At 43.7% G+C, this 243,793-nt stretch overlaps 3 protein-coding genes across 3 annotated transcripts; 1 reads left to right on the forward strand and 2 right to left on the reverse strand.

Moving 5' to 3' along the window:
• Nucleotides 1-11,689: 11,689 nt before the first annotated feature.
• On the reverse strand, nt 11,690-35,669 carry LOC141273292 (ovostatin-like). The gene is made up of 36 exons (XM_073684921.1): nt 35,510-35,669; nt 29,850-30,033; nt 28,906-29,062; nt 27,656-27,708; nt 27,321-27,341; nt 26,567-26,735; nt 26,010-26,094; nt 25,799-25,925; nt 24,842-24,953; nt 24,602-24,717; nt 24,062-24,220; nt 23,760-23,981; nt 23,125-23,182; nt 22,173-22,315; nt 21,718-21,867; nt 21,425-21,592; nt 21,220-21,319; nt 21,026-21,149; nt 20,600-20,831; nt 20,377-20,500; nt 20,176-20,294; nt 19,400-19,451; nt 18,739-18,825; nt 18,457-18,633; nt 18,290-18,368; nt 17,620-17,773; nt 17,315-17,392; nt 15,449-15,611; nt 15,149-15,366; nt 14,850-15,065; nt 14,043-14,167; nt 13,580-13,670; nt 13,133-13,201; nt 12,888-12,993; nt 12,565-12,615; nt 11,690-11,833 (listed from the first exon to the last, which is right to left on the reverse strand). Exons 1-36 carry the CDS (start codon nt 35,647-35,649, stop codon nt 11,829-11,831), a joined length of 4,434 nt encoding a protein of 1,477 aa, XP_073541022.1. The 5' UTR covers nt 35,650-35,669; the 3' UTR covers nt 11,690-11,828.
• Nucleotides 35,670-107,522: 71,853 nt separating this feature from the next.
• On the reverse strand, nt 107,523-242,671 carry LOC141271585 (ovostatin-like). Its single transcript, XM_073681629.1, has 36 exons — nt 242,549-242,671; nt 234,067-234,131; nt 229,453-229,636; nt 227,780-227,960; nt 224,468-224,520; nt 223,972-223,992; nt 219,029-219,197; nt 213,145-213,229; nt 212,926-213,049; nt 210,336-210,450; nt 204,184-204,299; nt 201,266-201,427; nt 195,737-195,967; nt 192,757-192,814; nt 189,513-189,655; nt 183,568-183,717; nt 181,200-181,367; nt 180,249-180,330; nt 178,886-179,027; nt 175,770-176,001; nt 174,528-174,651; nt 173,316-173,434; nt 171,761-171,812; nt 170,917-171,006; nt 169,690-169,866; nt 160,937-161,018; nt 146,472-146,619; nt 146,251-146,328; nt 140,971-141,139; nt 140,611-140,822; nt 136,014-136,214; nt 127,804-127,928; nt 127,638-127,728; nt 125,416-125,484; nt 108,855-108,957; nt 107,523-107,533 (listed from the first exon to the last, which is right to left on the reverse strand). Exons 1-36 carry the CDS (start codon nt 242,669-242,671, stop codon nt 107,523-107,525), a joined length of 4,455 nt encoding a protein of 1,484 aa, XP_073537730.1.
• A 55-nt stretch (nt 242,672-242,726) lies between these two features.
• On the forward strand, nt 242,727-243,326 carry LOC141271586 (olfactory receptor 10D3-like). Its single transcript, XM_073681631.1, has one exon. It carries the CDS (start codon nt 242,727-242,729, stop codon nt 243,324-243,326), a length of 600 nt encoding a protein of 199 aa, XP_073537732.1.
• Nucleotides 243,327-243,793: the final 467 nt, after the last annotated feature.

Raw genomic sequence — 243,793 nt, forward strand, 5'->3', positions numbered from 1 at the left:
CGCCTTCCCGCTGACATCTCTAAGTGAGTAAAGCCTTGGAAGTTCACCCCTATGGCCTCCGGACTGCTCATTATGCGCCATACCATGCGACGCGGTGCCCGTACTCCTCGCACTACTACCCCTCTCATCCTGTTTGCCTGCCCTGAGGCTTTGCTCCGCCTGTGGGGAGCAGTGAGAACTTAGGCCGCCATGACACCGGGCCTCAGCGGACTGTAGCGGCTCTGGTGACCCTTCACCAGGCACCACAGGTGGCGTAGTCGTTAATCAGCCACTCAACCCGGACGAGCCCACACCATCTCTTTCTAATGTGACGGCCCTGAGCACGGGTCGGGCCCGGGCCACGGCTGCATCCCACCTCTCCATCACAGGGCCCGACACCGAGTCCCCCCAACACCCAGGGTAAAACACGGGCTTCTCTGAGTAGAGGCGTCACAGATATCGTCTCCGCCTTCTACAAGCACGGGTCCCACAACATTACCTGTGCCCTCCCCAGTGCACTTACTGGGAAGGACCGCCTAACCACAAACACGTGGACAGGTGAATGTGTCCAGGGACAGTACGGAGCCGGTCCACAGCTTTTTTTTGCTGAGAGTTGTATTAAGCTCGGTGAAAGTACTGGCACAGAGGGAAACCGTATCTACTCTGGGTGTCATTTCTCCCAGGAAGTCCTCTAAAGCTGCTTTCACTTGAAATGTGGCCTTTTAGGCTCGTGGATGCGGAAGCATTTCATAACATCATGCTGGCGGCGACCGGGTGTCCATACTCGGTCCCCAGCCGCCACTATTTCTCCCGGTATCGTCTCCGCCTTCCACAAGCACGGGTCCCACAACATTACCCGTGCCCTCCCCAGTGCACTAACTGGGAAGGACCGCCTAACCACAAACACGTGGACAGGTGAATGTGGCCAGGGATGGCACGGAGCCAGTCCACAGCTTTTTTTGCTGAGAGATGTATTTAGCTCGGTGAAAGGACTGGCACAGAGGGAAGCCGTATCTACTCTGGGTATCATTTCTCCCAGGAAGTCCTCTAAAGCTGCTTTCACTTGAAATGTGGCCTTTTAGGCTCATGGAGGTGTCGAGCCCAAGGGATGGGGATGACTCGCCGCCCAGGCCTTGTTGCCTGATTTTGGGGGATGTCGCGGTAATCGGCTCCCGGACCCGTACCCTGGGCTTCTCTTTAAAAGGGGTGAAAAATTATATAAAAGTTTGTGACGCCACCTGTGGTGTCTGGTGAGGATCACCAGCGCTGCGGCAGCCCACTGAGGCCGGTGTTAAGGCAGCTTGGGGTGGTATAGCTTCCCACAGGTGGAGCTAGGCCTCAGGGCAGCGTAGGAGAAGGGATGCAGGGATGCAGGACAGAGGTGACCCAGCCGGGCCAGAGTAAGAACAGGGACAGACACGATAGTCACTTCAGTACCTTTTACTGATGGTATTCAAGGCACAATCCGGAGCACTGTAGGGTGAAGGCTGCATATCAGGATCCTCCCCAGTGAGCGGGTGTAGGGCCTCCTGTTTCTTGCCTTTGCGTAGTAAGTTTCTGACCTGCCTGGAGCTAGGCCTAACTTTGTCTCTGTCCTGCACAGGCTGACTTTGTGGTAGGGCCTTCTCTTGGAGTATGTGCTCCCAGCTTGCGGGGCCTCTGTGACTCCTGGCTCTGGTACGTATCAGTTCTTAGGTGATCCTGGGACTTGAAGTCTTCCAGGGGTCTCCGGTTGTTTCTACAGGGGGGCTATACGGCCCTGTAGATGCGGACCCGGTGTCCGGTATATGTTTTCTGGGGTGAGCTTGTACAGCTCCTCTGCCCCCGATGCTACTCACTCCTCTAGCCTTCGGCCTCGCTCGAGGCCCTCACTAGGCTACACACAGTAGCGGCAGCTTGCCGCGCTTCACCTCTCTTATGGTGTCGGCACACCTTAAGCTCACTATTCTGAGCTACAAATGAGTCTGGATTGTGCTACACTGCAGGCTGACCTCACTCTGGCTTAACTACTGCAGGAACTCTCTCAACAGGCTTCCTTCTACAGACTGGGTTCTCACAGGCTGGAACTAGCTCTGTTCACTGAGGAAACTGTTCTCCAGACTGACTGCCTAACTCCACCTTCCCTATTTATATACCTAACGGGCTCCCTCTGGTGGTCTGAGGTGGAGGATGGAGGTGTGTGTGTGCTGTGGGGGCCACTTGTGGAGGAATCCGTTCATGCACCCCTCTAGGATCTGTGGCTCCAAGCGCAGCAGGGCACCACAGAGGCAGAAGCTTTTCATAACGTCATGCCAGCGGCGGCCGGGTGTCCATACTCGGTCCCCAGCCGCCACCATTTCTCCCGGTATCGTCTCCGCCTTCCACAAGCACGGGACCCACAACATTACCCGTGCCCTCCCCAGTGCACTAACTGGGAAGGACCGCCTAACCACAAACACAGCACGGTTGGACGCGCCCACCAAAGAACCGGAGACTCCTCCGGTGGGCCTTGGCTTTTCCTTCAGGAGAGTTCATAGTGCTGAGGTGAGACCATGATGATGATAGAGGCCATAATCTGCTTAGTTTTCTGTTACTTGGAATGCAAGCGCAAGTATGCAGCCAGCCACCCACGCACAGGCCGCAATACTAAACTGCCAGATTTCTGGGCAGCTGGTTGCACTTGAAATGTGGCCTTTTAGGCTCATGGAGGCGGAAGCTTTTCGCAACCTCATGCCTCGTGTCCATGCTCGGTCCCCAGCCGTCACTACTTCTCCCGGTGTTGTCTCCGCCTTCTACAAGCGCGGGTCCCTGAACATTACTACTGGTACTTTTCTGTGGGAATTCGCTTGCCTCCTACCAGCCTGGAATATTTCCAGTAAACTATGGTACAAAGCCATGGTATTAGCACTGCCCCCAGTACCAATAGGGAAGCCATCCCCAATTTCCTTCTCAGGAAATTTATTTGGTAGACTGAGTGGCTGCCCAAATATATTCGTTTCTCACAAAGGAGCTGAAGATAGAGTGGCAGTAGGTGCAAGTTTCTCCATCCTGTTAGATATTAGAGGGTGAACGGCAGCACATTGGATCAGTGGTTAGCACTGAAGCATTGCAGCCCTGGGATCCTGGGTTCAAATGCCAGCAAGGGCAACTGCAAGGACTTGGTATGTTCTCTCTGTGTTTATGTGTGTTTCCTCCTCAGTCAGAAAAGCAGCCATAGAGTGTCCGGGAACCTTCCCACACACTTTTCTTAGCCAGGACTGCTTCTCCGCAGGGTTGGACTGTCCCACCAGAGAATCCTCTGGTGTGCCCTGGCTTCTACGTCAGGAGAGTTCATGATAGCGCTATCTTTGCAGCTGCTATGGTGCTCTTGAGCGGGGGAGAAAGGTGACCCCTCAGAATCAAATCCTCTGGTTGGCACAATGTTTTTCAATCTGAAACAGCTTCTCAGTGGGAGTTGCATTTCACCACAGCCATATTCTTTAGCTCGGTGAAAGGACTGGCATAGAGGGAAACCGTATCTACTCCGGCTGTCATTTCTCCGTCACCAGGTTCTGCCCATTGTCACACACGACCATGCCTGGCTGTATGTTCAGCGGTGAGAGCCACAGATCAGGCTGCTGTGTTACAGCTTTCAACAACTCTGCAGCGCTGGGCGGTTTGTCACCTAAGCATTAAGCATGTTATTTTCAGCACAGCCGGTTGCCGCTTGGCCAAGGCAGTGCTGCAGTGCTGTCAGATTGTGACTGATGTGGTCATTTTGGAGATGGAGAAGGAGGTGCAGGAGCTGAACAATGTGATTACATTGAGGTGAAATTGGCGACGCTGTTTTTTATACTAATGAAAGATCCTAATGTTTGGGGTTTTTTTACGTTAGTTTTTAAGACAATTGCATTCACCGGGAAATGTCATTGTAACATTTTAAAATCTTATCTGGCAATGTGGTGTGTGACACATCATCAGACACATCCTGTTTCATTTATGATGGAGGGACTCTGAAAGTCATAAAGCCTATTTTTATAGGGCCATCAGACGGCCCTTACTATTAAAAGGCCAGCAGTCAGCCCTCGCTATTGTTAGAGAGCCATCAGCCGGCTATGCTTTGTTGGGTCTCCTATACTGTTATTGCGTATGCAGTGACTGCAAGGGTTGCCAAAAATTTGGACGCAACCCAATACCCCTTTGGAGAGACATAGAGGAGGGTCTCAGTAAAAAAAATGTTCCCATTATAAAGGAGCGGGTCTCCTATAGTGGTAATGCCCATGTTGTGACTGCAAGGGCTGCCAAAATTTAGGAAAAACCCCACTAAGAATTTAAAGACACATAGAGCAGGGCCACAGTAACGACAAATTCCCATTAGAAAGGAGAGAGTCTGCTATACAGTTATAGGGTATGCAGTGAGTCCAACGGCTGACCAATTTTAGGAAAAACCCCACTAAGAATTTAAAGACACATAGAGCAGGGCCACAGTAACAACAAATTCACATTAGAAAGGAGAGAATCTGCTATACAGTTATAGGGTATGCAGTGAGTCCAACGACTGACCAATTTTAGGAAAAACCCCACTAAGAATTTAAAGACACATAGAGCAAGGCCACAGTAACAACAAATTTCCATTAGAAAGCAGAGGGTCTCCCATAGTGTTGGCCTATGCAGTGAATGCAAGGGCTGCCAAAAATTGGGAGGCACTCCAATGCCCCTTGGAAGAGACTTAGAGGGCCTCATGAAAAAATGTTCCCATTAGAAAGGAGCGGGTCTCCTATACTTGTAATGCTCATGCACTAAGTGTATGGGCTGACAAACATTTACCCCTGGGGGGTATACATGAACATACTGTATAAAAACTTTTTTTTACGGGCATCATAAACACCCTTTAAAAAAATTAGGTGGGTGTTAGGTGGGTGTTGCATCACGGACCACGGTCACCCTGGTGATATGGTGGTGGATGATGAGGATGAGGAGAAGGAGGACAAGAGCAAATAGCCAAAATCAGGAAGCGTATACCCATGTGTGGGTGTGAAGACGTGCATGGGAATATACCTTCCAAAAAAAAGACACTGGATTTGAGTTTATGTTACGCTGATATCATTCGCTGATGTTGAGAAGTCTGGCCCAATCCAGCCCTTGTTCATTTTTACAAGAGTCAGCCTGTCAGCATTTTCAGTTGACAGGAGGATGCGCTTTTCAGTTATAATTCCACCAGCAGCACTAAAAACCCGCTCTGATAAAATGCTAGCGGCCGGGCAGCCCAGGACCTCCCAGGCGTAGAGAGCCTGTTCATTCCACGTATCAAGCTTGGATACCCAATAATTATAAGGCACAGAGGAATCACGGAGGACCTTGGTACGGTCAGCAAGGTACTCCCTCAGCATCTTCCCAAACTTTGCACTCCTTGTGAGAGTACCCCGCACCTCAGGGCCTTTGGGTCTGAGAAAACTGTCCCAGAACTTTGACAGTGTTCCCCTGCTTCTGCTGGATTGCATTTGTGTCTCTCTTGCCTGTACTCCTTGGTTGTCCAACGAACTGTGACCTCTGCCGCCGGCGTTTTCAGATGGGAATTTTTTTAATAGTTCCGCAACAAGGGCCTTCTGGTACAGCCCCATTTTTGTAGACCTGTCCGCCTCAGGAATAAGAAATATAAAGTTCTCCTTGTAGCGTGGGTCTAGAAGTATCACCAACCAGTAATGACTGTCACCCAAAATTTTCAGAATGTGAGGGTCATGGGAAAAGCAGTGTAACATAAACTCAGCCATGTGTGCCAGACTACTAACAGGCAAGACTTCAGTGTCCTCACCAAGAGGATGACTGACCATGCACTCCTCCTCTCTGTCATCTGGCCATCCACACTGAATAGACGGTATGAAAGTTGTGCAGGTAGTACCGTCTATAGCGCATGAAACTAGCTCCTGTTCTTCCTCCTCCTCCTCATTGTCACCCAATCCACGTTGGGATGAGATGAGGCTTGGCTGTGTTTAATCACCCTGTATGGTTCCTTGCTCCATCTCATTGTGCTTCGCCTGCAATGCATCCTCTGATTGTGAGCAGAGAGCGTTTCAGAAGACAGAGAAGCAGGATGGTGACGCCAATTATGGCGTCATTGCCGCTCACCATCTTGGTGGAGTCCTCAAAGTTTTGGAGGATGGTACATATGTCTGACATCCATGTCCACTCCTGAGATCTTATGTGTGGAGTCTGACCTGAATACCGACGGCCTTGTTGATGCTGGTACTCAACAACTGCCCTCTTCTGCTCACAAATCCTTCCCAACATCTGCAGTGTAGAGTTCCAATGCGTGGGGACATCACACACCAGTCTGTGAGCCGGAAGCTGCAAACGCTGCTGAAACATGGCAAGGGCGGTGGAAGCTGTAGGTGCTTTCTAAAATGGGCACACAGGTGGCTTACTTTAACAATCAGCTCCAGGTAGGATTTGAGAAACCACTGAACCACGAGGTTAAGCACATGGGCCAGGCATGGTACGTGTGTGAGCTCGCCTCAGAGCCGCCACCAGTTTCCGGCCATTGTCACACACGACCATGCCTGCCAGGATGTGACTGATTTGGTCATTTCGTAGATGGAGGCTGAAGAGGAGGAGTAGGCTGAGATGCAAGAGTTGTAGACTGTGGAGGCAACCCTTATTTAACTAGGGCCCGAAATCCTTGGCGCCAGGAAGACATTCCGTCCCAAGGTCCGACTGGGTCCCGGCTTCCACTATGCTAACCCAGTGTGCCGTCAGCGAGCTATACCAACCCTGCCCACTAACACTTGTCCATGTGTCCGTGGTGAGGTGGACTTTCCCGGTAACTGCGTTGTTGAGGCACAGCTAATGTTTTGGGACACGTGCTTGCGTAATGCAGGGACGGCACACCGGGAGAAGTAGTGGCAGTTGGGGACAGAGTATCGAGGGACGGCCGCCGCCATCAGGTTGCGGAATGCTTCCGTCTCCACGAGCCTAAAAGGCAACATTTTGAGTGCAAGCAGTCGCGAAATGTGGGAATTTAGTAGTGTGGCCTGTAGGGTGTTGTCTGCGTATTTGCGCTTGTGCTGGGACAAGGACGTGCTTCCTGATGCTGCTAGTTGAGAGTACAACGACAGGTGCAGGGCAGGAGGCATTTTCGAATGCACCATGGACAGGGGATTGGCTTGCATGCACAACAGCGGAAGAAGCAGTGGTGCCACCCGCAGACACTGTTCCTGGACTCTGGGGTTCAGCTCACAAAGTCAGGTGCTTTGCTGCCATGTGCCTGATCATGCTGATGATGGTCAGGCTGGTAGCTTTGCCACCCCTGCTGATGATGGCCTGGCAGGTGATGCAAATGTCCTTTTTGGGGTTATCAGCAGTCTTTAAAAAAAAAAAAAAACAACCAGACTAGGGAAGACCTAACAGTTGTACTGCCAACTTCCTTTGTGTTGGTGTTACAGGGAACGGTTGCCTGCCTTCTGTCTGCGGCCACCACACTGCTTCTTCCTGCCTGTTGGGGTGCTCTACCTCCCTCCCCCTGTGTGCTGCTGTCCTCGCTCTGCATATCTTCCTGCCAGGTTGGGTCAGTTAATATATTATCCACCACCTCATCTTCCACTTCCGCACCCTGGTCCTCCTCCTGACTTTCTGGCATTTGTCTCATCGTCCACCTCTTGTGACACTTTGCCACCGTCGCCTTCATGTGACCGCGGCTGCGCAAATATTTGGGCATTGCTACTTGTGATCTCCTCTTGCCCTGCTTCAACTGGACCGGGTGAGAGGCCCAAATCAATAAATGGGAAAGTGAACAGCTCTTTGGAGTGTCCAAGTGTGGGATCAGTTGTCTCTGGGCACTCGGCATGGTGGGAGGAGGGAGGATCAGGGTGAGGAATATGTGGTCCAGACTCACGGCTACTGAGACTTGACCGTGTGGAAGACAGGGGGGGGGGGGGGGGGGGGGGGGGGTGGTGGTTAAGTGACTGGAAGCATTATCTGTTATCCAACCAATAACCTTTTCACACTGCTCTAGGTTCAATAGTAGTGTTCTGCGGTTTCGTATTAGTTGGGACAGGAAGGTAGAGCGAGAAGATGTGTTTGTTGTGGAACAATTTCCACTTGCCCATGGCCTCGGCATGCACCCTCACGTCCAGTTCCCCATTTTAAATGGGGGGGGAGGGAGGGGGGGGGGGACAATATCTTCCACGCTCTCTACAACTGGCTGAATTGGGAGCGAATGTCTATGTGATCCGTGTGACGGACAAATCAGTTTTAAATAGCTGGATTTTTAGTGCTGTAATATGGGAAGGACCTGGCTGTATTCTGCAATGCCAACAAGCAAATAATACAGAAAAACGGTGTTCTCTGGATTGCTTTTTAACCAAATAGTGAAGGATTAAGATCCCCCCAAAAAAAAAATTCCTGGTCCCTGAGCCCTGGGCCTATGTCTTGAAATATCTAACAGCAGCAGCCAAAACTGGAATGGAGCCTCTTGTGCTATATGCACTGCAGTCTGCTATATACCCTGCCTGCCTGATATCTCTGCAGATGGACTGTTTGTTGAGATTGATATGTGTCTCTAATATAGTTTGGTATACCTACGCTAACTAGAAACAAGCCAATCTCTCCCTAGCTCATTAGCACCTCTCCCTACATTGATTCCAGAGTGACTGACTAGCACAGCAGCTGATATATAGACCTGATGACGTTGTGCAACCAGCCAATCACTAATGCCACAACCTACATGTCTTTAGCATTACAGTGAGTGGCAGGCAATCCCTGCATGTTCATTGGCTCTGTAAAGAGCGCCAAACATGCAGGGAGGGAACGCAAGCTCCCGCCAAGTAGTGGCGAGCATGCTCGCTCACCACTAGTAATACCTGACAGCTATTCGATAGGATAAGTCTGGCTAGGTTAATATCCAGATCAGGGATGTCAAACTCAAATCACACAGAGGGCCAAAATGAAAGACTTGGGCAAAGGCATGGGCCAAACAGTACATAGAATGGGCCCCACATAATACTGTATGGAGAACTAGGAGGTCGACATAGGTGGTGGTTCTAGCGTCTTGGGCCAAATAAAAAAAAAAAAAAAAAAAAAAAAAAAAAAAGCCCTGCAGGCCAGATTTTGACATGTATGGTCTAAATGTATTTGGTAAATTGCCTGTATAAACTATTATCCGTGTCTATAGCTTGTTAACGATGTTGCACTTTTACTCCAGATAATGTTCTATTGTTCAAACTTCATTATGCGCGATACATTACCTAACAAATCTGTACGGCCGAGGACAAGCAGCTGAGTTATAGCACTTTATACAACAACAATAAGTTGTAAATATTGGAACTAATTACACAAGAAAGTGTCTACAAGATAGCAAGGTAAGAAACTTGGGACATTGCAAATACTTTTCTCTCGACCAGGATTTCGGAAGGGGACAAGGGACAAGTGTCCCTAGCCCTCCAATAACCACTCTCGCTTCTTCAGTCAGTTCTTCTGATCCATCTTTACCAGCACTTTGTAGTTACACCCCTGGTAGTCATTTATATGGGGAGTGTAAACACTATTCATTGCCGGGGTCCTCAACACTAGAAAGTAGGGCTCCACTGGCCATGCAGTGATCATATCCAGCCAAGGAGCGGTGGAAGAGGGGTCGTGCACCAGTGTGGTTCTCGCTTATGAAGTTAAGTAAATTGCTGACATGGCCATCTCCCTACTTCCCATGAACCTCAGTGGAGCGGGCTTAGAGAATACTCCACTGCCTCTGCTAGAAGAGGCTACCACAAGGGATCAGGTATGTGGAATGGGAACAATAAACACTTTTAGGTTGTGTGCACACACAACCTTTTTTTCAGCCAGATTCTGTTTGAAGAAGCACCACAACAGCGCCCTATAAAATTGACATAGTGGACAGCAATGTCAAAACATTAATGTGCACATGTTCGGTCTTATGTCACTTTTACCGATTCAGTGTTCAGAAACCGTAAGGCCATGTTCACATGTTCAGTATTTGGTCAGCATTTTACATCAGTGTTTGTAGGTCAAAACAAGAAGTGGAACAGAGGAAAAAAGTATAATAGAAACGCCACCACTTCTGTATCTATCACCCACTCCTGGTTTTGGCTTACAAATACTGAAAGTGTGAACATGGCCTAAAGCAGTGACATGTTAATTCCTTGGGATTCCACTGGGAAACTTTACCGAGTATAGCGTTAAAGATATTGGCAAGAATTAATAGCAAAGCTATAAATCAGGCCCTCCTTTAAATTTTGTCATTTTAAGAGACTCCCGTTTAAATGTCGTGTGACAGCAGATTTTACCCCTGAACTATATTACATTTACATGTAGCTCTTTGAAAAACAATTCCAGCAATACCATGACATGACTGGTCGAGAAATCAGCATTTGAATGGATATGCATATTAGGCTGAAGATCTCTGCAAATCTGAAGCCTCTGTCACTCCAGCTCTATTCCCCACCAGCATCACCTCCTCCTGCCTGACAACCTCTATGCTGTGTGACTTCAGGCAAAGGAGATGTCAGTAAAGCAGGAGGCGGCATTGGGCAGGGAATAGAGCTGGAGTGACAGAGCCTTCAGATCTACCATAGCTCTTCAGCCTCATTTGCATATCAATTTAAAAATCTGGCATCAGTTGTAATGCAGATCACAGTAATGGAGGGATAGGCTGGACACAGAAGGAATGGTCTAAGGAGCTACATAAACATAGTCAGGGTGAAATCCTGCTGAAAATTTTCCTTTGCGATTTGAACCTGACAATATTAAAGCATTGTCTGCCAGTTTTGCATTACAGCGACTCAGGGTGGTTGAACAATGGATGTTTGCTAGAGAAGTTAAATACTATTGTAGGATGGTGGCCAGTCAACATTAGGGATGAGCTGTGGCTACTTGAGCATTGTGAATTAATATCATGATCCCTGACCCTTGACCTATGAACAATGGCTTGAAAGGACAAATGAACTATAAAAAGGGGATCTTGGTCTGTTCTTAGGCTGTCATCCTGTAGTGTCTCTAAGGGACCGCAGCCCTAGCTGGAAAAACAGAGCTCTGCTCCATTGACCATTGCTTAACCGAGACGATTTGAAGAATCCAGGTTGGGACAATCAGGTCACCTGGCCACATCTCACTGCCCTAAACCCAGCAAGTCAGCAGAAAGGTGAGACTAATTTGCACCATCTTGTGTTTTTGCTGGGACTGTTCTAGATGTTCTTGATTGCTGGTGGTTCAATAAATTGCCACACTGTTTACCATCACCCTGTGTTGTCCGAGTAGTGTTCTGCCCACTATAAAAGAGCAGGTGTTCAGTGGTATGAGCCCTGGTCCACACGGTCTTTCTAAAGATGTCCACTGGCCTGGTTAAGAGCACCCACTGATCCCCTGTGTCTTCACAAAAAAAAAAAAAATATAGGCCATGTTCCCACAATGAGATTTTGATGTTGCAAATTTTCTGTACACATTTAGTAAGATAAGCAGCATCAAAAACCTCAAAAGTTAATCGTGGGAATGTAGGCTAAAGAACTTTCTTTGACAGGTTGTCACTTTTAAAAATTAGGTAATTGACCAAAGAAGTCAATCTGCACATGTGCAGGGCCAGCAGAACATTTCTCCTAGTAGTCATCATTTGGCAGATGCTTGGGAATCACAGGCCGGAGACTAGAGGTCACCTACAATGCAACGCATAAACAACTAAAAGGAAAATTAAACCTAGTTTGGTTCTTGTGATAAGACTTGTTCACTCACAAAAGGCGATTAAACATGCAGGTTTAGAAATTGAAACGTTTAATAGCTTCAAACATTTTAGCATCTTCCAGTTTGATTTTTTTATCCCCACAAAAGTTATTCTGAGATGGTAGAAATAGAGTCAAAGCTGTATTCTTCTTCCAAACAGGTTATCTTCTCACTTACTCTAAAAATAAAAAAAAGTCATTAAAGCAAAATACTTTTGTCAATAAAATTTAAAGTCAGAAAGAAATAAAGTCACCATCATGTTGAAGCCTGCAGCCCACTGAAGACTCTTCTGGTGCTATGGAGGGACAACATGAACCCAGCACATTGTAAAATTGAGGATTGCTCCTTTTCTACAAGGCATGCCTTCTGTGAAAAGGTGTTTTTGAACTAAAAAGCTGAATCCTTAAAACTAATTTTAAGTGATTTCTTCTCTAAAGTATTCTGGAAACTTATTGTCATAAGTAGACTAATACAGTTGAATTTGAAATACTACATGAGGGATCATCCAAAATATGAGCCAGTTTGGGCTTCCCAATGACAAACTTTAAGCAACTAGATCAGACAAATTGCCATTTAAAAAAGTTTCTCCAAATAAGACTTCCTTAGACCAAATGCTATTATGTGCATGTGAAACTAGTTTATTTCAGCCTCAAGTCTTGGTGCAACTGTAGATACAAAATCCAAACTCACAGAATCACTGAGTTAGTCCGTCCAAGCCACTGGACCTTTAGAAAAATGCACCCCTATTCTGGCTGTATATGAGCAATCAGCATGGGTGTGAAGAGGGGGAGGTAGATCACCAATGTTCAGCTCAGTGTTTTGACACGGCAAATTTATGAAGATAGACCTCCCCTACCCCCCCCCCCCATCCTGACAACCTAACCCCCTTAAGTCATAATTTTGTCTTACCTTTTGTAGATTCAATACAACGCAACTCATAGGATGCATATCCATTCTCAGCTAAAAAGAAATAAAAAAAAAAAAAAAGAAAAGTTACGAACTGGAGGGAAGAGTTTTGATGACCACACAACCAAGTTTATGAAGAACACATTAAGGGCAGTTATAAAATAAGTCATGAACCTCAAGTGTTGGTCAAGTACAATAATGTCCAATGCAAATATTCTCAGTGAAGTCTCAAGGGTTTCTACAGTCCGAGATTGTCACCCCATTTAGGAGTCCCTGCAGCTCTGTTACATCTATATAACATCTTAAAATGTACACCAAAGAGTTACCTTCTTCATAATAGCTGTACACAATGGCGGAGCTGCTCTTCACGTTCAGGACACGCTGGCCCATCAAAGCTTTAAAGCTAAAGAGAATAGATTGATCCTTGGGAACCTAAGAGAAAAGTGGGGATCAGTTAAGCACAATCAAAGACTAGTGGATCAGCATTAAAACAAAAAATAAATCAAAATGATCAAATACCTAGAATAGGTTCTTATGACAATCTAGAGAAATAGACATTCGGCTCACTTACAGTTTCCAGGTAGAGAAGGACTTCTTTAGGGCTCACTTCATACTTAGAAATAGTTTTATCTTCCACCAACTGAATAAAAAAAAAAAAGTTATATATAGTGAAAAGTCACAGGGAGGTAAGTTTTAGTAGATCTCAGGCATCCACTCACATTACAATATACTATACTAGGCGCCTGCTATTTGGAGCGCTGAAGTGGGCATCTTAGACTCCCTATATTGGGGGTGGGGGTGGACTCCTTTTCAGCAGTAGAAGGGAAGGAGGGACTGCACATGTAGTCTCAGTTGAATGGCAGTAACTAAATGCTCAGCTGTTTTCTATAGTTCCCATAAAAATATCCTTGCACTAGAGACTCTACAGTCCACAAAAGTTTTTTTGGTGTAGTGAAATATATTCTTTAAAGGCCATTTTTTGTCACAGCTAGGGCTCAGATTTATGTAAAACACAAACCTTGCTAAGAGACGAGTAGTCGGCGCTGTAACCGGATAACATTCTGGTCTTGACAATTGCCATGTTGGATTCATTGTGAGCGCCATTATAACTGAAAATAAAAAAAAAAAAAAAAAAAAATTACATTTCTAACCTCTTGATCCCAGGAGTTGTGTGATTTGCCCAATTTACTTGCAATTCAGATGGCTCCATACCCGCATGGCTAGATGGCATAGCAGGTAGACTCACATAGTGTTTTGTAGAGCTTTTAAAGTCTTTATGGCCACAGATGTTACATAGATGTGATATAATATTTGATATTGGGCAGTTTACACTTAATTCTAGAAGCTTCATCTAAACATTCTAAAGAAAAACATTTGTGCCATAGTCGCAAGTAATCCTTTATCTTTGGGGTAATTGTGATTTAGGACCCAGTATATCCATATGGATTGTTAGCTCCAAAGCCATTAGTGTAGTATTATACCTGAGCTCAAAGTTGAGAGTATAGCCGTAAGCCACGCCATTGACACAGTTATCTGAAGAGGCCGATATGGATAGTGGGAAAGCAGCATTTTCTTTGGGCACTGGGATGTTATACCCAGCTGTAGACTGCAAAAAAAAAAAAAAAAAGTTACACAGAACTATTAGTAAGAAAGCCTAATTTTGAGGGTTACGTTTATACAAAGCAATTTTAGAACTTTAGTCATGCTTTGAAATAAGAGTGATAGAGTAAAAGGAGGGGGTTGATATAGTGTCTGCCCCTCCATATCCCAAAGTAGAAAGACTACAAAGAGGACAGGTCCATGTATTACACAAAACGGCCATTGACTTCAATGTTGACTGTGTAAAGCTTGTGTGGCAACACCTGAGGTGGCATTGCAGCGAAACACTTTACCAGAATTGCACACATGTAGCAAAAGAAATGGGGTAGAGGTCAATTGGTAAATATCCGATCATGTGGGTGGTAGGGGAAAGCCAAAACTATTCACATTTGTCCATATCCTGGCTTTCATGCACTAGGGCAAGATTTGTAGAAATCCCCCAACTCCCCCCCCCCCCCCCCCCCTTGCATTTTACCTCCCAGGGCCAACTAAAAAGGTCCAAGAAAGGCCACATTTGGGTTGGGTTTGCTTTAGTGAGTGACCCAGCAAAGTCAGGACTGTTCACAAGGATGTAATTAGAGTACTGGTGTCTTCTGGAGGTACTCATATCATTCCCAGTGTTCGCCCTGTCGTTCCATCTCTGCCTCAGGTACTAGACTGTTTTACCAAAGCCAAAACTATATAGTCACCTGTATCATGCACCAGCCGTTCCCACTGATATCAATGACGTAGTCTCCGTTAGGATCTGGCAGGGTCTCTCTCTGGACCACCAATCTGTTGTCTTTATTCAAATTGAATGTGGCTACATTACCATTGCCCTTTTGGACTACTACAGTTTGCTGAGAATTGGGAACGTACAGTAGCTTAGCAAAGGCAGCCAGAGCCCGAATGACCAAAACTGTGTCCTAGAAGACAGAACAAAAGTTGGTTAATCTCGAGTCAGCGAGTCTGAGAACTTTGAGTCATGATGATCATTTCTCATAGTTACCCAGGAAGAGACAAATCCACCATGCGAGTTTTGCTGGCGAGAAAGCCACATGGCGATCTGGGCCATCTTTGTAAGGCTTTCTTGAGTAACGGGACTAGCTGCCATACTTAGCAACATGTAAGCTGTAACCTCCAACTCTGGTGAGCCATATGGAGGCAAAAAGAATGGAACAGCTTTTCTTGCGGGAGCGTCTTCACGTTCCCAGTGAATTGTGCCGCCTGCATTTAAGGAACATAAAAAGTTAAAATACAGGATGGATAAATGTAACGAGACAATTATACAAAGCGTGAATCATGCTACCTTCAACTTTGGCCTTGTTCATCAGACTATTAAACAAGGGTTGGCTATATTCTGGGAGATTCGCCTTTGTGAAGACGTAGTGCATGATGGCTTGATCGTAGATTTTCTGCTCGCTTGTCGATGCATTTTTTAGACATTCCAAAGCACCGGTCAGCAAAGTACTCTAGAGAGCAAGTGAAGGAAGCACCAGTTAGCATTTTTTTGTTCTTATAGTAGACTTCACATTTCAAACGTGAGTCTTTCAGATTGCAGTGATTTTGAGGGGTATTAAGAAAATAAAAAAATATTCCAGTGATTTTATCGCAAAAAAAAAACAAACCTGCAAAGCTCCTGCCAATTGCAGGGTTCTACTCTCATTTGTGCTGCCAATTTTTAACGGACTTGGTCCATTTCTGATCTAGCTAGTTACAGCTCAAATCATCTTTTCTCAAAAGACTTCAATATCTTATAATTAAATTTTATGGTATTCCAGTAAGATGGCTCCCTAATGCCTATAGGTTTTTAATGTCTGAAAGTGTCACATTAGTGGAAAATCTGGGAACCAAAGTCAAAAGAGCACTCACTTCAGATGAGCCACAAACATTCTTGATAACTCAGCTTATCAAAATGAAAGTGCCGGAGCAGTGGCTCCCGTTATATTCTAATAATTTCCAATATCTTTTATAAGTATCTTAGCGGCCATTATTGGCCTAGTTAGATTGATGGATGCAGTCCATCCACTAATGTAGCCTTCTAGAAATATATCTAATGGTAATTTGTTAGATGCAGAAGCTAAATCAAGACCGGTTCATAGCCTCCCCAACATGTTTCACTGAGGCTCCCTGATGAAGCCTGTTCCAAGCGAAACATCAGTGAGGCTATAAAAAGGTGTCATGGGTTTACTGCGACAGAACGGGGCCAGAAGACCGCAGCATCTGATTTCATGTACTCTTACACTTAGTTTCAGACTGGGGTGGCATGGGCCCATCCGTCACCTCAACTCCAGGGCCCCGACTTTTCAGCTATATGCAAATATAACTATTCTTTCAGAAATTTCTATAACAATAAGCCGGCTTGATTGTTAAATAAGATGATGCCTGTCTGTAAATGGCAAAGAGAATATTGTTGCAAGTACTCCTCAGATAAGAGACTGGTGGCCCACCAGAGGATTCTCCTGTTCTCCTGTGCGCCAGTCCAAGCCTGAATGCACTGATCAGAAGCACTCTGCCATATTAAAAATGGTGCATGACCCAGCTGTTCAATATAGACCACTGCCCTCAAGTATATTATAGGCTGCACTGCCTGCAACCAGTGTTCCTTTTATTTGAGTTGCCTCATTAGCACAGGTCAGGCAAGGAGACATGTGGGGGGGGGGGGGGGGGGGGGGGTTTATTGACAGGTCTTCTTTAAAGGGGGTATTCTCATATGGCACATTAATGGCATATTCACATTGTGCTGTAGTAGTAGTAGATCTGGGTCTCACACATGGAACCTGCATGCGTTTCGCTGTCAGTGGAGAGATGGCCAGAATTCTGTCCACCTCACCATTTCCAGAAGCGTGTGATGGGGTCAGTCCTTAAAATAGATGCAGGTTCCATTTGTGGGACTTTTTTTTAAAAAATCCTAAGTACCTTGAAAGTACTTATTGTTGCATTATGCCAGGCATCACAGGCAATAAACGAGAAATAAGAGTTTACCTTTTGCCTGGGTGTCTCTAGTTTATTTATTCGTTAAGTTAAATTGGTTAACACTGAAATTATGCAACAGAATTGGTGGCCTTGTTTTATTTCTATATAACTGCATGGTGGGCCTTAAGAATTTTCTTCAGGTGGCCCCAAGCTACTCCAGTCTGACACTGTACATATTATACACACGTATTTTACATACCCCCAAACTGTAGTCAGAGTCCAAGAGTGCACTGGCAAGATAAGCTGTGTAGTGGAGATGACGATCAGTTTCAGAATCCTGGAATAAATAATATAAAATATACAAAACTGATAAAAGTGGGGAGCAGGGGGTGTTAACAAAACTGATAAAAGTTAATATTGAAGGCCACTTGTGCCTGCATGATGGGGGTCCCTGTAAAAAGACAGCATGCTTCATGGGAGACTGATTTTTACTAAACAGTAGCAAGACAAAAGAAAAGCAACAAAAAGCAGAGGATTTGACAGAAAGGGATTAAAGAGCCTCACCTGAACTGTGAAGGGCCTTCCCTGGCATTTAAAGCAGCCATTATCCAGTCTTTGGGAGTTCTCCAGCCAGATTAAGGTTTGCTGTTGTCTGCCCTCATCGATGTAGATATATTGTTTGGCTTCTTCAAAGGTCTTAAAGCTGTAAGCGGTCAGCCTGCGGATTTAACACCACACTGTAAGGCCAGGGGTCCACACCATCCAAGAGAGTAGGGCAGATTATGCCAACCACACACACACACTGATCAGAATTTCATCAAGTGATTGATTTCCTTGGATAAGACTTGGTGGGTGGGTGGTATTAATATAGGACATAAGAACATCTCAAGACCCCACAGGACATTGGTTAGAGTACAAGCCAATGTTTTGTCTGATCGCACTTGAACCGAATCTACGGTTGTCTGCACTTAGGGGAATCGCTTGGCAAAACCTAAGAGTGTGCCCAGCCAATATGAACTGTCTCTTAAAAAGGGAATCTGTCACTGCAATAAGAGCAGTATGATTTAGAGACAGACACCCGCGATCCCAGTGAAGGGTCACTTACAAGGATGCTTGCTGTAGTTTTGATAAAAATCAGCAGGAGATTAACACTTCGAGGGAGCAAGGCAAAAGGACAATCTTCCCCCAGTAATCCACATTATTTAAATGGATGTTCATCATCAAGGATACTTACATGGAGTTGACAGTTTCTATGGAGTTTGGAAATAGTCGGTAAGCTCCACCAGAAGTGAAAGAAAGCTGGCGGTAGTATCCTAAAAACCAGAGATTCCAGTAGACTTAGAACAAGCCATTTTACAAGAAGCCATTTATTTCCCTGTAGTATAACGCAATGACACTCACCTTCAGACATATAACCTTTTGCTTGCTGCAATATTTCATTGGTTAGTTGTCCTGTGCTGTTCAGATAATCCAATACTGGTGGAATAGGGGCCATTCGAGCGAGATTCTGTTCTCCACAACCGTAGGGTTTCTGGACCAGATCCTGAAGGCTTCTCAACGGGACTCCAAAAATATCACCTGGAGGGAAGAATATGAACAGCGATTAGATTGAAGCTTCAGAATTAAGTTCATTCACTGGCAGAAAATAAAAATCTTTATGCAGTTAATTGAAGAAACACTCACCCACAGCAGTCACGTAGGCTTTGGCAGAGTCGGGGACCATGCTCTCAGGAAGAGTGATCTGGATAGGCAGCGAGACTGGAGCGTCGTCTATCAAGGAAAAAAAAAAAAAGGAATGAAGTCCTGTGCAAAAATGTAGACATTTTAAAAATAACGCCCTTTGGCAGAACTCAGCCCATAGGCCAAATCTGGCAGTTACAGTCCGACCTGTGCTTTATGATGCCAAAAAACACTGGTCCACAACATGCAGCTGCTTCCCCTGCTATATGAATACTCAGAAAGCAAATAGGAGGTCAACATAATGGTGGAGGAGGGAGCGGCCGCCTCCTTCTGCCACCATTCAACACATACGACAGACAGCAGACATAAGGTCACTACATAGTGTCTGCTGTGCGACGTGTCAGTGCACGCTGCAACTCCTTTGCATTTTGATGCATGTCGGTATACAGGAGGACCATATGGGGGCTCTTAAAGTATAGGAGGAGGGTGCTGGCATGTGTAATGCTGAGCAGAATGAAGTATTATATGTCAATATTGAGCAAAATTAATTTACTTATTGGTTCAGCCCTCCACAATCATGAAGTCATGTGGCCCCCTGGGGATAATTGCCCACCTTTGCGCTATGGTAATTAGTTTGTAGGTGATGGGGGGGGAAGTCGCTTACTTTTGACAAAGACTAGATTGCTGGAAGTATGTTCCTGATAGATTCCTTCAGGCTGGAAAGCAAAAGAGATGGAAAATGTCCAAAGCTGATCATGTCAAAATCAAAACAACTTGCAGTGCATTTACACATGTACATAAGATTTGTTTGATAGTAAAAAAAAAAAAAAAAAAAAAAAAAGAGACACTCATTTAGCTGCCACATTGGTCAGTTGCCACCAGGGCTGTGGAGTCAGTAAGCCAAACCTCCGACTCCTCAATTTCCATGACAGACTCCCTCATACACGGCTCATGTTTAAGTGATAAATTTACTGTAGCACAGACTCATCTCAGCTAAAAGTCTAGACCCTTAGATCAGGACTAGGACATTTCATAACTTTCCCAAATTCTTATGAAAGATATATTCCCTACAGACTGCATTGAACTACTGTTCTCAATTATATATTTTAGGAGTCAGTTGGTTTTATACCGACTCCACAGCCCTGGTTACCACCAGAGTTCCTGCTACTTGAGACATCCCCGATGCTTCCAATAAGCCACCATAACAATGCATGAGTCTGCCCGCAACATAATGATGGCTTACTAATCAGAAGCGGCACCACATAGGTTCCTAATCTGGTTTGGCAGCCATGGGCTGCTAACTTGGGCGCTTGACCAGAGTTCTGCAATTCCCACACCCCCTCTCAATTTTAAACCCTATTCACTTTTTGTATAGTAGCTTTGGACTTGATTACACACCATGATGAAAATGTCTTAATAAAATATTTCAAAAGGAGTCACCTCCACAATAACAGTTTGCACAACGGTGTCCTTGCGGGGAGGTTGGTCAGGGTCATTTGGTCCATCGCAGGTATTGCCAATGTGAGTTGTTTGGGCAGACACTGTAAAACTGAGCTCGCCTGTAGAGAGGAACAATACAGAATTAGATACAGAAATGATACATGTAGGTTGGCATGTGTACATTAGCATGATAGTGCTTACCAATAATATTTGACTGCACTTCCCAGGTGTAGGAGGCTCTACCATTGGCACAAATGCAGGCATCCTGCTGGCCGTCCTTCAGTTCAGCAGTAAATGCATTGGTGTTTTCTAGAGTCACTTGAACCTAAGTGTGGCAGCAAAGTAAATCTTTAATGTTAAGACAAGATCAAAAGGGTTAATGTACAAAGTAAAAAAAAATAAATAAAAAACACCCCACGCTTACCTTGACACATTGTTCCATGTAATTGCGTACAACTCCGTTGAGGACCAAGGTTTCGCCTCGAATAAAAGAATATGGTAGACTGAGCTCAACGAAGAATGGAAGGAAGGTCGTGTAGTTAGCCGAGTATTTAGTCATTCCAAAACCGGTTTCTTCAGAGGTACAGAAAGCGGTTCCTTGCCATTTTGTGATTGTGTCCGGAACAGTCTCCGATAGAATGGCATGGCCTTCAGTGCTAAAAAAAAATAAATAAGGGAGTACATTAATTATACTTTAACTAAATGAGAAATTAAAAGATTCCTGAAAAGAACCAACCAGGTACAAGAAAGTGATCTTTGGAGGGTCAGCAAGAATTTTCTTGGAAATTGTGCCACCTTTGTAATTAAAACCATTCCAGTTAGGTATGGAATTAGAATAGAAGATACTTACTCAATAGGAACCATAAGCCACATGAAAGTTTCAGAAAAGTCTGTTCTAACAGATTCAATTGGTGCAGCTGAGCCTCTTGGACTTGCATCTAAAGCGGCAAATTTAGCATCGGCAACACCAGCCACTGACAATATGAGAAGGTTATTAGTTTTTGAAATTACACAATTATGAAAAAAAGTTACCAAGAAGCATACTTTTTTCTGCCAGTGGAACAATGTTTTGTGGAGCTGGATTGTTATCACAGACTTCAGGTTTTCTTAGTCTGACGCTTGTCCCAACCAACAGACCAACAGACTACAAGGTGGGAAAAAAAAAAAAAAAAAAAATTATATTTTATAAACACTCACGAGCCATCCCAAAGTTATGCTAATAAGTCTCAGCATTAAAGGAATAACCAACCTTAAGTTTACTGTAGGTATCACCCTCTGAGGAGCTGCTCACAGGCAAATAGTATCTTCCATTGTGGAAGATTAGCTTGTCTGGGTCCTCACAAGGGGGTGCTGGGTCTTCAACATCAAATCCAGCCACATTGTAGCCATAGTAGTAGTAACTACGAGAGTTGAAGACCTGAAATTGAAATCAAAAGATTAGCTATGGTTCAAAACCACCATTCCTGCACAGGTGGAACCCATAAAAGGTTTTTTGTTTTTTTACCATATCTTTGTTAAAAGTTAAAGTTTTCTACAACTTACTCGATCAGCTGAAAACTGCTCATAGGGATTAAGAATCAAGAAGCTGGAATCAATCACACGAAGGGCACAAAATGAATTTGGATCTGCAGAAAGCTGCACATCAACCGTGGATCCTGGAGTGCCTTTTTCTGTTGAGAAAGCCATAGAAACCTAAAAATAAAAAAAAATTTACATAAAAGAACAAATTGTAAAAAGAGACCAGAAGAGTGGCAAAGTCAAAGCCTAGATCTTCATACCCAAGGAGGCCTAAAGGCTCTTCCACCACAGGTGACTTGGAGAGGTTGCCCCATTGTCAATCTGTTATTGGAGCCAAGGCCATATGACCTAGTCATCCCTCTATAAATCTGTTTATGGTAGGTGCGTGCCTGTATGTAGTTCAGTATGGGACAACACTTGTTGATGGGTCCATTTTAGATTAGGGAGTCAGACTACAAAGTTATTACAAATCCATCTACCTGATTTTTGAAGCATTTTTCGATGTTGAGACTGATCGTATCAGCAATCATTTCAGTCGGTGAAATGCTGTAGACAATCAAATCAGCACTGGGGGCCATGTCAGGAGACACCATAACATCCAATGAGAAGGAACCACTTTTTGCTGCAAAAGGAGAAAAAAATATATATATTGTTTTATGTCTATGATGCACTATGGATATATTCTGATGACAATTGGTCTTCAGTTTGTTAATTTTGGCCTTTCGGCATATAGTGCTGATACATTCCAGAGTCACGAGTGGAGATTGTGAGTTCTGTCGAGAAGTGATGTGAATGGCAATAAACCAGGTCCCCCCCCTATCGGTCCTACATGGGTCAATTTCATATGAAGCCAAGTTAATCCATTTTTTTTTTCTAATAGAGAAACAAGTCCCAAAAACCACAAGATGTCAAAATATTAGAGTATGACAATTTATTGTCTTATCACAGAACTCTGAGCCAACAGAAGGTGGGAGGGAAGGATTGTCTGCTCCCATACAAAAAGCCCATTGCTTCGAATGGACACAGATTCCTACTTTGGTGGCATGGTCACAGCTCACCTCCTCTACTTTTGCCCAAATTGCTTTAAAAAGGTGTATCCGAGTCAGTCTGGTGTAGTGAATATGTGTGTGCCTTATTGGAAGTAGTAGGAGCCTTAAATTAGATCTAGAGGCCAGTGTGAAATTGCAGTTTATATTTTAAATGGCCAATAAATAAAACTTTAGTTTTCACACTATAGTCTAGTATAAACCAAAGCACCATTAGGAATATTTTTAAAAAAGTCAATGACATATTCCCTTTAAAGTGCTACCAAGGTCACACGCCATTAGCATTCATATTTTTTTGGAACAGGGTATATATAATTTTTTTTAACACACAAATGTAACTAAAGTTCCAGTATATATTATTACATAAGAGCAATACACAACTTACCACTGCTCAAATCAATGTCCTTCTGACCGTTCTGGACAACGACTGACTTTGACAACACCTAAAAAAAAAAAATTTATATATTATATATATATATATATATATATATATATATATATATATATATATATATATATATATATATATATATTAGTCACCATTTACATACATGAGGGGCATGAAAATGTGTAAAAGCTGAGCTTGTTTGATAGGGATTGCACAGTGATGTACGAAACTACATAGTCAGATGGGCAAGATATCGAGTGTTTAATTCCTACTTACAGCAAACATAAAAGCTCCTGAGGCCTTGTATGCTGCCATTAGGGGTATATTAAGTGTGCACATAGCAATGCTAACCAGGAACATGCTTATGGCTGCACATGGGGTGCCTACATCTCTTTAGCATGCAGATTCTGCCGTACACAGGACTTATGGCAGTAGTTGTGACAGCTTCCAAGAAACTGGGCAGCCCTATGCATTTTGAGGACTTTTAGGTGGTTCTTCATGTCCAGATGCCCTCTTCTCCCATCCAAGCATTGGTGGTAAAGTTCCTTTAATGATGCACGATTAGACGAGCAAGCGAGTAAATCTTTGCATTTGACCAAACCTTCACTTTGAGTACGTAGACAAACACTCACCAGATAATAGATGGTCACTCCAGCTTCAGTTCCTTCCGGGCTTATGATGTATGACACATCAATACTGTGGCTCTGTCCGCAGGCCAATTCGCCTCTAGGATGGGCCATTTGTAGGAAGCTACCGGAATAGGAGTAAAACCGATAGACTGTGTATTCAGCGAAGGGGTAGTTTCTGTCAGACCACTCTGCAAAGTAGCACTGATTGGGGTTTGTGTAACTGACCTATGAGGAGGTATAAAAGGATATTAGGTTACCAAGAAGAAAATAAAAACACCCCATCCTCATTTTTATAGTCTACTCACCCTGACAGTAAAGTTTGCCAAAACCATTTTGGAGGTATCTATCCCATAGACCACTCTGCCGTCAGAGTCGGTGATGACCTTTGCAGGTTCTCCGTTCTCAACCTGGATCTCAATTTCTTGACCGGCTATGGGCTGATCACTCTCATCCATTAGCTGGGCCTAAAATAAAGTTGATAAATTACCATGCAATAAAATTTATATTTAACACCTTGGTCAAATATTTAGATTGCAGTCAGTGAGCAGAAGATTAAATGTTGGCATGTATGGATGTCAAACAATGGCAAAATTATAAAGCCTCAGGCTCATGGCTATATAGAACACGTAGAGAGCAAGTTGTTGAGCCCTGGATTTATACACAAGTATATGGACCTCCAAATTTGGTATTAATATAAATGTACACTTTAAAAATTAAAAACATATAAAACACTAATTGTTGCAAGTTACATGTCAATATTTTTTCACTTCATCATGTACCTTGGGTGTAGACATCAGTTTTGGGAAGGTCTACATTTTTTGGCTGCAAGTCCTACACATACTCACCACAACAGGGTAATCAATGCCTCTTTTATAATACTGGTTCATGGATTCATAGACGAATCTGACACTAATTGGTTGACCCGTAACCCAAATGTAACGAGACTCAGTGACTTGAATATCTAGAAATATAAGAAGTTGACATCATCCATCATCTAAAATGTCCACCAAACGATTAAACCTCTAGAATGTTTCACCCCATCCTCCATCAATATACCACCAGTTTTAAGTACCCCATCTCATTACCTGTTGCGGCTTCAGTCAGAGTGACTTTCAAGTTGAAGGACCGTCCTCTTGTCGATTTCATTACTGACGAGTACAGGTCAATGACGCCACTGTAAGAGCCATCTGACCCGAGCTGCCGGGGAGATGAATGGATACCATTTAGGGCTCAGACTTTCGCGTAGGAGAAAAAAAAAAATCTGATTATTCTGATCTGAGTGTCAAGATTCTTGTATGTGGAGAAGTTAGAGAGATTTCTGCATGCTTACAGTCCATAAAAAAAAAAAATCAAACCACTCTTATCCGAATGCGATGAGATTTTTTTTCCACAGACCCGTCGGCTTGCATTGCCGATTTTGAACCTAGGAAGGCATTGCATTTGGTGGAACAAACCAAGTTGTAGCAACTAGCAGATGGTGAAGCTATAATAGCTGTAGTTGCCCCTGTGCCTTGGAGCTTAAAGGGGGGGTCCCATACGTAAAGAAGTTAGTGCCCCCAGTTATCAGAGGTCTTTGAAGATTTTGCATTGGGCCCCATGAGCTTCAAGTAATGAACTTGGCAGCTAGTGTCAGGCAGCTGCTGGGAAGGCAAGAATGTGGACTGCATTGGAAAGAGGCACATGTGCACTTTTGGGTATAAATGTCACAAGCATAATTTGGGTACATTTCAGCACCCGCTTTATTGATGAAATCCAAAGCCAGTCAGCAGAGACCAGTTGAATGTTATCAGTCCTATTCACGCCATGATCTTTTAACAATTTGAGAGACCAGCAATGATTAATTGCAGCAGATCTTGGTGCCTTAAATAGGGTGCTCCATGACAGAGTCCACTGAAGTAATAGATGATCTGCAACGCCACACACAACCCATGAGTGGCGCTGTGTCAGAGAAAGCCGCCACTTTCCTATTCATGAATAGCCATAAGGGGTTTCTTTACAATGAAAAAAAAAAAAAAACTCCCCCACTTTACCATGTTACTCACCTCTCCGGTCATGGTGGAACAAGTTTCACCTTTCTCACTGAAGCAGTTTCGTTGTCTGCCATAATATTGCGGCTGTGTACAATAAAGAACAGTAATAGAGCCGGGCACGGGCTCTCCATAGGTGTAACTAGAGAAAAAGTAATTTCATAAGTAGTAAAAAAGGAACAAAAAAACCCCCCCACACCCAAAAACTATTAAGAGCTTTACATACAAAGCAGAAGCGTTGACCGTTACAGAGTCCTCCATCAGTGATATGGTTTGTGGGGAAGCCACGTCAAGCTTGAATCGGGGCAACACTGGAAGACAGAATAAAGATGAAGCCAGCGAGCTAAAGCAAAGGCGGCGATATTGAGAAAGTTTGCCAAGCCAGGTAGTTTTAGAACCGTTGACCAACCTTCTTCCAGATTAAAGGCCAAGAAGAACAGGTGGATATGGGATGAGTGAAGAAATTAAATCTTTATTCTTAGAAGTGAGGCCATCAGCTGGACGAGCATTTAGCTGACAGCTGCATGGTCTGTATGGATATTAATGTGGATCTGCCATCAAGAAAAAAAAAAAAACTGGAAGAGTTTTCCTCTGCACTTTGTTATTTTCCAGTTACAGCCACAAATCTCCACTCTGTCACTCACTAAGGACTTGACTATAGCATTTGGTTGAGATGGGGGTGGGGAAGCCAACAGAACAAAAAGAAGAACAAAAAAGAAAAAAAAAAAAGGCATGACGGTAGAGACCATGTAAAGGCTTAGGACCATTGAAAATTAAAATTACCATATTGCTCAACTGTTATCCACTGACTTAAAGGATAGTCAGATTCTCTTTCAGCTGTTAATACATAGGAACCCAGAGGGGCATCAGAAATGAGCTTGAAGTCCAAGGAAACCACGCCATGGTTTAACTCTGGTTGCAGCCACTGAGCAATCTTGGTTCTTGAGGGATCCTGTAATCAATATACAATCATTAAGCATGTTTGATAGACATCTGATTGGATTTTTTTTTGTTATTTTAGTATTGCACAGGTGATTAGATTAATCACCTGCACAGATGATTATTCCAACACCTTGTACAATGCTAAGGAAATCCTGAAAACCATGCACTATTGGTGGCTCTTGAGGACTGGAGTTGTGCATCCAGAGGAGCACCAATACAACACTGTGCCATAGTGAGGACACAATGCGTTTCTCAGCTATGGAGTATACGTTTGCAACCAGGGATGTGAAGTCGCCTTAGGGAGGGGTTGTGGGGGGTGTTGAGCCCTTTAGGGTCAGACCAAGCAAGAAAATACAGGCAAGAACCTAATCTCCCATCACTTGTGATATTCCTCTTGGTGTAGCCCACCATCTTCGATATGTTAGGTTGCAATATTTACCCCAACTGTAAAGTTAAAGATGGCCAATATATGGTACTTTGTGTAATGACCGGAGAGATTATTTCCACCGAGTGTAAACAATGCAATCACCCAAGTGTTTTGTTATAAGCTGAACTCACTAAAGATGGCCCAAAGTGTCCGCATACTATTGCTTACCTGCAGGTAGATCGATGAGAACTAGAGGGAAGAGAAAAGGCACATTAGGTAAAGCACAAAAATAAGGGGTGGCAAAGGAAAACAGAATGGATTCTTCTAATAAGTCACCTCAACAATAAAAATCTTGATGGTATATGCTATCACTTTAAGTATTCTATGATCCTGTGTAATTAATTTTATAGATCAATGGACTCCAGGAGGTTTTTTGTTGCTTTTTTAAACTGCCATGTGCCATAAACCACATCCAAAATGGCCAGTATGGCAGCACATGTTGGTCATATGGGTCCATGCATCATGTGCTACCATATTTATGGTTTTATAGCGCCGTCACTCACCTTCTGATTCACTGGCTTCAGCTGAGCATCTAGACAGATCAAACGGAAGTGCACTGCAAGGAAATGGAAGCCATCATCATTATTAATAAGTTTATTGCCTACATCAATATCAGCACAACAAGTGTTGTGGCCAAGCTAAAAGTTTGCACAACGTTTTAGAATATATACACTATGCATAGAAAGCTTGTGTCAAATAAGCGCTAGAATTTGGCAGTGAAATTTGATAAGCATCCATCTGCTAAATTTAAGTTTTTATATGGAAGGATATCAGCCCTATTAGGAGCGATGGATTATATATGCAGGGTGAATCACTGCTTAAGTGGTTGATTATACTGTCATAATTCACTTCTGTCCCCAAAAGGGAAAGCTTGTTGGAGATCGCTGGCAAGTTTACAAGAACTGACAAGTCGGGAACTAACATCACTGCGGTGGTCTACAAAATACTCCAGGTGGGGGGGGGGGGGGGGGGGTAGACCAAATAAAAGATAGATACCAGATTAAAAGACAGCTTTAGACAAGCCATTTTATTTGATCAGCACTTTATGAGAAGTTGAGGAGTTTAATTGCTAGGATCCAGAAATCACCACGATTCAAGAGACCGGTTCAGCAGCAGCGTTAAGCTACACTTCAGCACTTGCCAAGAGGTAGCTTGGTTCTGAATATTGTTTTCACCAGTGCTTTTTAATTTCCTTTTGGAGAGTACAATTTTTATTTTTTTTTGAATACCTGATCTATACTATATTCTGGTCTCAGCTAGATGCTCATTCATCTAATATGAGTTAGCTTGCATGTCCATCTACTCATTACGAGCCAGGATACCGTCTGTACCAATCTGCTGCTTTAAAATGGATGGGTTCAAAAAAAGTAGACTATACCCCAATGCTGCCCCCATTTTGCTAATTGGTGGAAGGTCTATGCCTCCAAGTCTGAACTGATTCCATGTTCTTTTTACTATTAAACCAAGAAAGTCTTTGGCATTATAGGGCCAGCACCTCAAATGGGAGAAGTATTAGTTGGTGCTTTGTGTAATCTGTCACTATATGGGATCAACTAGACCAAGACTTCTCTTTGCAGCCAATTTTTTTTGGGAGGGTCCTCCATGGCACACCCTTCTATCAAAGTCTTAAAACCCACCCAAATTTTCAATATAACACGATACCTCAAAAAAGAAAAATAACTAAAAACATCACATTAGGACACATTTTAGAGAAACTGAATTTCTAGATGACATATCCACCAATGCTGCTCACCATTTTGGCCAGGTTTGTACGTAGGCTTGTCCATCTGGTACATGCAGCTAGTTGAAGCGGAGTTAATTACCACCGATTTACGTTCCCTGAGGTTGGTCTTTGACCCAGTTGCTGAAAAAATCATTGCAACAGGAACAGCACTGGAGACAGTGGGAACCTGAGACCAGGAACAAAAACCATTGATTTAGTTTATTGTCACAAGGTAATATACATATAGAGATTAGGCTTTGCAGCCAGCAGAACTTTTAATTCAGAAACAGTAGGCTTATATACTGTGCCATCATGCATGTGAACCAAGTCAATAACTGCGTTTGTTTAGCAGATTAACATTATGAAATGCCATGTCCAGAGTCAAAATTCTGACTATAATTTAGACGTCATCAATATACCGCACACAAGGGTTTAGAAGTGTTAATTCTTTGTTTGAGACCTTGACATATACACTGTGCCAAAATAGAATTAAACAGCGCAGGATACAAATGGTCCAGAGCAATAGGAGATAAATCTTGAACTTTTATTGATTCATTATAAAATCAGTTACATTCAAGGGTTGTCCATAAGAAATGTCACCAAAGCATTTCTGGGGCCTTCTACACTCCTACTTATGGTGTGTGTTACAAATGCTGTAAAGGCACTTTAAAAAAAAAAAAACACTTTCTTGTGACTTTATAGACAATTTTAGAAACAGTCAATAAAAGTTCAAGATTTGTTTCCGTTTGAGGTGGACTTTCCCCTTTGCACAAGTCCATGGCAGTGGTGTTGTTCAGAGCTTTGGAGGATAATAGGAGGAGAGGAAGCCAGCTCATCACAACAGACCATTTATAAACAGTCTATGGCCGTGTTTGGAATTGCGCCTCAATTTCTTTAAGTCAATATGGGCTGAACTTCAATCCAAGACACAAAACCCCAAGAATAAGAAGCTGGCAGTGGAGTCAAAGCCTTACCTTTAAGTCACCGCACTTGAAATACATAGGAGAGTCCGTATCTTCTGCAATGATGGTGTAATTCCTTCCAACATGTTCTAATACAACAGACACATCTAAGGGTTCTATACTCCCCACAATGTTTATGCAGGCTTTTACAGTATCTCCACTGACCAGCATTGCAGGTGTGCTGAGAACATATTGGCTAAAGGGAGAAAAAAAATAAAAATATAAATATATATATATTAAAAAAACAAAACCACAATATTCATTAAGGGGAGGTGGTAAGTAAAATATTTATAAAGTGCAGAATGATCAGATGTTGTCCTCATTGCCTAGCATACAGGCATCCCAACAATGCAGCAGAAACATATGACCTGTCCTTACTAGACAGTCTCCAATTTTGCCCTAAGCCTTTGTTTATGATCACATAAGGTTTGGCAAGAACAAGTAGAGATTTTTCTTCTCAAAAATTAAATAAGTGCCATCTCCTGGGAATTAAATATCATCCACAATAAAACATAATCTAGAATATATATAACCCAGGCTGCCGACCTGACGTCATTGGTTTTACAACAGTGACTAAATGTACGATCCAGTCTCAGTAAATTTGCCTTTAATCCTCCGAGCATACTCAGACCTAATGGTCAATTACTATCAGTATTACACGAGACTACGGATGCAGAAGTGGCCGCTCGGGTGGATTGTTTGTCGCAGGCTCCCAATGCAGCTGCATTTACGTGACCATTTGCATGCTATACATTTATTTGCACTACACCTGCTCTGGAAGTGTGCAGTGAAGCCGGCCCATGTTCCAGATGCCAAGGTGCAAGCCAGTGGGCGAAGACAACTTGGGAAAACTATGCAAAGGCAATATGTCTGCCAACGCAAGGTAGTGGTGGGACCCTTTGTTCCAATGGGCCAGAAGACTGCATAATTAAGGCCATTTACAACAATTGTGGGGGGGGGGGGGGGTGTCATTTATCCAGGTCCTAGTTCTGACCCTCGTGAGATCACCCACCATCCCAGGAATGCCCATATTAGAGTGGTGCCTACTTAATCATTGGCTCCTTTTGGACAAGGTGTCCAAGGAAATCCAAAACAGTTGATAACTAATTCACACTGTATTTTTCCTCATCTATATTATGGTTTCATGTCCCAGCCCAATCTATCATGGGATCGGTAGTCCGTCCAGGACGTTTGGCTAGAATATGGAAAATATGGCTATGATAGTCGTATAAATTAGGCAGCAGAAATGGTGTGTGCTGAAGATGAGCTAGGTCAGAGGAATCAGCAGGTCATGCAGATTTTCTTATCAGAAGCCTGAAGGCATCTAGACAAAGAAACCCAGACACTTAGGCCCCAATTTAGCAAGACTTGGCATTTTGCACATCAGTCTTGACTGTGTGCTAGAGTAGGATTCTTGAACGTTAAGAGTTGGAAAGGACCTCCAGGGTCAGTGTCCAACCCATTCACCAAGCCAACTCAGATGTGGCTTCCTAATGAATCATGCACATCTTTCAGCTGCCAGTTGCTACCACCAGTGGCTGGCATACATTTGTCATATTTAGGCCACTTTTCAGAGAATTGATATAGCCGACTGGGACTGGTCTAAAACTGCAGATAGTCAATGTTTGCTCAGCTTAGAGTTAAGCAAAAAAATGTGACATTTCACCAGTTGTTTTTTTTAGTATAAACCTGCTTGATGAATAAGACCTTAAGACCATTGCGAGCGAACCCTCCTCCTGCAAGCCAAGGCTGTACAAGTGGCACCATGTGCAGTTACGAAATAAGCTGTATGGTGTTAAGAAATACATCAAGTTGTGAAATGGTCAAGGGAAACTGAAGTTTCTCAATCTTGAATAATAATTCAGCAGAGGTTCTTAAAGACCTAGCTCATAACTACTGACTTGTGCCGACCTACGTTTGGGAACCTCTCTGGTTGTACAAGTTTCTACACAAACATGGGTGTCAGGAAATAATTTCATGAATGACAGCAGCCAAGCATACAAAGACCTAAGGGGATGCTGCACAGTCCTAGGAAAGTGTCTGGTGCAGACCGACAAGAGATGCAAAGACAGGGTAGGTTGTGGCAGTCTCCAAGAGGCTCACAGACTTTTGAGGAAACCACAATCATTCTGAGCTAAACCTGACTGTCTGGAGGAGTGTGGTGGTTCTCTCCATCCTTCAGGTCCCCCATAAACAGTGTTTAAAAAAAAAAAAAGTCACAAAAATGTTCAATTGTGTCAACGCACCAAGTGTCAGTGAAATCACCAAGTGTATTCACGAAAAGTCACAATGAGGGTCTTGTTAATCAAACCTTTTTTTTTGTTAGAGACATGGTGGAAAAGCCCAGAAAAAAAAAATATTTTTCATCAAAAGTGCTAACATTTTGTATGACAAAAATGCTACTCCAGTCACTGACTAGAGTAAAATTTCTGACATAGTGCATTCTACACAGAAGAGGTGCCAAATTCGTTAAGTAATGTGCACTTAATGCATTTGGCACCTTGTACTCAGTAAGAGCTACACTACACTAAAATCTTTGGGCTGAAGATGTAGGTTTTTGCAAAATGTATATGTTGGGGGTTTTTTTAGTATTAAACATGCTATTAAGGAGGGACGACAAAGGAAACCCTTTCCTTGATCAAGCCATGGACAGCAAGCTTCAGCATTCATGTCCTTCCTAACTCTTGCCATCTTATATCACAGATTTAGCAAGACTGTCTTATGAGAACCTGCCCATGGCAACCAGTCACAGAACAGCTCTCATTTTACCACAGCAGTTTCAGAGATGAAAGCTGAACTGTGATTGGTTGCTAAGGGCAACTTTTTCCTAACTGAGGCCTACTTTATAAGTTATTGAAAAATAAAACTCATTTTTTATGCAGCTGAATATCAGTAGCAAGAATACAGCACATGGTCAAGAGTGGTGCTGGGGGTGTACATAAAAGTCTGAGGGTCCCCACTGCCAAGGTCCAAATTTGGGTCCCCATGTACAGTTAATGAATTTGGTTCAGACAGCCTCCATGTGTAACCATAAGATGCCATAGCAGCTGTTCACCATGGCATCTAAGGGGGTATCTGCCTAATATGGAGCAGCCTCAGCTTGTAAACTCGCTCCATACAAGTCCTCCCAGTATGGCGGGAGGGGTTGGGGGACATTTTCCACCAGGCCCTGACAGTTTATGGACCCCAAAGAATTTCTCACAGCCCGATACCATTGGCGATGGTGCTGAGGGTTGAAGTGCCATAAATATAATATACATGTGCAAAACCCCATAATCAAAGTTAACAGCTAAGAGTATTGTAAAATACAACTTTGTGAACAGGGTAATTGCTTATAAAAGGGCTGTAAGTAATTATACCATTACAGCCATAATCTCGCCTCCTGTTTACGAGTCAGCGCCACTGAAAAGCCTAAAACTCCTGTTGTGCTGATCGCGCTCCTGGATCAGACATCGCTTCCTGCATTTATACCACCAACTAGTGATTTGGGCTCTGATGGTCTCCTGTGCGCAGACGAGAAGGCATCATATAAGCAGATTCGGGATTCTTCACCCTATAATTCATAGGAGGACAGACCTGCAGAACAGGAACACTGGGTGGAGGAGGGAGTGAGCGACACTGGGCTGGGACCAGAATAGTCATTCTGCTAGGACGACCCATATGCCCGGTATTAAAACACAAACAAGTTGCAGGGCCATGGCCAGGTTGGAACAGGAGATAAATGTATACTACCGTCCAAATATATTATATAAAAAGGGTTTCATGGATCTAGGGAGTGGCAAACTAAAATGTGCCAAGAAATGGGAGCTCAGAGTAACTAAAACCCAGTATTTAGCAGCACATTATTTCAGCAGTATTAACTTATCACTATATGGTGGTCTTTGTGAAGGGCAGACCAATTTTGATCAGGGTACATTATCCAATTTTACCTAAAGGCCCATTCAGATGAGCGCTTCATGCATGCGTTTTTCATGGATAAAACACAGTCACTATAGATTAGTGCACAAAGGACAGAGAATATTTTTTCTTGTATAATTGCCTGCATGATATCAATCATTCCCCCCCACTAAAAAGACAAACACTTTAGGCTTGGTTCCCACAGATTTTCCAGTGCATAGTCTCGCTTACAGAAACCGCTATGCTTTACCCTGCATGTGATTTTACAAATCACATGCTGTAAAATTATCCAAGACGCAACTCAGCTGTAGTGAGTCACAACATGTCAATTTTCATTGCTGATGTAGGTGCAAATGGCACCCTTTGAATTCCAAGAGCGAAACGTGTGGCTCGCCCTACACCATCTTCAGAGGAATATTTGTAACATTAGATAGCGCTGAGGTATTTACTGCCATCCTCCTGCAGGAGACTGTAGCCTTAGGAGATGGGGCTATCGATCAGATCAGTTATCCATGGCCTCAGGCCAGGAGCCCTGCGAACCATCGCCTACCTGCATGCCCTGGAGCAATATTGTGCTTGCACCACAATTACATGTTGGCATTTTCGTAAGAGCCACCAAATTCTCTTAATGGCGGTAAAATGACTGTTTGGCAGCCAATTCCTGCACACCAGGCTATTTAATTGGAGAGGTTTCATCTTAAAGCCGGGGGCCACACAAGCATGTGTGGTCTCAGGCAAGAGAGTTGGGCACAATACGAAGAGGACACAGCTCAGACCATGAGCCGATTCTCACATGAGGGGGATCGCAGCACAGGTGCGGAGGAGACTGAGAAAGTAATTTCTCCATTACCAGCATCCGTGGTAATCAGACTGCACTCGGACGGTAACCAAGTGCAGTCCGATGTTTCACACGCACCCGTAGACTTGTATGGGTGCGTGTCATCTGATTCTCAGATGCAATCACAGCATGTTGCTATTGTTTTCTCATGTCATAATCGCAGATCTGAGCTGCCCCATAGTATAACATTGGGCTGAGTGCTCTCCGATAAGACATCGCATAGCACTCAGCTGTGTTAAACACCAGTGTAAGCGAGCCCTAAATGGGTGTTCAATGAGATTAGAGATACATCTCTAATTTTTTTTATTTTTTTTTTAATCTGGATTAAAAAAAAAAAAAAAAAAAAAAAAAAGGCACTTTTTGCTGAGCCAAGTGATCCAAATTACCAATAAGAGCCACAGTCATGCAAAGCTATTTCATCATCTCTAGTATATGATCACAGCCCATATACACAGTGTGGATGAACATTTACAAAAGCCCCATACAGATAATCCACAGCTTTAAATAAAATATATATAGTTTACAGCAAAAAGTAATAGTCTTATGTGCACATACAGGAGTTCAATTTATACTTTGCTCACAAGACACATCTACATCACCTGGTATGAAGCCCCCACAACAAATTCCCCAAAGAGTTGTAGAGTTCACATCACTGCCCTTTAATTCACTCCAAAAAGTTGTAAGTGATCATATTTAATAGCAGTGGCTATCAATACGAAGACATATAAATGTCTGGGCACCTCTGGATCTTAATCAACGGTAAAACTGCTACCAGGTGGAGATTTTTCACCTAGGAACCTGAGCTAGATAACCCCCATCCTCCATTAGCAGCTCACAAGTCCTGACAGGGTAATGAAATAGGAGCTGAAAATAGTCCGACATCCCCTAAAAATGATCTTCTGCAGCAAAGTATAGAGATCTGCTATAGGCAACTTACGGGTCCCCTCTCGCCCCAATCACCAGGCTCAGGAGAGCAGCACACAACAGCAACCGCCCCATAGTGGCAGACAACTGCCAGGCTCGCTGCAGCTCTGCTTTATAGGCTGACACATGGGGCAGGAGCTCCCTTATTTGCATTATTTCCTCATCATAACATAAGTAGTTCAGATAGGTAGCAGAGGAGGAGGAGGAAGGAAGGAGGAGGAAGGAGGAGGAAGGAAGGAGGGAGGGAGGGGTGCAGGCAGAAATCCAGGGGGCTCGGTTCTCTGCCAATAAACTATGAAAAAGTTGGACATTAAGGGTTCGCTCACGCCCCCGCAAAAATCAGATGAGTGCAGCCAGATAAAAAATCAGATTGTACTCGGACCAATGTTATTCCATGAAGCGGTGCGGATCTGTGTATTTTTGCCCAGCTGTATTCTGCTTCAGTAAAAAATTGCAACATGCTGTGATTTGGTTCCGAAATCCGATGGGTGCAAGAAAAAAATTGCACGTCATACGAACCATCAGGGTGGCATCTGATTTTTACGGATACATTACAATTCTGTAACATAGGAAACAGTAAATGTTCCTGCTGAGTGATTGATCGGACTGCACACGGATGACAAGTGAGAAAAAAAAGCATCCAACTTTTCTGGATGAAAATCAGACCGATTATTTATCCGCTCATATCACCCCAGCCATATGCTATGATCTCACTGAGTTTTATTAAGAGTTTTATTGGCGGAAATTCTCTGTGGGATAATGCACATAACCTTTACTCCAGCAGATCCACCGCGATTTGCAAAGTTGCTTCAAGGGAAAGCAAGCAGACTTTTTTCTGAAGCGGCTCCGCTGGCTCTCCTGCCGTCGTGTTTTCACAGCATTTCCACCTCCAGCTTATTTTTCCTGCACTTTCAACTATAAGGCTACGTTCCCACAATGCGCTTTTGGTGCGTTTTTGATGTTGCACAATTTCTGCACCATTTTTGCACCTATTTTTTCATTGCGTTTTTTAACGTGTTTTTACGCTTTTTTTTGTCTCTGGTATGCCATGCTGTAAATAAAGCCACATTGTTTTTGATACTTTCTATTTTTTTGCTTTGACAAATGTTTATTGACTTAGGTGCGGATTACATGCCGCTACGGAAACGCAATAAAAATGCATGTGTGTTTTTTTAACTGCAAATATCTGCACCTAATGCAAGTCTATGGGGAAATTCCGCACAGAAAACTCAGTGTATCTGCAAGAGAAATTGACATGTTGCAGGTTTGAAAAACGCACCGTAGGTCAGTTTACGCAGCGTTAGAAAGAAGCACAGTGGGAATGAGATTTCTATAAATCTCATCCACTTTGCATACATAGCGGGGGTTTTTTTGCTGAGTTTTTGCGGCATTTTTTCCTTGCTTATTTGTCACAAATAACTGAAGAGAGTCCTGATTCCAGCAAACTGAATGAGAATCCTGAAGTCTCGTGCACACGTTGCTTATTTGCAACTTGTAGGTTTGGTGCAGATGTCAATTCTTTCAGCATTTTTGCAGCGTTTTTTCACCCATTGACTTCAATGAAGTCAGTAAAAAACGCTATAAAAACGCAGGTCTAAAAATGATTGCGGATTTGCTGCTTTTTTTTTGTAGCATTTTCAGACCTCCAGGGTCCTCGTGTCCAACCCCCTGCTCAGTGCAGGAGTCACTAAACCATCTCATACAGATGTCTGTCCAGCCTCTGTTTGAAGACGTCCATTGAAGGAGAACTCACCACCTCTCGTGGCAGCCGGTTCCACTCATTGATCACCCTAACTGTCAAAAAGTTTTTTCTAATATCTAATCTGTATCTTCTCCCATTCAGTTTCATTCCATTGCTTCTCGAGTTTCCATGAGCAAATGAGAATAAAGATGATCCTTCATGATAAGACATCAATAACATTACTGCTCTTCACAGTGGCCAGGTTTCGCGGAGTGCAGTGTGAGTGAGGAGTGGCTGCTGCTAAAGCATATGGAGCCTCTGAACAAGGACTATAATTTACGTAGTCTGTGAAAACAGGTAAGTGAACACTGGACGTCTGAACCTGGCCTTACAATTGTACCATTCCCCTTATTCCTCTGTCACAATGTCAATACCAGTAGATCTCCACCTCTCAAAAAGATGGATATCGAAAGGAGACCATACGTCTGGTTCAGACGGCGATACGAAACATCTGCCCAATCACGTCTGCAAATTTCTTACAAAATTGGCTCCGTGTGCAGGTATGTGTGTCCATCTGTATCACAGACTTGTGCAGAAAATTAATTATTTTTTTACACTCGAACCATAGGGTAAAAACACCCATCTGCATTAGCACACAATTGGTCTGAATGGGTCAGTGTAAGGTCCATCATGCACTCGAACAGCACATGGGCCGAAAACATGTTCATCTGAACAAGCCCTTCGATAGTGGGGTAAAGAAGCAGTGTATGGTATAATGTCCTCACATCCTTGTGTAGAAGGCCTTAGATTGCATTTATATATTAAGACAGAGGTAGGACCAAGATGAGGTTGAAAACCGCACTAGCATGCTGATCAGAATAGTTGCAAAAACAGAAGATCACTGCCTGGCCATAAACAATGAAACAATGAAAGTCCTATTAGCTGCATGCCAATGCTTTTTTTCGGGCACATCATGGCCACACTTTGGGCTATGATTTGTGATCGCAATGTGCAAACATATCTTCATGGCTCAAGAAGTTGTCCGTGAAACTTGGCCCGAGCACGGATCGTAAAGTATGGACTTTCCGCGGGTCCTTTAACCAAAACTCAACAGCCTATGAGGCTGTCAAGTTGAGGTTTGGAGACCCATGGATAATCCATGCATTGTTGGCATTGTTCGGACCGATTTTGACGGACGACTGCAGAAGACCTTATTCACACTTGTGATTTTTCAACCATCCGTGAAATGATAGAATTTTTGGAGAGGACATTTTGCAAGGTTTTTCATAGAAAATGCACGATAGCTGCAACTTCTGCAAAACTCATAGTCAACTTTAAATGACCGGGCAGCTATGGCCTAAGGCAGCACAATTATCTCCTACACGTCAGACTTGAATGACCTTTGTGATTTTAACCTTATATAACTATATAGTAGACAAGTCTTACAACCTTTTGAACTTTTTTTTTTCCATAAATGTTTCTCCCAACAAACGCACCATGTCTATAATTTCCGGAACTTGTTCATCATGTCTAGTGGTCCTGTAAGTGATTCAGACAACTCAACGAGGAGTGTCATCCCGAGTAATAAGCAGCTGATGAAATCCATGTTTTCTCAGGTCTTCTTGCTTCACTATAAATTTACCCTTAGGGTTTGCACTAAGTGTAGAGAAGATAGTTTCAGAACCTGATTAATTATAGATGTAATTGACCTGTCGCTATTCGAGGGCACTTTTAACCTATAGTGCCTATGGACATCATAAAGTGGAGATTCTTCTGCGGAGATTCCTCTTTTGAACCAAGAGTTGATGACACTCTTTAAGTCAACTATGGTTTTCAATATGGTTAAAAAATAAATAAACCAATACGTTGTCCCTAAACATGTGCGTAAATGACACTCTATCGAAATACATGAGAGTTCCAGAAGCCAGATTGGAGAAGATCATCTGATCCTACTGAAACCATCCCTTGGAATATTTGATATGTTAGTCCTGGACAACCTATTTACGAAAAAGGGTTCACTTATTAGACTGGGATTTACCCCTAGCATGTCAACAGACTAGAGAAATATTGCTTGCTAATTAAATGTAGTTAAATTGTCCTTAATTGCTGTTAAGGACTTGTGTTACTCATTAGTAAATTTATGCTATGCAATGTCATCAGCAAAATTTCAACACATGTTTAGTCATTAATGTAAAAAAAAGGCAAATATCACCAACCCATCTGACACAAGCAACTACATCAGATAAGGAAGTTAACGTAGTTCACATTGCAACACCGAGAAAATCCCATTGGGATGAACCAGTCCTAATTGTAACCGGTATAACTAGGCCAAGCTAAAGTCAACCATTTATGTGATATAGGTGTTGACCAAATGCTCATTCAGCTCTCGGCTACGTCTTCTGACCTGTCTTGGATGGGCGAGCATTTCACTGTGGAGAGGGAAACAACAGAGGGGTCTACTATGGGAGCAAAGTATCGAGCATGTGAATGCAGCATGCCGATCCTCCATCCCTGTGATATCTGCCGTGATGGGATGTCATTGGACATCCTGGTAATCTGTAGGACCCTCCATGTACCATTTATAATATTGACCCCCTCAGGCATCAGTGCCCGGTAACAATTGATACCTCTGCATCTCAAAAAGCTACACCCTAGCCCATAAATACTTGCCAATTATGCAGCTTTTGCTTCGACAGTCTTGAGAACTGGACTGCAGTGATGTTGGTCTTAGCAAAACTATCCTGAAGGGTGGGTGTTTGGAGGCATTCAAGGGTATGTGATGGTTTTCCAAGAGGTGGGACTTAAATATCCCGAATTTTAAGTTAATTTTGACATGTAATGTGTATGGTAAGTTTAAGACTTGGTTCTCATTTGGTATTTTCTTTTTTCTCGTTGATCTTCTTGGTGACCATAATTGGTGGCAACGCCTTTTGTGAAACTTTCCACTGCGTGTAACATCTCCATGGACTCTACAATGGCCCTTGGAGACATGAAAACTGATATTATTTACAGTTGTAATTCTATAGGCTATGAGGTATCATTAGTAGAGATGATCAAGAATCAAAGTCCAGCAGACATGTTGGTAGTCCGTGGTGAGAACCCTGTGAACCTTCTCATACCTGCCGGCATCATAACAATGATGTCACCCTGGGTCTAATAGTCAGAAGAGGTGCATTACGGCTGGTCGAAAAAGGTTCTGTGGTATCTAGTATGGCGGCCACGGGATATTGACATGGCCGCTGGACCAGGATCATGTGAATCTTTTTGATTATTATCTCTAACACTAGTATTAGGTTTTAGGATTTGATATGTATTGTATAAGAGACAGGAGTCTATAGTCCCATTTATTCCATTAATTTACATGGCCGTATAATAGCTCCAAACAAGTTCCAAGCTCAAAGCTAGAAGTCAGTGTGGACCAAAACCTATGACCTGCAAGTGCTTCAGATTTCATATGGAAACAAACGGGGGTTCTAATATTTCATATAAAGATATAACAAAAAGTGAAATATTCAATCAGATTCTGATTAGCTTAATTAAGAATTGATCCAGGATTTCGTGCTATGGTAGGGCAGTACATGGAGAGCCTACAGTCAGGGCCATGATGGGAGATAGTGGGTGAAGGGGACAACGAAGGGTACCACTAATAAGGGGCACAATTTATAGAATTTACCAACTTTTTGTAAAACCAGGTAGGGAATTAAGAGACTTTACTTTAAATAACAAAAGTAATTGGTAGTAATTGGTTTTCAAAGTTGACACATGACCAATGGTGGTGAGGAGCATTCTGAAACTTCAGCCTTGGCCCTAAGAGAGTTTGTCTTACCTCTGCCTATGACTCCAGGGTATAAAACCATACTGACTCCTTATGTTCACCATGCACATAAAAGACAGCCAAACCCATAGATTTTGGTGGAAACGCCCAACTATCTAATATGTATAGGGGCCTCCTGAAGAATAGGGCTGTTTAAGGTCAAATGCCCAAACCTCATGTTTTCCCTGGAGATAAACTACTGCCAGAGGTGTCTGGTAGCCACTTACTATCCTTCTCTATTGAAAACACATGAAAGCTCAGAAAGTTGAGTTTATAATATATGTGTATGGGGGAATCAGGAGAACTGTCAGCAAAATGAGCACAGGTCTGACAGCAGCCAAGGTGTACAGATGCTTGTAGGCAAATTTGATCAACAGCTATATTCCCCAACATCACCAATAAATATGCATGCCAGGGCATCCCTGAGCCACTCTCACCCCACTCCAGAGATTTACCAGACTTCTGGTGGTCTAGATAATCCAAGGTCTGCCACACTGAGTAACTGATAATCCCAGGTCTGCTATACTGAGTAACTGATAATCCCAGGTCTGCCACACTGAGAAACTGATAATCCCAGGTCTGCTATACTGAGTAACTGATAATCCCAGGTCTGCTATACTGAGTAATTGATAATCCAAGGTCTGCCACACTGAGTAACTGATAATCCCGGGTCTGCCACACTGAGTAACTGATAATCCCAGGTCTGCCACACTGAGTAACTGATAATCCCAGGTCTGCCACACTGAGTAATTGATAATCCCAGGTCTGCCATACTGAGTAATTGATAATCCCAGGTCCGCCATAATGAGTAATTAATAATCCCAGGTCTGCCATACGGAGTAACTGATAATCCCAGGTCTGCCTTACTGAGTAATTGATAATCCAAAATCTGCCACACTGAGTAACTGATAATCCCAGGTCTGCCATACTGAGTAATTGATAATCCCAGGTCTGCCATACTGAGTAACTGATAATCCCAGATCTGCCACACTGAGTAATTGATAATCCCAGATCTGCCACACTGAGTAATTGATAATCCCAGGTCTGCCACACTGAGTAATTGATAATTCGAGGTCTGCCACACTGAGTAACTGATAATCCCAGGTCTGCCATACTGAGTAATTAATAATCCCAGGTCTGACATACTGAGTAACTGATAATCCCAGGTCTGCTATACTGAGTAATTAATAATCCCAGGTCTGCCATACTGAGTAATTGATAATCCCAGATCTGCCACACTGAGTAATTGATAATCCCAGGTCTGCCACACTGTGTAATTGATAATCCCAGGTCTGCCACACCGAGTAATTGATAATTCGAGGTCTGCCACACTGAGTAATTGATAATTCGAGGTCTGCCACACTGAGTAACTGATAATCCCAGGTCTGCCATACTGAGTAATTAATAATCCCAGGTCTGACATACTGAGTAACTGATAATCCCAGGTCTGCTATACTGAGTAATTAATAATCCCAGGTCTGCCATACTGAGTAATTGATAATCCCAGATCTGCCACACTGAGTAATTGATAATCCCAGGTCTGCCACACTGTGTAATTGATAATCCCAGGTCTGCCACACCGAGTAATTGATAATTCGAGGTCTGCCACACTGAGTAATTGATAATTCGAGGTCTGCCACACTGAGTAATTGATAATTCGAGGTCTGCCTTACTGAGTAATTGATAATTCGAGGTCTGCCATACTGAGTAATTGATAATTCGAGGTCTGCCACACTGAGTAATTGATAATTCGAGGTCTGCCATACTGAGTAATTGATAATTCGAGGTCTGCCATACTGAGTAATTGATAATCCAGGGTCTGCAATACTGAGTAACTATGGTCTTGTGTGTAACAAGCAGATTTGCTGCCTATATAGAAGGAGAAGGGAAGATCAGCATGCAAGTGCAAGAAATGCTGCACATGGATGACCACCTCACATCGATGCACACAACAGAAACCGGTCCTAAAGATAGGGGGCGCCATTTCAGAATTGTAAAGGTTATAGCTAGAGATGAGCGAACCCGAACTTAAAAGTTCAGAGTTCGTACCGGACAGTTAGTGTCCGGCGCTAAATGCCGAACTCGGACCTCTCCCGGAAGTTCGTTGCAAAGTTCGGAGTTCTGGGGGAAGTCCATTGCAGAGAGAGAGAGACAGAGAGAATATTTTTGCAGATCCAAAGTTCGGGTCTCCATTGTTTTCAATGGGGTTCGAGTTCAGGTTCAAGCTCGGATACAGTTCTGGTACCCGAACCGACCTTTCGACTAAAGTTCGGGTCGGGTACCAGTACCCGAGCTTCCACGAATCTGATCATCCCTAGTTATAGCTATTAAACCATGCACAATTTTTACTTAGTTTATCAGTATCCTGTGCTTCTAATCTACTGTGGCAGATAATTTTAAATGCTGGAAGGCTCCTTTAAGACATAATTTCTGCGCCCTGAAAAGATATGTGAACAGTTTATCTGAATGTTTTTGAAAAACATTGTGAATAGAACATGGAGAACTCCAATGATACATCCAGATTCAGTATCCAAACATCGGAGTCACAGCATTGTTTCCCTCCCTGTTTAGTCATCGCACATATTCACATGGACAAGGTTACTTCCTTTATTCCATTGCTAAATGTCTTGTGCAAGGATTTGACCTTTCAGACTAAATATTTTTTCTACACTTGGATAAATATTATATTTATTTTTTGTAATATTATAGGGTCACTGGGCTAAAAGGGATGAGGTTTATTTAAATAGTTATAATTAATCAGTATCGCTACAGTGTAGCCCTGGCCTTATGCATGTTTTTGATTTCTATGCAATGAATATTGATAGCCAGAAAAAGAAGGGGGGGGGTATGTAGTGGGCACCACAAAAAAATAGGATGTCAGTGAAAAAAGTGGTACTGCAATAAGGTGTGCAAAAAAGCAATGTAACAATGTAACAAAAGAAAGGAATATTATTTTGGAATATTGATAGCCCTTGCAAAATGCTCAGTGGTGATCACAACTTCTCCATTTCTCCATCGCTCCATTCCCTTTCTATCATTACAAACTTTTTGCAGTTGTAAACTATAGATAGGATGGCCTAAATAAAGACCAGGACATCCTTTGTTAGAGCAGCACAGAGTCCATGACGTCCAGCAGAAGCAGGTTCACTACTGGGGTCTATCAAATATTAGATGAAAGAGGGTTCTCGGGTGAAAACAAGTATCTATAAGATAGGTGATCAGTCACTTAGTGATCAGTGGGGGTCCGACTGCTGGGACCTGCACCGATCGGTGCAATGGAGAACTTTTATACCCATTTCAAGATGAAGCGACAAGCCGGATGCCTGAGTGCTATTCCATTCATTCTCTATGGGGCTGCCTTAAAAAGCAGAACACAAACCTCAGCAGCAACATAGGGAATTACTGGAACCATGGTTGACCCAGTGCGCTGTCGCTTCATTCTAATGAGAATAAATGTTCCCTGTTCTACGATCAATGCATGTCCCAGCAAATGGACCGCCGCCAATTAATAGTTAAATTAATAACTTGTTTTCAATGGAGAAGCCCTTTAAGAGATTATCTAGACCAGGATTCACTGGCATTGAGCTAATCTTTGTAGAACATCAGTGATTATTCCTGAAGGGAGCTGCAGGTTGACGAGTATTTTTCATGCAATCCATAAATAAGTCTTCTAGGACAGGAGCAGGTTTATGCAGAAGTAATTGGTTCTAGAAGAAGGTCCTGAGCTGTGGTGACACCCATCTGGGACCCCATATGACCTGAACGATGGTTGTCCTCCAACATAATTCCACTGTAACCTCCAGTCCAACACTGACAACTAAAACATTGAGTATTGGGGAATCTATAGATGCAGCACTCTGTAAATGACCTGAATATTTTCGGTATCAGCATAAAGTCATAATTATTACGTAATTGCGTCAATGACTATTGACTCATCCCTATGTTACGCCTGGGGCACAAAAATATTAGTCTTGTATAGAAAACATATGAAGAACAATAGTTTCTCCACCTATCACGAGTATTGCAACATGTTGTGCCCCAGATCCTAAGAGCGAGTATTCACTCAGCTGAGAGCGCAGATCACCGAGACGCCACCCAGAGCACTGCTTCCATCAGGAGAGGGAACAAGTTAAGTAACATCTTATTAAAGGTTGGGTTCACTTTAGGTTTGGATATTAATTTAGATGTAATAATTATCCAGACTGCTGTTATAGGGGGCTCCGGACTACACACCCAGACTGCTCTTATAGGGGGGCTCTAGACTACACATCTAGACTGCTGTTATAGGGGGCTCCAGACTACACATCCAGACTGCTCTTATAGGGGGGCTCTAGACTACACATCTAGACTGCTGATATAGGGGGCTCCGGACTACACACCCAGACTGCTCTTATAGGGGGGCTCTAGACTACACATCTAGACTGCTGTTATAGGGGGCTCCAGACTACACATCCAGACTGCTCTTATAGGGGGGCTCTAGACTACACATCTAGACTGCTGTTATAGGGGGCTCCGGCCTACACACCCAGACTGCTCTTATAGGGGGGCTCTAGACTACACATCTAGACTGCTGTTATAGGGGGCTCCAGACTACACATCCAGACTGCTGTTATAGGGGGGCTCTAGACTACACATCTAGACTGCTGTTATAGGGGGCTCTGGACTACACACCCAGACTGCTCTTATAGGGGGGCTCTAGACTACACATCTAGACTGCTGTTATAGGGGGCTCCAGACTACACATCCAGACTGCTCTTATAGGGGGGCTCTAGACTACACATCTAGACTGCTGTTATAGGGGGCTCCGGCCTACACACCCAGACTGCTCTTATAGGGGGGCTCTAGACTACACATCTAGACTGCTGTTATAGGGGGCTCCAGACTACACATCCAGACTGCTGTTATAGGGGGGCTCTAGACTACACATCTAGACTGCTGTTATAGGGGGCTCTGGACTACACACCCAGACTGCTCTTATAGGGGGGCTCTAGACTACACATCCAGACTGCTGTTATAGGGGGCTCCAGACTACACATCCAGACTGCTCTTATAGGGGGGCTCTAGACCACATCTAGACTGCTGTTATAGGGGGCTCCAGACTACACATCCAGACTGCTATTATAGGGGGCTCCAGACTACACATCCAGACTGCTGTTATAGGGGGCTACAGACTACACATCCAGACTGCTGTTATAGGGGGGGCTCCAGACTACACATCCTGACTGCTGTTATAGGGGGCTCCAGACTACACATCCAGACTGCTATTATAGGGGTCTTCAGACTACACATCCTGACTGCTGTTATAGGGGGCTCTGGACTACACACCCAGACTGCTCTTATAGGGGGGCTCTAGACTACACATGCAGACTGCTGTTATAGGGGGCTCCAGACTACACATCCAGACTGCTGTTATAGGGGGCTCCAGACTACACATCCAGACTGCTATTATAGGGGGCTCCAGACTACACATCTAGACTGCTGATATAGGGGGCTCCAGGCTACACATCCAGACTGCTATTATAGGGGGCTCCAGACTACACATACAGACTGCTGTTATAGGGGGCTCCAGACTATACATCCAGACTGCTGTTATAGGGGGCTCCGGACTACACACCCAGACTGCTCTTATAGGGGGGCTCCAGACTACACATCCAGACTGCTGTTATAGGGGGCTCCAGACTACACATCCAGACTGCTCTTATAGGGGGGCTCTAGACTACACATCTAGACTGCTGTTATAGGGGGCTCCAGACTACACATCCAGACTGCTATTATAGGGGTCTCCAGACTACACACCCAGACTGCTGTTATAGGGGGGCTCTAGACTACACATCCAGACTGCTGTTATAGGGGGCTCCAGACTACACATCCAGACTGCTATTATAGGGGTCTCCAGACTACACATCCAGACTGCTGTTATAGGGGGCTCCGGACTACACCCCCAGACTGCAGTTATAGGGGGGCTCTAGACTACACATCCAGACTGCTGTTATAGGGGGCTCCAGACTATACATCCAGACTGCTCTTATAGGGGGGCTCTAGACTACACATCCAGACTGCTGTTATAGGGGGCTCCAGACTACACATCCAGACTGCTGTTATAGGGGGCTCCGGACTACACACCCAGACTGCTCTTATAGGGGGGCTCTAGACTACACATCTTGGCTGCTGTTATAGGGGGCTCCAGACTACACATCCAGACTGCTGTTATAGGGGGCTCTGGACTACACACCCAGACTGCTCTTATAGGGGGGCTCTAGACTACACATATAGGCTGCTGTTATAGGGGGCTCCAGACTACACATCCAGACTGCTATTATAGGGGTCTCCAGACTACACATCCAGACTGCTGTTATAGGGGGCTCTGGACTACACCCCCAGACTGCTGTTATAGGGGGGCTCTAGACTACACATCCAGACTGCTGTTATAGGGGGCTGCAGACTATACATCCAGACTGCTCTTATAGGGGGGCTCTAGACTACACATCCAGACTGCTGTTATAGGGGGCTCCAGACTACACATCCAGACTGCTGTTATAGGGGGCTCCGGACTACACACCCAGACTGCTCTTATAGGGGGGCTCTAGACTACACATCTTGGCTGCTGTTATAGGGGGCTCCAGACTACACATCCAGACTGCTGTTATAGGGGGCTCCGGACTACACACCCAGACTGCTCTTATAGGGGGGCTCTAGACTACACATCTAGGCTGCTGTTATAGGGGGCTCCAGACTACACATCCAGACTGCTGTTATAGGGGGCTCCGGACTACACATCCAGACTGCTGTTATAGGGGGCTCCGGACTACACACCCAGACTGCTCTTATAGGGGGGCTCTAGACTACACATCTAGGCTGCTGTTATAGGGGGCTCCAGACTACACATCCAGACTGCTGTTATAGGGGGCTCCGGACTACACACGCAGACTGCTCTTATAGGGGGGCTCTAGACTACACATCTAGGCTGCTGTTATAGGGGGCTCCAGACTACACATCCAGACTGCTGTTATAGGGGCCTCCAGACTACACATCCAGACTTCTATTATAGGAGGCTCCAGACTACACATCCAGACTGCCATTATAGAGGTCTCCAGACTACACATCCAGACTGCTGATATAGGGGGGCTCCAGACTACACATCCAGACTGCCATTATAGGGGTCTCCAGACTACACATCCAGACTGCTGTTATAGGGGGGCTCTAGACTACACATCCAGATTGCTGTTATGGGGGGCTCCAGACTATACATCCAGACTGCTCTTATAGGGGGGCTCTAGACTACACATCCAGACTGCTGTTATAGGGGGCTCCAGACTACACATCCAGACTGCTGTTATAGGGGGCTCCAGACTACACATCCAGACTGCTGTTATAGGGGGCTCCGGACTACACACCCAGACTGCTCTTATAGGGGGGCTCTAGACTACACATCTAGGCTGCTGTTATAGGGGGCTCCAGACTACACATCCAGACTGCTGTTATAGGGGGCTCTGGACTACACATCCAGACTGCTGTTATAGGGGGCTCCGGACTACACACCCAGACTGCTCTTATAGGGGGGCTCTAGACTACACATCTAGGCTGCTGTTATAGGGGGCTCCAGACTACACATCCAGACTGCTGTTATAGGGGGCTCCGGACTACACACGCAGACTGCTCTTATAGGGGGGCTCTAGACTACACATCTAGGCTGCTGTTATAGGGGGCTCCAGACTACACATCCAGACTGCTGTTATAGGGGCCTCCAGACTACACATCCAGACTGCTATTATAGGGGGCCCCAGACTACACATCCAGACTGCCATTATAGGGGTCTCCAGACTACACATCCAGACTGCTGATATAGGGGGGCTCCAGACTACACATCCAGACTGCCATTATAGGGGTCTCCAGACTACACATCCAGACTGCTGTTATAGGGGCTCCGGACTACACACCCAGACTGCTCTTATAGGGGGGCTCTAGACTACACATCCAGACTGCTGTTATAGGGGGCTCCAGACTACACATCTAGACTGCTGTTATAGGGGGCTCCAGACTACACATCCAGACTGCTGTTATAGGGGACTCCAGACTACACATCTAGACTGCTGTTATAGGGGGGCTCCAGACTACACATCCAGACTGCTATTATAGGGGGCTCCAGACTACACATGCAGACTGCTGTTATAGGGGGGGCTCCAGACTACACATCCAGACTGCTGTTATAGGAGGGGCTCCAGACTACACATCCAGACTGCTGTTATAGGGGGCTCCAGACTACACATCCAGACTGCTATTATAGGGGGCTCCAGACTACACATCCAGACTGCTGTTATAGGGGTCTCCAGACTACACATCCAGACTGCTGTTATAGGGGGCTCCGGACTACATACCCAGACTGCTCTTATAGGGGGGCTCTAGACTACACATCTAGACTGCTGTTATAGGGGGCTCCAGACTACACATCCAGTCTGCTGTTATAGGGGGCTCCAGACTACACATCCAGACTGCTATTATAGGGGGCTCCAGACTACACATCCAGACTGATATTCTAGGGGTCTCCAGACTACACATCCAGACTGCTGATATAGGGGGGCTCCAGACTAAACATCCAGACTGCTATTATAGGGGGCTCCAGACTACACATCCAGACTGCTGTTATAGGGGTCTCCAGACTACACATCCAGACTGCTGTTATAGGGGGCTCCAGACTACACATCCAGACTGCTGTTATAGGGGGCTCCGGACTACATACCCAGACTGCTCTTATAGGGGGGCTCTAGACTACACATCTAGACTGCTGTTATAGGGGGCTCCAGACTACACATCCAGTCTGCTGTTATAGGGGGCTCCAGACTACACATCCAGACTGCTATTATAGGGGGCTCCAGACTACACATCCAGACTGATATTCTAGGGCTCTCCAGACTACACATCCAGACTGCTGATATAGGGGGGCTCCAGACTAAACATCCAGACTGATATTATAGGGGGCTCCAGACTACACATCCAGACTGCTGTTATAGGGGGCTCCAGACTACACATCCAGACTGCTGTTATAGGGGGCTCCAGACTACACATCCAGACTGCTGTTATAGGGGGCTCCAGACTACACATCCAGACTGCTATTATAGGGGGCTCCAGACTACTCATCCAGACTGCTGTTATAGGGGGCTCCAGACTATACATTCAGACTGCTTTTATAGGGGGCTTCGGACTACACATCCAGACTGCTGTTATAGGGGGCTCCGGACTTCACATCCAGACTGCTGTTAAAGGGGGCTCCAGACTACAAATCCTGACTGCTGTTATAGGGGGCTCCAGACTATACATCCAGACTGCTATTATAGGGGGCTCCAGACTATACATCCAGACTGCCATTATAGGGGGCTCCAGACTATACATCCAGACTGCTATTAAAGGGGGCTCCAGACTATACATCCAGTCTACTATTATAGGGGGCTCCAGACTACACATCGAGACTGCTGTTATAGGGGGGCTCCAGACTACACATCCAGACTGCTGTTATAGGGGGGCTCCCGACTACACATCCAGACTGCTATTATAGGGGGCTCCAGACTACACATCCAGACTGCTGTTATAGGGGGGGCTCCAGACTACACATCCAGACTGCTGTTATAGGGGGCTCCAGACTACACATCCAGACTGCTATTATAGGGGGCTCCAGACTACACATCCAGACTGCTGTTATAGGGGTCTCCAGACTACACATCCAGACTGCTGTTATAGGGGGCTCCGGACTACATACCCAGACTGCTCTTATAGGGGGGCTCTAGACTACACATCTAGACTGCTGTTATAGGGGGCTCCAGACTACACATCCAGACTGCTGTTATGGGGGCTCCAGACTACACATCCAGACTGCTATTATAGGGGGCTCCAGACTACACATCCAGACTGCTATTCTAGGGGTCTCCAGACTACACATCCAGACTGCTGATATAGGGGGGCTCCAGACTAAACATCCAGACTGATATTATAGGGGGCTCCAGACTACACATCCAGACTGCTGTTATAGGGGGCTCCAGACTACACATCCAGACTGCTGATATAGGGGGCTCCAGACTATACATTCAGACTGCTGTTATATTGGGCTCCAGACTACACATCCAGACTGCTGTTATAGGGGGCTCCAGACTACACATCCAGACTGCTGTTATAGGGGGCTCCAGACTACACATCCAGACTGCTGTTATAGGGGGCTCCAGACTACACATCCAGACTGCTATTATAGGGGGGCTCCAGACTACTCATCCAGACTGCTGTTATAGGGGGCTCCGGACTACACATCCAGACTGCTGTTATAGGGGGCTCCGGACTTCACATCCAGACTGCTGTTAAAGGGGGCTCCAGACTACAAATCCAGACTGCTGTTATAGGGGGCTCCAGACTATACATCCAGACTGCTACTATAGGGGGCTCCAGACTATACATCCAGACTGCCATTATAGGGGGCTCCAGACTATACATCCAGACTGCTATTAAAGGGGGCTCCAGACTATACATCCAGACTGCTATTATAGGGGGCTCCAGACTACACATCGAGACTGCTGTTATAGGGGGGCTCCAGACTACACATCCAGACTGCTGTTATAGGGGGGCTCCCGACTACACATCCAGACTGCTATTATAGGGGGCTCCAGACTATACATCCAGACTGCCATTATAGGGGGCTCCAGACTACACATCCAGACTGCTGTTATAGGGGGCTCCAGACTATACATCCAGACTGCTATTATAGGGGGCTCCGGACTATACATCCAGACTGCCGTTATAGGGGGCTCCGGACTACACATCCAGACTGCCGTTATAGGGGGCTCCAGACTACACATCCAGACTGCTATTATAGGGGGCTCCGGACTACACATCCAGACTGCTGTTATAGGGGGGCTCCAGACTACACATCCAGACTGCTGTTATAGGGGGGCTCCAGACTACACATCCAGACTGCTATTATAGGGGGCTCCAGACTACACATCCAGACTGCTGTTACAGGGGGGCTCCAGACTACACATCCAGACTGCTATTATAGGGGGCTCCGGACTACACATCCAGACTGCTGTTACAGGGGGGCTCCAGACTACACATCCAGACTGCTGTTATAGGGGGCTCCGGACTACACATCCAGATTGCTGTTACAGGGGGGCTCCAGACTACAGATTCAGACTGCTGTTATAGGGGGATCCAGACTACACATCCAGACTGCTGTTATAGGGGGGCTCCGGACTACACATCCAGACTGCTGTTACAGGGAGGCTCCAGACTACACATCCAGACTGCTGTTATAGGGGGATCCAGACTACACATCCAGACTGCTGTTATAGGGGGCTTCAGACTACACATCCAGACTGCTGTTATAGGGGGCTCCAGACTATACTTCCAGACTGCTGTTATAGGGGGCTCCGGACTACACATCCAGACTGCTGTTATAGGGGGCTCTGGACTACACATCCAGACTGCTATTATAGGGGGCTCCAGAGTATACATCCAGACTGCTATTATAGGGGGCTCCAGACTACACATCCAGACTGCTATTATAGGGGGTTCCGGACTACACATCCAGACTGCTGTTGTAGGGGGGCTCCAGACTACACATCCAGACTGCTGTTATAGGGGGGCTCCAGACTACACATCCAGACTGCTATTATAGGGGGCTCCAGACTACACATCCAGACTGCTGTTATAGGGGACTCCAGACTACACATCCAGACTGCTATTATATGGGGCTCCAAACTACACATCCAGACTGCTGTTATACGGGGCTCCAGACTATACATCCAGACTGCCATTATAGGGGGCTCCGGACTACACATCCAGACTGCTGTTATAGGGGGCTCCAGACTACACATCCAGACTGCTATTACAGGGGGCTCCGGACTACACATCTAGACTGCTGTTATAGGGGGGCTCCAGACTACACATCCAGACTGCTGTTATAGGGGGGCTCCAGACTACACATACAGACTGCTATTATAGGGGGCTCCAGACTACACATCCAGACTGCTATTATAGGGGGCTCCAGACTACACATCCAGACTGCTGTTATAGGGGGCTCCAAACTATACATCCAGACTGCTGTTATAGGGGGCTCCGGACTACACATCCACACTGCTGTTATAGGGGGCTCCAGACTACACATCCAGACTGCTATTATAGGGGGCTCCAGACTATACATCCAGACTGCTGTTATAGGGGGCTCTGGACTACACATTCAGACTACTGATAGAGGGGGCTCCTGACTACACATCCAGACTGCTGTTATAGAGGGCTCCGGACTACACATCCATAATGCTTTTATAGGGGGCTCCAGACTACACTTCCAGACTGCTGTTATAGAGGGCTCCAGACTACACATCCATAATGCTTTTATAGGGGGCTCCAGACTACACTTCCAGACTGCTGTTATAGGGGGCTCCAGACTACACATCCAGACTACTATTATAGGGGGCTCCAGGCTATACATACAGGCTGCTGTTATAGGGGGGCTCCAGACTACACCTCCAGACTGCTGTTATAGGGGGCTCCAGACTACACTTCCAATCTGCTGTTATAGGGGGGCTCCAGAGTACAGCTCCAAACTGCTGTTATAGGGGGGCTCCAGACTACACATCCAGACTGCTATTATAGGGGGCTCCGGACTACACATCCAGACTGCTGTTATAGGGGGGCTCCAGACTACACATCCAGACTGCTGTTATAGGGGGGCTCCAGACTACACATCCAGACTGCTATTATAGGGGGCTCCAGACTACACATCCAGACTGCTGTTATAGGGGGCTCCGGACTACACATCCAGACTGCTGTTACAGGGGGGCTCCAGACTACAGATCCAGACTGCTGTTATAGGGGGATCCAGACTACACATCCAGACTGCTGTTATAGGGGGGCTCCGGACTACACATCCAGACTGCTGTTACAGGGGGGCTCCAGACTACACATCCAGACTGCTATTAAAGGGGGCTCCGGACTACACATCCAGACTGCTGTTATAGGGGGCTCCAGACTATACTTCCAGACTGCTGTTATAGGGGGCTCCGGACTACACATCCAGACTGCTGTTATAGGGGGCTCTGGACTACACATCCAGACTGCTGTTATAGGGGGCTTCAGACTATACATCCAGACTGCTGATATAGGGGGGCTCCAGACTACACATCCAGACTGCTGTTATAGGGGGATCCAGACTACACATCCAGACTGCTGTTATAGGGGGCTTCAGACTACACATCCAGACTGCTGTTATAGGGGGCTCCAGACTATACTTCCAGACTGCTGTTATAGGGGGCTCCGGACTACACATCCAGACTGCTGTTATAGGGGGCTCTGGACTACACATCCAGACTGCTATTATAGGGGGCTCCAGACTATACATCCAGACTGCTATTATAGGGGGCTCTAGACTACACATCCAGACTGCTATTATAGGGGGTTCCGGACTACACATCCAGACTGCTGTTGTAGGGGGGCTCCAGACTACACATCCAGACTGCTATTACAGGGGGCTCCGGACTACACATCTAGACTGCTGTTATAGGGGGGCTCCAGACTACACATCCAGACTGCTGTTATAGGGGGGCTCCAGACTACACATACAGACTGCTATTATAGGGGGCTCCAGACTACACATCCAGACTGCTATTATAGGGGGCTCCAGACTACACATCCAGACTGCTGTTATAGGGGGCTCCAAACTATACATCCAGACTGCTGTTATAGGGGGCTCCGGACTACACATCCACACTGCTGTTATAGGGGGCTCCAGACTACACATCCAGACTGCTATTATAGGGGGCTCCAGACTATACATCCAGACTGCTGTTATAGGGGGCTCTGGACTACACATCCAGACTACTGATAGAGGGGGCTCCTGACTACACATCCAGACTGCTGTTATAGAGGGCTCCGGACTACACATCCATAATGCTTTTATAGGGGGCTCCAGACTACACTTCCAGACTGCTGTTATAGAGGGCTCCAGACTACACATCCATAATGCTTTTTTAGGGGGCTCCAGACTATACATACAGGCTGCTGTTATAGGGAGGCTCCAGACTACACCTCCAGACTGCTGTTATAGGGGGCTCCAGACTACACTTCCAAACTGCTGTTATAGGGGGGCTCCAGAGTACAGCTCCAAACTGCTGTTATAGGGGGGCTCCAGACTACACTTCCAGACTGCTGTTATAGGGGGCTCCAGACTACACATCCAGATTGCTGTTATAGGGGGGCTACAGACTACACATCCAGACTGCTGTTATAGGGGGCTCCAGACTACACATCCAGATTGCTGTTATAGGACGGCTCCAGATTACACATCCAGACTGCTGTTACAGGGGGCTCCAGGCTACACATCCAGATTGCTGTTATAGGGGGCTCCAGACTACACATCCAGACTGCTGTTATAGGGGGGCTCCAGACTACACATCCAGATTGCTGTTATAGGGGGCTACAGACTACACATCCAGACTGCTGTTACAGGGGGCTCCAGGCTACACATCCAGATTGCTGTTATACAGTTTTATTACATTTTTTATGGGTTTAATAGAGAAAAAATATCAATAGCACCATTTTTTACACCATTTACCGATCCCCTTAAATAATCTGATCGCTGTGTTGTGTGGGTCATTACGATTACTGGGACATCAAACATGTCCGTGTTATTTGCTGATTTGTGATGTTCTTTTTTTAAAAAAACAAACAAACAGCGCATTAAAAATGACATTTGTGTAATTGTTTTTCATTATTTTTTAGTACTTTTATAGCAAGAAAAAATATCTTTTATTCTCCCTCTAGAATACAGAGACAAAAAAATACACTATTATATACAATGTATCTCTATGGCCACGGCCCCACAATCAGTATTTGGTCAGTATTCGGTCAGTATTTTTTCTCAGCAGTGGGTGATAAATGCAGAATTGGTGACTTGTTTCTATTATACCTTTTTCTCTGATTGTTCCTCTCCTGGTTTTGGCTCCCACTCCTGAGAAAAAATACTGACTGAATACTGACCAAATACTGATAGCGGGGCCGTGGCCTAAGGGGGTTAGTGACTGAAATGCAGATCAAGTATACAAAACACTTCCAGTGACATCACCAGATCTTGTGGCTCAATAGCTTTAGTTCCTGCCTGCAATTATAGAGGTTGTCGCTTCGAGTACTGGGGAAATTCCCCAAAAAAGAGAAAATTACTTTTTTTGTAATTGATTTTCATTATTTTTATTAGTATTATAGGAACAAAAATATCTGACTTTTTCTTTTCCTGTAGAATACAAATACATACATAGAAACACACTGTTATATACAGTGTATCTCTATGTATAATCTGCTTCTGGGATCACTGACTGCAATACATCTCAAGATTACGAACTTCTCCTGTGTTTATCATCGTGGGCTGTGGCTCATTGCTACATGCAAACAAGCGATAGTTGGTTTGAGTCTCCAGGAGCGCAGCTCACAAGACAAGAAGGGAATAGTTTGATTTAATTTATGCACTGAGTATAGTGATACTGCCCTGCCCCCCAAGGAGGTGGAGCTACAGAGCTATGAAGATGTTGAAGAGAGGTGAGTATTAGGCTATGTGCACACGATGCATTTTCGCAGTGGTTTTCCGGATGTGGTGTGCACATGATGTGGAAATTTCCGCTTCAGATTACCATTGTGGTAAAAACCGCATCATGACCATTGTGCGGGTGTTTCTGCCGCGAATTCGCGCCCATTAACTTGAATTGAACAGCAGCAAAACCGCAGCTATATGTGGATTTGCTGCATTTCAATTAAAGCCAATGGCTGCGAATTCGCTGCGGCAACGCGCTACGGGCAGTACCCAGGTCGGAGAGGAGGACTACAACTCCTCTCATCCGACCGCCGCTCCTGCTGATCGCTCACGTGAACTCACCTGGGACTGCTGAGGGGTGATACTAATAGCCGCGGAGGGGGCTAGTATTCATGGCCCCTTCCCTGGCTATTAATATCAGCCCACGGCTGTCTGTTTAGCCTTTTCTGGTTAGATTTTCTGGTCAATTTTTTTCTGGGGACCCCCTGTAATCTAGCCAGTAAGGGCTAAACAAACAGCTGTGAGCTGATATTAATAGCCAAGGAACATTTTTGGCATATGGCCCCTTCCCTGACTACTAATATCAGCCCTCGGCAGTCGACTTTCTCTCTGCTGGTTATAAAAATGACGCAGGAGCCCACTCCATTTTTTTTTTTTAATTTCAGGCTCTGTGCCCACGATCCAGAAATAGCAGCTCTTTGGACGCATATTTTTGCTGCGGCCAAAATGTTGCATTCTATTGAAGGCAGGTAAATCCACATATGTTCACTGAACCTTGCGTATTTACAGCATTCAATACTTTCTAGTGGTCAAATTTCTGTTGCAGAGACTGGCGACTCTGTAAGAGAATATGACATACTGCGGTCCTGAAAGACACGCCGCATGTCAGTATCCACAGATGATTTGCAGCCTCTGATGCACGAATAGTGGACATGGGATTTCTACAGATCCCATCCACTATACTGTAACATCTGGACGCTGCAGGTTTGACGGTGTATAAATACGCAGCATCAAACCTGCAACGGCTTTTGACCTTGGCCACGTACACAAACTCACACGCCGCGTGTCAATTTCTGTAGCCGGCACGCTAGTCTCCGCTGCAGATTTTGACCAATTGAAGTGTCATTATGTCATTATATTCGGAGGATTCACATGTACCGACAACAAAAGTGCGTCATTAGAACACCGTGTTTTGGATGCAACAAAAATATGCTGCTTCCAAAGCACTGCTTGTTGCTGTTCGTGGGGACGTTCATGACCAAACCTAATTAAAGTAAAGTAAAGAGTTAAATAAACACACAGACACAGAGTAAGCGCTGTATTTGAAATACAACAGACACATTCTTTAATCATTTAAATTATATACTCACCCCAGTTCGGACGGTAATCCAAGGTTTAAAGCAATGTTCCATCGAATAACTCTATTGAGCTCCAAAAAGCATTCATTGAAGTACAAAAACGCTTAAAAAAAACAACATGAAAAACCGCACTAAAAACGCGTCAAAATCGCTGCAAAAACATGGGGAAAATCCGCATGTGTTTTTCCTACCAAGGAGATGCGGAAACGCACAGCAAAATTTCTGCTTCAAAACCTGACCGTACGCACATAGCCTTAGAAGCTGGGACAAAGCCCTGTAATGCCGGGATGGTGGGACTGAGCCCTCAAGTTGGAACAGTCCCTCTGAATCTGGTACTGTTGGACGCTATGCACAACCCTGAAATAAGGGTCTCTGCCCTTACTGTCAGATTACATAGTGTTAAATATTGTCAAATGAAATTATAGATTTCCAATCTCAGGTCTGTGCTGAGTACATTGCTTCACCCTAATGGAAGGTTTTGCTGACATTACATGTGTTTTACTTAGACTCAGTGGGTGTTAATGCTAAACAGTAAGCTTAAGAATTCTATTAACGGACAGACCAGGTGACATATATTATCACATGAAACTCAGGTTGGGGGCACTCTTCTGTCTTCACTCAGAGGGTCTACATTCAGCAGCGGACATGTGCTTCTGCCGCCTACTGTAACTTGGATGGACACTCTTGGACAAGCAGCTGATAAAACTTCTACACAGAATCCAGAGAAAGATGGATGAATAAACCGCAACCAATTTAATGAACTAATTCACATATTTTATATTTTGCTGCAATGATTCCTTTTAGTGGACTATCCAATGAACCACTACATCTTTTTGTAAGTATTGTCGTGACATTTTATTTGGAGTATCGCATCTGGTAAGAAGTCTTGAATAAATAAATATATGAAATATGTATAATTAACTCATAGCAAAAACGTGCCGACAGATTCCCTTTAAACAATACATTATCAGTGTTTACTCCCGCTGATCTCAAAGTAGGTACAAGTAGTATATTACGAGCACAGCTGGTACTTATTACTGTATGTTGTATTATTACTGTCCCAAGTTAAACGTAGTGGTGCTCTTAGTGACGACAAGCCCTCTGTAAAGGACGTGCACTGGTTGTGCAAGTCCTGAGCAGTGTACATGTATGGACAGTATTTTACTGCTGCAATTAGAGGTACAAAAACCTTGCAAATTCTATGTGGTTAAGTTCACACATTGTGGATTTGTTGCGGATTTTTCCACCGCGTATCAACAGCAAAATTTATTGCCACGGATTCCACACTCAAAAATTACACATCAGGTGATAAAAATCCCCAACTCATGCTAATTTTCACATAGGAAGTTTCATTACATGCACAGAAAATCTGCACAAAATACGCCGCACATGAACGTACTCGCTTTTTTTTATTCAGATAGCAAAGAGGTTATGCAACTTCTCCAGAAATTTGGCAGACTGAATGCAACAAATGACATCCAGCAGACAGATCATCTTTCTATTCTTGCTAATACCAGATAATTTTGTGCTGCGTGTTGAGACAGGTGGCACAGAGAAGTGTCTATGTATAATGTAATGTAAGGGTGGGGAGGAGTAGATACTTCATCTTGGTTCTTTGTAGAGTTCCTAGATTCCAGCTAGGGCTATGTGCACACATTTTTTTCAAGTGAATTGTACCTGATATCCTCCTAGAAAAGCGCCACTAATGAAAACATGCACTGCAATGTAAAACGTTAAAATACGTAACATGTTCATTCTTCGTATGGCTTCATTTGGAAGTGTTACAGATCAAAGTACCGGGAAAATACGTTGGCGGCTGAGTCGTGTGCTGTTCACTTATGATCCGCAAAGTGCAGCGCCAATAGTAATGCGACATGCGTCGCTATGGAGTGGAGGAAAAGGAACCTCCAGCTTATTCATGAAGTGGCTTTTCCTAAGGCAGTCTTCGCAAAGCATTTTTCTAGCATACGTAACAAGGTGTGCCGCAAAGGATGACATTTCACAGCGCTATATGGCATTTGTGGCTCGAGATTGCCATCTACTGCCCGGTCACAAACCTGCGGAACTAACAGGAAGGGGAAGACTTTCAGGCAGGAAGAGTCTAGACAGAGCACTGGGTCACAGTTCCCTGATATAAGAGGCCAGAGCGGCAAGGCTGGAAAGGATTTGGCGCCAACCAGTGAAACGAGCAGTACATGTGTGCAAAGGGACGCTGAGGCTGAGATCCCGGAACGTGCCAAGAGGCTTGAACTAGTGTGTTCTGGTGTGCCCGTGAGCAGGGTCCAAATGACGCCGGACTTGGTACGTGAACCAGACCATGCCAGTCAAGACCTGAGGTCCAGATCTGCCCCAGGCAAGATCAGAGGATCATTCTGTGTTGGTCAAGACCCGGAACCCAGCCCTCGTTCATCTAGGCCCGCAGGTCAAGCACAGAAGATGTGGTGGAGACCCTGACCCGGGAGTGAACGTCCATAATGGTGAATCGGAGGCGCGAGTGAGCCAGGCCATTACTTCCAGCACTGACAGCTACAGAGTGCAGTCTGGGGTAGTGCAGCAGGTGGGACAGGGACCGGCCCAAGCGAGAAAGGCCAGGAGAATATTGCTTAACTTTGTCAGAAAGGCTTGCGGCTTAGTGGGAAAAAACGGAGACCACGACTAGGACCTAGAAGAGGCACGGGGAGCATTGTGATAATACGTTATATGTTTGTGGATATTATCAGCATCGGAGATTAGATAGATAATATAGAGAACTTGCTATAAGAATCTCAGTGTGCTGATGACAACATTGTATATTTCATATTGTATTTACTCTGTTTGATATATTATACCCTCCAGTTAAATCCATCCTTCCCATTCCCGAGTCAGGGGAATAAACAGTTAAGCGCCGTGCTCCCATCTGCGTGTTGCATCCCTTGACCTGTTCACACATACGTTCAGTGACACCATTGAGGCTTAGGCTATGTGCCCACGATGCAGAAAATTTCTGCTTCATTTCTGCATCTCCTTGCCCGGAAAAACGCATGCGTAATTTGACACGCGTTTTTTTGCGTGTTTTGCACATGTGGAATTGCCATGCATTTTCTAAAGCATTGTAGATGCAGCACAAATAATGGACATGCTGCAGATTTTTGAGCGCATCAAAAACGCTGCGGAAAAATCCGCAGCATGGGCATTGAAAGTGCGGAATTCCATTGGGGATCATGGGAGACAGATTACCAAGCGTTTACCAAGCGTTTACGCTGCAAAAATTCCACAGCGTAAACGCTTGAAAAACGCATCATAGGCACGGACCCTAATTCTGATACCCGCATAACAGGTTTCAGGTGTATGCTCAACTAGGTGTATACGGCTGAAAATGACGTCCGACAGAGCACACAGTGACCCTGTCTGTACCATTGCAGTTGATTTCCCCATCAGCGAACACATCCTAATCCCGTTATGCAGATTATGGGAAAAAAGCGCCGACAGAGTGACTGAACTATGCCAAAATGCTATGTGATCATTGCCTTAGAAAACCTCAGTGGTTCCGCCATTGGAATTAAGGCGCTTTGCCTTAAGGGAATGTGCACACAGAGTTTTATTGAGGCAGTCAGAAACGACAAGTTTTCTAGTGGAAACTACGTCAGGAAATATTTCTTCCTTAGGCCAAATGCATATGACTAGTGTTGAGCATTCCAATACTGAAATATCGGGTATCGACCGATATTCGCGGTATCGAAGTTCCGATACTGAGTTCCGATACTTTTAGAATATCGAATACCGGAATCGGAAGTTCCAATAATGCCTGCGCTCTGCAGTGTCTCTGAAGGATGACAAGCTGGATGGCAACGCTCAGCTGCGATCCAGCCTGTCATCAGAATGCCATCCCAGCGTGAGAGAATTCTCCTGCGCTCACGGCAAGCGCAGGAGAATTTTCCCACACTGTCAGTGACGTGCATGAGGTGAGCCGAGTTCATTGGACATGACTAGTGTTGAGCCACCCCCGTAGTGTTTGGGTTCGGTTCGGTTCGTGGAACACCGGGATGTTTGTGGAACTGTTCGTCGAACACCTTAGAACACTGTCAAACAACGTCGAACACCATTAAAACCAATGGCAGGCAAATAAAAACACATAGAAAACACCTTCAAAGGTGTCCAAAAGCTGACAAACTGCTCAGAAGGCACTCTCTTTAAAAAAGCCGGCCGGCAATTCAGCATCGGTACCCGACAATTTAGAAGAGAACGAATAGAGCATCACACATAGATTAGATAGATAGAAACATGTCAGTCACATATATAAGAAGTATAGTGACAGTGTTGGTTACTGTACTTGTCATTTAGTGTTAAAGGATTTATTAAAAAAAATAATAGTGTTTTCATGCACCGTCTCTTTAAAAAAGCCGGCCGGCAATTCAGCATCTGTACCCGACAATTTAGAATAGAAGGAATAGAGCATCACACATAGATTAGATAGATAGAAACATGTCAGTCACATATATATGAAGTACAGTGATAGTGTTGATTACTGTACTTGTCATTTAGTGTTAAAATAAAGGATTTATTAAATTTGGCGTGGGGTTCCCCGTAATTTTAGTTTCTAGCGGAGGTTAAGCAGACGGCTGGGGCAGATGTTTGAAGCCTGGGAAGGGGTAATACCCACGGAGCTTCCCAGGCTACTAATATCAGCCCCCAGCTGAATACCTAGCCTTTACTAGCTATTAAAATTACGTAGGGTCCCCCCTATTTTAATAGCTAGCAAAGGCTAGGCAGACAGCTGGGGGCTGATATTAATAGCCCAGGAAGGGTGCCATGAATATTGGCCCCCTCCCAGGCTAGAAACACCAGCCGTCAGCCGCCCCAGAAATGGCGCATCCAAACAGTTAGAAGAAGTGACATAAGATGGAACATGCGCGTATTAACGTCATTTTGACACTCGTGTGCATTTATGGGGCTCTTTTGTGACAAAAAGATTCTGCACATACAGTGGAGAAAATAAGTATTTGATACACTGACAATTTTGCAAGTTTTCCCACCTACAAAGAATGGAGAGGTCTGTAATTTTTATTGTAGGTACACTAAAATCTAAAAATAAAAAACAGATACTTATCTTCCCCATTGTAGTCTTGGGAAGTTTTTGGAGAAGTTTTTCATTTCCTGAAACAGTTTTGAAGAGTTTTCCAAAGGTTTTGGAAGAGTTTTTTCCTGAAACAGTTTTTGCTATTTTTTAATTTGGACCAGGAGCCTCTTCAAAGAAGTGAAATACGCTCTCGTTTTTGTCAACCTGAAGTGGAAGAAAAATGTTCAAAAGTTTCAACATATGAACAGTAGTAGAAATGTATAGGAAGAGTTCTTCAAGCAAGTTTTTCTGCATTTTTCAGCCATCTTTTATGAATGGTCCCATTGCAAAAGACTCCTAAAAAAACTCTTTATACACTTAAGGAATGTGCACACCATTTTTTTTTAAACATGAGAACCCACTGAGTTTTTTAAGAGGAAGACACTTCTGGAAATGTTGGCATTTTTGTTCCTGAAGCTTCTTTGGATGATTTTTTGGGTTGCTTCCTGACTGCTTTTTTCAACATTTTTGGCCATCAGAATATTTTTGTTTTTAGCGTTTCCCTGTAATTTTTGGGGCTTCTCTTTTACTGATGTTTTCTTGTGACTTTGTTTTAACTCCATTAAATAGTGAAGAAACCACTTGTGGTTTTCGTAACACAAACACTGACAAAACGATCAAAAAGATGCCTGAGCGTTTACCGGGGAATCTTTTTCGACTTCCCATTGACTTCTATAATAAAGTATAGAGCCAATGTCTGACCTGACATCAGACAAGTATATATGGTGTCAATATCTTGGATTAATAATACCAGATATACGCTCTCACGGGGTAATGAAGCACTGAATATTTATAGTATGCGCCCCCTAAATTCTTCTAGCAAATTTGTCACAATGAATAGTTTACACTGCACCCACTTTTAGTTTAACATAACTGGTTGCTGTCCAGGTTTACCTCGCCCAATTTTTTGTCTAGAGGGCATTGATATGTACATGAGCTACCACCATGTATTAGCTGCCGGAGAGCTTGGCAAATGAAGAGAACAAGGCTGATGAAGAAACTTAAATGGCACTGCGAACCTCAACATGACCAAACATGTATGACATTACCGAGCATCCAGGTGTATTGATCATTGTTACTGTCAATGTGATCATATAGTATAAGCATATGTTCACATGTAGTCTTTTAATGTATTTTTTTCTCTCCAGGGAAAAATGCAGTTTTGGCCAAAAACACATTGTCCCAATCTGGAGCAAAAACACACACCACAGCTGCAGCATGGAAAGCATCCGGGCTGTGGAGTCGGCAAGCCAAACCTCCGACTCCTCAATTTCCCTGACTCCCGACTCCACAGCGCTGCCTCACTACTGAGCGTGTACATAAAGTGCAGCACAGATTCATCTCATCCAGAAGCCGAGATCCTGAGATCAGAAACAGAACAGACATTCATAGGACATTTAACAACTTTCCCACAATTTACAGCACATCCTGCATTGTATTACTGAACCCAATGTATTATATATTTTAGGAGTCAAAGTCGGTCCATTTTATACCGACTCCACGACGCCGACTCCACAGCACTGCTTACAGAGCAGTTTCCCTCTTTCAGATGTCTACATTTGAGAAATTGCAGTGTCCAGCATTGGTGCTTATACAAAACAGCGATTAAGCTTATCAAACAATGAAGGGACACTACCAAGAGCTGATTCATGTGCGTGTTCCATACTTACCCTGAGTTACATCCTGTATTATACTCCAGAGCTGCACTCACTATTCTGCTGGTGCAGTCACTGTGTACATATATTACATTACTGATCCTGAGTTACATCCTGTATTATCCTCTAGAGCTGCACTCACTATTCTGCTGGTGGTGTCACTGTGTACATACATTACATTACTGATCCTGTACTAATCCTGAGTTACATCCTGTATTATACTCCAGAGCTGCACTCACTATTCTGCTGGTGCCGTCACTGTGTACATACATTACATTAGTGATCCTGAGTTACATCCTATATTATACTCCAGAGCTGCACTCACTATTCTGCTGGTGGAGTCACTGTGTACTTACATTACATTACTGATCCTGTACTGATCCTGAGTTACATCCTGTATTATACTCCGGAGCTGCACTAACTATTCTGCTGGTGCAGTCACTGTGTACATACATTACATTACTGATCCTGTACTGATCCTGAGTTACAGCCTGTATTATACTCCAGAGCTGCACTCACTATTCTGCTGGTGCCGTCACTGTGTACATACATTACATTACTGATCCTGTACTGATCCTGAGTTACATCCTGTATTATACTCCAGAGCTGCACTCACTATTCTGCTGGTGGAGTCACTGTGTACTAACATTACATTACTTATCCTGTACTGATCCTGAGATACATCCTGTATTATACTCCAGAGCTGCACTCACTATTCTGCTGGTGGAGTCACTGTGTACATACATTACATTACTGATCCTGTACTGATACTGAGTTACATCCTGTATTATACCCCAGAGCTGCACTCACTATTCTGCTGGTGGAGTCACTGTGTACTTACATTACATTACTTATCCTGTACTGATCCTGAGTTACATCCTGTATTATACTCCAGAGCTGCACTCACTATTCTGCTGGTGGAGTCACTGTGTACATACATTACATTACTGATCCTGTACTGATACTGAGTTACATCCTGTATTATACTACAGAGCTGCACTCACTATTCTACTGCTGCAGTCACTGTGTACATACATTACATTACCGACCCTGTACTGATCCTGAGTTACATCCTGTATTATACTCCGGAGCTGCACTCACTATTCTGCTGGTGCAGTCACTGTATACATACATTACATTACTGATCCTGTACTGATCCTGAGTTACAGCCTGTATTATACTCCAGAGCTGCACTCACTATTCTGCTGGTGGAGTCACTGTGTACTTACATTACATTACTAATCCTGTACTGATCCTGAGTTACATCATGTATTATACTCCAGAGCTGCACTCACTGTTCTGCTGGTGCAGTCACTGTGTACTTACATTACATTACTGATCCTGTACTGATCCTGAGTTACATCCTGTATTATACTCCAGAGCTGCGCTCACTATTCTGCTGGTGCAGTCACTGTGTACATACATTACATTACTGATCCTGTACTGATCCTGAGTTACAGCCTGTATTATACTCCAGAGCTGCACTCACTATTCTACTGGTGGAGTCACTGTGTACTTACATTACATTACTAATCCTGTACTGATCCTGAGTTACATCATGTATTATACTCCAGAGCTGCACTCACTGTTCTGCTGGTGCAGTCACTGTGTACTTACATTACATTACTTATCCTGTACTGATCCTGAGTTACATCCTGTATTATACTCCAGAGCTGCACTCACTATTCTACTGGTGGAGTCACTGTGTACATACATTACATTACTGATCCTGTTCTGATCCTGAGTTACATCCTGTATTATACTCCAGAGCTACACTCACTATTCTGCTGGTGCAGTCACTGTGTACATACATTACATTACTTATCCTGTACTGATCCTGAGTTACATCCTGTATTATACTCCAGAGCTGCACTCACTATTCTGCTGGTGGAGTCACTGTGTACATACATTACATTACTGATCCTGTACTGATCTGGAGTTACATCCTGTATTAGACTCCAGAGCTGCACTCACTATTCTGCTGGTGCAATCACTGTGTACATACATTACCTTACTGATCCTGTACTGATCCTGAGTTACATCCTGTATTATACTCCAGAGCTTCACTCACTATTCTGCTTGTGCAGTCACTGTGTACATACATTACATTACTTATCCTGTACTGATCATGAGTTACATCCTGTATTATACTCCAGAGCTGCACTCACTATTCTGCTGGTGCAATCAATGTGTACAAACATTACATTACTGATCCTGTACTGATCCTGAGTTACATCCTGTATTATACTCCAGAGCTGCACTCACTAATGTACTGGTAGAGTCACTGTGTACATACATTACATTACTGATCCTGTACTGATCCTGAGTTACATCCTGTATTATACTCCAGAGCTGCACTCACTATTCTGCTTGTGCAGTCACTGTGTACATACATTACATTACTGATCCTGTTCTGATCCTGAGTTACATCCTGTATTATACTCCAGAGCTACACTCACTATTCTGCTGGTGCAGTCACTGTGTACATACATTACATTACTTATCCTGTACTGATCCTGAGTTACATCCTGTATTATACTCCAGAGCTGCACTCACTATTCTGCTGGTGGAGTCACTGTGTACATACATTACATTACTGATCCTGTACTGATCTGGAGTTACATCCTGTATTAGACTCCAGAGCTGCACTCACTATTCTGCTGGTGCAATCACTGTGTACATACATTACCTTACTGATCCTGTACTGATCCTGAGTTACATCCTGTATTATACTCCAGAGCTTCACTCACTATTCTGCTTGTGCAGTCACTGTGTACATACATTACATTACTTATCCTGTACTGATCATGAGTTACATCCTGTATTATACTCCAGAGCTGCACTCACTATTCTGCTGGTGCAATCACTGTGTACAAACATTACATTACTGATCCTGTACTGATCCTGAGTTACATCCTGTATTATACTCCAGAGCTGCACTCACTAATGTACTGGTAGAGTCACTGTGTACATACATTACATTACTGATCCTGTACTGATCCTGAGTTACATCCTGTATTATACTCCAGAGCTGCACTCACTATTCTGCTTGTGCAGTCACTGTGTACATACATTACATTACTGATCCTGTACTGATCCTGAGTTACATCCTGTATTATACTCCAGAGCTGCACTCACTGTTCTGCTGGTGCAGTCACTGTGTACATACATTACATTACTGATCCTGTACTGATCCTGAGTTACATCCTGTATTATACTCCAGAGCTGCACTCACTATTCTGCTGGTGCAGTCACTGTGTACATACATTACATTACTGATCCTGTACTGATCCTGAGTTACATCCTGTATTATACTCCAGAGCTGCACTCACTATTCTGCTGGTGCAGTCACTGTGTACATACATTACATTACTGACCCTGTACTGATCCTGAGTTACATCCTGTATTATACTCCAGAGCTGCGCTCACTATTCTGCTGGTGCAGTCACTGTGTACATACATTACATTACTGATCCTGTACTGATCCTGAGTTACATCCTGTATTATACTCCAGAGCTGCACTCACTATTCTGCTGTTGCAGTCACTGTGTACATACATTACATTACTGATCCTGTACTGATCCTGAGTTACATCCTGTATTATACTCCAGAGCTGCACTCACTATTCTGCTGGTGCAATCACTGTGTACATACATTACCTTACTGATCCTGAGTTACATCCTGTATTATACTCCAGAGCTTCACTCACTATTCTGCTTGTGCAGTCACTGTGTACATACATTACATTACTTATCCTGTACTGATCATAAGTTACATCCTGTATTATACTCCACAGCTGCACTCACTATTCTGCTGGTGCAATCACTGTGTACAAACATTACATTACTGATCCTGTACTGATCCTGAGTTACATCCTGTATTATACTCCAGAGCTGCACTCACTATTCTGCTGGTGCAGTCACTGTGTACATACATTACATTACTGATCCTGTACTGATCCTGAGTTACATCCTGTATTATACTCCAGAGCTGCACTCACTATTCTGCTGGTGCAGTCACTGTGTACATACATTACATTACTGATCCTGTACTGATCCTGAGTTACATCCTGTATTATACTCCAGAGCTGCACTCACTATTCTGCTGGTGCAGTCACTGTGTACATACATTACATTACTGATCCTGTACTGATCCTGAGTTACATCCTGTATTATACTCCAGAGCTGCACTCACTATTCTGCTGGTGCAGTCACTGTGTACATACATTACATTACTGATCCTGAGTTACATCCTGTATTATACTCCAGAGCTGCACTCACTATTCTGCTGGTGGAGTCACTGTGTACATACATTGCATTACTGATCCTGTACTGATCATGAGTTACATCCTGCATTATACTCCAGAGCTGCACTCACTATTCTGCTGGTGCAGTCACTGTGTACATACATTACATTACTGATCCTGTACTGATCCTGAGTTACATCCTGTATTATGCTCCAGAGCTGCACTCACTGTTCTGCTGGTGCAGTCACTGTGTACATACATTACATTACTGATCCTGTACTGATCCTGAGTTACATCCTGTATTATACTCCAGAGCTGCACTCACTATTCTGCTGGTGCAGTCACTGTGTACATACATTACATTACTGATCCTGTACTGATCCTGAGTTACATCCTGTATTATACTCCAGAGCTGCACTCACTATTCTGCTGGTGCAGTCACTGTGTACATACATTACATTACTGATCCTGTACTGATCCTGAGTTACATCCTGTATTATACTCCAGAGCTGCGCTCACTATTCTGCTGGTGCAGTCACTGTGTACATACATTACATTACTGATCCTGTACTGATCCTGAGTTACATCCTGTATTATACTCCAGAGCTGCACTCACTATTCTGCTGTTGCAGTCACTGTGTACATACATTACATTACTGATCCTGTACTGATCCTGAGTTACATCCTGTATTATACTCCAGAGCTGCACTCACTATTCTGCTGGTGCAATCACTGTGTACATACATTACCTTACTGATCCTGAGTTACATCCTGTATTATACTCCAGAGCTTCACTCACTATTCTGCTTGTGCAGTCACTGTGTACATACATTACATTACTTATCCTGTACTGATCATGAGTTACATCCTGTATTATACTCCAGAGCTGCACTCACTATTCTGCTGGTGCAATCACTGTGTACAAACATTACATTACTGATCCTGTACTGATCCTGAGTTACATCCTGTATTATACTCCAGAGCTGCACTCACTAATCTGCTGGTAGAGTCACTGTGTACATACATTACATTACTGATCCTGTACTGATCCTGAGTTACATCCTGTATTATACTCCAGAGCTGCACTCACTATTCTGCTGGTGCAGTCACTGTGTACATACATTACATTACTGATCCTGTACTGATCCTGAGTTACATCCTGTATTATACTCCAGAGCTGCACTCACTATTCTGCTGGTGCAGTCACTGTGTACATACATTACATTACTGATCCTGTACTGATCCTGAGTTACATCCTGTATTATACTCCAGAGCTGCACTCACTATTCTGCTGGTGCAGTCACTGTGTACATACATTACATTACTGATCCTGTACTGATCCTGAGTTACATCCTGTATTATACTCCAGAGCTGCACTCACTATTCTGCTGGTGCAGTCACTGTGTACATACATTACATTACTGACCCTGTACTGAGTTACATCCTGTATTATACTCCAGAGCTGCGCTCACTATTCTGCTGGTGCAGTCACTGTGTACATACATTACATTACTGATCCTGTACTGATCCTGAGTTACATCCTGTATTATACTCCAGAGCTGCACTCACTATTCTGCTGGTGCAATCACTGTGTACATACATTACATTACTTATCCTGTACTGATCATGAGTTACATCCTGTATTATACTCCAGAGCTGCACTCACTATTCTGCTGTTGCAATCACTGTGTACATACATTGCATTACTGATCCTGTACTGATCCTGAGTTACATCCTGTATTATACTCCAGAGCTGCACTCACTATTCTGCTGGTGGAGTCAATGTGTACTTACATTACCTTACTGATCCTGTAGTGATCCTGAGTTACATCATGTATTATACTCCAGAGCTGCACTCACTATTCTGCTGGTGCAGTCACTGTGTACATACATTACATTACTGATCCTGAGTTACATCCTGTATTATACTCCAGAGCTGCACTCACTATTCTGCTGGTGGAGTCACTGTGTACATACATTGCATTACTGATCCTGTACTGATCATGAGTTACATCCTGTATTATACTCCAGAGCTGCACTCACTATTCTGCTGGTGCAGTCACTGTGTACATACATTACATTACTGATCCTGTACTGATCCTGAGTTACATCCTGTATTATGCTCCAGAGCTGCAATCACTCTTCTGCTGGTGCAGTCACTGTGTACATACATTACATTACTGATCCTGTACTGATCCTGAGTTACATCCTGTATTATACTCCAGAGCTGCACTCACTATTCTGCTGGTGCAGTCACTGTGTACATACATTACATTACTTATCCTGTACTGATCATAAGTTACATCCTGTATTATACTCCAGAGCTGCACTCACTATTCTGCTGGTGCAGTCACTGTGTACTTACATTACATTACTGATCCTGTACTGATCCTGAGTTACATCCTGTATTATACTCCAGAGCTGCGCTCACTATTCTGCTGGTGCAGTCACTGTGTACATACATTACATTACTGATCCTCTACTGATCCTGAGTTACAGCCTGTATTATACTCCAGAGCTGCACTCACTATTCTGCTGGTGGAGTCACTGTGTACTTACATTACATTACTAATCCTGTACTGATCCTGAGTTACATCATGTATTATACTCCAGAGCTGCACTCACTGTTCTGCTGGTGCAGTCACTGTGTACTTACATTACATTACTTATCCTGTACTGATCCTTAGTTACATCCTGTATTATACTCCAGAGCTGCACTCACTATTCTACTGGTGGAGTCACTGTGTACATACATTACATTACTGATCCTGTTCTGATCCTGAGTTACATCCTGTATTATACTCCAGAGCTACACTCACTATTCTGCTGGTGCAGTCACTGTGTACATACATTACATTACTTATCCTGTACTGATCCTGAGTTACATCCTGTATTATACTCCAGAGCTGCACTCACTATTCTGCTGGTGGAGTCACTGTGTACATACATTACATTACTGATCCTGTACTGATCTGGAGTTACATCCTGTATTAGACTCCAGAGCTGCACTCACTATTCTGCTGGTGCAATCACTGTGTACATACATTACCTTACTGATCCTGTACTGATCCTGAGTTACATCCTGTATTATACTCCAGAGCTTCACTCACTATTCTCCTTCTGCAGTCACTGTGTACATACATTACATTACTTATCCTGTACTGATCATGAGTTACATCCTGTATTATACTCCAGAGCTGCACTCACTATTCTGCTGGTGCAATCACTGTGTACAAACATTACATTACTGATCCTGTACTGATCCTGAGTTACATCCTGTATTATACTCCAGAGCTGCACTCACTAATGTGCTGGTAGAGTCACTGTGTACATACATTACATTACTGATCCTGTACTGATCCTGAGTTACATCCTGTATTATACTCCAGAGCTGCACTCACTATTCTGCTGGTGCAGTCACTGTGTACATACATTACATTACTGATCCTGTACTGATCCTGAGTTACATCCTGTATTATACTCCAGAGCTGTACTCACTGTTCTACTGGTGGAGTCACTGTGTACATACATTACATTACTGATCCTGTACTGATCTGGATTTACATCCTGTATTAGACTCCAGAGCTGCACTCACTATTCTGCTGGTGCAATCACTGTGTACATACATTACCTTACTGATCCTGTACTGATCCTGAGTTACATCCTGTATTATACTCCAGAGCTTCACTCACTATTCTGTTTGTGCAGTCACTGTGTACATGCATTACCTTACTGATCCTGTACTGATCCTGAGTTACATCCTGTATTATACTCCAGAGCTGCACTCACTATTCTGCTGGTGCAATCACTGTGTACAAACATTACATTACTGATCCTGTACTGATCCTGAGTTACATCCTGTATTATACTCCAGAGCTGCACTCACTAATGTGCTGGTAGAGTCACTGTGTACATACATTACATTACTGATCCTGTACTGATCCTGAGTTACATCCTGTATTATACTCCAGAGCTGCACTCACTATTCTGCTGGTGCAGTCACTGTGTACATACATTACATTACTGACCCTGTACTGATACTGAGTTACATCCTGTATTATACTCCAGAGCTGCGCTCACTATTCTGCTGGTGCAGTCACTGTGTACATACATTACATTACTGATCCTGTACTGATCCTGAGTTACATCCTGTATTATACTCCAGAGCTGCACTCACTATTCTGCTGTTGCAGTCACTGTGTACATACATTACATTACTGATCCTGTACTGATCCTGAGTTACATCCTGTATTATACTCCAGAGCTGCACTCACTATTCTGCTGGTGCAATCACTGTGTACATACATTACCTTACTGATCCTGAGTTACATCCTGTATTATACTCCAGAGCTTCACTCACTATTCTGCTTGTGCAGTCACTGTGTACATACATTACATTACTTATCCTGTACTGATCATGAGTTACATCCTGTATTATACTCCAGAGCTGCACTCACTATTCTGCTGGTGCAATCACTGTGTACAAACATTACATTACTGATCCTGTACTGATCCTGAGTTACATCCTGTATTATACTCCAGAGCTGCACTCACTAATCTGCTGGTAGAGTCACTGTGTACATACATTACATTACTGATCCTGTACTGATCCTGAGTTACATCCTGTATTATACTCCAGAGCTGCACTCACTATTCTGCTGGTGCAATCACTGTGTACATACATTACATTACTGATCCTGTACTGATCCTGAGTTACATCCTGTATTATACTCCAGAGCTGCACTCACTATTCTGCTGGTGTAGTCACTGTGTACATACATTACATTACTGATCCTGTACTGATCCTGAGTTACATCCTGTATTATACTCCAGAGCTGCACTCACTATTCTGCTGGTGCAGTCACTGTGTACATACATTACATTACTGATCCTGTACTGATCCTGAGTTACATCCTGTATTATACTCCAGAGCTGCACTCACTATTCTGCTGGTGCAGTCACTGTGTACATACATTACATTACTGACCCTGTACTGAGTTACATCCTGTATTATACTCCAGAGCTGCGCTCACTATTCTGCTGGTGCAGTCACTGTGTACATACATTACATTACTGATCCTGTACTGATCCTGAGTTACATCCTGTATTATACTCCAGAGCTACACTCACTATTCTGCTGGTGCAGTCACTGTGTACATACATTACATTACTGATCCTGTACTGATCCTGAGTTACATCCTGTATTATACTCCAGAGCTGCACTCACTATTCTGCTGGTGCAATCACTGTGTACATACATTACATTACTTATCCTGTACTGATCATGAGTTACATCCTGTATTATACTCCAGAGCTGCACTCACTATTCTGCTGTTGCAATCACTGTGTACATACATTACATTACTTATCCTGTACTGATCATGAGTTACATCCTGTATTATACTCCAGAGCTGCACTCACTATTCTGCTTTTGCAATCACTGTGTACATACATTACATTACTTATCCTGTACTGATCATGAGTTACATCCTGTATTATACTTCAGAGCTGCACTCACTATTCTGCTGGTGGAGTCAATGTGTACTTACATTACCTTACTGATCCTGTAGTGATCCTGAGTTACATCATGTATTATACTCCAGAGCTGCACTCACTATTCTGCTGGTGCAGTCACTGTGTACATACATTACATTACTGATCCTGAGTTACATCCTGTATTATACTCCAGAGCTGCACTCACTATTCTGCTGGTGGAGTCACTGTGTACATACATTGCATTACTGATCCTGTACTGATCCTGAGTTACATCCTGTATTATACTCCAGAGCTGCACTCACTATTCTGCTGGTGCAGTCACTGTGTACATACATTACATTACTGATCCTGTACTGATCCTGAGTTACATCCTGTATTATGCTCCAGAGCTGCAATCACTCTTCTGCTGGTGCAGTCACTGTGTACATACATTACATTACTGATCCTGTACTGATCCTGGGTTACATCCTGTATTATACTCCAGAGCTGCACTCACTATTCTGCTGGTGCAGTCACTGTGTACATACATTACATTACTTATCCTGTACTGATCCTGAATTACCTCCTGTATTTTACTCCAGAGCTGCACTCACTATTCTGCTGGTGCAGTCGCTGTGTATATACATTACATTACTGATCCTGAGTTACATCCTGTATTATGCTCCAGAGCTGCACTCACTATTCTGCTGGTGCAGTCACTGTGTACTTACATTACATTACTGATCCTGTACTGATCCTGAGTTACATCATGTATTATACTCCAGAGCTGCACTCACTATTCTGCTGGTGCAGTCACTGTGTACATACATCTATTGGTGCGACACCTCATCAAACCTGCTAGGAAGGCACCATATAGGACAGCGGAGGACGGGGCCCACGTTTAACCGCACAGGTCCGCGGCAGCTGGACAAAAGTGGGTCACTGGTGAGGCAGGCCAGAGAAAGGATAAAAGGGGGTCCTGTGTCATGCTCCTGAACTGCCTGGGAGTTGACCGAGCCCCACACCTGGTGGACGCAGCACGGCTCGGGCGGTCACTGCTGGCCGAAGTGACCTGGAACAAACGAACTGTGAGTAAAGACCCTGGACTGTAACTTGTTGTCTGTGTGCTCCTTCGCGCCTCCAGCACTATCAGCACCGGGACTCGCACTACCATCACTCCCAACATCCACTACACTGCCCTGGGGCTGCACTCTTCCCGTGGGGAGTCACATCACCTCAGCTGCACCCATTATCAGCCCCAGCGGACTGCCTTGCAGCGGCGGTTCCTAATAACCGCAATCCACGGGTGGCGTAGTCGGACATTATTTGGAGCGCATAGCAGACTACCATTGGCCTGACCACTCTGAGCCGCGGGACCGGGCCGCCACTACTAGTACCCCCATCGTTCCCCTATCGCCCGGATCCGCGTGCCCCACGGCCCAGGGGGCGAGTCATACATACATACATTACATTACTGATCCTGTACTGATCCTGAGCTACATCCTGTATTATACTCCAGAGCTTCACTCACTATTCTGCTTGTGCAGTCACTTTGTACATACATTACATTACTGATCCTGTACTGATCCTGAGTTACATCATGTATTATACTCCAGAGCTGCGCTCACTATTCTGCTGGTGCAGTCACTGTGTACATACATTACATTACTGATCCTGTACTGATCCTGAGTTACATCCTGTATTATACTCCAGAGCTGCACTCACTATTCTGCTGGTGCAATCACTGTGTACATACATTCCAAAACTTATCCTGTACTGATCATGAGTTACATCCTGTATTATACTCCAGAGCTGCACTCACTATTCTGCTGTTGCAGTCACTGTGTACATACATTGCATTACTGATCCTGTACTGATCCTGAGTTACATCCTGTATTATACTTCAGAGCTGCACTCACTATTCTGCTGGTGGAGTCACTGAGTACTTACATTACATTACTGATCCTGTACTGATCCTGAGTTACATCATGTATTATACTCCAGAGCTGCACTCACTATTCTGCTGGTGCAGTCACTGTGTACATACATTACATTACTGATCCTGAGTTACATCCTGTATTATACTCCAGAGCTGCACTCACTATTCTGCTGGTGGAGTCACTGTGTGCATCCATTGCATTACTGATCCTGTACTGATCCTGAGTTACATCCTGTATTATGCTCCAGAGCTGCACTCACTATTCTGCTGGTGGTGTCACTGTGTACTTACATTACATTACTGATCCTGTACTGATCCTGAGTTACATCATGTATTATACTCCAGAGCTGCACTCACTATTCTGCTGGTGCAGTCACTGTGCACATACATTACATTACTGATCCTGTACTGATCCTGAGTTACATCCTGTATTATACTCCAGAGCTTCACTCACTATTCTGATTGTGCAGTCACTGTGTACATACAGTGCCGGCAAAAAAAATGTTTACATTTGTGCGGTAAAAAAAAACTTTACGTGAAAAATCTGCATCATGATTTCACTTCATAAAAGTGCACACAATGAAGGAGATAATCAAAAACTATATAATAGCAAAACTCTCTTAGCAAAATGTAAATATCAATACTAATTAATTAAAATACTAATTGTAACGAAATATCCGCAATAAAACACTTGAACGTTAAGATTTTGTGGTTTCGTTGAATTTGTAAAGATTTTTTTTGCCGGCACTGTACATTACATTACTGATGCTGTACTGATCCTGAGTTACATCCTGTATTATACTCCAGAGCTGCACTCACTATTCTGCTTGTGCAGTCACTGTGTACATACATTACATTACTGATCCTGTACTGATCCTGAGCTACATCCTGTATTATACTCCAGAGCTTCACTCACTATTCTGCTTGTGCAGTCACTGTGTACATACATTACATTACTGATCCTGTACTGATCCTGAGTTACATCCTGTATTATACTCCAGAGCTGCACTCACTATTCTGCTGGAGGAGTCACTGTGTACATACATTACATTACTGATCCTGTACTGATCTGGAGTTACATCCTGTATTAGACTCCAGAGCTGCACTCACTATTCTGCTGGTGCAATCACTGTGTACATACATTACATTACTGATCCTGTACTGATCCTGAGTTACATCCTGTATTATACTCCAGAGCTGCACTCACTATTCTGCTGTTGGAGTCACTGTGTACATACATTACATTACTGATCCTGTACTGATCCTGAGTTACATCCTGTACTATACTCCAGAGCTGCACTCACTATTCTGCTAGTGCAGTCACTGTGTACATACATTACATTACTGATCCTGTACTGATCCTGAGTTACATCCTGTACTATACTCCAGAGCTGCACTCACTATTCTGCTGTTGGAGTCACTGTGTACATACATTACATTACTGATCCTGTACTGATCTGGAGTTACATCCTGTATTATACTCCAGAGCTGCACTCACTATTCTGCTGGTGCAATCACTGTGTACATACATTACATTACTGATCCTGTACTGATCTGGAGTTACATCCTGTATTATACTCCAGAGCTTCACTCACTATTCTGCTTGTGCAGTCACTGTGTACATACATTACATTACTGATCCTGTACTGATCCTGAGTTACATCCTGTATTATACTCCAGAGCTGCACTCACTATTCTGCTGGAGGAGTCACTGTGTACATACATTACATTACTGATCCTGTACTGATCTGGAGTTACATCCTGTATTAGACTCCAGAGCTGCACTCACTATTCTGCTGGTGCAATCACTGTGTAGATACATTACAATCCTTATCCTGTACTGATCCTGAGTTACATCCTGCATTATACTCCAGAGCTTCACTCACTATTCTGCTTGTGCAGTCACTGTGTACATACATTACATTACTGATCCTGTACTGATCCTGAGTTACATCCTGTACTATACTCCAGAGCTGCACTCACTATTCTGCTGTTGGAGTCACTGTGTACATACATTACATTACTGATCCTGTACTGATCTGGAGTTACATCCTGTATTATACTCCAGAGCTGCACTCACTATTCTGCTGGTGCAATCACTGTGTACATACATTACATTACTGATCCTGTACTGATCTGGAGTTACATCCTGTATTATACTCCAGAGCTTCACTCACTATTCTGCTTGTGCAGTCACTGTGTACATACATTACATTACTGATCCTGTACTGATCCTGAGTTACATCCTGTATTATACTCCAGAGCTGCACTCACTATTCTGCTGGAGGAGTCACTGTGTACATACATTACATTACTGATCCTGTACTGATCTGGAGTTACATCCTGTATTAGACTCCAGAGCTGCACTCACTATTCTGCTGGTGCAATCACTGTGTAGATACATTACATTACTTATCCTGTACTGATCCTGAGTTACATCCTGCATTATACTCCAGAGCTTCACTCACTATTCTGCTTGTGCAGTCACTGTGTACATACATTACATTACTGATCCTGTACTGATCCTGAGTTACATCCTTTACTATACTCCAGAGCTGCACTCACTATTCTGCTGTTGGAGTCACTGTGTACATACGTTACATTACTGATCCTGTACTGATCTGGAGTTACATCCTGTATTATACTCCAGAGCTGCACTCACTATTCTGCTGGTGCAATCACTGTGTACATACATTACATTACTGATCCTGTACTGATCCTGAGTTACATCCTGTACTGATCCTGAGTTACATCCTGTATTATACTCCAGAGCTGCACTCACTATTCTGCTGGTGCAGTCACTGTGTACATACATTACGTTACTTATCCTGTACTGATCATGAGTTACATCGTGTATTATACTCCAGAGCTGCACTCACTATTCTGCTGGTGCAGTCACTGTATACATACATTACATTACTTATCCTGTACTGATCATGAGTTACATCGTGTATTATACTCCAGAGCTGCACTCACTATTCTGCTGGTGCAGTCACTGTATACATACATTACATTACTGATCCTGTACTGATCCTGAGTTACATCCTGTATTATACTCCGGAGCTGCACTCACTATTCTGCTGGTGGAGTCACTGTGTACATACATTACATTACTGATCCTGTACTGATCCTGAGTTACATCCTGTATTATACTCCAGAGCTGCACTCACTATTCTGCTGGTGCAATCACTGTGTACATACATTGCATTACTTATCCTGTACTGATAGTGAGTTACATACAGTATTATACTCCAGAGCTGCCCTCACTATTCTGCTGGTGCAGTCACTGTGTACTTACATTACATTACTGATCCTGGTTACATCCTGTATTATACTCCAGAGCTGCACTCACTATTCTGCTGGTGCAGTCACTGTGTACATACATTACATTACTTATCCTGTACTGATCATGAGTTACATCCTGTATTATACTCCAGAGCTGCACTCACTATTCTGCTAGTGCAATCACTGTGTACAAACATTACATTACTGATCCTGTACTGATCCTGAGTTACATCCTGTATTATACTCTAGAGCTGCACTCACTAATCTGCTGGTAGAGTCACTGTGTACATACATTACATTACTGATCCTGTATTGATCCTGAGTTACATCCTGTATTATACTCCAGAGCTGCACTCACTATTCTGCTGGTGCAGTCACTGTGTACATACATTACATTACTGATCCTGTACTGATCCTGAGTTACATCCTGTATTATACTCCAGAGCTGCACTCACTATTCTGCTGGTGCAGTCACTGTGTACATACATTACATTACTTATCCTGTACTGATCATGAGTTACATCCTGTATTATTCTCCAGAGCTGCACTCACTATTCTGCTGGTGCAGTCACTGTGTACATACATTACATTACTGATCCTGTACTGATCCTGAGTTACATCCTGTATTATACTCCAGAGCTGCACTCACTATTCTGCTGGTGCAATCACTGTGTACATACATTACATTACTTATCCTGTACTGATCATGAGTTACATCCTGTATTATTCTCCAGAGCTGCACTCACTATTCTGCTGGTGTGGTCACTGTGTACATACATTACATTACTGATCCTGTACTGATCCTGAGTTACATCCTGTATTATACTCTAGAGCTGCACTCACTATTCTGCTGGTGCAGTCACCGTGTACATACATTACATTACTGATCCTGAGTTACATCCTGTATTATACTCCAGAGCTGCACTCACTATTCTGCTGGTGGAGTCACTGTGTACATACATTACATGACTGATCCTGTACTGATCCTGAGTTACATCCTGTATTATACTCCAGAGCTGCACTCACTATTCTGATAGAGGAGTCATGGAGTACATACAGTGGAACCTGAAAGTTTGTGAACCCTTTAGAATTTTCCATATTTCTGCATAAATTTGACCTGAAACTGCACCATATTTTCACACAAATCCTAAAATTAGGTAGAAAAAACAAATAAAACAAATGTGGCTAACATATTAGACTTTGTCATTCTTTTTAAATTGAGAAAAATGATCCTATCTCACATACAGTATTAGTGGAAAATGTATGTGAACCTTTAGATTTAGCAGATCATTTTCAGGTGAAATTGGAGTCTCCTGTTTTCAGTCAATGAGATGACAAACAGGTGTGAATATGAAACCTTTTTTTTTAAAGAACATGGATCTATTAAAGTCTGATCTTCACAACACGTTTTTGTGGAAGAGTATCATGGAATGAACAAAGGAGATTTCTGGAGATCTCAGAAGAAGAGTTGTTGAGGCTCATCAGACTAGAATACTCCCAATGGGAACAGTGATGATGATGTCTGTAAAGCGCTGTGGACTATGATGATGACGCGCCCCCTGGGCCATGTTTGTGTAGCATTGCGCACGCGGGGAATACCCGGAGCCGGATCAGATAGGGGTAGTAGTCCTCGTGGCGGTGACCCGGTCCGTGCCCAGGGTGTCAAACTAAGTGGCGTTATTGATATGATGGTATTAGTGTCCGACTACGCCACCCGTTGAATGCGGCTATGAAGCCGCCGCTGCAGGGCAGTCCGCTGAGGCCGGTGGTTCGGATGTGCAGCGTGGATGGTATAACCCCCAACGGGAGGGGTATGGCCTCAGGGCAGCTATGTTAGAGATGACAATGGGAGTGATGGTGCAGGTGTCCCAGTACTGATGGTGCAGGTGCGACGACGAAACACGGAGGCTTGAAGTGCAGTTTCAAAAGCTTTACTCACAGTTCTTTACCAGGTCGCCCGTGCACAGTAGGACCACCCGAGTCGTGCTGCGTCCACCAGGTCAGGGACTCGGCCAACTCCCAGGCAGTTCCAGAGCGTGGTCCGGAGCTCCCCTCTCTTCCTTCCTACTGGCCGTCCCCACCAGGGATCCATCTTTGTCCAGCTCCCTCGGGCCTTCTGGTGGTGAAACCTTTCCCGGCTTCCCTGACCCTATACGTGGTATGCCTTCCTGGTGGATATGGCGAGGGGTCGCGCCAAAACTTGTCCACGACCTCCGGTTCCTGGCTAAGGATAATTGGCCTCCACCAGTTTGGGATCCGGTACCCTGCTCTGCCAACCCTTCACCCGTTTCCGTTCTCTCGTGGGATCTCAGGGTTCCCTCTATGCTTTCGTCTCTGGGCCTTTCCTTGCGTCTCTCTTCTTCCTCCTTTTTCCTTCTCTCTCTCTCTCTGCTTCAGGCCTGGCTCTGGAGCTGGGCCCAGACGGAGCCACAGCTCCCTGTCAGCCCTCTCTGGCTGAGCTCCTCTCTGCACCGAGCAGACCAAAAAGACCCTGTCCTAAGATGGTGCCCACCTTATATACTCCCTCTGACACCCGAGCCCAGGTGACGAGCAACCAATGGGCTCCTACCTATGCCCAGAGTCCCTCCCCTCTCTGCTCCTACACCACTAGGATGTTCCTCCCCCCTCCCCACTCCAGCCAGGGACAGAAGCTGTCGTACCTGCACATCTATCTGGTGGGAGTACCGTTGATCTGTCCCCCGGAAATGGGGTGAGTGTGGTGCATGCAGCTATCTGAGCCCAGTTCCACACTCCATCCTTACCCGGGAGTGGAATACCACACCTCTGGTTCGAGGTGCAATACCCCTGTAGCAGCCGAGTCCTCGGGGTGCTACATTGACGCTATATAATGTTACACACACGCTGCTAGGTTCAGATAGGGTGAGACAGGTTACATGCATTCTTTGGAATCCTGGGGGAACCGTTATTCAGGGCGACCATAGACCATGTGCTGCAGTTTCTCTCAGGCACACAGGGGTATTGACCCTCAGGCACAGACACGTAGGTTGTTTCACTTGCTGACCAGACACACTTGACAAGAGTCCTCATAAACGATAGAACAGTAGCATTTAATAAGAAGCCGCACAGCCAGTGCAAGTTAAGTCTTATGAGCAACAGGCTCCAGTGACAAACAGTACAGTTTCCTTAGCAGCACAGCAGTTCACAGTCTTCCCAGTAGTACTGGACAGCACAGTTCTAATGCAAAAGCACATTAATGAACACAGCATTCTTTACAGCACAGTGAGATGGAGGAGGGGGGAGGGTTTGCTGAGGGAGATGATCCCTGTGACACCATTTCTTCCAGTCCTTATCTTTCTGCTTGACAATACTCTGCACTGCAAGTTAAGGAACTCTACCTGACCTGTGCTTAGCTTCACTCCTGACTTGAATCCTTTTCACTTGCAGGGGCTCTTCTGTGAGATACAGATCACACACACACCACCTTTCTCTTTGGCTCCAGCCAGACAGTAAACAACTTCCCCACAATCCCCCTGGGGCTCTGCTAAAACACTCCCCTTCTCGCATCCATTACCACCGCCGTGCTACTCACTGTGTTTGCTGCTCTGCTTATCCTCATGTCTGTCCGCCGTGCTGAGTCCATGCAGTACTTCCAACTCTGCTGTATATCACTGATGTCTCCACAGGGCGTTTTGTTGTTTATTCCTCCCATTACTGACCCGGCTTGTCTTCTCATCCTGTCTGTTCTCTCTACTCCTGATCTCGGCTATGTATCCTGAACTTGTGCTGCTTGCCCTGACCCCGGACCGTCTTACTATGCTTCTGTCTTGTCCCTCTGTACCTCGCATACCTGCTCTGACCTGTCAGCTGCTACAGGTCTGGACACTGCCATGGAGTGGCACCCGGTTACTATCCTGGGGTCCAAGCCTATCCTACACCATCAGAGGTGCTAGAGAAGACCAGGTAGCCACTTAGTCACACCCCTCCAGGATAAGCCCAGCCCATGGCGCAGTGGGTTCACTCTCACCAGCATTACAGGGAGGCTCAAGACATCAGCCTAAATCTGGTCATACATTAAGGACAACTTTGGCCAAATGACAGGTATTACCCCCCCCCCCCATAATCATGTGTGCTCAGTCCAGGCAAGTGTGCATGGTTCATATTTTTAGGATAGTGGAGAATGCAAGTACCAAAACTCTCCTTAGCCTCAATACTCAGTTGTATCAGTGGTACATGTACTCCATAAATTACCACTGAGAAGGTTTCCTATATTAGCTTAATGAATACAGCTGAAAGTATATGGAGAATATGTCTCAGCAATGTTCCTGCTTGTTTCAGCTCAAAATAAGCCTCCCTGTGTGTACATGAGGAATATATGATTTCTGCTCTCCTGTCTCTATGTAGCTCAGTTAAAGGGAATCTTTTTTTGCTACTCCATCTGAGAGCTGCATGATATTGGGACAGATACCCTGATTCCAGCAATGTATCACTTACTGGGATGCTCTGCTGCAGATCTACCAGTTCTCTGAATGCTGAGCCCTGCATAACCCCGCCCACACCACTGATTGGCAGCATGTACACTGTGCATAGGCAGAAAACTGCCAATCAGTGGTGGAGGCGGGATTATACAAAACTCATGAATATTGAGAACTACGCACAGTAGGTTTACTAGTCATCAAGTGATAATCTCCTGCTGAAAAAAATGGTGCTTTTGTAAAAACCTCCGCAAACAGCCCAGTAAGTGACACATGGCTGGAATCAGGATCTCTGCCCCATACATCATACTGCTCTCATATTAGGTGGCAAAAACCTGATGAAAGATTTTCTTTAAAAAGTTGCTGCAACATACAATACATTATTCAGCAGAACTGAGCAGTGTATATGTGAATCCAGTGCATTTCCCGATTGAATGATTTCTAGAGGCAGTATGAGCAGAAATGGCTTAAAAGTGGAGAAAGAAGTATATTTTTAACGAGATATAATAATGTAATTTTAATAAGATATATTACAAAGTTTTTTATACTCACTTGAATGCAAAATGGTACAAAATTAACTTTTGAGAGACAAAATGACAAGTTTTCCAATAGTTTGCAGTTCTCTAATTTTGTAAATACACTTTGGTAAAAGTTGCAAAACTTTTTTATGTCAATTGTGCCATAGAATATTACAGCTGTGCAATCTGCATCACAAAATATTATTCTGTACCACGGAATTACATTGCCAAAATGTATTTTGTGGGGTAAAATATGAGGTGAAGGAATGGTGCCCCATAGTGCCCACCATTGTGATGACTTCTGGGTGAATTATAGGTTTATTCAAAGTGTCATCAGTCAGAAATACCTTATATAATATCTCCTCCACCCATGAGCCGCTGTACACAGCTGCAGCCTGCACGGCCTCGTTACCGTGTTTCACCCAGAACTATATACATACAATGGGATATTAAAAGTTGCATTTCCCAGACCAAACCCTCAATCAACGGAATATTAAAACAATCATCTGCACCAGATCTGGGCAGAAAAAAATATCCACCTAGCTACACTCCCTGCCTGCTTGGCCTTCATCCATGCAGCACATGCCAGCCAGGTATTACACTGCATTACGTGGGAGTCAGCAATTTATACAAAAGGCATACGGGGTAATAAAAACTAAGGAAAGTCTGAAATTATTCATTCAAGGGATTGTTCACTTTTTACTATCCCTTTATTAGAGACCTCCCAAAATAAAGATGATTACAGGTTGTTCTTCTGGGAAAACTTCAGCAATCAGCTGTGGGAATCTAGCAGAAAGTGTTCAATTTCTCTGCAGCGCCACCACAGGAGGAATAAAGAATTGCAACGTTTCTATATTATTTAAAAAGAACCTGTCACCAGATCAAAAGAGGCCAGCTTATGCTCATATTTTATTTTTTCCTCTCCCCTGTGTGTTTTTCATTTTTATTTTTTTTAAATCCGCCTTACAGTTCCAGAGATATAAAATACTATAAATAAATAAAATAGAAAAAACACTTTGATTAATACTTGGAAGTATTCCTATAATACTGAAGGCAATGGTGCTTGGTTACTTTAATTAGTAACCACTTTTTCCCCTCTCGAACACTAACATTCTCCGTACCCAGCAGCCTTTGCATAATTACCCTGTGAATACTGCCCCATCGGTAAAGACCATAAAAAATTTGCATATTGAGGGCACTAAATAAAAAGCCCTATATCTCTTGATCCATATGGTGGATTTAAAACAAACACATAAAAACACAGCACAGTAGGAAGCAAAAACTGGCCACTTTTGACTTAGGCTATGTTCACACTAGGCATTTTGCAGTTTTTTTTTTCTGCAGAAAAATCTGGTCTCTTGGCACGAAAGAAGCTGCGTCAAAAACACAGGTTTTGGTGTGCTTTTTGATGTGTTTTTGGTGCATTTTTGTTGCGTTTTTCAGGATCCCAATGTTTACATTGGACACATCACTAATTTAATTAAACTGTCCTAATCCAAACTGCCATCTCAGGTGACAAAGACAAAATATGAGTTTCACATACTGCGGTACTTGCTTTTTTTCACTAAAAATGCAGCAAAACATGATAGCTATATTCACACCAGGCGTTTTTTCACCATCCATTACTTTCAATGGGTGAAAAACGCTGAAAAAAAACGCAGAAAAACGTTGAAAGAATTGACATGCTCTATTTTGCGAAAAACCATGCAAAACACAAAATACTGATGACTAGTGTTGAGCATTCCGATACTGAAATATCGGGTATCGGCCGATATTCGCGGTATCGGAATTCCGATACTTAATTCCGATACTTTTACAATATCGTATACCGGAATCGGAAGTTCCCATAATGCAATGAGCCAGTTTCATTTTATTCAGCCAATGAGGATCCTAAGAAGTGTGGGCACATCCTGTTAGGCATGTAGGCATGTTAACTAATGGCATGGCTGTGATTGGTTGCTGAAATGATGTCATGATGCACTATAAAAGCCGCCGCCGCCGCCGCCATTTTGAGCTCACTCTGCTGTGAATTCAGTTAGGGATAGGATGCTGTTGTTCTGAGGGACAGTTTTAGCTACCTATTTGGTCTATTCTGCTTTACCCAAGCTACTTTATAAATCGCTGTGCCTTGCAGCGCTAGTGCACAGTTCTCTGTGCTGTTCACCGCTGTCTGCAAGGTCTGTGTGTGTGAGTGCAGCTCACCCTGTAGTGTGTGCTTCAGCCACGTCTGGTTGTAGTGCACTCAGTGTGTGTCACTGCCTCATACATTGTGTTTATTTGCTAATTCATAATTTTTCCTGATATCTCCTATTAGTGTGGTGGTTCCATCCGTATTCAGCTAAATTGGTTCCAAACACACTATATAGGAGTAGATAGAGAATTTTTTTTTGTCTTGCAGCGCTAGTGCACAGTGCTCTGCATCTGTACTGTTCACCGCTGTCTGCAAGGTCTGTGTGTGAGTGCAGCTCACCCTGTAGTGTGTGCTTCAGCCACGTCTGGTTGTAGTGCGCTCAGCGTGCGTCACTGCCTCATACATTGTCCTTTTTTGCTAATTGAACATTTTCCTGATTTCTCCTATTAGTGTGGTGGTTCCATCCATATTCAGCTAAATTGGTTCCAAACACACTATATAGGAGTAGATAGAGAAATTTTTTTCCGTCTTGCAGCACTAGTGCACAGTGCTCTGCATCTGCACTGTTCACGCCTGTCTGCAAGGTCTCTGTGTGTGAGTGCAGCTCACCCTGTAGTGTGTGCTTCAGCCACGTCTGGTTGTAGTGCACTCAGTGTGCGTCACTGCCTCATACATTGTCCTTTTTTGCTAATTGAACATTTTTCCTGATTTCTCCTATTAGTGTGGTGGTTCCATCTGTATTCAGCTACATTGGTTCCAAACACACTATATAGGAGTAGATAGAGGAGCCTTTCTGCAGCATTGGGCCCTGCAGCCCCAGCCAGATTAGTATTAGCCTATTTTTTGTAGCCTCATCTATTGCATTGTAGATTACCTTCCTACATTGCAATAGCTACAAAAAGTTTGTGATACTATCGGTATTACATCTTTGGGCACATCCAGTGTCTTTTTGTGACAAAAAAAACCTAAATAAAGTTCACCAAACACTCCAGTTTACAGTTGTGTAGGCCACATTAGCTCATATTAAAGTCTAGTCCACATTTTATAAAATTAGTGTTTCTTATACCTGTTAGCAGCTGTTCAGGAATAAGCACACTAAGCCCTTAGTACTTTTCTGCCTATCTTTATCAGTCTACCAAGATGAAGAAGGCAGGGAGTAAGGCATGTGGTCGTGGTCGTGGGCGTGGAGTTTCTGCAGGGAGAGGACGTGAGGATTCTATGCCTGCAGGGAGAGGACGCGGGGATTCTGTGCCTGCTGGGGGCATCAGTGACTCAGCATCCCCCTGTTTTACCAGGGAACAGTCCTTTATGCGCAGCTTTGTAGGAGCTAGCCGTACCCCACTGCTGCGGGAGGACCAAATTGAAGCCGTTGTCGGATGGATGGCAGGTCCTGAGCACTGAAGAGCACCCATCAGTCTCTTCACCACCTGCCAAATTGCCCAGGCAGTCAGAGAGCCCTGGACAGGAGCCATCTCTACTTCTGTTCTCTGAATCTCTTGGCTTGGAAAGAGCGGGCCAGCCAAGCAGAATTCGAGAATTTGAAGAAGAGGTAGTACGCAGTGATGCACAACCGTTTTGTCTCTCTGAATCTGAAGAGGCGGGTGGGCCAGTGCCTATGATCAGCAGCACACCTCAGTACGCATCTGATGATGAGACTCAGGTGCCACTTTCTGGTGCGTACTGTGCTGTCGAGACTACCCAGGAGAAGCAGTTGTTTGAAGAGGGTGGTGTAGATGATGAGGTCCTTGACCCATCATGGCGTGAGGGACAGGAAGGTGGTGGGAGCAGCTCTGAGGAAGAGATTCCCCGAACGGCCCAAAAAGGAGGGAGGGGGAGGGGGCAGACTTGGTTGCCTGTAGCCTCCACTTCGGCACCCATTAGGAGCATGGCTCTTCCAAAATCCAAAGCGGGCGCTCCCAAGACTTGCAGTGCCTGGTCCTTTTTTGACACAGTTGCAGATGACATTTGCTTTGTCAAATGCAAGCTGTGTAATCAGAAGGTGAAAAGAGGGAAAAGTGTCAGCAACCTCAATACCACAAATATGTGGAAACATGTGCGGAGCAAGCACGTGGTGGAGTTACAAAAACACACTGAAGACCTAGGCCAACCTACAGCGCCACCTACCACCTCTTCAGCTCGTGTTGTAGCCTCTTCCTCCAGCTCACACACAGCTGGTTCGGCTTCCTCACATCATCGCCATGGAAGAATCTCTGGCACTGTTGTACAGAGACACAGTGTAATTCCACCCACAGCACCACTTTCCCTGTCATCCTCACACTCCCAGGCCAGTCTACAGCCATCGTTAGCACAGGCATGGGAGAGAAGGCGCCCATACTCGGCAAACCACCCCCGAGCACAGGCTCTGAATGCTGGCATTGCTAAACTACTGGCCCTTGAAATGCTATCATTCAGGCTGGTGGAGACTGACACCTTCCGTAACTTTATGGCATTGGCAGTCCCACAATACAACGTGCCCAGCCGCTTTTATTTCAGCAGGCAAGCCGTCCCTGCCCTGTAACAGCATGTGGAGGGAAAAATTAAACATGCGCTACAAAACGCCGTCAGTAGCAAGGTCCACCTGACCACCGATGCGTGGACCAGTAAGCATGGACAGGGACGATATCTTTCCCTCACTGCCCATTGGGTAAATGTTGTAGAGCCGGGTACAGATCTTGAGAGTGGCGCTGTACGTGTTCTGCCAACTCCAAGGATTGCAGGAATCCAGTCTGTACACATTGACTCCTCCTCATACTCCAGTTTCTCTGAATCAGCGCTGCAGGAGCCGTCACAGTCTACCTCCACATCGACCCGTGAACAGTTACCTGTTATGATGACCGATATGAGCACAGCCGTGGCCAAACGTCAACAGGCCGTATTAAAATTAATTTCTTTGGGGAATCGAAGCCACACAGCGCAGGAGCTCTGGAATGACATCAAGCAGCAGAGCGACGTGTGGTTTGTGCCAGCGAATCTCCAGCCAGGCATGGTAGTGTGTGACAATGGCCGAAATCTGGTGGCAGCTCTGGGCCTAGGCAACCTCACTCACATCCCATGTCTGGTACATGTACTCAACTTGGTCGTGCAGAGTTTTTTGAGGGACTATCCGGATCTTGATGCACTGCTTCACAAGGTCCGCATAGAGTGCGCTCACTTGCGGTGTTCCAGCAACGCAAGATCGCTCATTGCAGCTCTGCAGCGCCGATTACGTCTTCCGGAACATCGCATCATATGTGACCTACCCACCAGGTGGAATTCAACGTTACATATGTTGGAGAGGTTGTGTGAGCAGCAGGCAGCAGGCGAAAACAAGTCGCAGTGCGCGCCGTTCACATTTCACCACCACTGAGTGGGCCTCTATGAAGGACATTTGCCACGTTTTGCGTGCCTTCGATTATTCCACGCGGATGGCGAGTGCAGATGATGCACTAGTCAGCGTGACTATCCCCCTTATCTGCCTGCTTGAAAAAACACTGCAAGCACTAAGGGAGGAGGTTTTGGAAGAGGTGGAGGATGAGGAGTCACAAATGCCATCTGCTTCTGTACAGTCTGCGCAAAGTAGTTCCTCACAAAGGCCTAGGCAGGGGACACTTTGTGAGGAGGATGAGGAGGAGTCAATGGAGGAGGAAGACATCTGTCCAGAGGAGGGAGGTACACAATGCTCTAGTAGTCAGTATCTAGAGCGAGGGTTGGGTGATGCAGAGCAGGCAGAGATCACGCCTCAAGCAGGGGACAGCGTTTCTTGGCCAGTTGGCAGTCTGCAGCACATGGTTGATTTCATGCTGCAGTGCCTGAGAAACGACCGCCGCATTGCCCACATTCTCAACACGGCTGATTATTGGGTGTCCACCCTCCTAGATCCTCGCTACCGGGACAACTTACAAAGCCTCATAACACCGTTGAACCGGGAGCGTAAAATGCGGGAGTACCAAGACGCACTGGTGCATTCCATCATGTTCTCCATTCCAACCGAGAGCAGTGCTGCTAGTGCTTTACAAAGCTGCTCAGTGCGTCGAGGCAGTGGAGGAAGCTCTGCACAAAGAGGGAGCAGAAGCAGCGCCTCAGCACAAGGCAAGACCAGTATGGCCCAAATGTGGCAAAGTTTTGTGTCCCCGCCGCCACAAATGTCTACACCATCACAGACAGCTCCAGTCAGCAGGAGGCAACGTTTCCGTCAGATGGTGACAGACTACATGTCTTGCCCTCTCAGTGTACTCCCAGACGGCTCTTCTCCCTTCAAGTTTTGGGTCTGTAAGCTGGATACATGGCCAGAGCTTAGCCAGTATGCATTGGAGGTGCTAGCTTTCCCTGCTGCTAGTGTATTATCGGAACGCGTCTTTAGTGCCGCAGGTGGTGTACTAACAGACCGTCTCATGCGACTATCCTCCGATAACGTTGACCGGCTTACTTTTCTCAAAATGAACAAGGCCTGGATCTCGCATGAATTTGCCAGTCCTCTTCCAGAATAAATAATTGGTGGCAACAGTATCCAGGTCTCCTGTTGTGTTCATGTTTCTACCACCTGAACTGTAATCCCTGAGCTCCAACACCGCCAGTTGCTGCTCAGAAGTGCCGTCTGCACAGTGAATGCTTGCTCCAGTGTTATTGGGGTTCAGTAACGTCAGCTGATCCCCAGCTGTGTGTCCGGCAAATTCTCCTGCTCTGTCCACATCCACTGTACTACTGATTTAAAACTTGCTCCAATTACACCTCTGGCTCCTCTGTTTACAGTATTATCCCTGAGCTCCAACACCGCCAGTTGGCGCTCAGAAGTGCTGTCTGCACAGTCAACGCTTGCTGCCGTGTTATTGGGGTTCAGTAACATCAGCTGTTCCCCTGCTGTGCGGACGGCAATTTCTCCTGCTCTGTCCACATTCACACTACTACAGATTTTAAAGTTGCTCCAATTACACCTCTGGCTCCTCTGTTTTCAGTATTATCCCTGAGCTCCAACACCGCCAGTTGGCGCTCAGAAGTGCTGTCTGCACAGTCAACACTTGCTGCCGTGTTATTGGGGTTCAGTAACGTCAGCTGTTCCCCTGCTGTGCGGACGGCAATTTCTCCTGCTCTGTCCACATTCACACTACTACAGATTTTAAAGTTGCTCCAATTACACCTCTGGCTCCTCTGTTTTTGGTATTTACCCTGGGCTCCAATACCGCTAATTGCTGCTCAGAAGTGCCGTCTGCACAGTCAATGCTTGCTCCAGTGTTATTGGGGTTCAGTAACGTCAGCTGATCCCCAGCTGTGTGTCCGGCAAATTCTCCTGCTCTGTCCACATCCACTGTACTACTGATTTAAAACTTGCTCCAATTACACCTCTGGCTCCTCTGTTTACAGTATTATCCCTGAGCTCCAACACCGCCAGTTGGCGCTCAGAAGTGCTGTCTGCACAGTCAACGCTTGCTGCCGTGTTATTGGGGTTCAGTAACATCAGCTGTTCCCCTGCTGTGCGGACGGCAATTTCTCCTGCTCTGTCCACATTCACACTACTACAGATTTTAAAGTTGCTCCAATTACACCTCTGGCTCCTCTGTTTTTGGTATTTACCCTGGGCTCCAATACCGCTAATTGCTGCTCAGAAGTGCCGTCTGCACAGTGAATGCTTGCTCCAGTGTTATTGGGGTTCAGTAACGTCAGCTGATCCCCAGCTGTGTGTCCGGCAAATTCTCCTGCTCTGTCCACATCCACTGTACTACTGATTTAAAACTTGCTCCAATTACACCTCTGGCTCCTCTGTTTACAGTATTATCCCTGAGCTCCAACACCGCCAGTTGGCGCTCAGAAGTGCTGTCTGCACAGTCAACGCTTGCTGCCGTGTTATTGGGGTTCAGTAACATCAGCTGTTCCCCTGCTGTGCGGACGGCAATTTCTCCTGCTCTGTCCACATTCACACTACTACAGATTTTAAAGTTGCTCCAATTACACCTCTGGCTCCTCTGTTTTCAGTATTATCCCTGAGCTCCAACACCGCCAGTTGGCGCTCAGAAGTGCTGTCTGCACAGTCAACACTTGCTGCCGTGTTATTGGGGTTCAGTAACGTCAGCTGTTCCCCTGCTGTGCGGACGGCAATTTCTCCTGCTCTGTCCACATTCACACTACTACAGATTTTAAAGTTGCTCCAATTACACCTCTGGCTCCTCTGTTTTTGGTATTTACCCTGGGCTCCAATACCGCTAATTGCTGCTCAGAAGTGCCGTCTGCACAGTCAATGCTTGCTCCAGTGTTATTGGGGTTCAGTAACGTCAGCTGATCCCCAGCTGTGTGTCCAGCAAATTCTCCTGCTTTGTCCACATCCACTGTACTACTGATTTAAAACTTGCTCCAATTACACCTCTGGCTCCTCTGTTTTTAGTATTTACCCTGGGCTCCAATACCGCTAGTTGCTGCTCAGAAGTGCCGTCTGCACAGTCAACGCTTGCTCCAGTGTTATTGGGGTTCAGTAACGTCAGCTGTTCCCCTGCTGTGTGTCCGGCAAATTCTCCTGCTCTGTCCACATTCACACTACTACAGATTTTAAAGTTGCTCCAATTACGCCTCTGGCTCCACTCTGTTTTTAGTATTTACCCTGGGTTCCAGCACCACCAGCTGTTTCCCAGCAGTGTCTTTGGCACGGGTACTCCCTCCTGCCCAGCCTGGTTCCAGTCAGCTGTTTCCGGGTAGTGTCAACGTCACTTTGCCTCCAATGCGTTGTCCTGTCGTGTTGCGGTCGGGTTAGCCGACTCTATGGTGCCTGCAGTTTAGGTGACTCCTATGTGGGCTGCGGGATCTGGCAATGAAAGCTGGTTCCATAGTGCCAATAAGACAAGCACCCCCTGTAGGACTGTGGGTTTTGGTAACTGCAGCCGGTTCGCGGCCTTACAACTTTTTTTTACATGGGTACCTTCTGCTACCCATCCGGGTTCCAGTACCATCAGCTGGTTCTCGGCAGTGCCTTTGGCTTAGGTGCCTCCTTCTCGGTATCCAAGTTCCACCAACGTCTGCTGGTCCTTGGTAGTGCTTTCTGGCACAGGTACCTCCTGCTTAGTAACCGAGTTCCAGTACAGTCAGCTGGTCCTCGGTAGTTCCATTGGCTCTTGTACCTTCTGCTACCCATCCGGGTTCCAGTACCATCAGCTGGTTCTCGGCAGTTCCTCAGCCTTCTTGTACCTTCTGCTACATTTCCAAGTTCAAGCTTTTTGAAATGGTTCTTGGTAATCACTCTGGATCTCCCTGACGAGGACCCTGAAGACGAGGACCCTGAAGACCAACCTGAAGAAGACGAGGACCCCGAAGACGACGACCTTGAAGACGAGGACCCTGAAGACCACCCCGAAGAAGACGAGGACGCTGAAGACGACAACCCTGAAGACGACGACCCTGAAGACCACCCCGAAGAAGACGAGGACCCCGAAGACGACGACCCTGAACACGAGGACCCTAAAGACCACCCCGAAGAAGACGAGGACCCCAAAGACGACGACCCTGAAGAAGAGGACCCTGAAGACCACCCCGAAGAAGACGAGGACCCCGAAGACGACGACCCTGAAGACGATGACCCTGAAGACCACCCCGAAGAAGACCAAGAAGATGACCCTGAAGAAGTTGACCAAGAGGACAAAGAACAAGAAGACAACCACCAAGATACAGAAGAACAAGAGACAGAAAACCAAGAAGCAGAAGTACAAGAAGCTGCAGAACAAAAAGCGGAAGAACATTAAGCATAAGACTAAAAATCAGAGCAAAAGATATTATCTAAATTATAAGCAGAAGATGACTAAGCAGTGTATGGGGGTGAGTCCGTTCCTCCTCGTGGTGCCCCTGGAAAAGACCTGCTGCTGCAGGACAAACTGAACACGGACAAATCCTGTTGTAAATCTTTTGTGACGGGCAGAACGAAAGGTGTAATGTCCAACCTTTTAGAGATAACAACTACAGGAATGCCTGTCACAAATAAGAATATGATGAAGAAGAACAATATGAAGAAGATGAAGAAGTAGAATATGAAGAAGAATAATAGTTGAATAAGAAAAATATGAAGAATGTAAAAAAAAAAGAATAATAGGAAGAAGGTGAAGAAGAAGAAGATGTAGAAGGTGAAGAAGAAGTTGATTAAAAAGATGCTGATGCTGAGGATGATGAAGGAGAAAGTGTGGGAGAAGTAAAAAAGAAGGTGAAGAGCATGGAAGTAGTGAAACATAAATATCTGACAAAATATAAAAAAGCTTAACATAGTCAATATTTCCGTAACTCAGAACGTCTTAAAAAAAATAGTAATTCCTGCTATTCCATTTGACTGGGCTAAACCTCTATGCCTTTATTGTTTCCCCCAACTCCCCCAATACATTCTACATTATTCTTAGTTGTTTTCCTTCATGTAGAATTAACCTACAAGGAAAGAAAGGGTTTAATTTTATTCCGATATTTCTGTCCCATTGACTTACATTGGTTTCCGGTATCGGAATCGGCGATATCCGATACTTTTTGGGTATGGGTCCGATCCAATCCAATCCGATATTTCCCGATATCGGAAGGTATCGCTCAACACTACTGATGACACAAAAAACAATGTGCGTGCATGAGATTTCTGAAATCTCATAGACTTTGCTGGTATTGTAAAATGCACCTGAAAATTTGCATAAAAAAACGCAAAAAAAACAAACACAGAAAAAAGCCTAGTGTGAACATAGCCTTAATGTCAAAATGTTGGGTCCTTCAGAGAGAGAAGAAAAGATCTTTGAAGTAGGTCCTGAACGAAAAAAGTTAACGCTATTCAAAGTTGAATCCTAAATAAAATAATAACATAATTAAAGCTCTAAATAACTTACATTGATTTTTGTAAATATAAAACGCTGGATTGCAAAAGTCAATGCACCCCTCATGGAATAAATCGTAGATGTTTTCTGAAATTTAGTCCTGAACTTTTTTTTTTTAAGTCTATATCGCCATCTTGTGGCCACAGCTGACAAAATTAGGATGTCACTTAGAAATAAATAAATTAAATGGTTCTTCTACTCTATAGTTAATGCCTGGGAATATCCCTATAATACTGAAGGCGATGGAGCTTGGTTACTTTAGAAGAAAAGTCCTGAAATATAAGGATACGGTTGTTTTTAACTGGTAGTGAATTCATCCAACGATACGCCGTCAAGAATTGTTCTTTAATGGACCCGTTTAGGAATCTTCCTATGACCGGACATGTACGATCTCCTTCTTGTTCCCCAGGATGGTCTACACACGTAGTCAAAATTGTTGTTACCCCTCGTTTAATGAAAGAAAAACCCACAATGGTCACAGAAATAACTTGAATCTGACAAAAGTAATAATAAATTAAAAATCTATGAAAATGAACAAATGAAAGTCAGACATTGCTTTTCTGCTTCCACAGAATTAAAAATAAATTAAATTCATGAAATAGAACTGGACAGAAATGATGGTACCCCTGAAAATAATGTGACAAAAGGGACATGTTAAATCAAGTTGTGTCCACTAATTAGCATCACAGGTGTCTACAATCTTGTAATCAGTCAGTGGGCCTGTATATAGAGCTACAGATACTCACTGTGCCTGTATATAGAGCTACAGATACTCACTGTGCCTGTATATAGGGTTACAGATACTCACTGTGCCTGTATATAGGGTTACAGATACTCACTGTGCCTGTATATAGAGCTACAGATACTCACTGTGCCTGTATATAGGGCTACAGATACTCACTGTGCCTGTATATAGGGTTACAGATACTCACTGTGCCTGTATATAGGGTTACAGATACTCACTGTGCCTGTATATAGGGTTACAGATACTCACTGTGCCTGTATATAGGGTTACAGATACTCACTATGCCTGTATATAGAGCTACAGATACTCACTGTGCCTGTATATAGAGCTACAGATACTCACTGTGCCTGTATATAGAGCTACAGATACTCACTGTGCCTGTATATAGAGCTACAGATACTCACTGTGCCTGTATATAGGGCTACAGATACTCACTGTGCTGTTTGGTGACATGGTGTGTACCACACTCAACATGGACCAGAGGAAGCAAAGGAAAGAGTAGTCTCAGGAGATTAGAAAGAAAATTATAGACAAGCATGTTGAAGGTAAAGGTTATAAGACCATCTCCAAGAAGCTTGATGTTCCTGTGACTACAGGTGCACATATTATTCAGAAATTTAAGATCCATGGGACTGTAGCCAACCTCCCTGGACGTGGCCGCAGGAGGAAAATTGATGACAAATCAAAGAGACGGATAATATGAATGGTAACAAAAGAGCCCAGAATAACTTCTAAAGAGATTAAAGGTGAACTTCAAGCTCAAGGAACATCACTGTCAGATCGCACCATCCGTCGTTGTTTGTTCCAAAGTGGACTTCATGGGAGACGACCAAGGAGAACACCATAGTTGAAAAAAAATCATAAAAAAGTCAGACTGGAATTTGCCAAACTACATGTTGACAAGCCACATAGCTTCTGGGAGAATTTTTGGCAATGGAAGTTTTTGGCAAGGCACATCAGCTCTATGTTCACAGACGGAAAAATGAAGCATATCAAGAAAAGATCACTGTCCCTACTGTGAAACATGGTGGAGGCTCTGTTATGTTCTGGGGCTGCTTTGCTGCATCTGGCACAGGGTGTCTTGAATCTGTGCAGGGTACAATGTAATCTCAAGACTATCAAGGGATTCTAGAGAGAAATGTGCTGCCCAGTGTCAGAAAGCTTGGTCTCAGTCGCAGGTCATGGGTCTTGCAACAGTATAATGACCCAAAACACACAGCTAACAACACCCAAGAATGGCTAAGAGGAGAACATTGGACTATTCTGAAGTGGCTTCTATGAGCCCTGACCTAAATCCTATGGAGCATCTTTGGAAAGAGCTGAAACATGCCGTCTGGAAAAGGCAACCTTCAAACACGAGACAACTGGAGCAGTTTGCTCATGAGGAGTGGGCCAAGATACCTGTCGAGAGGCGCAGAAGTCTCATTGGCAGTTAGGCTATGTGCCCACGATGCAGAAATGAAGCAGAAAATTTCTGCAGCATTTCTGCATCTCCCTGGCAGAAAAAAACGCATGCAGATTGTGCATGCGTTTTTCCTGCAGAATACATGCGGATTCACATGCTTTTCTGCATGCAGATTGACAAGCGCTTTCCAGGCGATAGCATCACTTGGAAAGTGCTTGACAACTAGGTCACACTGTATAAATCCATGCAAACAGCAAACAGCATGGATTTATATAGTGTGAACCGTAAAAATTAAAACAAATAAAGCTATACTCACCCCCGATGCCCCGCGTGGCTGCAGTGCTCTTTCCTGTCTGGTTCCTGGCTGCCGGCATCTCACGAGACAGAGCGGTGAAGGGCCTGCGGTCACATGACTGTGACGTCACCGCAGGTCCTCAAGCGATGCCGGCATTCAGAGAGAAGACGCCGGACTGGTGAATATAAACTTTATTTGTTATTTTATTCTTTTTTTACAGGTACAATGGTACCCAGGTCTGGATGAGAGTCTCCTGTCCTCCAGAACTGGGTACCATCCGCACATAGAGACGCATAGAAGCCGCTTGTACAAATATACAGTCGCGGTTTCTATGCGTCTCAATGCAAGTCAATGGCGGGAGTTCCGCTGCGCTTCCGCAAAATTAAATGACATGCTGCGGATTTTTGTACGCAGCATAAACGCTGCGGAAAAATCCGCAGCATGTGCATAGAACATGCGGAATCCCCTTGGGGACCATGGGGGGCGGATTACCTAGCGTTTTACAAGCGTTTCCGCTGCAGAAATTCCACAGCATAAACGCTTGAAAAACGCTACGTGGGCACACAGCCTTACAGGAATCGTTTGATTGCAGTGATTGCCTCAAAAGGTTCAATAAAATATTAAGTTAAGAAGAAGAACCATCATTTCTGTCCAGGCCGATTTCATGAGGTTAATTTTTTTTTCAATTCTGTGGAAGCAGAAAAGCAATGTCTGACCTTCATTTGTTCATTTTCATAGATTTTTAATTTATTATTACTTTTGTCAGATTCAAGTTATTTCTGTGACCATTGTGGGTTTTTCTTTCATTGAACGAGGGGTACCAACAATTTTGACCACGTGTGTATGCGATGGGCTGTCTCAACCATCAGTGAGTCCGGAGTGATAGGAAATTACAAAGCTTGTATTAGAAAAGTGGTTAGACTATTTCCAAAAATATTTTCTGGGACATGTATGAATCAGAATTTTTTTCCGCTTCTCGCTATTCTCAAGCTCCTCCAACTTGTCACAGAGGGAAGAGCTATGGAGCGAGAAGAAGGTAGAAGCCAGCACAAAGCACTGACGTGCCGGGATGGCGGGATTGAGCCCTCAAATTGGGACAGTCCCACTGAATACGGGACGGTTTGGAGCTATACATTAACAACAACTCAGAAGAATGGCGTGTTACCAACAGCAGTAATTCAAAAAATGAAAGCCGTCTCTCCTTTGCAATGTGTCATAAATCAACCACTAGGTGGCGGTGTTGCACAACAAATATATGCTCCGTCTATGCTCTGTAACTAGGAAGTTTTCTGCTTTGAGACAAGTTATGACCAGTTTCACTGGACAATTTAGGTTGTTAATGAAGCTGAGCCGTCTCCTCAGAGCCTGGGTAGACTGGGAATCAACCTGGATAGACTGGCAGCAGATTGCTTTATATGTAAATCGAGGACACAGAAGATGTTGGAAACTGTCTGTCTTGACTTGAAGCACGTACAGTAATGTCCTGTCTCCCAGCTCCCCCACTAACAGTCACAGCCAGGGCCGCCATCAGGGCATTACTTCCCTTACTACTGTATGGGACCCAGTGAACAGAAGCAAAAAGGGAGCCTCTCTTTTGCTTCTATTCACCAGGCCTCAGGGAGTCAGGGGTAACAGTTCGGAACATAGTGCACCCGGCGGCCGGAAATGAGCGCTATACCTTTAACCCCTTTACGCCCGAGGGTGGTTTACACGTTAATGACCAGGCCAATTTTTACAATTCTGACCACTGTCACTTTATGAGGTAATTACTCTGGAACGCTTCAACGGATCCCCCTGATTCTGAGATTGTTTTTTCGTGACATATTGTACTTCATGATAGTGGTAAAATGTCTTCGATATCACTTTCATTTATTTGTGAAAAAAATGGAAAGTTGGCGAAAATTTTGAAAACTTTGTAATTTTAATTTTCGTGCCCTTAAATCAGAGCGATATGTCACATAAAATAGTTCATAAATAACATTTCCCACATGTCTACTTTACATCCTCACAATTGTGGAACCAACATTTTTTTTTTGTTAGGGAGCTATAAGGGTTAAAAGTTGACCAGCGATTTCTCATTTTTCCAACAAAATCATTTTTTTAGGGACCACATCACATTTAAAGTGACTTTGAGGGGCCTTTATGACAGAAAATACCCAAAAGTGACACCATTCTAAAAACTGCACCCCTCAAAGTGCTCAAAACCACATTCAAGTAGTTTATTAACCCTTCAGGTGCTTCACTGGAATTTTTGGAATGTGGAAGAAAAAAATTAACATTATTTTTTTTTTTTCACACAAATGTTAATTTAGACCCCAATTTTTTTATTTTCGCAAGGGTAAAAGGAAAGAATGGACCCCAAAATTTCTTGTGCAATTTCTCCTGAGCACGCCGATACCCTATATGTGGGGAAAAAACACTTTTTGAGCGCACGGCAGGGTTCGGAAGAGAAGGAGCGCCATTTGACTTTTTGAATGTAAAATTTGTTTGAATAATTAGCGGACGCCATGTTGCGTTTGGGGAGCCCCTGATGTGCCTAAACAGTGGAAACCCCCCACAAGTGACACCATTTTGGAAACTAGACCCCTCTGGGAATTTATCTAGATGTGTGGGGAACACCTTAAACCCCCAAGTGCTTCACAGAACTTTATAACATTGAGCCGTAAAAATAAAATTTTCACATTTTTCCCACAAAAATGTTTTTCAGCCCCCAATTTTACATTTTCATACGGGTAACAGGAGAAATTGCACTATGCAACTTGTTATATAATTTCTCCTGAGTAAACCGATACCCTATATGTGGGAGAAAACCACTGTTTGGGCTCACGGCAGGGTTCGGCAGGGAAGGAGCGCCATTTGACTTTTTGAATGTAAAATTGGTTGGACTCGAAAGCGGATGCCATGTTGCGTTTGGAGAACTACTGATGTGCTTAAACAGTGGAAACCCCCCACAAGTGACACCATTTTGGAAACTAGACCCCTCAAGGATTTTATCAAGGGATATAGTGAACATTTTGAACCCAGAGGTACGACACAGAATTTGATAACATTAGGTCATCATATTGAATAAGTTGTGCAAGTGCTCGCTACTTGAGTTTGCATCGGGTACTCGGGTATCCACCATGTATCGCGGAGGCTTGAGTCCCCGTCCGGCATGCTTCCCGGTTATTAGTCACGGTACATGACAAGCAATCCCCGCAAGGTTTTTTTGGCTGTATAACAGCTGCAAAACATATGGAGAAGAGACTCCCGGCCAGAATCCAAATATATGGGAGCAGACTCACTCAATATACTTGCATTGAGCGCGGCCGTGCTCCTCTAGTCGGAGTCTGCATTTCACATCCTTGCAGCCACGTGACCGCCGTTCACGGCACTGATACTGACGAATCCAAGGAGACCAGCAACTTTGGTCCAAGGGCTGAAAGATGGCCCTTGTGAACAGTGACATAACTAGACTCTGATGGGCCCCGGTGCAAAATTTGGATCTGGGCCCCCTTACACTACACATGTAGGTCAGATGTATGGAATGTAGTTCTAAATCCTATAAGGACATACAAGTTGCACCTCCTCCCCCATTATGTAGTAATGCACCCCATCTTGGGCTCCTTCCTGGTATATATGTCTCCCTTCCTGGTATATATGTCCATCATCAGGCCCCATCCTGGTATACATATATGTCCTCATTCCTTGTATATATGTTCCTCATCCTGGTATATAGTGTATGTCTCTTATCCTGGTGTATATATATCCCCCATCCTGGTATATGTCCCTTATCCTGAAATATGTATCCCCCATCCTGGTATATATGTTCCCCATCCTGGTATATATGTACCTTATCCTGGTATATATATCCCCCATCCTGGTATACATCCCCAATTCTACCGCTGTTCTTTAATGTATAGAAAAAAAATAAACCATCATGCTCACCTTCCCTCCGCTCCCCCGTTGCGCCGCATCCTCTTCTTAAGCCGGCAGCTGACTTCAGCGTGCAAGCGACAGGAGCGCATGACGTCACTGCAATGCACCCCCAGTCATGGGCACGCCGACGTCAGCTGCTGGCCTCTGATTGACCCTCTGCATGTATTACAGTGCACAAACCTGGCGTCCGAGGGACCCTCACCCCTACGGCCCGATCACGACATCTGCAACCACAATCGATACGCCCATGCTTTTGAAGCCTGAGATCGGTCCCAGTCCCAGCCATCAGAGGGAATGAGCAGGCAGGTGATTCTCAATGTGCAGTGTGCTTGGCCAAAGCTGAGGTTGGTCAAGAGTGCCAGGGATGTTTCTGGAAAGACAGACTTGCTGTGTTTTTAGGCATCAATATGGCACCAAGCAGGCAGTGTTGCAGTGCAAACTATATTTTATACACTAGGACTTCGGGTCTATGAAATATTCGTCTCCTGGGGAAGACCAGACCTCCTTATGTAGATATGTCTTGTTTTCAGCTGGTTTGAGGAAGAGATGGTGAGGATTATAGCTGGATTGATCAGTCATCCATATGGAGCCATGCAAGATGTCCCACCCCCAGAAGTCCACTCGGTTACTTTAATATAAGACACAATTTTCCCCTCTCAAACATGAAAATTCTCAGTCTCCTACTGTCACCATTGGAGGTCCAGTCCATATAGCCCTAAGTATGGCTCCTACAGTGTGTGTGGAATCGGAGAATCACCGATTGACAATATTTTGGAAAATTAGGGTACTTAGAGATTTCTGTGTATCTATATTGTATCTCTGTGTGCTGATGAGTCTGGAAGGACCCCTGTGTTACCATTATACCATGAACCCTCTTGATCACAATTTACCGACAGCTGAAATGTTCAAAGATTTTTATTAAAGTTGGAGAATACAACAACAATCATACGATTCTGAAATATAAATCACAATTAATTATAAGCAGAAACGCTCAGGGCCCTATTCATCATTTGCATTTTATTTTTATAAGGCACTTTTCTCACACTAGTATTCACTGATGTTCTTTGCATAAAATTCATCAAAATGGAGCACACCCTGTCAAAAATACTATTTTCGTCCGTCTTTAATCATTTTGACGAGCAAAAATTTGCACATTTTTTCCAATATGTCATAAAAATTGCTCAAAAATTTCTAGTGTGTATAAAATCATTCCAGCGTGGGGACTGAAATACATTTGTTGCAAATGATGAATCAGGCAAAAACATTTGGAAACCCTAAACCATGTCCTCATTTGCGAATAAAGAAAAAAAGTGAACACATAAAATAAACACAAATGTAAAGATGAATTTGATGCAAACAAAAAAAAAAGGAAGAAAGACACCAAAACTCCACAAAAAACAGGTGCAAATGCAATAATAAATCAGGCTCTTATTGCGTTCCGAGAATGTTTACGTGACCATTCACAGGTTAAATTTTGGAAATATTTCTCATCATATGATTTAACCTAATAGAAAGAACTGTATAATAACAAAAAAAATCAAGGATCACCTAATAACTATGGTGCATGGAAAAATTTCAATATCTTGTGGTTAGGCTATGTTCACACGTTGAGTGTTTGCTGCGTTTTTTAATGCAAATTAAAAGCTGCTTTTTACAGTAACAGCAAAAGCTGAGATTTCAGAAATCTCATGCACACACATTAGGTTTTTTTTTCCCGACTGAATTGGAAAAACTGCTTTTTTGAAAACTGCAGCACGTCACTTCTTAGAGAAAGGGAGTTTTCGGGACAATATATCATAGTAACTGAAGAAGGCTCAGCATATATAGATAACCCATCAAAGACCGAAAAACAGTCAATATATCTTCAAAGATTGAAAAATAAAATAGGATTTTATAAGATCAACAAAAAACACTAGAAAAGGCACATGGCCAATGGCACTGCCCTATCAGGAATATTTTCCATAATTACATCAATTGAGGTTTATCAGGATGAGCTCAAAGCAAAAAACAGGGAGACAGAGCCGGGGAACATGGGACGTGCAAAATAAAAGATAATAGAATAGAGTAAAGCGGTATCTGGCACCACAGCAAATATATCTTTGTATATCAGACAAACGGCAGATATATCCCTTTAAGCGGTGACCATATGCGCAGCCAACACCCCATGAAAACATGGAAGTATAGTTGGCAATAGTGAACGCATATAGATCACGTTATGCTGGGTATATTGCTCATATTGTGCAAATGTAACCATAAAAAAATAAATCCAAAAATAACAAATACTAGTGACTATGTGTCCCTCAATATCTGTAAAACCTACAACTATGACACATGGTCAGCCATAAAAAATCATTTATTCAATAGAAAAATCACAGTAAAAATTCTGTTTCTATTTCCGGATGTTCCGCATACGTCACTTCCTGGCCTGCGTTCCAGCATGACACGCACGCCAATACCGTCGCTTCTGGCAGACCGCGCTCCACGGAGACGCGATGCCCCGATGTGGCGGTGATTGGCTTATTAGGGAATAGCGCTATGTCAGCACACATTGTCATCGTCCTCCTCATTGGCCAATTCTCTCTATATATACCCTATTTCCTTTCTCTCACCATATCCTGGTTAAAGCTAAACGGCGAAACGCGCGTCGGATCTGTGTGGATTCTGAGGGACTCGCAGGTAGTTCATTATCTATCTACATTTCTCACATTGTGACATAACTTTTTGACATACCTCTTTACCTAGCTGCTGTGTCTCTATTATTATCTCATCTTTATGAGTTTACTATTTATATATATATATGTATATGTATTTGGGAGTATATTTATTGCATTATGCACTTTAAATCTAACTGTTATTCCTCTATGATTGAAGCAGTTTGACCCTAGTATGGCATTTAGTAGTATGTCTTGCATAGATTTTGATACTTTACAATTTTTCTGCCTGCCCTCAGAATATCCATTTCTCTGGACTTTTTTCCTCTTTGTCTATTCATTTTGTAAAAAAAATTTTTCTGTGATTTTTCTATTGAATAAATGATTTTTGACGTCTAACCATGTGTCATAGTTGTAGGTTTTGCAAATGTAACCATGTAAAATTAAATAGTAAATGGCAATGACATGCCCACTGACTTTTTTACTATATTATGCATCTATGACCATGCATGGATTAAATGGAAAATAATGACATGCCTGATAGCTAATAATAACCAAGTCACAGATCAGGCATTAACTCCATACACCTGGCTTAAGTAACATAAATACATCCAATATGCACTGACACATTAGCTCCACCCCCGAAGAAGAACATTCCAAAACGTGCGTTGGGGCACCAGGGTGGACATCGTGGGGCATGGGTAAAGTACTACAGCATTGATATGTCACTTGGTTGTTAGCTATCAGGCATGTCATTATTATTATTTAATCCATGCATGGTCATAAATGCACAATATAGTAATAAGTCATTAGGCATGTCATTGCTATTTATTATTTATGTTTGCATGGTTACATTTGCATAATATGAACAATATACCCAGCATAACCTGATCTATATGCGTTCACTATGACCAACTATACTTTCATGTTTTCATGGGGTGTTGGCTGCGCATATGGTCACCGCTTAAAGGGATATATCTGCCGTTTGTCTGATATACCAAGATATATTTGCTGTGGTGCCAGATACCGCTTTACTCTATTCTATTATCTTTTATTTTGCACGTCCCATGTTCCCCGGCTCTGTCTCCCTGTTTTTTGCTTTGAGCTCATCCTGATAAACCTCAATTGATGTAATTATGGAAAATATTCCTGATATGCCAGTGCCATTGGCCATGTGCCTTTTTTATTGATTTGTATACATGTTGATCTAATAAAATCCTATCTCATTTTTCAGTCTTTGAAGATATATTGACTCTTTCGGTCTTTGATAGGTTAACAGCATGTCACTTCTTTCAGCATTTTTGCAGAGTTTTTTTCACCTATAGACAGCAATGAGTAAGTGCAAAAATGCAGCAAAAACATTGCCATCAGTTTTTCCTGCATTTTTAATGAAAAAAAAAGCAGGTTCAGCAGGATGTGAAACCCATTTATTGTTCTGATATTTTCTCACATTTAAACCAAAATGTCTTGGTGTCCTCAGCTAAGAAGGGCAGTTAGGATTAGTACAATGTAATTAAATTAGTGATACTGTATGTGCTAAAGTGAACATTGCCTGAGGAATTCAATGGCTGACCAAGGTGTAAAAGTGAACATTGCCTGAGGAATTTAATGGCTGACCAAGGTGTGAAATTGAACAATACCTGCCAACTCAATGGCGCTGACCAATTTGTGAAAGTGTCCACCTTACAAAATGCACTGCCAATGTCTTAGGTAAACTATTCCAGACCAATTCACCCCCCCCCCCCCCCCCGCTATTTTTACATTTTGCAATTGTGTATTTTTTCATGAATATTTTTGGTCAGAATAGTCACTATTTTTTTTCAGACGTAAAAATCTTTTTCCGCTAACTAATTTGATCAATTTGCCCTTTTTTCCAAAAATGTTTTATGGTTTCTCATACGTCTTGCATTGGTGGCCTAACACCTTAAATTGTTCATGCTTGTTATGGTGGAATCCTTTGGGATCTTGAAAAACGTAGTAAAAAACGCAGCAAAAACGCAGCAAGAAAAGCAGCGGAAAAGTCAGCAAAAGCTTATTTTTGTCTGCAGCTGTTTTTCTGCCAAGAGATCAGGGTTTGGCTGCAGCAAAAAAGCAATGTATGAACATAACCTAAGGATGGTTTTTTAAGCTATGCACCTGTACCATTAATTTTAGTAGTAAAATCATTGCAACAGGTTCCCTTTAAGGCAATTCTATAATGCAATTTTGGATTATAGGTACTGTACATATTTCAGATATTCTCATTATACTATACTATACTACTTAAACATGATTTAGCCGATCATAAATGAGTTCTTGATGATAATTCTGAATGTCTGGAGTCTTTCCTCTTATGGTGGGGCACAGGGGTGGTGATATGATGCATAACCATTTTCAGCTGTAGAAAGAAAACAGCAGCGTTACTGTAAAGTCTCATCTCGTAGTAAGCAAATCCTTGAAATGATGTATTTGCTTTGAAACATCCGACTGGACCTTAATATATATATTCATATTTTTTAGAGATATTCTAACTTTTATTATCAGGAAACTTCAGGTCCAAGTTTCGGTGTTGCTTCATGTTTTTAATGTATCTTTATAATGGTTGGAGATTGATTTTTCTGATACACAGATCCAAATGCACAGTAAAATGATGAAATACTGGCTTCCTGCAGCCACCACTAGGGGGGCTTACTATAAATGAATTTATACACAGTATATGCAGTTAACTCTTCTGCTCCCTCTAGTGGTAACTGAAAACAGGCATTATTTCATCATTTAGGGTATTTGAACTTGCGATCAGTCTAAATGACTGGGATTCATAAGAGCACTAAGGTGGCATCCATAGGGGGTTTTCATTAGACCCCTTGGCTTCCATTACAATCTAAAAAGGAGCCAGTGAATGCTCACCCTAGAAATTATGCCATTTAAATTCTATTCTCAGTGATTGAGTGTGGCATTAAATATAGCTAAAAAGCAATGATTGGAGATTGCTCTGGCAGATGCTGTATACTGCAGCTGGCGTCTGCCATGTATGCTGCCGGTTCAGCTCCTGATCTCACTCTATACCTAGGGACCAAACATATTAAGTAGTGTTATGTCCAATGTTGGAAAAGGGCTAAAAGGCTGGTCCGAAACAAAAAATAATTTTCACTCTAAATGCCTATCTATCTAATGCCATAATCTAATATATTTCCTAATATACTTTAATTAAAAATTCCCTATCCTTTCCTAGCTACACTATATAACTGATTTTTCTTTTTTTTTACTACTTTCTGTTTGATGACTTTTGTTTGAGAACCCCCAGTGCATGCTGGGATACGCAAACAAAGCATCATCAGGGGGGCAGAGGCTGGTGTCACTGCTGCAGCCTCTGCCCTTCCCTAAAATGAAGCGTCATCAGTGACCTCCTTTTCAGAGGCTGGGCTATTGCCTGCTCTACTAGATTCCTGTCACTGTGCGATGTGCACAATGACAGTGCATTCTCTCGCAGACTCTGATCAGAAGTAACTAGCCAGCAAGAACGCACTGTAAGAAGAATACCAGGCTTCCAGAGACCAATGCCACCCCTTGAAATTGACATTAATTGCGGGGATGGTGCTGGTCTCTGCATGCTGGGTATTCATCTTGTACTGTGCAATGACAGTGCGCTCTATTGCTGGCTCATTACTTCTGATCAGAGCTGGTGAGAGAGTGCACTGCCATTGTGCACATCGCACAGTGACAATAATCTAGTGAGCCTCTCTTGGAATTGACAACTTACACATGCTCAGCATAGCTGGGACTAGCCCAGCCCCCGATTTTCTTTTGTTTGAGAATCCCAGCATGCACTGGGGGTTCTCAAAAAAAACGCTATCAAACAGGAAGTAGGGAAGGATAGGGACTTTTTAATTAAAGTATATTAGAAAATAGATTAGATTATAGCATTAAATAATAGGCAATTATAATGAAAATTAATTTGTGTTTTAGACCACCCCATTAAGCATCAGAGCCCCCATTCATAGTCTCATTTTATGTGAGCCCTATCAAGGTGGGGATAGATAAATCATATTTCTAATTAATCAAAAGATATTCAGATTTTTGTCTAAAACCGAACAACAGTAGCCATTAATCGCATCCTGGCATCGTTTTAAATTTTGTATCTTTTATTGTTCAGTTCAATTTTATTATTTTTGTGACTTGTGCTTTTTTGTACTAAACGTATGAGTTTACTGAACACTTAATGTCAGGAGATACTTTACGTGGTGAGCCTAATATTATTTCAGGGATACTAAAAATATATCTAGAAGAGACATACTGTGTATACATCTACTGTATGACAGATTTTGAGGAAGCATGAATTTTGAACCAGGACCTCTACTTCTGCTGAGTCTACACAGCTTTAAATTACCTGTTTCATAGTAATCGTACACATAGATGGAAGCATGCTTCACATTTAGAACCCTGTTGCCCATTATAACGTTGACTGAGAAGTAGGTTGTTTCACGAGAAACCTAGAAGACATCAAGATAAAAGAAAATATTCAACACATAACTATAGACACACGTAGAGGTGGTCCACAATCAAAGAACCCAGGAACTTTGGCTTTGCTTCCGTTGACTCCCTACTAGTGTTGAGCGAACATGCTCGACACTGCTCGGTACTCGCCCGAGCATCACGCTACTCGGGATGTTCGGCGAGCACCGAGCATTTCCGGGTTACTCGGGCGGGAGCTCGGGTCTCCACCCTGCATGTTTGGCGCTCTTTACAGAGCCAATGAACATGCAGGGATTGCCAGCCAGTCACTGTAATGCTGCAGCCATGTTGGTTGTGGGCATTACAGTGATTGGCTGGCCGCACAGCATCACCTCGAGTATTTAAAACCGGGCGCCGCCATCTTGGACACAGTCGCTCCGGATCAGACAGTGTAGGGACAGCGCTGCTGATTTAGGGAGAGAAATAAACTGCAAAATAGTTAGTGTAGAGTCTGTAAAGGCTGCCAGAACAAACAAACAGTCCTTTTCAGGACTAATATCCATCCCAGATACCAGGCAGGCTGTATAGGAGACACAGTGGTTATACCAGCAAACGCTGCATTACAGTCCTGTGTGCTCCTGTTGCTGAAATTGCTGGACTTAGCACCAGGTGTCGGGGGCCAGGAAAAATCCTTTTTTTCATCTAAATCCTCCTTTTTTTCCCCTCCTTCACACTGTACAAATACCCGTCTTATTAACCTTTTAGTGTGTCCCCCCCACCCCCCCCACAAAAAAAAGCGTGTCTCTGATTTTTCAGACACAAATATAACTGTTGAAAATAGTCTTGTGTAGGCTAGAGAAACAGAAGTGTTGTTTTGCACTTCCACGGTTCAAACCTCTGTATTATCCATTTTGGGCGAATTTGTATCTAAAAAAAAAACAGTTTGAGTGTGTCGCTCACTGTTCATCCGCAAATATCTCTATTTAAAAAAGTCTGGTATACCCCAGTAAACAATAACTGTGGTTTTGCCATCCCACGGTAAAAAATCTCTATTCAGCTTTTGGTAGTTTTTTCCATAAGGAAAAACAGTAGTGTCTCCTGACTGTTGTGACACAAAAATATATCTGTTGAAAATAGTCTTGTGTAGGCCCGACATCCCAGTGTGGTTTCGCAGTTCCACGGGTCAAATCGCTGTACTATCCAGTTTTGGGCCTTTGGTATCTAAAAAAAAAAGCAGTTTGAGTGTGTCGCTCACTGTTCAGCCGCAAATATCTCTATTTAAAAAAGTGTGGTATACCCCAGTAAACAATAACTGTGGTTTTCCACGGTTCTAATCTACTCTTTATTACCCTTTTTCCATTGATAGTGCGAGTGTAAGCTATTTTACTTCATTTACAATGGGCAAGGCGCGTGGCAAGGGACGTGGAAGTGGACGTTCTGGTGATGGTTCGTGCAGAGGACGGGGCCGTGGCCAAGGTGAAAATGTGCCACAACCAACAGCCACATCTTCTCACTCCCACTTCTTGACCGAATTACTAGGGAAGCACAGAACAACACCAGTATTGAGAACTGATCAGTGTGAACAGGTTATTAATTGGATAGCAGATAATACTTCCAGTTACCTGGGCACCACCACCTCCGGTCTGTCTTCCACACGGTAAACTCTTAGTAGCCGTGAGTCTCGACCGCATACTCCTCCTCACCCTGATGCTCCTTCCTCCCACGATGCCGAGTGTCGTCAGACAGCAAGTGATCCCACACTTGGACACTCTGAAGAGCTGTTCACTGGTCCATTTCCATATTTGGGCCCCTCGCCTGATACACTTGAAGTGGTGGAAGAGGAGATCTCATGTTGCGATGACCAAATATTTGAACAGCCACGGCCACAGGAAGTCGACGTTGGCATTCTGTCACAAGAGGTGGACGATGACGAGACACAATTGCCAGGAAGTGAGGAGGAGGATCGTGGTGCGCAAGTGGAAGAGGAGGAGGTGGTGGATGATCTAGTAACTGACCCGACGTGGAAGGAGGACATGCAGAGTGAGGCCAGCAGCACACAGGGGGAGGGAGGCAGAGTACCCCAACAGGCAGGAAGAAGCAGTGTGGTGGCCGCAGACAGAAGGCAGGCAACCGTTCCCCGTAACACCAACACGAGGGACGTTGCCAGTACAAGCGGTAGGTCTTCCAGAGTCTGGAATTTTTTTAAAGACTCTGCTGATAACCCCAAAAAGGCCATATGTTCCACCTGCCATGCCAGCATCAGCAGGGGTGACAAAACTACCAGCCTGACCACCACCGGCATGATCAGGCACATGGCAGCAAAGCACCCGACTTTGTGGGGCGAAACCCAGGGTCCACGACCAGTGTCAGCGGGTGTCACCACTGCTTCTTCCACTGTTGTGCGTGCAATAGAACCCCCTGTTGTGTGTGCAAGGCAATCCCCTGTCCATACTGCATGTAAAGATGCCCCCTCCTCTCAGTCTTCACTTGTTATGGCAGTTTCTCAAGAAACAGCATCAACGTCCACGTCCCACCGCAGCGTTCAATTGTCCATATCCCAGACCTTTGAACGAAAGCGGAAATTCGCAGCTAACGCCCCACAGGCCACAGTCCTAAATTCGCACATTTCACGACTGCTTGCATTGGAAATGCTGTCTTTTAGGCTGGTGGAGACGGAATCCGTCCCCAGCCGACACTATTTTGCCCGGTGTGCCATCCCCGCACTACACAAGCACGTGTCCCAAAGCATCTGCTGTGCCCTCAACAACGCAGTTACTGGGAGAGTCCACCTGACAACGGACACGTGGACAAGTGCTTGTGGCCAGGGACGGTACATCTCTCTGACGGCACACTGGGTAAACATAGTGGAAGCCGGGACCCAGTCGGACCTTGGGACGGAACACATCCTCCCCACACCGAGGATTGCGGGCCCTATGTCAGTCAGAGTTGCCCCCACAGTGTACATCTCCTGCGCATCCTCCTCCTCATGTTCAGCCTCCATCTCAGATATCACCACATCAGTTACAAGCTGGAAGCATTGCAGTACTGCCTCCACCAAGCGTCATCAGGCTGTGCTGAAACTCATAAGCTTAGGTGATAAACCTCACACTGCTTGTGAGTTGTGGACAGCTGTGAAAGAGCAGGCAGATCTGTGGCTGAGACCGCTGAACCTACATCCCGGCATGGTCGTGTGTGACAATGGCCGTAACCTGGTGGCGGCTCTGAGGCGAGGTGAGATCACACACGTACCATGCCTGGCTCATGTGCTTAACCTCGTGGTTCAGCGGTTTCTTAAATCGTACCCCGAGTTGCCAGATCTGCTCGTGAAAGTACGCCGCCTGTCAGCTCATTTTCGCAAGTCGGCTACAGCTTCCGCCGCCCTTGCTGTGTTGCAGCAGCGTTTGCAGCTTCCGGCACACCGACTGGTGTGTGATGTCCCCACACGTTGGAACTCTACCCTCCACATGTTGCAAAGGATTTGTGAGCAGAAGAGAGCAGTTGTGGAGTACCAGCTGCAACAAGGTTGTCGATATTCAGGTCAGACTCCACACATAAGACCTCAGGAGTGGACCTGGACGTCTGACATATGTACCATCCTGACAAACTTTGAGGAGGCCACCAAGATGGTGAGTGGCGATGACGCCATCATTAGTGTCAGCATCCCACTTGTCTGTCTTTTGCAATGCTCTCTGCAGAGAATTAAAGAGGAGGCATTGCAGCCAGAGTATGATGAGATGGATCAAGAAGCCGTAGCGGGCGATTACACACAGCCCAGCCTCATCTCATCCCAACGTGCATTGAGGGACAATGAGGGAGAGGAGGAGGAGGAAGAACAGGAGCTGCTATCATGCGTTGTAGACGGTAGTACCTGTACAAGTGTCATACCGTCGGTTCAGCGTGGGTGGCCTGAGGACAGGGGGGAGGAGGAAGAGGAGGAGGAGGAGGAGAGCATGGTCAGTCGTCATCTTGGTGAGAACACGGAAATCTTGCCCGTTACCAGTCTGGCACGTATGGCTGACTTTATGTTACGCTGCCTTAACCGTGACCCTCGCGTTGTCAAAATGTTGGGTGACAGTCATTACTGTTACAACTCTCCTGTTAGGTTTTTTTTAGTTTGCTGGTCACATGACTATTTTGCCTATTTAATCCGGCTCCGCCCTTCTGGCTTTGCTGGACTTCATTTGTATTTACTACTGTTGAGCTAGCTTGTTGCTCTGTTGCCGTTCTCTGTTAGTTTTGCTAGGTCTTCTGACCCCTATGCCTTTTTGTTGTGTGTTTGTCTTTGACTGCTACTATTTCTGCTAGGAGGTGTCCAACTTTTCCCAGTCCCTAGATCTTGTAGGGATCCCTCCCTCACATCTATAGGTCTGCGTTCAGACTAACCGAGGACTTTAGCGGGTCTGATCGTAGGATCAGGTTCCCCGTTACATCGTAGGGATCTAGTTTAGTTCTATTGTAGGGACAGATCTCCTCTCTTTCCTTAGTCTCTGTAGCAGATCATAACAATTACTGGTTGGTGACACTTGTAGACCCCCGCTACAAGGAGAACTTTCACTCTCTTATTCCTGAGGTGGAGAGATCTACAAAAATGGGGCAGTACCAGAAGGCCCTTGCTGCAGAATTCTTAAAAAATTCCCATCTGAACATGCTAGCGGCAGAGGTCACAGTTCGTTGCCCAACCAAGGCGTACAGGCGAGAGAGATGCAACTCCAATCCAGCAGAGGCAGGGGAACACTGTCAACGTTCTGGGACAGTTTTCTGACACCCACCCAGCTTACAGGCCCTGAGGCGCGGGGTACTCTCACAAGGAGTGGAAAGTTTCAAAAGAATGGTGAGGGAGTACCTTGCCGACCGTACCAGCGTCCTCCGTGATTCCTCTGTGCCTTTTAATTATTGGGTATCCAAGCTGGACACTTGGAATGAACTCGCTCTGTACGCCTTGGAGGTTCTGGCCTGCCCTGCCGCTAGCCTGTTATCGGAGCGTGTTTTTACTGCCGCTGGGGGAATTATAACTGATAAGCGCACTCGCCTGTCAACTGACAATGCTGACAAGCTGACCCTTATCAAAATGAACAAGGGCTGGATTGGGCCAGACTTCTCATCACCACCAAATGACAGCAGAGTAACATAAACTCAAATCCACTGTGTTATTTCGGAAGGTGTATTCACATGCACCGCTTCACACCCACACATGGGTATAAGCTTCCTCGTTTCAGCTGTTTTATCTTCTTCTCCTTATCCTCAGCCTCCACCACCACTATACCACCAGGGTGCCAGCATTGCAAGTTCCTCCGTCCTTATTTTTGGCAGCTTTTGCTTGCAAGGCATAAGCAAATACTATGGGACACCCACTCCCCAATAATGGGACTTATGTTTGTAATATGCTGTACTGCATGGCTCTTGTAAGGGGCATTGCAAGTTGCTCTGTCCTAATTTTTGGCAGCTTTTGCTTGGAAAGCATAAGCAAATACCATGGGACACCCACTCCCCAATAATGGGACTTATGTTTGTAATATGCTGTACTGCATGGCTCTTGTAAGAGGCATTGCAAGTTGCTCCGTCCTAATTTTTGGCAGCTTTTGCTTGGAAAGCATAAGCAAATACTATGGGAGACCCACTCCCCAATAATGGGACTTATGTTTGTAATATGCTGTACTGCATGGCTCTTGTAAGGGGCATTGCAAGTTGCTCCGTCCTAATTTTTGGCAGCTTTTGCTTGGAAAGCATAAGCAAATACCATGGGACACCCACTCCCCAATAATGGGACTTATGTTTTTAATATGCTGTACTGCATGGCTCTTGTAAGGGGCATTGCAAGTTGCTCCATCCTAATTTTTGGCAGCTTTTGCTTGGAAAGCATAAGCAAATACTATGGGAGACCCACTCCCCAATAATGGGACATATGTTTGTAATATGCTGTACTGCATGGCTCTTGTAAGGGGCATTGCAAGTTGCTCCGTCCTAATTTTTGGCAGCTTTTGCTTGCAAGGCATAAGCAAATACTATGGGACACCCACTCCCCAATAATGGGACTTATGTTTGTAATATGCTGTACTGCATGGCTCTTGTAAGGGGCATTGCAAGTTGCTCCGTCCTAATTTTTGGCAGCTTTTGCTTGGAAAGCATAAGCAAATACTATGGGACACCCACTCCCCAATAATGGGACTTATGTTTGTAATATGCTGTACTGCATGGCTCTTGTAAGGGGCATTGCAAGTTGCTCCGTCCTAATTTTTGGCAGATTTTGCTTGCAAGGCATAAGCAAATACTATGGGACACCCACTCCCCAATAATGGGACTTATGTTTGTAATATGCTGTACTGCATGGCTCTTGTAAGGGGCATTGCAAGTTGCTCCGTCCTAATTTTTGGCAGCTTTTGCTTGCAAGGCATAAGCAAATACTATGGGACACCCACTCCCCAATAATGGGACTTATGTTTGTAATATGCTGTACTGCATGGCTCTTGTAAGGGACATTGCAAGTTGCTCCGTCCTAATTTTTGGCAGCTTTTGCTTGCAAGGCATAAGCAAATACTATGGGACACCCACTCCCCAATAATGGGACTTATGTTTGTAATATGTTGTACTGCATGTGACGCGCCCCCTGGGCCGTGTGTAAACGTGTGTGGGATACCCGGTGCCGGGTCTCTGGGTTCTGTAGTCTCCGTGGCGGTGACCCGGTCCCGTGGCTCAGGCTGGTCAAACCAGTGGCAGTCTTTCTTAGGTTTTGAGGTTAATTGTCCGACTGCGCCACCCGTGGATTGCGGTCAGGGAGTACCACCGCTGCGAGGCAGACCGCTGAGGCTGGTGTTGTGTGCGCAGCAGAGAATGGGATAACTCCCCACGGGAGGAGTATAGCCTCAGGGCAGTGAGTGTGGATGATGGGGGTGATGGTGCACGAGCGCAGCAGGAACGACTCAGAGTCTTTGCAGTGCAGTTCAGGGTCTTTACTGATGATTATAAGGTAGACCCTCCCGGGAGTACTGGCTAGCATAAGAGGCCTGGTCAGTCTGTGAGCAAGCAGGAGTTCCCCTGGCCAGGTGGAGTTGTAGGCCTCCCCGTCTGTCTGCACTCTTCCTGGCTACCGTGCTGTAAGCGGGTAGAAGTAGCCCACGTCCCTGAGTGTACCGTGTAGTGCTCACCCGTATGGCTGGTGACTTGGGGCCTTCTGTTAGCCTCCGCTCCACGACGGCGGTGCTGGTCCCTTGCTTGTGACTGAGCCTCCGGGCTTCTATGGCCAGAGGACCTGAAATCCCCTGCCGGCTGGTTTCTGCTGCTGGATATATAAGTCCTCATAGCCTCGGACTCCTGTGTCCGGCTCCTATTGTCTTCTGCCAGGGCGAGCTCTGCTCAGCTTCCAGCCCCTGGTCTTTAGCTCCTAGCTCCTACAGAGCTCCTTGCTGTTACTTTCCCTTGCTCTCACTCTGACTCTGACTGTTCTCTGTTCTCTGACTCACTCAACCCCGCCCCAGATCCAGTTTAAAAGGGCAGAATTCTCCCCTCCCAGGACTGGGGCAGGAGGATGTTGCATGTTTAAGGGATCCTGACCAGGAAACCTCCCACTTGCTCTCCGACGTAATATCTCTATTACTGTGGTGACCAGACCCCTGGGGTGCCACACATGGCTCTTGTAAGGGGCATTGCAGTTCCTCATAATTTTTGGAAAGCCTTCCATTCACTGCTTAGGCCAACAGTGCACAGGAGACCCAGTTGCTATAAATGGAAAAAAAGGTTTAGTTAACGCCCTCTGACCTCCATGTCATTTCCAAGGGGCATTGGAGTGCCTTGAAATTTTTGGTAGGCATTGCACTCACTGTATGCCCTATAAATGTGTAGCCGAACCGCTCCTTTTGTTACAGAAACATATCCTACAAGACATATCTGGTTGACTGGCCTGATATTGATGTGAATGGTCCCTGTTCCTCCTGCTCTTTCTCCTTTGCCACTACCTCATCCATCATTTATCACCTGAAGCTTTGTTTTAACGGGAGTCATAGAACTTGGATAGTAGCAGGAAAACATCCAGCAATCCTCGGAGGAGGTAGGATATGCGCCAAAACGCTGACCACCTCAGGCCTAGCCGCTACTACATACATGCGCTTGCATTACAACAAAACAAAGCAGATGCTAACTTCTATCATCCTCATCATGCTCCTCACCTTGGCACTCTCAACTCCCCTGATGGAGAAGCCAGGGCCCACCGGAGGAGTCTGATAGTCCGGTGGGCTCGGCCAATGCGGCCCTAAAGCAGGCCAGGCTAAGAAAAGTGTGGGAAAGGTTACCGGGACAAATAGGGGTGGCTGGGGACCGAGTGTGGACACCCGGCCACCCCCTGGAGGCTGGGGAGCAAGTGGGGACACCCGGCCACCAGGCGGCTGGGGACTGAGTATGGATACCAGGCCGCCGACACAGCCATGGCGTGGTGGCCAGATTCCGCCTCCACATGCCTAAAAGGCCCAAAAAAAAGCAAGCAAGCAGTATGGTATTGCAGCCTGGGGGTGGGTGGGTGGCAAGCTGCATACTTGCGCTTGCATTGCAAGGAATGGGAGAGGTACAATTGAACACTGCCCTGGGACAAGGACTTGAATGGGGATAGTTGCAAGTCTGCAACGACAGGTGCAAGGTGGGAGGCATCTTCGCATGTACCATGAACAGGGGTTTGGCATGCACACACTACAGCGGAATAGACTCTCCTTCCCACTAAATGCACTGGGGAGGGCACAGGTAATGTTTTGGTATACGTGCTTAATCTTATGTATAAGGCACACCAGGACAAATAGGGGCGGCTGGGGACTGAGTATGGATACCTCGCTGCCGAAGCAGCCATGAGGTAGTGGCCAGCTTCGGCCTCCTCCAAACTAAAAGGCCCTATTTCAAGTGCAAGCTAGCAGTATGGAATTGCAGTCTTGGGGTGGGTGGGTGGCAGGCTGCACACTTACACTTGCATTAAAAGAAAACATAGCAGATGCTAACTTCTGTCATCATCATCATGCTCCTCACCTTGGCACTCTCAACTCCACCGATGGAGAAGTCAGGGCCCACCGGAGGAGTCTGGTTCTCTGGTGGGCTCGTCCAATGCTGCCTAAAGCAGGCCGGGCTAAGAAAAGTGTGTGGGGGGATGTTCCAAGGTGAAATAGGGGCGGCTGGGGACCGTTTATGGACACCCGGCTGCCCCCAGGCGGCTGGGGACCGTGTGTGGACACCCGGCCGCGGGGCGGCTGGGGACCGAGTATGGACACCCGGCCGCCGGGCGGCTGGGGACTGAGTATGGATTCCAGGCCGCCAACACAGCCATGACGTGGTGGCCAGATTCCGCCTCCACATGCCTAAAAGGCCCAATTTCAAGTTCAAGCAAGCAAGCAGTATGGTATTGCAGCCTGGGGGTGGGTGGGTGGCAGGCTGCATACTTGCGCTTGTATTGCAAGGAATGGGGGAGGTACAATTGAACACTGCCCTGGGACTAGAACTTGCATGGGGATAGTTGCAAGTCTGCATCTTCTGATGCGGCAAGGATCACTTATGATGGGCACACTTTTAGACAGTGACCTGGGAGTCAGAGATGCTTCCAGGGGTCTTCCCCATGCTGTTCCCATGTCTTTTCAGCACTTTATGCATGTGTCACACAGCACATGGCCAGATAAGGTTGTAAAATGTTAAAATGACATTTCCGGGTGAATGCATTTGTCATAGTTGAAAGCAATACAAAAGTGCAAAAACGCATAAAAAATGCTACTTGTGAACATAGCCGAAGGTGTGGAGGAGTATTTTTGTTTTTGGTCATTTATTTTAACTTATACACAAGTCTTTTCCCTGGAAAGGATGTTCCTTAACATATTTCACAGGAAAAAAGTTTCACTTTCGTTTTTGAACGTTTTATTGTGAGCCCGTAAAAGTGGCTTAATACCTCTGACCACGTTATCGACAGCAGTGACCTGGGGATCAGAAATGCTTCCTGGGGCGATCCCATGCTGTCCCCATGTCATTTGAGCACTGTCACTATCGTTTTGGGCACTTGTTAGGCTTTTAAAAGATTGCCGGGGGTGCCACCGCAAAAATGCTCGAGTCTCCCATAGACTAACATTGGGGTCGTTGCTCGGGTCGAGCACCCGAGTATCACGGCGAGCTCGGCCCGAGCTTCGAGCACCCGAGCATTTTAGTGCTCGCTCAACACTACTCCCTACCTATCCTCACTCCTCCTCTTGGGTGCTTCTGCTGGCCAGGACTCTGGTAGACCTTCACATAACTCCTAGTGACATCTCTCTTCTTTGTTCCTGATTAAGCTACTACTAAATCAGATCTACAACCGCCAATTGATGACAATTCTGGGGAATGAGTCTTGCACCCTTGTGTAATCTGTACCAAATCAGTGGTGCTTTAAAGAAACCATATCCCATATGGGACCATAGGACCCATTACAACTCTGCCACATTGGATCTAATGTATCAGTCATTGTATCAACATAAACATCCTAACATCTCCTAAGATTGGGATGATGTCAGTCTTGTGGTGGATCAGTGGAAAATACTGTCACCTTCTGGGTACTGGCTTTGAATCTGACCAATAGTGTTGAGCATTCCGATACTGAAATATCGGGTATCGGCCGATATTCGTGGTATCGGAATTCCGATACTTAATTTCGATACTTTTACAATATCGAATACCGGAATCGGAAGTTCCCATAATGCCTGCGCTCTGCAGTGTCTCTGAAGTATGACAAGCTGGATGGCAGCGCTCAGCTGAGATCCAGCCTTTCATCAGAATGCCATCCCAGCGGGGGAGAATTCTCCTGATCTTTTAAAAGCCTGCGGGCGGTAAAAAGCCACCGGCTTTTAAACAATCACACAGCCCCATACTGCTTCCCAGCAGCCTCCCACCCCGATCCTCCGCTCCCCTCGCCACCTCCCATCCCGATCGTAAGTTAGGACCGGGCGGGGAGCGCAGCACCAAGGAGCGGGGAGCGAAGGACCCGGGCGGAGAAGCCGGCAGTGAAAAGACTTCACCGCCGGCTTTCCCATTCTGTGCTGCGCTTTCCCGCCGGTTATTTCAAATGAACAGCTGAGGTATCAGGTGATGCTGATCAGCTGTTCATTTGAAGTAGCCGCGGTGCCCTCAGAGGGTTCACGTGAGTTCATGCTTGACTGCATTGCATGAACTCACATGAACTTTCCCACGGCCGCACAGGTCAGCCTCACCTCCCAGACGATCAGCCCGTCATGATTGGTGTGTGTGGGTGTCTGTGCGTGTGTCTGCGAGTGTGTGCGGGGTGTCTGTGCGTGTGTCTGCGAGTGTGTGCGGGGTGTCTGTGCGTGTGTCTGCGAGTGTGTGCGGGGTGTCTGTGCGATGTCTGCGGGTGTGTGCGATGTCTGCGGGTGTGTGCGATGTCTGCGGGTGTGTGCGGTGTCTGTGCGATGTCTGCGAGTGTGTGCGGTGTCTGTACGATGTCTGCGGGTGTGTGCGTGCAGGCAGACATAGGCCGATGTGACACTACTACTCCCATCGGCCTATGTCTGTCCCCCGTCCACTCGTGCCAGCAGGATCAGCTCGATGGGAGCAGTAGTTCCCATCAGCCTGATCCTGCTATTTAAATTGCCCTACTGTGTCCCAATAAAGTTTAAATACATGTCATTTTTGGCCAGTGGTTGCCTACAATAAATTAGTTCATACATTACCTGTCCCCGCCGATCGCCACCTAAAATAAAGTAAAAAATAAAAAACTACACCTATACTCACCTAGACACCTAATTCCCCGAAGCCATCGATCTCCTGTAATAAAATATAAAATAATAAACCACAACCTTATCCTTACCCCTCCGTAGTAGTCCACGAGTGTCCCACGATGATCTCCAGTTTAGAGCAGCCACATAGAATGTGACCGCTCTGAACCGCTGCCGCCGCTAGAATGACGGGGCCGTAAAGCAGCCCCGTCATTGCATAAGCGGGTTCGCCGGAGTTCAGGCAGCGCTGCGCCGGTTAGCTCCTTTACGGCCCTGCTGTATCGTGAGAAATTCCCACGGTACAGCAGTGCCGTAAAGGAGGTCTCCGGAGCTGCGCTGCCTGAATGCACTCCGGTGACCTCAGTCAGTGGCTCCCGCTGCCGGGAGCGGACGTGTTCCCGGCAGTGTGAGCTTACAGCAGCCATGCACAGCTGTCACCATCTCCAGATGTGACAGCTGTGCATGGGAGATCAGCGCAGGAACGTGGACAGGTAACTATTTTTTTTTAGTAAACTAAGAATTAAATAAAATGGTGTGTTTTATTTCAAATAAATTATTTTTTTCTGGGTGTAGTGTGTTTTTTCTTTTTAACACTTTGTAGGTTAGTAATGGGGGTGTCTTATAGACGCCCATCATTACTAACCTGGGCTTCATGGCAGCTGGCGCTGACATGAACCCCAACCCTATTACCCCCTGCCACCGCACCAGGGCAGTGTGGAAGAGCGAGGCTAAGTGCCAGAATTGGCGCATCCTATGGATGCGCCATTTCTGGGGTGGCTGACGGCTGGTGTTTCTAGCCTGGGAGGGGGCCAATATTCATGGCACCCTTCCTGGGCTATTAATATCAGCCCCCAGCTGTCTGCCTAGCCTTTGCTAGCTATTAAATAGGGGGTACCCCACGTCATTTTTTTGGGGGGGTCCCCCATTTTAATAGCTAGTAAAGGCTAGGTATTCAGCTGGGGGCTTATATTAGTAGCCTGGGAAGCTCCGTGGGTATTACCCCCCTCCCAGGCTTCAAACATCTGCCCCAGCCGTCTGCTTAACCTCCGCTAGAGCCTAAAATTATGGGGGATCCCACGCCAATTTTTTTTTAAATAAATCCTTTATTTTAACACTAAATGACATTTGAGGAGTTAATAAAGATGCAGTCCCTAAATTATTATTTATTTTTTAATTAATTTTTCCCAAAAATTTTGACGTGGGCTTTGCCATATTTTTGTATGCCAGCCAGGTACAGCATGCAGCTTCTATGAACGCGCCATTTTCCGGGGTGGCTGCGGACTGCAATTTGCACCGGGGGGGGGGGGCAGAAAGCTTGGGCCTCCCTGCGCTGCAGATTCCATCCCCCAGCTGCCTAGTTGTACCTGGCTGGACACACAAATAGGGAGAAGCCCCGCGTATTTTTTTTTTAAATTATTTCATGAAATTCATGAAATAATTAAAAAAAAATTGATGTGGGGCTTCGCCCTATATTTGTGTCCAGCCAGGTACAGCAGGCAGGAACGGGCTGCCCCCAACCACCAGCTGCCTATTTGTACCTGGTTGGACACAACAATATAGGGAAGCCCTTTTTTTCTTAATTATTTCATGAATTTCATGAAATAATTTAAAAAAAAAATACGTGGGGCTTCTCCCTATTTTTGTGTCCAGCCAGGTACAAATAGGCAGCTGGGGGCTGGAATCTGCAGCGCAGGGAGGCCCAAGCTTTCTGGGCCCCCCCCGCTGCAAATTGCAGTCCGCAGCCACCCCGGAAAATGGCGCGTTCATAGAAGCGCCATCTTCTGGCGCTGTACCCAACTCATCCAGGGCCCTGGTGCGGTGGCTCACTGGGTAATAAAGGGGTTAAGGCCAGCTTGGCATTATCAGCTGGCCCTAAGCCCGAAATTCATGGGGTCACGCCAATATTAGACATGACCACCATGAATTTCTAGTAAAGTATTTAAAAAAAACACCCAGAAAAAAGTCCTTTAATTTAAATAACAACACAATTCTTTATTGTTCTAAATTAAACCATACTTACAGTCACGCCCATTCCAGCTGAAGCCAACGATCTCCTGCAATAAAAGAAAAATAATAAAGCAACCTCATCCTTACCTTTCCATGGTTCCCAGGACAGCTTCAGCTCTGCTACATCGAGATGACAGGCTGGACCGCAGCAGAAAGCTGCCATCCAGCCTGTCATCCCGCAGACACTGAGAAGCGCAGGCATGCTTGCGCTCCTCAGTGTCTCTCTGTGACGGCATAAAGATGAGCCGAGGTCATGTCCAATGAACTCGGCTCACCTCATGCACGTCACTGACAGCGTGGGAAAATTCTCCTGCACTCAGCGCTTCAGCGTGAGAATTTTCCCACGCTGTCAGTGACGTGCATGAGGTGAGCTGAGTTCATTGGACATGACCTCGGCTCATCTGGATGCCGTCACAGAGAGACACTGAGGAGCGCAAGCATGCCTGCGCTTTTCAGTGTCTGCGGGATGACAGGCTGGATGGCAGCTTTCTGCTGCGGTCCAGCCTGTCATCTCGATGTAGCAGAGCTGAAGCTGTCCTGGGAACCATGGAAAGGTAAGGATGAGGTTGCTTTATTATTTTTCTTTTATTGCAGGAGATCGTTGGCTTCAGCTGGAATGGGCGTGATGGTAAGTATGGTTTAATTTAGAACAATAAAGAATTGTGTGTTTATTTCAATTAAAGGACTTTATTCTGGGTGTTTGTGTTTTTTTTTTTAACTTTGACTATGGGGTTAGTAATGTGGGTGTCTTATAGACGCCTCTCCATTACTAACCTGGGCTTGATGTCAGCTGGCATTATAAGCTGACATCAACCCCAACCCTATTACCCCACTGCCACCGCTACAGGGCAGTGGGAAGAGCGAGGCTAAGTGCCAGAATTGGCGCATCCTATGGATGCGCCATTTCTGGGGCGGCTGACGGCTGGTGTTTCTAGCCTGGGAGGGGGCCAATATTCATGGCACCCTTCCTGGGCTATTAATATCAGCCCCCAGCTGTCTGCCTAGCCTTTGCTAGCTATTAAATTAGGGGGGACCCCACGTCATTTTTTTGAGGGGGTCCCCCATTTTAATAGCTAGTAAAGGCTAGGTATTCAGCTGGGGGCTCATATTAGTAGCCTGGGAAGCTCCGTGGGTATTACCCCCTTCCCAGGCTTCAAACATCTGCCCCAGCCGTCTGCTTAACCTCCGCTAGAGACTAAAATAACGGGGAACCCCACGCCAATTTTTTTTAAAATAAATCCTTTATTTTAACACTAAATGACAAGTACAGTAATCAACACTGTCACTGTACTTCATATATATGTGACTGACATGTTTCTATCTATCTAATCTATGTGTGATTCTCTATTCCTTCTATTCTAAATTGTCGGGTACAGATGCCGAATTGCCGGCCGGCTTTTTTAAAGAGACGGTGCATGAAAACACTAATATTTTTTTTAATAAATCCTTTACACTAAATGACAAGTACAGTAAGCAGCACTATCACTGTACTTCTTATATATGTGACTGACATGTTTCTATCTATCTAATCTATGTGTGAAGCTCTATTCTTTCTGTTGTAAATTGTCGGGTACCGGTGTATGCCGCTGATGAATTGCCGGCTTTTCGCGTAATACATTCTACATTATTGTTAGTTGTTTTCCTTCATGTAGAATTAACCTACAAGGAAAGAAAGGGTTTATTTTCATTCCGATGTTTGTGTCCCATTGACTTGCATTGGTTTCCGGTATCGGAATCGGCGATATCCGATACTTTTTGGGTATCGGTCCGATCCAATCCGATACGATATTTCCTGATATCGGAAGGTATCGCTCAACACTACTGACCAATGATAACATTTATAGGGATTTTAGGTTGGTCTCCCAAAGTCCTCTGGTTTTCTATCCAAAAAACTATGTTTCTTACCTGTCCTGACTCTAGTGTCAAGTTTTGCTTCCTTACCTTATGGCTGGCTTATTCTGTGCTTATTCGCACTGGGTTATTGTGGTAGCCTGGCAAGTTCTATTGATGCCAGCCCACCGCCTTAGCATTCAGGAAGTATAGCATCCTGCTACCACCCTGGAGTTTTTCCTTCTGATTCTGTTCCAGCCAGGTGTCTAATTATCTTCACATCTACTCCTGTCTTAAATCCAATAACCAGCTGCTACTTCCAACCTCTATCCAGCAATTTCTGGTGCCATTACACACTCAGTTCTGAAGTGTCAAGTTATGTTGACAAATTAGTCTCTGCTATCCTGATGCTGCCCACATTTATTTTTCTGCTATTAATGTAACTGCACTTCTGCAAGCAAGTTACCAGCTTTACTCCTCCACAATTCCTGTGTGTAATCGCGCTCCTGCAAGCAAGATACTTGTCTGTCTATGGTTTGCTGTTATTCCTGTGTGTAATTGGGCTTGTGCAGAAAGGAAACAGTTGCCGACACATCTCTGCTGTTTCCGTACTATCCACACATCTTGCTCAGCTGCATCTAGCGCTTCCAGCTCTGCTTGTCTATCTGCTGTCCTGCATACCCTGCTGTACTTGACCTCACTGATCCATATGCTGCCTGGCTAGTCCAGCTCCGCTGCATTATCGCCTCTGGTCTCTGGTACTTTCCCTGGTACTTACCCTTACACATGGCTTAGATAATCCACCTTACCAAGAGAGCTCATAATAACATCCTTATTGGTAAAGTCACATTATCAGGTGTCTGAGATAGGAAAATCAGATAACAAATCCATTTTGATACAGGGACTAAGGTAAAGGGGGGCAATAAGTAATAAAAGTCTACTCACAGATTTCAGATACAAGTACACATGGTTGTTCTTGGTTTCAAAGTTGGAGATCACTTTGCTGTTCACCAACTGTAACAAAAAACAGGTTTATTAATTTTTACAATATTCCCATCTGTCATAGAAAATATTAAGAATTTATCTCCCCCCAACCCCTCTTCCCCCCTCCCTTATCTACAGTCTGTCAGAGTAGAAGAGCTGGCAATCTAAGGAGCTGTCTCTATGCAAAACGCAGCACACACAGGAGAAGTGGCTAATACGCAAATGCTAGTACAAAAGGAGCTACTAACCTAATTAACATACAAATGTAGTTCCTAGTAGCAGAGGCCTATTATAGATAGACTCCTAGCTTCAAAGGAATCCTATCTCACCCCCAGGGCATCCCCATTTGCGCATGTGTGGAATCTGCAGTCTCGCAAGCACCAAGATGAAATATGGAATATCGGAAGTTCTATACTTCCGATAATAATGGGACACATATTTTTAGTGGCAGGGTAAGCTAAGGAACAATACGCATATTTTTCTGGATCTGTATGCCCTTCTGGGGAGCCATAGTGCAAAAGTACAAAAATAACAGACGGCAGCTATGCCATGTGTAGTCTCTAAAGAAAGGTAAATTTGTAATAAAACATATGGTATCACTTGCGAGCTTCTGCGATCAACCAGCGAGGAGTTATCACAGAAGTTAGAGTTTTTAAAAAAAACATGAAGGGTGGAGCCCCGCCCACGTGAGGTCACTGCAGGGGAATGTGTGGGCAGGTCCCCCTTTGGCATAAAAGACCTAGCTGAAGATGGGTCCATACTCATGTTGGAAGTTACATATTTGGTAGCACGTGTCCCATTCGATAACGGCCAGAATTGGAGTGCTTCCCTCCAGCTAGACTGAATCGTCTCTGCAATCTATATAGTAAGTTCTTCTTTACTCCCATTTTATCTTGTGTAACTGCATATGTATTGTATTGTCCTCCTTTGTAAAATCTTTGTAGATTTTTTCATAAACACTGCCTCCCTTTTGGATTAAATATAAAATTTATTAGTCTGGTTTGTAATTTACCAGAAAGCATGTGTGTCCCATCAGGCCTGTATTATATTTTAAAACTGATCGGTGGTGGCAGCGAATAATCGTAATTGGCTTATTGTGATGCTGGCACTGATAGTACGGGGGCATATACACATATTCCATACGTTGGAATCCGGAGGTGTGTATGTCATACGCTCACTGGTCACTTGCCGATAGCTGCGTAGTGAGCAATCGATATCGTGTGTGCGCGAATCCCTGACAAAGTGATGGCAGCGGTGGGATATTGTGTGATCCTACCGGTGTCATTCCTGACACCATCAAAGATAACTACTAGCACAGAGGACTACTAATCCTGCTGCCAGGTAGTCCTCCATATTCATCAGCTCTGTATAACCCCTCTCCTACCACTGATTTGCATCTTTCTGCCTATGCACAGAGTACGCAGAAAGCTGCCAATCACTGGTGTGGGGCGGGGTTATACAGAGCTCAGCATTCTACCGCAGATAAAACTGACACATTGCCGCAATCAGGGTCTCTGCCCCTACATCATGCTGCTCTCAGATGAGGTAGCAAAAACCGGCTGATGAATTCCCTTTAAAGAGGGGAACAATATGGATCACCTATGTACAGTAGAGATTATTAATGTTTAATTTGTACAGGTCTGACTAATGACAGCGCCACCAAGTACAGGAGACACAAAGCCCTCTGTGTGACTGGAGTGGTAGTGAGCATGTGCGATCACTGCTTCACTGTCTATAGGAGTGGTGGTCACACATGCTCATTACTGTAGCGTTTGAACAGGGGATTTTGGTTTTGAAGTTTTCAGTGTGGATCTTGCAAATCAGACCTCCAGCGATCTTACCTGTGGATAGGTGATTTGTATAGTTCATAGTCAATCATAGGGATAAACAAATCAATTTGTAACAAATTTAATTAGTTCCGAATTTTCTGAAATATTCTCATGCTGAGGCATTCCGTCAGCACTGGCAAAGCCGCGGAGCTCACCGACTGTCTGCAGCGTTGTTGACGTGACATCAGCTCCGCAGCCAGTGGCAGACACCGGGAGCAACTGTAGAGACTCACCGGTGGACCATGGAAGGTGAGTACATTGTGTTTCTTTTTCAATAACTTGCATATTTTTATGCTTTTTTTCTATTCAAAGAGCCAAATGTTGCAGTGTTAGTCGTTGACTAAAGTAATATACCTCTTGTAGAGACCAGTAGTCTGTTTCGTATCCGGAGACTATGGCCACATCAATGACCACCATGTTGGTTTGAGATCGGTTTCCTCTAAAGCTGTAAGATAAAAGACGTATAAGAGAAGAGGGTGAAACTGTCCGAAACCAGGTATTCTGACGGGGTCAACTGTACCTGACACGGATGCCAATAGCAAAGGTGTACGCCACTCCGTTCACACAGCTTGTAGAAGAAGTGTTTGCCGACAAGAGGAAAGAGGAATTCACCTGAGGAACCGGGACGTTGTACCGAAGAGTGCTCTGCAAGATGGAATGGAGAGAGATGAAATTAGCGATGTCTGCGTCCTATTATGGAATAAAATGGTAACATGATGACAACCGCCTTGAAATATTTTTAAAGCCTCTATTATTATCAAGAGCTGCAATTACAATTCTGCTAATTGCTACTGCAAACATTCAGCAAGCCTGTAAACTTTTCCTACATCATATTAGGGTGCAGAACATAACACAAAAATGACACGTTCCAGAATGCAAAAGCACCAGAGCAGCTCTGAAGCCTTTTAAATTGAGCTCTGGAGTATAATACAGAATGTAACTCAGGATCAGTAATGTAATGTATGTACACAGTGACTGCACCAGCAGAATAGTGAGTGCAGCTCTGGAGTATAATACAGGATGTAACTCAGGATCAGTAATGTAATGTATGTACACAGTGACTCCACCAGCAGAATAGTGACCGCAGCTCTGGAGTATAATACAGGATGTAACTCAGGATCAGTACAGGATCAGTAATGTAATGTTATGTACACAGTGACTGCACCAGCAGAATAGTGAGTGCAGCTCTGGAGTATAATACAGGATGTAACTCAGGATCAGTACAGGATCAGTAATGTAATGTATGTACACAGTGACTGCACCAGCAGAATAGTGAGTGCAGCTCTGGAGTATAATACAGAATGTAACTCAGGATCAGTAATGTAATGTATGTACACAGTGACTGCACCAGCAGAATAGTGAGTGCAGCTCTGGAGTATAATACAGGATATAACTCAGGATCAGTACAGGATCAGTAATGTAATGTATGTACACAGTGACTGCTCCAGGAGAATAGTGAGTGCAGCTCTGGAGTATAATACAGGATGTAACTCAGGATCAGTACAGGATCAGTAATGTAATGTATGTACACAGTGACTGCTCCAGGAGAATAGTGAGTGCAGCTCTGGAGTATAATACTGGATGTAAGTCAGGATCAGTAATGTAATGTATGTACACAGTTACTGCACCAGCAGAATAGTGAGTGCAGCTCTGGAGTATAATACTGGATGTAAGTCAGGATCAGTAATGTAATGTATGTACACAGTTACTGCACCAGCAGAATAGTGAGTGCAGCTCTGGAGTATAATACAAGATGTAACTCAGGATCAGTACAGGATCAGTAATGTAATGTATGTACACAGTGACTGCACCAGCAGAATAGTGAGTGCAGCTCTGGAGTATAATACAGGATGTAACTCAGGATCAGTACAGGATCAGTAATGTAATGTATGTACACAGTGACTGCACCAGCAGAATAGTGAGTGCAGCTCTGGAGTATAATACTGGATGTAAGTCAGGATCAGTAATGTAATGTATGTACACAGTGACTGCACCAGCAGAACAGTGAGTGCAGCTCTGGAGTATAATACAGGATGTAACTCAGGATCAGTAATGTAATGTATGTACACAGTGACTGCACCAGCAGAACAGTGAGTGCAGCTCTGGAGTATAATACAGGATGTAACTCAGGATCAGTACAGGATCAGTAATGTAATGTATGTACACAGTGACTGCACCAGCAGAATAGTGAGTGCAGCTCTGCAGTATAATCCAGGATGTAACTCAGGATCAGTAATGTAATGTATGTACACAGTGACTGCACCAGCAGAATAGTGAGTGCAGCTCTGGAGTATAATACAGGATGTAACTCAGGATCAGTAATGTAATGTATGTACACAGTGACTGCAGCAGCAGAATAATGAGTGCAGCTCTGGAGTATAATACATGATGTAACTCAGGATCAGTAAAGTAATGTATGTATACAGTGACTGCACCAGCAGAATAGTGAGTGCAGCTCTGGAGTATAATACAGGATGTAACTCAGGATCAGTACAGGATCAGTAATGTAATGTATGTACACAGTGACTGCACCAGCAGAATAGTGAGTGCAGCTCTGGAGTATAATACAGGATGTAACTCAGGATCAGTACAAGATCAGTAATGTAATGTATGTACACAGTGACTGCACCTGCAGAATAGTGAGTGCAGCTCCGGAGTATAATACAGGATGTAACTCAGGATCAGTAATGTAATGTATGTACACAGTGACTGCACCAGCAGAACAGTGAGTGCAGCTCTGGAGTATAATACAGGATGTAACCCAGGATCAGTAAAGTAATGTATGTACACAGTAACTGCACCAGCAGAATAGTGAGTGCAGCTCTGGAGTATAATACAGGATGTAATTCAGGATCAGTAATGTAATGTATGTACACAGTGACTGCGCCAGCAGAATAGTGAGTGCAGCTCTGGAGTATAATACAAGATGTAACTCAGGATCAGTACAGGATCAGTAATGTAATGTATGTACACAGTGACTGCACCAGCAGAATAGTGAGTGCAGCTCTGGAGTATAATACAGGATGTAACTCAGGATCAGTAATGTAATGTATGTACACAGTGACTGCACCAGCAGAACAGTGAGTGCAGCTCTGGAGTATAATACAGGGTGTAACTCAGGATCAGTAAAGTAATGTATGTACACAGTGACTGCAGCAGCAGAATAGTGAGTGCAGCTCTGGAGTATAATACAGGATGTAACTCAGGATCAGTAATGTAATGTATGTACACAGTGACTGCAGCAGCAGAATAGTGAGTGCAGCTCTGGAGTATAATACATAATGTAACTCAGGATCAGTAATGTAATGTATGTACACAGTGACTGCACCAGCAGAATAGTGAGTGCAGCTCTGGAGTATAATACAGGATGTAACTCAGGATCAGTACAGGATCAGTAATGTAATGTATGTACACAGTGACTGCACCTGCAGAATAGTGAGTGCAGCTCCGGAGTATAATACAGGATGTAACTCAGGATCAGTAATGTAATGTATGTACACAGTGACTGCACCAGCAGAACAGTGAGTGCAGCTCTGGAGTATAATACAGGATGTAACCCAGGATCAGTAAAGTAATGTATGTACACAGTAACTGCACCAGCAGAATAGTGAGTGCAGCTCTGGAGTATAATACAGGATGTAATTCAGGATCAGTAATGTAATGTATGTACACAGTGACTGCGCCAGCAGATTAGTGAGTGCAGCTCTGGAGTATAATACAAGATGTAACTCAGGATCAGTACAGGATCAGTAATGTAATGTATGTACACAGTGACTGCACCAGCAGAATAGTGAGTGCAGCTCTGGAGTATAATACAGGATGTAACTCAGGATCAGTAATGTAATGTATGTACACAGTGACTGCACCAGCAGAACAGTGAGTGCAGCTCTGGAGTATAATACAGGGTGTAACTCAGGATCAGTAAAGTAATGTATGTACACAGTGACTGCAGCAGCAGAATAGTGAGTGCAGCTCTGGAGTATAATACAGGATGTAACTCAGGATCAGTAATGTAATGTATGTACACAGTGACTGCAGCAGCAGAATAGTGAGTGCAGCTCTGGAGTATAATACATAATGTAACTCAGGATCAGTAAAGTAATGGATGTACACAGTGACTGCACCAGCAAAATAGTGAGTGCAGCTCTGGAGTATAATACAGGATGTAACTCAGGATCAGTACAGGATCAGTAATGTAATGTATATACACAGTGACTGCACCAGCAGAATAGTGAGTGGAGCTCCGGAGTATAATACAGGATGTAACTCAGGATCAGTAATGTAATGTATGTACACAGTGACTGCACCAGAAGAACAGTGAGTGCAGCTCTGGAGTATAATACAGGATGTAACCCAGGATCAGTAAAGTAATGTATGTACACAGTGACTGCACCAGCAGAATAGTGAGTGCAGCTCTGGAGTATAATACAGGATGTAATTCAGGATCAGTAATGTAATGTATGTACACAGTGACTGCGCCAGCAGAATAGTGAGTGCAGCTCTGGAGTATAATACAGGATGTAACTCAGGATCAGTACAGGATCAGTAATGTAATGTATGTACACAGTGACTGCACCAGCAGAATAGTGAGTGCAGCTCTGGAGTATAATACAGGATGTAACTCAGGATCAGTAATGTAATGTATGTACACAGTGACTGCACCAGCAGAACAGTGAGTGCAGCTCTGGAGTATAATACAGGATGTAACTCAGGATCAGTAATGTAATGTATGTACACAGAGACTGCACCAGCAGAATAGTGAGTGCAGCTCTGGAGTATAATACAGGATGTAACTCAGGATCAGTAATGTAATGTATGTACACAGAGACTGCACCAGCATAATAGTGAGTGCAGCTCTGGAGTATAATACATAATGTAACTCAGGATCAGTAAAGTAATGTATGTACACAGTGACTGCAGCAGCAGAATAGTGAGTGCAGCTCTGCAGTATAATCCAGGATGTAACTCAGGATCAGTAATGTAAAGTATGTACACAGTGACTGCACCAGCAGAATAGTGAGTGCAGCCCTGGAGTGTAATACAGGATGTAACTCAGGATTAGTAATGTAATGTATGTACACACAGACTGCACCAGCAGAATAGTGAGTGCAGCTCTGGAGTATAATACAGGATGTAATTCAGGATCAGTAATGTAATGTATGTACACAGTGACTGCACCAGCAGAATAGTGAGTGCAGCTCTGGAGTATAATACAAGATGTAACTCAGGATCAGTACAGGATCAGTAATGTAATGTATGTACACAGTGACTGCACCAGCAGAATAGTGAGTGCAGCTCTGGAGTATAATACAGGATGTAACTCAGGATCAGTACAGGATCAGTAATGTAATGTATGTACACAGTGACTGCACCAGCAGAATAGTGAGTGCAGCTCTTTTAGTATAATACAGGATGTAACTCAGTATCAGTAAAGTAATGTATGTACACAGTGACTGCACCAGCAGAATAGTGAGTGCAGCTCTGGAGTATAATACAGGATGTAATTCAGGATCAGTAATGTAATGTATGTACACAGTGACTGCACCAGCAGAATAGTGAGTGCAGCTCTGAAGTATAATACAAGATGTAACTCAGGATCAGTACAGAATCAGTAATGTAATGTATGTACACAGTGACTGCACCAGCAGAATAGTGAGTGCAGGTCTGGAGTATAATACAGGATGTAACTCAGGATCAGTAAAGTAATGTATGTACACAGTGACTGCACCAGCAGAATAGTGAGTGCAGCTCTGGAGTATAATACAAGATGTAACTCAGGATCAGTACAGGATCAGTAATGTAATGTTATGTACACAGTGACTGCACCAGCAGAATAGTGAGTGCAGCTCTGGAGTATAATACAGGATGTAACTCAGGATCAGTACAGGATCAGTAATGTAATGTATGTACACAGTGACTGCACCAGCAGAATAGTGAGTGCAGCTCTGGAGTATAATACAGGATGTAACTCAGGATCAGTAATGTAATGTATGTACACACAGACTGCACCAGCAGAATAGTGAGTGCAGCTCTGGAGTATAATACAGGATGTAACTCAGGATCAGTAATGTAATGTATGTACACAGTGACTGCAGCAGCAGAATAGTGAGTGCAGCTCTGGAGTATAATACAGGATGTAACTCAGGATCAGTAATGTAATGTATGTACACACTGACTGCAGCAGCAGAGTAGTGAGTGCAGCTCTGGAGTATAATACATGATGTAACTCAGGATCAGTAAAGTAATGTATGTACACAGTGACTGCACCAGCAGAATAGTGAGTGCAGCTCTGGAGTATAATACAGGATGTAACTCATGATCAGTAATGTAATGTATGTACACAGTGACTGCACCAGCAGAATAGTGAGTGCAGCTCTGGAGTATAATACAGGATGTAACTCAGGATCAGTACAGGATCAGTAATGTAATGTATGTACACAGTGACTGCACCAGCAGAATAGTGAGTGCAGCTCTGGAGTATAATACATGATGTAACTCAGGATCAGTAAAGTAATGTATGTACACAGTGACTGCACCAGCAGAATAGTGAGTGCAGCTCCGGAGTATAATACAGGATGTAACTCAGGATCAGTAATGTAATGTATGTACACAGTGACTGCACCAGCAGAATAGTGAGTGCAGCTCTGGAGTATAATACAAGATGTAACTCAGGATCAGTACAGGATCAGTAATGTAATGTATGTACACAGTGACTGCACCAGCAGAATAGTGAGTGCAGCTCTGGAGTATAATACAGGATGTAACTCAGGATCAGTACAGGATCAGTAATGTAATGTATGTACACAGTGACTGCACCAGCAGAATAGTGAGTGCAGCTCTGGAGTATAATACAGGATGTAATTCAGGATCAGTAATGTAATGTATGTACACAGTGACTGCACCAGCAGAATAGTGAGTGCAGCTCTGGAGTATAATACAAGATGTAACTCAGGATCAGTACAGAATCAGTAATGTAATGTATGTGCCCCGTGACTGCACCAGCAGAATAGTGAGTGTAGCTCTGGAGTATAATACAGGATGTAACTCAGGATCAGTAAAGTAATGTATGTACACAGTGACTGCACCAGCAGAATAGTGAGTGCAGCTCTGGAGTATAATACAGGATGTAACTCAGGATCAGTACAGGATCAGTAATGTAATGTATGTACACAGTGACTGCACCAGCAGAATAGTGAGTGCAGCTCTGGAGTATAATACAGGATGTAACTCAGGATCAGTACAGGATCAGTAATGTAATGTATGTACGCAGTGACTGCACCAGCAGAATAGTGAGTGCAGCTCTGGAGTATAATACAGGATGTAATTCAGGATCAGTAATGTAATGTATGTACACAGTGACTGCACCAGCAGAATAGTGAGTGCAGCTCTGGAGTATAATACAAGATGTAACTCAGGATCAGTACAGGATCAGTAATGTAATGTATGTACACAGTGACTGCACCAGCAAAATAGTGAGTGCAGCTCTGCGGTATAATACAAGATGTAACTCAGGATCAGTACAGGATCAGTAATGTAATGTTATGTACACAGTGACTGCACCAGCAGAATAGTGAGTGCAGCTCTGGAGTATAATACAGGATGTAACTCAGGATCAGTACAGGATCAGTAATGTAATGTATGTACACAGTGACTGCACCAGCAGATTAGTGAGTGCAGCTCTAGAGTATAATACAGGATGTAACTCAGGATCAGTGCAGGATAAGTAATGTAATGTATGTATACTGTGACTGCACCAGCAGAATAGTGAGTGCAGCTCTGGAGTATAATACAGGATGTAACTCAGGCTCAGCACAGTATCAGTAATGTAATGTATGTACACAGTGACTGCACCAGCAGAATAGTGAGTGCAGCTCTGGAGTATAATACAGGATGTAACTCAGGATCAGTACAGGATCAGTAATGTAATGTATGTACACAGTGACTGCACCAGCAGAATAGTGAGTGCAGCTCTGGGGTATAATACAGGATGTAACTCAGGATCAGTACAGGATCAGTAATGTAATGTATGTACACAGTGACTGCACCAGCAGAATAGTGAGTGCAGCTCTGGAGTATAATATAGGATGTAACTCAGGATCAGTACAGGATAAGTAATGTAATGCATGTACACAGTGACTCCACCAGCCGAATAGTGAGTGCAGCTCTGGAGTATAATACAGGATATAACTCAGGATTAGTACAGGATAAATAATATAATATATGTACACAGTGACTGCACAAGCAGAATAGTGAGTGCTGCTCTGGAGTATAATACAGGATGTAACTCAGGATCAGTACAGGATAAGTAATGTAATGTATGTACACAGTGATTGCACCAGCAGAATAGTGAGTGCAGCTCTGGAGTATAATACAAGATGTAACTCAGGATCAGTACAGGATCAGTAATGTAATGTATGTAAGCAGTGACTGCACCAGCAGAATAGTGAGTGCAGCTCTGGAGTATAATACAGGATGTAACTCAGGATCAGTACAGGATCAGTAATGTAATGTATGTAAGCAGTGACTGCACCAGCAGAATAGTGAGTGCAGCTCTGCAGTATAATACAGGATGTTACTCAGGATCTGTACAGGATAAGTGGTGCTATGTATTGCCCCTGCAATGTGTCAATGGCAACTGGAATAGAATCAGGAAACCCTAATCACTCAAAGTCAAATTTGAATGCAGGATCTGAGGACAACAAGATAGAATGAATAGTTTTCTTTCATTACCTGTACAAGGCAGCAGCCTGTACCGTTGATACTGACATCATAATCCCCAGTAACGCTGAGCGGTAGTGTCTGGACTAGAAACCTGTTCAACTTATTTACTGTTATCTCATTTTGTCCTGTCACTTTTATAGTCTGATGAGCATTGGGGGTAAAAACATATTTGGCAAAGGCAGAAAGGGCCTGAAGAGTAACCACAGTGTCCTGAAAGAGACAAAAGATAAGATAGATGATAGATAATAGATAGATAATAGATATATATGAGATAGATGGATGATAGATAGATGATAGATAGATAATAGATATATATGAGATAGATGATAGATAGATAATAGATATATATGAGATAGATAGATAATAGATAGATAGATGATAGATAGATAATAGATAGATAATAGATATATATGAGATAGATAGATGATAGATAGATATGTAGATAATAGATATATATGAGATAGATAGATGATAGATAGATAATAGATAGATAATAGATATATATGAGATAGATGATAGATAATAGATATATATGCGATAGATAATATATAGATAATAGATATATATGAGATAGATAGATGATAGATAGATAGATGATAGATAGATAATAGATATATATGAGTTAGATAGATGATAGATAAGAGATATACAGTCATATGAAAAAGTTTGGGCACCCCTATTAATCTTAAGCTTAATGTTTTAAAAAAATTGGTGTTTTTGCAGCAACTATTTCAGTTTGATATATGTAATAACTGTTGGACACAGTAATGTTTCTGCCTTGAAATGAGGTTTATTGTACTAACAGAAAATGTGCAATCTGCATTCAAACAAAATTTGACAGGTGCATAAGTATGGGCACCTCACCAGAAAAGTGACATTAATATTTAGTAGATCCTCCTTTTGCAAAAATAACAGCCTCTAGTCGCTTCCTGTAGCTTTTAATGAGTTCCTGGATCCGGGATGAAGGTATTTTTGACCATTCCTCTTTACGAAACAATTCCAGTTCTGTTAAGTTTGATGGTCGCCGAGCATGGACAGCCCTCTTCAAATGATCCCACAGATGTTCAATGATATTCAGGTCTGGGGACTGGGATGGCCATTCCAGAGCATTGTAATTGTTCCTCTGCATGAATGCCTGAGTAGATTTGGAGCGGTGTTTTGGATCATTGTCTTGCTGAAAGATCCATCCCCTGTGTAAATTCAACTTTATCACTGGTTCTCCTCCTGGTTCTCCTCTTATCTCTCTGACCGCTCCTTCTCTGTGTCTTTTGCCGGCTCCTCCTCCTCCCTACTTCCTCTTACTGTCGGGGTTCCTCAAGGATCAGTCCTAGGCCCCCTTCTTTTCTCCTTATACACCGCTCCTATTGGACAAACAATCAGTAGATTCGGTTTTCAGTACCATCTCTATGCTGATGACACCCAATTATACACCTCTGCTCCGGACATCACCCCTGCATTACTACAAAAGACCAGTGATTGTCTTTCTGCTGTGTCTAACATTATGTCCTCCCTCTACCTAAAACTGAATCTGTCAAAAACTGAACTACTCGTCTTTCCTCCCTCCATTAATCTACCTGTGCCCGATATTGCCATCTCCGTTTGTGGCTCAACCATTACTCCCCAGCTACAAGCCCGCTGTCTTGGGGTCATTTTTGATTCAGATCTTTCTTTCACTCCTCACATCAAATCACTCGCTCGTTCATGTCATCTACACCTCAAAAACATCTCAAGAATCAGGACTTTTCTCACCTTTGACTCTGCAAAAACTCTTACTGTCGCTCTTATTCATTCTCGTCTTGACTATTGCAACGCTCTACTAATCGGTCTCCCTCTTACTAAACTCTCCCCTCTCCAATCCGTCCTGAACGCAGCAGCCAGGATCATATTCCTCGCCAGCCGCTACACCGATGCCTCTTCCCTGTGCCAGTCATTGCATTGGTTGCCCATCCAATATAGAGTTCGTTTTAAACTTATCACGCTTACCCACAAAGCGCTCCATGCTTCAGTACCCCCCTACATCTCCTCCCTTGTCTCAGTCTACCACCCTACACGTGCCCTCCGTTCTGCAAATGACTTGAAACTAAAATCCTCCATAATCCGAACTTCCCACTCCCGTCTCCAAGATTTCTCGCGTGCTGCGCCAATTCTCTGGAATGCACTACCCAGGACAGTTCGATTAATTCCCAATACCCACAGTTTCAAGCGAACCCTAAAAACACATTTCTTTAGACTGGCGTATCACCTAAACACACTCTGTCCATCCCAGCTTTCACCCATATTAAAATCTTCTTCAACTTCGGGTTCAAACCAACCATGCACATAAAAGCCTCTGTCAGGACTGCACACATACTGGCTGGCGACCAGTCCATGTATTATTATATATCCTATTTAGTATATCAAGTCTGCATTATACAATATATGTACTTTTTACCTTTTGTGTCTCCCCCACTTCCTCATAGACTGTAAGCTCGCGAGCAGGGCCCTCACTCCGTTCGATATGAGATATGCTTATTCTGTATTGTCTGTATAAGTCCCCCCTAAAATTTGTAAAGTGCTGCGGAATATGTTGGCGCTATAAAAATAAACTATTATTATTATTATTATTATTATATCACTGATTCTTGAACATTATTGCCAAGAATCTGCTGATACTGAGTGGAATCCATTCGTCCCTCAACTTTAACAAGATTCCCAGTGCCGGCATTGGCCACACAGCCCCAAAGCATGATGGAACCTCCACCAAATTTTACTGTGGGTAGCAAGTGTTTTTCTTGGAATGCTGTGTTTTTTTGCCGCCATGCATAACGCCTTTTTGTATGACCAAACAACTCAATCTTGGTTTCATCAGTCCACAGGACCTTCTTCCAAAATGAAATTGGCTTGCCCAAATGTGCTTTTGCATACCTCAGCCGACTCTGTTTGTGGCGTGCTTGCAGAAACGGCTTCTTTCGCATCACTCTCCCATACAGCTTCTCCTTGTGCAAAGTGCGTTGTATAGTTGACCGATGCACAGTGACACCATCTGCAGGAAGTTGATGCTGCAGCTCTCTGGAGGTGGTCTGAGGATTGTCCTTGACTGATCTCACCATTCTTCTTCTCTGCCTTTCTGATGTTTTTCTTGGCCTGCCACTTCTGGCCTTAACAAGAACTGTCCCTGTGTTTTTCCATTTCCTTACTATGTTCCTCACAGTGGAAACTGACAGGTTAAATCGCTGAGACAGCTTTTTGTATCCTTCCCCTGAACAACTATGTTTAATAATCTTTGTTTACAGATCATTTGACAGTTGTTTTGAGGAGCCCATGATGCCACTCTTCAGAGGAGATTCAAACAGGAGAACAGCTTGCAAGAGGCCACTTTAAGTAGCTTTTCTCATGATTGCATACACCTGGCTATGAAGTTCAAAGCTCAATGAGGTTACAAAACCAAAAAAAGCGCTTTAGTAAGTCAGTAAAAAGTAGGTAGGAGTATTTAAAACAAGAAAATGATAAGGGTGCCCATACTTATGCACCTGTCAAATTTTGTTTGAATGCAGATTGCACATTTTCTGTTAATACAATAAACCTCATTTCAAGGCAGAAACATTACTGTGTCCAACAGTTATTACATATATCAAACTGAAATAGCTGTTGCAAAAACACCAATTTTTATAAAACATTAAGCTTAAGATTAATAGGGGTGCCCAAACTTTTTCATATGACTGTATATGAGATAGATAAATGATAGATAGATAATAGATAATAGATATATATGAGATAGATAGATAGATGATAGATAGATAATAGATATATATGAGATAGATAGATGATAGATAGATATATAGATAATAGATATATATGAGATAGATAGATGATAGATAGATGATAGATATATATGAGATAGAAAAATGATAGATATATACTAGATATATATGAGATAGATAGATGATAGATAGATAGATGATAGATAGATAATAGATATATATGAGTTAGATAGATGATAGATAAGAGATATATATGAGATAGATAAATGATAGATAGATAATAGATAGATAATAGATATATATGAGATAGATAGATGATAGATAGATATATAGATAATAGATATATATGAGATAGATAGATGATAGATAGATGATAGATATATATGAGATAGAAAAATGATAGATATATACTAGATATATATGAGATAGATAGATGATAGATAGATAATAGATATATATGAGATATATATGAGATAGATAGATGATAGATAGATAATAGATATATATGAGATAGATAGATGATAGATAGATAATAGATATATATTAGATAGATCGATGAGAGATAATAGATATATATGAGATAGATAGATGATAGATAGATAATAGATATATATGAGATAGATGATAGATAACAGATACATATGAGATAGATAGATGATAGATAGATAGATAACAGATAGATATGAGATAGATGATAGATATATATGATATAGATGATAGATAACAGATAGATATGAGATAGATAGATGATATATATGAGATAGATAGATGATAGATAGATAACAGATATATATGAGATAGATAGATAGATAACAGATAATATATAGATAACAGATGGATAGATAATGGTTAGATAGAGTACATACCGCTGTGCACAGAAATCCTCCATATGGATTTTGTTGCCGGATCAGCCAGACGGAGATCTTCCCCATGTATGTCAGCTCTTGTGTAGCATTGGGGCCCACAGCGTAGCTCAGTAATACATACGCAGTGCTTTGCACTTCAGCAGGAGAATATGAAGGATAGAAACCCGGTTGTGGTGCAGGTTTGTCATCACGTTCCCAATGGATCGTCCCCCCTGATGACCAGAAGGTTTTATATGTTACACAACTGATGTCCAGTCAACTAGGTTTCCCGTATCAGTAGAAGCCACATAGAAGTGTCTTTCCACAGTACCCTTTGGCACCATTGTATATAATGCAATGTGTATATCTGTATCTTCTTACCTTCTTCGATGGCCTTGGATTTTAATGAGGTGAGAAGACTTTCCCTCCTGGGCCAATCCTGAGCCAATGTAAAGGCGTAGGCCATGATGGCCTGTTGGTACACACTGAGGTCGGTGTTGGTGTCAACGACATTTTGCAGACAGGTCAATGCACCGCTCAGCAACGTCATCTGAGAAAGACACAAGACAACGCTCTACAGTTTTTTCTATCCAGTAAATGAAAGGACTTTTCCAGGATATTGAAAAAAAGACATGAAAGAGAGAGGAATGCGATAAAATAAAAAAAATAAAACTTCAACTCTTAAAGGGTTATTGCCATCTCGAATATTTGACATGTCCACAAGGTATACAATGAATATCTAATAGATGTGGGTCACACTGCTTTGTCCAATACCCTGTAGCTCACGGCCACTCATCGCACCTTTCTCCATTCAGTTGTATGGCGGAGCCAACAGTGGGACTCCCATCTATCAGACAGTCAGTGGATATGGCATATTTGTTCAAAATGGTTGTAACCATTTAAATCCCCTACCACTCCCCAGTCTCTGGTAATGTACATCCACATGACCACTGCAGCCAATCACTAGCCTCAGAGCTGATATTTGCATGTGCAGCACTAGCCTGACTAAAGCCAGCGATTGACAGCAGCGCTCTCGTGGATGTACTGATGTCTTTGCCCATTGGTGGCCCTGGAGCGCTGGCAGGTTTAATAGATGAGTTTATTCATTTTTTATCACATATCCACTTACTTTTCTTAAAAGGAAGATCCAGGTTAAAAGAAAGAAAAGATGAAAAAAATTAAAGCTTATTCCAACCATGGTGACTTGTCTTTGGCACGTATAAGATGCCACTGATATTATCTCTTTCCTTCCTCTTTGTCTGGGACGCAGCTTGCTGTAATAGAAACCTTATCCAGCAGCGTTGTCCGCAGACATGGACAATTACGTAAGTTGCTGTCATGTTCCTGGGTTCGAACCCTTGTGCCTGTGTTCTTTGGTCGACTTCTCTGTCCGCCAAGCCACAGCAGAAACACCTTTTATCCGGGTGTTTCAGTCCTGTTATTATGGCTGCAGCTTGTTTAGCATAACACAGGTGTTTTCGTTTGTCTTGTCCTATCACCTTTCAGGTGCGACTTTATATTATTAGTCAGAAAAATTCCAGCTAGGCTTTATCTCCTTGCTGTTTCTGTTCTTTAAGTTGCACCTACTTTCTATTTCTATTTAGGAAGTAGGCAGTAGGGGCGGACCTACCGCCCGTGCAGCCGGTTCATTGAACGGGGGCCCCCGAGGGAGAGAGGGCCCCTCCAGCCTCCAGCAGGGCCGCCATCAGGGCATGACTGCCCTGACTCCAGCATGGGGCCCGGCCGGTCGGGGCCCCCTCAGAGCCCCGTTGGGGCCCCCCTCTTGTGCGTCTCCTCATGGGGCCCCCCCGCAGGACTTCCCGCCGTCACATGACCCCCCCGCCATCACATGACCGGAGATGTCCCTACGCTCAGGGGGTGTGACATCCTGCATGGGGCATTATAAGAGGGGGAGGGGGGAATTGACATCCTGCATGGGGCATTATATGGGGGAGGGTGGAATTGACATCCTGCATGGGGGCATTATATGGGGGTGGGGGGGTGTGACATCCTGCATGGGGCATTATAAGAGGGGAAGGGGGGAAGTGACATCCTGCATGGGGCATTATAAGGGAGGGGGGGTGACATCCTGCATGGGGCATTATAAGGGAGGGGGTGTGACATCCTGCATGGGGCATTATAAGAGGGGGAGGGGGGAATTGACATCCTGCATGGGGCATTATAAGGAGGGTGGATGTGTGACATACTGCATGGGGCATTATAAGGGAGTGGGTGGTCTGACATACTGCTTGGGGCATTGAAAAGGGGGGAAGTGACATCCTGCAAGGGGAATTATATGGGGGGGAGAGGTGACATCCTGCATGGGGCATTTTATGGGGGGTAGAGGTGACAACCTGCATAGGGCATTAAAAGGGAGGTGTCATCCTGCATGGAGCATTATAAGGGGGGAACAGCCTGCATGGAGCCAATATTCTGTATGGAGCATTATATGGGGGACAGTATTCTGTATGGAGCGTTATATGGGGGTCAGTATTCTGTATGGAGCGTTATATGCGGGCCAGTATTCTGCATGGAGCGTTATATGGGGGCCAGTATTCTGTATGGAGCGTTATATGGGGGTCAGTATTCTGTATGGAGCGTTATATGGGGGTCAGTATTCTGTATGGAGCATTTTGTGGGGGCCAGTATTCTGTATGCAGTGTTATATGGGGACCAGTATCCTGTATGGAGAGTTATATGGGGACCAGTATCCTGTATGGAGCATTATATGGGGACCAGTATCCTGTATGGAGCATTATAAGGGGGTCAGTATGCTGTATGGAGCATTACACTGTGCGCAGAATTATTAGGCAAGCTATATTTTAAAGGATTATTTTTATTATTGAACTATGTTCTCAATCAACCGAAAAGACTCATAAATATCCAAGCTTAATATTTTTGGAAGTTGAGTGAGGTTTTTTTAGATTTGGCTATCTTAGGAGGATATCTGTTTGTGCAGGTAACTATTACTGTGCAGAATTAATAGGCAACTTAATAAAAACCAAATATAATCCCATCTCACTTGTTTATTTTCACCAGGTAAACCAATATCAGTGCACAAAATTTAGAATTAAACATTTCTGACATGAAAAAACAAAAACCCAAAAAATTAGTGATCAATATATCCACCTTTCTTTATGATGACACTCAGCAGCCTCCATCCATAGATTCTGTCAGTTGCTTGATCTGTTTTCGATCAACATTGCGTGCAGCAGCCACCACAGCCTCCCAGACACTGCTCCCAGAGGTGTACTGTTTTCCCTCCCTGTAGATCTCACATTTTATGATGGACCACAGGTTCTCTATGGGGTTCAGATCAGGTGAACAAGGGGGCCATGTCATTATTTTTTCTTCTTTTAGACCTTTACTGGCCAGCCACACTGTGGAGTAGTTGGATGCATGTGATGGAGCATTGTCCTGCATGAAAATCATCTTTTTCTTGAACGATACCGACTTCTTCCTGTACCACTGCTTGAAGAAGTTGTCTTCCAGAAACTGGCAGTAGGTCTGGGAGTTGAGCTTCACTCCATCCTCAACCCGAAAAGGTCCCACAAGTTCATCTTTGATGATACCAGCCCATGCCAGTACCCCACCTCCACCTTGCTGGCGTCTGAGTCGGAGTGGAGCTCTCTGCCCTTTACTGATCCAGCCTCTGGCCCATCCATCTGGCCCATCAAGAGTCACTCTCATTTCATCAGTCCATAAAACCTTTGAAAAATCAGTCTTAAGACTAAGAATGGCATCTTGGCAGCTTCACGCTTGATTTTCCTCAATTCATGGGCAGTTATTTTGCGCCTTTTTTGGCCAACACGCTTCTTGCGACCCTGTTGGCTATTTGCCATGAAACGCTTGATTGTTCGGTGATCACGCTTCAAAAGTTTGGAGATTTCAAGACTGCTGCATCCCTCTGCAAGACATCTCACAATTTTGGACTTTTCAGAGCCCGTCAAATCTCTCTTCTGACCCATTTTGCCAAAGGAAAGGAAGTTGCCTAATAATTAAGCACACCTTATATAGGGTGTTGATGTCATTAGACAACACCCCTCCTCATTACAGAGATGCACATCACCAGATTTACTTAATTAGTAGTTGGCTCTCAAGCCTATGCAGCTTGGAGTAGGACACCATGTATAAAAAGTATCACGTGATCAAAATACTCATTTGCCTAATAATTCTGCATGCGGTGTATATGGTGCCCATAATACTGTATGGAGGACTATACTGTCCAGTCTGCACTGTGCGCTGTGAGGATTCGCCGGTTTCTGAGCTATTGTAGAATTTACAATAGATATCGCTCGTTTAATGGGGCATTATAAGGGGGGAAAGGCCTGCATGAAGCGTTATATGGGGGCCAATATTCTGTATGGAGCGTTATATGGGGGTCAGTATTCTGTATGGAGCGTTATATGGGGGCCAGTATCCTGTATGCAGTGTTATATGGGGAACAGTATTCTGTATGGAGCGTTATATGGGGACCAGTATCCTGTATGGAGCATTATATGGGGACCAGTATCCTGTATGGAGCATTATAAGGGGGTCAGTATCCTGTATGGAGCATTATATAGGGTCCATTATACTGTATGGAGAACTATACTGTCCGGTCTGCACTGTACGCTGTGCGGATTCGCCGGTTTCTGAGCTTTTGTAGAATTTACAATAGATATGAGTTGCTACTCTAGCATAACAGTAGCAATTCATAATTAGCTAGTAAGGGATTTTTGCGTTAGTATAGGGTTTTTTGCAAGTATAGTATCACTATAATGTCACACTAAGGACAAAATTGATACATTGTTTCAGGACGAATGTCTAAGAGGCTGTAGGACAATAACGAGGACCTTCCCTTTGTCCTTGCACTAGGTATAGCACAGTGTATCCCCCAAAGTGTGCCTTATAAAGGACCAATCAATTCCAATGAAAAATGTAAGAAGTGAGTGTCAATTAAACTAGTCCCCGATTCATCAAAGCAATTACGGTAGAATTTCGGTGTAAATTACTTTGTAATGTGGAGTTGCGCAAAAATTTGTCACTTTTGGCGTTTTCACTCCAGTTTCACCAATCTGCACCCATTTTGGGAAAAGTTGGAAACAAGGACATGATGATTTATGGCGAGGTTCACACAGGCACATACCCCTTTTCAGACGCGCCGGATTAAGGGGAATGAAGAGGAATGAATGAAAGGCTCATCTGACTCCAGCTTGTACAATGCCAATCTTGATGAATCTGGGTCTAAGCCTTTTCTCAAATATATGTCATTAGCAAATTAGATTGTTTCCTTCATTATTACCAAGATGCATGTTTTACTTCCATTTTACCATCATAAACTCAAAATCTAGTGAGGAGAAGGCTGTAGGGTTTACTTCTGCTGCTGCTTCTATCCTCATTTCCTGCTACTCTATAATATACTGGAATCCATCTTTTATTGCTTCCTATATTACTTTATTATCTTAATTATTTTTTATGTTATAATATTACATTATTCATTATGATTTGAGATGAGCAAACCCGAACTGTAAAGTTCAGTGTTCGTACCGGACACTTAGCGTCCGGTACGACACAAGTTTTATTTAATTTTCATTTACAGGAGGTAATAAGTACTTTTGTTGAGGGACATAAACTAACAAGAAGAAAGAAAAAAAGTAGAAACAGAATAGTCTAAATTACCCCAAGACTGTAATTAGACTCCAGGCAAGCGATGGCAAGGAAGGCTGTATAGGTGACATCATTATCCGTTGCTTCTCTCTGTGCAATATAAAAGAAAAAAGATTTATATTAGATACACAATGATACATGTTATGTATAAGTAAAGATTGATAATTCACTTCGGATGAAGGTGAACACAGAAATCATTACGAATCAATACGACAGTCAACAGGAACTTTTACCATAAAGGGGTCGCCGATGGCATTGAAGCAGCCACTTTCGAGTTGCTGTAGGTTTTCTAGCCAGATAAGAGTTTGTTGTTGGATTTTGTCATCTATGTAAATGTATTTCTTGCATTGATTGAACGTCTTGAAGACATTAACGGTCAACCTGCAATGAAGAAGATGTGAACCGATCAGCACACTTGTAATGCATTAGGGCCCCTGTAAAACCGCCAAGGTCAATGGTACTTTAGATAAAACAGCTTTATATTTATCTGCAAGATCAGGGAAAATATATATTCTTGTACCGTGTTAGCCAGTAGATAGAAAAATATTTAGATTTGAGAGTCCTCAGTGGTTAATACCTTTTAATGGCTAACTGAAAAGATTGTAACAAATTGCAAGCTTTCAGATTTTGTGGTATACTATGCCTGATGAAGAGGCCTGAGTAGTCTCGAAAGCTTGCAATTTGTTACCATCTTTTCAGTTAGCCATTAAAAGGTATCAACCACTGAGGACTCTCAAATCTAAATATTTTTCTGCAAGATCAGATCTTTGCTTTATACTAAAGGCATGAAAAGTGTCACGCTGGTGGACTCACTGCGCCACGGGCCGGGCTTACCCTGGAGGGCTAATCAGCTACCTGGTATTCACTGGTGCTCCTGATGGTGGAGTCAGGCTTGAGCTGCATATAGCCACCAGGTAGCACTCCTAGGGCAGTCCGCAGCTGACCTCAAGTGTCAGAATAGCAGAAAATAACTCGGAGTCCAAGGCCGGACCGGATACATATGGTACTGATGTAGATGATGGTTCAGAGGGGATAGACTTTAGAACCGGTAGTGGCAGCGTGGAATTTCCGCACATGTATCGCTGGAGCGGTTTCAGGATTCTGGTATCGCCGGATTGGTTTAAGGTTCACGTACCGCCGAATCGGTTTCAGATCCAAGTAAGGGCATCGCTAGCGTGAAATATTCGGGGCTCCAACCCTTAACATTTGGCGCAGAGCACTGGATCTCCTGCCAGAGTGCAGTGGGGGCGACAGTGAGTCAGGTGAAAGTAACTCTGTGCACTGACTGCTGCCGCCCCACTGCCGTGATCCTTCTCTGTCATTATCTTTCACTTCCTGTGGGGGAGAGGAGCTCGGCTGCCTGCAGAGAGGAGAGAGGAGGACGCGTGCCGTACAGTGCAGCCTCCTTCCTCGGTGAAAGCAGCTTTCTCACGGCACCGAGGATTAAGTGTAACGCGCCCCCCCCAGTGGGCGAAAATCCCACATTGACAGCTGTATATGACAGCTGACACCCTGCGGCAAACCCTTAAATGTTGCAATCAATCATGACAGCGACATCTAGGTGGTTGAAAGGGGGGATAAGATACCTCCTTTAACACCATCGTTCCTCTCCTATATTAATCGGGGGTGCTGATCATTGCCATAGTACACCGAGCTCATCTGATGACCCGAGGGTATGGTGGCCTGTTAGACCCAGCTATAAGTCGGTTCTAACAGGCTGAATCAGCATAGAATTGACAGATCTCAGGCATTGCTCTGCACAACTACTGCAGTGTATGAGATCAGCGATCAAAGTACAAAATATACATGTCCCACAGTAAGACTAAGTGAAAAAGTAAAAAAGTTAAATAAAAAATGTAGAAAAAAATACACTCAAAACGCACAAAAATCACTAAAGCTGTTTCACTACTAAAAGCGCAGTCCTTGTGTTAAAATAAATATAAACCAAAAACGTAAATATAATTGGTCTGGAATGACCCAAACTATAAAAGTGTTATGTTATTTATTCCACACGGCAAACAAGTTAATAACAAAAACTCCCCAGAAATGTCACTTTTTATTCATACTGACACACATAAAAAATTGAATAAAAAGTGATCAAAAAGTCATATATATAAAAAAATGAAAACAACAAATTGTCCAGCAGAAAACAATTCAGAAAAAAAAAAAGTTACAGCTCTCAGAATATAACGATGAAAAAACAAATTTGTTTTTGTAAAATATAGTTTTTTTAGCGTGTAGAAGTAGCAAAGCATAAAAAAACTATGTAAATCTGGTATCGCTGTAATTGCACGGACCTGAAGAATAAAGCCACCTTATCACTTGTACCGCATGGTGATCCATGCAAAAATAAACAATATATAAAAATAATAATTGAAATTTTGTTCATTAATTGTGCGTCTGAAAAATCTGGATGAAAAGTGACCAAAAAATTTTATGCCGTGCATAACATTTTTGATCACTTTATATTCAGATTTTCCAGATGCACAATGATACCAAACAAATCTTTAACTACCGTAGTTGTGAAAAATAAGCCCTCATACAGGTCTGTTCGCCAAAAAAATAAAAAAGTTTCAGCTCTCAGAATATGGTGACGAAAATACAAATTTTTTATAAAAAAAAAAAAAAAAAAAAGTATTTTCACTCAATGATAGTAGCAAAACTATATACGGTAAATCTGGTAGAAGACCTGAAGAATAAATACGCCTTATTTCTTATAACATACAGTGAACCGTAAAAAATAAAAATAAGGACTATTCTTGTACTGCTGTTTATATGTTCATTCTGTCTCCCAAAAATCGGAATAAGGCTCGGCTCACATTTAAGAGAAATCCTATGAAGGAAGGAAATACCAATTATTTCAAACCATCCTGTGCCCTGGCCTGGAATACTAAAGAATACAGAAAACCTACAAAAAAAAGTATCCAAAATGGGCCTTATATCACCAAACAATCTTTATTAAACACAAAAGATTTAAAAAATACACAAAAACACATGGACAGTTATAATGTACATTGCACATTGCATCACTAACAAAGCAATGGGGGCAGTGTAGATAGTAGATAGGATGTGACAGGTTCCCTTTAACTAACCTGAAAGGTAAACATTGCAAATGTAAAAAAAAAATGTTTTTGTCTTCGAAAAGCTGCAAAAAAATACAGTAAGGAGTGATCAAAATGTCGTATCTATTCCAAAATGAAAATAAATGTGGTCTTGCCCCACAAATAATATGGAATCACACAGCTCCATCGACTAAAAAATAAAAACATTAAGGGTCTTTGGAAATGGTGACACAATAAAAAAAAGTACTGATAATAAAAAAAAATCTAAAATATATTATACAAATTCCCAATTTTTGTTTTCATAACAAATATATTGAAAAAACTATACAAGTTTGGTATCGCCATAATCGTACTGCTGAGGAGACTACACTATACTATATATAAAGGGGTGTGGGTGCTATCATATTATATACAGTACATTGTGAAAGTATTTGGCCCCCTTGAACTTTTCTAACTTTTGCCACATTTCTGGCTTCAAACATAAAGATATAAAATTCTAATTTTTTGGGGGAAGAATCAACAACAAGAGGGACACAATCGTGAAGTGGAACGAAATTTATTGGATATTTTAAACTTTTTTAAAAAACTGAAAAGTGGGGCGTGCAATATTATTCGGCCCCTTTACTTTCAGTGCAGAAGTTCAGTGAGGATCTCTGAATGATCCAATGTTGTCCTAAATGACTGGTAATGATAAATAGAATCCACCTGTGTGTAATCAAGTCTCCGTATAAATGCACCTGCTCTGTGATAGTCTCAGGGTTCTGTTTCAAGTGCAGAGAGCATCATGAAGACCAAGGAACACACCAGGCGGGTCCGAGATACTGTTGTGGTGAAGTTTAAAGCCGGATTTGGATGCAAAAAGATTTCCCAAGTTTTAAACATCTCAAGGAGCACTGTGCAAGCGATCATATTGAAATAGAAGGAGTATCAGACCACTGCAAATCTACCAAGACCCGGCCGTCCCTCTAAACTTTCATCTCGAACAAGGAGAAGACTGATCAGAGATGCAGCCAAAAGGCCCATGATCACTCTGGATGAACTGCAGAGATCTACAGCTGAGGTGGGAGAGTCTGTCCATAGGACAACAATCAGTCGTACACTGCACAAATCTGGCCTTTATGGAAAAGTGGCAAGAAGAAAGCCATTTCTCAAAGATATCCATAAAAAGTCTCATTTGAAGTTTGCCACAAGCCACCTGGGAGACACACCAAACATGTGGAATAAGGTGCTCTTGTCAAATGAAACCAAAATCAAACTTTTTGGCCACAATGCAACACAGCTCATCACCCTCAAAACACCATACCCACTGTCAAAAGTGGTGGCAGCATCATGGTTTGGGCCTGCTTTTTCTTCAGCAGGGACAAGGAAGATGGTTAAAATTGATGGGAAGGTGGACGGAGGAGTCTGGAAGAAAACCTGTTGGAGTCTGCAAAAGACCTGAGACTGGGACGGAGATTTATCTTCCAACAAGACAATGATCCCAAACTTTAAGCAAAATCTACAATGGAATGGTTCAAAACTAAATGTATCCAGGTGTTAGAATGGCCAAGTCAAAGTCCAGACCTGAATCCAATCGAGAATCTGTGGAAAGAGCTGAAAACTGCTGTTCACAAACGCCCTCCATCCAACCTCACTGAGCTCAAGCTGTTTTGCAAGGAAGAATGGGCAAGAATTTCAGCCTCTCGATGAGCAAAACTGAAAGAGACATACCCCAAGCGACTTGCAGCTGTAATCGCAGCAAAAGGTGGCGCTACAAAGTATTAACTCAAGGGGGCCGAATAATATTGCACGCCCCACTTTTCTGTTTTTAATTTGTTAAAAAAGTTTAAAATATCCAATAAATTTCGTTCCACTTCACGATTGTGTCCCACTTGTTGTTTATTCTTCCCAAAAAATTAGAATCTTATATCTTTATGTTTGAAGCCAGAAATGTAACAAAAGGTAGAAAAGCTCAAGGGGCCAAATACTTTCACAATGCATTGTATAAGGGACTATGGGGGTCACCATGCTATATATAAGGGGCAGTGAGGCAATCATACTATATATATATATATATATCTATATATATAATCGTCTTATCCCGTCTGTCTGTCTGTCTGTCTATCTGTCTGTCTGTCTGTCTGTCCAGGAAATCCCGCGTCGCTCATTGGTCCGGAAGCGGCCAATAAGCGCCGTGGGATTTCTGAAAAAAGATGGCGGCTGTTAGCGGCTCATCTGCGGGACGGAGGTCAGCGGCGATGCAGCGGGGAGATGAGCGGCGCTAGCAGCACAACTACCCCGACCGGCGCCGCTGACCTCCATGCGGGTAAAGTAAGAAGATCAGCGGCTTGGCCCGCTGATCTCCCGACAGCAAGTGTGAACGGAGGACCGGGGAACGGCGCCGCCGGTCGGGATGTTTCTGCTGCGAGCAGCAGCTCATCTCCCGGTTTCTCGCAGCAGAAGGAGCCGCACAGGCAGCGCCGCTCCCCCGTCCTCGCTAATACGGAGCCGCACAAGCAGCGCCGCTCCCGGGCCCACACTAATACGACGCTGATTGGTCGCGCTGGCCGACCTCAACCAATCAGCGAGATGGGCGGCAAATTTAAATACCGCTCTGCTGATTGGTCGCGGTGTCCGGCTGCGACCAATCAGCGAGATGGGCGGCAAATTTAAACGCCGCTGTGCTGATTGGTCGCAGTGGCCGACCGCGACCAATCAGCAAGATGGGCAGCAAATTTAAACGCCGCTCTGCTGATTGGTCGTGGTGTCCGTCCGCGACCAATCAGCGAGATGGGCGGCAAATTTAAACGCCACTCTGCTGATTGGTCGTGGTGTCCGGCCGCGACCAATCAGCGAGATGGGCGGAAAATTTAAACGCCGCTCTGCTGATTAATCGCGGCCGGCCACCGCGACCAATGAGCGAGATGGGCGGCAAATTTAAACGCCGCTCTGCTGATTGGTCGCGGTTGGCCGGCCACCGCGCCAATCAGCGAGATGGGCGGCAAATTTAAACGCCGCCGTGCTGATTGGTCGCGGTGGCCGGCTACCGCGACCAATCAGCGAGATGGGCGGCAAATTTAAACGCCGCTCTGCTGATTGGACGCGGTGGCCGGCTACCGCGACCAATCAGCGAGATGGCCGGCAAATTTAAACACCGCTCTGCTGATTGGTCGCGGTTGCCGGCTGTGACCAATCAGCAGTATTGGCGTCAAATTTAAACCCCGCTCTGCTGATTGGTCGCGGTTGCCGGCCGCGACCAATCAGCAGTATTGGCGCCAAATTTAAACGCCGCTCTGCTGATTAGTCGCGGTCGCCGTCCGCAACCAATCAGCAATATTGGCGCAAAATTTAAACACCGCTCTGCTGATTGGTCGCGTTTGCCATCCGCGACCAATCGGCAGTATTGGCGCCAAATTTAAACCCCGCTCTGCTGATTAGTCGCTGTCGCCGTCCGCGACCAATCAGCAAAATTGGCGCCAAATTTAAACGCCACTCTGCTGATTGGTCGCGGTTGCCGGCCATGACCAATCAGCAGTATTGGCGCCAAATTTAAACCCCGCTCTGCTGATTGGTCGCGGTTGCCAACTGCGACTAATCAACATTATTGGCGCCAAATTTAAACCACGATCTGCTGATTGGTCGCGGCTGGCAATTGCGACCAATCAGCATTATTGGCGCCAAATTTAAACGCCGCTCTGCTGATTGGTCGCGGCCGGCTACCAATCAGCGAAATCGGCGGCAAATTTAAACGCCGCTCTGCTGATTAATCGCGGCCGGCCACCGCGACCAATCAGCGAGATGGGCGGCAAATTTAAACGCCGCTCTGCTGATTGGTCGCGGTGGCCGACCGCGACCAATCAGCGATATAGGCTGCAAATTTAAACACAGCTCTGCTGATTTGTCGCGGTCGCCGGCCGCGACCAATCACCAGTATTGGGGCCAAATTTAAACACCGTTCTGCTGATTCGTCGCGGTCGCCGGCCACGACCAATCAGCGATTTTGGCGCCAAATTTAAACACCGCTCTGCTGATTGGTCGCGACCACCGGCTGCGACCAATCTGCAGTATTGGCGCCAAATTTAAACACCGCTTTGCTGATTAGTCGTGACTGCCGGCCGCGAATAATCAGAAGTATTGGCGCCAAATTTAAACACCGCTCTGCTGATTGGTCGCGACCACCGGCTGCGACCAATCTGCAGTATTGGCGCCAAATTTAAACACCGCTTTGCTGATTAGTCGCGACCGCCGGCCGCGAACAATCAGCAGTATTGGCGCCAAATTTAGACACCGCTTTGCTGATTGGCCGCGACCGTGACCAATCAGCAGTATTGGCGCCAAATTTAAACCTCGCTCTGCTGATTGGACGCAAGCGCCGTCCACGACCAATCAGCGATTTTGGCGCCAAATTTAAACACTGCTCTGCTGATTGGTCGTGGTCGCCAGCAACAACCGATCAGCAGTATTGGCGCCAAATTTAAACACCGCTCTGCTGATTGGTCGCGGTTGCCAACTGCGACTAATCAACATTATTGGCGCCAAATTTAAACACCGCTCTGCTGATTGGTCGCGACCACCGGCTGCGACCAATCTGCAGTATTGGCGCCAAATTTAAACACCGCTCTGCTGATTCGTCGCGGTCGCCGGCCACAACCAATCAGCGATTTTGGCGCCAAATTTAAACACCGCTCTGCTGATTAGTCATGACTGCCGGCCGCGAGCAATCAGCAGTATTGGCGCCAAATTTAAACACCGCTCTGCTGATTGGTCGCGAACGCCGGCCACGACTAATCAGCATTATTGGAGCCAAATTTAAACACCGCTCTGCTGATTGGTCGTGGTCGCCGGCCGCGACCAATCAGCAGTATTGGCGCCAAATTTAATCCCCGCTCTGCTGATTGGTCGCGGCCAATCAGCATTATTAGGGCCAAATTTAAACCCCGCTCTGCTGATTAGTCGCGACCGCCGGCCGTGACCAATCAGCGATTTTGGCGCCAAATTTAAACACCGCTCTGCTGCTTGGTCGCGGTTGCCGGCTGCGACTAATCAGCATTATTGGCGCCAAATTTAAACACCGCTCTGGTGATTAGTCGCGACCGCCGGCCATGACCAATCAACGATATTGGCGCGAAATTTAAACACCGCTTTGCTGATTGGTCGCGGTCGCGACTAATCAGTGATTTTGGCGCCAAATTTAAACACCGCTCTGCTGATTAGTCGCGGTCGCCGGCCGCGACCAATCAGCGATTTTGGCGCCAAATTTAAACACCGCTCTGCTGATTGGTCGCAGCCGGTGGTCGCGACCAATCTGCAGTATTGGCGCCAAATTTAAACACCGCTTTGCTGATTAGTCGCGACTGCCGGCCGCGAACAATCAGCAGTATTGGCGCCAAATTTAAACACCGCTCTGCTGATTGGTCGCGACCACCGGCTGCGACCAATCTGCAGTATTGGCGCCAAATTTAAACACCGCTTTGCTGATTAGTCGCGACCGCCGGCCGCGAACAATCAGCAGTATTGGCGCCAAATTTAGACACCGCTTTGCTGATTGGACGCAAGCGCCATCCACGACCAATCAGCGATTTTGGCGCCAAATTTAAACACTGCTCTGCTGATTGGTCGTGGTCGCCGGCAGCAACCGATCAGCAGTATTGGCGCCAAATTTAAACACCGCTCTGCTGATTCGTCGCGGTCGCCGGCCACGACCAATCAGCGATTTTGGCGCCAAATTTAAACACCGCTCTGCTGATTGGTCGCGACCACCGGCTGCGACCAATCTGCAGTATTGGCGCCAAATTTAAACACCGCTTTGCTGATTAGTCATGACTGCCGGCCGCGAGCAATCAGCAGTATTGGCGCCAAATTTAAACACCGCTCTGCTGATTGGTCGCGACCGCCGGCCTCGACCAATCAGCGATTTTGGCGCCAAATTTAAACACCGCTCTGCTGATTGATCGCAACCGCCGGCCGCGACCAATCTGAGATTTTGGCGCCAAATTTAAACACCGCTCTGCTGATTGGTCGCGGTTGCCGGCCACGACTAATCAGCATTATTGGAGCCAAATTTAAACACCGCTCTGCTGATTGGTCGTGGTCGCCGGCCGCGACCAATCAGCAGTATTGGCGCCAAATTTAATCCCCGCTCTGCTGATTAGTCGCAACCGCCGGCCGTGACAAATCAACGATATTGGCGCCAAATTTAAACCTCGCTCTGCTGATTGGTCGCGACCGCCGGCCGTGACCAATCAGCGATTTTGGCGCCAAATTTAAACACCGCTCTGCTGCTTGGTCGCGGTTGCTGGCCGCGACTAATCAGCATTATTGGCGCCAAATTTAAACACCGCTCTGCTGATTGGTCGTGGTCAATCAGCATTATTGGGGCCAAATTTAAACCCTGCTCTGCAGATTAGTCGCGACCGCCGGCCATGACCAATCAACGATATTGGCGCGAAATTTAAACACCGCTTTGCTGATTGGTCGCGGTCGCGACTAATCAGTGATTTTGGCGCCAAATTTAAACACGCTCTCCAGTCCTCACTAACACAGTTCGCTGATTGGTCGCGGCCGCAGCCCACGACCAATCACCGATATTGCCGCCAAATTTAAACACCGCTTTGCTAATTGCGCCCGGTCGGCCGCATACATATTCTAGAATACCCGATGCGTTCGAATCGGGCCACCATCTAGTATATATATATATATATATATATATATATATATATATATATATATATATATATATACTAGCTATTGAACCCATTCTACGCCCGGGTGGCGAGCATTTTTATTAGTATATGGTCTCCCATGCTGGTATGTGCTGCCCCCCTCCTGGTATTTGTGCTGCCCCCATCCTGTCCCCACCATCCTTTCCCGGTATGCGTGGCTCCCCTCATCCCCAATCCCGGTATGCGTGGCACCCCTCATCCCCAATCCCGGTATGCATGGCACCCCTCACCCCCCAATCCCGGTATGCGTGGCACCCCTCACCCCCCAATCCTGGTATGCGTGGTACCCCTCACCCCCCAATCCTGTGTGGCCCCCTCATCCATTTCACACTGTACACACATACAAAAAAAAAAAAATAGTTATACTCACCTCTCTTCTCTGTACTCCAGCACTGCAGCGCCCTGCTCTGCCGGAGGCCGGGGGAGGAGTGCAGCGCCGGAGCACAGCGCTGTCTGGTGCCATTTTGCTGAAGACACTGCAAATGTGTCTTTAGTAAAATGGCGCCGGATAGCACTATGCGCACGCGCCGATCCGACACCTCACTCCGCCCCCGGTCTCCAGCCAGAAGAGAGGCGCCGCAGCAACGCTCCTCCCGGTCAGGTAAGTATGTAAGCATGGCGCCGGAAATCGCGGTATGCGTTCAGTGTCTACGCATACCGCGATCTCCGGCGCCATACATTCCTATCACCTGTAAAGGCTGGATGCCTGCTTCTGTCTGGAGTCAGACTGCGCGTCACGCATGCGCAGTCTATCGAGGCTTCAGACAGAGGGACGCATCCCCGGTTATATTATAGATAAGGCGGATTGGGAACCATAATATAGTGTACAAGGGACTGCGGGGGCCATTATACAGGATATAGGGAGTTGTAGGGACCATCATACTGGTTATAGGGAACTGTGGGGGCCATCATATTGGATATAGGGAGCTGTGGGGGCCATCATATCAAATATAGGGAGCTGTGAGGACCATTATACAGTGTATAGGGAGCTGTGGGGGCCATTATACAGTGCATAGGGAGCTGTGGAGAACATCATACAGAGCGTAGGGAGCTGTGGGGACCATCATAGCGGTATAAGGAGCTGTGGTGATCATCTTACAAAGTGTAGGGAGCTGTGGGGACCATCATATAATACATAGAGAGCTGTGAGGACCATCATACAGTCTATAGGAAGCTGTGGGACAACCTTGCAGTGCATAGGGAGCTATGGGGACCATCATACAGTGTATAGGGAGTTGTGGGGACCATCATACAATGTATAGGGAGCTGCGGGAACCATCATACAGTGTGTAGGGAGCTGTGGGGATCAGCATATAGTGTGTAGGGAGCTGTGGGGATCATCATACAGTAAATAGGTAGCTGTGGAGACTATCATACAGTGTATAGGGAGCTGTGGGGACCATCATACAGTGTATAGGGAGCTGCGGGGACCATCATACAGTGTGTAGGGAGATGTGGGGATCATCATATAGTGTGTAGAGAGATGTGGGGACCATCACACAATGCATAGGATGCTGTGGGAGCCATCATACAGTGTGTAGGGAGTTGTGGGGACCATCATACAGTGTGTAGGGAGCAGTGGGGATCATCATATAGTGTGTAGAGAGCTGTGGGAATCATCATATAGTGTGTAAAGAGCTGTGGGGACCATCATACAGTGTGTAGGGAGCTGTGGGGATCATCATATAGTGTGTAGGGAGCTGTGGGGATCATCATACAGTAAATATGTAGCTGTGGGGACCATCATAGAATGTATAGGGAGCTGTGGGGACCATCATAGAGTGTATAGGGAGCTGTGGGGACCATCATACAGTGTATAGGGAGCTGTTGGGACCATCATACAGTGTATAGGGAGCTACGGGGACCATCATACAGCGTATAGGGATCTGCGGGGACCATAATACAGTGTATAGCGAGCTGTGGGGACCATCATACAGTGTGTAGGGAGATGTGGGGATCATCATATAGTGTGTAGAGAGCTGTGGGGACCATCACACAATGCATAGGATGCTGTGGGAGCCATAATACAGTGTGTAGGGAGTTGTGGGGACCATCATACAGTGTGTAGAGAACTGTGGAGACAATCATACCGTGTGTAGGGAGCTGTGGGGATCATCATATAGTGTGTAGAGAGCTGTGGGGACCATCATACAGTGTGTAGGGAGCTGTGGGGATCATCATATAGTGTGTAGGGAGCTGTGGGGATCATCATACAGTAAATAGGTAGCTGTGGGGACCATCATACAGTTTATAGGGAGCTGTGGGGACCATCATACAGTGTATAGGGATCTGCGGGGACCATAATACAATGTATAGGGAGCTGTGGGGACCATCATATAGTATGTAGAGAACTGTGGGGACAATCATACAGTGTGTAGGGACCTGTGGGGATCATCATATAGTGTGTAGAGAGCTGTGGGTCCATCATACAGTGTGTAGGGAGTTGTGGGGATCATCATATAGTGTGTAGGGAGCTGTGGGGATCATCATACAGTAAATAGGTAGCTGTGGGGACCATCATACAGTTTATAGGGAGCTGTGGGGACCATCATACAGTGTATATGGATCTGTGGGGACCATAATACAATGTATAGGGAGCTGTGGGGACCATCATACAGTGTGTAGGGAGATGTGGGGATCATCATATAGTGCGTAGGGATCTGGGGGACCATCATACAGTGCGTAAGGAGCTGTGGGGACCATCATACAGTGTGTAGGGAGCGTTGCAGATCATCATACAGTGTGTAGGGAGCTGTGCAGACCATCATACAGTGTGTAGAGAGCTGTGGTGACCATCTTACAAAGCATAGGGAGCTGTGGGGACCATCTTAAATTGTGTAGGAAGCTGTAATGACTGTCATACAGTGCATAGGGAGCTGTAAGGACCATCATACAGTGTGTTGGGAGCTCTGGAGACCATCATACAAAGTGTAGGGAGCAGGGGGGATCATCATACAGTGTGTAGGGAGCTGTGGGAATATCATACAATCTACAGGGGGCACTCAGGACATTATTTCTTTTAAATAGGAGTATTATTAGTTTTGATTGTGGCTTTGAGGGGAAGGGGCATTGTTACTTAACGGGGATACTCAAGGGTATTTGTTGCTCGGAGTGGACACTTTGGATATTATAACTTTGAAAGGAGCATATCTGGCATGATTACTTGCTAGGTAGCACAGTGGGGGCTTTACTGCTTTCTATGAAACGCTATTATTTTTATAGACCCCCCTCTATCTGGCACACAGTCTTTGTAGCATTAATTGGTGGGGTGGGTAATCATAGTAATGACATAATTTTGAAGTATTGGGGTCACTTTCACGCTGGAAGAGCAGGCAGGTTGGGCATCAATGTGGACGGTGCTAGAAATGTGAGAAGTCAAATGTGCCATTGTTGTAATCTCTGCTGACAAGTCATGGGTGGTAGAAGATGTTATGATGGTCTGGACCAAATGAAAAAGATGAGAAAAGTAAATGACTCCATCAGAAAGAACATCACTATACTGTACTTAATTGTACTTAATTGTAATTAATCTCTGTAATATGGTTGGCAGGACTGGTATCTACCACTACATGGTCACCATATGGTGGTAATATCAGTCTGTTCAATAACGTTTTTCTTTAACTTAGTAACAACTTAATGCATTTAAGTCATGCAGTGGCACGTGTGTGGCAGTATTATTGGTCGTTGTACAGTGTTTGTCATGTAGAGACAATGGTCATATTATAATATTATGTACTCGCTGTGTAGTGGTGATGGTAGAGGGCATTGTATAGCAGTATTATTTTAGCCTTGTATAGTAGTAATTTTGATAATATTGGTCTTTGCATTGTGTATTTTAGGTTAGCAACAGTGGTATACTGTAATTATATATGTATAGATCCTCTTTTAAGTGGCGGGGAGGTTGTATGGGGAAACACCTATTTTGTGGCTTGGGCCCTTGATGTTTTAGGACCCTAGCAACGCCCCTGAGATCAGGTGTTGCGGGAGAGGTTTCAGGTTCAAGTACCACCGGAGTGGTTTCAGGTTCACGTACCACCTGAGCGGTTTCAGGTTCAGGTATCGCTGGCGTGATTTTGGGTTAAGGTACTGCCGAAGCGGTTTCTGGTTCACATACCGCCAGAGCGGTTTCAGGTTCACGTACCGCCCCGAGCGATTTCGAATTCAGGTACCGCCGGAGTGGTTTCAAGATTGTCTCAGACATGAAGAGTACTGGAAAGCAAACTGGTATAGGTACAGGTTTAACTGGATTGGTACAGGGACCTGATAACAAGATAGAAGCTTGCAGACAGGTGGAGGTGCCTTAAGTATTAAGTGCCTCTCAGCTATTGGCTGGGGACACATTAGCAGTGTGCACGCTGTTTCTTTAAGAGACAGGAAGCACACGTGTGCATGCCCTAAGCGTCTTCCAGGGAACCTGTGTGGTGCGTGCAGACCCTGGGACACAGGAGGGAATGCAGGAGATGCAGCAGGACGGCCTGGGTGGTGAGTAAGTCGGCGTCCCTGCCCAGTGGGAGGAGCAGAGGCATGCAGGGATGCTGGTGTAACAAAAAGACAAACATACTATATGAATACATAATAGCTGGGCTTCATAGGTGATCATTAATTGTGCCATATACTACAATATTGAAGTTTTGCCATATATGTTCAAGTCCTTTTGAGCAAAAAATAAGTTCAAACAAAAACATTTAAAAAATTGTAAAAGTTCAAATCACTCTCTTTTCCCCAATCCAAAAATCCACTCAGTTTCTGCTGCAAAAACTCCTTAAAAAAACTCAGTCCTTAGGTGCAAATTCTGAGCGGGAACATCAAATACCCTAATAAGGTGTTGATGAATGGGTTTTCTAAATCAGACATTACATAATGTCTATTATGCCACCTAAAAATAACATTCAAAAATGTAGCTCCCCCCCAACAGAAGAGTCACGCTGTGCTTACCATGAATTTGGTTCACTATTCACTCCGCTAAATAAGCTGTAAGCTCCTGACCAAAGCCTGTATTGGAGCTCACGAGCATAACCTGAAAGAAAACAAAAATTACCAGCATCAGAGTTGTAATTTGGAGGGGTTAGGATTGATTTCCTAAAAGGATACATTTAATGGTGGAGAGGTGGTACTGGGTAGGAGTTGTGTGGTCCTTTTAGCAAGTTTATAGAATTCTCTCAAGATTTCTCAGAGAATAAAATATTGAAAAATAAAAATATCTAAAGGGGTGAGATCATCATTACTCTGAGCATGGGGATTGCTATAGTGTATTAGAACCAGTGATGAGTACCAGCCAGGCAGTGAATTATTGGATAGAAGGGATCCAGCAGAGAATAGTGACCCCTGGTCAGTAGCGCGCACTGGAGATCTCAGATGAGCAGATCCAACTCGTTGCAAATTTTCCAAAAATTTTGGACTGATCCAAAATTTTGGGGGTTCTGCTTGTAAGAATACAGGATAATAGCAACCAGCTAAATTAATATTATGTGATAGGAAGAGGTTAATAAATAATAACAGATTATCCTTTTATCTCCACCTGGTCCTCAGCTCCCTCCCTCCAGTCTTTGGATCTGCTGGTGTTCACTATAATCTCCATTTATTGTGCATTAAGGTCTGGAGAAATTTCAGAGCACAAAAATGTGTAATAAAATAATTTTGGTGCTTTTTTGATCTGGTATAAATTTATTCAGACCGAAACAGGAATATTTGCTTATCTCTAGTGAGCATCTGTAGCGCCCCGAGGGTTCGGTTGCTACAGGGGTATTGCACGTCAACCAGAGGTGTGATATTCCACTCCCGGGTAGGATGGAGTGTGGACCAGGGCTCAGTTAGCTGCACACACACATACACACTCCCCATTTCCGGGGGACAGCTCGACTGTGCTCCCATTTTATTGCAGGCACAACTGACCATGTCCCTGGCTGGAGTGGGGAGGGGAGAGAACCCAGTGATGTAGGAGCAGAAGGGGACGGTTTCTGGAGCATACATTGGGTGCAGGTCACCTGAGCTCAGGCACAGATAAGCAGATAAAAGGTGGCAGCCATTTTAAGTCAGTGGTAGGAGTTGAGTAGTGGAGTGGAGAAAGAGAGAGAGCTGACAGGGAGCCGTGGCTCAGCCTGAGCTCAGCTCCACGAGGCAGGCCTAGAGAGAAGGCCGGGGCCAGAGAGAAGAAGAGGAGAAGGAGACGGAAGGAAGGAGAAGAGACAGAGGAGTGGAAGGGCTCCAGAAACAAGAAGGCAGAAGGGACCCTAAGAGAGCAGAACGGACAGCAACCGTTGCAAACCCCATTATACCGGGTGAAAGGGTCAGGCCGTGGAAAGGTACCGGATCCCTAATTTGGTGGAGGCGAATCTACCCTCAGCCAAGAACCGGAGGTTGTGGCCATTTATTGGTGCGACCCCCCGCTAAACCTGCTAGGAAGGCACCATATAGGATAGCGGGAAGTGAAGGCCAACGCTTACCCGACACGGTCCGCGGTAGCTGGACAGAAGTCAGGACACTGGTGGGGCACGAGAAGCCAGAGAAAGGACAGAAGGGGGTCCTGTGCCATACTCCTGAATGGGGGTTGACCGAGCTCCTCACCTGGTGGACGCAGTGCGGCTCGGGCGGTCCTTGCTGACAGAAGTGACTTGGATAACCACTGTGAGTAAAAGAACCTGGACTGCATCATTGGACTCTGTGTGATTTATGCTGCACCTGCACCATCACCCCCAGCATCCACCTACATTGCCCTGAGGCTACACTCTTCCCGTGGGGAGTTATCCTACCCCTGTGCTGCACACCAACACCAGCCTCAGCGGTCTGCCTTGCAGCGGCGATTATCCCTGACTGCAATCCACTAGTAGTCGGACATTCAAAACACTGATAAATAGACTGCCACAATTTGGTCTGACCACCCTGAGCCACGGGATCGGGTTGCCACTACTACCCCCATCAGCACCATACACTAGAAGGCCCGGTTCCGGGTACCCCACGGCCCAGGGGGCGAGTCACATCCATGTGTGAAATAGCCCCACTTCATTTTGGTACTCGACAGAGATACAGTGTGTTAGTGAGCGGACTGCAAGCTAAAGTCCACGTCTTGACCAAAGTGATAGTGGGGAGAATATGTAGTTGGGTCAGATCAGAAGCAGTGGTATTGGGCTAACATTTATACCGTAGTTCTGCACCACAGAATATGGACCACTTCCAGTCTAGAGTACTGTCTGTATTGAACATGAATAACCCTCTGAAACACCCTGGTTTTAAGAGAGTGACTTGAGACAATGACAGACAGATTTCTAAGCCCTGAATCGCCTGCTGAGACATTTCACAAGTGTAACCTCCATGCACAGTGCATTGACTCTGATGTGTAACCAGCAAACTCTGCGTCTCAAACCTAATTTGTAACCACCAAGCTATATTGTTGGAATAATGCTTATTATAGCATATATTGCTTCAATTACCACTACGTAGCTCCAAACTGTCCTGGATTAAGCGGGACTGTCCCGGCACGTCATGGCTTTTGTTCCGGCTTCTATACTCACCTCTTCTTTCCGACGTCTTCATCGCTCTATAGTTCCTCCTCAGGGGCAGGGCCACATCTCTCTGCTCAGTGCATAAATTAAATTATTCAATGCTTCTCCCTCCTGTGTTCAGATGTCACCAAGACTCGAACTCCCACCTCCATATTCGTAAGCTTTTGCTCTATCAATGAGCCACAGCCCACAATAAAGAAGAATTTAGCTATCTTGACTTCTATTGCAGGCAGTGAAACCAGAATCAGATTATGCATGTCCATAGAGATACATTGTGTATAGCAATGTATTTCCATGTTCCCTGTATACTGAGGTGAAGAGAAATAATTTTTGGTTTCTATAAAAGTAGTAAAAATAATAAAAAGCAATTACAAAAATGTAATTTTTTTCTATGAGTCTCCGAATTATTTGAGCCCACAATCTTAACATTGCAAACAGGAGCTTAAGCTACTGAGCCACAAGCTCTGGTAATAGGGAGAATTTTGTGTATTTGATCTGTATTGCATGCTCTGTGTAACATCCCTGGTGGCGTGCTTGCATGGTTTACCACCTCCCACCATGCAAGACCGCAATCTTACCTATCAGTCCAGGCTGCACACTTTTCTCCAGTGCCTGCTGTTTGCAGGTCTCTTGTCTGATTGCTTAGGGCGGCGGCGCTGTTGCTTTCTGATTCTTATAGTTGCAGTGTGCACACTCCTAATGCATCCCCAGCCTATTGCTGTGCATCACTGGATACTTAAACCCCTTCCACCCAGTAGGAGGTGCCTGAGCAACACTTTCATTCAGTTTGTTCTGTGCAACTGAGTTGCTAGGTCTTGTTCTGTATCTTGTCAGTTTCTGCCACCCTGGGGGCTGTATACCCAGGCCTGTTACCTGTGACTTCTAGTCAGATTCCACCTCCCTGGGGGCTGAGTTCCCAGGCTCGTTCCTGTACTTTTGTTCCTTGTTCAGACCCTGTCTGAACAGTGTCCTAGCCCATTACCTGTTTGTCTGTATGTCTGTACCTTCCCTTTTCCTGCAGTGTCTGAACCTGCACCTAACTCCAACTCGTTGTCTCTGTACTTCTGTTTGTGAGTTTTGTGTCCACTCGCTACTTCATTGCAAGTACCTTGTGTGTATCTGGTTCTGCTCATTCAGTTTCCCTGCCTCCGTATCTACTCCTGTGTTCCAGCTATCTTCTTGTGTTTTCCAGTCTGTTCCATGTGAACAGAGCCCTGTCCTGTCTACCGCATCTGTGGGTTTTGCTCTGCTCTGCTTGTCTACCGCATCTGCGGGTTTTGCTCTGCTCTGCTTGTCTACCGCATCTGCGGGTTTTGCTCTGCTCTGCTTGTCTACCGCATCTGCGAGTTTTGCTCTGCTCTGCTTGTCTACCGCATCTGCGGATTTTGCTCTGCTCTGCTTGCCCACCGCACCTGCGGTTTTGCTCTGCTCTTCTTGTCCACCGCACCTGCGGTTTTGCTCTGTTCTGCTTGTCCACCGCACCTGCGGTTTTGCTCTGCTCTGCTTGTCCACCGCACCTGCGGTTTTGCTCTGCTCTGCTGGTCCACCGCACCTGCAGTTTTGCTCTGCTTGTCCACCGCACCTGCGGTTTTACTCTGCTCTGCTTGCCTACCGCACCTGCGGGTTTCGCTCTGCTCTGCTTGTCTACCGCATCTGCGGCTCTGTTCCTGTATCCTAGTCTGTGCTGGTTCCTATCTTGCCTGAGTTCCTACCTGCCAGTACTCACCTGTCTGCATACCAGCCATGCCTGCCAGTACCCACCTGTCTGCATACCAGCCGTGCCTGCCAGTACCCACCTGTCTGTATGCCAGCCTAATCTGCCTGTTCCTGCATTCCCCGGTGTGGGTCAACAGCTGTGACCAGGGTCTGACCTGGAGTAGCACCTGGTCCCTTTGCTCGGTTCCTCCCTGGTTCACGGAGTCGATTGAGCCGCCGTGCGACCCTGGTCGGACCGGGTTGATACTTAGTCACGCCCCTCCAGGCACTCCTCGGTTCATGGTCCAGTGGGATCACTAATCACGCTCACGCCAGTCTGCCCGGGCGTGTGCGTAACACTCTGACTCCACAAGCAGATTGTACTGGTACATTGTACACAGCAGAGTATTTCTATGTATCTGTATTCTAGAGGGAGAATAAGATTTTTTCATCCTATAAAATTACTAAAAAATAATAATGAAAAACACTTGATAATGAAAAAAATAATGTCATGTTTATTATTTAAAAAAAAAACCTCATTAAAAATTACAAACCAGCCATTAAAATGGACATATTTGTGTCCCTGTAATTGTAATGACCCGCACAACACAGCAATTACATTAGTTACGGGTATCGTAAATGATGCAAAAAATTGCGTCATTGATATTTTTTCGCTATTAAACCCATAAAAGAATTAATAAAACTGTAATGCTAAGGCCGTGTTCACATATAGCGTAAATGCTGCATTCTTTCTTTCTACTGCTTTTTTGCTGCACGCTTTCTGCAGGTGTCCACACAGCGCTATGCAATAACAATCTTTTCTGGTTATTACATGTTTGCTGCGTTCTCCCCTTTATTTGGCGCATTTTTGGTGCAGATATGAAGCAGAGTTTTTAAGGCTTTTTTAATAGTACAGAAAAGATTTGATTCTGCGCTTAAAAATGCAAGTTTTTTTTAGAAGAAGCCTATAGAGAACAAATGCACCAAAACTGCAGAGTTCAGCAACGTCTTTAACTCATAAAGGGAGGAGATTTCATGGAATCACATCCACTTTGCTTGGAAATTTAGACCTTGTTCACATGTTCCATAAATGCTGCGTATTTTCTGCTGCTTTTTTTTGTACAAAAATTCTGATGTGTTTAACTGTCCAAACAAAGTGGATGTGATTTCATGAAAACTGCGCCCACTGTGGTCTAAAGGCCCTTTTGAATTGCGTGGCGTTGGTGCTTTTCTTTTTCTCTCTCGTCTTCTATGTGGAGCTTTTCTGTTCTATAAAAAACACATTAAAAATTCTGCTTCACATTTTCACCAAAAATGCATCAAATAAGGGGGAGAAGATTGTTATTGTAAAGTTTGGTGCAGAAAACAAAAAAACACACTATTTCTGCAGCTTGTGAACACGGTCTTACAGACACAAAAAAGCCAGATGTCGTATAGTGAAATTACATAAAGATGCAAAAGTTCTGGAGACTCCGACTGTGAATGAAGGATCAAAAAATAAATCCACAGGTCCCAACTAGAGATGAGCAGGATGCACCGATGACGTCGCCCTGCCCTGGGTGATCAAAAGCCGCACCGGGGACGCCGGAAGGTTAGAGATTTGCGGCCTCCTGTTAAGCTGCCGAGTAGCACTCACTTTCACATTGGACCAGAGACCCGTGAATTGATCCGCTCATTTCTAATCCCAACTGTCTCTGATACAGCGAACAGTCCCAGATTTGGGTATATGCCCTGGAGTCTCGGGCATCTGCTGAATGTCCCTCAATACCAGCGCCCCTCTGATATCTCCTCCTATGGTAGAAAGAAATAAATGGGCATGGATTGGGGTGTGGTCAGGGGAGTGGCCAAAGTTTGCCCAGAGGAAAGAGAACAAAAGAAGAAGAAGCAAAGATGGCCACCAGCAGCAACTCTGAAGTTCATAGTGCCGAATCTGACTAACCAGAATTAGTAATTCTGGAAATTCAAGGCAAAGATGCTGCTGATAAGAGAAGGTACATGGAAATACACACAGGAGTCTAGACCTGACCCTCTACCAGAAGACTGAAGGTAGAGAAGGATCGAAAAGCACAAAGCACTATCTCCCTCAGTATCGATGATGAACAGATTGTGCATGTATGTAAATGTGAAACTGCAAAAGAAATGTAGGAACAGCTGAAGAAAGTGCATGAAAGGATAAATCTCAGCAATAAGCTATATTTAATGAGAAAGCTATATCACTCTAAGGTAAGTAAGGGCCAAGATATGCAGGATTACATAAGAAATACTCTAGAAATTGTGGAGCGCCTGCGGGGCATTGCAGAAACTCTAAAGGATTTCTTTGTTGCTGCACTACTACTAAGCAGAAAGCTATGACACACTTGTAACTGCACTAGATGCGTGCCCAGATTATGAGCTTACATTGGAATATGTCAGAGGAAAGATTGTAGATGAGTATAAGCGAAAAACAGAAAGTGTAAGCAGCATTGGAGGGAATCCAAAGAAGAATCCACTTAAAAAACCCAAGATCTACCCAAATATAAAAGTCATGTGAAGGAAACACGTAAGTCATACACTTGAGTCTGCAAGAAATCAGGGCACCTGACTGCAGAGTCTGGAAAGCTAGAATGAATCAGCTGAAAAAGCAAAATAATCATCAAAGGGTTAAAAGTGCAATTGCAGAAGAATGACACTTCAAGTACTGAAGCTGTATTAGCTGTTAATGCAAGTTCATCAAAGTATGCATGATGTATAGATTCTGGGGCAACTAGTCATATGACTAATGACAGAAGCTTCTTTTCAAACCTAGACCAAAGTAAGTCAGTGAAAGTGATCTTGGCTAATGGTCAGTATATGAATTCAGAAGGAAAAAAATCAAAGATGAGTTGTACCAGCTAAAATGCAAGGAAAGTGTATACACTGCTATACATGAACAGCACAAGAATTGTATCCATATATATGGCACAGGTGTCTTGCATATAGAGACCCAGAAGCAATAAGAAAGTTAGTTAAAAAATAACTTGCTGATGGTGTTACTGTCGATCTGTGTAATCAGACAATGAAATGTAGTAGCTGTCTTAAACGGAAAATGTCATCAAAATCCTTTCCCAAGAATAGTACTATAAAATCTTAATACACACAGATGTTTGTGCAATTTAATTATTTAAAAATCATGCAAAGTGATTTTCTGTTTTTTCTTTTTCGATTCTGTCTCTCACAATTGAAGTGTATCTATTTTCCCGAATTTAAGTAAAAATGCTTGCGTTTCTGATCATGTATCCGAATGTGCCATATTCGTATTGAATTTAACTTTTAAAATCGGATTTCAAACAAATTCGCTCATCACTAGTACCTACAATAAAAATTACAGACCTCTCCATTATTTGTAGGTAGGAAAACATGCAAAATTGTCAGTGTATCAAATACATATTTTCCCCACTGTATATTCTCTTATATGTGGACGATGTGATTATAGTTCAAGAAGAAACAGAAATTGCAAAGATAACTAAACTTCTGAATCAGCATTTTTAGACTAAAGACCTTGGAAATGTGACATAATATCTATGAATCCAGGTCTAAAGAGAAGATGGAAATTTTCTTCTAAACCAATGTGCAAAATTCAATTAAATTCTGATTCAATTTGGAATCAATATGGAATGTCAGAAGCCAAAGGTATATCAACCCCAATGGAATCATCCTACTTAAAGCTGGAAGATGATCTGTTACCTAAAAATACAGGTTGAGAAATACAGACAGGTTGAGAAATACAGACAGGTTGTGGGGGCACTTCTATACATAGCAACTATGAATCTACCGGATAGTGCAGTAACAATTGGAATTCTTTGCAGATAAGTGGTAAAAAGTGGTAAAAACCCACCAAGAAGACTGGAATGCCATTAAGAGAGTTCTTCGATATTTGAAAGAGGCTGAAGACATAAATTTAAGGATATTTGCAACAGGAGATCTAAAACTCACAGGCTATGTGGATGCATTCTGGGCCGGTGACTTAAGAGATCGTAACAACTGGACAACCGGTTATTTCTTCAAGCTAGGTAGAAAGTTCAATTTTTTGGTCTAGCAGAAAATAGATGTCTGTAGCCTTGTCATCTACAGAAGCAAAGTATGTGTCTGCAGCCCACGCAAGTCAAGAGGTCATTTGCCTGAACTTCTTTCATTGTTTAAATTCTGAAATTACCAAGATTGTGCCCTCATTGAGAGACTGTCACCTCTAAACTAGTTGCCTCATGCTGAAAGTATATCGCTAAGCTTTAATCTTGCTTTGTCCATGCGACTCACTGCGCCATCCATATGTACGGTAGTAAATCTTAGGGCTGTTCATCTAAAAGTGACCAATATACATAGAACAAATTCAGCTTTACACCTGTACATGAAGTATTTGGAGGTTGAATATGGTGAAAGGTAGAACATGTTTGTACGAAGATGCAGTAGTAAAGTCTACACGTGAGGAAGGATGCGTTGTTGAGACATTACTATCAATCAGGTACAGTACATTCTTACCGATGCTCATGAACTGAATTCCGCGCTGGAGAAACTCATTTGTAAGTTGATCTGTAATAGCGAGATAATCCAGAATAACAGGAATGGGCGCCAACCGGGCAAGATTCTGTTCTCCACAGCCAAAAGGCATTTGAACCAAGTTCTGAAGATTTTGTAGGGGAAGACCAACCAAATCTCCTGATAGAAGAGAATAAAGAGTTATAAGTATCTTCTCAAATCTCAGAGAGTGGCTTTTGTATCATTCACACAAAGTCGCAACTTTGGTCCCATTGCAAGTGTTGTAATTACCTACCAACTATGTGCTATGAATAATTGCCGAGCACACTTGCAATTTCAGAACTAACGTATAGTTACAGCAGGGTATATGCTCATTTTTTTTCTATCTTAGGTTGTGTCTATTGACTGGACAGTGTGACCATGCTCTTATACTTTGCACACATACCAACTTATATTTCAGCTCATTTCTTTGGTTTTGCATTAGTCGCTTATGCCCAGTACAAACAATGACAGCACCCCCCCAACTTTTCTGAGTTAGGCATTTTATTTATATGTCTTCCCATGGTTGGTTATCCGTACAGTCGGACCAAGTCCTGCTCTGCCCCCATCTACATTGAGGTGAGCTGACACTAGGTGAGGCTTTAATATTATTGAATAGGACTGTCCCAATTTGGGTACACCTTGTCGTGGTGGGATAGCTTTTTTACTCATTTTTGATCAAAAATAGTGTTTACTAAGTTCCCTAAATTTTTTATACACACTGTTGCTTTTTACTTACTTACAGCAGGGTATATGCTCATTTTGTGTCTATCTTGGGTTTTTTCTACTCTGTGCTACCTATAATTGTCAAGCACACTTGCAATTTTGGAAATCCCATTGAAAAGAATAGAGAGAATGGCTCATGCACAGTCACCTCTCGTCTGGCAGTGTCAAGATTCTCTAGTGACCAGCGATGAAAACTGTGAAAGTACATTATAAAGTTTTCAAAAACTTTTTCCAACTTATCCAAAGGATGCAGATTATTTTATTTTTTATTCTGATTGTTTTTTGTTGAATTATCTTCCCTCTCAGATAGATTTCTAGAAGGTAGAACCTCATTATTCTTTGGACCATGCTGTGTTGATAGATGTGTCAGCAGTGAGGGTAGATGTTCAAACGCTGTTACAATATTATACCGTAATCAAGGAAGCCATTCATTCATTCATTCAGCCTTCATCGACCAAAACTCACCCACGACTGTAATAGATCCTGATGCCGAATCGGGGACTATATCAGGTGGCGGAAATAATTCCAATTTAATATCATTTTGAGATGAATTACCTATGAACAAATAAATGAAGATTTCTTCATGTGTGCTGTTTTCGATAAAAATAAAATGGAGTTTTTGTACTTACAAGTTACAGAAAATATTACAGAAAAGCTTAAACCGTCTTGTAACTAATAATATCCCTAAATATCATTATTTTTTTATCTAAAGAGGGCAGAAAATTTAGAAATGATTCATTACAGGGCTACAAATTCTCACGTTATAGAGGTAAACCATAAATCTCCGGAAAACTACAGTCACCACTAGGGGGAGCTCCGATGTTTACTGTATACAGTTTTTAAATTAGAATTAAAAGGATGTGGACATTGTTGGGAGCATTTTTTTATTTTTACAAAAATGCTTGTATTTGTGGCTAAAAAGCATGTTTCCCAAACATTTGTTTGTTAAAAAGTTTGCTTTATTTGACTTCTATGTATACTAGTACTTAGCCAGTAACACAATGCCATTATTTTACCAACATGACAGATCACTTTTTTTTTGGGCACACAGTAATTTACCATCAGTCATTTGAACATTTCTGTATCATTTTAAATGATTGTTGATTGAAATGGTCATAATATTTTAATTGCAACTGATTTTTTCTTAAGCATATGGCCACCTTGATTCATCCTAAAAAGACATAGTCTAAAGCTGGCAATCCCTTTAATAATAGTAGGAGCATTGAAGGAAAGTGCTATTTTTATATTCATGCCCTGATCTTTAATTATTGCAAATGATAAACGCGCATTTTAGATTTGTTTCTATTACCTTGGAGACAGATGAGATGGCTAGATGTCACTTCTTTCTGTATCCCTTCAGGCTAAGAAAGCAGAAAAAAAGGAATTGTGTGCTTCTATATACTGAAGGTCTAAAAAACAATCTTTCGTCTTCAGTTAAGAAAAAAGCATTATGGGCTTGCTCATAATCCATTGACTTCTATGGAACAGTGTACTGTGGGCATGCTCATGATCTAATAACTTCTATGAGGGAGTGTACTGTGGGCATGCTCACAATCTGATAACTTCTATGAGGGAGTGTACTGTGGGCATGCTCACAATCTGATAACTTCTATGAGGGAGTGTACTGTGGGCATGCTCACAATCTAATAACTTCTATGGGGGACTGTACTGTGGGCATGCTCACAATCTAATAACTTGAATGGTGGAGTGTACTGTTGGCCTGCTCACAATCTAATAGCTTCTATGAAGGACTGTGCTGTGGGCATGCTCACAATCTAATAACTTCTATGAGGGAGTGTACTGTGGGCATGCTCACAATCTAATAACTTCTATGAGAGAGTGTACTGTGGGCATGCTCACAATCTAATAACTTCTATGAGAGAGTGTATTGTGGGCATGCTCACAATCTAATAACTTCTATGGGGAAGTGTACTGTTGGCCTGCTCACAATCTAATAACTTCTATGAGGGAGTGTATTGTGGGCATTCTCAAAATCTATTAACTTGTATGGTGGAGTGTACTGTGGGCATGCTCACAATCTAATAACTTGATTGGTGGAGTGTGCTGTGGGCATTCTCACAATCTAATAACTTCTATGAGGGAGTGTACTGTGGGCATGCTCACAATCTATTAACTTGTATGGTGGAGTGTACTGTGGGCATGCTCACAATCTAATAACTTGAATGGTGGAGTGTACTGTGGGCATGCTCACAATCTAATAACTTCTATGGGGAACTGTACTGTGGGCATGCTCACAATCTAATAACTTGTATGGTGGAGTGGAGTGTGGGCATGCTCACAATCTAATAACTTTTATGAGGGAGTGTACTGTGGACATGCTCATAATTCATTTACTTTTATGGAATAGTGTACTATGGGAATGCTCACAATTTATTAACTTGTATGGGGGAGTGTACTATGGGCATGCTTATAATCCATTGACTTCTATGTGAGAGTGTACTGTGGGCATGCTCACAATCTAATAACTTCTATGGTGGAGTGTACTTTGAGCATTCTTACAATCTATTGATTTCTGTAGAAGAGTGCTTTATGTATGCTCAAAATCTATTCTATGAGAGAGAGCTGTTTACACGCTCAAAATCTATTGAGTAGATTTTTTTTTCAAATGGACAAATAAGACGCTCCCTACAATAAGTATTTTAAAATAATTATTTTAGTTTACATTTACATCTAAATGTCTGGGTTTAATCTCCTTCTATCTCTCATTCTAGATACTGGCTGGACAGAAGATTGGTAACTATGTGGCTATTATATGGGTGGACATTGATGTAAATTGTGATCTGAATCAGGAGATGACATATCATCATCAAGTAATGCGATATAACAAAATCCAGACTGTTCACCTCAATGATAAGACTTTGTGACACAGTATCTTTATAGACAAAATTAAAACAGTTATATTTTCCACTACAAGTTTCACCGATGTGAGTAGTCTGAGCCGAAATGGTAAAATTGGTGACCCCTAAGAGAAGGAAATAAAACAAGTGTTAAAGTGGACATAATGTATAAGAATTTAAGAAACATGATTCATGCAACTATAAAATAGGAATGCACAAGCATTTTTTTTGGGGGGGAGAGGTCCTCCACTATACTGGATACTTAGAGAGCTTTTGCACATCACCAGGATTATGTCATTAAATTTCCTTGTGTCCTGATAGTTGAGAGTCCTATTGGTGGGACCATCAGTCATCAGCCATTTTTGGTATCTACTGTGTAGGTTACATAGGATCTGTATACACAAAACTGTATACACAAAGGGAAGAGGGAAAGAGAACCCAGACTCTAGGGAAAGGGGGGAGTGGAGACCTCCTAGGCTGATCTAGTGTCACCCTGTCTCCACTAACATCCCTGTATTGGTTCTTCACCAATCGCCGCACGCGTACCTCGACTTGTCTATCTATGGCGTTTGGCTCAGGCTAGGGAAGGGAGGGGATGAGCGCTAGTCGATCCCCACTGAACACTGAAGACAACAACAGGGGGGACAAAAAATGGAAAATCGCTTAGCTTTAGTCGACTCCAGACAAATGCGCACACGTCCTCTAGCACCAGAGAGGAAGAAGTACTGCTCTTGTTCAAGCCTTTACAAGGGGAAATTAATATTTCCAGCACCTCCCTCTGGCACACAGCAGGTATTTATACACCCAGGCCAGCTTGTTAATTAGCCAGAGGAAGGTAGCCACTGGGTCCTAGAGAGACAGCCTCTAAGAAGATGTCTGTAATGCCAAACGTAGAGATCTCCTGAAACCAACTGCAGGGCGACTGTCTCTCACTTTCGACACACCCGTGACAGGTTGTCCCAAATTGGCAGTTTATTACCTAACCATACGAATACCAAGAGGAGTGATCGCACATTGCTCCAGCCATTGTCTACCATGCGACTGCAAGAGATAGCATTTCAGGGCCTCATTCTTGGGATTGGTGGAAGACTCAGAAGCGGAACCCCTAGCGATCAGCAGGTTATTATCTATCCTCTGGATAAATGTTAATTTGTCAATTTGTGACATTCCCCTTTAAGTTCTCCTGAGATAAATAATAGGAGCATTGAGAGTTCTTACCTAATGTTGTTGCATTTATATTCCATTTATAGTAGGCCTTTTTCCCTGTGCAGATGCATGTATCCTGTTCTCCTTCCTGGACTTTAGCTATATAATCATCAGAGGTGGATAAATTTACCTGGATCTGAATCAAGAATACATATCATATAGAAAACGTCATAGAGAAGGAGTGGAACTGGTATAAGAAACAGTTAGGCGACTAGTTTAACTTCAACCCCTTTTGCTTGACTTGACTACATAAATCCAGAATGTTCCTATAGCAGAAATAACAATTCCAACTAAGGTTTAAAGGAGTTGTCCTGCAGCCACCACTAGAGGGAGCTCAGCAGCTTTCTGCATACTGAATAGAAACTCAGTATGCAGCAAGCTCCCTCTAGTGGTGCCTGTAGAAATATTTTTTTAGGGATCAGGTGGACATTCACATTAAAATGCTATGTTATGCATCAAGTTTATTTAAGTTTCAGCTGTAATCCTCATTTGTTCATATATTTTTAATGCCACGATATTCCGTTTTCAGCCTGCTCCTTTCCTTATGTGAATGTGTCTCTCCCTGTAATACATGCTGGATGTGAGGTGTGTGTGTCCTGGATACTGCTGTCTTCACTAGCACTCGTGTATCAGCACAGCTGCATTTTTGAAGTGAATTCTGCTTTCAAGTGCTTTCCTCCCTATCTACAGCCTGTTTTTCTCTAGATGCTTTCCTCCCTTTCCACACTCTGATCTGCCATTTACAAACTCCTTTCTCTCCATGCCGCTAAGATCGGGTTCATATGAGTATTTTTTGCAGTCCATGTATAGACCGGTCTTGTGGCAGGTCTCCCGAACATGCAGTCTCATATACATCAATGATGCTGTACGTACGGGTTAGGATACCTGTGTACCATACATGGACCGTAAAATACACTCATGTGAACCTGGTCTAAACACTACGAGAATAGAAAGAAAGCACAAAAAGAGTTGTCAGGGCCAGGAGCAGACCTCGGACAGATTTGTCTCACATTTTGTAGACCTCCAGTAGCAGAATTATAGGAATTAATTTACATTAGATATTTAGAAAGTTGTATAATGTTGCAATTATTTGCCTGTCAGTTGCAACACACTAATTATCCATTTATTCCTAAATTATTTGTATCAAAATCTAAAGAGTACATGTATAGATATAAAAGGTTCTAGCCATCAGACTATAGCAAAAGCGTAATGGTCAACCAAACAACTACACTTCCCACTTTGGTATTTTACTACCTTTATACACAGGTCCAGGTAGTTGGACACGGAGGCGACGAGAACAAGAATTTCTCCTCTCTTAAAAGAATAAGGCAGAGACATCTCTACAAAGAATGGGAGCAACGTGGTGAAATTTGAAAAATCCTTCGTCATCCCAAAGCCGTCATCTTGAGATGTGCAGATCATGGAGCCCTTCCACTCAGTGATGGTGTCGGGAGCCGTCTGATATATCGTGCCATTTCCATCATCACTAAAGAACATAGACAGAGAAATCTACTGATTAATTGTGGGGAACAGGAACGAGATACATCCTGAAATTTAGTTACATGACATTATAACGGGATGGCTGAGGGAAATCTACGTTTCATGACGGGTTCTTGAAATGTTTTCTAAGAACATTGAAGGGGTTTTCCAGAACTGTTATATCGATAGCTTTTTATTATTATGTCAATCAATATCTTATCTTGTCCAAGTCCTAGCACCGCTGAGGAATGGACGGTCCCCAGCTTACAGCAATTTAGGTCAAGCGTGCAGAGCTAGGTACTAGCCCCAACAAAGTGTTCAGAGTTGTGCCATGACCACCATGGCCCCTCTAGAAATTCAGTTTCTCCACTCAGTGGCACAGAAGCACAACACCTAAAAAAACTCTTTGTCATTGACCAATGTTGCATGATGTCGAGGCACAATCACTTTAAAGTTATATAACCATATTAAAACTTCTTTACAGGACAGTCTCTCATGCCATGAGGGCAAGCATTCTGAGGACTCACCACAGAGGACCACCTCATGACCAAGTCCTTGCTTCCAGACGAAGCTTACTAGATTCACCCTCTTAGCAATGCTTTTCCTCCTCATTTCAGGAGGAACTTATCTGCTGCAGTGGCACGTAATATGGTCTCTCCTGGGTGATGAATCGGCTCGCCTGGACATTTGGCTCGTCAGCCACCATGCTGTTGGCAACAACTCGTCACTTGTTTTTAGATGTCAAGCTCTCTATGACTTTCCCAGTGTCTCCTTCTCTCCCATCTCAACACTACAGCAAGCCTCTAGACATTCCTAAACTCTCACTTGATGCAGGGAGCGACTCTCTCCATGGGATGACTTTTTCCTAAACTCCTTATGGTCAGACCCAGCTTCCTCTGACTAGGACAATTACAGTGGAAATCTCTCCTCAGTGATGTAACCTGGATTAACACACTGTGTCTGTTCTCCACTCACGAGATGTGGCCTGATAACAGAAGGTTGGCTCCTACCAGCTCCACGTGCCCTCTGCAACTGACAACACCTAGTGGAGGGAACCTCCGTCACTAAATGACCTTGGCCATGTCTATAGCGAATACCTTTGCAAGCTGGCCATGCATACTCTCCACCTAGTCTGACACCATGTAAAAACTCAACTCAATTTTTTACACCCTGTTACCGATAGGGCATGGCACCCCTCGCCCCACAGTGATGTGTGGCGCCCCTGAGGGTTCAGTCGCCACAGGGGTACTGCTCCTCAGATAGAGGTGTGGTATCTCCTCTTCCAGGTAAGGATGGAGCATCACACAGGACCCCACTTCACACTCAACACTACACCACTCCTGTCCTGTAGGGGGCCAGATAGCACCAGGGTGCTGCCCCGGCCCGGGATAGAGGAGATGGGGGGAACCAAAGAGAGGGGGAACCAAGTAGTGGTTGAGGGTGGAGGAAGCACTTACAGGAAGCACTTATAGAATCCTATATAATAGGAGGCCATCTTAAGTTCAAGGTCTTTGATTGTGAGGTCTTCAGTCGGGGTCCAGCAAGTGTCTGTAGCTGGCTGAAGGGTCAAGGTCCTCGCTCTCTGGCCTTGAGGCGAGGGGCAGGGTGGAGGTAACTAGAGAACTCTGCCCTGGTCAGGATCCTGATTTAAGAAGACCTTGGAGGGGAGCAGAGGCCTGACTGTGTACTTCATGTCACTGTTGGAAAAGCCCGGAGGCTTAGTGGATCCCAGGGGGAACACAAGCGGGAGAAGAGAGGAAGTAGAGGAACACACTAACGGGGCCTTGACAGGTGCTCCTGATCTACCTGGAAAGTGCTGAACCCCTTCCTGGTGGCCGCAGTACGCCGTGTGTAGCAGAGAGAAGCTTTGCGGCTGAAAGTGCGTCTAAAGTGAGTAAAGACCCGGATGACTTCATTTACCGCCTCCGCTTGTTTATTCCTGCGTGGCACTGCACCCACCATACCTCCACACGGTACACCAAACTCTGCCCTGAGGCCTAGCTCCACCTGTGGGGAGTAGTACCAACACAGCTGCCATAACACCGGCCTCAGAGGACTGCAGCAGCGCCAGTGGCCTTCATCAGAAACCACAATTGGCGTAGTCGAACATTCACCACTCATCCAAAAGCCTATTCTTTTTACTGTGACAGCCCTGGGCACGGAACGGGTCAAGGCCACGACTGCATCCCCACAACATCTGCAAGACCCGGCTCCGAGTATCCCCCATCTGCTCAGGGAGGGCGTCACAGATGCATGCACAGTCAATTGCTCAACAGACAATATACTCTATTTCATGATTTATGCTTGGGATTAACTGCTTGAGAAACATTATTGCAAACAGTAAGGCATGAGTTTATAAATATAAGTGATGGAGGGGCTTACAATTAACAATTAAAGAGTCATCTCTATGTAAGAGGGTGAATGCCCAATGTCCATTTTCAGTCGATCGGCAGGCGTGCCAGGAGTCTAACCCCACCGGTCATTTATCCTAAGAGATTCAAACACAGTCCTCCGCCTAAATAAAGGAGCATCAGGTGGATTTTCAAGTCTCTCTTTTATTAGGAAGTTTTACAAACCATATCAAATTTGCAGAGGTAACTTTTAAGATGCCAAAACATAAGAAACAACTCCAAAAAGATGTGATTTTGGAAAGCACACCTCTGAAGAAATTCAAGTGTTTAATAGAATTTATTCTAATTGGACAATGAATGTAAAATAAAATTTTTAGGATATTATGAAATTTTAGCCATACATTGTTTTTTTTTCATTTTCTCAAGGTGTAATAGGATCCTATATATTAACATTTTATGCAATGTCCATTGGCAATATATGTTGTACATGTCCTAATATCCTGCTCAAATGAAGTGTATCGAAGAGCGATGCCTACTTACTCAATATACACCTTTGTCCACACCCAAGTGTCTGAAAAGTTTCTTCGAATTGTTTCCATGCTCCCAGTTGCTTTAAATGTTTGGGCTGCAAAATCAGGAGGTGAAGTTTCTGCCACTTCATTTATTAATGGTTTTCCAGAAGCTTAATAAAAAAAAAGAGAAAAAAAAATTCAGTGCATGTGAAGGTAGACAGAAATCTGAATGCAGAGCATCGTGGAGCCGGAGTTCTGGGGAAATGGTTCTATTTTTACGGTTCATAAATAATAATATTCCTATAGGTCAGAGCTGCCTTCACAATTCTGCTGGCTGCAATTGGAAACACGTATTGGAGCTCGTTGACGGCAGTAAGGTTTTGTTTTGCAGTTTGGGACACTGAGTTGGACATTTATTATGTGACTTGCGGCAAAATTTTGTCCAAAAGAAAAGTCACAAATTTTGAGATTTTGCTCCAAAAATTTGCAACTTTTTGAAAAGATATTAGAGGCCTTAGAAGGAGATGGTCTTCACAGCCCAAGAAATTAACTAAAATGAATTCCAGAAATTGTTATAAATTATAGTTGAAAGGGTTTTCAACCTCTAGGGACAATTTTTTTTTCCTTACTTAAAGGCATGTACTTTTTGGATACAGCTAATTTTTGCAATTAGGCTTCATTAAAACTTTTGCACTGTTTACCTTACAATAATCACTGTGTTGCATTGTCTATTGTCTTCTGCAGAATGAGTTAACTGGAAATCCATCTGTGAGCTCTTTCTGATGATCCAATGTCTTTTTCTAGATGCTCCCAGCTGATTTGTGACCATAAACCACATCAAAGTTGAATGTTTAAATAAAATGATTTTTAGCCTTCAACTACATTCATTAAAGTAATAAAAAATAATATCCTCAGAGGTAGACAACCCCTTTAATTTGCAAAAAATAATTTTCATTAATACTGGTGTAAAAGTATCAGTTATACGTAAATATAATGTCCCTCCAAAGCTGTAAATGAACTGAGCACAATATGGATGTAAATGTGAAAATATTTAGATTTAAGCAGAATTCTGAATGCAGCTCTGGGTGCTGAACACATAAGATATAGGAGTGGTCTAATACCCCAGGGCAAGGAGGAACAATGACTTCTGACTGAAATCAAATAAGCTTTTGTTTTCTTTGATGATATATTCAAAACCCATTTTTTAAGTGCATAAATTATACCGCCACATGGTTTTCAAGTAATACTACCGTACAGCACCTAGGACAATACAATGGCCAATTAGACCATAAATAGACTTAAATGATCCCACGCGCCATATACATTTTTTATAAAGTCGCTGTGCAAAGCAAAGAATAAAACAACAATAATACAAAGAGATCTGTATTTACTTGTTGGAAAGGTTTCTACTGTCGGCCGGCAGACTTCAGGCTTTCTCACAGTGGCGTCCGTCCCCACAATTAAGCCTATGCTCTAGACAAAACACCAACAGGAGGAATGAATAAAGGAAAACCATTGAGCAAACAGTTTTTAAAAGTTGTTTTATTAATCTTTTTAATTACTTTAGCTAAGGTAATGTCATGAAACTAATTTTCATCCCAGGAGGTGGCGGAGTTCATGAAAGAGTGTTTTATTCTACATTCAATTTTTGTAGTTCTCCAACTATCCAGATTCACCCTAAAATTGCCACTGCATTCCCTGCCTTGGTTTTTATATAGGCTATAATAGCCCCTCCAATTGGCTGCGTTATACCATGTGAAGTGATATGCGCAAGGCACTATGGTGAGGCCCACCCAAGGTTATGTGATCCTCCTCTAGCTGATCCAATCTTCTGCAAATGGTCATTTAAGTCAATACATGCAGTGACAGTTGTTCGAATTCTAATTCCCCAAAATTTGCATTGAATCGCTTCGTTCATTATAAAATGTTTACATAAAATATCATTGTAACTAAGATTGAAAAGATAACGGTCATTATAAGTTTAAATAATCCAATTCAGCCGCTGAAACTTTTAAGCTTCTATCGTTCCATTCTTTGCTTTTTTTTCTATAAATCAATAATACACGTAAAAATAAGAAACTATAAGTCTTCTTCTTTCTACTCCAGGACTGATCATTCACTGTTAAAATTCTGAATTCACAAGTAAGATCTGTATTCGGTAGAGACAGATTTTCCCATTACTGAGATAGGAGATGACACTTGGTGTACATAAACTTCTATGGAGAACTAACTGAGAACTTGCAGCAGAATGTCTGTGTCTTCTTATAGTCCATAAACCCTACTAACCAGTCCATCGACTTCATTCCAGGCCCATAGAGGACTAATAATACAACGCGTCTCACCTTGAGGTTCTGATAGGTGTCTCCTTCCGTATCACTACTCACGGGAACATAATAATTTCCATTAAAAAATATCTGTTTGTTAGGGTCCTCACAAGGGGGTCCTGGCTCCTCAACATTGAAGCTACCAACATTATATCCATAGGACCAGTATTGCAGGGAGTAATATACCTGATGGAGAAAGAAAAAAAAATCACCCTGATGGTAACATATAGACCATATCACAAATAAAAGGAGGAAAAAATTCTAGTACTCTATGACTTCATGACCTCAACCAAGTCTTGGAGGACCATGAAAATATGTACAATGGAAATGATATTGACTTTAATACCTTCAGTGTAGGACTGCGATAACTTGGGGATCACTAGGCATAATTCTGATTGGCAACCAATTGTGCCCAAATGCTATAATACAGGTACAACTCACTAAATTACAATATCATCAAAAAGTTAACTTATTTCAGTTCTTCAATACAAAAAGTGAAACTCCTATATTATATAGAGTCATTACACACAGAGGGATCTATTATATAGAGTCATTACACACAGAGGGATCTATTATATAGAGTCATTACACACAGAGGGATCTATTATATAGAGTCATTACACACAGAGGGATCTATTATATAGAGTCATTACACACACAGTGATCTATTTCAAGTGTTTATTTCTGTTAATGTTGATGATTATGGCTTACAGCCAATGAAAGCACAAAAGTCATTATCTCAGTAAATTAGAATACTTTATAACAACAGCTTGAAAAATGTTTTTAAAATCCGAAATGTCCAATGTCTGTTCAGTAAATGCCCTCAATACTTGGTCGGGCTCCTTTTGCATCAATTACTGCATCAATGCGGCAATGTGGCATGGAGGCGATCAGCCTGTGGCCCTGCTGAGGTGTTATGGAAGCCCAGGTGGCTTTGATAGCAGCCTTCAGCTCGTCTGCATTGTTGGGTCTGATGTCTCTCATCTTCCTCTTGACAATACCCCATAGATTCTCTATAATAGATTCTCTATGGGGTTAAGGTCAGGCGAGTTTGCTGCCAATCAAGCACAGTGATACTGTTGTGTGTAAACCAGGTATTGGTACTTTTGGCAGTGTGGACAGGGGCCAAGTCCTGCTGGAGAATGACATTTCCATCTCCAAAAAGCTTGTCGGCAGAGGGAAGCATGAAGAGCTCTATAATGTCCTGGTAGACGGCTGTGCTGGCTTTGGTCTTGATAAAACACAGTGGACCTCCACCAGCAGATGACATGGCCCCCCCAAACCATCACTGATTGTGGAGACTTCACACTAGACCTCCAGCAGCTTGGATTGTGGCCTCTCCACTCTTCCTCCAGACTCTGGGACCTTGATTTCCAAAAGAAATGCAAAATTTACTTTCATCTGAAAACAACACCATGGACCACTGATCAACAGTCTAGGTCTTGTTCTCCTTGGCCCAGGTAAGACGCTTCTGGCGTTCTCTATTGGTCATGAGGGGCTTGACACAAGGAATCTGACACTTGTAGCCCATGTCCTGGATACGTCTGTGTGTGGTGGCTCTTCAAGCAATGACTCCACTGACATATGAGATCTCAGATTACTGAGATAATGACTTTTGTGTCTTCATTGTCTGTAAGCCATAATCATCGACATGAACAGAAATAAACACTTGGAATAGATCACTCTGTGTGTAATGACTCTATATAATATATGAGTTTCACTTTTTGTATTGAAGAACTGAAATAAATTAACTTTTTGATGATATTCTAATTTAGTGAGAAGCACCTGTATATACACAAACTGTCATTATGTCATACCAGAAGTTCTTTTCTGGTCCCCAACTCTGGCCAGATTACCATCTTCCCTTGCAATAGATGGTAACTTGGGTGAAGGAAAGGGAAAGTGACCCTCAGTCCTGAAGAAGGGCGGATTCGATTTAATGGTGGCAGGAATAAGTACCTAGAAGGAGCCCTATTTAAATGAATCAATTCTCCTCTATGTACTTCAGTACTTCCTGCATATACTTCAGGGTAATAGTGGTGTAGTTACAAGGGATTTTTTGGTATGGAAAACTAATTCTGAAATCAAACATTGGGGAAGTTATTAAAGAGGGTCTTCGATTTCGAATCTACATTAGAGAACAGCTACATATTGTTTCTGGTCCTGAACAACCAGATATGGGCAAGGACACCGTGCAATGTCTAATTTGTCCTGCAGTGGGATGGAACACATGCTGTCAGGTTTTCACCACAAATCACAGCTGATCATTGTGAGATTTTAACAGCAGGAAAATTTGCGATCAGCCATGGAATCAGCCATGAATCCAACTGGTCTTGACCAAGGATTTCAGTATTTTTTTATAGCTAGAATAAAACTGAAGACGTACTGTTTCAGGTGTCAAACTTAGATATGGATTAAGAAGAAGTATGCTGGAGTCAATCACACTGACTGCACATAGAGAACCTGGAGATGCTGATATCTGTAGGCTAACATTGGAGGCCGGAGGTCCAATCTCTGCAGAGAAACTTAGCGATACCTAAAAAAAAAGTAAATACGTCATGTTCACAATATCAATGAAAACAGAATAATAGATTGTCCACATCAATAACATAGAAGACTGAGTAAAGTTTTTTAGAAAACCCATTTTCAAATACTCTATTAGAGAATTCTGACTTATTATTGGGGGTCTATTTTATCTTTGAACCCTGCACAAAGCATTTCTTTGCGAAACGTGCGTCAGGAGTGGTGGATCCCTGGTTCTCTTCCTTGTATTAACTGGTTCCATACGTGGTAATATTTGGTTATCTGTCACATTTTATATGTAGTCTATGATTTGTTTATGTTATGCACACGCCCGGGCTAAGCGGCGTGTGCGTGTGATTGGTAGTGATTCCACTGGACCGTGCCGGAGAGTGAATGCCTGGAGGGGCGTGACTAAGTATTCACCCGATCCGACCAGGGTCGCACGACGGCATACGACGCCAGTGCACCAAGGAGGAACCGAGCAGAGGGACCAGGTGCTACTCCAGGACAGACCCCGGACACGGCTGTTGACCCACACAGGGGAATACAGGAACAGGCTGGTAGGCTGGCACACAGACTGGTGGGTATAGGCAGGCACGACAGGTATGCAGGCAGGCGGGTATGCAGGCAGGGGGGTAAAGGCAAGCACAGCTAGAGTGCAGACAGAGAGGCACTAGCAGGTAGGAACACAGGCGGGATAGGACCCAGTACACACCGGGACTCAGGAACAATACAGGCAGAGGGTTACAGGCAAGCACAGCTAGAGTGCAAACAAGGCTGAGCAGGGAGGACAGGGCTCTGTTCACACGGAACAGACAGGAAGGGAAAGACAGAGCCAGATACTCACACAGTACTTGCAGAGACAACAAGCAGGAGTTAGGTACGAGTTCAGACTCTGCAGAAAAAGGAAGGGAACGGACATAGAGGCAAAACAGGTAAAGGACAGGAGAGAGTTCAGACTGGAACTGAGTGTACGGAGGAGACCGACACTGCAGAGGGATACAGGAGCGGGTCTGGGAATACGGCCCCCAGAGAGGCGGAACGAACAGGCAAGGAGCGTGTTCAGACAGGACAGACCAGACGCAGGAGCGGGTCTAGGAAATCGGCCACTAGAAGGCGGAACGAACAGGCAAGGAGCGTGTTCAGACAGGACAGACCAGACACAGAAAGGAGTCAGTTCAGACACGGGAGCTGATACCGCAAAGCAGGAGACATACAGGACTCAGTTCAGACACGGGAGCTGATACCGCAAAGCAGGAGACATACAGGACTCAGTTCAGACACGGGAGCTGATACCGCAAAGCAGGAGACATACAGGACACAGTTCAGACACGGGAGCTGATACCGCAAAGCAGGAGACATACAGGACTCAGTTCAGACACGGGAGCTGATACCGCAAAGCAGGAGACATACAGGACACAGTTCAGACACGGGAGCTGATACCGCAAAGCAGGAGACATACAGGACACAGTTCAGACACGGGAACTGATACAAAAAGCAGGAGACAAGAGACGGGACCTGGCACCTTCAGAGTGCAAGCACACACTGAAGGAAACACTATGCTCAGGCAGGGATAGAAGGGAGCTGCTGAGCTATATACCAAGTGACAGACAGCAATAGGCTGAGGACGCACAAGGGGTGTGACCCACAGCAGGTACAAAAGGCAGGAAGTGATCGGGCGCCGCCCTTAAGCAGCAGAAACAGACACAAACAGACAGCATGGAGGGAAGCCAGAGAGACATTCTGGACAGGAGATCAAGTGCGCCCTCTTGCACAGTGGGAGATGGACCACCATGCAAGGACGCCGCCAGGTATGTTACAGTACCTCCCCCCTTACGCCCCCTCTTCTTCAGGCCTGCCAGAATCTTCTGCAGGGAATTCGAGGACCAGTCGTTCACTGGGTTGGAGGGGAACAGAGACTTAAGGGTAATCTCTGCTTCGAGGTACATCTTGTCAAGCTCACAGGAAGAAATAGACGGGTTATCAGGTACATAATGAGGAAAAGTCACTGTCTCTTTGTTATCTGGTGGTATCCCGGAGGATTCAGGAAACAACTGGAGGTCCTCCGCCGGGTCAGAAGAGTGCAGAGGCTCAGAGAAAACAACTGCTTCAGCGTACACTAGGTCGGACTCACTGGAGGAAGCAGGCGAGGTATCGGGTACCGAGTATAGGAAAGTCTCTGTCCATTCACCACCAGGTGGCACCCCGAAGGGTTCTGGAGACAGCTGGCGGTTCTCCGCCTGGTCAGAGGGGTGTAGAGACTCACGGGTAACCTCTGCTTCGGAGTACACTAGGTCGGACTCACTGGACGAAGCGAGCGAGGTATCAGGTACAGGATATAGGAAAGTCTCTGTCCATTCACCACCAGGTGGCACCCCGAAGGATTCTGAACACAACTGGAGGTCCTCCGCCTGGTCGGAGGGGTGTAGAGACTCAGGAGTAACCTCTGCTTCGGAGTACACTAGGTTGGACTCACTGGACGAAGCGAGCGAGGTATCAGGTACAGAGTATAGGAAAGTCTCTGTCCTTTCGCTACCAGGTAGCACCCCGAAGGGTTCAGGAGACAACTGGAGATCCTCCGCCTGGTCGGAGGGGTGTAGAGACTCGGAGGTAACTACCACTTTGGGGTACCCATTGTCAGGCTCACAGGACGAAGCGGACAAGGTATTGAGTACCGGGTGTAGAGAAGTCTCTCTCCATTTGTCATCGAGTGGTATCCCGGAGGGTTCAGGAGGCAACAGGGGATCCTCCGCCAGGTAGTAGAGGTGCACAGACTCTGAGGTAACCACAGCTTTGGAGCATCCTTGGACATGCACACCGGTTAAAGAGAAAGAAGCATCTGATGCCGGGTGCAGGAAGTTCTCCTGTGTGGAGTCTGGATGGGCAGAAGTCTCTTCGGCCAGGAGAACTGGTGCACTACCCACGCACATTACCCATTGGGGTTTCTCCGGGATACAGGGAGATGAAGCTTCAGTAGGGACTTCAAGGTTGGGGTCAGGAGGTCTCAGGGAGGACAGACCCTGGCGTGACGGCTTGCCTCTAAGTCTAGCACGTCTGGACTGCCTCTTGAGGTTGAGAGAAGTATTCCGGAAAGCGTAGTCACCCTGTGAGGATTCTGGGTGGGCAGTAGTCTCATTGGGCTGGAGGACTATTGCGCTACCCACACACATTACCCGTCGGGGCTGCTCCGGGATATTGGGAAGTGAAGCTTCAGCAGGGGCTTCAGAGTTAGGGTCCTCGAAGACCATACGAAAGGCCACCAGGAAGGCCTGCAGGTCAAGGATGACAGGATCCCATGCTTCCCATAGGGGGGTGACCCATTTCAAGGCATCACCCGCTAGGTAGTCAATCATAAAGGCCACTTTAGCCCAATCGGAAGGAAAATAGAGAGGGTAGGCCTTAAAGTGTAGCATGCATTGCTCCACAAATGCACGACACTGTCTTGGATCCCCATAGTAACGTGGCGGATCCGCAGGAACGAGGGCTGATAGATCCATCTGGACGGGTGCGTAATTCGCCTGGAACTCAGCTAAAGGGGGAAAAAAAATTTATTTATTTATTTTAATGCATGTATTCGCTGGAAAAACTTCTCAAAGAGCGAAGGCCGTGGGGCTCAACGGGAACCATGGCCTGAGCATGCTGTTATGCACACGCCCGGGCTAAGCGGCGTGTGCGTGTGATTGGTAGTGATTCCACTGGACCGTGCCGGAGAGTGAATGCCTGGAGGGGCGTGACTAAGTATTCACCCGATCCGACCAGGGTCGCACGACGGCATACGACGCCAGTGCACCAAGGAGGAACCGAGCAGAGGGACCAGGTGCTACTCCAGGACAGACCCCGGACACGGCTGTTGACCCACACAGGGGAATACAGGAACAGGCTGGTAGGCTGGCACACAGACTGGTGGGTATAGGCAGGCACGACAGGTATGCAGGCAGGCGGGTATGCAGGCAGGGGGGTAAAGGCAAGCACAGCTAGAGTGCAGACAGAGAGGCACTAGCAGGTAGGAACACAGGCGGGATAGGACCCAGTACACACCGGGACTCAGGAACAATACAGGCAGAGGGTTACAGGCAAGCACAGCTAGAGTGCAGACAAGGCTGAGCAGGGAGGACAGGGCTCTGTTCACACGGAACAGACAGGAAGGGAAAGACAGAGCCAGATACTCACACAGTACTTGCAGAGACAACAAGCAGGAGTTAGGTACGAGTTCAGACTCTGCAGAAAAAGGAAGGGAACGGACATAGAGGCAAAACAGGTAAAGGACAGGAGAGAGTTCAGACTGGAACTGAGTGTACGGAGGAGACCGACACTGCAGAGGGATACAGGAGCGGGTCTGGGAATACGGCCCCCAGAGAGGCGGAACGAACAGGCAAGGAGCGTGTTCAGACAGGACAGACCAGACGCAGGAGCGGGTCTAGGAAATCGGCCACTAGAAGGCGGAACGAACAGGCAAGGAGCGTGTTCAGACAGGACAGACCAGACACAGAAAGGAGTCAGTTCAGACACGGGAGCTGATACCGCAAAGCAGGAGACATACAGGACTCAGTTCAGACACGGGAGCTGATACCGCAAAGCAGGAGACATACAGGACTCAGTTCAGACACGGGAGCTGATACCGCAAAGCAGGAGACATACAGGACACAGTTCAGACACGGGAGCTGATACCGCAAAGCAGGAGACATACAGGACTCAGTTCAGACACGGGAGCTGATACCGCAAAGCAGGAGACATACAGGACACAGTTCAGACACGGGAGCTGATACCGCAAAGCAGGAGACATACAGGACACAGTTCAGACACGGGAACTGATACAAAAAGCAGGAGACAAGAGACGGGACCTGGCACCTTCAGAGTGCAAGCACACACTGAAGGAAACACTATGCTCAGGCAGGGATAGAAGGGAGCTGCTGAGCTATATACCAAGTGACAGACAGCAATAGGCTGAGGACGCACAAGGGGTGTGACCCACAGCAGGTACAAAAGGCAGGAAGTGATCGGGCGCCGCCCTTAAGCAGCAGAAACAGACACAAACAGACAGCATGGAGGGAAGCCAGAGAGACATTCTGGACAGGAGATCAAGTGCGCGCTCTTGCACAGTGGGAGATGGACCACCATGCAAGGACGCCGCCAGGTATGTTACAGTTTATACCTTTTATGGGTGGTGTCATGTCCCATGATTTGAGAATCATACAGACAGTATTGTATTATCATTGTGTTGTTATTTTGTGCTGTTTTGTTGCTGACTTTACCCTACATCACTTAGGCCTATGCTATTTAGTGTTCTCTATGATTATCACGCATTGGAATACCGTTAGGGTATGCAACAGACATGCAGGGTATCTAATTTATATGTAAGGAGTATGTAGAGTACTTTCTTACTTTTTTCCAGGTGTCTCTGTGTTTAGCTTCACTTATGCTGCATCTCAATACCAACCTGTTGTCTAGATTTCATTACTTAATTCAGTGATTTATTTTTTCTATTTGGCTTGTATCTTTTTATTATATCGGTGTTTCCCTTATCTATGATTCAAAGCAGACCACTGACAGCTACACAGACCTTCTTTGGCTCTGGAAGAACTGAACATCCATCGCACACACAGCACAATCATTTTAATGAGAAAGGTGTAATGCTTCATTTCTCCTGCGGTGGCGCTGCAGAGATATTTAAGATTTGTGGATTGTTGGGAAAGCCAAATGAAAGTGGTGAACCACTTAACCACCATAAAAAAATGCAATCTATATAAAAAGACTTAGAATGGATCTCACCAGTCTCCAGAGTTTGAAGTATCATCCAGTCGAACATACCTCATTTTTGAAGCAATTTTCAACATTCAGTGACAAAGTGTCTGAAATGATCTCCTTTTGTAGAATGCTGTACACAATGAGGTCTGCTTTGAAGGCCATTTCTGAACTTATTGGAAGTTCAAAAGAGAATGTACCATTCATAGCTGTAAAACCAGAATAGATACTTTAGAAGACTATGAAATCGCTTGAGGGTTGTCCATACCTAACTCTAACTTTTTCTGACTGGTGTCTGGACGTGGGTCAACTTTGCTGCGTAGGTCTTTTGACATTTTCTAACCTGGCCAAGTCCACCTTTAGCAGTCACTCCCTCACTCCACCTATTCCCCGCACCCTCAATGTCTGGGTTCCCTATTCTCTAGGGCTCCAGGACTCAAGAATCCTGCCAAGATTCTTGATTTCAGGAGGTTTTGGACTCTCGTCATTGCCCAGGATTTGCCAATTCTACAAACTAGGCGCCATCTCTTAAGCAGGTATACAGAGGGGTACACAATTTATGAGTCAAGATATCAGATTTGTCAATGGCATTACTTTAACACTAGGGTAGCATTTAGAAATATATAAAATCTAGCTTGGTATTATGCTATTCTAGCTTGCAGAATGCTTCCATTTAACATTTATGCCAGCATGCAAGAGAGTTGAAAGAGAAGTCTTGCCATATCCTTTACTGGTGGCTATTGGTTTTCATTGATCCTGTTGGGGTGGAGATAGCACCTGGTTACCTAAGTTGTCCCGTTCTATACAAATATCATTCTGTTACCATGTATGTACTATTATGTGCCATGCCATATGATATATAATGTTATCTGTGCTATGTACTACCAGCAAATGTTAATGGCAGCTAGTAATATACCTACAGTCGCAACCAAGAGTTTTGCATTTTTTTAAAGTGTGATTCTGTCTGTCTGGTTGTTGCCATTTTCCTGGTGATTTTAGTAAACTGGAAGCAAATGGTTGTCAGCTATAAGGACGAAAATTGTGTTTCACATTGTTTTATCCACTTACGTGTTCGTTTTCAACATTTGCTGGGCCAAATGTTTTGCATATTTTGTCCTGGGTAATCGAATTTTGCATATTTTTATATATATATATATATATATATATATATATATTTACAGTATATATATAATATATATGTTTGTGTTTTTAGGTTAAAACATGGCAAAGATAGAGACAAATTTATCACCAGATGTCAGGAAGCTTATTATTCTGAGAGTGAAGTCAGGCAAAAGCCAAAAAGAGGAGCTATGGAATTCACCTGTTCTCAGAGTCAAGTGTCACATATATTAAAGAAAGAAAAAGAAGGTTCTGAACCTAGAAGTGGATGACCACTGATCACATTATTAAGAAAAGTCAGTATCTGATGTCCATAAAAGTGCTGGTCAGGTTTCTCACGAAATGAATGAAGAATATGGGGTCAAAGTGAGTCACCAAACTGTGATGCGACGGCTAGGAGCAGTAAGGTTGTAAAGAACCGCAGGGTCCGACTTGAGTTTTCCAAAGAACACAGCGAATGGAAAGAGACAGATTGGTGTTGTGGTCAGATGAATCCAAGTTCAATCTGTTTGGTACTTATTGCAAGCACTATATATACGACCCAATTGGAAAACGTAATGATGTAAGTTACCAGACACCTAAAGTGAAACATGGTGGAGGCAATGTCATGGTTTGAGACAGTTTTTCTGCATCTGCCCTTGGCCCTCTGTATAGAATTGATGGAAATATGAATGCTACCATGTACTAGGATATACTGAAGAATGTAATGCTGCCACATGGTAAAACCAAAGTAGGCAGGGGATGGAGATTCCAGCAAGACAATGATCCTAAGCACACATTCAATTTAGTCAAAAATCGGTTAACATAGAAAAATGTTCGGCTGTTGCAATGGCCGAGCCAATCACCTGATTTACACCCTATAAAGTTAGGGAAATGAGTTGGAGCCTGTACCCATAGCAATAAAGATGAACTGTTTGCAGATTTGTAAATGGGATGGAGCAAGATTCCTCAAGATGGCTTCATTGCCGTGTCGATGCGGTGCAGTAATTAAAGCAAGAGGTTGTGCTACAAAATACTAAGTTATTGCATTGCTAGCAATTAATTACTCTCTATGTTGTTGTGATCAATAAATAGTGGATGCAAAACTTCTGGGAGTCAGTTTCCTTTATTTAAATGACTATACCTATTTTCAAAAGCATTAAGTTCTTACATGATGACAACTTCATGCACTTTCAATTCATCGCCAGGGAAATGGCCTCACAACAACCAGACAGAAGTAATCACACTTTAAAAAAAAATACAAAAATTTTGGTTGCTACTGTACCAGTTAGATACAGTATGTTCCGCAATGCCACACTAATGTTTAATTATTATACTGCATTATGTATATTATGTGACAGATTTGTGACATTCATATTTGCTACACCGCATGAGAGATATCAGTGAGTGATAATGTCAGAACTAGTCATTACATGGGAGGTAAGTGAATGATCAAAAAAATGCCTAGTGCAGATGGGCAGAGGAAAAGAAGCTTTGTAACACAAAGAAACATCTGCACCTTAGATAACTAGCAAGTGAGAGTGAGTAGCACTTAAAGATGTGCCAATCCAGTCTTAATGAAGTTGACATAGGATCATAACAAACTTCAGCCTGCAATCTGTAATATATGTTCCAAGTGGAGGAGACCAGCTCACTTGTATGAGAGAGTACCATATAGAGAGACAAGGTGTGTTATATTAGTGAGGAGCTTTGGACCATATTCCTGAGTGTGAATAGTGCAACCCCCAAAATAAGTGATTATATAGAAGCCCTAGAGGGGTGAGAAATCTGTCACAATGGAGAAAGACTGGACACTGGTGCCTGTGTGTTAAGAGGAGTGCCATGATAGAAACAACTAAGGGACTCGTGCCTTTGTGAGGGTTTGACTGTGACACAGTAACTGAGAAGGTAAGAAATAAGAGTGTGCAAGGTGCCAGACAAACTACTGCAGGCAATTGGTGTCAAAGGTAGGTAACGATGACTTTTTGACAAGACCTGTAAATTTGATCAAAGACAACATCTATATGGAGTTTGCATGTTCTCCTCATGTTTCTGTGGGTTTTCTTGCATCAGTAGTAGGAGACCTATCTCCCGACTGACCGTGCTTCCAAATAAATTCTAGGATAAAGGAAAAGTACAGTATGGCCCTATAGATTTCACTTGTCTGAGTACAATGTATCCAAGATCAGGAAAAATAGTAAAAATAACTCACGATAAGTTAGGTCAACGTCCTGATGTCCAGAGTGAACGATCTGTGCTCTTGATATAATCTGTAAAGTAGTGAAGCATATAACATACGGATTATAGCATAATATTTAGATCCCATAAACCTTAAAATAAATGTTATGACTACCTATGAACAAAGCAACAATGTGTGCACAAAGCCTCTCCTATTCAGGTGCATAAGGAGGTACAGTACGGCTTCATAGACTTCTGTGGGAAGGGCCGGCGTCACCACTCAGTGCACCCGGGCAAGTGCCAGGGCCCCAAGCAAGCCGGGGGTCCAACTCACCATCAAGGACATTGTGCTTTAAACTGTTTGCAATACTTACCTTTCCTCGTTCCCCACAGCTCCAGTGGCTTCCACGTCTTCTGACTCTGATGTCTCAGGGCAGAGGGTGCGATGATGTCACTACAGCACGCCCTCTGTGCTGAGCAGTGCAGAGTCAGAAGACAATGAGGAGTCCGGAGCAGCGGCCAGCAAGGAGAGGTAAGTATTTGATTTTTTTTATGTATGGAGCATTATATGGGCCCATTCTGTATGGAGCACTAGTCTTTGCCTCCTTCCTTATTTGTTGTTCTTTTGCATGTTTGTCACACTTAAATGTTTCAGATCACAAAGCAAATTTAAATATTAGACAAAGATAACACAAGTAAACACAGAATGCAGTTCTTAATGAAGGTCTTTATTATTAAGGGAAAAAGAAATCCAAACTTACAGGGCCCGGTGTGAAAAAGTGATTGCCCCCCCTTAAAGCATAAATTAAATGCGGTGTATCACATCTTTGGGAAGCTGAGTTAAATCTCCCCAGACAAACACTTTTTCACACCACTGTATAGGGGGCCCATTATTCTGTATGGAGCATTATATGGGGCCATTATTCTGTATTGAGCATTATATGGGGCCCATTATTCTGTATGGAGCATTATATGGGGCCATTATTCTGTATGGAGCATTATATGGGGCCCATTAGTCTGTATGGAGGACTATGCAGTGCCCATAATATTGTATGGGAGACAATATAGTGTCCATAATACTGTATGGAGAACTACAGTGGTGGCCAAAAGTATTTGCACCCCTGCAATTCTGTCAGATAATACTCAGTTTCTTCCTGAAAATGATTGCAATCACAAATTCTTTGGTATTATTATCTTCATTTAATTTGTCTTCAATGAAAAAACACAAAAAGAATGGTCCTAAAGCCAAATTGGATATAATTCCACACCAGACCTAAAAAAGGGGGTGGACAAAAGTATTGGCACTGTTTGAAAAATCATGTAATGCTTCTCTAATTCGTGTAATTAACAGCACCTGTAACTTACCTGTGGCACCTAACAGGTGTTGGCAATAACTAAATCAGACTTGCAGCCAGTTAACATGGATTAAAGTTGACTCAACCTCTGTCCTGTGTCCTTGTGTGTACCACATTGAGCATGGAGAAAAGAAAGAAGTCCAAAGAACTGTCTGAGGACTTGAGAAACCAAATTGTGAGGAAGCATGAGCAATCTCAAGCCTACAAGTCCATCTCCAAAGACCTGAATGTTCCTGTGTCTTCCGTGCGCAGTGTCATCAAGAAGTTTAAAGCCCATGGCACTGTGGCTAACCTCCCTAGATGTGGACGGAAAAGAAAAATTGACGAGAGATTTCAACGCAAGATTGTGCGGATGGTGGATAAAGAACCTCGACTAACATCCAAACAGGTTCAAGCTGCCCTGCAGTCCGAGGGTACAACAGTGTCAACCCGTACTATCCGTCGGCGTCTGAATGACAAGGGACTGTATGGTAGGATACCCAGGAAGACCCCACTTCTTACCCCGAGACATAAAAAAGCCAGGCTGGAGTTTGCCAAAACTTACCTGAGAAAGCCTAAAACGTTTTGGAAGAATGTTCTCTGGTCAGATGAGACAAAAGTAGAGCTTTTTGGGAAAAATCATCAACATAGAGTGTACAGGAAAAAAAAAGAGGCATTCAAAGAAAAGAACACGGTCCCTACAGTCAAACATGGCGGAGGTTGCCTGATGTTTTGGGGTTGCTTTGCTGCCTCTGGCACTGGACTGCTTGACCGTGTGCATGGCGTTATGAAGCCTGAAGACTACCAACAAATTTTTCAGCATAATGTAGGGCCCAGTGTGAGAAAGCTGGGTCTCCCTCAGAGGTCATGGGTCTTCCAGCAGGACAATGACCCAAAACACACTTCCAAAAGCACTATAAAATGGTTTCAGAGAAAGCACTCTAAGGTGGCCAGCAATGAGTCCAGACCTGAATCCCATAGAACACCTGAGAAGAGATCTCAAAATGACAGTTTGGAGAAGGCACCCTTCAAATATCAGGGACCTGGAGCAGTTTGCCAAAGAAGAATGGTCAACAATTCCAGCAGAGCATTGTAAGAAACTCATTGATGGTTACCGGAAGCGGTTGTTCGCAGTTATTTTGGCTAAAGGTTGTGCAACCAAGTATTAGGCTGAGGGTGCCAATACTTTTGTCTGGCCCATTTTTGGAGTTTTGTGTGAAATGATCAATGATTTGATTTTTGCTTCATTCTCTTGTGTTTTTTCCTTGCAAGCAAATTAAATGAAGATAATAATACCAAAGAATTTGTGATTGCATTCACTTTCAGGAAGAAACTGAGTATTATCTGACAGAATTGCAGGGGTGCCAATACTTTTGGCCACCACTGTATACTGTCTGGCATTGTACTATGCCTAAATTTCTCTGCTGTACCTGTGCATCATGAATTGTGGTATGTGTTAAAGGGGCCACTGAGACTCTTTCACCCGTGGTCCACAAACCACCTGGAGCCGGCCCTGCCTCACGAACATGTACACAGAGCGTATGGACGTTACAGAAGGGGTTCACTTTTAGTCACAGCTCTCCTCTAATCTTACATCCTTTGATTCTTTGCATATTTTTTGTCTTCCACCACCCATATTATATTTCACCATTTCTTCAATCACAATACACAGATACTCACCAGGTAGTAGAAGGAGGCATTAGTAGCTCCATCACATATCTCTGCGGTGTTCAGAATAAACTGGACCTCAATTCTTTGATCATGACCACATCTCAGTTTGCCCTCCAGAGGAGTGATCTTCAGGAAGCTTCCAGTCACCGAATAGAACCGAAAGACCAAATATTCAGTGGTGGGATAGTAAGGACCTTGCCAGAATGTCTGGTAGCACTGCTCCGTATTTTGGTAACTCGCCTATCAATAATGTAATAAAGTTACCGAAATGATCAATATTATTTAAAAAAATTATATTTGTTTAGCACTTTTGGATTCTTCCTTTCTGGAACTTATAATGTCATCATTCTATCATAGATATGAATGACATGTAGGTTTTTAGCAATGTACACAAAGAAGTAAACCTCATGTACACAGAATTCTGGCCTCCCTCAACAATTCACCTGGGGTTAAGTCAAGATTAAATCTGACCTTATACATGAGCAATAGTTCTCAAGGTCAACTGGTCATATCTCCTGTAAATTCATATATATATATATATATATATATATATATATATATATATAGTACAGACCAAAAGTTTGGATACACCTTCTCATTTAAAGATTTTTCTGTATTTTCTTGACTATGGAAATTGTACATTCACACTGAAGGCATCAAAACTATGAATTAACACATGTGGAATTATATACTTAACAAAAAAGTGTGAAACAACTGAAAATATGTCTTATATTCTAGGTTCTTCAAAGTAGCCACCTTTTCCTTTGATGACTGCTTTGCACACTCTTGGCATTCTCTTGATGAGCTTCAAGAGGTAGTCACCGGAAATGGTCTTCTAACAATCTTGAAGGAGTTCCCAGAGATGCTTAGCACTTGTTGGCCCTTTTGCCTTCACTCTGCGGTCCAGCTCACCCCAAACCATCTCGATTGGGTTCAGGTCTGGTGACTGTGGAGGCCAGGTCATCTGACGTAGCACTCCATCACTCTCCTTCTTGGTAAAATAGCCCTTACACAGCCTGGAGGTGTGTTTGGGGTCATTGTCCTGTTGAAAAATAAATGATGGTCCAACTAAACGCAAACCGGATGGAATAGCATGCCGCTGCAAGATGCTGTGGTAGCCATGCTGGTTCAGTATGCCTTCAATTTTGAATAAATCCCCAACAGTGTCACCAGCAAAGCACCCCCACACCATCACACCTCCTCCTCCATGCTTCACGGTGGGAACCAGGCATGTAGAGTCCATCTATTCACCTTTTCTGCGTCGCACAAAGACACGGTGGTTGGAACTAAAGATCTCAAATTTGGACTCATCAGACCAAAGCACAGATTTCCACTGGTCTAATGTCCATTCCTTGTGTTCTTTAGCCCAAACCAGTCTCTTCTGCTTGTTGCTTGTCCTTAGCAGTGGTTTCCTAGCAGCTATTTTACCATGAAGGCCTGCTGCACAAAGTCTCCTCTTAACAGTTGTTGTAGAGATGTGTATGCTGCTAGACCTCTGTCTGGCATTGACCTGGTCTCTAATCTGAGCTGCTGTTAACCTGCGATTTCTGAGGCTGGTGACTTGGATAAACTTATCCTCAGAAGCAGAGGTGACTTTTGGTCTTCCTTTCCTGGGGCGGTCCTCATGTGAGCCAGTTTCTTTGTAGCGCTTGATGGTTTTTGCAACTGCACTTGGGGACACTTTCAAAGTTTGCCCAATTATTCGGACTGACTGACCTTCATTTCTTAAAGTAATAATGACCACTCGTTTTTCTTTACTTAGCTGCTTTTTTTCTTGCCGTAATAGAAATTCTAACAGTCTATTCAGTAGGACTATCAGCTGTGTATCCACCAGACTTCTGCACAACACAACTGATGGTCCTAACCCCATTTAGAAGGCAAGAAATCCCACTTATTAAACCTGACAGGGCACACCTGTGAAGTGAAAACCATTTCCGGTGACTACCTCTTGAAGCTCATCAAGAGAATGTCAAGAGTGTGCAAAGCAGTCTTCAAAGCAAAAGGTGGCTACTTTGAAGAACCTAGAATATAAGACATATTTTCAGTTGTTTCACACTTTTTTGTTAAGTATATAATTCCACATGTGTTAATTCATAGTTTTGATGCCTTCAGTGTGAATGTACAATTTTCATAGTCATGAAAATACAGAAAAATCTTTAAATGAAAAGGTGTGTCCAAACTTTTGGTCTGCACCGTGTGTATATATATATATATATATATATATATATATATATATATATATACAGTTAGGTCCATATATATTTGGACAGAGACAACATTTTTCTAATTTTGGTTCTACACATTACCACAATGAATTTTAAACAAAACAATACAGATGCAGTTGAAGTTCAGACTTTCAACTTTCATTTGAGGGTATCTATATTAAAATTGGATGAAGGGTTTAGGAGTTTCAGCTCCTTAACATGTGCCACCCTGTTTTTAAAGGGACCTAAAGTAATTGGACAGATTAAATAATTGTAAATAAAATGTTCATTTCTAGTACTTGCTTGAAAACCCTTTGTTGGCAATGACTGCCTGAAGTCTTGAACATCACCAGACGCTGTGTTTCCTCCTTTTTGATGCTCTGCCAGGCCTTCACTGCGGTGGTTTTCAGTTGCTGTTTGTTTGTGGGCCTTTCTGTCTGAAGTTTAGTCTTTAACAAGTGAAATGCATGCTCAATTGGATTGAGATCAGGTGACTGACTTGGCCATTCAAGAATATTCCACTTCTTTGCTTTAATAAACGCCTGGGTTGCTTTGGCTTTATGTTTTGGGTCATTGTCCATCTGTAGTATGAAATGACGACCAATCAGTTTGTCTGCATTTGGCTGGATCTGAGCACACAGTATGGCTCTGAATACATCAGAATTCATTCGGCTGCTTCTGTCCTGTGTCACATCATCAATAAACACTAGTGACCAGTGCCACTGGCAGCCATCCATGCCCAAGCCATCACACTGCCTCCGCCGTGTTTTACAGATGATGTGGTATGCTTTGGATCATGAGCTGTACCACGCCTTTGCCATACTTTTCTCTTTCCATCATTCTGGTAGAGGTTGATCTTGGTTTCATCTGTCCAAAGAATGTTCTTCCAGAACTGTGCTGGCTTTTTTAGATGTTTTTTAGCAAAGTCCAGTCTAGCCTTTTTATTCTTGATGCTTATGAGTGGCTTGCAACGTGCAGTGAACCCTCTGTATTTACTTTCATGCAGTCTTCTCTTTATGGTAGATTTGGATATTGATACGTCTACCTCCTGGAGAGTGTTGTTCACTTGGTTGGCTGTTGTGAAGGAGTTTCTCTTCACCATGGAGATTATTCTGCGATCATCCACCACTGTTGTCTTCCGTGGGCGCCCAGGTCTTTTTGCATTGATGAGTTCACCAGTGCTTTCTTTCTTTCTCAGGATGTACCAAACTGTAGATTTTGCCACTCCTAATATTGTAGCAATTTCTCGGATGTTTTTTTTCTGTTTTTGCAGCTTAAGGATGACTTGTTTCACCTGCATGGAGAGCTCCTTTGACCGCATGTTTACTTCACAGCATAACCTTCCAAATGCAAGCACCACACCTCAAATCAACTCCAGGCCTTTTATCTGCTTAATTGAGAATGACATAACGAAGGGATTGCCCACACCTGTCCATGAAATAGCCTTGGAGTCAATTGTCCAATTACTTTTGGTCCCTTTAAAAACAGGGTGGCACATGTTAAGGAGCTGAAACTCCTAAACCCTTCATCCAATTTTAATGTGGACACCCTCAAATGAAAGCTGAAAGTCTGAACTTCAACAGCATCTGAATTGTTTTGTTTAAAATTCATTGTGGTAATGTCTAGAACCAAAATTAGAAAAATGTTGTCCCTGTCCAAATATATATGGACCTAACTGTATATATGCACACATATATAAACATATATATACAGTATATATTTATATATGGCCTTCTTTCTTTTTCCAGTAGTATGCAAGTGCAACATTGTATTATGTAGTATGCATGTGCAACAATATAGGATGTGGTATGCATGTGCAACAATGTATTATGTAGTATGCATGTGCAACAATGTAGTATGTGGTATACATGTGCAACAATATAAAATGTGGTATGCATGTGTAACAATGCAATATGTGGTATGCATGTGCAACAATATAGAATGTAGTGTGCATGTGTAACAATATAGTATGTGGTATGCGTGTGCAACAATGTAGTATGTGGTATGCATGTGCAACAATTTAGAACATAGTATGCATGTTCAGCAATGTAGAATGTAGTATGAATGTGCAAGAATGTAGTATGTTATGTAGTATGCATGTGCAACAATGTAGTATTTAGTATAGATGTGCGACAATGTAGATAGTAGTATGCATGTGCAACTATGTAGAATGTAGTATGCATGTGCAACAATGTAGAATGTAGTATGCATGTGCAACAATTTAGAATGTAGTATGCATGTGCAACAATGTAGAATGTAGTGTGCATGTGCAACAATGTAGAATGTAGTATGCATGTGCAACAATGTAGAATGTAGTATGCATGTGCAACAATGTAGAATGTAGTATGCATGTGCAACAATGTAGAATGTAGTATGCATGTGCAACAATGTAGTATGTGGTATGCATGTGCAACAATGTAGGATGTAATATGCATGTGCAGCAATGTAGAATGTAGTTTTCATGTGCAACAATGTAGAATGTAGTATGCGAGTGAAACAATAAACATAGTAAAAAGAGTAAGGCTACAGCAGTTTTGTCACAAGCAGTGTTTCATATGCAAAGAATCCCAAGCTACCTAAATACGCAAGGCAGTGGATTCACTCTTGACCTATGGAATCTATTTCTATCTACTGAATATAGAACTGTTACCTTTCATTGTTATCCTGACAGTGATGATAATGATACTGGTGAAAAGTATTCTATACAGAACAGGAAGAGCTTGTGGCCAGTGTTAAAATTGTAATATTTCAGTTGTTTGTTTTTTTATATATATATATAAATAATGTGTAAAATTGCAAAAACAATAATAAAATGATCAAAAATGTTTAAAAAAATAGATAAATAGATTTAATAGAAGAACCTTATTTAAATAATAGATCATTTTCTAGTGACACATTCTCTTTAAATATCAAGAATTTGACCTGTGGCGCCCTGGGCAGCAGTGTCTACTCCACTTACTCCTATTTAGGACCAGGCAATTAATATTTTTAATACTTTAGTTATGCTGGAATTACTCAGGGTCAGACATGGAGTGGTTCAAGGATTTTGCTGCTGCCTGTGAACATGTGGTAGGAATCCCTCATGTCCATGTATACTGTGATTTATATCAGCTACCCACTAGCTCAGAGAAAACTGCAAATTATAGATAGATCCTGTAGAGTGAAAAGCTGCATGATATAAGTCATAGAATGATCACAAATAGTGTTATTCCTCATGTCCACACATCACAGCTTTTTCTGAGCATGACAGGTGTGCTTTACAGATTCAGAACAAGCCGCCAATTCCCCCACATTGTCCTGTTGTATTCATTAGCAGTTCATGTTTTATACATACTCTGATTGTAAAATTTGGTTCAAAGAAATTGGATGTGTCTATCTCATAACTTGCAGCTCCATTGCTGTCGGTTATTATGTTCTGAATTTCCCAATATCCATCAATTTCAAGTTGCACCTCTTCACCTACTATAGGAGCGTCCTTTTCATCCTTTAGTAAAACCTAAAAAATCAAAAGTATCACAAGACAAAGGAATGTAAATTGTTACTGACGGAAAATATACAGCATCCTGTAATATAATGCTGCAAATAATATAATAATACTGATACTACTGCTGACGTCAGGTGTGAGAATGGGAAGTACCCTGGGGTAGCTGTTGATTGAGTGGTTCAACACACGTACAGAGGAAGTGCACAGTACCACCATTTAGCACACACACAGTACCAATTAAAAGTACGTGCCTACACATATACATACATTAAACATATAGTGCAATATATAGTAAAAATATTCACAGTACTAACATACAGTACTCATTCAGCATACACATAGTACCAGTACACAATACACATATAGTACAAGTAAAAAAAAACAATCAGCACACAAAAAGTACCAATATAAAGTGCTTCTCCAGAACAGACATAGTATCAGTGGATAATTCCCTACAGTAACATGTACAAATATACAGTACCCATTCAGAGCTCACATAGTACAAGTACAAAATACACATATAGTACAAGTAAAAAACTCATTCAGCACACCAAAGTACCAATATAAAGTGCATATACAGCGTAGACATAATATCAATGGAGAATTCCCTACAGAAACATGCTGTACCAATATACAGTACCCATTCAGAACACTCATAGTACCAGTGCACAATACACATATAGTACAAGTAAAAAACCCATTCAGCACACACAAATTACCAATATAAAGTGCTTATACAGCACATACATAGTATCAATGGACAATTCACTACAGTAACATGCTATGCCAATGTACAGTACCCATTCAGCACACACATAGTACCAATATAAGGTGCCTACACAGCACACACACTAGTAAAGTACAGTATCCATACAGTACAAATATGCAGTACTTATTCTGCACACAAATTACTAATGTACAACAATGCCCATACAGCATACATACAGTACCAATTTACTGTACTGATTTCTCACAAGCACGTTACAAACTTACAGAACCCATAAGGATATACATTGAACAGTACCAGTATATAGCACCCATTCAACATAAACAGTACTAGAATGCATACAGTACCAATACAACACACTTAGCACTCATATACAGCACTTTATCAGCAAGTTTATATTATTATTATCATACATATAGTATTGTATATACAGTACCCATTTAGCACACACAGTATTCATATATATGACCCATTTAGGGCTCACACTACAATATACAAGCATAGTAATTATGCAGCATAAAGTACCAATGTTTAGCACTCATTCAGCACACATCTAGTATTAATATACCGTACCTATAAATACAAGCAGCTGGCAGAATCCTGGATAGGAGGCGCTAAGAGGGTTAATATGACCAATACATGGGTCATGGCTAAGATTGATTATGGATGAACTAGTCATTCCCATCATCCAATCCAGGAGGAGCAGCTGGTTTAAAAGAGCAGGTGAGCTGTTGATTCCTGGTCCGGGAGTGGAGATGCAAACACCTCTGGTATTTGAGTCTGTGTATGCAAGGTGGAGGACCTGTGTAAGTTGCTTAGACTCTGCAAGATGATGAGTATTTGACTTTGAATATAGAGCAGCTGTTCCTCATACTGATGTATGAATTACCGTATTTTTCGGACCATCAGACACACTTTTGCTCCCCAAATTTTGGGAGGAAAATGGGGGGTGCATCTTATGATCTGAACGTACCGGAGAGTTGCGGTGGTGGTGGAGCGGGATCGTAGAAAGCGGGGCCCTCCGTTCCATACCTCAGTAACCCGGCGGTGGCAGAAGAGGTAAGATGCTACGGGGCCGGAGTCTGTCTATAGGCGGTGAGGCAGAGCGGCGCGGCGTGCACTGCTTTTCTGGTAGCCGCGGACATCTTCCTGAAGCCTTTACCTACAAGGAAATGTCGGCCCAATGCGGCGCATGCGCAGACTGGGAGCTCGGCAACCATTTCCCTGAGGCCCACGGCTTCAGAAAGATGGCCGCGGCCACCGGAAAAGCAGTGCATGCAGCTCTGCCTCACCGCCGACAGCCAGACACCAGCCCCACAGTATCTCACTTCTTCTTGTGCCGCCGCCAGGTTCCTGAGGGAGGGAATGGAGGGCCCTGCATCCTACGATCCTGCTCCACCACCACCGCAACTCCCCGCTGCTGGAGCACTTTGGGTCAGCAGCATTCCTCCACTTCCGCCGGCCTCCTGAGGGACCCTGCTTCCTGGGACCCCCGCTTCACTGTCCCCCAGGTAAGATACCTATTCAGACTATAAGACGGACCCCTATTTTATGAAAAATTATTTTTTTCCTATTTTCCACCCCAAAATTTTGGGTGCGTCTTGTGGTCCAGTGCTTTTTATTGTCCAAATAATACGGTACTTGGTTATTACTTTCTTTTGGAAGTTTATGGAGTTAATAAACTTTCCTGTTTTGACAAGAACCTGCGTGCCTGTGTGAATGCTGCCAACTACCCACGAGCTAAATCCCTACCGCATATTGCACCCATAGTGCCAGTACAGTACTCATACGTTTAAAATTCTTTGCAATCTGAAGATTTCTCATTTTTATTGGAAGATGCTTTATGTCACACAAGTTCAGCCAAACTGCTTTAAATAGTGAAATTGACATATGATTGTTAGGGCAAGCTAAGCACCCGAGTTTTTGTGTTATGCATGAGTCAATATTTTGCTTCACAAATTGGAGGATATTTTTTTCACCATATCATTATATTATCCTTGTCATGTGCCCCCCACCACATCTTATAACCATAGGCATTTACCTTAACAGTATATGGCAGTCCTCTTTTATAATATTGGTTCATATGTTCATAATCAAAGGAGATCCTGGCAAGTTGGCTGGTCATCCAAAAATACTGGGTTTTTGTGACTTGGATCTCTGGAGATGAAAATACAAAAAAATTAACTTCTTAAAGAAATTAAGACTGAGCCACTTGTTTTAGGGTTTTTTCCAACTGTTTTTAGCTTTTGCGTACGTGGCCCATATACTTACCCATATCTTAGCTGCACTAAGGTTCTTCCACATTAAGTCCTTGGGTTGGACGACTGGCAAACCATTGACTGACCGCATTGATTCCTGCCATTTAAAGTGAACCCCAGACTGTCTGAAATCTCTGCCTACTAACTTTAGTGCCAGTTATAAGACCTCCACACATTTTAGACTAACTCGACGAATTTGACGGGTATGGCCAACAGTCTAATGTGTATTCGTCTTTAAACAGATGATGTAGGCTGTAACGCTATTGCCGATGCCCCTGCATGGTTCCCCTTGCCCCCTCCATGCAGGGACGCCAGCATACTTTACACCCCGGCCGCGCGGTGTGGTCCTCGACATGCTCCCTGTCTCCATGTGTTGTACGTGCCGCACTTCTAGGCAGCACACCTAGTGCGTGAGCACATGCACTCTTCTGCTCTGAACGTGTACCTGAACATGGGCCTATCCGAATCAGCCCTGTCTGACACTCCGTGTCAGCAACCGTTCTACCCATGTTCCTGAATCTAGTAGTCTGAACAGAGCCCGAGGCCGTGTCAGAGTAAGCAACCATTCTGTAGAGGATCCAGAACCTAGTAGTCTGAACAGAGTCCGTATTCGTGTCTGTGTACCTGACCCTTAGGGTCAGCAGCTGCAGTACTGGGGACTGCCTAGCAGTGGTACCTAGTGTCTACCTGCAGCTCTAGCCTGACTCTACCATCAGGAGCTCCAGTGAACACCAGGTAGCCACTTAGCTATGCCCCTCCTACGCAAGCCCAGCCTGGGGTCACAGTGGGTCCACGAACCACGTGAGCCACCTGCGTGCATTACATAGGCGGAGATAAGTATCCAGTATTTCCAATTTTGGACTGAAGATCCTTTTGTTCTCCAAGAAACGGACTGCCGTGGCTGAGCGAGCACTTCTGTGTAAGGGAGAGCTGGATGAGATAGATCCAGCCAAATGATCAGCTCAACCATCATTCGGCCGACAACTATATGAAGTGCATGGGGGGGGGGGGGCTATAGGTTTTCCTATTCTTAGCTGGGCTTCTGAGGGTTTTTTTTACTCTTGTTTGTATATTTTGACCCCTTGTTGACTCCACTTGATTGACTCCTTTTTGGCTCCTTTCCCAGTCATACAACATACAGTATATCACAAAAGTGAGTACACCCCTCACATTTTTGTAAATATTTTATTATATATTTTCATGAGAAAACACCGAAGCTATGACACATTGATACAATGTAAAGTAGTCAGTGTAAATCTTGTATAACAGTGTCAATTTGGTCTGCCCTCTAAATAACTCAACACACATCCATTAATGTCTAAACTGTTGGCAACAAAAGTGAGTACACCCCTAAGTGAAAATGGCCAAATTGTGCCCAATTAACCATTTTTCCTCCCCGGTGTCATGTGACTGATTAGTGTTACACAGTCTCAGGTGTGAATGGGGAGCAAGTATGTTAAATTTGGTGTTATCACTCTCACATTCTCTCAAACTGGTCACTGGAAGTTCAACATGGCGCCTCATGGCAAAGAACTCTGAGGATCTGAAAAAAAGAATTGTTCCTCTACATAAAGATGGCCGAGGCTATAATAGATTGCCAACACCCTCAAACTGAGCTGTAGCATGGTGGCCAAGACCATACAGACGTTTAATAAGACAGGTTCCACTCAGAACTCACTTTGTCATGGTCAATCAAAGAAGTTGATTACACATGCTCAGCGTCATATCGAGAGGTCGTCTTTTCAATATAGACGTATAAGTGTTGCCAGCATTGCTACAGAGGTTAAACGGGTGGGGGGGTCTGCCTGTCAGTGCTCAGACAATACGCCACACACGGCATCAAACTGGTCTGCATGGCTGTCGTCCCAGAAAGAAGCCTCTTCTAAAGATGATGCACAAGAAAGCCCGCAAACACTTTGCTGAAGACAAGTAGACTAAGGACATGGATTACTAGAGCCATGTCCTGTGGCCTGATGAGATCAAGATAAGCTTATTTGGTTCAGATGGTGTCAAGGGTGTGTGATGGCAACCAGGTGAGGAGTATAAAGACAAGTGTGTCTTGCCTACAGTCAAACATGGTGGTGGGAGTGTCATGGTTTGGGACTGCATGAGTGCTGCCAGCTGTGGAAAGCTGCAGTTCATTGAGGGAACCATGAATGCCAACATGTAATGTGACATACTGAAGCAGAGCATGATCCCCTCCCTTCGGAAACTGGGCAGCAGGGCAGTATGCCAACTTGATAATGACCCCAAACCAACCTCCAAGATGACTACTGCTTTGCTAAAGAAACTGAGGGTAAAGGTGTTGGACTGGCCAAGCATATGACGCGCCCCCTGGGCCAGTGTTGTTTGGGGGATACCCGGAGCCGGATCAGATGGGGGGGGTTGTAGTCTCCGAGTGGCGGTGACCCGGTCCGTGCCCAGGGTGTCAAGCTCAGTGTGTGGCAGTCCTACAGATGTTACTGGATGTTCTTTTGTGTCGACTACGCCACCCGTTGATTTGCGGTCACTACGGTCGCCGCTGCAGCAGGGTCCGCTGAGGCTGGTGGTGTGTGTGCAGCTCAGGTAGTATAACCCCCAACGGGAGGGGTATAGCCTCAGGGGGTCAGTTGTAGAGGGTGGTGGTTGTGGTGGTGCAGTGAGAGTGGTAATAAGACTCCGAGTCGGGCTGTGCAGTTCAGGGTTTTACTTACTGCTGTTGTTCTGGTCACTCCGGCCTTGAGTGACCGCCCGAGCCGTGCTGCGTCCACCAGGTCCTGGACTCGGCCAACCCCCAGGTGATTCTGGAGCGTGGTCCTGAGCTCCCTTTCTGTCTTGTCCTTCTCTCTGGCCTTCCCCACCAGGGATCCACCTAAGTCCGGCTCCCTCGGGCCTCTTGTTGGTAAAACCCTTGTCTCTGGGTTCCCTGACCCTATTCACGGTTTGCCTTCTGGGTGGATTTAGTGGGTGGTCGTGGCAGATCCTGCCCACGACCTCCGGTCTCTGGCTAAGGATTAGGGCCCTCCACCAGCTTGGGATCCGGTACCCTTGTGCCAACTCTTCACCCTCTGGTATAATTTTGGGTTCTTGGAGTTCCCTCTTCTCCCCCTCTGGGTCCTTCTTTCTCCTCTCTCTCTCTCTCTTGGCCTTGGAGCTGGCTGAGCTGTTCTGCTTGTCTGACCAAACCTCTACAAAAGACTCTGTTCTAAGATGGTTCCCACCTTATATACTCCCTCTATGTGTGAGCTCAGGTGACCAGCACCCAATGAGCTCCTAGCATTACCCAGACTGCTCCCCCTATCTGCCCCTACACTACTGGGATGTTCCACCCCCCTCCCACTCCAGCCAAGGACAGACACTGTCGTACCTGCACATTTCTCTAGTGGGAGTACCATTGGTCTGTCCCCCGGAAATGGGATGTGTGTAGTGCATGCAGCCTACTGAGCTCAGTTCCACACTCCATCCTTACCCGGGAGTGGAATACCACACCTCTGGCTTGAGGTGTAATACCCCTGCAGCAGCCGAATCCTCAGGGTGCTACACATACCTCCAGACCTAAACCCTATTGAGCATCTGTGGGGCATTTTCAAATTGGAGGTGGAGGAGCGCAAGGTCTCTAACATCCACCAGCTCCGTGACGTCATCATGGAGGAGCGGAAGAGGATTCCGGTGGCCACCAGTGAAGCTCTAGTGACCTCCATGTCCAAGAGAGTTTAGGCAGTGCTTGAAAATAATGATGGCTACACAAAATATGGAAACTTTCAGTACAATTTGGTCATTTTCACTTAGGGGTGTACTCACTTTTGTTGCCAGCGGTCTAGACATTAATGGCTGTGTGTTGAGTTATTTATAGGGCACTCCAAAATTACACTGTTATACTAGCTGTACACTGACTACTGTACATTGTATCAAAATGTCAGATCCACAGTGTTGTACCATGAATAAATATAATAAACTATTTACAAAAATGTGAGGGGTGTACTCATTTTTGTGATATACTGCATACAAATCTGCTAAGCTATTGTTACCTATCCTTGGCTTATGTGACTATGGGATCACACCTGAATCTGTTTGATGCCTGTTGCCATTTTGTCTGATTCTCCACCTAAATCCATGAAATGAACTACCGGACCAGCTAGAGGCACCTAGGTTTTCAGGCTAGCTAAATACCTTGTCACTGATGAGAAAACATGAAAAAAGGTGTGCTATAGGTGAAATTGTGCCATCTGGTTGGTTCTTTCCTTGGGTATGGCAGGAATCAGTCCGACGTGCTACACTGTCAAATTCATGAATTTCCAGAGTGGATCAGTTTCCTAATTTGGCTTTGTGGTAGATCTGTGCCTCTTTTTCATAAAAGGTTCAACAGAAGACAGAAGGTCCAACAGAGGTTCTCAAAGAAGACAACTAGACTAGGAGTTGACAAAAGTTTCTGTCACTATGGTCGATTTCTTGTGGGATGATTGACAAACAACCTAAAAGATTTTAAGGATGATCTACCCTGTATTTTCAATGATTATAGCGAAGATTATGAGAGAATTAACATGGATGTCCATACGTTGTGTATAACAGGAGGAAAGCTTCAGAATCTTTTACTCATGGTCTAAGTATGCCAAGTTTAACACTGGCCAAACTTTAACTCACTTTTGGCAAATTGAAGAAAACACGTTAGTAATCAATTTATCTATTGTATTCTACCTGATGGCAAATCAGAAAATTGGATGAATCAAATAATAATAATTGTATTAGTTTAAACAGTAAGTGGTTAATTTGTAAAATTGTTCTCCTTAAAATAAAGAATTTGGTAGAGTATATTGGAAGATAACTACCAGTGACAGTCTTTTCTCATTGCTAGAACCTTCAAAAATCCAGTCAAAGAGTTGAGCATCAGATTGGCAAGTGGAGCTTCAGTCATCATCTAAAATGCCACAAGAATCCCAAATAGAAAATGAACCAACTCAAAACTACAAACCTAAATTCGGAGACCATTGTAGTAATGTAGACAGCGACTACCTTAATAATTGATCAGCCTCTGCAATGCGATGAATTTTTGAAACATGCTCTAATACCGGATTTTGCTTCCTTCTCTCTCAGACACCATGCCGCAGTGCTGTTTTAACTGCCTATTTCTTACTCTTTTACAAGTTGCTTTGAACTGCAGCTCTAAAAAGATTCACTACTCGAACACTGTTTACAAACATCTATTTACAAACAACTATTTACAAACACTCTCACTGTCTGAGCACGTGGAGAGCATTTGACAATAGTGATGGAGTACTGAATCTTGTTAGAGCAGCAGGTCAAAGCAGCTTTTGAAAGAGCATGAATTTGGCTGTTGTGTTTAAGACAAAATGACGCAAAATAAGGTAATGGAAAAGTTTACAAAGTTTCATAACTTTGCAAAGGCTGATCAATAATTAAATACTTCTGGACTACCATAGACAAGAAATAGCTGCACAGTCCACATTTTACTTTGCACTGACGCTCTAAAATATCAATGTAGCGTAAGGAGCTTGCACAAGATTGTGCAGGGGGATAAGGAGCCCACTGTCAAACACGGCCAGACAGAGAAGATAAACATAGTTCATTACCTTCTCCTTTGCTTATCTGGGAATAAATTGGAAAATAAACAGCAATTCTACCATTGTTCTTTACATTTTAAATATGCATCATAAATAACATCTTGCCTTTATTCTGTTAGTCACTACAATTACGACAATATAAACTTCATGTATTTTGTTTATTTTACTACTTGTGTATAATAAAAAACAGTCATATATTTTGAGAGCCATAACTGCTGATGAGTCTTGTGAGACAGGCTATCTTTTCCATTTTTATTATTTTGGGCCACATATGACTTTGTACTCATTTTTTAATCTGTTTTTGGAAACAGAAAATTAATGTAAAATAGATTAAAAAAAACAGACAAGTGTAAAATCGAAGTGATGTCTTCTGTTACCTGTTCCATTCTCTGTAACCGTTACTGATAAGTTGAGGTTGGTTTGAAATCCGGAGAGATCCATCTGGATGGACGTCAAGTCGATTTTTCCATTGTAAGTACCATCTGAAGCCAGCTGTAATATTTGATATAAAGCACAAAGAGCGTGAACAAGGTCATCATGACACAGTAAGGTCACATATTGCTTATTGTTCAGTCGGACGCACACAATAGAGAGCTGACATCTTGAGGAATAAACTGATATTTATGAGAATAAAGTTTGCATGGCTCACAGAGTACGTAATAATCTTGAGCCATTAACCATTATGTTCTGTAAACATCTGCAATATTACAAAAGCACAAAGCACCTGGGCTTCACTTGCCTAACGCGGACAAGCACAGACACAAAGTATTGGGTCAACTTTTTGCTGAAAAAAGAACTTATCTCAACAAAGGAAAGATCTATTGGGCTAAAACTTAATTCTTGTTGGATTCAACGATGCAAACAAAGTTTTAGGTGTTTTATTATAAGATATATTTCTTAAAAAGGTCCAACTTCTCTTAAAGACAAGCGTGAATTTACAAAGTGGTTTAAATGGTATCATTTTATGAAACCTCTCTGAAGCCAACTAGGTTCTATCCAACTGTTCAAAAAACCTTCAAGATGACCCAACACTGGTTACTATGTCATATGTGACTTGAGGCCAAAGTAACTCCTTTATTGCATATTCATATCAAACCAGTCTTCCCATGCTGCTCCTCCTCCCCTCTCACAGCATCTCACACACAGCAAGGAAGAGACACTGCAGCTGCATCCCCCTCCTCCCTCTCTTCTACTACCTCTATTGTTTAAGGCTGTCTTTTGGGTAATTTTGAAGATTTCTGAACATTTATAAGTGGGGAAGTGGAACAACAGGCTACTCGAAAGTGATGGAGAGTACACATCCCTTTTTAGATGTTTTAAAAAGTTTTGTATATTTATATGTACTGATTTATGTAGAATAATCCCCCAAAATTTGTATGCTTTAACTCTTTGTTAATGACTGCCTTACATGTATGTGCAAGTGCAGGCTGGAGGAAGTCAAAGCTGAATGGAGGTACAGTACATAAGATTTATTGCCAGCACTGTGACTAGTGCTTGCTACAATTGCAAAAGTTTAACTAGAGACCTACGTGTCTGCCATTCTGTTATTCCTGTGTCTGGTCTTCATAGAAGATCAGAAATTAAACAATAGACTGCAATATAGTACATTTGTTAGGATCGCATGTTCACAGACTAATAAAAAAAAATGAAAAAAAAATGTTTTTAAAAACAATATAAAATGAAAAAAAATATATATAAAAGCACCAATAAAAACGACAACAAAAAGAAACCCTTATACGAAATATCTGGTGACTGAATTCAATTTTTTTTTGCTTCAATGTTTTTTATTTTTAGGTTTCTTGGTTTATTTTTAAGTAGTAAAACAAGAAAAAAAAACTATAAAAATTTGGTATCATTATAATTATGCTGATTCATAAAACAAAGTTACCCAGTCAATTGTACTATAAAATGAATGTCATTAATACAAACCCCAAAAATGAAGGCAAAATTACTGTTAATTACTGTTTAATTTTCTTTTCCCTTTTTTTTTAGTACTTTATATGGTAAAAACAATGGTGTGATTCAAAATTACAACTCGCTGTTTCCCAGTGACAGCCCCGAAAACTGAAAGATCTGGAGAAGATCTGCATGGAGGAAGGGGCCAAAATCCCTGCTGCAGTGTGTGCAAACCTGGTCAAGAACTACAGGAAACATCTGACCTCTGTAATTGTAACAAAGGTTTCTGTATCAAATATTAAGTTCTGTTTTTCTATTGTATCAAATACTTATTTCATGCAATAAAATGCAAATGAATTATGTAAAAATCATACAATGTGATTTTATGGTTTTTATTTTCAGGCTGTGTGCCCACGTAGCATTTTTCAAGCGTATATGCTGCGGAATTTCCGCAGCGTAAACGCTTGAAAAACGCATGTATATCCGCACCCCATGGTCCCCAATGGGATTCCGCAAGTTCTATGCACATGCTGCGGATTTTTCCGCAGCGTTTATGCCGCGTTCAAAAATCCGCAGCATGTCATTTAATTTTGCGTTTCCTCAAGCGGAATTGCCTTTGTCCAATGCATAAAAAACGCAAGGCAATTCCGCATGTGGAAAACGCGTGATAAACGCGCGAAAAATGCGCGATAAACGCGTGCGGAATTCCGCATGCGTTTTTCCGGGAGAGGACTTGCATTTATGCAGCAGAAATTTTCTGCTTCATAAATGCAACGTGGGCACATAGCCTTAGATTCTGTCTCTCATAGGTGAAGTGAACCTACGATACAAATTACAGACCTCTCCATTCTTTGTAGGTGGCAAAATCGGCAGAGTATCAAATACTTATTTTCCGCACTGTATGCATTTAAGTAAAAAAACAGTGGACAACCCCTTTAAGCCTTCTTTTATTTGAGGCAGAGTTTCAGTTTGGGGCCCTAGTTGGCACCCCGCAGCGCTCTGATCCCCAGGCACATGTCCCGAGATGCTTATGCCTGAGCCACATCCCTAATCCGTAAAGGTCTCTCTTACTTGTGCCGTTTCATTAAAGCAAACTCCATTTTTGTCCCTGTAGCAATTATTCAGTAGGCCATAGGTCCGTTCCCTGCACCATATTATTGATAGGACTCCAGGCACTGGCTCTCCGTACGTGTACCTAACATGATAGACAATAAACGCCCAATTGTATATACTCCATAGAGTAATGGACATATGTGGTACTTAAATACTAAATGATTCCATCACACACACTTCGCAGTAATAGTATACTCTACGGTTTCGTCCAAAATGGATAAAATGTATGGAGCATCCAACGTCACTTCATATCTAGGTGACACTGAAACATTAAAAAAGAAAAAAAAGAAGATTAAAAAACATCTATAATGATAACCTTTCATGGAATTAAAGAACTCTATGGATAATGATGTGCAATGAATCACCACATGATAGGACTTTCTCTTTTATTTCAAGGTCTGTGCCAAGTTTTTATGTCATCCTCTATCTATAGCATAGTAGATAACTTCCCAATAACTGGGACCTCCACCAATCCTGAGGATAAGGCTCTGCCTGAAAGATGCAGATATTCATCATGCTATGCACATCTCCACTCCATTGATTCTTTCTATATGTATTCGGAATTGAGCCTTGCTGCTGCACATGCTCAGCCTCTCATGCATTCAGAAGGTGGTCTCTGTTCTTGGTATTAATATCAGTGTTTGGACCCCCCCCCCCCCAGCAATAATTGAGTTAAACCTATAGTTAGGGAATAATTTCAAAACTTAGCAAAAACCCTTTAAGCCTGCCCCCTGCTCATTCTATGAATTACAAGATTTACACCATGCTTTATTCCCCTGTCACACTCAGGCTGTTATTATTCCACACAGTGGCTTGCAAAAGTATTCACCCCCTTGGCATTTTTCATATTTTACTACCTCACAACCTGGAATTTTACAGTTTTTTTAAGGTTTGTATCAGTTCATGTAAAGAACTTTCCTACAACTCTGAACATTTGGTTTTCTTATTTTTGTAAAGCAAACAACAAATAGGACAAAATAACTGAAAACTTCAGTGTGTATAACTATTCACCTCCCCTCCCCCCTAAAGTCAGTACTTTGTAGAGTCTCTTTTTGTGGCAATTACCACAGCAAGTCGATTTGGATAAGTCTCGATGAGCTTTCCACATCTTGCCACTTGGATTTTTGCCCATTCCTCAAGGAAAAACTTCTCCAGCTCCTTCTAGTTAGATGCTTTCCGGGTGAACAGCAATCATCAAGTCTGACCACAGATTCTCCATTGGATTAAGGTCTGGGTTTTGATTAGGCCACTCCAGAACATTTACACATTTCCCCTCGAGTGTTGGTGTTGCTTTAACCGTATGCTTTGGGTCATTGTCTTCTTAGAAGGTGAAACTCCATCCCAGTCTCAAATTACTGACAGACTGAAACAGGTTTTGCTAAAGAAAATCCCTGTATTTCGCACTATCCATCTTCCCCTCGACTCAGACCATTTTCTCTGTCCCTGCTGCCGAAAAACATACCCACAGCATGATGCTGCCACCACCATTTTTCACTGTGGGGATGGTGTTCTTGGGGTGATGAGCTGTGCTGGTTTGGTGTCAGACATTGCAGTTATCTTGGTGGCAAAAAGTTCAATTTTGGTCTCATCTGACCACAGCACCTTCCTCCATGCACTTGGTGAGTCTCCCACATGTCTTTTGACAAACTCAAAATGAGCCTTACAATTTTTGTGTGTAAGTAAAAGCTTTTTTCTGCCCACTCTTCCATAAAAGCCACCTCCATGGAGTGTGCGTCTTATTGTGGTCATATGGACAGATACTCCAGTCTTTTCTTGGGAACTCTGCAGCTTCTTCAGGGTTACCTTTGGTCTCTATGCTGCCTCTCTGATTAATGCCCTCCTTGCCCGGGCTGAGAGTTTTGGTGGGGGTGTAAGGGTGTGACAGAGACTGTCATGTACCTTCCCTGAAGGCAACAAGCAGTGTGAATATTGACATGCAGTTTTATTGGATTTTATGGTAACATGTGAAGTGTTACGTATAACTACTGTAAAGATAGTGCCTGGCATGAGTAGTGATGCATACTGTAAAATGTGATATGTTGAGAATTGCCATATAGTGTGTTATGGTAATGTATAGTGTATGGGTAAGGTAAAGAGTTAATGTATAATGTACAGTGGGTACGGAAAGTATTCAGACCCCTTTAAATTTTTCACTCTTTGTTTCATTGCAGCCATTTGGTAAATTCTAAAAAGTTCATTTTTTTTCTCATTAAAGTACACTCTGCACCCCATCTTAACTAAAAAAAACAGAAATGTAGACATTTTTGCAAATTTATTAAAAAAGAAAAACTGAAATACCACATGGTCATAAGTATTCAGACCCTTTGCTCAGACACTCGTATTTAAGTCTCATGCTGTCCATTTCCTTGTGATCCTCCTTGAGATGGTTCTACTCCTTCATTGGAGTCTAGCTGTGTTTAATTAAACTGATAGGAATATATTTGGAAAGGCACACACCTGTCTATATAAGACCTCACAGCTCACAGTGCATGTCAGACCAAATGAGAATCATTAGCTCAAAGGAACTGCCCAAGGAGCTCAGAGACAGAATTGTGGCAAAGCACAGATCTGGCTAAGGTTATAAAAAAATCTGCATTACTCAAGGTTCCAAAGAGCACAGTGCCCTCCATAATCCTTAAATGGAAGAAGTTTGGGACCACCAGAAGTCTTCCCAGACCTGGCTGTCCAGCCAAACTGAGCAATTGTGGGAGAAGAGCCTTGGTGAGAGAGGTAAAGAACAACCCCAAGATCACTGTGGCTGAGCTCCAGAGATGCAGTATGGAGATGGGAGAAAGTTCCACAAAGTCAACTATCACTGCAGCCCTCCACCAGTCAGGCCTTTATGGCAGAGTGGTCCGACAGAAGCCTCTCCTCAGTGCAAGACATATGAAAGTCCCCATAGAGTTTGCTCAAAAACACATGAAGGACTCCCAGACTATAAGAAATAAGATTCTCTTATCTGATGATACGAAGATAGAACTTTTTGGTGATAATTCTAAGCGGTGTGTGGAGAAAACCAGGCACTGCTCATCACCTGCCCAATAGAATTCCAACAGTGAAACATGGTGGTGGCAGCATCATCTTATGGGGGTGTTTTTCAGCTGCAGGGACAGGACGACTGGTTGCAATTGAAGGAAACATGAATGCGGCAAGGAACAGAGATATCCTGGATGAAAACCTCTTCCAGAGTGCTCTGGACCTCAGACTTGGCCAAAGGTTCACCTTCCAACAAGACAATGACCCTAAGCACACAGCTAAAATAACAAAGGAGTGGCTTCAGAACAACTCTGTGACTATTTTTGACTGGCCAACCAGAGCCCTGACCTAAACCAAATTGAGCATCTCTGGAGAGACCTGAAAATGGCTATCCACCAACGTTCACCATCCAACCTGACGGAACTGGAGAGGATCTGCAAGGAAGAATGGCAGAGGATCCCCAAATCCGGGTGTGAAAAACTTGTTGCATCATTTCCAGGAAGACTCATGGCTGTACTAGCTCAAAAGGGTGCTTCTACTCAATACTGAGCAAAGGGTCTGAATACTTATGACCATGTGATATTTTGGTTTTTCTTTTTTAATAAATTTGCAAAAATTTCTACATTTCTGCTTTTTTCAGTCAAGATGGGGTGCAGAGTGTACATTAATGAGAAAAAAAATGAACTTTTTAGAATTTACCAAATGGCTGCAATGAAACAAAGAGTGAAACATTTAAAGGGGTCTGAATACTTTCTGTACCCACTGTATAAGCAATGCTTCATATGAAGTGCAGGGTAAGCATAGGATAAGATATAGGTTATGATTTAACTGATATACTGCAACTGTCAAGTAAACTCTTAAAAGTTAAAACTAGCCCGGGTGTCCCCTGAGTTGTGTGCGGCTGTTCCTGGATTCAGGATCACGGAGACAGCGGAGGCCTGCAGCCAAAACGTGAGTGAACTGCACTGCACTTACTCCACATAGGAACTGGGACACCGTTTATTTGTAGGGTACCAGGGCGAGAAGAAACAACAGCCCTTTGACCATGACTTCCGCCCTGCACACCTTATAGGGGCCCTCTCTTGGCAGGCTTGTTGTGGTGCCATGTTCTTTCCATTTGATGATAATGTGGTTGATGGTGCTCCAGGGGATCATCAGAAATTAGATTTTTTTTTTTTTATAACCCAACCCTGACTTGTACTTCTCATCAACTTTGTCCCTGACTTGTTTGGAGATCTCCTTGGTCTGTATGGCATTGTTTGGAGATCTCCTTGGTCTTCATGGTGTTGTTTGGACATCTCCTTGGTCTTTATGGCGTTGTCTGGAGATCTCTTTGATCTTCATGGTGTTGTTTGGTTAGTGGTGCCTCTTGTTAATGGTGTTGCAGCCTCTGTGGCCTTTCAGAAAAGGTAAAGTTCAGAAAAGTGTATATACTGACATACATGTGACACTTAGATTGCACACAGGGGTCGTCCTGTCACTAAGCATGGGACTTATTGTTACGGATCTGGGTGGTGGAACCTCTGTGCTGCGGTGCAAGGAGGGACCCAGAGGGGCGTAACTAGGTATCAACTCGGAGCGACCTAGGTCGTATGGCGGCTCAATCGACTCCGTGACCAGGGAGGGTCCGAGCAGAGGGACCAGGTGCTACTCTGAGGACGACCTTGTAAGGGAGCAGGTGACTCCCATGGTACAGATGGCAGGGACTGACCAGTATTGCAGATGGGCACAGCAGGCAGGCTGACGAGTGATCCGGGTGGATGGACTCGCAGACACGGCAAGCGACAGGCGGGAGTCTCTAGGTTGGCTGTTAGGTGGTCACGGCAGGTGACAGGCAGGAGCCTCTAGGTAGGCTGTCAGGTGGTCACGGCAAGAGACGGGCAGGAGCCTCCAGGTAGGCTGACAGGTGGTCACGGCTAGAGACAGGCAGGAGCCTCTAGGTAGGCTGTCAGGTGGTCACGGCTAGTGACAGGCAGGAGCCTCTAGGTAGGCTGTCAGGTGGTCACGGCTAGTGACAGGCAGGAGCCTCTAGGTAGGCTGTCAGGTGGTCACGGCAAGTGACGGGCAGGAGCCTCTAGGTAGGCTGTCAGGTGGTCACGGCAAGTGATGGGCAGGAGCCTCCAGGTAGGCACGGCAGGTAGCGGGCAGGTGCTTTCAGGTAAGCAGGCGGGCAAAGCCCATAGACAGACTGGCGGACTGAATGGAAGACAGACTGTCGGGCTGGAGAGTAGTCAGGCTGGCGGACTGGACTGGTAGTCAGGCTGGCGGGCAGGACTAGTAGTCAGACTATCAGCGGGACCTGAGGCCTGAAGCAGAGGTAAATACACTGTGCAACAACTATTGCTCGGGCACCTCCATTTTGGAGCAGGTGCCTTATATATGGGAGGACCACCGGCAATAGGCCGGGGACTCCTTAGGACGGAATGCGCGGCCCCTTTAAGAGGGAGGGAGTGCGCGCACGCCCTAAGCATAGTGCCCGGGAAGCTGCGCGCGCCGGCAGCAGCAGGAAGAGGAGCGCTGGAGGATGCCGGGAGGGGAGCGCAGCGGTGAGAGGGAAAGCGTCTCTGCCTGGCAGGAGGCAGAGACGCCGATGCTACACTTATGAAGGGAATTGCTAACACTAGAAATTTTTAGGGGCTTCATAGCAAAACGGTTGAATACATATACACATGCCAATTTTTAGGTATTTGATCCCATAAATTTAATTTACAGTATGTCTATATTTTTCTCACTTCACTTGACCAACTTAGACTATTTAGTGCTGATGCGTCACACACAAATCAGATTACAAAAATATTTAAACAGAGGTTGTAATGTAACAAAATAGGCAAAAGGTCAAGGGGGTGAATACTTTTGCTAGCCATTGTACATATAAGTATTTATTGAGCTCCAATAATACGCTTCTAGAAACAGGCAGAAGTTTGACTTTGGATGTGACTAGAGGAGATAACCTCACACAAGATTAATAAAGTTGGATTGTCACATATAAGTGCCATCATTACACCAACGTTCGTGATAAAACTTCTTTAAGGTTTTTTTTTCAGAAAGAAAGTTATAAATATTAATTAGGATGATTGATACATACCATATTTTTCCACTGTAAACCATTGCATCACCACCTGATCAGATGCCCTCAAAGCCGTTACGTAGTAACTTCCTGGAGTAGCATCATCCACCAGAGGGTATTGTAAAGATGCAAATCCAGCTTCACCCTCCACATTCAACCATTGGGCGATGCGGCTACCGGAAGGATCCTACAGTAAAGGTGATATAGAAATACAGTCATAGGGTGAAATATCCAAGATTATATATGTTGGCCAGTTACAGGAGAAATATTTTCAAGGGTCATTGTCCCTTTACTCAGGCAAGTAACGATCGCAGTCACAGAGGGTGCAACCGCACCCGGGTACTAGGGGGGCCTGCTGACACCTGTGTCTATCTCAGTTGTATGTGTGATTGAGGATACACATTCAGCTGTAGTGTATTGCAGCACAGAGACCTGCCTGGAGCCCAGGATGGGGGACATTATACCAGGATTGAGGACATTGTTATTGTATGGGTGACATTACACCAGGAAGGGTCCCATGATGGGAGACATAATACCAGGAAGGGGGGCATTGTTATAGGGAGGGGCAAGGATGGGAGACATTATACGAGGAAAGGGGGGCTCATGATGAGGACATTATACCAGGAAGGGAGACATTATAACATGAAGTGGCCCAGGACAGGAGACATTATAACAGGAAGGGGCACAGGATAGGGGACATTATACTAGGAAGGGAACCAGGATGGGGGACATTATTACAAGAAGGGAAATAACAGGCCAGTGAGCTTTACTTCTATACCAGGAAAGATTTTTGAACAAATTATTAAACAGCATGTATGTAGCTACTTGGATAAGAATACAATAATTAATGAGAGCCAGCATGGGTTTGTAGTAAACAAGTCATGCCAGACTAATCTAATTTCTTTCTATGATGGAATCACTGACTGGGTGGATCAGGGAAATGTGGTACATTTAATATATCTCAACTTCAGCAAAGCATTTAATAAAGTATCTCGTACTATTCTTATTGAAAAAATGACTAAGTATGGGATTGACAAGGTTACGGTTAGGTGGATTCATAACCGGCTCAGTGATCTCAAAGAATAGTAAGATGGATGCACATCCCATTGGAAGAGTGTTTCTAGTGGGGTATCACAAGGATCTGCCCTGGCCCCAGTGTTGTTCAACATTTTTATAAATGATCTAGATAAAGGGAACTGAAGGTAAAATAATCAAAATTTGAAGACGCTGCAAAGCTAGGAGGGATAGCTAACACTAGAGAAGCCAGAGAAAGGATTCGGAAGGATTTAGATGAGCTTGAACAATGGGTAGCGACTAATAGAATGGTATTTCACAGGGAGAAATGCAAGATTCTACATCTGGGCACGAAAAGACAATGACATCTACAGAATGAGAGGAATAGAACAAAGCAACAGCATGTGTGAAAGACTTGGGAATATTAATAGATCACAGATTGCACATGAGTCAACAATGTGATGCAGCAGCAAAAAAGGAAACACAGATCTGGGATGTATTAAGAGAAGCATAGAGTCTAGATCACATAAAGCAATTATCCCCCTCTACTTCTCCTTTGCCAGACCTGATCTGGAATCCTGTGTCCAATTCTGGGCAACACATTTTAAAAAAGACATAAAAAACTGGAGCAAGTTCAGAGAAGAACTACCAGGATGGTGAGTGGACTGCAAACTGTCCTATGAGGAAAGGTTAAAGGATCTGGGAATGTTTAGCTTGCAAAAAAGAAGGCTAAGAGGAAACTTAATAGCTGTCTACAAATATCTGAAGGGCTGTCACAGTGTAGAGGGATCATCCTTATTCTCATTTGCACATGGAAGCCTCAGAAGCAATGGAATGAAACTGAAAGGGAGAAGATACAGATTAGATATTAGAAAAAACTTTTTAACAGTGATGGTGATCAATGAGTGGAACAGGTGGCCCCGAGAGGTAGTGAGCAGTGTTGAGCTAATTTGTTCGGCATTTCAAATTCGTGTTCGTGTTTGGGGTTCCAACTTGTTCGCGCCCAAAAATTAGCTACCCCATGAACATCCCTGATTTGCCACCCTGTCACGCAGATGACATCTGCGTGACAGTGTGGCAAATCAGGGATGTTCATGGGTGGAGCCAATGAACCCCGAACACAAACACGAATTTGAAATGCCGAACAAATTCGCTCAACACTAGTGGTGAGTTCTTCAATGGAAGTCTTCAGAGGCTGGACAGAAATCTGAAGACAGAGATGGTTTAGTGAATCCTGCATTGAGCAGGGGGTTGGACACAATGACCCTGGAGGTCCCTTCCAACTCTAACATTCTATGATTCTATGATTATCACAGAAAGGAGACAGGACGGGAGACATTATTACAAGAAGGGCCAAGATAGGGGACATTATTACAATAAGTGGCTATGATTGGGACAATATTACATGGAGGATAAACGTGTATGTCTTTATAGGATCTAGAATGCTACAAGGGCCCGTACATCTAATAAAAATGCAGGTAGGCGCCCAGGTTCAAATTTCTCCTGGGGGGTTGAGGAAGTTGACTATATTTGCTTTTATATTTTGAAACTGTCTAAGCCCTTTGAACAGTGAATTCAGAGGGACATTAGGTTATTTCGACATACTGGCAAAGCACATTATGAGGCTGGTTTCACACATACAGTAGGGAACACGATCAGATCATAATAACCTGCAGACCGTTGGATCTCCTGCCCTGAGCTAACTGCCTCACAGCGAAAAAAACGAAGTAAGAAGTAATAATGAATCTTTGGAGGAAGGACTTGGATCCCGGTGGGAAATATGCCCAAAGGTCCTAATACCATGTGCCATTTATTATACTGTGGCAGAAATGTCTTTGGGTCCCATTATGCACCAAACACTTTTCTACCTGGGCCCCTAATAGTTTTATAATTAGCCAAGTTGGCCTCATTCTCGATAATGACATTTCTCCTAGGTGCAGACAACATTAGAGTTCATACATTTTCTTCCTTGCCATCACCCAAACCTGGCTCACCCCCTCTGAGACATCCTCCCCAGCCGCACTTTCATATGGCGGATTCCACCTTTCCCAAACTCCCCACCCCAGCGGCAAACATGGTGGAGGCGTAGGTTTTCTCATGTCAGATACCTGCGCCTTCACCCAAATCCCACTACCGCTCTCCGTCACTCTACCTTCTTTTGAGGTGCACTGTGTGCGCATCTACTCCCCCTCCAAACTCCAAATGACTGTCATTTATGGCCCCCCAGGGCCAGCCACCACTTTCTTTGACCTCTTCACCACCTGGCTGCCTCACTTCCTATCCACTGACATCCTCATTGACACATCCCACCCATCTGTCTCTAAGCTTCTATCCTTCATTTCCTCCTTCGGCCATGCTCAATGGTCTTCAGCCCCCACCTACAAAGATGGCCACACACTGGACCTCATCTTCATCCACCTCTGTTCCCTATCTAACCTCTCTAACTCTCCTCTCCCTCTCTCTGACCACAACCTACTTACATTCTCTTCCCTCTCCTCTCTAGTCCCACAATCCCCACTTCACAAACTTGCACACCCTCGCAGAAACCTCAAACACCTTGACCTACACTCACTCTCTGAATCCCTCCTCCCTCTTACAGATATAAATTCCTTACATGACGTACAGTACAGACCAAAAGTTTGGACACACCTTCTCATTTAAAGATTTTTCTGTATTTTCATGACTATGAAAATTGTACATTCACACTGAAGGCATCAAAACTATGAATTAACACATGTGGAATTATATACTTAACAAAAAAGTGTGAAACAATTGAAAATATGTCTTATATTCTAGATTCTTCAAAGTAGCCTGTCTGATGGCTTTCAATACCACCTCTATGCTGATGACACACAGATCTACCTCTCTGGAGCCGATATCAACTCCTTACTAACCAGAATCCCACAATGTCTGTTCGCTATTTCATCCTTCTTCTCTGATAGATTTCTAAAACTTAATATGGAAAAAACTGAATTCATCATCTTTCCCCCATCTCGCTCAACCCCCCCATCTGACCTATACATCAAAATTAACGGCTGCCCGCTCTCCCCAGTCCCACAAGCTGGAAGCCTCGGGGTAACCCTGGACTCTGATCTCTCCTTCAAACCACATATCCAAGCCCTTTCCACTTTCTGCCAACTTCAAATCAAAAATATCTCCTGGATCCGCCCATTTCTTAGCCAAGTCTCTGCAAAATCACTAGTGCACGCCCTCATGATCTCCCGCCTTGACTACGGCAACCTCCTGCTCTGTCGCCTCCCTTCTAACACTCTCGCCCCCCTCCAATCTATCCTAAACGCTGCTGCCTGACTAATCCACCTGTCTCCCCACTATTCCCCGGCCTCTCTCCTCTGTCAATCTCTTCACTGGCTCCCCATTGCCCAGAGAATCCAGTTCAAAACCCTAACCATGACATACAAAGCCATCCACAACCAGTCTCCCCCATACATCTATGACCTAGTCTCCCGGTACTTACCTGCACGCAACCTCCGATCCTCACAAGATCTCCTTCTCTACTCCCCTCTTATCTTCTTTTCTCACAATCGCATACAAGATTTCTCCCGTGCATCCCCCCTACTCTGGAACTCTGTACCCCAACATATCAGACTCTCACCTACCGTGGAAACCTTCAAACTGAACCTGAAGACCCACCTCTTCCGACAAGCCTACAACCTGCAGTAACCACCACTCCACCATACCGCTGCACGACCAACTCTACCCTCACCTACTGTATCCTCACCCATCCCTTGTAAACTGTGAGCCCTCGCGGGCAGGGTCCTCTCTCCTCCTGTACCAGTCGCTGACTCGTTCTGTTAAGTTTATTGTAAGTGTTTTTTGCTATGTTTACCCCCTTTTTCACATGTAAAGCGCCATGGAATAAATGGCGCTATAATAATAAATAATAATAACAATACAGTTTATAACATATGGTATATTGGATTTCTTACCGTCAGATAAACCTTAGAATACTGAAAAAGAAAAAAAAACAATTTAGTTTATTTTTTTGATTTTTAATCTTCAAAGGGAATCTGTCAGAAGGATTTCACCCCAAGACTATTTACATGTACATGTAGCTCTTTGATAGACAAGTCCAGCAATATCTTTCCATGGCCGTTACTGAGAGATCAGTGTTTGAATTGATATGCAAATGAGTCTGAAGGACTATGACAGATCTGAAGCCTCTGTCACTCCAGCTCTATTCCCCACCCAGTGCCGCTTCCTCCTGCTTGACTGACAGTCTCTATGCTTTATCACTTTGGACAAAGGAGCTGTCAGTCAAGCAGGAGGAGGAATAGAGCGCTGAGTGGGGAATAGAGCCGAGGGCCAATCTGACCATGTTACCACATAATATAGTGATTTCTTTTCTTTAGAGTCAGGGACCTCTTAGCAATTTTTCAAATATAAAGTTTCTATTAACCAGTGAACCTCGTACTGGAGACTCACCGTTTCATTAACAGGAAGCAGCTGCGGATTTAGTGAGATCAAATTAAAGAGCACTATGGAGAGAAATTAGGATATCGGTATTACTTTATAGTCATAGTAAATAAACAAATATAAAGGTTCAGGTTTATCAATCCTTTCTAAACGAAAACCTGGCTTTATTGCCCACAGCAGTTCAACCCCGCAACAGGCTGTCATACACATTTTCATCATGTAGTGTATGGAGCTTCATACCGGGCAGATGTTGGCTGTGTTATATAGCTTGCATCTGTCTGAAACAGCAACAGTTGGAGCACAGCTCTGATTGCTGCCGTTGACCATTTAGATGCTGCTATCAGTCACTGATAGCAGCATTTGAACGATCAGATTGCTACCATCGCCCACAGATTGTGCTTCATAAGAGAACCGCAATTACACTATATACTGCAATACTTTAATACTGTAGTATATAATAAAAGTGATAGAATGATTGAAGGTTCAAGTTCCTTGGGTGACCTAAAAATTAACTAAAAATTAAGAAGAAAAAAAAGAAATATACAGTACAGACCAAAAGTTTGGACACACCTTCTCATTTAAAGATTTTTCAGTATTTTCATTACTATGAAAATTGTACTTTCACACTGAAGGCATCAAAACTATGAATTAACACATGTGGAATTATATACTTAACAAAAAAGTGTGAAACAACTGAAAATATGTCTTATATTCTAGGTTCTTCAAAGTAGCCACCTTTTGCTTTGATGACTGCTTTGCACACTCTTGGCATTCTCTTGATGAGCTTCAAGAGGTAGTCACCGGAAATGGTCTTCCAACAATCTTGAAGGAGTTCCCAGAGATGCTTAGCACTTGTTGGCCCTTTTGCCTTAACTCTGCGGTCCAGCTCACCCCAAACCATCTCGATTGGGTTCAGGTCTGGTGACTGTGGAGGCCAGGTCATCCTGCGTAGCACCCCATCACTCTCCATCTTGGCCAAATAGCCCTTACACAGCCCGGAGGTGTGTTTGGAGTCATTGTCCTGTTGAAAAATAAATGATGGTCCAACTAAACGCAAACCAGAAGGAATAGCATGCCGCTGCAAGATGCTGTGGTAGCCATGCTGGTTCAGTATGCCTTCAATTTTGAATAAATCCCCAACAGTGTCACCAGCAAAGCAACCCCACATGATTACACCTCCGCCTCCATGCTTCACGGTGGGAACCAGGCATGTAGAGTCCATCCATTCACCTCTTCTGCGTCGCACAAAGACACGGTGATTGGAGCCAAAGATCTCAAATTTGGACTCATCAGACCAAAGCACAGATTTCCACTGGTCTAATGTCCATTCCTTGTGTTCTTTAGCCCAAACAAGTCTCTTCTGCTTGTTGGCTGTCCTTAGCAGTGGTTTCCTAGCAGCTATTTTACCATGAAGGCCTGCTGCACAAAGTCTCCTCTTAACAGTTGTTGTAGAGATGTGTCTGCTGCTAGAACTCTGTGTGGTATTGACCTGGTCTCTAATCTGAGCTGCTGTTAACCTGTGATTTCTTAGGCTGGTGACTCGGATAAACTTATCCTCAGAAGCAGAGGTGACTCTTGGTCTTCCTTTCCTGGGGCGGTCCTCATGTGACCCAGTTTCTTTGTAGCTCTTCATGGTTTTTGCAACTGCACTTGGGGACACTTTCAAAGTTTGCCCAATTTTTCGGACTGACTGACCTTCATTTCTTAAAGTAATGATGGCCACTCGTTTTTTTTTACTTAGCTGTTTTTTTCTTGCCATAATACAAATTCTAACAGTCTATTCAGTAAGACTATCAGCTGTGTATCAACCAGACTTCTGCACAACACATCTGATGGTCCCAACCCCATTTATAAGGCAAGAAATCCCACTTATTAAACCTGACAGGGCACACCTGTGAAGTGAAGACCCTTTCCGGTGACTACCTCTTGAAGCTCATAAAGAAAATGCCAAGAGTGTGCAAAGCAGTCATCAAAGCAAAAGGTGGCTACTTTGAAGAACCTAGAATATAAGACATATTTTCAGTTGTTTCACACTTTTTTGTTATAATAATATAACGTGTTAATTCATAGTTTTGATGCCTTCAGTGTGAATGTACAATTTTCATAGTCATGAAAATACAGAAAAATCTTTAAATGAGAAGGTGTGTCCAAACTTTTTGTCTGTACTGTATATATATATATATATATATATATATATATATATATATAAATATATATAAAATTAAAATTCTATAAATGTTCGAATAACCCCCTTTTCCCCCATCAAAAATAAAAACATAAAAATGAAAAAGAAAAACATACAGTATTTGGCATTGTCACATCCTGTAAAGTTTCAATCCATTTAATTTAAAATTATTTAAACCATATGTTAAACGCTGCAAAAAAAAAACCTAATTAGGACACCAAAATTGCTTTTTCGGTCGCAGCAAGCACAGATCAGCACACAAAAAAACAAGACCTCACACGGCTCCGAAGGCCGAAAAATTGAAAAGTTCCGGGTCTCAGAAAAATGCCGACACCAAAAACTTTTTGTATAAGATTCTGAATAGTTTTCTTTGCGCTAAAATTAAGAAAAAAACATGCAAGTTTGATATCGGTCTAATTATTTACCTGAAAAATTACATTTTCAACTCATTTTTACAGCATAATGTATGGCGTAAAAACAAAATTCAAAAACAATGGCTGAACAGCGATTTTTTTTCTTCACTTTTTTTGACATTTGGATTTTTTTCTTTTTTCCTAGTACATTATATGGTAAAATGAATAGTTTTATTTGAAACAACAATACATCCTGCAAAAAACAAGCTTCAAGCGGCTAATGTGATGCAAAAATAAAAAAGTTCTGGCTCTTGGAAGGAAGGTAGTAAAAATAAAATGCAAAAAAAAAAATAGTCTCTTTCATGCCACAGACCCTGCTGGGTCTTTGGCGCTTCCGACATCCACTGAGCTTTGAGTTGTCATCTGTTTGCTGTCTGATGCAGGTGATGATGATGCCATGAGACCCGGTAGGCCCCCGAGGAGTCAAAGACCCAACAGGTTTCGTGACGTGAAGAAGACTGGCGACCTGTAAATGGAGACTGGATCAGAATGACCAAGCAAACAAAGTGGGGGCTGGGTAAAGGTGAGTATGATGTGAAAACAATTTTTAAATTCGTGGCAAATTTGATTTGCCTTTTTTTCCTAATCTTTAGAAATATTATTTTAAGTTCATTGCTGTGCACCGTATTTCAATTGTAAAACACCCCATAACAAGACCAGAAACCAGATGTCTGGATTCTTGGATCTCATGAGGGATCTGTACTTGGAGCAAGAGTTGGATACCATTCTGTCCTGGTTTGTAGATGGGCTTATCCATTTGCACCAGATAGATGTTGCTCTGCACAGTGATGACCACGGTGTATCTTTGCAATATGTCCATGCCTTCTCTGGAGACATTAAGCAATACAAGGACGGGGACATCCTCTTGCACTACAGGAACCTGAGAGTTAAGAGAAAGTCTGGTCTAAAATATAATATTAGGACATATTGTATACACAAAAATATAGGAAAGGAACTCAATTGTAGGAGGAAAAAGTGATAAGTGAGCAGCCGGTTAAATGGCATGAGCTGACGAGGCAAGCGATCGGGGGCAGCAGACCCAGTATTATGGGTGTCAATGCCAGTCATAGTGTTAAGGGGAGCAGATCAGAAGGCACAAATTTGGGGGCAAGATAATTGAGAGTCATGTTCATATATTGCTTCAAGCACTTTCTGTTCCTCGACCAATGTCACCATAATCTGAAAATGCTCTTTTGTAGGGGTAAGGTATAATTCCAGCAAACAGGTCCACTTGGATAAAATGTATTATTGTATTGTGTGTATAAAATCGTAGACACACATCACTTAAGAAAAATCTCCAGATGCGGTTTGGGCATCTATACTTAATCCTCAAAACGCATCTGCATTTTTTATTAAGTGACATGTATCTATTATTTTATATATATGTTGCTATGGTTAATATTTTATACTTTGCTTTGATTATTATTTAGATAGTTAAATATACATATAAATCTTTGATAATTTTGTATTTTAATATTAGCTTTATAAGTGTTATTCGTAAAAGCAATAACACAGGGCATTGTATCTTATATAGAGCTGTCTTTGTATTAAAGCTTTCCTTTGTTTCTGAAAATATAGTAAACTAGATATAGCCAATTTCTAAGGAATTCAGCAGAAAACATAATTTACGACTTTGTTATTCCCAACTTAAATATCTTCCGTATTAGGTAATGAAATGTTTTAAGCCATTCCCACTTTTCTTATCTTTGTAGTTGTAATAAAAATTGTGACCAGGCATCTGAAAGCAGACAAGCCTTGTACACAGACAAAATTAGTTGTGTTCTCTTGTTTCCTATCATTCTACTCCTTGATTTGATCAAAACTGGCAATCATGTGAAACCTCTTGAGTTTCTCCTAAAAAAATTTCCCTACAGGTTTACACATCAATGTACAAAAAAAGAATACATTTCATCCAAGTAGACCTGTTTGCTGGAAGTACACCTTTCTCCTGCTTATTTTATATGGTTCAGGACGCCTTACAAATATTTCCGATTTCACAAGCATAGCAGTGAATTACAGGAAAAAAAAAACATCTATGTCAGTACTTTATTTTCCATGCAATTGCTTTCTTTTAGCTAATGGTTATCCAATAATAACAGCAGACTGCATGCATTTCTAAGTATTTTTTATATATTATTATTGTCCTTTCTGTAATAACTGGGAGCGTACTAGAGAAGAAGCCGAGTTAGAGAAGTGCTGCTTCCATAGATCCTGCCCAACATTAATGGTGGTAGCGGTACGCAATACATATCTAAGAACAGGAAATACTGTCGTGGATCCTATTCAAGAAAGGACAGGTACAGAAAGTAATTAATGAAGCCCTCATTTAAAGAAAAAGGAGAAAGGAGAATTAAAGGTCATCCATCGCCCTCCCAAATTTAGTACATGACACTTACTAAGAAGGGAATACACTGGAAGTATGAAGGAGGGGAGACGAGCACACTAAATATGGTGGTGTTAATCCCGTTGTACTGGAGTACAACATTGAGGTCCATCATGTCATTAAAGCATTGGAGGTTCATACAGGCTTTTCCCATCTCCCCGCTGTTCAGCTTTACCGGAATGGATAGTGCATACTGGCTACAGGGACACAAAGTAAAGAATTATCAGTACTCCGAACAATACGCCTAGGATGTTCCTCCAAATACTACACCCAAATAGAACCTTTCACCAGAGCAAAAGTCTCCTGCTTTATTTCTTCTATTCTCCTGTCTATTCCACTTTCTTCTTTTTTTAAAATCCACTATACAGATCCAGAGATATTGTTCTTTATTTTTAGTGCTAATTTTTGTGGTCTTTAGTGGAGGCATGGCTCACATGGTAATTATGCAGCACACCCTAAAGATACACTCCAGAGGATCTACATTGCCAGAGAATCCTTTGATGGTAACAACCATAAACATTTGCACTAAATAAAAAAAAACATATTTCTGGAACGGTATGGAGGATTTTCTTTTGTAAGAAAAGTGGAACACTCAGGGGTGCAGTGTATATAAAAAAAAAAGTTTTAAAAAAAAGTCCACTTTTGACCTGGTGACAAGTCCCTTTTATATTTTCTCACTTTCTGAAACATTACATCCAATAAAATTTACACTCCATTCTTCATGTTTTATTAATTTCTCCAATCTCCTCAAGTTTTTTCACTATATTTTGAATAGTTGAAGCAAATGGTAAGATTCCCCCTCCCTCCAAAACCAATTACTACGAAGGAAAACCATGCACAACTATGAATTGCCTGGAGAAGGAAAAATCACAGATGTCTCCATTTTTTTTTCAAAGACACTGGCAAATAAAGTCCCCTGTAGTTATGAACTGACCAGGAAATTACAGACGGTTGACAAACCTGTTCTCCATAAGTGGGTACTTAATTCTTATTATTATATTTATTTTTACAGCACCATTGATTCCATGGTGCTGCATATGAGAGAGGATTACATACAAAATACAAATATAAATTACAGAGAACAAACTAACAATGATAGACAGGTACAGAGGGAAGAGGACCACGCCCTTGCGGAGGTACAGTCAACCGGAAAATGGGGAAGTAGACAGTAGGTTGGGGGTTGCGGCATCTCCAGTGGTGGTGAGATGGCATCGGGGTTATTGCAGGCTGTTAGGTTGCTTGAAGAGATGCGTTTTCAAGTTCTATCTGAAAGTTCAGAAACTGATGGATAATTGGACGTGTTGGGGCACAGAATTCCAGAGTATTGGGGATGCTTGAGAGAAGTCTTGGAGGCAATTGGGTGAGGAACGAATAAATGTGGAGGAGGGAAGAAGGTTTTGAGAGGACCTGAGGTTGCATGTTGGAAGGTAACGGAAGATCAGTTTGGAGATATAGGGAGGAGGCAGATTATGGATGGCTTTGTAGGTCAGTGTTAATAGTTTGAACTGGATACGTTGGGGAATTGGGAGCCAGTGAAGGGATTTGCAGAGGGGAGAAGGGGGGGTGAAAGCGAGGCGAGAGATCGATTAGTCGTGCAGCAGAGTTAATGGGGTTGTCCGGTCAAAACCGAGAAGTCTCCAGTCACTCTGTATCACTGCAGACTTATGAATCCCCCCAGTGCATGCACTGTGCGCTGCAGAAATTTGCCGGTTTCAGACCCGGGAACAGAGGGTATGTATGAGTTATACATACCCCTGGCCAGTGGGCGCAGCCTCGCTCTCCATACACTTGAATTTATTGGGCGCGGCCTCAGCTCAATAAAAGTGAGTAGAGCGAGGCCACGTCCACTGGCCGGGGGTATGTATAACTCATATATACCCTCCGGGTCTAGGTCTGAAACCTGCGAATCCCCTCAATGCACAGTGCGTGCGCTGGGGGAATGCACAGAGTGACTGCAGACTTATCGGTTTTGACCAGGCAAACCCTTTAAGGATGGACTGGAAAAGTGCGAGAGTGTTAGCAGGGAGGCCACAGAGGGGGATGTTGCAGTAGTCGAGGCAGGAGATGATAAGGGCATACACTAACATTTTAGTTGATTCAGGGTTAAGGAAAGGATGGATTCTTTAAATATTTTTGAGTTAGAAACAGCTTGGATGTGGGGTTTGAAGGACAGGGCAGAATCGAGGGTTACTCCGAGGCAGCGGGCTTGTCGTACAGGGGAAAGCGTGATGTCATTTATTGCTATAAATAGATCAGGTAGGGGAATTAGGTGAGATGGAGGAAAGAGGATGAGTTCAGTTTTGTCCACATTGAGCTTTAGGAAGCGTGATCAGAAGAAGGAGGATATGGCTGATAGACACTCCGGGATTCTGGATAGCAGAGAGGTGACGTCTGTACCAGAGAAGATGATCTAAGTGTCATCAGTATATAGGTGGTACTGGAAGCATTGGGACTTTATGAGTTGTCATAGGCCAAAGGTATAGATTGAGAAGAGTAGGGGTCCCAGAACAGAGCCTTCAGGGACAACAACAGAAAGAGGGTGGGATGAGGAGGTAGTGTGGGAGTGGGGAAGCTAAATGTGCAGTTGAAGAGGTATGAGGAGAACCAGGAGAGGGCAAAGTCTTTGGTTACAAGGGAAGAACGGATTTGTAGTAGGAGGGAGTGGTCAACTGTTTCGAAGGCAGAGGACAGGTCTAGAAGAATATTATAGAGAATTGTCTGTTAGCTTTGGCAGTAAGTAAGTCGTTGGTAATTTTGGTCAGGGAAATTTCACTGGAGTTGTGGGGATGGAAGCCAGATTGTAGGTTGTCAAAGAGTGAGTTAGATAAGATATGTGAGGAAAGTTCAGCACGGACATGCTATTTGAGGAATTTGGAGTCGAATGGAAGCAGCGATATGTGATGATAGCTGGACGTAGAGGTGGAGTTGAGGGATGGCTTCTTTAGGATAGTTGTGATAGTGGCATGTTTGAAAGCATTAGGGAAGGTACCAGAGGTTAGCGATAGGTTGAAAAGATGGAAAATGGGATAGGGCTGAGATTAGCCTGGTGGTGAGGTTGAGAAGGAGGTGGGATGGAATGAGGTCAAGTGCACAAGTGGTCAGGTGCGATTTGGAGAGGAGATGAGTGAATTAAATGATGGTGGGGAGGAAGGTTATGGGAGAGGGGCAGAGGTCTGTTATATGTAGGGGTTGTGGAGGATGGGCAGTAAAGACTTGCCTTGCTTGGTCTGCCTTTTTTTTTAAATGTGCGGCAAAGTATTTTGCAGAGATGAGGGAGGTCGGAGGGGGGAGAGAAGGGCGGAGGAGGGAGTTAAAAGTGTTGAATAACTGTTTGGGATTGTGGGATAAAGAAGATACAAGGGTTGGAAATAGACCTGAGGTGAGGGCTGATTTGAATGTGAAAGTTTTTGTTTTGAATGCGGTCTAATCTGCTTGAGAATGTGTTTTCTTCCAACGCCACTCCACAACCCTGGACACCTTCCGAAGCTTTTTTAGTGAGGATACTGGGCAAAGGTTGTCCATTGATTCGTTGCACTTTGCCATGCACGAAAGGGGTAATCGAGTCAATAGCGGATTCCAGTGTGGTGTTGTAGAAAACGGTGGCACTGTCTTTGTCATGGAGTGAAGATATGGAGAACAGCAGTAGAATGGAGTCGGAGAGGGTGTGAATGTCTAGATGTGTGAGGTTTCTGCAGGGTTGTGCTAGTTTCTGAACATGGGGTACGGTGAGGAGGAGAGGGATGAGAAAGTGAGTAGATGGGATCAGATAATGGTCAAAGAATAATTGAAAGAAGAACAGATACAGTGCTGCTCACCATTATTGGCACCCCTTCATTTTTTTCATAGACTGTACAATATCTTCAGAACTAAATGGAAATGTACCAAAGTTATATCCTCTGGATTTTTCAATTAGTGGTCCAAAGTAATACAACAATAAAACATTGTTTTTCTACTTCCATGTTGCAATTTCAAAGAAAAAACAGAAAAAAACAGAAGGTGGAGATATTCCATATTATGTACTTAAACTTCATGGGTGCCAATAACGATGAGCAGGACTTGTAGATAGATCGATATGAGATACAAAGATAGATAGATAGATACTTAGATAGATATGAAATACATTGATAGATACAGTAGATCGATATGAGATAGATAGATAGATCATAATTTTAAAATATCCAGCAATTTCTAATATTATTCATTGTAATGATATGTTTTATATCTCGAAGGTAACAATATGATTACATTCCCGCACCAAGATAAAAGTAAAGTGTTATTTCATTTAAACTTGTTGCATAGGCATAAAAAAAATCATTTTCTGATATGTTTTATATACTGAAGTTCTAAAGAGATCTTGGAAGAGAGTTTGCTAGATACTTAAGAAATAAATAGTGCTGTAATCACTCAGCCGCTCGGGGTATCACATCTTTAAAAAAAGATATAATTTAGATAAAGTATTGTGATGAGTGACCCTCGCCCCAAGAACTTACGGTTCAGATGTGCCTGCAGAGAGGAGACACGGGAGGAGAACAGTCAGGAGAAGGCTCTTCGCAGTCATGCCGGCTCACTGACTGGTCGGGTGGCACAATCATTCTGGATTATATACAACTGTCGTACAATGCTTTACTGCCCATTGTTCTCCTCCATCTGGCTGATTGTGGCACATTTGCAGAGTGTCACATCCTCCTTGTCCTGAAACATGAAATGAAAAACACAGCAAAGATGACATTTCACCAGGTCTACTGTTCAGAAGAGGCGACAGGGATTCAGAAGTTTGCAGGGCTCTGCTACAGAGTTCTTCCCAAATGGTCAGTAACCACATTGGCCATACTTGGTCTCTGGTCAAAGGGTCCTGCCATTTTTTTTTTTAGCTCATCTTTGCGCCACTTTTATGCTTCGTTTCATCAACCCTTGTTACTTCTTTGAAGCAGAGATAGAAAAAAAAGTCAGCTCATCCTCAAGGCAATCCAATGCTCGGAACCAGCATTGCCGCAGAAGTCTGATAGTAGAAAAGATTGTTCCAGCGTTCTTTTTATTTTTATTCTCTTATGTTTTATTGTATAAGAAAGGACCAATGTGGACAAACCGGATACGATATAAAATGCTTCCCTAGTCGTTCATACAGATATGAACTGATTAAAGACGCAAGTCTGAAACGCGTTTGCTACTAAGTACATACTGCTTTGGTTGTGACCTATGGTAATGTTGTAAAGATTTTATCATAATAAACTTAGAGTTTTTATTTTATGCTGACGCTGGAACAATCTTTTCTACTATTGTTATTTTTTTTTGGTTTGCACGATCACGATAATGCAGGAATGTTTTTCATTACCCAGAAATTTGCGACTAAAAAAGGAATTTGTGGCTTTTTGAAATTTAACAAAATTCTGTCTTTGTTTAGATAAAAACTGGAATAGCAATAAGTGCAATAGGTTCTTATCCGGATTACAGAGGAAAGAGTAAAACGGGATTTGTTCCCCTGGGGGGATTGTCAAAGTCATAACCCCTTTATTAGCTGTTAAGCAAAGACAGCTGCTACAGATCCACCAAACAGATAGAAAGCAAACTTGCAGATGAAAGTGGATATAAAACCCGTGCTGCCGAGGATCCAATATTCAGTAGGAGACCAGATGTGGTATGGATGCGGTTTCATTTGTCAACGCATTTCAAGGTGATCTTGTATATGATCATCTCGAAATGCGTTGACAAATAAAACCGCATGCACAATAATAATAATTTTTATTTCTATAGCGCCAACATATTCCGCAGCACTTTACATTTTAGAGGGGACTTGTACAGACAATAAAAGACATTACAGAATAACAATAATCACATAAATCAAAAGATACCAGGAGGGCCCTGCTCGCAAGCTTACAATCTATGAGAAAATAGGGGAGACACGACAGGTGGATGGTAACAATTGCTTGTGTTGTACGGTCAACCATAAATGTAATAAATAGGTAACCATCTAATGCTAAATGAACCAGTCACCAACCAGTATGTGAGCAAGGACAGACACAGAAGTCTATTAAGTAGATGGGGATGTGTGAAAAGATGATACGAGGGACCTGGTTTGGAAGGAAGTTTTGTATCAGGAAAAAAAAGGGATAGTTAGATAAGTGAGTTGAGGCGATAGGCCAGTCTAAAGAAATGTGTTTTTATGGTATGCTTAAAACTGTGGGTATTGAGGATTAATCGAAGAGTCCTGGGTAGTGCATTCCAAAGAATTGGCGCAACACGTGAGAAGTCTTGGAGATGGGAGAGGGAGATTCGGATTATTGAGGATGTTAATCTTAGGTCATTAGCAGAACGGAGGGCACGGGTAGGGTGGTAGACTGAGAAGAGGTAGGAGATGTAGGATGGTGCTGAAGCTTGGAGCGCTTTGTGGGTAAGGATGATGAGTTTATATTAAACTCTATAGCGGATGGGTAACCAGTGCAACGACTGGCACAGGGTGGTGGCGTCGGTCTGGCGGTTGGCGAGGAATATGATCTTGGCTGCTGCATTCTGGACGGATTAGAGAGGGGAGAGTTTAGCAAGAGGGAGACCGATTAGTAGAGAGTTGCAGTAGTCCAGACGAGAATGAATCAGAGCGACAGACACATGAAAACTTTTGCAAGTTTGGAGAGTGGTTTCAGCAACGGCTCAGAGATTTGCAAACTTTTTCTTGAGTGCATTTTTCATAGAGCTTCCTGACTTTCCTCAACCAAAAATGAAAATCACAACAGTTCTGAATTTAAAAAAAGTTGTCAAAGTCCAGCCTCTTATATTTTTCATAATTTTTTAAATAATTTTTGATTTCTATTTTATGTAAATCTTAAACAGAATCAGTCAGAAGGGTTTGCTATGTAATCTGACAGCAACATGATGTAGGGGCTGAGACCTTGATTCCAGCGATGTATCACTAATTTACTGAGTGCATCAGTTATGATAGAATCACAATTCTCTCTGCAGTAGATCTAGCTCAAATGTTGAGCCCTGTATAACCCGTCCACATCTCTCATTGGCAGCTTTCTGTAAAGACTGTGCATAGACAGAAAACTGAAAATCAGAGGTAGGGCTGGGTTGGACTAGGAGGCATGAGACACCTAGTCCTGTAATGATAATATCCTGCTGATAAAACACTGATTGTATTGAAATAGCAAAACGCAGTCTAGCAAGTGACACATCACTGGAAACAGGCTTTCTTCCACTATATCATGATGCTCTCAAATTATATAGCAAAAAGCTGCTGACAGATTCCCTTTAATGTCTTATATTAAGAAATATTTCTTTGCATTTGCAGTGGGGAAAATAAGTATTTGATACGCTGCCAATTTTGCAAGTTTTCCCACCTACAAAGAACGGAGAGATCTGTAATTTTATCATGGGTACACTTCACCTGTGAGAGACAGAATCTTGAAAAAAAATCCAGAAAATTACATTGTATGATTTTTACAGAATTAATTTGCATTTTATTACATGAAATAAGTATTTCATACAATAGAAAAACAGAGCTTAATATTTGGTACAGAAACCTTTGTTTGCAATCACTGAGGTCAGACGTTTCCTGTAGTTCTTGACCATGTTTGCACACACTGCAGCAGGGATTTTGGCCCCCTCCTCCATACAGATCTTCTCCAGATCTTTCAGGCTTCGGGGCTGTCACTGGGCAACATTGAGTTTCACCTCCCTCCAAAGATTTTCCATTGGGTTCCTGTCTGGAGACTGGCTAGTCCACTCCAGGACCTTGAAATGCTTCTTACGGAGCCACTACTTAGTTGCCCTGGCTGTGTGTTTCGGGTCATTGTCATGCTGGAAGACCCAGCCACGACCCTTCTTCAATGCTCTTACTGAGGGAAGGAGGTTGTTGGCCAAAATCTTGCAATACATGACCCATCCATCCTTCCTTCAATACAGTGCAGTTGTCCTTTCCCCTTTGCGAAAAAGCAACCCCAAAGTATGATGTTTCCCCCCACCATGCTTCACAGCTGGGACAATGTTCTTGGGGTTTTAATCATCCTTCTTCCTCCAAATATGGCGAGTGGAGTTGATACCAAAAAGTTCTATTTTGGTCTGATCTGACCACATGACCTTCTCCCATGCCTCCTCTGGATCATCTATATGGTCATTGGTGAATTTCAAACGTTCCTGTACATGTGCTGGCGTGAGCAGGGGGACCTTGTGTACCCTGCAGGATTGTAATCCATGATGTTGTAGTGTGTTACTAACGGTAATGTTTGAGGCTGTGGTCCCAGCTCTCATCAGGTCATTAACCAGGTCCTCCCATGTAGTTCTGGGCTGATATCTGACCTTTCTCAGAATCTTCCTTACCCCACGAGGCGAGATCTTGCATGGACCCCCATATCGAGGAAGATTGACAGTCATCTTGTGTTTCTTTCATTTTCTAATAATTGTGCCATCAGTTGATGCCTTCTCACCAAGCTGCTTGCCTATTTTCCTGTAGCCCATCCCCGCCTTGTGCAGGTCTACAATTTTGTCCCTGGTGTCCTTAGATAGTTCTTTGGTCTTGGCCATGGTGGAGAGGTTGGAGTGTGATTGATTGAGTGTGTGGTCAGGTGTCTTTTATACAGGTAACAAGTTCAAACAGGTGCAATTAATACAGGTAATGAGTGCAGAGTAGGAGGGCTTCTTAAAGAAAAACTATCAAGTCTAAGAGAGCCAGAATTCTTGATAGTTGGTAGGTGATCAAATAGTTATTTCATGCAATAAAATGCAAATTAATTATGTAAAAATCATACAATGTGATTTTCTGGATTTTAGTTTTAGATTCTGTCTCTCACAGGTGAAGTGTACCTACGATAAAAATTACAGACTTCTCCATTCTTTGTAGGTGGGAAAACTTGCAAAATCGGCAGTGTATCAAATACTTATTTTCCCCACTGTATAAAAGAAACAACATCAAGAAGAATTCCCTTTAGGATTAGTTTAAACAAGACTCTAGAGTCAGCGGAGAAAGAAATAGACGGTGTAATCCTCAGAGGTAATTCTCGGAGGTCTATGTACAAATCTATATACATAAATATATATATATGCGAGTAAATTGCTGGCTGTGATTCTTCATGTTTTCCCTCCGGTTTGTGCCAGAGGCCATGACTCAATCCTGGATTTGTGTAATCTGCCACGATGACATTTAGAAAACTATTACATAGTATATATTTTTGCTATAGAGATTGGAAATTTTACTAATTATAATATATTAAAGGAAGATTTGCCAAGGTATTTAATAATTACGGCACCTGAATGTCACAGTGACTGCTGTTTACATGACTATAACTTCTATTGAATTGATACATGAAATAGAAATCAAGTGATCACTGATCACCTATTAATAGGATAGCTGATAATTTACTACTGGAGGGTGGACCGCTCGCTGGGACCGGCACCAATAGTCAGGACAGGGAGCGGCGGTGTGAATATTCGACCAACGCTCCATTCATCCACTAAAATATTTTCCTGCTACCGAATAGAGAGTGAATGGAGCAGTGGTCGTGTATCTGACTTGACGCTTAAGACCCAGAGGCTGGACCGCCACCAATCCTGTGGATAGCTGATCACTTTTTTTCACCGGACAACTGCTTTAAATACTGCAGAAAAAGTTTGGAGGCACATGGTATAGGAATTTAAGAAAGATCATGGCTGCCATCATCGAGATGCCATAGAGTTTTATCCTGTCAGATTGTGGACAAATCATTCAGAAAAATAATTGTAGCTCGCTCCATTGGTCCAAAGGTATTCTCAGTGTTATTGTCCTTGGAGAATATCTTAGGGTTACTAGTACAAGACTTATGGAGGCAGCGGGTGCTGAGGGGATCAGGTGCAGAAGCTGAGGATGGCCTGCGATTTTCCAACTTTCTTTATAGGGGTTTTCTTGGTTTAGAATATTAATGTCCTCCAGTTAGATAGACTATAAATATTAGGTTGCTTGGGGGTCGGCTCTCGGTACCATTTCCGATTAGCTATTGGAAAGGACGGGGCCCCTCATATGAGCTCTGCAACCTCTTCAATGTTGGCATTATGTGCCTTCCACTTGCACACTATCCTAGTTGGCTATGTGTCTGACTACAACGCTCGACTATCGAAGTTGGGACGGAGAAAGCAACACGTGAAACGCGCGTCAGGGGTGCTCCTTTCAGCTGCCATACAGGTCTTACATTTTTTTTTAGTGACTTTTTCACCTCACTTTGAAGGTTCTGTCACTTGTTTTGGGGATAAGCTTATTGCAATATTGAATGCTCTGCGGTTACACCCTGACCAGCTTATTATTGCTGAAAGCTACTATAGGGGTATATATACACTGCTCAAAAAAATAAAGGGAACACTCAAATAACACATCCTAGATCTGAATGAATGAAATATTCTCATTGAATACTTTGTTCTGTACAAAGTTGAATGTGCTGACAACAAAATCACACAAAAATCATCAATGGAAATCAAATTTATTAACCAATGGAGGCCTGGATTTGGAGTCACCCCCAAAATTAAAGTGGAAAAACACACTACAGGCTGATCCAACTTTGATGTAATGTCCTTAAAACAAGTCAAAATGAGGCGCAGTATTGTGTGTGGCCTCTACGTGCCTGTATGACCTCCCTACAACACCTGGGCATGCTCCTGATGAGGTTGCGGATGGTCTCCTGTGGGATCTCCTCCCAGACCTGGACTAAATCATCCGCCAACTCCTGGACAGTCTGTGGTGCAACGTGACGTTGGTGGATGGAGCGAGACATGATGTCCCAGATGTGCTCAATCAGATTCAGGTCTGGGGAATGGGCGGGCCGGTCCATAGCTTCAATGCCTTCATCTTCAGGAACTGCTGACACACTCCAGCCACATGAGGTCTGGCATTGTCCTGCATCAGGAGGAACCCAGGGACAACCGCACCAGCATATGGTCTCACAAGGGGTCTGAGGATCTCATCTCGGTACCTAATGGCAGTCAGGCTACCTCTGGCGAGCACATGGAGGGCTGTGCGGCCCTCCACAGAAATGCCACCGCACACCATTACTGACCCACTGCCAAACCGGTCATGCTGAAGGATGTTGCAGGCAGCAGATCGCTCTCCACGGCGTCTCCAGACTCTGTCACATGTGCTCAGTGTGAACCTGCTTTCATCTGTGAAGAGCACAGTGCGCCAGTGGTGACTTTGCCAATCCTGGTGTTCTGTGGCTAATGCCAAGCGTCCTGCATGGTGTTGGGCTGTGAGCACAACCTCCATCTATGGACATCGGGCCCTCATACCACCCTCATGGAGTCGGTTTCTAACCGTTTGTGCAGACACATTCACATTTGTGGCCTGCTGGAGGTCATTTTGCAGGGCTCTGGCAGTGCTCCTCCTGTTCCTACTTGCACAAAGGTGGAGGTAGCGGTCCTGCTGCTGGGTTGTTGCCCTCATACGGCCCCCTCCATGTCTCCTGGTGTACTGGCCTGTCTCCTGGTAGTGCCTCCAGCCTCGGGACACTGCGCTGACAGACACAGCAAACCTTCTTGCCACAGCTCGCATTGATGTGCCATCCTGGATGAGCTGCACTACCTGAGCAACTTCTGTGGGTTGTAGAGTCCGTCTCATGCTACCACGAGTGTGAAAGCACAACCAACATTCAAAAGTGACCAAAACATCAGCCAGAAAGCATTGGTACTGAGATGTGGTCTGTGGTCCCCACCTGCAGAACCACTCCTTTATTGAGGGTGTCTTGATAATTGCCAATAATTTCCATCTATTGTCTATTCCATTTGCACAACAGCATGTGAAATTGATTGTCAATCAGTGTTGCTTCCTAAGTGGACAGATTGATTTCACAGAAGTTTGATCTACTTGGAGTTATATTCTGCTGTTTAAGTGTTCCCTTTATTTTTTTGAGCAGTGTATATTGTGCCTCACCTTGATTTTTTATTTAAATATCTCTGCCCACCTATTTATTTTACAGATTTTGGCAGATAACTTGATTGCATTACTGGGTTTTCTGTGGTGATGTCCTTGCAGAAAGCTGCTGTAGGGGAAGATATACATTTTTGCCTTACTTTTATATCTTGTTCACACATAGGCATTTGGCAGATATTTGCCTCAAGGACATTGTTTTCCTTCTCTGTCAGTCTTCATTGTGTTAGGTATGATTTTATTGCACCAGATATTTACAATTGTAATAACTGTCAGGTGTGGAACTTGTCCTTTGTGTGTATACCGTGATATATAGTGACCATTATTGCTGCTTTTCATATGACTTAATGGTATGGTTTGCCGTTGTATGAGACTTTCTGATTTTTTACTTATGGCTCCTATCCTTGTATCTTTTTGGAGTATTTTTATAATAAAAGAAGGTTGTTATAACCAAATTTATTTTCTGGAATCTTGTTGACGGTCTCAAATGTTATGGTCTTCATTCTCAAGATTTAAGCCCCAATACATCATTGACTTTGCGCCTGTTTTTTTTGTCGATTTTTACGTATTTGCACTTTTTATTTGTTTGACCCAATTCATTATTCTATTTGCGCCTTTTTTAAGTTTATTCTATGTTTTCACCTGAGTTTAGCTAATCCAGATGTTTTTGTCTGATTCATCAAATTCAACTTTTTAAAAAGTCACAAAATTAGCGTAACTTCCGCTCCAGTCCCCACTTCCCCTGGTGTATTTGTAAGTACAACAGTATTTTGCGAAACATGTGAATTTTTGCTCTAAAAGGTTGCAAAAACATTCAACAACACAGAAAAAAAATCAATTTTTGACTGCACACCAAATGCACAAATGCATGAATCATGTGTGCCATTTTGAAGAATTTGGGGAAAAAAATGGCAACTAATGCTACAAGACTAAAAAGAAAAATGACTTAAAAAACGGGGTCCATAGACTCATCCATTTTTGTGCATAACGTAAACTCGAAAGATTTTAGAATTCTTAAGGTTCTTGTCTTTAGTAATATATTCATTGTTCTATGACCATTCAGGATGATGTCGGAGAATAAAACAGAAGACGGGTTTCTCTTATTGGGTTTTTATGAATATCCAGATCTACAAGTTTTAATATTTTTTCTTTTCTTATTGATATATTTCCTCTGCGTTTTGGAGAACACGCTGCTTATAGTTATCATCTACTTGGATACAAATCTTCATACCCCCATGTATTTCTTCCTGTGTAACTTGTCCTTTCTAGATATTTGCTTTACCACTGTAATTTTCCCAAAGTTCCTCCTGACATTTTTGGGCAAGAGATCAATCTCCTTCTTGCAGTGTTTCATACAGATGCATCTTTACACTAGGCTTCAGAGCTTAGATTACATCTTATTGACGGCAATGTGTTATGACCGTTACGTGGCCATCTGCAATCCTCTTCGTTACAGTCTTGTCTTGAATAAGAAGGTCTCTGTCCTCTTTGCTGGAGTTAGTTGGCTTCTCGGCATTATAGACCCTCTTCCAATTATTGTTGTGCTCTCTCGTTTCCCGTTCTGCTCATCTCGGGAGATCGACCACTTCTTTTGTGACCTGATGCCTTTGTTAAAAGTCTCCTGCGGTGATGTCTCCAAAGTCATGACCATTGTTTTCAGTGAAGGCGCACTTATCGGTATAGCATCGTTTGTATTAATATTATCTTCCTATAGTTACATCATAATCGCCGTAACAAGCATGAAGACGGCACTGGCTAGGCGTAAAGCCTTCTCCACCTGCTCGGCCCATCTTATAGTCATCTTGATGCTGTATCTGAGTCTGATCTGTGTCTATATCATACCTTCCCCAGATGATAACCCTAGTAGTAAAAAGCCAGTAGCTCTTCTTAACACAGTGCTGGTGCCAATTTTTAATCCAATTCTGTACAGTCTTCGAAATAAAGATGTCAAATTAGCGATTCAAAAACTTTTTTCAGGGAAACTACAACTTCTTAAAATGAAACAATAGAACAAGAAAAAAATTGAAGTGCGCGACTTTTTTTGCCCTTGATGACTTTTGAGATGCGGACATGGGAGATGGGAATGTTGTAGCCATAATGGAAGGAAAACATGGACTAAAAAAACTGCAGAAATCAAGATGATTTCAGGCAAATTTGGCAGTTTCATAAAGCATATTTTCAAGGCATAATGGGATGTGAGGGCACAATTAATTTGACAGTCCACAACAAACTTTTGGACTCACGTGATAAAAAAAACAGTCCACAACTTTATGCACAGTCCCATAGAGCCTCTTTTAGGTCATGGGTTGTCCAACCCAATATCTTCCATGGTGGACTGAAAATGGAAATGACATACAAAGGCTCTAGAACCAGACGGACCAGAAATGAAGGAGGATTACTTCATAAAACTAATTGAGTGGTATACTATCCTCCTCTAGGCATACTTTGGCAGTGTGAACGACTGAGTCTACAACAA

Source organism: Phyllobates terribilis, unplaced genomic scaffold (genome assembly GCF_046119375.1).
Source record: "Phyllobates terribilis strain yellow unplaced genomic scaffold, ASM4611937v1 Scaffold_5__5_contigs__length_657084704, whole genome shotgun sequence".
Taxonomy (NCBI): Eukaryota; Metazoa; Chordata; class Amphibia; order Anura; family Dendrobatidae; genus Phyllobates; species Phyllobates terribilis.

Bases quoted from the DNA above. Each gene is read 5' to 3' on its own strand.
- LOC141271585 (XM_073681629.1), bottom strand. From the start codon at position 242,671: ATGAAACACTGCAAGAAGGAGATTGATCTCTTGCCCAAAAATGTCAGG. The intron at 234,132-242,548 runs GTATGAAGATTT...TTCATGTTTCAG, and splicing joins ACAGGAAGAAATACATGGGG to GACAAGGAGGATGTGACACT. The intron at 213,230-219,028 runs GTATGTATCAAT...TTAATGTTTCAG, and splicing joins GTTTACAGTGGAAAAATATG to TGTCACCTAGATATGAAGTG.
- LOC141271586 (XM_073681631.1), top strand. From the start codon at position 242,727: ATGTGTTATGACCGTTACGTGGCCATCTGCAATCCTCTTCGTTACAGT.
- LOC141273292 (XM_073684921.1), bottom strand. From the start codon at position 35,649: ATGCAAATAAGGGAGCTCCTGCCCCATGTGTCAGCCTATAAAGCAGAG. The intron at 27,709-28,905 runs GTGAGCAGCATT...ATTTCCTTGCAG, and splicing joins GTACAAACCTGGCCAAAATG to TGCACTTCCGTTTGATCTGT. The intron at 12,994-13,132 runs GTAAGTGAGCCG...CTTTTCTCTTAG, and splicing joins TCCTTCTCTACCTGGAAACT to GTTCCCAAGGATCAATCTAT.